The sequence below is a fragment of the Centruroides vittatus genome, unplaced genomic scaffold (assembly GCF_030686945.1).
Source record: "Centruroides vittatus isolate TY-2023 unplaced genomic scaffold, ASM3068694v2 contig_1408, whole genome shotgun sequence".
Lineage (NCBI taxonomy): Eukaryota > Metazoa > Arthropoda > Arachnida > Scorpiones > Buthidae > Centruroides > Centruroides vittatus.
Window position 1 is genome coordinate 1 of NW_027120884.1, and position 213979 is coordinate 213979.

At 30.3% G+C, this 213979-nt stretch overlaps 5 protein-coding genes across 5 annotated transcripts; 4 read left to right on the top strand and 1 right to left on the bottom strand.

The window, feature by feature from the left end:
- Positions 1 to 1719: 1719 nt before the first annotated feature.
- LOC136968160 (cytochrome P450 3A19-like) lies at positions 1720 to 18602 on the top strand (the record flags this gene model as incomplete). Its single annotated transcript, XM_067262123.1, has 7 exons — positions 1720 to 1861; positions 8456 to 8528; positions 12663 to 12771; positions 13444 to 13529; positions 16243 to 16383; positions 16447 to 16612; positions 18409 to 18602. Coding segments are annotated over 7 exons (795 nt in total), but the record flags the coding sequence as incomplete, so codon positions are not given.
- LOC136968174 (uncharacterized) lies at positions 3742 to 5271 on the top strand. Its single transcript, XM_067262145.1, has 2 exons — positions 3742 to 4119; positions 4357 to 5271. Exons 1-2 carry the CDS (start codon positions 4000 to 4002, stop codon positions 5269 to 5271), a joined length of 1035 nt encoding a protein of 344 aa, XP_067118246.1. The 5' UTR covers positions 3742 to 3999.
- LOC136968173 (uncharacterized) lies at positions 5663 to 212109 on the bottom strand. The gene is made up of 4 exons (XM_067262144.1): positions 212025 to 212109; positions 6837 to 7269; positions 6646 to 6714; positions 5663 to 6255 (listed from the first exon to the last, which is right to left on the bottom strand). The coding sequence occupies exons 3-4, from the start codon at positions 6686 to 6688 to the stop codon at positions 5663 to 5665; spliced, it is 636 nt and encodes a 211-aa protein (XP_067118245.1). The 5' UTR covers positions 6689 to 6714; positions 6837 to 7269; positions 212025 to 212109.
- Positions 57980 to 112178, top strand: LOC136968162 (mitochondrial glutathione transporter SLC25A40-like). The gene is made up of 10 exons (XM_067262125.1): positions 57980 to 58227; positions 62590 to 62783; positions 66566 to 66633; positions 69433 to 69563; positions 71179 to 71253; positions 72213 to 72311; positions 101789 to 101886; positions 103743 to 103824; positions 109913 to 109996; positions 111456 to 112178. The coding sequence occupies exons 1-10, from the start codon at positions 58146 to 58148 to the stop codon at positions 111572 to 111574; spliced, it is 1032 nt and encodes a 343-aa protein (XP_067118226.1). The 5' UTR covers positions 57980 to 58145; the 3' UTR covers positions 111575 to 112178.
- On the top strand, positions 125238 to 196470 carry LOC136968163 (uncharacterized). The gene is made up of 7 exons (XM_067262126.1): positions 125238 to 125542; positions 136527 to 136667; positions 190059 to 190199; positions 191550 to 191679; positions 191775 to 191953; positions 193738 to 193853; positions 193939 to 196470. The coding sequence occupies exons 1-7, from the start codon at positions 125443 to 125445 to the stop codon at positions 194095 to 194097; spliced, it is 966 nt and encodes a 321-aa protein (XP_067118227.1). The 5' UTR covers positions 125238 to 125442; the 3' UTR covers positions 194098 to 196470.
- Positions 212110 to 213979: the final 1870 nt, after the last annotated feature.

A 213979-nucleotide genomic window follows, 5' to 3' on the forward strand; every position in this document is an offset into this window, starting at 1 on the left:
GTGCTCATTGTTAATGAAAAAGTATTAAAAATTTATTATAATAATTCAATTTTTGTGGGCCCTTGACACTTGGGGACCCAGGGCTTAAGTCCTAGTAGTCCCTATGTAGATCCGCCCCTGCCAAGAGCATAGGTGGAATGTTGGTGGTGACCTCAAAGTGGTTGCAATGCTAACAGATCTTCATCTACTGCTTTTTAAGTGAATGGGAGAGTCGAGTAAGAACTGAGTGGCGCAATCCTATGGATAAAAAGGGCAATTACGTAGGGCCCCCACCATCTAAGTCCTAAACCAATCTTTTATAACAAAAAATAATTTCCAAAAAACATTCCCGTGAAGAAAAATGTGTGAAGTCAACTCTGTACGTGGCGGTCGCTAATTCAAATTTGCCTGGGCTTCATGAAATCGCCATTGTCACTACTTGGTGAAAAAGTGCAGCAAACGCACAATTCAGAAGAATATTGCTTCCTTTGCTCCATTGGAGAAAACTAGAAATTCTCTTATTTCGTCTTCATATCAAGCTTGGTTGAAAAAATTGTGAAAGTTATGGATAGAGAAGGAGAATGCTTTGCTTATCTGAAGCAAACGTTTTCTCGTCTGAGCGATGTGAACGTAGAAGAGGAAAATTTGTTAGTCCCGAAGATTCTTGACGGATCCTATTTTTAAGGAAAAATAATTCAACGGAAAGGCCTGCGGAGAGGCATTCGATAACGTTAGCAAAACGTTTTTGGAAATAGGTACGAAATAACAAATATGAGAAATAGTGGAGATGTTGGTAACGTCCTACCAAACACTGGGTTTCAATATGGCACTGAATATGCATTTTCTGCATTTCCATTTAGATTTTTTCCACCAGTCTAGATGAACATTGAGAAATGTTCCGTTAGACTCTTTCTCAAATGGAAAAGCAATATAGCGAAAGACGGAACGAGAACACGTTAACGAATTGTTGCTGGACTCTACAACGAGAAACTTCAGAAAAGACGGAAAAAAACATGTCATTAAGTGTTTCTGTTCTTAAATGTATCCTAAATTATGAAAACGGAGTAATTAACATAAATTTATTTGTATTTAATTAGTCAATTAGCAATGTCTGTAGCCAATAAATATAGTTTGAACAGAAATTATTTTACTTCAAAAACCACATTTCTCGCAAAAGTGGATGTTAGGTAATTAAGAAGGTCACTAGATTCAGATTCAGCATGATCAGTGAAAATGTTTCACGGGAGCGGATTTTTGTTTCTTGTTTTACAGAACAGTGTAATCTGAATAAAATAAATTATTTCTATATTATTAAGTCGAGTCATATCTTGTTCATACTTAGGATTTTTAAAGATTAAAAACAAAATCCAATACGAAGAAATCAAATAGCCAGGTTCATAAAATGGCGCAGAATGCCAGTGTCTAATAATTCTGAACAATCTCATATCGATTGTTCAGAATTATTATTCGTTAATTATTAAATATGTTGAGCTATAAAGTGAATATTAAAACTATATTTTTTCAAATTTTTTTATTTATTTAAATTGTAAAATAGTCTAAATTCACCGAAGTTCGGTCATAAATTTTGTATTTCATTTACCAAAGCGAGTACTTAATTTCTTAAAGTTTTTTTATTATAAAATGGATTAAAAAGAATACGTCACGTCATGTACATGTATAACAGATTCATATTTTGTGTAAATTTATATTACACACTTAATTATAAATACTTTATTTTAGAATTTTCGTCAAGATTTGCTTCAAATTATGCTCGACGCTAATATTTCTTCGGAAGAATTACAAAATATAACTGGAGAAAAGCTGACTGCCAGTCTAAACCCTGATAATATCTCAAAATCATCAACGGTTAAACAAACCTCAAGTAAGACAATATTCATTGATTCATTTTTGTTCGTCAGAAATGTCTAAGTTGTTTTGTGTATCGTTTGAAATAGATACGTGTCAATAAAATTACAGTTTTAAAGTTATAGTTTCATCAGGTTAAATGGTTATAGAGGTTAAATGGATAGAGTAAACACAGCTAACATGAACCACCTACGTTCCTCTTTTTTTTTATGTATTATTATTTTTTTAGATTATAACCGTTCTGTGGGCACTAACAGGATCTCTTTTAGGAAGTCCATTATGGGTTCGGCCATGCCCACAGTGAAGCGGCCTGAAGCGGCGGGTAACGAGGGACGGGACCAACATATTCGGTCGGACCACTCCCTGTGATTATTTGACCCGTCCGGATTCGATTCTGGGTTCCCCAAAGCTGTAGACTGCCACCTTGACCAATTGGCCATCCGGCCGTCACTACGTTCGCATCTACTGATTCAGCTGCTATCTTTCGGAGGGGTTTTTTTTTAAACTCTTTCCGCCCTGTGGGCACTAAGAGGGCCTCTTTTAGAAGGCCCATTATGGGTTCGGCCAGGCCCACAATTTGGCGACCGGGTGGTGAGGGACGGGGCCCGACATATCCGAACGGACCACCCCCCGAAAAATTCCTGGGAATTTTCGACCCGTTCGGATTCGATCCCGGGTCCCCCAGAGCGGTAGGCTGCCACCTCGACCGCTCGGCCATCCGGCTGTATCTTTTGGAGGGTAATAGCGTTACACGTACTTTCATCCCCGTTGCCCGTGTATGCTGAAAATGACCGCCACTCAATGAGAAAGTGGATAAGAGGCTCGAACGTTTATACTGTCTTTCGGCTCTTGGTCGTTGATACTGCAGCCAGTGTAACTCCTGAGTGTATAAATTGCATATGATGATAATTTTTGTAGTTTGCTATGTTGTTGTTCTTGATTATCCATACACTGTTAAAGTTTTATATGCTGTTTGATTGGAGTAGGAATTGGATTTTGTGTCGCAAGCCAGTGCAGATAACATGGACCATGGTCCGTATTATCAGCAAATTTAACCCTGCTGTAGACCATATTACCAGACATGTTTGTGGTATTATTTTTATTTTCCCGGCTGTTATATATAACTGAGGGAAAGGAAGTATGGCAAATAGGCAAAAAATGACCCTTAAGATTTTTTTACATTTTTTACTCAGGACACCGTGAAATATCGAAAAATGCAAAAAATTCTGATTTTTTCTGTATGTATAGATGTTACTGTGTGTGTGGCACAATTTTGTTCATCCTCTTTGATGCTTAATAACTCCTGTTCTTTTTGTCGAAAATTTCTGAAATTTTGCTGGAAGATTTTTTTTTATTAGGGAAATTGACGGTATTAAATTTTGGTGATTAATAGTCCGTGGTGGGGAAATAAAGGGGGTCATGTGTACGGTCAGACTTAATGACCATTTTCCTTACTACATTCACATTGTTTATAAAACCCATCCGTCCCCTGAAAATTAAACTTTTTATCATTTTATAATAGTTAAAAATATAAAAGTTTTTAAAATAAAATATGATAACAGATGGCGCTACCAAATGTTGCCAGGAACTCTAAGCAACTCGTTGATGCATTTTTTTTTATTGTTTTATTGTTGTTCTTTGATCAATTCTTGCAAATCCAGAAGGAAGAGTAGTAGAGTAGTGCAACTCTAGTTATTATGCGACTACCAGGCAGATGATGAATGGATTCGCTGTCAGTAGTGTCAGCATTAAGCACATAAAATTTGTGCTGATGCAGAAGAAAGACACATTTCTGTGTGAATTTTATACAAAGTAAGTTTTTCAACATGGCTAATGAAGTTATCTGATATCGGTACACCTTTGACTTCAAGTAGCCCCTATAACCAAAAGTCACATACGGGACATTCCAATTTTCAACACCAGTGTTGAGTGTTGAAGTCAACAGTTTGACGTCATCAACGACGTTCCAACTCGACTACGAAGTGCTTAGTTCCCATGATTCCATTCTCAGCAAGATGGAGGACAAGTATATCATTTCTTCTGCTGTTACAGCATTTTGCAATATTTTTAATGACAATGCGATGATTTCATATAAAAGAAAATGAAACACGACGACACGACGACGACGAACTGCTACATGTAAATGTAGCAGCTATGGAAGAAAATAAAAAGAGAAAGAAGGCCAAAATAATAGGTTATGTAGAAGAGGTAGTTCCTTTGTATTCCATGGAAGATTTTAAATCTCACTTTCGTTTGAATCGTTCAACAGTTGAGGTATGTAAAAGTGCTTAAATTATAATTATCTGTTTAGTTTGTCAAATCTTTTACTGTAATTATTTTACAAAGGATAGAAGTGTTTAATTTTAAAAAATTTAATTGTTTCAAAACTTATATATATATATATATAATTACTTATATATATAATTTTACCTAAAATATTTCGCTTATGTGGCAAAAGAAACGATACTTAAGCAGCAGTCATCATTTAAGAAATTTTATTTTTTATTTCAGCATTTGATGCAGATGATTATTTCGAAGCCTAATAAAAGAAAGCCATCAATGAAAAGAGAAGATTCCATATTACTATCGTTATGGTTGATTGGCAATCAAGAATCTTTTCGAGGTGTAGCTGACAGATTTGGCATTGGACAGGGCCATGCTCACAGAGAATTTATTGCATTCTGTAAGGATATAATGGAAATAACAGAGAGAGTTATCCAGTGGCCTACAGGAGGAGAAATTGAAAAAACTGTTAGCGAATTTAATGAACTAAGAGGGTCCAACAGTTTTCCCGGAGTTTTAGGCTGTATCGATGGAACTCATATTCCATTTACAGCCCCCAAAAATGAAAAGGTTGCACATTTTAATAGAAAAAATTTCACTTCCGTCATTCTACAGGCTGTATGTGACGCAAAATTAAAATTTATAGATGTCTTTGCTGGTTGGCCAGGCTCATCAAATGATGCCAGAGTTTTCCAAAGAAGTCCTCTCTTTCTAAAAATGAAACATAATCCTGAGATGATTCCAGAAAATTATCATTTATTAGGTGATAGTGCATATCCATTATCCAAAAAATTATTAACTCCTTATCGTGATAATGGACACTTAAACTATATAAAAAAATATTATAATAAAATTCTTAGTTCAACTAGAATTGTTATTGAACAAGCATTTGGACAATTATTTGGAAGATTTAGAAGGCTAAAACATCTACATATGTTTCGAAGGGATTTGATTCCAGAAGTAATTATTACTGGATGTGTATTGCACAATTTGTGCATTTTATACAATGATATACCTCCAGATGCTTGTTCTATAAATGATAATTTTCAAACCAGTTCTCCGAATTTTGGAGAAGAATATCGAGATGGAATTAGCAAAAGAGAGAAAATTGCTAATAAAATATATGCCCATCATAATGGTTAAAAATTATCTACTTTTATTATTTTTTTTCTGCTAATACCTTAAAATCAAGTTTGTAATTATTGTTGTCTGCTATTATGTTGTGAATTTTTAATCACATTGATACCATGTTCATCTGCATTTATAATACTGTATATAATTTAAAATTTTATTAAATATTTGAACCAGTCTTAGGAAATGTATTAATCATGTATTTAACATTTTGTTATTACTTTTAGTTATTTGTAATTGTGAGTTACATAATTCTAATAAACATTGTTCATTATTGAAAGTGCTTTGATTTTTTGAATAGATGTATTTTGGTAAATCTTAAATACATTTATTAGTAGTCATCAAAACAAAAAAAAATTTTATTAAAATATTTAAACATTTTACATTTTATTTTTGGCCAATTTCAACAAGACATCGTTAAGTTTTGCATGGCTTTTAGTTTTTCTTCTTCTATTTTTTTTAAATCGTTCCATCGTTGTTGTTCAACTTCTGCTTTCCTTTTGTCTTCTATTTTTTTTTCTTCTAAATACTTTTTAAACCACAATGGTGGTTCATCATCAGTTCTTCTCTTCTTTCTTGGTCTTTCTGTAGATTCTGCTTCTTCCCTTTGGGAATTTGAGGTACTTGGAGCAATTAAATTTTCATTTTCACAAAAATTTTCAGAGGTGGCACCTGGCAAAGAACTTCGAAGGTAATTACCGGGGGGGTTCACATTTGACCTATTTCCATAAACTTCGTGAAATTTATGGAAATATTCCCATTTTGTGGCACCACCACCAGACTGTTTTGATCTGTCTACATTTTTCCTGTACGTACACATTAAATTTCGCCATTTAGAATGGCATTCTGTAGACTGGAATGCGTACCCACTTTCTTTAAGACAATCGGAAATCCTTTGCCACAATTTAGATTTTTGGATTGGTTTGAGGAATTCCTCCTCCATTTCCAATCTTGTTTCTACTAGGAGTAATGTCGCTTGGCGAGTCCATTCATTAGCTTAAAAATTAAAAAAAAAAATCTTTATTTTGAATTCTTTTATAGTTTGCTATAATTTATTATTTACACAAAATCTTTAACATGATATCTGATATAATATACATAATACTGCATACAGTTTTGGTATTGTCAAGAAAATTTTTTTGAACTATTTAAAAAGAATTAATAATTATAAATTTCAACAGAATGTTCCTATTCATTCATTAAAATAAATATCAAAAAATTAATTTATGAACACTTATTCTAATAAATATATATTGTCTATATTTAATATAAAGCTGTTATTTATGTTTACTTGTTCAATTTAAATTGCATTAATTAAAAGAAAATCTCAATATATAATAATTACAAAGTATCCTTACTGTATATTATTATTTAATATATACTTACCAATTTTTTCTGTTCCAGAAAGTTGTACAGACTGTACATTCATTTCTGATCTTTCAGAAGTTGTTTGTTCTATCATTAAATATATATGTAAAAAATTAAATAGAGGAATTTTATTAAAATTTATAAAAACAATAATTATCTATTTGGTTAAATACATTTAATTTGTTATTAATATAAAATATGTACAGTACCTGTAGATGCTGAACGCTTCTGATTCTCAGATCGAAGTTTATTTATGTATTCTAGTAAATAATTGTGATCTGACAAAAACAATGAAAAATAAATTTATTGCTTACTTGAAATGATATTCAATTTTTTTTAAATCTTACCTTCCGTCATCATTTTCGCTTGTTTTTCATCAACTATAAAGTGATAAGTTTCGTTGTCCACAGTAACGTGCATCTCCTGCATTGTCGCCATTTTTTATTCAAACGTCGCTCCAATTACCCACAATTCATTGGAAAGTAGCAGTCAACATATCTGTTGAGTGCTGAGTGCGTTGAGTCAGCGCTGACAACAGCGCTACCTCAACGTTGAAAAAAGGAACGAATTTTAACGAACGTTGAGATCAGCGCTGAGTCAGCGTTGGAAATTGGAATGTCCCGATAGTGAAAGTGTGGAGACCTTCGAGGCCACTCATTTGGGAAAAAGCGACTGAGGACATGGTTCTCTCCAAAGGTTGTCATAAGCAGTTGTATGACAGGAGTAGCAACGTGTGGAGGTGTTCCATCTTGCATGAATGTTACACAGTTGAGTGTTTGCCTGCTTTCAGTTTTTTACAGCGCCATCTATGGCAAGAAATGTAACTATTTTGGTACTAAAATTTTTATTAAACATAAAAACATCCCGTTTCTTTCTAAGCATTTCTGTGAAAACCGCATCATCTTACTGTAAATAGTTTGTGAGTTATTAATTTTTTAAAATTTCTGTGACTTTTGAATCACCCTGTATATACTGTACGTAGGGAGTCCGATATTAAAGGTACAGGCCAAAATTACACTAACATTTTAATTAAAGAAAATATTTAATACATTCCACAAAAACTACATAGGCTACTTTTGTTTATTTCTCGACATAATCGCTGTAGACGTTGAGACATTTATCCCAGCGTGACACTAAACATCCCTTCATGGTACTGTTGCTTGTCAAGTTGCTTGAAGTAGTCCCAAACGTCGTCTTCCAATTCCTCCTGATCCGAAAGCGTTTCCCCGCAAAAATTTTTTTAATGGTCCGAAAAAATGAAAATCCGAGGCGGACTATAATCCACACTTCAAATCAAACCAAACGGTGGTTGGTACAGCGGAATTGGGAGGTCTGCAGCATTCTCCGTATAGTCTAGATTTAGCCTCCCTCGGATTTTCATTTATTCGGACCTTTAAAGAAATTTTTTGGCGGGGAAACGCTTTGGAGATCAGGAGGAATTGGAAGACACCGTTCTAAACTACTTCTATCAACTTGACAAGCAACAGTACCGTGAAGGGATGTTTAAAGTAGTGTCAGGCTGGGTTAAATGTCTTAACGTTCACGGCGATTATGTCGAGAAATAAACAAAAGTATTTAGTTTTTGTGGAATGTATTAAATATTTTTTTAAATTATTAATGTTAGTGTAATTTTGGCATGTACTGTACCTTTAATATCGGACTACCCTCGTATATAGAGGTTTGACAGTTTAGCGTTGGAAAATTTATCTACTATCGTCCCGTCTTTCGACTCTTAATGAAATTTGATATTTTTACAAATAACTACGTTATCGTGTATTACGACAATTTCTATTACACTCATTAATACAGGATTCTCTATTTTATTTAGATTCTACGTCAAAGTTGCATTATTTGACTAATCCAGAAATCATGGCAAATTCCGCTCTCTTTATGGTAGCAGGGTAAGTACAATTTCTACCAACGAACTAGAATATACTAGAGTATCTAGATATCAGAGTAGCGACACACGAGTCATTGCCGCCATGTTCTGTCGAGTGTCATCACGTGGTATATGGGTTTACATTAAGACATGACGATTTTTTTTAGTTTAATAAAGCATTTTAACGAATAAAATGAATTTTAACGAATAAAATGCTTTATTAAACTAAAAACAAAATCGTCATTTCTTAATGTAAACCCATAGACCTCGTGATGACACTCGACAGAACATGGCGGCAATGACTCGTGTGTAGCTACTCTGATATCTAGATACTCTAGAATATACTACATAGAGTGGTTGTGACCTTAGATGCAGCGCTCTTAGTGGTAACGACGGATACTATCGATCGCCATTTTACTTTAAGTCAAAACATCGAAGTCTATACCACGTTTTAGACAGGATTGTCACTTTAGAATCTATTTTTCTCCTCTAAATCTAGATTGTTTTGTTTGTCCCTAGATTTGAGATTTAAGCAATTAGATAATTGATATAAATATAGATTGTTTCATCTCGAATTTAGCTATTTTCTAGATTTTATTTAATTATTACAGTGGAACCCCGTTTATGCAGCTCAAACGGGACCGGGCCCGTTAACGACATAAATAACAGAGTTTAGATTACATTATATTTATTGCATATTATATATTTTTACAAGAATATTAACAGTAAAGCAAAAGACATCTACATACAGTATCAGTTCGCTGTTTTCTATCAGTTGGTACAGTACAAGTAATGTACGTAAGTTTCCTAACCATTTGTGTGAGGTAGAATTTCTCTTTATGATTTTTTTCAAGGTCAACCGGTAATTAGGTTTAGCACACCATAGGAAACCAATGGACTTATTTGAACCGAAGTAATTATGATATACTGTTCTGCATTTATTTTTGTTGCCAGCATTTGTTGCCAGCATTTATTCCTCGATTATAAAGTCGCAGGTGTTCAAAATTGGCATTGAACTAAGGGAAAACAGTATTCTTACAGTTGCAACATATCCAGGCAAGAATATCCAGGCTACTTACAAGTTAGTTCTTCGATTTATTCTTCTGCACAATATAAGATTTTTTAAAAATCTTTACACCCTGTGGGCACTAAGAGGACCATTTTTTGCAAGTCCATTTTGAATTCGGCCAAGCCTACAATGGGGCGGCCAGGTGGTGAGGGACGGGACCCGACATAACCGGACGGTCCACCTCCCGAAAAATTCCTTGGGATTTTTCAACCCATCCGGATTCGATCCCGGGTGCCCCTGAGCGGTAGGCTGCCACCTTGACCGTTTGACCTTTCGGCCGCCTACACAATATAAGTAGTGTTCTTGTGTTTATTATAGTTATATTTCGTTTGTGAAAATTTTGGTTTCAACTTGTGAAAATATTTACAATGAAAAAGTACATTTTGACCTTTGTCATGTTATGAACCATATTGTTGAAGTTAAAATTCTTTTAAGAGGCAATAATTGTGGGAAATGGAAAAAGTGTTGCATTTTTCCATCAAAAATAGACAAAGAAAACATGCCAATAACTGCAAGAGACTGATAAGTAGAAATTACATCATTAGGATGTGTACAAATTGTGCACTATATTCATAATTCTGGATAACAAAAGTATATTAACATGAACTAACTATTGTTCGTTATGTTGTAGACAACAACCTAAGACACTGAAGCCGTGAGACTGAAGAGAGATTGGAAAATTACCAATTCCAAATGGATCGTTAAATTGGCGAAATAAAATGAACTGTTTTAATCTCGGTCTCTGTTAATTTCAGATAATTAGAAAGACGTGATAAATATCACTAGTCTCACTATTGGAAGAAGAAACCTTTATTTATGACTTTTTATAAAATTGGAAAAATTACAAAATTTCCTATAGTCAAACTTTACAAGTGTCCTTGTTCCATTGTCCCTTCCTAAACCAATAGGAAATAACAAATCTTGCGTCAGAATCGATCATTATCTGGAGGCTACTTTTCCTCCTTTGCATGCAAAACGTTACAAACTATTCTCTGGTTGCGGCAAAAACACTTATAAAAATTATATAGGTATTTAAAATAACATTTAATAAAGTTTACTAATTGGACAAAACTTTATTAAGTGTTATATGTATAATCTTTATAAGTGTTTTTTCCACCAACAGAATAATTTGTAACGTTTTGCATGCCGAGCCGGGGATTTAACATCCATATAAAGGCCGACTCCGCAGATCGTACGATCCGTAAGATCGCAGCATCAGAGAAAACAGCGCTTGAGACTAAAAGCCTCTATATTAACCCAGACAACGAAAATAATAGATTTGTTATTTCCTGTTTGTGTACGAAAGACACTTGTAGAGTTCTTTCATAGGAAAATTTGTAATTTTTACAAATTTATAATTATTGTCCCAGCAGTAAATTTCATTCTATATTTTTTGTATTTTAAATTATTGTCGAATGGCAAAAAGCAGTGATTTGAGAGTAGTGATTAGTTTTATAAAAAAAAAAAAAAAATGTAAATGTTAACGAATAACATTTTCATTATTAAGTTCGATCTCTCACGAGATATGACACATGACACCCTTATAGCTCCCCATCTCTTTAACCACTAAAATTTAATGGTTATACATAATCCCCCACTCCATATACATAATCTTCCATGCCAAATTTCGTTTCTTAGAGTCCCCAACATGCACATACATGAAATATTTTTTTTTCGACTTTTTTTGGAATCAGATCTGAAAACACGGAGATTTACAAAAATCTCTGCAAATTTGACACAATTTCAACGCTTTCTATTGTTATGAATACATAACAGCCCGGAAAGTAAAATTAAGAATACTTTGAAATTCATTTAACTTATTGCTACAGAATATTTTGTCTTGTTTAGAAACGTTTAAATCAGCGTTTCTCAAAGTGGGCGATAACGCCCCCTTGTGGGCGGTAAGTTAATATAGGGGCACTGGAGGCAGGGTACTGAACGGCGACCTAAGGCAAATGTTGAGGTCACTGACAGCCGTTCCCTTTTCTCTGTTAAACGGATAAAGGGAAACATTTGCGTTTAAGTGTTTCCAGATGTTGAGAACAATGTACAATAAGGGCACAAAGTGTGAGTTTCATAGAAAAGTTTTCCTAAGAATATTTCCAATCCTTTCTCACACAAGAGAAAATGGGTTAGGGGGCATTGGGTATAACTTTACGGAACAAAGGAGGCGGTGGATCGAAAAAGTTTGGGAATCACTGGTTTAATATCCTGTTATTTACTTTAAAAAATTAAAAAAAAATAAAAAACAAAGTAAGGTTATTATGACTCGCACTATTTCAATTAAGGATTAAAACTCTCACTTTACTTTGCATACTTTTACACGAGTTAGAATATTCTAGCTCGATTCCTTTACACAACAGAAATGGCACGCTCCTTGACTAAAAGGAAAATGGCGGACGTTTATTCAGTTTTCTTTAAATATGGCGTTGCTGTAGCTCCACTGTGTAGTATATTCTTGCTCATTGGTTTCTACTGTATTATTAAAAATATATTTTAGAAAATATTTCCAGAGAATAAGAAAATTTATTTTTAAGATCTTTTAACCTTATTATTCTAACAATAAAACAGTAGATTCGAATTGGCATTTATTGTGTTATATATTTATTATGTAACGGTTAGAACGAATTTCGCACGAAACCTTTCGAAAGTTTTGTGATATTTTGTGATAATTATCCTATTGATGCGTAGATAAGTTAGATTCCATTGAGCTTGTATGGTTACCGATGAGTTAAAAATTGATTCGCTTTGATGAAAAGCAGATTTTCTCCCCATTGAAATATATAATAGATTTTACACATGGAAACAAAATAAATGAGTTTCTGTTTAAATGTAAAATTTCTTGAAAAATATTTCAAAGTTTATTTGTTTCTTTGCATAAAAAATAAATTACATATTTGTATGTATCATCCATTAATTTGCTATAATTTATTAGTGATTTTTTCTAGTAATTTAATATTAATAAGAAAACAGAATACAAAGTAAAATCTGCATTTGTTTTAATGTTAAAAGTTAGTTTTTTTAACAATCAGAATAACATAAAGCCTTTTCTTTTGTTATAATTTGGTGTGGGATCTTTATTTTCAGCTACGAAACAACAGGCACCACCCTTTCCTTCGTCACACATTTATTGATAAATTATCCGGAAATACAAGAAAAAGTTAGAGAAGAAATTAATGCCGTTCTCGAAAATGAGGTAAAATTTTTAATAAATTTGAATTTAATTATTTTACTGATAGTAATAAGCAATGGAAGAAAAATAACAAAATTTTTAAACGAAAAGCGTAACTTTAATGCAATTTAATTATATAAATACCGTAACATTCTTTTAATAGGAAAACAAAAGATCAAATAGCACTCGAACACCACTGTGTGACCTTTGAAAAGAACTTTAAATAGAACTTTAAATAGAACTTTAAATAAAGAAAAATTAATTTTTACGAATAAGAAAGTTAAGTAGGTGAATATAATGAGTAAATTCGTCTTTAGTAAGAGTTTTTCGAGTGTGCTTCGGGCCTTCTAAGTAGCATCATAATTGGAAAGGAAAGGCTTCATCGTTTTATTTCGAGTAACCTTATGCCCATACTTCATCGATTTGAACATTTTTATAGATTTAGCACGAGATTTTCTCGAAATTTTATTGTGTGTTAAAACGATGGTAGACTATCGGAGAGAAATAATCGTTCGGAGATCAAAGTTTGAGTCGACAAATCTACGTTAGTTAATTAATACAATCCAAATGAATTCTCGCACCACATTAATTTAATATTGTAGTCGCGAATATTTTTTAAATTAAATATTCGTCTTTAGTTGTCGAAGGAATAATTGTAGTATGTAAGAATTAAGACTGTCTTTTTTTTTCGTTTAGGAACTGAGTTACTCTGCCGTATCCAAGATGCAATATTTGAACCAAGTCATTTCGGAATCGCTTCGATTGTATCCTCCCGTTTTAACGTAAGTCTGAGTTATTAGCGAAGTTTTAAACGCGAAAACGTGTACGTCGTCGGACGTTCAGCGCCGCTTTCCTGTAAGCCTAGAAGTTTGACAGTGGCGTTTGGAATGTCGAGCATGATTCCACTGACTTTCCAAACACCATTGCCAAACTTCTAGGCTTACAGGAAAGCGGCGCTGAACGTCCGACGACGTACACGTTTTCTCGTTTAAAACTTCGGCCTCAACCTCGCTATTTTCTCGCATGTGATGTCGCGTTTTTAGTACATCGAGTGCATTATAACATCTTCGTGTTTTCAAGAATTTTTTTCTTTAGCAAAAGAATCGTAGCTATTTATTATTATCCGGACCGTTACATATAAGACATGTATGGCAATTGATCAAAAATGACCTCTCAACATTTTTATATTTCTGGATTCAGGGGATCTTGAAACATCAAGAAATGCAAAAACATTCCGGAGTTTTTCTGGTGTGTGGGAGGAGGTGTGCTTGTGTTTGAGTGTTTACATATTCCTGAATTGCTGACATCTTGTAGATTTTTGTATTAGGAGCATTGATGGTATTAACTTTTGGAGATTAAAGGTCAAGAATGTAGTGAGATTGGGGAGGGCGATGTGTCATATCTCGAGTGGGATCGGACTTCAAGATTTTACTCGTTATTAGTATTGACATTTTTTAAAATAAAATTTATCTCTTTCAAAATTAGGCTTTTTTCCATTTTATAAGTATAAATTATATGAAAAGCTTTTTTAAAAGAAAATATTGTAACAGATGGCGCCTCGCAAAATTAAAAATTTTTTTTGACCAGAAAGTTATCTGACTCGTTGCTGGATTGTTTGAAGTTGGTAAGATTATTTAAATTGTTACATTTTGCGTATAAGATATTCTACGTTTAATAATTTCATAACACTTTTTATGCTGGGTATTGGACGGTACCGATAAAGGATACCGATAATTAGCTATGATGCTAAGTGCAAATTGAATTTTGGTTTTTTCTTTTTCTTGGAGATACAGTAGATACTTTTGTTTAAAAGCGATGGAGATGAAAATGGTCGCAGTTTCGTGCCTTATCAGTGGGCTGACCGTTGGAGTTTTCGGAGTATCTTTGTGTTTCTAACAGCTAATTAGAGGTCTTTCTGACAGAAGTCCTCCCGGAGGGAATCCTTCTATGGTAGGTCGTACAAATGGCAAGCATTGCCATATCCTATCGATTCATCTATCCTATCCATTCCATAGATGAAGTTTCAGGCTTATTAAACTCCATACACTTTACGCTCACGAAACACTATATGAAAATAATTTAGACCTGCAAGAGGAATTAAAAGCAATTATAATTTATATTATCCGAGACTAAGTTTGCAGAGCCGTAAGTAGTGGGCCAAGCAAGTAACCAAAATCCGCTCGCATGTTTATAACAATTTATATTAATATATTTTTAATTGCCGTTAAATAATGACAATTATTTTTTAAAAATTATATGAAAACTTATTTTGTTGTAATATAAGAAAGAAAGACTATTTACTAAAGTTAGGATTTTCAATTTTCGTAGATTAATGGGTGTTCTCGAAAGTTGTTTGCATGTATTCAAAATTATGCCAGAGTTTATTATGATTTTTAATTATCACTGATTTTAAAACTGTTTCAGACGCATCAGAAATATGAATACATTTGCAATAAATATTCTGGTCATTAAATATAAAAATATGCAACGCTCATGCTTTTTTCAAACTCACGTAGGCTACTTTTTTCCAGAAACCTTTTTCGTATTAATGTTAAGCATTCAGAAGATAAAATGCAGAGGGCCGGATGGCCGAGCGATCAAGGTGGCAGCCTACCGCTCTGGGGGACCTGGGATCGAATCCGGATGGGTTGAGAACAAGAATTTTTCGAGGGGATGGGATGGTCTGATCTGATATGTCGGTCCTCGTTCCTCACCACCCGGCCGTCCCATTGTGAGCCTTGCTAAGAGGACCTCTTTTAGCAAACCCATTATGGGTTTGCTAAAAGAGGCCCTCTTAGTGCCCACGGGGCGGAAAGAGAGTTTTAAAGATAAATAAAATGCAGTAATTCATGTTTTGCGGTTTTAAAAATAATTAGGTTAGAGTAAGTAATTATACTGCAGAATACACTACTTGTTTTATAATCTCAGAAACTTGGGTTTTCAAAAATAAAACTGTCAATCTGAGCCATTGCATCTTTTTGATTGGCACAAATAATCAACAACTGCCAATCCCTGATAAAACATGCTAGTTTTAATGGCATTCCTGTTTCACTTCCGGATGGCCGGGTGGTTAATATGGCAACCTGTTGTTCTAGGGGCCCTGGGATCGAATTCGGATGAGTCGATTTCCACAGGAATTTTTCGTGTTGTGGTCTGTTCGAATATATAAGACCCGGTTTCTCACCACTCGGCAGCTCTATTGTGGTTTAGTCGAATTTATAATGGGCTTGCTAAAAAGGCCTCGTGCATGCTCACAGAATGGAAAGAGTTTAAAAACTGCATTCCTGTTTTTCTTCCAATATAGCAGAGATGTTAAGAGATTGATGCAGTTCTTTCTTAGCACGAAAGTGGAAAGAGAGTTAAGCAACGTCATCCTTGCCGGAATTTTTCGGAAATTGTTCGCTTTTGAAATAAAATTGTGATGTCATTTTAACGAAAACGATAGATTTGTTAATCTTTTTCCTAAGAATAATAACGAATTTTCCTTCTATGTAGATTTACGACGAGGAAAGTAGGGAAAACTTTCACTTATAAAAACTTGACGATTCCTAAGGACTTGGCCCTCCAACATGCTATCTGGAAGAGTCAGAGAGATCCGGAAATTTGGCAGGATCCCGAGAATTTCGATCCCGACAGGTAAACGAATTCTTATTAAAATCAACGATGGTTATATTGATAACACCTAAATATTCTTTATAGATTTAGTCCAGAACGGAAAGATTCCATCGACCCTTATGCTTATCAACCTTTTGGAAATGGACCGAGGAACTGCATCGGGATGAGATTTGCTTTTCTTGTCATGAAAATGATCTTGGCCTCGCTTCTTCGGTCTTTCCGCTTCGTTCCCGGTGAAAACACTGAAAAGGTAGTTTAATCTGTTTTTATGTCTTCCGATTAATGACTCGAGAACTTTTCTTGTTACTGAAGTTTTATCACCCGAGGGTTGACATTTTAACCTCTCGGCGACTTCAATAAATGGGACTAGCCAAACGATAAATAACATTTTGTCAACGAAGAGAATTTGATACACCATACACCGTGTTTTCGCATCCTCTCATCTTCCAGTTTTGTTATTTTTCTAAATAACTCGTCACTTCATTTAGCATCTTAGTCAAAGAAATTTTACATTGTACTGTACTATATATAATGCGATTTGTTTATCAGTTAGTAAAAAGTTCTTAGAGAAACAGTTTAAATCGGAAATGATCACGTAAAAGATAGCCAAACAAACAGTAATTTTGAGTCATCATTTCCGATTCAAATTGGTTTTCGTATAACTGTTTTATTATCCGCTAGCTTATCTACAACCTAATAACAGCTTTCCAAATTGCCACGTTAACTGTCCGACCAACGGGATGAGCGCTTACGGTACAGCCTACCATTCTGAAAGACCCAGGATCGAATTAGGACGGGTTGAAAAACATCAGTAATTTTTCAGGGATGGTCATCGGAAAATGTGTGGTCTTGTTTCTCACCAGCTTGGTGCACTATCGTGGGCTTAGCCGAATCCATATTGAGCTTACTAAGAAGTTCCTGTTAATTCCCCAGGAAAGAGTTTTTTTTAATGTATTTCACTTATAGCTAACGCTACGTACTGCCTTTGTCGGGTTTACTAATATATAAACTACAGGTTAATCTGACTCCCTATTGGATGAACGACGCATTTCTAACCATGCCAAGGACGACGCCAGCCAATGGGTAAGGGGGGGCAAGATGATGTAAATTGATAGAGGATATGAATTGTATGTAGGTAAAATAAAAACGATTCATAAAGTTTTAATCATTCACTATGTACCGGAAAAGAAATATCTCAAATAAAACATTTTCTTTAACTTACAAGAAGCCCAAGAAGATTATTTTAATTAAAACTTAGCATTTAAATAACTTTTTCGAATTTCTAGGGGAGGGTAACTGCCCCTCTGCCCCTCCCCCTGGCGACGCCCTTGAACCATGCCTACGACATGTAATTTGTTAATAACAATTACCCATGTAGAAAGACTTTTGTCTTTAAATTAGATGGGAGAACCGAATAAATTCTGGATATCAAATAAATTTCTTTTAGAAAGACATCTTTGGAGTTTCGTTTGGGGCAAGGCAATTTTTGCAAATATTTAACCTTTTCTACCTATGTACAGTACAGTAAAAGGTACTTCTTTGTCATGTTCGTCATGGTTTGACCGTCCCTACACTAGGAGCTGACAGGTGATAAGGGATGCCTCATACATCCGGCTTGGAGCCCGATATGTCAGGGAGAGAATTTTTTGGAGTTGGTTGCCCAGATTCGAACCTAGTCTACCTGAGATATGGACTAGCGGTTTAATCGCTTCGACCATCCTACCATGAATATGTTGAATAAAAAACGAATTCATTCCCATTAAAAACGAGAGTTATGTAACAATCTATCCGATCATCGCTATTTCTTCGATTCACTGATTTTTGAAGAATTCCTTCCTTAAATTACCCTTATAACATTTTTAAGTGTTTATTTTTTTTTAAATTTGAGAAAAAAAAACTTGATTAGGACGTTCATAATTTTACGTTTTATCCGGAGGGATACACAACTGGGAAAAATATTGGCCTCCCAGAATCGAAAACATTTCACTTACGAAATTTATTATTTATTGTTAATATAAGTTGTTACTTGAATATATACATTTACAGGATCCGCCGCAGTTGGAATTCCGATTGTTCCAAATGAATCCTCTGAATGGAATTAACCTTAAAATGGTTCCCGTCTGAAGATCCTCATCCCGACTTGGAAAATTTTCTGAAAAATTCTAAACATCGAAAAATTGAAATTATAATTTATCTAGTCAAATCGACTTTGTATAGAATATACACGGGATCATTAAAATTATTAATGATTAATTGCCTTTTGTTATTAATTAATGGAGTACTCTGTTATTTAATTTCAGTATTTAATTAATAATAATAATAATAATAATAATTTATAATTAACGAATATTGCATATACTGTACTTATTTATATATATTTTGCTTTTACATTTCCATAGGCGCTGGAAGATAATTTATTTCGTAAGCATTTTGACGCATACGGAATAAATTAATTGATTTAATTGACAAATTTTGACTTCATTAGCAAACACCGCTTCCTTAAAACGATAGCATCTCAGTATTCTGATATTTATACCAATAAAGAGATTTTTTTCTAATCGATGATGTCATTAACTAGAGGTTTCTATTTCCATTTATCACTGACCGATATTGGATGAATTTTGTAATTCCCTTGGTCTTGCACATTCTCTGATTTCAATGGTATGCGATTTATTGCCAGTTCTTTTAAATTAAAGAATTTATTGTTTTTATTTTTTAATTTTACAAACATTCTCATTGTGATATTGTTGCTGGTAGCAGGTCTACTGTTTAAACAAAATTACTTTTTACATAAAATTATTTGTACCTGTAAAAATTTAATTATAATAAAGACAAAATACTTTTTTGTAAAAGTATAAAAATATAGTTTAATAAAATTTTTCTCAGTCAAACAAACGTTTTGCCTAGAAATCTGATTAATTAGTCTGTCATTATATATTAAATATTTATATTTATATCAGATTCAATTTAATTCACTGCCAAAATTTGTTTTTAACTGTTTTCTTTCTAATGAATGTACGGAAGCTAAATGGTTGCTAAGCGCTCATTTAATCTAGAATTATAAATTCCTTATCTAGAATAAAAAGATAAATAAAAATATAAAAACTGCACTCTTTTCCACAGATAAAGGGCACGATTCACAGATAAAGGGCACGAAGGTTTGAATGGTGAATTAAGCAAAGCTTAATTCACCATTCAAACCTTCAATCTATATTTTGGAAAAACGTTATTCTTCTCAATATCGAATCTGGATCTTGTTATCGCTTTTTCCTTTTAATAAACTGAATTTTCAAAAGGAAAATTATTCACTTTCGGATGTTAAGTTTCGTCGTAAAACGAATGTTTGTAATCAAAGCTAAAACATATTCGGGTAAAAATGTTCCGAATACAGAAAATCTCTAATATAATCAGCGAGAAATCCTTTTAAAGATTAGTTTTAAAACGATTTTTTTTTAATAAATGAAATTGAAAGTAACATTATGAAGAAATTACATCGCAAGTCGAACAAACGGGGAAAAATAACCGTTTGTTATGTTTCAAAATGCAAAGTATTGTGCTATTTAGCAAATGATAATCGAGTTTAAATTCTCTTATTGGCGCCAGGTGATTATTTGTTGTGTTAGAGGCAGCCTGGCGCCAATAATCTTGCAACATGACAACGATCGTCCACACACCTCGCGCGCAACTGGAGAGACTCTGCGAAACCTGAAGTTTGAACCGATTCCATGCCCTCCTTATTCCCCCGATCTTGCTTTATTTTTTTTTCCTCTACTCAAGAGAGACCTCAAGGGTAATCATTACACCTCGGACGATGAGGTGAAGGCAGCTGTCAAGTCCTGAATTCGAGAAAAGTCGGAAGAATTTTTCAGTGACGGAATAAAAAACTTGTTATACGTTGGGAGAAATGTGTTAGCCTATGTGACTATGTTGAAAAATAAATATATGATTTTGAAGCTTAAGAATTGTACTTTAATGTACTTTTTGCCCGATCTTGCTATTTGTTTTTGTTCGTGTTCTACAAGCATGTGTGCATTACTTTTCAGCCTACCCTCGTATATACAACACTGTCATTATGTCTTGCACAACAGAATTTTTAACTTCATTTGTAACTTTTTGCAGTCCAGAAAGCTCAATGTCTTCCAAATCATAAAAGTTTTGCACTAATTTGACATTTCGCGTTTTCAAATTTTAAAATTTTTAAACTTGAAGTCAAGAAAAGGTATTGTCGTAAATAATAATTTGGTAATTATAATTAAATATACATTTTGTTTTGCTAACACATATCTTAGTTATGTTTCCCATGGTACTACGTTGTCTCCAGAGGTCACCGATGAATTATTTAACTAATGCTACTTCCGAACTTTGTTTTAGGGGAACCTCAAACCATGACTTTGTACATATTCATCTTTATTGTAGGAGGGAAAAAATTATTCCTTAAAAATAACAGAAAGCAGATAGACATGTGAACATCTTTTATATAGCAAATGATAAAAATGATCATTATTGTTGGATGAAATATATCGTATATCTAGATTAGTAAATTCATAAGTAATAAAAAATGATCGTGAATATATTCTTGTGAAAAATGTCTAACATATTGCTAAACTTAAAAGTTAAGATTCAAATTTTCTATAAAAGTGCTACAAAAAAATAAAAGTAAAACTATCATTTAATTGAGAATAAAAGTTTACATAAACGTGTAAAACTAGACAAAATGAAATAAAATTCGAAACACTTAGCCACTTTCCGAAACTTTCCATTAGTTTCATAGTTTACAAAGAGTTTACAAAGCATTATACTTTCCAACACTCTGTTGTTCAACATTCTTCACGGTCAGCCGCAGATGGTGCAAGAATATTTGAATGGATATTACACAAAATATATTTGAAAAATATTAGACAAATTCACAATATAGGAAAATACTTCGAGAAATACAACAAGCGAGCAGAACAAGAAAGCATCGTCTCGTTTAAGCTAGTGCAGAGTTGTGAGAAATAACTCGACCGAGACAGACATATCCTGTGAAGTAGAAAACTGGTTGTTTCAAAATGCAAATCCACGAATTTCTATATTATCCGTTTTCCAAAATTTACGTATTTTCAATTTCTATTTATCGATTATTTCACGTGAAAAAGCTGAAGAATGTATGATGGATAATTTGTCTGAGCAAAATGGCAAGTGATTATCACATCATTTTAAAATAATCAAGTAACCACTTCAGAATGAAAACGTTTTCGGAAATCTTTATATATTATAACAGTTTTTTAAAATTTTGAGTTATGTTCGAGTAATTTATCTCGTTAATTTGTAAACAGTTATCTTTCTCGTTTGAAACGGTTCTTACTTTTAAGAAACCAGAAAAAATATGATGCAATGTACTTGCCATCTGAAAACATAACAAATTCGTTATTGAATTCATTTGAAGAAACGTGGTTAAAAATAATATAAATCTGTAATTAAAGTAAATAATAAAACCTTGAAAAGAATTTTCCTATCTACAACCAAAAATCCGCCTATTGAAAGAGAGAGCGAGACTTTCCCAAATCTTTTCATGAAATTCAAAATCTGAAAAAATCATTGGTAATATTAAACGAATTGTATTAAATTAATATAAAAAATACATACTTTTAGCTTTCGTTCCAGTTCAATGTTGCATCGTGAAAATTGTCTGATGTCTTGAAATGTATTCTCCATCTACAAGAAAAAACAAAAAGTAAACGAGAAAGAAATAATAGGTGAACAGAGTGCATATTTTCTAATTACCGTAAATGACAATGAGCAGAGTAAACAGCCACATAATATGCAGATACATGTTAACATTATCATAGATAAGAACACAAAACATTTAACGCGATAATCGAGGTCGACAAATAAAAATGCATAATAAAGAAATCCTGTCATCCAAAGTATTCCAAAATAGAAAATTTCGACCACCAAACTGTAATTGTTATTGAATTGTTGCATAAAATTCCAAAGTTCTTCATGATGCAACATTAATTCGTTCAGTTTTCTTCGTAAATCTCTATCTCTAGCCTTTATTGAAAGCAGTTCCCGAGACAATTGTTCATATTCTTTATGAGAGATGAAAAACAGCAATGCCAACATGCTATAACATAAAACCACATCCTCCATTAAAAAACTTACACTTAAGCAAGTTTGGATACTACAGAAAACGGCTTCTCCAACAAATTTCTGCTTATTTTCAATATAAGGATAAATGAATATGGTGATGATAATTTGATTTGAAATAATAAATACCATTATTATCACAGATATTAATAAATTAATATTTCTCATTAAAATGTTATTTTTACTAATCATCTTTTCGTAAAAATACTCATTCCTTAATTGCTTTATCAAATTCAATTTGTTGCTTTTCATGAATTTGAAAGCAAAAGAATAAGCAAAAAATATAAAAGAAAATATTATTTTAAATAATGTTGGAGTAATTTCTAATAAGTCAAACCAACCGATGCATATTGCATATTTATCTAATCCCGGGATTGTTTGCCATAGAAAAAGGATTGTCTGTACGCTTAAAGACAGTTGGATTAATTGAATGTATCTGTATTTCAATTTAGAAGTACTAAATACTCTCATTCTATATTCACAGTTGCAACTTTGAAACAGATCCAATCCATATATGAGAGCAGTTGTACAACAAGGACTAATGAAACAGCTCATACATATTCCTTCCACTGAATTGGAGCTCATGTTTTTCGATAAATACGTTTCACAGCATGAAATATAAATGATGGCGTGATTAGAAAAGCTAGTTACGTAAACCCATTATCTGTAGAAATTCCACAGTGCAATATAAATTCCAATAAAAATGGATGAGTCTAAAATGAAATTTTATGTGACAGTTACTTAAGAAAATAATAATTAATTAGCTAAGCCTTGCTTATTGACTTTTTGAAAATATGAAAATTACACCTATCTTATAACTGTATAACCAGTGGTGATATTCGAAATATTTAACAAAGGGTTCGCTAGCAGAAAATTTTTCCCTGACAATCACCGACAAACAAAATGGAAGTTTTGGCTAGAAATAAATATAATACCTTTTCTTGCGATATATCTAATAATCAGTGGCGTATTTGAAACGTAACGAGCCCTGGGCGAAGACCAGGTAACAATACTATATTAGTGCTGTCGACCTTTTTTTTTTCTTGTTAGGCAAAGAAATTTTTTTTCCCGAATGGCACTGCTGATAATAGACAGATGTCATCGTCTTTCGAAATACAATATCCTTTTATTTCGCTGTCCATAGCCCGACACGTATTCCGCAGCCATCTTGTATTTTCTCGCGCGCGTGAGATTGTGGGATCTCTCTTATGACTGAATCTAGTTTCAAGAACTCTCTTGAATCGATCGCAATTAAACCTCGTTTCAATCGAGATTGAAACGGTCGAGAGAGATCGCACCAAGACATAGTCCCCGACCTTGCTCACAATCTAGATTGAAATGCTCGGTGCAAACGGGGTATAAGGCTCTAGTTTAGTAGTATTACAGAGTATGTATATTACGTATATTTTAATATATTTTTTTAAAAAAACAAAACCACTGAGTAATGTTCCGTGTGTTTAACAAGGTTCGGAAAACTGAAAATTTTAACAACGGGTTTGGGCGAACCTGTGCGAACCCGCTGAATATCACCACTGTACAGTATAACTATTTAAAAGTTATATAAACATGAACTTGATATTCAGAACTTTTAAGAAATTTTACTAAAAGGTATGTATAATTTCGTTCAAAATCATTAGAAAATTATGAGTGTAAGAGAATATGAAAATTTTTGTTGGTACACTTTAATGCATTTTAATTTATAAATGTTGAGGATGCACGAAACGTTTCTGACCCCATTGGACATTTATAAGACTGTGCCTTCCTGACTTTTAAATCCAAAGAACAAGGACTGTAAACTTTTTGCATTGTGCACGTATTTTTCGAATGAAAAAATGCTGGATTCTCACAGACGCCACCAGATTAAACTCTTATATTAACGACTGAACTGTATGTAATTAGTATGATTTGATACAATATGAAATTGTTCAATTCTTTACTGTACACAAAATTATGTACAGTAAAAGAATAAAGAATTTTTAAAATGTGTTAGATTGGTCACTCAGTCTGATAATCCCTTACGTAAGATAACTTTTGTAGTATACAAATACACTTACATAAGTAAATATACTTACATAAATACACTTAAGTGTGTTTATGTAAGTAAATTTTTTGTTTATTATCAGCAAGTGTGTTTATTAAGTGTGTTTATGTAAGTAAATTTTAAGTCTATTATCAGCAGTGCCATTCGGGGTAAAAAATTTCTCTGCCCTTCAATTTTTTTCTAATATGTAATTATGTATACTACATAAATACACTTACATACACAATACATAGTATACACTTACGCGTAAGTGTAGTATACACATACACTTACGCGCAGGGGAACAGGAACAACACGAACACAGACGCAATGGGGTCCGGTGATAACAACCTAATGAGGAAAGTGGTAACATACAACAGCCACCTGGATGGAATCTACAGACAAATTTCAAACATCGCAGAAAACAGGATGGCATATTGTAGGCCACCATCGGTATATGACCTGCTCCGCAATGGAAAGGACCCAATAGACTTAAATCGCGCTCCGGAAGTATATGAGATCCCTATGTGGGACAGCAGGTTCAATAATAGCATGGTTTATATAGGCTCTACCAAACGCTCTCTGCAACAACGGTTGAAGGAACACCAGTACGACATAGACAAGCGGAAACATACCACCGCCCTTGTGTGTGCAGCTTCTGAACAGGGAATCACTGCAGATCTAAAAAATGCTCGTATCATAAGACTCACGCATCGCACGGACCAGCTCAGAATAATGGAAACACTGGAAATTTACAAGGCTGGATTAAAAAACACGCGCATTAACTATAAGGATGCAGCCAGTATTTCACAAGCGTGGAAATACTGTTATGAAGGGAAAACACACGGTAATTGAGTCGTAAAGCATTAATTTTAACGATTATGCAGTAAATATACACCAAGATCTTCTCACGCGCCATGTCGTCATCAGAGCACGAGAGAATTGTTCCATCAGCAAGCTTAACCGTTTTACAAAGTTTTGAATCAGGCTACATTCGATTTGAACGTTCCAATTCTGCACGTTTGTTTATTTTATTACAACGATATCCTGAATATGACGCGGGATGAGTCGAAAACGTTAGATTGAGTATGAACGTGATTAACTGGAACGATTAAGGTTTATGTTAGATGAAGTACACTCCTCCAGTTCTTTTGTTTGATGTTTGTTTGAAGTATACATAAATCAAATACTATAATATAACAAGCATTTAAATGAAAACCATATAGAGAGTTTGGTCATTTTAGCCTACCTTTGTCTACGTTTATCGTGATACTCGGACGGTACGAAATGGCATAATTTCATTGCTCAAGTAGACACCAATTAAAACTACGATATCTTAAATTTTTTTAGATATCATATTTTCAATTTTTTTTCTAATATTAACTGTGAGATTAGCCACGGGTAAGGGAGGTCCTTATTTATAAGCGTGAGTGGGGAGAACGGTGGGTAAGTCGATGAGGTGTCGGTCGTCAAAGGAACTTCAAAATAAGACTTAATTAACATAAAACAAAGTTTATTAATGAACAGAAAAGCCTTACATGAGGAGTAAAACAATTCTACTTCGGGACAGAACTACTTAACTTCTACTTAACACTAACTAACTATTCTCCTAACTTAACGAGAGAGAGTTTACAAATAGCTCTAAGTACAATACCTCGTGGAGACAAACCGATGCATGATGATCTGGTTCATGGGAACGCCCGGGAAGCCTTCCTGGATCGGCGGTCATTAGGGGTGGCAAGTAATCCTCCTTTCTTTCATGCCGGGATCATCTTGGCCGAGAGATGGGAGACGGGGTGGGCGAGGCAAGGGTGGCAACGGACGAACGGAAGCTTGTGCTCCCCTCACTCTGGAAGTGTCCGCCCCGATGATCGGATACAGCCCCTTTTTTATACCCGTTTCGCAGGTGAACTTGGCTGATGCAACTCATGATGTAATGTGTTCTAAGTTCGATTTAGGTCCGGGTGTTGCGGATACGAGCCGTCAAGAATCGGATGTATCGATTAATTTATTGCCATTTTCTATCGGTCATCGTGGCTCGAATTACCTCATAAATCTCGGTTTTTGACAGTTCTCATCATGACTAATTGTCTCTATTGACTAAGGACAAGACTTAGGTTATCACCTGAGTAATAATTGTTGATCTGAAGGGGGTATTCGATCTATTTTATCTATTAAGAAATCTCGAGAAATAGGAAGTGTGTGGGTTTGGGTTTTTCGCTTGGTCATCCCTTTCCAGGGGAGAGAGTATTAGAATCGGATTGGAATATTAAATTAATTAATGGATGACTTAATTACCCCCCTCTTCAGATTCTCACATAACTTTAATATACTATTTAATAATTTTTGGAATTTATTTGTGATGAACATCTATCCAATGAGATGAGTCAACTCTTTTTTCCTATATCCAGAATGTTAATAATTAATGTTTTATGCTATGTTCTAAACATATATTAAATAAACGTGAGAAAACGATACGAAACGTGTCGGAGAAAAAAAATATTGCATCGTCCCGCCTGTTCGCCAAATTAACTAATGTCATTAATTTTTAAAAAATTGTATTTTCATTTAATTCGTTACCTTTTATATAATTTTTGTTTTCCGGCTGTTTAAACCGGGCTGTTTAAAAGTATCCGGCAATCCGGCATAATCACCCACCTCAGATTTTTACATTTTTGAGCTCAGGGGTCCTTGAAACGTCGCGAAATGAAAAGAAAAAAAAAAAATCCGGATAATTTTCATATGTATAGATGTTAATGTATGTACGAGGGACACGAATTTGTTCAACCTATTTATAGTTTACGATCCTAAAACGCGTCGTGAGCAAAATGGTTTCAATTTCTCACCGAAATAATATATTGTGTAAGAGATATGGTACATTGCAGACCAACTAAAAACAATTTATGTGCAAGTGTCCTGCGTACAATAAGAAATTGTTTATATGGAAGTGACGCTACTTGTTATACTTTCAACACCTGGTACAACAAGGTGACTGCCGGATGTTTAAACTGTTAAGACTTCAGTCTACCGCTCTGAGATCGATTTCGGACTGTTGAAGAATCCGGGGCGATCTGTACCTGGTGTGTCAAGACAGTCCGGCAGCCCAAATTGTGAATCTTCAGAAACCGACAATGGGTAACATTAAAACGGCCTTCCATGAACAAAACAAAAAATCACCAGTTGTCATATTGCAAGTGTGATGAAATATATGATGATCACAAAGGTCTTTAATTGATGATCTTAGGTAAGACTTAGCAATATTGAAATACAAGCGAGATTTGTGCGCAAATAATTTCTTACCGCACTAAATGTAACAGAAAAATTTATCACAAAACGATTATTGATGCTAATGTCTGAAATTCTATTTAATCCATGCAAGATGTGTGATACCAGAGCCCCTTCTGCCGCCAATTTAAAGTCTTTTAATCTTTAAAATTGGCGTTTCCACTTCCCGGGACGAGGACCCAGGGGTTGGATTTGTGGGAAGCGAATCATCCTTTCCATCCTGGTTCGGGTTGTTGCATTGTGTCGAATTACACAGAACGTGGCGCTTGACGTGTAAGTGCGTGAGTGCGAGAATTCGAGTAAAGGTTAAACGGTGTATATCTTCGTGCACAGTGATGTTGTGTCCGTGTGTGTGTGTGTGATCGAAGAACGTCTTCGGCATGTCTATAAACAGTAAAACAGTAAATTACGATACGAGAAGATGTGTTAAAAAATGAAACGAAAGAGTTCTTACCATCGGAGATTTCAGAAAATATTCACATGTCCACTTGGTCCTCTTCGTGGTAAAGTTTGGGAGGGAGAAGAATCTCCCTCCCAAATGTTCCTACAAAACACAAAGACAGTGAGAAAAGGAGAAGTTGATTCATTCATTACCTAAGGTGAAGATTATTACCTTTATCAGACAGTCTTTCTTCCCGAACAGCGTTATGAGAAGAGCGAAGGACCTGACTTACCCTAGCCCTAACCTAACCTACCCTAACAGGAAGCTCAATCCTCCTAACAGCTGTTTGGGAAGAAAGGTCGGCCGAATGTCGCATCCGGTAAAGAAACGTGTCATGTCCGGGTGGTCACAATCGGGAGTCAAATCCGTTGTCGTCGACCGAGTGCCACGTTCGGGAGACAAGTCCGTGGGTCACATCCGGGAAAAAATGTCGAGACCGAGTGAAAAGTGTCTAATCCGGTAAAGATTAAATAGAAAAAAATAAATTAATTAACTTTAAGGTTTTAGTTTAAATGTTAGTACGACGAGAGGAAAAAAAAAATTAAAAAACCTCTTGCCTTCTTATACTACGTTAGTAAATTGAAACTAAAACCTTAAATTTAAATGATACTTCAGAAATCGCAAAGGAAAAAGTCATTCACATCTCTTGCGAAGCGACGCTTTTTCCTTTGCATCTTACTCACACCGAACGAGAAGATCCCACTCGTTGGAAAAGGGAGGACTGATCGAAACATTCCTCCCCTCCCAGTGCGGCAAAGATGATGTCGTCAACATGGAGACATTTCACTTTTCGGAACAAGTCCAAACAGCGAAATGCCTCCTCTCCGTTCAACGCGGAACAGAGAATGCTGTCGACACCTTCTATTCCTGAAGTCGTTCCCGTGAAGAAAGAACCCCTTCCGCAATTGATGGAAGAGAGTTCCTCTCCCCTCAAAGGGGGAAAAGGTTCTCTCTTCATCCATTGCGGAAGGAGAGCTCCCTTCACACTTCATCTTCTTGGGCCGCAGCCACCGCCAAAACCGCCAGTCCTTCATTCTGTAAAGAAAGAAAAAAGAAAAAAGTATATATATTAATGGAATTCGGATATACTTAACGCAGAAAAAGTTCACGACGAATCGGAATTCGGATAACTCGAGTTAGATCCTACCGGAAATTGCTAGAACGTTTCAACTGTATTTGCAGTAGAGACGACCGACCCAGAACGAAGAAACTCTTACGTGAGTCCAGGGCAAAAGTTTATGCAGGGTCTTACGTAGCTGCGCAGCAGCAGCAGCTACGTAAGATCATGTGCCGATTTAAAACGTTTTTTCCGTTAAAAAACCGTTATGAAATGGACCGCTCCAAGTTGCGCTATAATAGGGATAAGCAAACTGATTCACAGGGCTTTTACTATTTTCAAGGTCAGCTGTAGACTGACAAAATCGCTTCCGTAACGTTACCTGCGTAACGTCACCCGTTTTTATTTTAAAATTGTAAAATTGCGGCCACTGATTGTCAGAAATCGTAATTGTATCTTTTATTTTCATACTTTTCTTTATAACGTTTTATTTACGTTTATTTTTCTGTAATTAGATACTACTTGTAATTATGTAAAAACTATTTTTATGTCATTATTTTTATTTTATGTTTTTCAGGTTTAATTTTTTGAATTATTGTTTTACTTAACACGAGTGGCAGCTTCCCATAAAACACAGAAGTTCTAGGAGAAAGCAATCATTGCAGGCTTACAGTTGTTTATCAGTGGGAAAGATGCCATTCACGAACCATTTTCGACATATTAAAAAATAAATAAATATACACACTTTTTAAAATTTCTAATGAATATTTCTTTCAATAATCAAAAGCTATACATTTTTCTGAGCAATATTTCGAAAGAAGCCTTGCAATGAAGGGTTAATAATAGACTAGAGCACTGCCCTAGGACAGACGAGTCCACGACGAAACATCATAGGCGACATTAAAAAGAAAAATATCATCTAGAGAAAAAACTTTTAAATTTATATATAAAAAGCTTATATATATATATTCGTAAAATTCCAATTTTTTTCTAAGTAAACGGGTTCAACTGAAAGGGTGACATGTCTCAGTGTTTTCCACACCTATGTTTCGCTTCCTGCCACTTTTTTCTTCTGATTTTGAATTCCCCTCCCTTTTCGCAAACTCACGACTTTATTATTTACTGATTAAGTCTTGCATATTATTACAGAAAACGTCTACCTGTAGCGGCAAATTACTTTATATCAATCATTAAATTAGCCATATTATAGCCCGATATTTACGGCGATCGTCGGTTATTTCATTACAGAAAACATCAACTTTGCTGATAGTTTAGGCAGAAATGTTTTCTATGTATGAAATGAAGCAATCAAATAAATAATGGGTGGACCATAAAAATTTGTCAGTTTACATGTTGATTCTGTAAATTGTTCCTATTATGATAAAAAAAAAACTTTACATAATAATACTTAAAAACTATATCCATATCAATTCCTGAATGTTATAAAACTGCATATATCAAAAATTTTACAATTTTCACAATGCGTATCATCATATTATATTTTTATACATTTTCTGGCGCGTTGAGTATCACGCGACAAAAAAAAATCGTGACGCAATCAAACGAAGCGATTTCATTTATGTAAGGTCACCGACAGGTGGGGATCAGTTAATCCCGCGTCAGGATGAACCTAAGGGACGTTCGCATGTGGGTGTGGCGGAGGAGGCAAATGATGACAAGTGTTTTACATAAGAAAAACCGTTTATTGGATAACATATATGCTTACATCCACAATTGACAGTCCACTTCTCTATAGTCCTTCCGAGAGGCGAGAACTTCTGCTTCGATCGCAGCCCCGGGGCGGACGAGATGAAGTCGCTGAGATGCTGAGGCGTCCTTGGCGGCGACACAACACATATCACTGAGCACGTCTTCTGGTCCGGAGGAGACTTCCCTCCGACCTTGGAGATTCCGATTTTTATGGTTTTTCGCTCACTATTCCAATTTCCGATTGCCCCTCATCCCCTTCCCCGCTTTTCGATTGGTCCCTCCTTTGTTTCTAGGCGAAACTCGGGACGACATGGTAAAGGTCCGATTCGGGGTGTCCATCTGGCTCCCTTTTGACCATTGTGCCCGGGGATTGTTGATAAATTTACAAGGCTCGAACTCATAATTTAGTTCGTTAAATGCGATTTCTGTCATCTAGGAACTTTTACGATGCAAGCGCGATGTTTTTCTATCTATTAAAACTGTCCCCCCCCTTCCGAAGTTGTCTTCTTAGATCGACTATTTATGAGCACTCGAATCAGAATTTCACCTATTTATGAGCTTTTGTGTCTGTATCTGGACTGCTGTATGTTACTATGTATATCATTCGTCTCTGTAATCCAAAAGGTTTCTGGTAGACGATCTCACAGCAAACTTTAAGTTAGGAACTCTCTTTATTTCTTAAAAAATGACATATGCATTTCGGGTTGGTATATTTAACCTACCCCTCCTCAGTGCTAATTTTTCAAAAAACATAAAAGAGAAGGTATAAATCTCAGCACATGACACAAATACATTAAACGATGTCACATTTACTTACTCTTAAAGTAAGATATATTAAGTATAGAGTAAGTATAGATATATAAAGTAAGATATATATTCTAGATATATTAATAGTAGTAACCTTAATAATATAGATCAGTTAAAAAAGACAGGTATTGTATATAAAATAGAGTGTGACTGTAGGAATCCATGTAGTTATATAGGAGAAACTGGCAGGTTATTAGATATACGAATAAAGGAACATGAAGCAGCTATCAGGTTGAGGTATAAAAATTCACCTTGGTATGAACACACGGAAAATAATAAATGTAAAATAAATCGCAATAATATTAAAATTCTACATCATGAAAGGGATATATACAAACGTAAATTTAAAGAACATTTAGAAATTAAGAAAAACCAAAATAATTTAATAAATATTTCTGATGGGATGCAAATCGATTCTAGATGGTATAGAGTGATAGAGGGCGCTATAAAGTGATGGAAGTGTGATGTTGTTGCGATTGGTTAAAAGAGGTGTTCTAATGTATCACTAGTGTGTTTGATTGTTTGCAAGCTATTTATTTTTTAACGGTATGTATCGTATTAGTTATTGTTTATACTGGTTGTTTACAAATAATGTTATAATGTATAATGGTTTTTAATAGTGATGTTATGCAAACACTTCAAGTGCATTTTAAATGGAAAGCAAATGGTTGGATGTGTTGTTGTAGTGGTAGCTCATACACAACTTTTACTTTAAGAGTAAGTAAATGTGACATCGTTTAATGTATTTGTGTCATGTGCTGAGATTTATACCTTCTCTTTTATGTTTTTTGAAAAATTAGCACTGAGGAGGGGTAGGTTAAATATACCAACCCGAAATGCATATGTCATTTTTTAAGAAATAAAGAGAGTTCCTAACTTAAAGTTTGCTGTGAGATCGTCTACCAGAAACCTTTTGGATTACAGAGACAAATGATATACATAGCTTTTGTGTCGTAATTCTATTTATTTGTGCGCTTTGTGTCAGAATTCTACCCTTCGGTTTGACCATGACAGATCGTTTTTAACATGTGTTCGACACTCGTTGTTTACATTTTGCGTTGCGATGTCCAGATCAAGAGTTTTTCTTTCTATGTAATCTATCGTCATAATTTAAACGCAAGAATTTCATGATTTACACTATTTCGGACCTCGTCTGGAAACTCACATTTATAATTATTGGGAATTTAGCTCGGGCTGTCGTTTTGTTGTGGCGCGATGAAAAATAAATAAATAATAAATGCAGATTATAGTTAAAATTATTTTTATAAGATTAATTTAGATTATTAGATTATAAAAGGAATGATAGCTACGCCACACGATTGTCGCGTCGCTATCATTCTTTTATTTATATGTAATTCCATACTTTTTAGGTTCAAATTAGCTAACTTCTAGTTGTTTTCTTCTGTTTGAATGAATAAGCATCTTAGAATTGTCTGGTGGAAAATTGACTGCGATAAAAACTGTACCTTCACGTAAATCAAGGCAAAACTGTAAACAAACGTTAGATAATCGCTGTTTTAGTTGTTTTCCATGTCTAGTTTAGCTAATTTTTATACTTATAGACGTTATTTAAACGAATAAGTGTTCCGTGAAAAACATTTCGTGGTAAAATCGCCCGCAAAACTAAAATACTTTTGGTTTAATTTTTGTCTTGTGATTACTCATCAATAAATTTTAGTAAAGTTTACGAATGGAAGGAAGCCTTTGATAAGACATCTTGTAGTTTAAGTGAAGTTAATTTACAGCTAAAAATGACGAAATTATCCATTTTTAACGTTTGTTTACACGTTAATTGGTTCGTCCGGGACAGACGGTTCTAAAAGAACGCTCATTCGTTGAAATTAATTCAGTCATAATAGAAATCACCAAGTACAGCATAAAAGGAATATAAACAAAAACTTTGAAGCCAATTAATTGTGCTACGTTTTCATTACGTGTTTGAAAAACACACAGATTACATATGAATAATTTAATTTCATTTAATGACATTTAAAAACAATAATTTAAACTACAAAACACAACACACATTCAATAATATCAGTTACAAAATGTAAGTAAATGTAAAAAAAAAACCAGGAAATATTCTTAACGCCTAATTAACAGAAAAGGCAGCAGGAATGGCGAAGATGCATGGGACAGGTTTCAGTACTTCGTCCAGAGGCCTCCGTTGTCTACATCAGCACTCAGACGCTGAGGCATACTAGCGACTAGTTTGGCAAAGGTCATCCTCGCATAGCTCCTCCCAATGTTGTTTCACTGTCTCCCAAAGTTCTTTGGGATTTGCTACGCGATTAATCTTGTTACGTATTGCGGCCCAAACGTGTTCGATCGGGTTCACATCCGCACCTCTGCCTGGCCACTGAATGTCTGTTAGCCCGCTTTGGGCTCTCATCCATCGTGAGGTGATACGTGCCATGTGAACCGGAGAACGGTCTTGAACGAACCACATGGCCGTTTCTCCGTACATGGCCCTTACCGATGGGATGAGAGCCCCTTCTAATATATCCAAGTATTGGCGAGCGTTCAAGTGGCCGTCAATTCTCACCAGCTCTCCGGGTCCCGCTGCAGTCATCCAATCCCAAACAGCTGAAAACAGAAAGGGTAAATAAAGTTGTGATTTATAAAATAAACATGCTTATATGCTTTCATGTTCACGTAATTATTTTCAATGTAAAATGCAAGTTTCGTATTCCACTGTCAATTAGAATTATGACATAAATACACAAAAACACGAGATTGAAAAACTCACCTATAGAAAAGCGACCACTTCTTTGAGTGGGCATAAAGTATTCTGGGTTGTGTCTCGTTCCTGGTGGTCGGCGTACCCATACCTCCCCGCTTGTATCGCTGCAGAACATCTTCTCATCGCTGAATATGACGTTCTCCCAATCGGAGACGTCCCACCGACTATACTGTTGTGCAAACCCTAACCGGTCAAACTGGTTGGCTATGGAAAGGGTTTGCTTTTTTGCCGCCCGCCGTCCAAACAAGTTAAATTGTCGTAGCCTATTAATAAAGAAAAAAAATATATATACATATATATATATATTATTCCTGTTTTCTACATTTCTTTATACAAAGTAACACGTTAATAAAGTTTTTTTTCTAGAGGTTCATTTTATCGATATAAATATAGTTTGTGGGAAGTTTGAGTATTATACTACAAATATCACATACCTTCGTTTTACGGTATCCACAGATACGCTCAGGTTGAGCTCATTTCGATGCTCTCTGGCCGTTTTGAATGGGTTTGCTCGGCTACTGGATTGAAGACTTGCGTCTTCCGCTGGGCTGGTGAGTCGCGGTCGACCCGTCTTCTTTTTTGGTGAGAGAGATCCAGTTTCTTTGTGTTGCTGAATAATTTTCGACACTACGCGTGTCGATATTTTTAAGCATTCGGCGATATATTCTATCGTTTTTCCCTCCTCCGATGTTTTATAATTAATTCCCTCAATTCTTTCGACAGTGGCTTCGGCATGACTATTCAATATCGCTGTCAAATATAAATTGCACACACACGGTCTAGCAAACACCGATTTAAAAATTTATTTTCGAATTTAGTCAAAAAATCTTAATTTGAGGAAAACCTTCAATACATTGTAATCTTTTAATATTAGAAGGTAATTAGTATAAATTACAAGGTGTCATGTTCCATGTTGTAATTTATAATTTATTCATAAATTACTAAATGGGGAGACGGGCGTCACGTGATCGACTACCTTACTTTTTATGACAGAAGTTTCGTTAGCTTGGAAAATTTCTTTTATTTCCTATATTTTCATTATTATTAACTAAGTTTTCTGATGGATTCTGATATATTTGTATTGTCTGAAGTTGCAGATATTTTTTAAATTGAGTTTTACGCATTTATACGTTTTTCTTACATTTTTATATATAAACTATAATAAAATTCAAAAATTAATTAAATATTATCGGAAAGGCTAAACTATAAGCGCAGTGTGTTTTACGTTATTATTGCGAACAGATATAGTCATTTATTTCATATACATGTTTATTATTTTAATTTTTATAAATTATTTTATTTAAGGCGCTCTCAGAATTGATTAATTACTGTGGCACGTTATTTAATATGGTGGCAGGACTCGATTCAATTATTAATACTTTTTAATTTGAGACGTTCACCAGAGAGTGTTATTTTGATGCAATTTTTATATTTTTACTGATCTATATGCTCGACTACGATTACGTTTTTGATTTTTACATTTTCTCCACCATCTAAAGCAGTGATTCTTAACCTTTTTATACTCACGGCCCACCAACTATTTCATAATTTTTTGTGGCCCGTTTTTTATTAATAATTTATATTTGTTAAATTATCTATAATAAATTGATTTTTTTAATTATTGCTTTATTTTTTATATAATAAATGTAAATCGTATCTTTATTATTTCATTATCTATTTAAATAACATTCAAATTTCACAATTCAACACAAAAACTCATAAATTTTTTACAAAAAATAAAATATGAAACGTCGATAAATCGAACCTAATTTGTCCTAATTATTTATAAAATTCCAAGCATTAATAGTTTCTTATAATCAATTAGGAATAAAAGAAGTAGTTCGGTATAAGTAGCATATTTGCATTTATTTTTTCTATACTAAAAAAGTTGTATGTAGGAAAAAATAAAGTTTTCCTATTTAGTTTTTTTTATTTATCTTTATTTATCTCTTTTATTTATCTTATATCTCTTTTTTATTTATCTTATCTATTTTTCTTTATCTTATTTATTTATCTTTTTTATTTATCGTCGAGGCTTTTATTTATCTATTTATCTTATTTCACTTTTCAATACGATATTCAGGTATACATCAATTTTCTTTTTATTACATTCTGAAGGAAATTTTGCAAAATTCAATGGAAAATTCAAAACATTGGAGTGAAAGTAAACAATTTGTTAGTTATTGAACCTATTATACTGAAAAAAGGTAGTTTTTGAAAACAAAGTAATAAAAAAAGTAGCATTACTGTTATAATTGTTATTCACTAATTACTGACAAAAGAAAGTGGGGGACTGGCAGAACTTATTACTTTCGCAAGAAAATAAACAAAGCTTTATTACTCTGCAATTGTTTTGACAAATAGTATTGCCAGAAATGAATTCTATAATTTTAAATGTTATAATTTAAAAAATATTTATAAAATTACAAAATAAATGTTTCGGGCACAATTACTAAATGATATTGCTACATTATGAACATATATTTTTTCTAATTTGATCAATTAAAATTTAAGTAAAATCTCACAAGTATTTTATACTTTTAGATCAGTGATTCTTAACAGGAGGGCCAATAAGAATTTTGCCTAAGGCTGCCGAATTTTGACTTTGACCAACTTTAGAAAAACATTTATATTTAGCAAACAGGAATGTGTTATTTTGTTGCCTGACAATTATCATCTCTATTTTGTAATAGCCACCCTACAAAAATTGAGAAAGCTTATTTGGAAAGTTCTCCCTCATCACCCTTATAGTTTTAATTGACACCTACAGATTACCACATCTTCAAGTCCTTAAAAACAGTCTTTATGGAAAAACTTTTAATTCAAAAAAAGCTATCCAGAAATACATAGCAGGGACAGTTGCAAAGAATCACATATTCTACACTCATGCTCTTCTTCCATTCTCTCTCTGCTGAAACCACTGCTGCCATCATTTTTTGTTAACTTTTAAATTCAACAGATCATAATCCAATCATTCAATCATACGAAAGAGCACTATCAGAGTCATCAGAGTACATTATGAATTATTTGATTATTAAATAAGTGGCAGTACTGAAAAATTTGTTAATACTAATGTAAGTTTTATATAGATTTCATCTACTTGCCAAAAACCTTACTTTCCTATCAGCTGGAGTTTAATTTTTCACATAGATATGGCCAAATGTTTTTGACCTAATTATAGGTCTGCTTCAGGTCTTACTTTTCATTCTATGAAGTTCAAAATTTCATCATCATTCATTCCAAAGTTTGAAATTTTATATCATTCTCTTTCAAGTTTCAAAATAAAATGAAAAGTTTAAGACCTAATGCAGATCTATAATTAGGTCAAAAACATTTGTCCATATCCATGTGAAAGATTATTTTTACACCAGCAGGAGCAACAGTAAAAATAAGGTTTTGGGTGAGCAGATTAAACAATCCAGCTTATGGAAGTAGTAGTTGATACAGATTTCATCAGGTTTACACAAAAGTAATAACAAGCATGATTTTACAACATGTCTGTTCTAAAATTATACCATGAGAACAAAAAAACATCCTGAATAAATGGAACATTTCACTAACTCATAGTTCACAGATTCCTTGATGTCATCAATAACAGTTATCTTGTTTTAAAAAATCTGAACAAATTCAGCAAGCTCAGAGAAGTATCTATAACCAAAATAAACAGAATAGTGTGCTCCAATTTCTAAAGTAAATGCATTTAAAGCGCACTGAATATTTAATTGCATTCAGATTGTAAAAGTAAAGTCACTTAAGTATTTTTAAAATGTTCATCTTTATTTCTCATCAATTTCCTGGATTATGGTGTCTGTATACCAACTCTGGTACAGATTAAGGAAAACACACTGGTAAAAGTGCTTCTAATCAGCTGTACTACATATGCATCAAATTCCACTTCTATGTAGGCAGACAGTTTCTGGCAAATTCAATATTAAAGATGGCAATATCAAGACAAAAAAGCAAAAAACAAAAATTAGTATAATGCACAGACATTGCAGAGATGTTTCAGAATGAAGGCAACAGCAAGTTACAGGAAAGATCTGTTGAAAATCAGGCATGCAGAGACAACCCCTATCACTCTGTAGTGTCCTATTTGTAGTAAAAATATTACAGTATAAGCAAGCATTAAAACTAACAAGAAGGATGAGAACTACAACTCTGAGATGCTACTAGATAATAATTAAACAAGAAGAAACATCTCATAAAAGGAAATACACAGAAGCTAAAGACTTTATTGCAATTTCTAGCTGTGTAATTTCAACATTACAATGCTTTCAGAAACTGAAAGCTTTTGCTGGAAAATAAACTTAAACTTCTGTGACTTGTATAGTTAAATGGTATAGATATTAATATAAAATGCAATGATGTCACAACTGCAGATAACCATGTCTCAATACTTTATTTTGCTAATGGAAAACATTCAAACACAATTTAAAAAAACTGGTATCATTGCTAACTTTTCCATATTTGCATCTTAGATTTGAATAAATACAGTATATATGAAAATAAATATTTTGAATAAAACAACTGACTTTCCTCTGATTATGCTAGAGAAAAAAAATAAAATAGCTTTTCATTAAAACATTAAATTAAAATAAAATTCTGATTTTCAGTTATATTAACTTAATGCTCCAAGTCAGAATTCTCTTTTATTTATCCTCTTTGATGCATAGCACAACTTAAATTCTCATATAAGGCATGATATATTAAAAACATAAAAAATTGAATTTAACACTATTGGATTTAGCAGACACAATGTTATGTAATGATATAAATATGTATAAATTTTATCTGCTTACAGAGTAGGAGGAAGTCCACTCCACAATGAAGGGATTCCTTCTGATCTTGCTATTTTGATAAATGCATCCTGAAATAAAATGAAATAAATTTTTTGTTTTCAACAATTTGATATTACTAAATTATGAATGTAATATGCAGCATATGATATTTATTCAAATACGATAAAATTAATAATTTGTGCAAGTAACAAATAAAAAATGATAATGGTAAAAATATCACTAAACTTATTACAAATATTACAGAAAAAAACTATTATTTTTCAAAACATGTTTTCAATTTTGGATGTATTGATCCTAATATCACATAAGATTTATCAGAATAAATTTTTCAATTGCAACAAACTACTTCCAACAACCTTTGCTCTGCAGTTAAATTATTTCTTTAATCTAACGTTTTCGTGCTCTTTTTCACTGTACTGGAAATACACCATGCAGTACATTTAAGCTGCCTTATATTTGCCACTTTCTGTATAATTTTCGCATCGTCCCAGTTGATAGACACCTCGTCCGAATCTGCTATCGCATAGTTTGCCAATGCCGTAACCGGTTGCCTGCATCTTACATTTCTTTTATGTTCCTGTATCCTTAACGCCAGCGATCTCTTTGTGGCCCCTATATAATACAGCTCTGTATTCCGCCGTTTATCTTGCACCGGTATTCTGTAAACTCCTGGAATTTTCATTCTGTCTATGGGCACTTTGTCATTTTGTAGCAACTGAAATACCGTAGGGTTCCTCCCGTATGCTATTTTCTTATTTTTCTCTACCACAACCACAACAACTCTACTGTTGTGATTGTGTAATGCAGTTTATATAGTAATTTTTCAATTGCATCTTTAACTTTTCTTTACATCTATGATTTTTTCATCCAGTTAAAATCTCTAGGCCTAACTGTAATAATTTTTTAATGGACTACACAGAGAACATTCATTAAGAACAAGATTTGAACTGCATGATGAATGCTCCATCAATTCAAATCTCAGCTTATTTAATTTTTTGGTTAACTATATGAATAAATGATATTCAGATAAAAGTTTAAGAGCACCGTCTATCAGTATTAATGATAATATTTTATGTATAATGTTAAACATTGTTTTATAAAATGAATAATAATATTCATTTTATAAAACATTATTTCAGTTTTCCACAATATTCATGTGTTTTAGTTTTGTTCTTAACATATCACAATAGTTGATTGCAATGTTGATTTTATCCACTAAAATAAAAATGATTCAAACCAACTCTATGTTTCTCTAACAAATAAATAAAAATGTTTCTGCCTTTAACGTTTAACTAAAATTACAGGAAAAAAACTTTGTTGTTATAACAAAAGCATATAATTACAACAATTTTTATCCAGAATATATAAGAAAAAACTGAGCTGTTCTCTTCATAACCCATTACAATAAATTAAAGATCAAAATACTCTTTACAGTAAAAAAGTTTAAACAATAGAACAGAGTAAAACATTTTTGTGATGACTCTTATGTTCAACTCTTTTCAAATGTTATCTTATATTTTAAAGTAAAATTGTTCTAATATGACCACTTAACTCTATTGCTTAGCACAGAAGATACTTTTTATTGTGATCCTTACAAATAAGATTATAAAAGACTACAGATACAGTATGAGCTCACATTTATAAATTTGTGTCCAGCATTTTTGATACTAGAATTTATTTTGTTTTCACATTTCTAAAAGCTTTAGAAAGCAACAAATATAAGTTTGAAAAGTTTACAAAGATGCTAAGTTATTAAAAACTTTAGTAACATTCTAGAACAGTGATATGCAACCTTTTCTGAATGTGGGCTTAAGTGAATTTTGTAGACTTTCAGTAAACCACATGCACTTTTTCTTAGAGTTGTAGGCTCTAAGCCTGCAACTCTAAGAAATCAATATACTTCATAACAGCAGTAGAGTAGATGCCAATTGGACACAGGCTAATGATAGACAAACTAGTAATATATAGTTTATTCTTTATCTTTTTCTAGTCAAGTTTAGTTTGAATGCACTTTGTCACAAGGCTTAATTAGATTTGCACAATAGCATGAGACAGAAAACAGGAAAATAAAACATTTATTGATAGGAGACCATATATTAGGACCTTGTGGGATGCATGTTGCTAATGACTCTTCTAGAGCCTTTAAAAAGTTAAACAGATTCAGCAATTCAAAGTATTCCGTTGTTCTAAACATCTGAAGCTGAGATATGTTTACCTCAAATGAGATATTCAAAAAATTCATTAACTTTTTCACATATCTTCATAAATACCTTTGATTAATTCAAATTATTGGAAATTATTGCATTTTTATTAGTGATGTTTTTTCCGTTTGTGGGGGTTAAAGAATCTGTCTAATGTCAATTGCTTTTCTCTCTTCTTCAGGATTTTTCAGACGTAATTGTAATAGCATTGTAATGGTAGAGATCCCCTACCCTATTAACCTCAACCTGGTTTGGATGCCATTCTAAGACCATTGTTCTGACATCCTTCCACTTGTTCAAAAGATGTTAAATAGCAGATATCAGCATTAATTCTCTTTTTCAGAAGAAAACTGTTGATGAGAATATCATGACTCTCTCCTAGGGACATTCCAGATGATGTCTAGACTTTTGTTTATATAACTACATTCTTGTACTTCATACCTTATCTCCCCTGGTTTTTTGGTATGTGTAGTACATACAATTTAGATTAAACTTTGTGTTCAAACTAAGCAGTTCAGTTTTCACTTTACTCCATTGTCAAATCCTGCATTTATTACAACAAAAACGTATCTCGCAGAGTTTCTCAGTGAACTTCATTCAAGATTTCTTGGCATTCATCTGTTGTCAGATCATTTCAGGTTCCATTATAAGCTCTTTGATGTTCTTTATTTCTCAGATGCAATTTTTGTTGCTCCTTAATCTGTTCGAGTCTTCTTGATTATTCTGTATCTTTCTTAGATAAGATTGAACTGTGGCCTACTGCCTCTTCAAGCCATACTGCCCAGCAACGTCAGACATCTTCTGCCCACTCCCTACCTCTGCTATTATACTCTCACCTTTCAAAAATAAAAACCAATGCAAAACTTAACGAGTGCCCATCCAACAGTCTCGTGAATACTATAAAAGAATTGTTTCTGTCAGAAAAATAAAAGGCTGAATTTTCAAGGGAGTTTCAAAGTTTGGAGGAATACTATCCGACTGGTATATACCAGGTTGAGCGTCAAGTCGACGTCTCCCATGCTCCTAAAAGTTTCAAATTGTTGCCTGAAGACAAGGGAAGACAAATCGATATTCATTATTTTACGTTGCTTCTTCTTATGTTTGTTCTGTGAGGTGTTCGTTATCCAAACATAAAAATCTTTCGTGAAAGTGTTCGTTAACCGAACTGTTCATTAACCGATCACCTACTGTATTTTGTTTTTTACATTTTATAAACCATTTTATACTATCCTTATCATAAATAATTTTATTGTTTTACTTTTTTACAAATTTTATTACTGTGATTCATGATTCAACTTCATCTTCCTCCATTCCTTTCATCTAACAGACACCTTCCCACTCAGAATGATTCATGTCTACTCCCTTGCTGCACTGATTAGTTATTTATTAAATTTTAATTTTTCCTGACATTAATTTTCGTTAATATGTATGATTTATTGAATAAATAAAAATCAGTTTAGAAAATATTAATGTTTTTAAACTAAAGAAGGCCCTTCAATACTTCAATAGAAAGACAACTTTGTGAATAAAAGGACTCAACAATACTTCATAATCATTTAATTAATTTATTTTATTATTCAGTTTTTTTTATTACTACCATTTATTATTTTTTGAGAAATTAATTATGAAAAAAAGAGGTAAATACTTACAGCAGTTCCAGTAAAATGATGAGATCTTAGCCGATTAGACTGTTGACCAATATATCCGACTGAGCTATTTTGAACAGGCTGTCCAATGCAACATATATCTTCTATTATTCGATCACAATAGATATAACACTTATTTTTCATGAATTCTTTTTGTTGAGTTTGCAATCTTATTTTAACAACATCTAACGGAGTAACTGAAAAAATTTTTAAGATTGTAATAATTGCTCTTAATTATTATACTATTGCTTTTCTCATTTACATATGGTTTAAAAAAATAAATAAGTATTATGAAGTAAGTAATAATTTATTAACTAATGATTTATATAAAAAATATTTGCAATAAGAGAAAAAATTTTATTTTTAATTTAACATAATGCAGTAACAAATATTATTTTTTAACATTCATTTTGCCATTGATTAAAAAACTATCAAATATTTCAAAATTTACATTATTATTCTTTAAATTTCAACAACAGATGTTTTAAAAAGAATGTGATTATGTTATAAATTTCAATGAATTAAGTTTTAATTTAAATATTAAACAAAAAAATTATCAAAATTATTGCATTAATAAATTACTTTCAAAATTAACTATGTATTTTCTGATAATTTACAATGCAATTTTATTATAAATAAAAATTTCTGCAATACAGAAAATAATTAGCTCACTTAGGTCTGTATTCACAATCCAGAATTAAAGTTAGAAGTTAACTGATAACATTTGCATACCAAAAGTAAAGCAATTGGTAACTGGTTAACTTCTAATTCTAACTTTTGATTCTTAATTGTGAACACAGTTCTTATTTCACATCCTTACAAAGTATATCAACATAGAAATGACTAAGCCTACTTACTTCATTCAGTTACCATTAAGATACCATATTTATGTGTACAGGCTGTACTTTTTTCCTCAATTTTTTTACCAAAATTAGAGTGCATTGTATACTTGAAATAATGAATAATTTTAAAGCAATTTAAAATTAGATAGGTGTCAGGAAGCCACTGAAGTGAAGCCACTGTGCCATTGAAGTTCAATGCTGAATCATCATGGCATGAATTATCTGCCTAGCTGTAACTTCCTTTAAATTCATTTTTCAGAATTTTCATATTTTGAAAAATCCTTCAGGCTTTGAACTGAATCATTTCAACAGACAAACAAAATCTATTTGCCCAAATTTCATGGATATATCACAACAAATTTGCTTCCAGGTTGGGATATTTTGCTGTATTTCCACAAAACGATTGCCAGTTTTGTGATATTTTCTCAAGAACGTCCTTTATTTGAATCCATTGCCTCACATTTTTCATCTGTATCAAACTTTTTTCCTCCTTGATTTCCATTTTCTAGTGCATAATGCACCACTTTCAATTTAAACTTTCCTGTGTATCTCCCTTTCTCTGTTTAACATGCACTCAACAATAAGCATTAACCATCACTTCATCCCTGTTTGGAATTTGTGATGTTGCCAATTTCTGTATACCCACATCTCTATTCTCATCCCTTAGTAGAATTTTGAAATTGAACATGGGTTATTGTAATGTATTGGGTGTTGTAAAGACCCGATATATTTATATTGAGAAGCTGGATGCAACTTATACATGCATGAATATAGTATTCAATTTTCCTTTTCCAAATAAATTGATTGGATAACGTTACCAATTAAAAAAACAAACATTCTTACTTATAAACATAACAATCAGTTTTAGCAAAATTATAAGACTTAATAAACATTTTGGATAATAAACTAGCAAAAATAACTAAACTGTAAATAGAGTATGCTGTTTAAAAAGAATAGCCAGATAAAGGAACAAATTAAAATTGGAGATGGCCAAATTTAAATAAAATAAATATCTTGGGTATAACTTGAAAACAGCAAAAATTGAAGAAAGGATGACAGATGAGATTATGATATCAAACGTACAACACCTTTAACATATCCAGTACGAAGTCTTTAATAGCTTAAAAACGTTTTCGGCTGCGTTAATCAGCCGTCGTCAGTTAAACGAATACTAACATTGAATCAATTTCGAATTTACAAAAAACCGCGACTGCGCTTAGACGGGTCTATGCTACAAACAGAATAAAAGAAGAAATTAATAAACGGCAATAAATACAAGAATATGATGAGACCGTAGTAAGTTCCCTCTCTTTCCCGTGCCAAAGCGTAACGTTATTCGACAAGTGACTTCCAGGCAGATGATAGGCTAGACAACATGATATAACGGTGCACTGGGATAAGGCCTCCATCATAAGAGCCACTCGATCCAGGCAGGCTGTCAAATTCATGAAAAAAATAGAGATACATAAAGTGCAGTTATCTACACTTTGCATCAACCACCGGGATGCGGATGGCCTATCATTGTAAGATTGTAAAATTGTAAGATTAAAAACATTCATCAATTTTTACATTAAAATTTCATTACTGGATGTTAAAGGTTTTGTCAATTGTGCTTAATACTCTTAGTACTTTGTTCCAGTTATTGAGAACGTAATTTTGCCCTGAAGAAATAAAAGCCTTCATATAAGGTGATGCAGGAGGATATTGTACCACCATTTAAGGATCTTATTTTGGAGGTCATTTTAAATAAAATAAAAAAGGCCTTACAAAGTTGGGTCCATTTTGTACTGTAAACAGTACATGGGAATGGATGAATGGTATTGTGTACCACATGAAGGCAAAATTATGTGAAGAGCTACTTGTATTATGCAAACTGCTATGATAATCATCGATAGGCATGTGGCCAAGTGTATTGAAAGGAACAGAGATATTTTTGAAAATTATTGTAAACTCATAGTTTGCAAACATTGATGCAAAACAGATCTGTAACAACTTTTTTTAATGATAATATTTACAAAAGTTTATTACAGAAAAATGAATTTTATTTTCAACTTTCAAATTACCCAAGGTCACAACTATTGAGAATAGGACTGAAGTGTATAGAACATTTTTGCTCAATATGAACATCTGAGCTTACATCAGCAAGTCCTAGAGATGGAGCATTTACTATGCTACAATTTGTTTTTCAATTCAACAGTACTGTATACGAACAAAGAAGAGGGGTACCGATAGGGAGCCCCATCTTGAGAGATTTATGTGAAATGGTTGTAAGACAACTAGAATCCGAGATCCTCCCGCACCACCTTCCAAACATCATTTTATATAGGAGATACGTAGATGATATAATCATTCTACGGAAGACATCTACAGACGTCTTACCCTTTGTCGACTCCACCTGTACGGTTTGACCGTTGAAATTGATCGGGCGCATTCTACGGAAGTCCATTTCCTAGACATCAGCATACGAGTTGAAGGATCAACAATCCACACTGAGGTATACCATAAACCGAAAGCAGAATCCATATATATAATAACGCTGGAGTCGTGTGACCCGCATCAATACAAAATTGCAGCCTATAATGCATTATAAATTTACTTCTTTCAACACTGGAATATAATCAATTACATACCTCTAAAAGCCTGTTACCGGTGTGTAATTAACATTAGAATGGAAAAATTAAATTTCACAAACGTTTTTGAACCTTCCGAGGTTCTTCTTCAGGTGGCGACAAATTTTCATTAGAATGTCTTTAAATACGATTATTATTTGAAATTCAAATACGTGATACTTGATGAAGTTTTACTAGACATGCGCATCATATGTAGTATTGAGGAAAATTTATAGCTCTTTGCTTACAAGCACTTGCCATGCTACGGACAGATTTAATTCATCTTTCTGGTTGATGCAGGCAATGCCAAGTTCGTAGATATATAAGGCTTCCAACCACTTTAGATGTTCAATATATCATGTGCTGAGGACGATTCGCAAAATCCCGAAATTTCACAGGTGGTAATCTATAGTATCCCCAATGTGAGTCATATTTTGTATGTGTTGGAACAATAAGTAGCCATCATTGGTCAGTTTCAGGTAGCAATAGGTAGCGTAAATGAAACGTGCTACTAAATATGACATCAAAATACTAAACATGTTCCAAAACAGTGCTACTGTAGAGAGCATTCAGCAGAAAACTATTCAACAACTCCGGAACTGTCGAGTCTGAATCCAATAATTCTGCCACAAATGATCCAGCACTTTGGTTCGAGAAACATCATTTTTTTCTTCTCAATATTTCAACACTAGAACCTATTTGCTAAAAAAACTGTTAATTTTTAAAAACAAAATAAAAGCCTGTAAAGCACTACTTGTCTTCACAATTAAAACCCATAAGCGTGCACGTGCAAAAATAACTCGAAAAATTATAATAATAATATACATCGACAACACGAATTGCAGAAAATACTTGTGATATAAAAGCGCCGAAATTTAGCTCGTCACTTTATCCGTTATTCCATTCCCCCTTTTTTTTTTCTTTGTTAAACGTTCCCAGAATTTGAAAAATGTTTTTAAATACGGAATGGCGAATATGGATTTTCACTGTAAGCAAACGATTTTTGATCGGAAACGAAAGATTTATCATCTGAACATTCGATCTTTAATCATAAAAACATCATATTAATAGTAATATTGCTTTTAAAATGAATGAAAATAATATTTACCAAATATTGACGTAATAATGGCCCCGGTGCAGGAAGACATCATTTGCTGTAAAGGAGTGATTGTTGTTTTGGTCGGAGTCATTGTGGAGGTCTTAACTAGAACTAACTTTAAACTGATTCCTATAAAAATAATTTTATACGTCCTCTAGACATAGTACATTTCTTCTGTAGTCTAAAAACGAATGGATAAATAGCAAAACGACTCATTAAAACAAATCAAATAAGTGAATGCGAAGTGAAACTCTTCTCTGCTGCAACAGCTAGTGTTGCCATATAATCAATTTGGTATATTTTCGATCCAATCCCACCAAAAACCGCCAAACTTTTCCGTATATGCTTCGTTAAATATGTATAATAATACTTGCGTAAATGTGGCGAGTTTATTTTAAAAAGTATTATTTTGATGATCCGATATTAGTAAAGAATATTCGTTGCTGTCGTAAGCACCCTTTTTTTTTTTTTTTTTTTTCTAACTCTTTCCGCCCTGTGGGCACTAAGAGGGCCTCTTGTAGCAAGCCCATTATGGGTTCGGCCAGGCCCACAATGGGGCGGCCGGGTGGTGAGGGGCGGGGACCGACATATCCGGACGGACCACCCCCCGAAAAATTCGTGGGGATTTTTCGACCCGTCCGGATTCGATCCCGGGTCCCCCAGGGCGGCAGGCTGCTAACCTTGACCGCTCGGCCATCCGGCCGCTTGTAAGCACCCTCTATCACTTGACGACCGGATGGCCGAGCAGCCAAGGTGGCAGCCTACCGCTCTGGAGGACCCGGAATCAAATCCTTACGCGTCGAAAAATTCCTGGGAAGTAGTCCGTCCTGATATGTTGGCCCCCGTCCCTCACCATCCAGCCGCCCCATTGTGGACCTGGCCGAATCCATAATAGGCCTCTTAGTACCCACAGGGCGGAAAGAGTTAAAAAAAAAAAATCAAAACAGTAATACAAAAACACACTATGTAGGAGCCACAACAAGAAATTGGATTAGCCGCATATTGGAACATTAGGAAGACATACGTCACAATAGGTACTAGCCTAAAAAGTAATCGAGCATAATTTTGTTCCATCCTGGAATAAGACTACTCTGTTGGAGCAATGTATGGACCTCAAGATCATTTTTATCTGTAAAGCTTTGATCCTCGAGAAACGAGAACTCCGCAATAAACCCACATTGGAGTTTCCAAGGCTATAGTTCACGCTGTATAAATACTTAAGGATTACCTTGAAGAACTCGTCTTCCACTGTACGTTTTTAGAAGCGGTTTTTTGCGTTTTTGTGGGAAATCGAACATATTTTTAGACCCATCTAAAATTTCTTTAAGTAGGAGTACAATGTATTGAAATATCTACAATTTCCCAGTTTTAAAATGAGCAAATTACTTATTGCTCTACCGATTTTATGTATATTAGGCTGTTTAGCGAAAATCTACAGAAAGACCAGGGACGCACGTTTTGAAAATGTTGCACATGCGCCCACACATATGTAGTTAGCGCCAGTGTCTGGAAACTTATCATCAGACTACAGTTGATCAAAGTAAAAATTAATGTCTTAAAATTAAAAGTAATCGGATATTTGGTGTGAAATAGAAACAAACAAACAGAGGTTCAAACGATTTCACATTAAAATTTCAAATTATGTTTCAGATAAAGATTCGCTGTGCAAATTCTTTTGTAAGTAAACGGGTTGTCATTACTACTGTATGTATTTCTATTCCGAATTAAGTCAGCCGATGACAATTGTGTAAAAATCGGCCGTCTTTGCATCCACACCAGCGGTGGCGCTGACATTAGAACGTCTTGTATAAAAGGGATTAAGTGGAAAGAGTTAGTTGTGCAATATCGGCCGGTCGTTATTGTACAGTACATATACTAGTCAATTACCAAGTGAATTGGTAGCCATGTAAATAGTATTTAAATGTACCTATACGTAGGTATTTTTTATTTTTATTTTTTTACAATATTAAACATATATTCAGGCATTAGTTTTATTTTAATATCATGTATAAACCTAGCACAGAGCTTAATCAGATATCATTCGAGTGTTTGCCTGAAAACATAATAATACAAATCCAGCCACAAGTTTCGTAACTTCCTGTAACATTTAAAACTGCGTGTGGCATCGTCTGTTGTGATATTTTATTTTTAAAAATGTTTTATATCATTAATTAGTATAAAATGGTAAAACGTTTAAATTTGAGGGTAGACCGAATCTTATAAAAAATTGCGAATGCTAATGAACCATTATAGTCTTCATTAAGTCTGACCCCACTTATGATATGGCATACGACCCACTGTATATTTTTCTTATTCCCTAAATTAGTAACCACCAAAATTTAATAGAATCAATTCCCCTAATAGACAAACCTCACTGAAAAATTTTATAAATTTTCGACAAAAGACGCAAAAATTAGTAAGCTTGAAAGTGTGTAAATTTGTGCCCTTCTACAAACACTAACATCCATACATACAGGAAAAACCCTAAATTTGTTCCCTTTCATTTCTCCATGCTTAAGCATGGAGAAATGAAAGGGAACAAATTTAGAGTCCAGGATAGTAAATAATGGTCCCCTGAGTCCAGAATAGTAAAAATCTTGGAGCATCCTTTTTGACAAATTTTTATACTTTTCCTTTGTTATATATAACAGCAGGGAAAGTAAAAATTCTATTGTGTAATTTTATACGAAAAAAATTATTTTGTTTTATTAATGAATTTTTAATATTTTATATGGAGAAACTTTAAATTTACATTTAAAATGATCGATTTGAAAAATGTTGATACCTGTCAGTGAGAAATTTGTCAACAGTCAGAACATTTTATTCGTGACAAGGATACATGTGGATTTTTGCTGCAGTTGAAGAAAAGCCAATTTCCCAACATTATGTTCCCCAACACCATAGTTATCATTTCTGAGAATTACGGGTCACAAATATCAATGCCACTTCTGTACGACTTTTTATTTTACTTTGTACTTTGTATCAATCAACATCATGAATTTGATCAGAAAAAATGGATAAACTGTATTTACACTTCAACGGATATTAATGGCGGTTGCGATTTATTTCAAATATTTAATATTTTCGGCGTTTTATCATACAGTTTTATATTCGTTTAAAAAAATTAAGTTTATGTTCGTTTTTAGTAACTTTTTAGCATGTAACTTGGAATAATTTTAGGTAAAATGAGCAAAACTATTTTAATGGTTGCATCACATTTATTTACCTTCTTCCTATAAACAAATTTTTACTATCCCGGCTGTTATATATAAGATGGAAAATATAATTGAAATCGCTTTTAAATTTGTCTACGTGTTAATTTTTTTGTTTAATTAAACAATGGCAATGATTTTCAATCTGCTCCATTTTAACTTTATGGCAACAAATTACATGTTAATGTATCGTTTCTTTTTTCCCTATTTGTAATAAAGAAGTTCCATTTGTGAATTTGATTTAGCATTTAGCCTTACGGAATACACCATTTAATTCTAAGTATGAAGATTTTCAATATTTGATACAATAAATATTTGTTTAAGGTGGCAGCCTACCGCTCTGGGGGACCCGGGATCGAATCCGAACGGATCGAAAAATCCCCAGGAATTTTTCGGGGGGTGGTCCGTTCGGATATGTCGGGCCCCGTCTCTCACCACCCGGTCGCCCCATTGTGGGCCTGGCCGAACCCATAATGGGCCTACTAATAGAGGCCCTCTTAGTGCCCACAGGGCGGAAAGAGTTAAAAAAAAAAAGTATGAAGATTTTCAATATTTGATACAATAAATATTTGTTTAGAACGAATTATCTTTGAAACTGATTTCCCGTGCTAATTAATTAAATTAATTATTAATTTAAGTTACAAAATAAAGCTTCAAAGTTTATTGTTATTTCATTTGCCCCCCGCGCAACTTGACACGTGCAGTCTATAGCAGTGGTGACGAACCTATGACCCGCGGGTCCGACAGTGACCCACGCAGGATTTTTAAATGATCCACGCGTTGATTTTTATAAACTTATCTTTTATATCATAAAAGAGAGGACAGAATAAAAAAAAATATTTAACAAAGGCTGTCACATTACTCCCTGTGGAATTTCGGGATTTGAGTATATATCTGAACTGAAAGGACCGAGACAAGTTGAACGATACCCTACTTTTGGATCGGAGACAAAAAATAAGAAAGTTAGCATATTTACGATTTCTTGATAATTTCTGAAATATCTTGATTATATTGTTTTAAGGAGTTTTCTGAGTTTTAGTATCATTATAATAAATAAAATAAAATAAAATAAAAAGAAATAACAGAATACTGTACAAAAAATAAATAAAATGCATTGTATGACACAATTAATCAGGAAAGTAATATAAATATGTCATATTTAGAAAGAGAAGACTTGATTTTATTAAGTGTAATTTCTATAGTAAAGACTTTAAAAAGTTATTTTTTGTAGCTCGTCTCAGTTGGGCACCCTCCAAAAAAATAGGGAAACAGACACTAGAAAGTGTTCAAAGAATGTTTTCCTAATTAAAATTGATTTTTTATTCATATTATGTCGTGTCTTCTATTTCTATAGGCCTACTACTCATGAATTACCGGTCACGTAAGATGGGAATTTTATTGAATTCGCATTAAAAATTTTCCTATCCGTTCAACGCGGCTCCCCCACGATTAAATCCCGAGTGCGCCACTGGCTCCTTGTCCCTTATCACCAGGCAGCTCCATTGCGAGCTTGGCTGAATTCATAATAGACTTGCTATAAAGAGACTTTCTTAGTGTCCACAGGGCGATAAAAGTTTTTTTTAAAAAAGTAAAAATAAATCGAGCACTTGAATTTTCTCGATCTTAATCGCCCGAATGAATCAAATGAATACGCTGTTTCTAACTTTCTATAAAGTTTGGCTTTAACCAGCTGTCCAAATTAAACAAAATTTTCATCAGATACCCTTAATTCATTATTTTGTTAATTGGAATTATTCTGTATTCACTATATTCATTTAATAAAGCATATTGTTTTGTACGCCATTAAATAAATTATAAGAACACTACGAAATTAGACTGTTACGAAAATTGAGGGAGCGCGACAATTTTTTTCTGAAGAAGAGGGGGCAGAGATACAAAGTTTGGAAATCACTGGATTAATTGACTTCATGTATGCAGAGCAAATCACATTTCATATCCGGTTCCACTTTCTTTTTAAATTAATACTTTCAAAAAGCACGAAAGAGCAAGTGTGAGACGATAATCAGCCAGTTTTATTGCACTTCGTCAAGTTTTTTAAAATTAATTTAAGAACGAGATACAAAGCAATCTCAGCAGGAGTGGTGTCGGCGGTGCCCCTCCAACAGGAGCCGAATGAAGTTGGAGTTAACAGACCTAAATCTTTTATTATTTTATGAAAATAAAAAGTAAAAATAATTATTTTTAATTACTTATAGTATCGGATCTGTATATGATATATTAGGGTTTAATAAAAGAGGGTTGATTAAAAGCAGGGTTGGCATGATTTAAAAAAAATGTTTTAAAACATTTATTAAAACATGTTTTAAAACATAGGCATCGGATTTAAAACATTTTTTAAAACAAATGTTTTAAAACATTTAAGACATTTTTTTTTTTTCTTTTGGACATAGAACACTGGGATCTAGTAAAATAGAAAAAATCAGAAAAACTTAAGTGTAAGACTTAAGATTGTACAGAATGTTTTATTTAATATAAAATACAGCAGTTTTAAATGTTTCTTTATGAAATGGCATTTTTAAGATTTGCATGTACAGTACTGTACAAAACCAAAACAGGATTGACAGCAGTAGCTTCTTCAGCTTGAAGAATTTCTTATTTTCAAAAATGTAAAACGCTCAGTAATGTTTGTTTAGGTGCTTCAAAACTTTAACAAGCTTTGCTGCCTTTTCCTGCCAAAGTCGATTTCTAAGTTTTGAATGAACAAGTCCACAGTTAGAGAAAATTCTCTCAATTCCCGCTGAAGAAGCCACTGCTGTGTGCAGCTGTGTAACTAATCTTAAAAGAGGTTCATCAATTCTGTCACGTAGTGACTGCCACCATGTAAGAGGAGTGATATTACTTAGCACAGACTCTGCAAACATGTGTTGCAGAAATGGGCTAGTTTTTGCAATCAAATGAACTGTTCCATTAGGATCAGTCACACAGACACAAATCACTGGTTCATTATGGATATTACTTATTACTCCACCCATCAATAGCCGTACAGACTGTAATATTTTAACTCATCAGCTGATTCATTCTCAATGGAATTGTATACAGTGTCCAGCAAAGGTCCCCCAATTTCCTTTCTATGTGGAGGGTCATATCCAGGTTACAACATCTGACAAAATTTTATAAATTCGGGGTGTTTTACATGAGTAAAGGCTGAATTGGTGGCATATATAAATTTTGCTCATGGACATCCAATTGCATTTTTTGATTAGTTAATGTTTTCACAATAAATGAATCAATGCGTTGCAATTTTACTTTGCTTCGGGATGCAGTGCCACTAGTAAAGCCAGAAGTGAAGGCTGAGCACTTCCCACTGCTCTAAGACTCGGGCTCCTGGCTTTCTGACTCCTGCCAATCTAAATAATAAATATAGAAACAATAAATTAATTACTAATTAGGTGTGTGTTTTTAAAATTACCATTATATACAGACATGTGAAAATTATTAGACTCAAGTCGGACCAGTGCAATATAAAATGATACATTTTAGGATAAGAACCAAAAATAATACACCTTATGCACGAGTCTAATAATTTACAACTTCTGTATGTTCAGTTCACAAAGATTACGATATGCAATTGTATACTATTCACTTTAGTTTCCGAGGCCTAATTAATTTCCGCTTGGAAAATTTTTAATCTATTAATTTTTTTTTATATTAAATAATTATTTCCACGTAAAAGCGAATCTGACAGCCTAAATAATTGCCGGGGAATAAATACCCCCCAAAAACGTGTTTTTATAGAAAAACTATATGAAAAATTTAAATTTTGACAAGTCGAATTTCCTCGCTCGAGATTTTTCTACAGAATTTAATGCTAAACGACTTTGACACTCTTCAGTCATTAAACTCCATCAAAAGTTATAAAAACTTTTGATGTGTGGATTTTTGAGTGGAGCTCCACATAATTCAGAAAGTGTTTTGTCTGTGATCAGTGGCGGATTTATACACAGGCGCGCCAAGCGCGTTCCTGGGGCCGCATAAATCAAGGGGCCTCAAAATTTAACTCTCAAAATATTTTTTCACAATAGAAATAATTAATAATTTAGCAGTACAGTCAAACCTGTTTTTATGCGGGGGATAGGGACCGCATTAAAAAAAACGCATTAAAAAAAATCTCACGAAACTTCACGAATGACTGTAAATAATAGTTTTCGCAACACAATTAAAAAAATAATTTTTTTATGCGGTCAACAGGGACCGCATAAAAAAAGTCTCACATAGAAAATAACTCAAAACCGTACGAAATAGAATTTATTGACAACAGATGTCAGCACTTGACTGCATCGTCTGATCTATCGTCTGTTTTACATATTTTTGTCCAGGTGGTGTTTTGTTGACTTAAAAAGTAAATTATTTCATTTTTCGCATATTCATGCAATAATATTACTATAATAAGTGCATTTATGCTATAATAAGTTTATTTAGCTATAATAAGTCAACGTGAGACATGACGAATCGCACGAGACTAGTCGCCAACTATACCGCACAAATTAAAAATTCGCATTAAAAAAATCGCACAAATAAAAATCGCACATAAAAAGAGCGCATAAAAACAGGTTTGACTGTATTTCTTAAATTAAATTACCCTTAATTATTTATCAAACAATAGTGAAATCTATTATAATAATTTACAAATAAATTTTTATTATTCGTAGATTACTATATTTTTGAAATACAAATCAGTAGTAAATTTAAAATAAATTAGTTTTTATATCCATGGATTACTAGATTTTTTTTTGTTTTTGACACTTTTTACCAATTGAAGTTCTTGTACCAATTCTTACGAATTATCTAATTCTTGTACAGTACCAATAATTTTTATAATTAATACAATCCGAACATCAGTACCTTTTAAATATAGCCAGGCATTTGTAATTTTATATTGGTTAAATACTTCATCAGTTTTTCGCGAAATTTGATTTGTTGGCAATTTGGTAAATTGCCAACAAATCAAAGAAGTCACCACTAAAAGAACTGAGAAATTGTAAAGAAAAATTGAAGCTCAACATTGTGACGATGTCACAATAAATAATCGCTCGATAGAATTACTTTGGTTTATTTGATTACAGCAACGCGACACGTGAGCTATCTGTCGTATACATCCCAAGAAGACTTTTATGGAAAGCTGGACCTTATTTAGATGAAGGAAACACGGAAAACTTCACATGGCCAACCCGTTGGCTTGCCCGTACCCAGAAATTACCAGTATTCGGTGGTCTTATCCACTCGGCTATTGAAGGGCACTTATGAGAATAACTACCGTTCGGGAAAAAAGAAACTCAAGTTGTTAGATGTGGGAAATTAAATACTTATAGACTTTTCATAGGGTAACACTTTTAGATTCCACGTTGGCAAGTGCTATATGCCACCTGTCGCAGTAATGATATAATGCAGGGATCACCAAACTTTTTCCACAGTGGGCCAGATAACTGAAAGAATGACGAGCGCGAGCCGCACAACCATTTTGTTCAATACAGTACACTGAATACACAAAAAATAAAGACAACCAACATATTTATTTACCAATACACAAACACGATTGCAGCAGCAAGCTCGTAATCGCTTTTCTTAGAAGCTTTATTGCATGTACCGGTTCTTTTACAAAAAGCGCTCTGATATCCAAGATCGCAAAAAGTCGCTGAATTTTTATTTCACTGATTTGTATAAAAATTATATTATTGTCAGATGCAAAAATCAGATTGGACCAATATGTTATCTTACGTAAGAATTTATCACACTCCGTTCCCAATGTAACACATTTGACAAATTCTTTAAATTGTGTACAGTAAAGAAATAAAGAATTTTAAAAATGTGTTAGATTGTTCATTCTCTGTGATAAACTCTTACGTAAGATAACGTTTATAGTTATATAGCCGATTTTATCCGTTTTCACCGGGTGCAAGAATTAGGTTCACCCTCTTCCGAGACTAATTAAAGAATTTTTAGATGGGTCTAAAAATATGTTCGATTTCCCACAAAAGCGCAAAAAACCGCTTCTAAAAACGTACAGTGGAAGACGAGTTCTTCAAGGTAATCCTTAAGTATTTATACAGCGTGAACTATAGCCTTGGAAACTCCAATGTGGGTTTATTGCGGAGTTCTCGTTTCTCGAGGATCAAAGCTTTACAGATAAAAATGATCTTGAGGTCCATACATTGCTCCAACAGAGTAGTCTTATTCCAGGATGGAACAAAATTATGCTCGATTACTTTTTAGGCTAGTACCTATTGTGACGTATGTCTTCCTAATGTTCCAATATGCGGCTAATCCAATTTCTTGTTGTGGCTCCTACATAGTGTGTTTTTGTATTACTGTTTTGATTTTTTTTTTTTAACTCTTTCCGCCCTGTGGGTACTAAGAGGCCTATTATGGATTCGGCCAGGTCCACAATGGGGCGGCTGGATGGTGAGGGACGGGGGCCAACATATCAGGACGGACTACTTCCCAGGAATTTTTCGACGCGTAAGGATTTGATTCCGGGTCCTCCAGAGCGGTAGGCTGCCACCTTGGCTGCTCGGCCATCCGGTCGTCAAGTGATAGAGGGTGCTTACAAGCGGCCGGATGGCCGAGCGGTCAAGGTTAGCAGCCTGCCGCCCTGGGGGACCCGGGATCGAATCCGGACGGGTCGAAAAATCCCCACGAATTTTTCGGGGGGTGGTCCGTCCGGATATGTCGGTCCCCGCCCCTCACCACCCGGCCGCCCCATTGTGGGCCTGGCCGAACCCATAATGGGCTTGCTACAAGAGGCCCTCTTAGTGCCCACAGGGCGGAAAGAGTTAGAAAAAAAAAAAAAAAAAAAAGGGTGCTTACGACAGCAACGAATATTCTTTACTAATATCGGATCATCAAAATAATACTTTTTAAAATAAACTCGCCACATTTACGCAAGTATTATTATACATATTTAACGAAGCATATACGGAAAAGTTTGGCGGTTTTTGGTGGGATTGGATCGAAAATATACCAAATTGATTATATGGCAACACTAGCTGTTGCAGCAGAGAAGAGTTTCACTTCGCATTCACTTATTTGATTTGTTTTAATGAGTCGTTTTGCTATTTATCCATTCGTTTTTAGACTACAGAAGAAATGTACTATGTCTAGAGGACGTATAAAATTATTTTTATAGGAATCAGTTTAAAGTTAGTTCTAGTTAAGACCTCCACAATGACTCCGACCAAAACAACAATCACTCCTTTACAGCAAATGATGTCTTCCTGCACCGGGGCCATTATTACGTCAATATTTGGTAAATATTATTTTCATTCATTTTAAAAGCAATATTACTATTAATATGATGTTTTTATGATTAAAGATCGAATGTTCAGATGATAAATCTTTCGTTTCCGATCAAAAATCGTTTGCTTACAGTGAAAATCCATATTCGCCATTCCGTATTTAAAAACATTTTTCAAATTCTGGGAACGTTTAACAAAGAAAAAAAAAAGGGGGAATGGAATAACGGATAAAGTGACGAGCTAAATTTCGGCGCTTTTATATCACAAGTATTTTCTGCAATTCGTGTTGTCGATGTATATTATTATTATAATTTTTCGAGTTATTTTTGCACGTGCACGCTTATGGGTTTTAATTGTGAAGACAAGTAGTGCTTTACAGGCTTTTATTTTGTTTTTAAAAATTAACAGTTTTTTTAGCAAATAGGTTCTAGTGTTGAAATATTGAGAAGAAAAAAATGATGTTTCTCGAACCAAAGTGCTGGATCATTTGTGGCAGAATTATTGGATTCAGACTCGACAGTTCCGGAGTTGTTGAATAGTTTTCTGCTGAATGCTCTCTACAGTAGCACTGTTTTGGAACATGTTTAGTATTTTGATGTCATATTTAGTAGCACGTTTCATTTACGCTACCTATTGCTACCTGAAACTGACCAATGATGGCTACTTATTGTTCCAACACATACAAAATATGACTCACATTGGGGATACTATAGATTACCACCTGTGAAATTTCGGGATTTTGCGAATCGTCCTCAGCACATGATATATTGAACATCTAAAGTGGTTGGAAGCCTTATATATCTACGAACTTGGCATTGCCTGCATCAACCAGAAAGATGAATTAAATCTGTCCGTAGCATGGCAAGTGCTTGTAAGCAAAGAGCTATAAATTTTCCTCAATACTACATATGATGCGCATGTCTAGTAAAACTTCATCAAGTATCACGTATTTGAATTTCAAATAATAATCGTATTTAAAGACATTCTAATGAAAATTTGTCGCCACCTGAAGAAGAACCTCGGAAGGTTCAAAAACGTTTGTGAAATTTAATTTTTCCATTCTAATGTTAATTACACACCGGTAACAGGCTTTTAGAGGTATGTAATTGATTATATTCCAGTGTTGAAAGAAGTAAATTTATAATGCATTATAGGCTGCAATTTTGTATTGATGCGGGTCACACGACTCCAGCGTTATTATATATATGGATTCTGCTTTCGGTTTATGGTATACCTCAGTGTGGATTGTTGATCCTTCAACTCGTATGCTGATGTCTAGGAAATGGACTTCCGTAGAATGCGCCCGATCAATTTCAACGGTCAAACCGTACAGGTGGAGTCGACAAAGGGTAAGACGTCTGTAGATGTCTTCCGTAGAATGATTATATCATCTACGTATCTCCTATATAAAATGATGTTTGGAAGGTGGTGCGGGAGGATCTCGGATTCTAGTTGTCTTACAACCATTTCACATAAATCTCTCAAGATGGGGCTCCCTATCGGTACCCCTCTTCTTTGTTCGTATACAGTACTGTTGAATTGAAAAACAAATTGTAGCATAGTAAATGCTCCATCTCTAGGACTTGCTGATGTAAGCTCAGATGTTCATATTGAGCAAAAATGTTCTATACACTTCAGTCCTATTCTCAATAGTTGTGACCTTGGGTAATTTGAAAGTTGAAAATAAAATTCATTTTTCTGTAATAAACTTTTGTAAATATTATCATTAAAAAAAGTTGTTACAGATCTGTTTTGCATCAATGTTTGCAAACTATGAGTTTACAATAATTTTCAAAAATATCTCTGTTCCTTTCAATACACTTGGCCACATGCCTATCGATGATTATCATAGCAGTTTGCATAATACAAGTAGCTCTTCACATAATTTTGCCTTCATGTGGTACACAATACCATTCATCCATTCCCATGTACTGTTTACAGTACAAAATGGACCCAACTTTGTAAGGCCTTTTTTATTTTATTTAAAATGACCTCCAAAATAAGATCCTTAAATGGTGGTACAATATCCTCCTGCATCACCTTATATGAAGGCTTTTATTTCTTCAGGGCAAAATTACGTTCTCAATAACTGGAACAAAGTACTAAGAGTATTAAGCACAATTGACAAAACCTTTAACATCCAGTAATGAAATTTTAATGTAAAAATTGATGAATGTTTTTAATCTTACAATTTTACAATCTTACAATGATAGGCCATCCGCATCCCGGTGGTTGATGCAAAGTGTAGATAACTGCACTTTATGTATCTCTATTTTTTTCATGAATTTGACAGCCTGCCTGGATCGAGTGGCTCTTATGATGGAGGCCTTATCCCAGTGCACCGTTATATCATGTTGTCTAGCCTATCATCTGCCTGGAAGTCACTTGTCGAATAACGTTACGCTTTGGCACGGGAAAGAGAGGGAACTTACTACGGTCTCATCATATTCTTGTATTTATTGCCGTTTATTAATTTCTTCTTTTATTCTGTTTGTAGCATAGACCCGTCTAAGCGCAGTCGCGGTTTTTTGTAAATTCGAAATTGATTCAATGTTAGTATTCGTTTAACTGACGACGGCTGATTAACGCAGCCGAAAACGTTTTTAAGCTATTAAAGACTTCGTACTGGATATGTTAAAGGTGTTGTACGTTTGATATCATAATCTCATCTGTCATCCTTTCTTCAATTTTTGCTGTTTTCAAGTTATACCCAAGATATTTATTTTATTTAAATTTGGCCATCTCCAATTTTAATTTGTTCCTTTATCTGGCTATTCTTTTTAAACAGCATACTCTATTTACAGTTTAGTTATTTTTGCTAGTTTATTATCCAAAATGTTTATTAAGTCTTATAATTTTGCTAAAACTGATTGTTATGTTTATAAGTAAGAATGTTTGTTTTTTTAATTGGTAACGTTATCCAATCAATTTATTTGGAAAAGGAAAATTGAATACTATATTCATGCATGTATAAGTTGCATCCAGCTTCTCAATATAAATATATCGGGTCTTTACAACACCCAATACATTACAATAACCCATGTTCAATTTCAAAATTCTACTAAGGGATGAGAATAGAGATGTGGGTATACAGAAATTGGCAACATCACAAATTCCAAACAGGGATGAAGTGATGGTTAATGCTTATTGTTGAGTGCATGTTAAACAGAGAAAGGGAGATACACAGGAAAGTTTAAATTGAAAGTGGTGCATTATGCACTAGAAAATGGAAATCAAGGAGGAAAAAAGTTTGATACAGATGAAAAATGTGAGGCAATGGATTCAAATAAAGGACGTTCTTGAGAAAATATCACAAAACTGGCAATCGTTTTGTGGAAATACAGCAAAATATCCCAACCTGGAAGCAAATTTGTTGTGATATATCCATGAAATTTGGGCAAATAGATTTTGTTTGTCTGTTGAAATGATTCAGTTCAAAGCCTGAAGGATTTTTCAAAATATGAAAATTCTGAAAAATGAATTTAAAGGAAGTTACAGCTAGGCAGATAATTCATGCCATGATGATTCAGCATTGAACTTCAATGGCACAGTGGCTTCACTTCAGTGGCTTCCTGACACCTATCTAATTTTAAATTGCTTTAAAATTATTCATTATTTCAAGTATACAATGCACTCTAATTTTGGTAAAAAAATTGAGGAAAAAAGTACAGCCTGTACACATAAATATGGTATCTTAATGGTAACTGAATGAAGTAAGTAGGCTTAGTCATTTCTATGTTGATATACTTTGTAAGGATGTGAAATAAGAACTGTGTTCACAATTAAGAATCAAAAGTTAGAATTAGAAGTTAACCAGTTACCAATTGCTTTACTTTTGGTATGCAAATGTTATCAGTTAACTTCTAACTTTAATTCTGGATTGTGAATACAGACCTAAGTGAGCTAATTATTTTCTGTATTGCAGAAATTTTTATTTATAATAAAATTGCATTGTAAATTATCAGAAAATACATAGTTAATTTTGAAAGTAATTTATTAATGCAATAATTTTGATAATTTTTTTGTTTAATATTTAAATTAAAACTTAATTCATTGAAATTTATAACATAATCACATTCTTTTTAAAACATCTGTTGTTGAAATTTAAAGAATAATAATGTAAATTTTGAAATATTTGATAGTTTTTTAATCAATGGCAAAATGAATGTTAAAAAATAATATTTGTTACTGCATTATGTTAAATTAAAAATAAAATTTTTTCTCTTATTGCAAATATTTTTTATATAAATCATTAGTTAATAAATTATTACTTACTTCATAATACTTATTTATTTTTTTAAACCATATGTAAATGAGAAAAGCAATAGTATAATAATTAAGAGCAATTATTACAATCTTAAAAATTTTTTCAGTTACTCCGTTAGATGTTGTTAAAATAAGATTGCAAACTCAACAAAAAGAATTCATGAAAAATAAGTGTTATATCTATTGTGATCGAATAATAGAAGATATATGTTGCATTGGACAGCCTGTTCAAAATAGCTCAGTCGGATATATTGGTCAACAGTCTAATCGGCTAAGATCTCATCATTTTACTGGAACTGCTGTAAGTATTTACCTCTTTTTTTCATAATTAATTTCTCAAAAAATAATAAATGGTAGTAATAAAAAAAACTGAATAATAAAATAAATTAATTAAATGATTATGAAGTATTGTTGAGTCCTTTTATTCACAAAGTTGTCTTTCTATTGAAGTATTGAAGGGCCTTCTTTAGTTTAAAAACATTAATATTTTCTAAACTGATTTTTATTTATTCAATAAATCATACATATTAACGAAAATTAATGTCAGGAAAAATTAAAATTTAATAAATAACTAATCAGTGCAGCAAGGGAGTAGACATGAATCATTCTGAGTGGGAAGGTGTCTGTTAGATGAAAGGAATGGAGGAAGATGAAGTTGAATCATGAATCACAGTAATAAAATTTGTAAAAAAGTAAAACAATAAAATTATTTATGATAAGGATAGTATAAAATGGTTTATAAAATGTAAAAAACAAAATACAGTAGGTGATCGGTTAATGAACAGTTCGGTTAACGAACACTTTCACGAAAGATTTTTATGTTTGGATAACGAACACCTCACAGAACAAACATAAGAAGAAGCAACGTAAAATAATGAATATCGATTTGTCTTCCCTTGTCTTCAGGCAACAATTTGAAACTTTTAGGAGCATGGGAGACGTCGACTTGACGCTCAACCTGGTATATACCAGTCGGATAGTATTCCTCCAAACTTTGAAACTCCCTTGAAAATTCAGCCTTTTATTTTTCTGACAGAAACAATTCTTTTATAGTATTCACGAGACTGTTGGATGGGCACTCGTTAAGTTTTGCATTGGTTTTTATTTTTGAAAGGTGAGAGTATAATAGCAGAGGTAGGGAGTGGGCAGAAGATGTCTGACGTTGCTGGGCAGTATGGCTTGAAGAGGCAGTAGGCCACAGTTCAATCTTATCTAAGAAAGATACAGAATAATCAAGAAGACTCGAACAGATTAAGGAGCAACAAAAATTGCATCTGAGAAATAAAGAACATCAAAGAGCTTATAATGGAACCTGAAATGATCTGACAACAGATGAATGCCAAGAAATCTTGAATGAAGTTCACTGAGAAACTCTGCGAGATACGTTTTTGTTGTAATAAATGCAGGATTTGACAATGGAGTAAAGTGAAAACTGAACTGCTTAGTTTGAACACAAAGTTTAATCTAAATTGTATGTACTACACATACCAAAAAACCAGGGGAGATAAGGTATGAAGTACAAGAATGTAGTTATATAAACAAAAGTCTAGACATCATCTGGAATGTCCCTAGGAGAGAGTCATGATATTCTCATCAACAGTTTTCTTCTGAAAAAGAGAATTAATGCTGATATCTGCTATTTAACATCTTTTGAACAAGTGGAAGGATGTCAGAACAATGGTCTTAGAATGGCATCCAAACCAGGTTGAGGTTAATAGGGTAGGGGATCTCTACCATTACAATGCTATTACAATTACGTCTGAAAAATCCTGAAGAAGAGAGAAAAGCAATTGACATTAGACAGATTCTTTAACCCCCACAAACGGAAAAAACATCACTAATAAAAATGCAATAATTTCCAATAATTTGAATTAATCAAAGGTATTTATGAAGATATGTGAAAAAGTTAATGAATTTTTTGAATATCTCATTTGAGGTAAACATATCTCAGCTTCAGATGTTTAGAACAACGGAATACTTTGAATTGCTGAATCTGTTTAACTTTTTAAAGGCTCTAGAAGAGTCATTAGCAACATGCATCCCACAAGGTCCTAATATATGGTCTCCTATCAATAAATGTTTTATTTTCCTGTTTTCTGTCTCATGCTATTGTGCAAATCTAATTAAGCCTTGTGACAAAGTGCATTCAAACTAAACTTGACTAGAAAAAGATAAAGAATAAACTATATATTACTAGTTTGTCTATCATTAGCCTGTGTCCAATTGGCATCTACTCTACTGCTGTTATGAAGTATATTGATTTCTTAGAGTTGCAGGCTTAGAGCCTACAACTCTAAGAAAAAGTGCATGTGGTTTACTGAAAGTCTACAAAATTCACTTAAGCCCACATTCAGAAAAGGTTGCATATCACTGTTCTAGAATGTTACTAAAGTTTTTAATAACTTAGCATCTTTGTAAACTTTTCAAACTTATATTTGTTGCTTTCTAAAGCTTTTAGAAATGTGAAAACAAAATAAATTCTAGTATCAAAAATGCTGGACACAAATTTATAAATGTGAGCTCATACTGTATCTGTAGTCTTTTATAATCTTATTTGTAAGGATCACAATAAAAAGTATCTTCTGTGCTAAGCAATAGAGTTAAGTGGTCATATTAGAACAATTTTACTTTAAAATATAAGATAACATTTGAAAAGAGTTGAACATAAGAGTCATCACAAAAATGTTTTACTCTGTTCTATTGTTTAAACTTTTTTACTGTAAAGAGTATTTTGATCTTTAATTTATTGTAATGGGTTATGAAGAGAACAGCTCAGTTTTTTCTTATATATTCTGGATAAAAATTGTTGTAATTATATGCTTTTGTTATAACAACAAAGTTTTTTTCCTGTAATTTTAGTTAAACGTTAAAGGCAGAAACATTTTTATTTATTTGTTAGAGAAACATAGAGTTGGTTTGAATCATTTTTATTTTAGTGGATAAAATCAACATTGCAATCAACTATTGTGATATGTTAAGAACAAAACTAAAACACATGAATATTGTGGAAAACTGAAATAATGTTTTATAAAATGAATATTATTATTCATTTTATAAAACAATGTTTAACATTATACATAAAATATTATCATTAATACTGATAGACGGTGCTCTTAAACTTTTATCTGAATATCATTTATTCATATAGTTAACCAAAAAATTAAATAAGCTGAGATTTGAATTGATGGAGCATTCATCATGCAGTTCAAATCTTGTTCTTAATGAATGTTCTCTGTGTAGTCCATTAAAAAATTATTACAGTTAGGCCTAGAGATTTTAACTGGATGAAAAAATCATAGATGTAAAGAAAAGTTAAAGATGCAATTGAAAAATTACTATATAAACTGCATTACACAATCACAACAGTAGAGTTGTTGTGGTTGTGGTAGAGAAAAATAAGAAAATAGCATACGGGAGGAACCCTACGGTATTTCAGTTGCTACAAAATGACAAAGTGCCCATAGACAGAATGAAAATTCCAGGAGTTTACAGAATACCGGTGCAAGATAAACGGCGGAATACAGAGCTGTATTATATAGGGGCCACAAAGAGATCGCTGGCATTAAGGATACAGGAACATAAAAGAAATGTAAGATGCAGGCAACCGGTTACGGCATTGGCAAACTATGCGATAGCAGATTCGGACGAGGTGTCTATCAACTGGGACGATGCGAAAATTATACAGAAAGTGGCAAATATAAGGCAGCTTAAATGTACTGCATGGTGTATTTCCAGTACAGTGAAAAAGAGCACGAAAACGTTAGATTAAAGAAATAATTTAACTGCAGAGCAAAGGTTGTTGGAAGTAGTTTGTTGCAATTGAAAAATTTATTCTGATAAATCTTATGTGATATTAGGATCAATACATCCAAAATTGAAAACATGTTTTGAAAAATAATAGTTTTTTTCTGTAATATTTGTAATAAGTTTAGTGATATTTTTACCATTATCATTTTTTATTTGTTACTTGCACAAATTATTAATTTTATCGTATTTGAATAAATATCATATGCTGCATATTACATTCATAATTTAGTAATATCAAATTGTTGAAAACAAAAAATTTATTTCATTTTATTTCAGGATGCATTTATCAAAATAGCAAGATCAGAAGGAATCCCTTCATTGTGGAGTGGACTTCCTCCTACTCTGTAAGCAGATAAAATTTATACATATTTATATCATTACATAACATTGTGTCTGCTAAATCCAATAGTGTTAAATTCAATTTTTTATGTTTTTAATATATCATGCCTTATATGAGAATTTAAGTTGTGCTATGCATCAAAGAGGATAAATAAAAGAGAATTCTGACTTGGAGCATTAAGTTAATATAACTGAAAATCAGAATTTTATTTTAATTTAATGTTTTAATGAAAAGCTATTTTATTTTTTTTCTCTAGCATAATCAGAGGAAAGTCAGTTGTTTTATTCAAAATATTTATTTTCATATATACTGTATTTATTCAAATCTAAGATGCGAATATGGAAAAGTTAGCAATGATACCAGTTTTTTTAAATTGTGTTTGAATGTTTTCCATTAGCAAAATAAAGTATTGAGACATGGTTATCTGCAGTTGTGACATCATTGCATTTTATATTAATATCTATACCATTTAACTATACAAGTCACAGAAGTTTAAGTTTATTTTCCAGCAAAAGCTTTCAGTTTCTGAAAGCATTGTAATGTTGAAATTACACAGCTAGAAATTGCAATAAAGTCTTTAGCTTCTGTGTATTTCCTTTTATGAGATGTTTCTTCTTGTTTAATTATTATCTAGTAGCATCTCAGAGTTGTAGTTCTCATCCTTCTTGTTAGTTTTAATGCTTGCTTATACTGTAATATTTTTACTACAAATAGGACACTACAGAGTGATAGGGGTTGTCTCTGCATGCCTGATTTTCAACAGATCTTTCCTGTAACTTGCTGTTGCCTTCATTCTGAAACATCTCTGCAATGTCTGTGCATTATACTAATTTTTGTTTTTTGCTTTTTTGTCTTGATATTGCCATCTTTAATATTGAATTTGCCAGAAACTGTCTGCCTACATAGAAGTGGAATTTGATGCATATGTAGTACAGCTGATTAGAAGCACTTTTACCAGTGTGTTTTCCTTAATCTGTACCAGAGTTGGTATACAGACACCATAATCCAGGAAATTGATGAGAAATAAAGATGAACATTTTAAAAATACTTAAGTGACTTTACTTTTACAATCTGAATGCAATTAAATATTCAGTGCGCTTTAAATGCATTTACTTTAGAAATTGGAGCACACTATTCTGTTTATTTTGGTTATAGATACTTCTCTGAGCTTGCTGAATTTGTTCAGATTTTTTAAAACAAGATAACTGTTATTGATGACATCAAGGAATCTGTGAACTATGAGTTAGTGAAATGTTCCATTTATTCAGGATGTTTTTTTGTTCTCATGGTATAATTTTAGAACAGACATGTTGTAAAATCATGCTTGTTATTACTTTTGTGTAAACCTGATGAAATCTGTATCAACTACTACTTCCATAAGCTGGATTGTTTAATCTGCTCACCCAAAACCTTATTTTTACTGTTGCTCCTGCTGGTGTAAAAATAATCTTTCACATGGATATGGACAAATGTTTTTGACCTAATTATAGATCTGCATTAGGTCTTAAACTTTTCATTTTATTTTGAAACTTGAAAGAGAATGATATAAAATTTCAAACTTTGGAATGAATGATGATGAAATTTTGAACTTCATAGAATGAAAAGTAAGACCTGAAGCAGACCTATAATTAGGTCAAAAACATTTGGCCATATCTATGTGAAAAATTAAACTCCAGCTGATAGGAAAGTAAGGTTTTTGGCAAGTAGATGAAATCTATATAAAACTTACATTAGTATTAACAAATTTTTCAGTACTGCCACTTATTTAATAATCAAATAATTCATAATGTACTCTGATGACTCTGATAGTGCTCTTTCGTATGATTGAATGATTGGATTATGATCTGTTGAATTTAAAAGTTAACAAAAAATGATGGCAGCAGTGGTTTCAGCAGAGAGAGAATGGAAGAAGAGCATGAGTGTAGAATATGTGATTCTTTGCAACTGTCCCTGCTATGTATTTCTGGATAGCTTTTTTGAATAAAAAGTTTTTCCATAAAGACTGTTTTTAAGGACTTGAAGATGTGGTAATCTGTAGGTGTCAATTAAAACTATAAGGGTGATGTGGGAGATCTTTCCAAATAAGCTCTCTCAATTTTTGTAGGGTGGCTATTACAAAATAGAGATGATAATTGTCAGGCAACGAAATAACACTTTCCTGTTTGCTAAATATAAATGTTTATCGAAAGGTTTTCCAATTGCTGGAAGGAGCAATTTCAGCATTTACTAAGCCAAAAGGTTGCCCAGAGTATGGCTTAAGTTTGAATTTTTAATCATTAAGTCTTTTGAACAGTGCTGATACTTTTTGACATTTAAGGCTTTATAGTATGCATATTACATAATGTTGTTTGTTGCCATAACTACAGTGTTATCTTTTCTAAATTCATAAAACATTACATGCTGTATATGTTTTTCAAAGCTCATTTTGACACTAATAACTTAACTTTTTTAAAAATAATCAAAAACTTTTGAATATTGTTATTAAAATCATTATGTAGCATTTGAACTGACTGCTGTATTATACAAGTAATGCTATAGCATGAAAACAATGCTCACGAAAAATGATTATTTATCCCCCAATCCAATATTTGTATTTCTTTAACTTATTACTTAACAAAATTTAGTAAAACTGATTATTTGAAGTTTAAAGATTTATTAGGTTTTCTATAAAGAAATCTTAAAATTCAATTTCAAACTTATTGAGTATCTTAGAATTGAAGAAATGCAGTATTATTTATTTTATGATTAAGAGAGAGATCTATGATATTGAGAAAATTCAAGAAATGAATATTTAAATTTTTAGAATAATGGCAGTTCCAGCAACAGTTGTATATTTTACTGTATATGATCAACTTCAAGAAAGAATTTCAAAAAATATTAATGCAACTCAAAAACCTTTATGGATTCCAATGTTTTCAGGTGCTGCAGCACGAGGTAAGAAAATAATAGTCATTAGATAAAAATAATCGTCATTATTTAAAATTTTGCTTTAAGTAATTAATTATGTTCCTTAATTAAAAAAATATTTTTCCAATATTCAAATTTAAAAAAATATTTAAAAAATAAAGTTTATTCACATTGGAATCAGGGCTATTTGGTCATTTTGTTTCTTTGCTAATCTACAGAATAAATTTTAACTATTCTAAATCATCAGGTTAGCCTAGCCAGCATTCTATCCAAGAAATTACACTCATGCAATGCATTATGAGTGTATTCTACAGGTTAAAGTGCATTTATTTAACTTTGAGGTTAAAAACTCATGCAACTTGACCCTAAATTAAATTAATCTGATGTTGGTCACCAGATTAAAATTTATAGTTGCCAATAGCAACTGGGCAACCAAAGATTTTGTACCCTGATAAGGCAAATATCTATATAATAAAAGATCAATATGAGTCATTTAAAATTGGGAAAATACTTTTACAAAATATTAAATTTTATAATACTGTATAGGAATTGTAAATTTTAAAAATCAATTTCATTTAAAAGCTATAGTTGTAATGTTAATTCTTCTAGTTAAGTAAATTATAAATGCAACTAACCTGATAATTGCTTCAAATATCAAGTGAACAGTTGAATTCCTTTATTGGGCTATTAAGGCTAAATAATTACAATGGAACTTTGTTTATCCAGATCCTGTTAATCTGTATTTCTGATTTATCTTTGATTGTTGTGGCATTGTGCATCATGAATTCCTTCCAACTGGCCAAACTGTCGACAAAGAACATTATTTGAGCATTTTGCATTATTTGTGTGATGAAAATTGTAGAAAATGACCCAATTTGTGGTAAGGAAACTTGTGGATTTTGCACCACAACAGTGCTCCTGTTTGTGAATTTTTTGCCAAAAATTCAACAAATATTGTTCTGCAAGCATTGTGTTCACTTAAGGAAAAGGCACTGTGACTTTTTCCTATTTCCTTGGCTAAAATTTCTACTTTGTGGTCACCATTTTTGAGTCAATTGATTCCATAATACAAATCTTCTGCAAGTGTAGACAGTTGTTTACAAAAATGACTTTAAAACATATTTCAAGAATTGGAAAAAACATAGGCATAAGTATATTGCAGTGGGAAGGGATTACTTTGAAAAAGCCGAAATAAATTTTGATAAATAAATTAAAATCTTATGTTTTATTGAACCATACCCTTGTGATTACAAGGGTAAAAGAAAAGATTACATTTGTGCAAATTTTCATTAGCTTGGTAAGTTCGTTAATGAGATATCAAGTTATCAGGATTCCATGGTATTATTTTGAAGTTGTCAATTTATTAAACATTTTTAATTTTTCAATGTATGATTATAAAGTTTCATAAGAATCTGTATAATTCTTCCTAGCCTGAAGAGGGATTGGCAATCTGAAATGCATTGCTTATAATAAAAGGCAGTTTTAATTGGTGTTGGTTTGTGTTTCACTCAGAATAGATGAGACTCATCACATATTAGTATTTAATATCCAGCTTTAGTCTCAAATTGTTTTGAAAGAAAATAACTTAAAATAAACATTCTAGATTATTACATTTATTCATTAATATGTAATTTTTTTTTAGTGTTTGCAGCATCATTTGTCAGTCCTATTGAACTAGTCAGAACTAAAATGCAATCTAAGAGATTAAGCTATATTGGTAAGTTTTAAAATAATTATTTAAATCCTTCATTTATTATAATGATTGCAATAAATTAAGCTTATTTGTTTGGAAGTTCTATAAATTTATAAAGTGAATTAACAAATCAGTTTGAATTTTCTGTTAATATCTAAAAGTACTTTAATATAGAAATTAACCTTAAAAATCAATAATATTCATTTTAAATAAGAATTCAGTTATTAAATAAATTTATAATTTATAAATTTTTAATTTATAAAGTAGTACCTAATAATAATTTGATATATTGGATTTTTTCACTGAATTTCCATCTGTAAAATGCACAGAACTAACTCAGTTTTTTTAATAAAATTATAAAGATTTAAATGCTGATGGTATTAAGTGATTATACAATAAATATTATATTGATAAATAAAAACTTTCATTCTTTCTTTATAAGGAAAGAGACTATTTGTGCTGCAATTTTGAATAAAAAATTTTTGCAAAAAGTAAATAAACTGTAAGGTATCAAACAAGCACAATCCATGTGGCTTATGTCGTTCTCCCTTATAAATTTTACATTCTTTCATTTCTTTTAACTTTTTGTGTGTGTTCTTACAGCCAACAACAGTACATCACATAACCAAAAACACAACTGATCTCTAAAATTGATCTCTTATAATGGTGGAAAATGGGGTGCTGTCATGGTATAGGTTTCATAAACAAGACTGTAGTTTCCTGACAATAACTGATTTATTTATACATTTATACACTTTAATATTAAAGTTGTCAGACAGTAATAATGCCAACAGTTTTTGGCAACACTTGCAGATTAATGTGTGTCTGCATGTTGAATGATAAGTTTTTAGAATTTTATTTTATTTTTAATAAAATAAAAGAATTTGCATTTTATTAAAATAAAAAGTATTGATAAGTACTGATTACACATTTGTTATATTATTAAATTTTTATTTTTTTATTATAAACTTTCTTTATATTAGAAATTGGTCAAGCAATTAGAAGTCTTGTTCAGTATCAAGGTTTATCATCATTGTGGCGTGGCTTAGCACCAACACTTATGCGTGATGTTCCGTTTTCTTGTAAGAAGTTTGAAACTTTACCATTGGTTTTTAATAGATTTTATTACGTACTTTGACTTTTTAATACGTATTATAGATAATCTTTATAATGTTTATTTGTCTTTATAATATATATTTATGAAATATTTTCTAGCATTTTTCTACAGTTATACACTTTTTTTCAGAAGTTTTTCTGCAATTAATAATAATTTTCATTATTTCAGAATGTTTCTACAAGTATATTTAATTTCTTATGCTTATAAATCAATCAAAATTTTTATTACTATTTTATTTTAGATATGAATATTCTTAGGGGAATTGATGTACTATTGGTCATTGTTATATTTTATAGATGAAATATTTTGTTTCATCTAAATGTTTTGATGTGTGAAAATATAAAACCAAGTAATAATTACATCAATAATCAAAGAATGATTTTTAGTTGAAAGTTGATGTTATAAATGGTTATATCTATTTTCAATAATTATAAAGCTTAATATATTTATGCTATGCAAATTTATTTTTTATGACACTTTCCTTATAAGTAAATTTTATTGTATATTTTCATTGACATAATGTTGGCACAAAATTAAACATATTAGTTTATTCTATTATTAGTACTGACTATTTTTTATTGAAAAAATTATGAAATAAAAGTTGGAAAATAGAATATTTATCCATTGATGAGAAGAAACAAATCTAACTTCAAAGAGGACAGATTGTTGGAGCTGACTTTGCAACTGTAAGGATACTATTCTTGTAAGTAAACATTCTTTAATTTTATTTGACATTGATGAGATGCAGAAGTCTGGCTTTGCAATTGTTTTGTACAAGAACCTATTACTTATCTAAGGATAAAGTTAAACATGATGCATTTGCATGCAAGTATTTTAAACATTAATTTCATCCTGTTTATTCATATTAAATAAAAATAATGTTTACAATCTTGTCATTTATTTAATATAGTTGACCATTCTCATACAGTTCTAAACAAAAAAAAAAATATTTAACATTTAAAAGTAGTTAAGTTTGTGCGTGCATGTGTGTATGTGGTGTGTGTGTGTTCATTTGTATATGAATGTGTATATTTATGTAAAACATATGAAATATATTTTTAATTATCTAAATCTAAATATTAAATAATTTTCAAAAAATTTATGTAAAAAATATATATTAGAAGATACATCAGATTATAGTGTAAATTAAAAACATAATAATTCCATGATTAAAATTTTTATACATATATATTATATTAAATTCTTCATAAACTTAAACATCAAAAATTGGTCTTCATTTTGATAAGTATATCCACAATATAACAAATAAATAGAATTTGATTTTACAATTTATCATCAGATGCAAAATCAAAATTATCGATGCAATGTTATCAAAAAGTAAGTTTGATTTCCAGTAAAAAATATTCTTGATTTATAGTTAAAATTTTAATCATTTTTACTTTTAATTTGCTCCTGATGTTTATGATTTTAATCTCAAGATTAAAATCATAAGCAAAAACATTCTGGAGAAGAAAAATGTATTTTATTATTAACAAGTTAGTTTTTACATTCTAAATATATATAATCATCATAAATTTGTTTCTTTGCATCTGTTTTGCATGAATTGCAACTGAGAACTTGTAGGAAAAATGATATATGAAATAAGTTTTGGTTTTTAATAATCAAATTCTATTTCTGTAAGTTTTGTGATTTACTTTATTGTTATAAAAATATTTAATTTGTGATGTGAATTTGCTTTGTCATATATATGTTAAACAAGTTAGACTTATATCAAACTACAATAATTCAATTTTCCTTGACATCTTTGACATGTATACATTTTTCCAATGCATTATCTGATTTCTTTTACCTGGTTTTTGGTTCAGAACTTTAAAATCATTTTAGTTAAATATTTCATTAAGAATTTCTTTGTGCTTAAATCTTTTTCTGAAGGACTCACTTTCTATTTGTTTATCTTATGAATTAAAAAACATTTTTGTAGATTGTAAGTTACAGTAAATTCTTAATTTATATACACATTGCAAATATTTTGTGTGTTAAATATTTTCTATTTTAGAAATAAAGTAATTTATTAAATAGCTGCAAATTTATATTAAATGTTAAATTATAGATTATAATAATCTAGTCATCATAGTTCTATGTGAAATGATGATGTGTGTTCAGAATATGATATTAAATATGAGAGTATAAATGCACTTTATATGTATGTATTAGGCACATTTACACAATATATGTGTGTAAGTGTGCCAGTATTTTTATTTGTATGCTTGTGTGTGTGAATGTCTATATTAAATTTTTTTTAACATAAGATTATTACATGAAAATTCTGATTAAATGTTAAAACATATATTTAAATTTTTGATAATTTAATAAAAACTTTTATTGGATTATTTTGTAAACGTATAGTTATGTTTTCAAATTCAATTGTCTACCTTCAAATGTTAACAATAGCAAAATATATGTATATTTTAATATTAAAATTAAGATTTGAAAGTACTGAGGAAGATTTTTTTTATACTGAAAAGTCTCTAAAGCTGAAGTACTAAGATACATAAATACAGTAGAGCATCGATTATCCAAATACCAATGAACCAAAACATTGGTTAACTGAAAGCGTTCCAGTTGACAAATTCAAATTTCTGATGGTGCTGGGGTGCTGAAATATTTGGCTATGTCTTGGGCTACTCTAACATTATTTTTGTTGATGTGCATATTTTAGCTGGCAGCACTGGCGCAATCATGAAAGGGCAACGAGATAAAATAACTCATTATTGTTCTATGGGTACGTTTGTAAAGTCAAACAAATTAAACACGTTAGTAACGAATTGGTCAAAAAGTAGTAGTCTCGCTCAGTGTGCTTGCTCTGTGGTGGATGACATTTCGAACGAAACTCTAACAAAGTTCACAAAGGAAAGAGTTAGTTTACTTTGTGAAGAAAATGGTGCCCCGACGATATTGACATTTCTAAATCTACTCGAGTGTTTAAATTGTGAATTAAAAGGTGAAATGATAGAAATAACTGACCACCCAAAGCAATCTAAGAAAAATATTTCAGATAAGGCTGCACTAGCAACATTCATATCTTCAATTTTAAAAACAGCTATTTAGTTATAAATGAATCAGTCAAAAAGTCTAACAAAATAAGAATAATGAGACATTATTCTCATTTAACTCATTTGACCTTATGAATGTACCCTATCTCCTTGATCAGAATGTTTTTGTTACTAGATTAACTTTAGAAATATAATTTTTTTTGTTTTTATATTTTTCAATATATTTATTTTGTTTGTGTGAAATAAAAAATTTTTAACGATACAATAGCCATGATTATTTTTTTTTTTTAAATTTTTATTAGGCTTAACATTGATGAAAATTCAATGCGAAGCGACACGCAATGGAGAAAAATTTCAACGTGGGATAGGTTAATATATTTTTTTATGCATGATCGGTTATCTGAAAAATTAGTTATCCGAACAACCCCAGTCCCGAATTGTTTCGGATAATCGATGCTCTACTGTACTACAAAGTGAATATTACAAAATATAAATGTCTTTATATTTAAAGGAGACTTTTTTCTGTTTATTGTAGATTAAAAGTATCTTCAGCCATTCTTTTTGTGGAATGGAAATTGACACATTGAATGCATTTTAAGATATTTAAATTTCTAAAGCTTTTTACTGATCTAAAGGTGTTTTGGATGATCTTTAGCTTCTGTGAAGATTAACAGAAGAAACTAATTGTTCTTTAGATAAAACTTTGAAAGTTCATCTTTCATTGAAAAACACACAATAGTTGTATGAACACATTATCTTTCTTAATGGATTGTCTTAATACATCTACAAATTTTTCACTGTTTCAAAACTCAAGAGATGCCATTCTTTTAGTAATACTTGATACTTTTTCATAAAATTATAACTTTTTTTTTAGTTCCTTTTTTTCTCTCTTATTCTTTTTAATATTATTTTAGTGTGACTTCTAAAGACTGGTATTTTTTCTCTTTAACTATATTAAATTGTAGATAGCTTGATTGATAGTATTTTTTATCACAATGGCTCTGCTACTAAAGCTATTTTAGAAAGTCATATTTTCTGATCCTGTTTGAAATACTTAAAATTCATTTAGATTAATTATTTGAAGACAAAGTCCTTCCCAAAATAAGGAACCACCATTTATTGTGTTCTGGACATTACATTTTTGGCGACTGACCTTTCCTTTGAGGCTACTGGCCGCCAAACATTCCTTTAAAAAACACAAATATAAATATGTTTCATTTAGATTTCACTTCGCTATTATTCTAATTGGTTTTTTCTAAAATATAATGAATATGTGCTGTGTTAGATACCTTTCGTAATGTTTATTATTATAAATATTTAATCACTAACGATGCCTTAATTTCTTATGATTCTGCAATCTTCTAACCTACATTTTAATTGTGCCAAAACTTGAAGTTACAATACATAAGAATCTATACCAATAATTAATTTCATATAAAAAAAATCCCCTTTTATGAAGAAGCTGACTTTTATGTGATATAGGTCACTGAAGACTCTCTTCTCCAGACACGAGCAGATTTTTATAAATATATGAAAACGATTAAAGAAAAAAACTGATATTAGGAATATATGAATGTCTTTTAATTATTATTATAGAATAAAACTTCCATAGATTGAATATTTATATTAAATATTCAATATTCTTTTTAAATCAAAACTTTTTGGGTTTTTTTTTGTTTGTTCTGATTTTGTTATATAGTAATGTTAAGTTAAGAGGGTGATGTTTTTTGAAAATGTTTCAACATAAAAGTTGGCTTTTATTTCATGGATGCAAAAAATATATAAATAATATTTTTGCAAAATTACTTGTACAGTAGAGTCCTGGAAACTTGGCTCTTAATAACTCAGTGTTCAGTAAAACTTGTCATGTCATTCAAAAAGAAAAAATTTGTGTAACCTAAATTATAGAGGTAATTTTTACCTCTATATTTTAACACTAGGTTAAATAAGTTATCATTCTTCACTGGTGACACTTTGATAATAGCACCAATTCCACATATTAACAAAGAATACAATCTTTTTTTCAAATGTAGCACTTTAAAATGCCACAATGTGAATCTCACTAATTTGAAAGTTTGAAAGTACCCACCAAATAGCTATAATTTTTTAAAATTAAAATTTAACTACAAATAGAAATAGTTACTATTGGTATGTAGTTAATACATATATGAATTTGCACATATAATATCTTTACAAAAATTCCTCTATTTAGACTAGCATTGTTGCTATTCCATAAAACTTGTCATTTTTGGTAACTCTTCACATTCTCAGTCTTTATTAAGTTGAGTTTGCAGGACTCTGCTGTATTACTGCTGTTTTAACATTTTTAAGGATGGGAATTTGAATTTGAAAACAATAATTATCATATTTATATTTTATTTATGTATATATAAGAAAAAACTATTAAGTAAAAAATGTCATATGTGGAAGATTAACAGCTTTCGAGAGAATAATAATGATATAATAATGTATTCTAATGATGTAATAAAACTTCTTACTTTTTTCTTTAGGCTTATTTTAATGATTAAAAACTAGTTAACTGAGAAGTCAAGGATACATTTTAAGTAACTAAAACAAATCTTCTCTTAGAGCATACAATGCAATATATTTTAAAATAAACATCAAAATTAGCTTAGAATAAGTATCTATCTAAATTTAATACAGAAAAGTATTAAAAGGTATAGTTCCTCATGTTGAATTTTTTATATAACTTAAATCAATTAATTTGAATGATCAAGTAATTTGAAATGATTATGTTAATATATTAAATACATGAACAAAATTATTTTAAATACATAATAATTCAATTGTTTGTTTAGTTATAAATAGGTTTGGTTTATTGTTTATGGAGTTGAACAGGTGAGCAATCTGCCAAGGAGGTTGCCTTCTGAGAGTACTAAATAGGGACCAGTTTCTAAAGGAAACTGGTCCCTATTTAGGTGTTACAAACTTGAAGAAAACCTGAAAAACTTTGTGGCTAGCCCATTGGTGAGGGTTCAGTGATTTTATCCACTTGGCCCCGAGCCAGTTATAAATAAGTTTTATAGTTAAAATGAAGATGAGAAACCATCCTTGAGAACTTTTCTGTATTAAAGTTTGTGGAACTTAGAGTTTGTTATTTATTTTCATTTTTTTATAATAAAATCATATCATGCATAATATATTTTATTGTTTGAAGAGTTCTCTGATATTTTCTTACTAGCAAAAATTTTCATCAGTGTATTGCTATTGTAAAATAAATACAGAATTCTTAATTTTCATCAACTATAACTTTTTTTATTGTGTGTGACAAGTTAAATTTTTCTGAAAAACTTATTTATGTGAGTGGATTAATTATATACATTTTATATTCTTTTAATGTTTTCTCTTCAATTTTCTCATATTCAAAAGCATCATTTATTATTATTTAAAATTTGAAAATAATAATAAACATTGCAGATAATTCATTTTCTTAAACAGTTTTATAATGTTTAATCTCCTAGATAAAATTGTATTTCATTTTGTGTATTGTATGTAAATATAATGCACTGTACATGCATAGAATTTTTAAAATAAATACACAAAGAAAAAACCAGAATGTCTTTTATTTATATTTCTCATTTGGCATGCACTTCATGCTAATGAAATTATTGGATCTTGTATCGGTTCAAAATTATATCACATCAGCATATTTTTCTTTTAATTTATGTATCTGTCATCCTTTAAATTCATGATGTTAATATCTTGTTTTTTAAGCCTTTTATTACTTTATGCAAAATTATGATTATATTTTGATTTTCATATACAGTAGAGCATCGATTATCCGACCCCCGATTAACCGACTTATCGGTTAACCGACCGTGTTCTAGTTGGCAAATTTAAATGTCTGCTAGTGATGTGGCGCTACAATATTTGGTTATGTCTTGGCTACTTTAATATTATTTTTGTTAAATTTTTGCATGTTTTAGCTGGCAGCACTGGCTTGACCATGAAAGGTAGGCTAGTACTTAAACCAGGCCTAATACACTATACTAATAATGTATTTTTTCATACTTTTCGGTTATCCGACTTTTCAGTTATCCAACCAACCCCAGTCCCCAATTGAGTCGGATAATCGATGCTCTACTGTACTTGAAATCATATATTTTTTTATTTACTTAATGTAGAGTAATATTTTTCAGTTGTAGACAAGTGTTCTTACTTTAATCTTATAGTATATTTGAGATGGGTTGATGATAATAAAAATAAGCACAGAGCCCAAATGGTTAAGAGTTGAAATTTGGTACAGTTAGGGTATGTCATAAGAATGTACACTAAGAAGGGATTTTTCGAAAAATCTCCTTGTGGGGAGAGGGGGGTTAAGGATTATCCTGAAGAACTTTGCTACTGCTGTACCATTTTAGGTACATTGTACGTGGCAGTGACCGCAAGCGGAAAGAATCTTTGTACACATGTCCAACTTGCGAGTGACTTCTGTCCAGAGTGGATGCGTGTTATTTACAAAATGGTGGTGAGACAAGTTCATTGAATGCTTACTACAGAAAATATGACAAGCATTAAAATGGTAAATTTGACAGGTAAATGTTATCACTAACTAGATACACAACAAATATAAAGAATCTTCATAGAATAATAAGTTAAAAAAACTTTTGTAAATGTAATGTTTTAAAAATAAATTAGGATTATTAAATTACATAAAAGATTATTAATTAAAGTACATTACATACAACATATATAAACAATTTATTTGTCATTCTGTTTTTATTCATCTACAAAATCAGCCATTTTCTTCTGTGGAAGCATGACAGTGGAAATGGTGATCAAACTTGCTTGGTAGCTGCTTCCTGCACCAGAAGTGTCATCTGGTGGTTGCTGCATGCTAAACGCGGTTACTCCAGACATGTGCATTTGCGTGAACCAGTTTGTTCACTCCACTTGGAAGCATGTTTACGCTTGTGGTCACTGGACGCTGCCACATAGGACATACCCTTAGATGCGGATTTTTGTGGTTTTTGCGGAAAATCGAACATGTTTTTAGACCTCTCTAAAAATTCTCTAATTAGTCTTGGAAGATGGTGAAACTAATTTTTGCACCTGGTGAAAATGACTAAGACCAGCTATAATCTAATAATCTTAATCTTTGTTATCGTTACTTTTTGTCCAAGCAACGCTTGGCTCATCTGTTCATCTGTATCATTAATACAATATAATTAATACCACACAATACATTCAAACTTTTTTATATAGAAGTAACTAAATCATGAGAAAAAATTCTCTATAGGGAAGTTTTGTTACAGAAATTACACTTTTTGGTAAGTAAAGTATTATTTTAACATGATTTTTTATTTTAGATAATTTAAATTAATATAAATGTAATATACAGTAATGACATAATAATACTTTAATTAAATAATACAGTAATTAAACGTTATTTTAATTTTAGTAAGTTGCACTTATGTGTTAAAATACAACCTAATTAACTACATTTTCATTTTAAAAAAATCATAATTTTTTTGCCCAGAACAATTAAAAAATATTCTCTTTTTGTAATATGCATCACACTTATTAAGAGCATTAAAACTGCTTCACATACATCAACATAAATACAAGTTCTATCACATTTTCCTGTACCTTCACATCATTGGCTAATTTCAAAATTGATTCATGATTTGTTGTTATGGTTGATAAACTACTTACAGAAATTCCAATCCTTGCTGTAATGTCTTTCTTTTTCGACTTTAATCAACTTCCCACAAAACATTCATTTTTATTAGTAATGCTTAAATATTGTATCAACAGCTCCTCAAATTTCAACTGGACAAATTATTAAATAAAATAAAATTGCGTTAATGTCAAAATTTGTCACAGTTCAACAGTTGTCAAAATTACTACCTTTCTAATGTTTTTGACCTTCATTAATTGTAAATCGTTTATCTGTCAATGACTGCATTTTGACCTAATCCTCTCCCCTTTTTTACATCTGGTAGCCACATGGGGGCAGATTACATGATGGTTTTAAAAGCTAACAACCAGTATTTCTGACATTTGGACTGCAGTTTTACAAAGGGTTTACAGATTGGATTTAGATTCAGTTCCAGGTACCAAACTCAATCCAGAGAGAGTAATTAGCTTTAATGATCAATGGTGTTTACAAATGAAAAAAATTCATTATGTAGAAATTTAACTTTGCTATTTGGAAGCAATTTTATGTATATTTTTGGCTGAAAGAACAGTATGATGCAAAAATTCATTATACAGAGAAATTTGCTATATTGAAGTTTGTATTATGGAAGTTTGACTATATTTTGTACTTTAGATTGACTTTTATAATTTATTTTTGATTTTCAATTTATAGGTTTATTTCCATAATTTTAAAATGTATAATTCCTTTCTCATTAAAACTTACTTCTAATAATTTTAATGTTTCAATGTTTTGTATTTTAGGTCATTCAAACAATGAAAGAAAACACACTGTTTCACTCTAGCAATAGATTTTAATAAAGTTTGAATGTTTTAGACCTCAATCAATACATCTTCCTCAGTTAGAATACAAGTAATAAAAACAATTTCATTTATGTTAATTGTGTTTTAACTGAAGATCTATTTATTAATCAAGGTTGAAAACGTTCTTACTTTATTAAAACATATTGCTGGAATTACAAGGTGTGTTTTATTTTTTGGAATTTTATTCAGTATACCTTTTGTACATGTATTAGGCCGCGACTCCACTAGCCGTAAAAGGGCCGTAAAACCCCTCACCGTAAAAGCTTTTAATCACGTGACCATGATATTTTACGCCTGAGCAGGTCGTAAAACCAACGTAAAAGCGAGTTGAGCAGTGTTCAACTCGCTTTTACGTTGGTTTTACGATCTGCTCAGGCATAAAATATCATGGTCACGTGATTAAAAGCTTTTACGGTGAGGGGTTTTACGGCCCTTTTACGGCTAGTGGAGTCGCGGCCTTACATTGCTATTTTAGGTCATAGTCTAAAATTTAGTTACATTAATTCTATTTATTAAATACTTAATCAATTTTAATTATATTTGCATTGTTTTGTTTTAAAATTTTGAGAAATTTTAAAAGATGTACTACTACGATAAAAAAAAATATATATATTGGAATTGGTTCATTTAAATTGACTACAGGACATGCAAGAGGATGCTGTTGTAATTTTTTTGTTGTTTGGTACAACTTACATTGACATCTAGTGGTAATCTGTATATCATCATCTGTTTTAGTTTTTGCAAATACAGTAAACACTTGTTTATTTTCACCATCAATTTTTCAAAATGTTGAGAGTAATTGAGCAAAGAACATGCATTAAATTTTGTTTTTACAGCATAATTTCTGCTACAAAAATGTTTGAAATGTTGCAAAAAGCCTTTTATGACAATAGTCTGTCAAATGCAAAAGTTTGAGTGGTACAAGATATTCAAGGAAACAGAGAACAAGTTGACAACAAACCATTCTGATAGATCATCCACTTCAATTGATGAACAACATATTGCTCAAGTCAGAGATTTAGTTCTCAATGATTGTCATTTAACAATTAGAGACATTACTGAACAAGTTCCAGTATCATTTAGATGTTGTTAAGCAATTTTAAAAGATCATTTGGGCTTGTGGTACATTGCTTCTCGAGTCATCCCAAAAATGTTGAATTTTTTTCGTAAATAACAATGTGTTCAAGTGATTGAGGAAATGCTTTCTAGAAGTTCATAAAACATATCATTACAGATGATAAAACATGGATCGATGCTTTGACACCAAAACAGCTCAACATTCAAGTGAATGGTGCTTGAGAGCTAAAACGAGACCAAAAGGATCACATCAAAGTTAGTCAAAAATCAAGGTTGTGTTGACAGTTTTTTTTTATTGTTATTATGTTGTACATCACAAAATCCTTCCTCATTGGCAAAACTCTCAACAAAGAATATTATTTGAGGGTTTTGTGTCATTTGCTTGAAGCCATTCATAGAAAACAACCTGAATTGAGATGAGAAAGCCAGTGGATTTTGCACCATGATAATGCACTTTCTCACAACTTTCTTGTTATTTTTTGCCAAAAATTCAACAAATATGGTTCTGCAAGCTTCACATTTACTTAATAAGGCACTGTGTGACTTTTTCATATTTTGTCAATTAAAATTTTCACTTTGTAATCACTGTTTTGAGTTGATTGATGCCAAAAAACAAAATTCACTGAGAGTCCTGAAGCGATTCACAGTAAATTTTGCATATACTTTTGGAAGCTTCTTTTAAATATGTTTATTTTTTTCCTTCATATTTATGAAAAAATGTTAAAAAGAGCTTGAAATTCAATATAATTTATAATGTCAGCAATAATTTTGCATTAATTTAAATGGGTTTTGCTTAGTGAAAGATGAATAACTGATTTTACTTATGATAAAAGTAGAAAAGAATAGATATTAATAAAGGAACTCAAGAGATGCATAAATTATAAGAAAAAATTTGATTCAATTCAGCTTTCATTCAACTGATGCATGATTTGAATAATTTTGTTGTAATTTTTATTTTTTTAACTATATTGTTTTGGATATTAGGAAATTGAAGAGAAATCTGAAAGATTCAAAATAAAATTCAGTAATATCCTGCTTAGCATTTATGATAATCCTTGCAAATTTAACTAACCAAAGTAGAGTTCTGTGGGATTATTATGACATTACTTATATGGAGATAAATTATACTGTGTGATTATCATGTTGTATTTGAAAAGTAATATCAATACAGATGAATATATTTTTATTAGTAAATATAAAAAATATTGAATGGTCTTGAATGACAGTGTGTGATGAGTATGTTAGATTGTAGGTTTTCCTTGAGTTTTGGATGTTTCCAAATAGTTGTGTTTTCAGTCAGGATCTGTGAGACAGTATGTGTGTAAATGTGATTACAATGTGATTGTGATAGAACTTGAGCCAACAAAGATGAGTGCTGAATGAATGTTAATGTATTGTATGTACAGTACATGCTTAATGCATTTTGATTGACTAAGTGAATGCATTATAACAGTTCTTGTTGGATTATAAGTGTTTGGATTTGTGAATTTTTGAAAAGTTTTATGAATTTTATTATTAAAACTGTTCAATATTTTAATTTTTCAAACAAAAAAAAAAATCAATAATAACTCCTCATAAAAAAAATCATCAAAACTACAAGAAGTAATGAAACAGTTCTATATAGGTAGCACTAATTATGATCTTATTGTATCTAAAATGTTTTAAAAGATTTATTTCATGTTAATTTTTGTTTGAATTTCCAGAATAATTCAACTTTTATGAATTGTACAAGAATGTTAGAAACAGAATGTTAATGAATTATAGAGTCAATTATAAAAAACATAATTGAATGAAATAATTTTTCACATTATTTTTGTTCAAATTTTAAAAGTTCTCAAAAAATAGAAAATAATTTTCATCAATTCTTTATATATTTTGATTTCTTTTTAATTAAAACAAATCTGTTTGTTACACAAATGATGTAAATTACTTAGTTTTTCACTTCCTATTTTAAATATGGCAATTTTCATGTTTATGTGGTAATTATGTTAAATAATAAAATACTGTGTACATTTATTCCTCATAGTGAATTTGAATCCAGTTCTTTTCATTGTATTATCAATTGTGATATGTTTCTTTCCATCGTAATCCTGCATTATATGACATACTTGGCATGTTATCAAATAAATATAGAAGATTCTGCATGTATTTTTGTTCTAAAAAGATTTATAAATCAATTTCTTATCTATTTTGGCATCCAAAAACATTTTTTGTTTGGAAAATATGTTAATTATAAAGTGTCATCACTAATATAGTATGGGTTATGGTATGATGACAGATATACAGGTAGCAATTGATTTTTGCTGAAGTTTGGTTCCATCAGAAGACGTCAGAAATTGAAACAGTGCAAATCAAGATAAAATTTTAATGCAAAGTAATGAGATATATTCCAAGACTAAAAAAAAAGATTATAAACATGCAAATTCCATCACTTCTCTAACAAATATGCATAAAACTTAGAATATTTATTGTCATAAAATAAATTAGCATTCTTTACATGCATATAATGATAAAAATAATCTGTATTTAGTAGAAAATTTTACACTCATTCTTTGGGATCACTAAAATCTGCTTCCACAGTTCTCTTGATAATAGCTCTGCATTTTCTGTGTTCTTCCTGCAAAATATTGGGGTGGACTTGAGAAGGCATGGATTCCTCTGAAGATTGTGGAGCTGTATGCCACTCAAGGTCATCATATAAGTTATCTAGAACTTCATTTTGGCAGGTTGCCTTGCAGAACTTTGTATAGAATTGCTTCATTTTTGATTCCTGCACTTCTTCTCGGCCTGTTCTAGCTGTAAATCCAGCTCTTCAAGGTTTTTTTTTTTAAAGTGGTGCAGCACGACTGTCAAATAACTCAGTGACATCCTGGACATCATTTTGAGAACAAGGTTGTGTGTTATGTTTGTGATTTCTTCTAATGTACCATATTCTATGCTAGCAAAGTCCAAAATAGCATCTGACCACAATTTTGTCCAAACACCATTCATACAGAATTGGATAATTCTTTCCAGGGAGATATAATGATAATGGCCTTCAAAATTTCAAACTACCAGTACTCTTTTGCCTCTATCATATCTTTAAAGGTTGTCTGCGGATAGTATGCTTTGAACGTTGCTGTCATGTCTTGGTCCATTGATTGAAGAATTGATGTTGTGTTTGGCAGCAAATAAATAATCTTGACATCTAAATGACCATTAGAAATCTCCTGAAGAATTAGATGTGTGGCTGATTTTTATACAAGTCTATAACCAATAAAACTTTCTTAGGCAACTTATTAATATCCAAATCCTCTTTTGGATAAAAGAGTTGGATGTACTATACAGTACCATTCATTAAAATTAGTTTGCATAACAAATACCTTTTTTATTACAATGGCAAAAACTAGAAGTACATTCAATGTCCTTGTTGTCTCCAAATGGTACACCAACTTGGGCTTTAGTTTCATTGACCCTGATGCATTATGCACTATAAGCAGAGTTAAGTGACCTTTTGAGGCTTTAAAACCATGGAGACTTCTTTTTCTGCAAAGGCAATGAAGGAACCATGGCATCCTTTTCCAATACAATCCTGTTTTGTCTAAATTGAAATTCAATCAAGAAGATATTCACCTTCATTTATAATTCTTTGGAATGTAGTCAGATATTAGTTGCTGCAATATTGGACTTGCAGCTTTTCTAAACACTTCAACATTATGAATTTTTGAGTAAAATATAAATCTAAAAATACTACCCTTTATTAGCAATGATCGATTGTTAGTTGCTTCTTCCTTAATTTCATAAAGGAAAGCCTTAACTTTATCCATTATGACCATTTGAGTAACCAGAACCCTCTTGGGTCAAAACATCAATTCATAAAGTCAAAAGTTTCACCATCTTTTTCAAACATGCCATTCTTTTATATGTAATATTACATTCCAAACAATAAGACACAGCTTGATAAGAACTCTTAAATTTTTTTGCATTGTTTATTATTTGTTGTAATTGCCAAAGCTACAAAGTCTAAAGCTTTACAAACATCTGTATGCTGCTCTTTAGCTTCATGCAATGAATCACTCACTTTCATCTTTTCATCAGTTGTAATTGCTTTACATGACTTATTACTCCTTTCAGCTCCAGATTCTAATGTATCTTTGGCTATGATAATTAATTGAATGAAGTGGCAATAAAACAATTTGTATTAACTAGTTTTAGATATTTTACTATATTAAATAATATCTTTAAAACTTCATATCTTAGTTGCAACTAATCTACTAATTTATATAATTCACATGCCTCTTTCCCAGACTGCAAGAGGCTTTATAGGTGTAATTTTGAAACAGAAGAAATCAATCTGGCTTAAATCAAGGGCTACCTGTATATGAAAAAATAAAAAAATTATTGATTATGTAATTAAATGAATGTAAACATTGTTAAATTATATTTATCAACATGATAAAATTTACTATTTTCTAATATATTATTATATGTTAATACAGTATTTTCTGTTCAATTTAGCAGTATAAAAAATTTTTAATTATTTATTGTTTGTTAGATAAGAATGTATGTAAAAAGTTAGACTATATGTTTGGAATGTTTATAAAAGATATTTAATTTAACTTTAATTAGAAACTGTTACTCTAATTCCAAATTGAAATGATCACATTGTTGCATCAATGTTTGATTTCTTGATAAACTTAGAAAGTTCGCAAAAGATTGGTTATTAAATGGTTTGCTAGCATTTCTAAACTTTTCTATAAATTTTATCTTACAAATATGATGATAAATACTATTTTTATCATCAATAATGTGACATATTCAATCTGTGTATGCGTGGTTTATCACAGTGTAAGTGTGAATTTTTGATTGAAAATCTGCATTTTATAGTAAATTGTTGGACTTAAAACGTATGCATTGATCTATGTATAAAAATATGTTGAACTTACATTTAATTTATTTTTTTATTGTTTGATGTAAATTATTTGTCAAGACATCAGTTATATCCATGTGCCATTTATTACAAGGAATTACGGCATATTACTCGATAAATGAAATTTATGTATGCAAAATATATATGTCATGAAAAACAACTGATAATTTTGTGTGTTAGATTCTTTATTAATGCATAAATATAAAATAAACTCAATGTAAAAATTATAACACAGAAACTGAACAAACAAAATTATCAAAATCACATGATAGGATTTGACATGTATTTATGTATTCATTTATTAATAATTAGTCGTAATATAATATTGAGATGTATGATATTGAGATGATTATTATTATTATTGTGATGGTCATGTGATAAAAATTATGTATGAAATGCAATAAATAAAATTATAATATAAAATACTGGTAAAGTGAGGAAAAACTTAAGAAATGAATAAACATTCACTATTCTTTGTGAAAAATGTCTTACATTAAAATTGAATGGATTCTGTAAATGAAATGAAAGTAATACTTGTGAAAAATTGAAAAATGACCATAAAAATACTTTAAGTTACTGTCTTGCAATTAACAAAATTGTGCTTTTTAAATATATGTACATTTTACATACATATATGCATCTATGTATGTAAAATGATTATAATCTATAGTTGAATATCAATGAAATGTTTGAGAAACTGCAAGATCCATTTGCAGTTAAAATGCCTACATACAAGAACACCTGCTGAATGAAAAGAATGCATAGAAATGATAAGTTACATGAAAGACTTGATAAATAAGCAGGATTTCTAAAGGAAAATATTTTGCATGTTTTGAACAATTAAACACATTGAATGTACAAAATTATGGATTTTTGTTAACAGATATTTATTTGTGTAAAGAATGTTTTACAATAATACAAAACACAAATTTAAAGTCAGATAAAACTAATGAGTAATATTAAACTTCAAATAAAATTCTTGAACATTGTTAAAAATTCCCTGGCCATATTTTGGCTGATTAAGTTAGATTGAATAATTTAGATGACAGATAATGTTAATTAAATTTAGATACATCTGAGAAAATCCTGGAGTGGAATATGATGATCTACAACACGGTTTGCATAATCTGCAAATACATGGAATAATATAATACAATGTATTTCTAATTATACAACTTCTTTCAAACATATATAAATTGTTGACTAATATATAATTGTAATGGTTATTGCCATCTGTATAGTATGCCAAAAAATTTATAACATATTTGTGTATTAATATTTTATAGCATTATAATGCAATCATATATTATGCAAGAGTTCAGATAAAATCTTTATCCAGGAAGATTTCTGCAGACTTATATACATTTAAAATTTTATAATTATTAATGTAAATGCCAGATAGTATCATGCTTACTTGTAATCTAAATTTTGAAACTATTATTTAATTTGTTGTCTTAAATCGGGCCCAGAAATATATTGTCATTATGTTTAGTATTTAAAGTAACTGTAATCTTTTCGAGAATAAAAATTGATCCTGTATTTGTTAATCTATATACAGAAAGGAAAATGTTTTGTGTTCATTATGGAATAGAACATAATAGCTTATAATTTTCTAATATTCTATATATTAATATAAGTTTAACTGTTACAAGCTATTTGAAATTTCTCACATTTTTGCAAGAAATTTGAGATTATTTGAAAAAACCCAAATGTCACACATCATCATATGACATGATTGTATTTTAATTTTAAAACTGTTTATTCTGTTCTGTTTTATTCCACATGACAGTAGAATGATACACATTTCAAAATCCAGCACATTGGCTCTATCCTAGGACTTTATATGGAATTTGGGCACTACTGGTCTAATTGACCAAGCATAATTTATTTTTAAAACAATGATAATTTTCAGTAAAAATATTACATGTGTATGATCACTAGTGTGTTTTCTGTAAACATGATGTATTGATTTCTACAGTTTAATGATATTCAGCAGAAGATAATTGTAAATCAGAAATAATATCTTGTATTGAAATTGTAGCTGAGTATGAGAGATAATTTCAAGAAACCAAAATTTAAGAAGACTAGTAAATTTATGAATGTGTTCAAAGTGTCAGTCTCTAGTTTTTACTGGATACAAGCTGTTTTAGAACAAATACATTTTGTATTTTTAAAAGTGTTGTAAACAATCTAGAATTGATTATAATTATTAAATATAAGATATATTTAATATTTAATAGTTCTTAAATATTTCGGCAAATTTATTGTGTTCTTGAATTTTAGTGTTGGATTTTAATGGTAACTTTATTAAGGATATATTGTTTTGTGTATATGAGAAACAAAAACAATTTAGTTTATTATTAAAACATCATAGGTATATTTATAATTTAATTATGTAAGTGATATATTGCTATAGTAGTGTATAAAGTACAGTTTGGTCTTGTTTTACCAAGGTTGTAGAGCTAGATGAGTCTATGACTTTGTCTTCTCTTTTTTGTTGTTTTGTTTTTGTTTAAAGCCAAATTATTGAATAAACTAAATGTATTATGCAGACATGCTAATTCATAATCATTTTCTGTATAATTTATCTTTTGTTTTTGCAATTTATGTTATCATGGTTAGTCTACTCTTTGTTACAAATGCTAATATTTGCTGTGTAGTCTTAAGATGAAAAGATTTGTTTTTCAGTATAGTGCAATACAGTGATATCTCCATTGTTAATTCATTATCTTTAATTTTTTTCAAATAATAATTAATTTATTAAGAACATCTTGATTAAATTGGGAAACAACTTGCATTATTCTGTGAGTCGATTTTACAAATGGACCTTGTTTGAAATGAGCTACACTGTATGAAAATTTTTGATTGTGTCATAACAAACAATAAAATCTGAAATTTTAAACTTGTTTTATTTTGTTTAAATTTCTTTAATATATTTAATTTTTCTAAGATAAACTTACAACTTTTTGCTAGTGAACAATTGGAAGAGTTTAATTTGAATGTTAAATATATAAATTAAACCAGATTTGACGTAAATAAACTTTTGGATTCAAAATTGAATTTTAAAAAGCACAAACATCCTGCTTGGCTGGAATGTACAAGTTAACAAAATGTTTAGTTTCAATTGCTTTTGAGCTCTGTTCATTTTAAAACACAAATATTTGAAACATTAAAAATAATTAAAAACAAAAGAAACACAGTTTAAGGAGTTTCCTACCACCATTGATTGTAAATAAAAGCCTTAAGGTTTCAGACATGTTAAGTTTAAAATACTGATGAACTACATCAATCTTAGAAAATGGTTTTATGAAGGAAGCTAAAGTATAATGTTTATTTTTAGTTTGATATATTCAAATTATTGAAATGTTTATGAATTTAAGGATTTAAATATTTTTAGAATGTTATAAGGCTTTGTAGTGATATTACTAGAAAACCTCTAAATACCATTTGCATTTATTTTCAGTTAAATGATGCAACTTAAATATGTTTGTAATTCATTATTCCAGTGTTAATTCTATATTGTAAACTAATATTTGATAAAAATGGCCAGGACAAAAGGGACAAAGCTTGAGGACACTTTTAAACTATTGTGTATTTGAGAACTTTTTGTATTTTTTTCAAACTTGTAAACTAATATTTTCAATCCTTTTGAAAGATTATATTTAGGTTCAACTTACAGCACAACTAATACAACTAAATTCTAATTAAAATTTTAAACATATGTCATTTTCAACAAATAAAATTAACAACTTTACATAAAAAGAGTGATTCAAAAACAATTAAACAATTTTGAAAGTATGTAGAATTTTGTTCAGAAGATGTACATTGGTTGAAGCATTAATTTATTGCAAAACACACCAAATTTTGTCTTGAACAATCATTTTGGTTTAATTAATCCCACTAAATTCAGTTTCTTGCCAGACTTGAAATAGCATTCCAGTTGTTGCTTCCAGTAACTACCACAGTGAAGTTTTGAGCTCAGTGAGATTTACAGGTAAGGGGATGAAATAAATACTAGATCTTATTAAAGTTCCAAAAGAAAAAGTCTAGAGGTGTCAGATGTAGGGAACAGGATAGCCATACTCTAGGTCCTGTTTGACCAATCCACTTACCTAAGAAACATCCAGTGGTGATATTCGAAATAGTTAACAAAGGGTTTACTAGCAGAAAATTTTTCCCTGACAAACGAAATGAAAGTTTTGGCTAGAAATAAATACAATACCTTTTCTTGCGATATAACTAATAATCAGTGGTGTATTCGGAACGTAACGAGCCCTGGGCGAAGACCAGTAACGATAGTATATTAGTGCTGTCGGTCGAACTTTTTTTTTTTTTTTGTTAGGCAGAGAAATTTTTCACCCCAAATGGCACTACTGATAATAGACAGATGTCATCATCTCTCGAAATACAATATCCTTTTTATTTCGCTCTCCATAGCCCGACATGCCTTCCACAGTCATCTTGTATTATCTCGCACGCATGGGATTGCGGGATCTCTCTTATGACTGGATCTAGTTTCAAGAACTCTTTTGAATCGATTTGGATTAAACCTCCTTTCGGTCGAGAGAGATCGCACCAAGACATAGTCCTCGACCTTGCTCACAATCTAGATTGAAATGCTCGGTGCAAACGGGGTATAAGGCTCGAGTTTAGTAGTATTACAGAGTATAATACATATATTTTAATATATTTAAAAAAAAAAACCACTGAGAAATGTTCCGTGTGTTTAACGAGGTTCAGAAAACTGAAAATTTTAACAATGGGTTCGGTCAAACCTGTGCGAACCTGCTGAATATCACCACTGGAAACATCTTTTGAGGAAATCCTAACATCTGTAAAATAATGGGATGATTTAAATACACCAGAAACTGCCGTAAATGATCGGGCTAAATTTTGGATATATGATTATAGCCTGATAATTATAAAATTTAGCCCAATCATTTACGGCAGTTGTTGGTGTATTTGCTTATGATATCGGGTTTTGTTTGTTGTGTATATTTGTAATGGGATGATTTGCTGTCTTTCTGAAAATGTATGTCTGTTTTCTGTCATCATTTTTTAACTGTAAAATGGGAGAATTTTTTAATCATATTTTGCCTAGATTGATAGATTGGTTAGCAAGGCCAACTTGTTTCACAACTTTGACACTTGAGTCTTTTTCTTCTGTGGTTTCATTAAACATCTAAATCTAAAAATGAGATTTTGACATTTTGTTCTTCCTCTACAATGACTTTGATCAAAGGATAAATAGAGACCAATGATGAATAAATTGCTCTAAGTCTTCATTTGAGCCATCCCATGCAAGTAGCACATCATCAACATAACATAAATACATAATTGGATAATGGTTGGTCAAGGGGGCGTTGAAAATATGATGTCTTATGTTCCTCATAAGTTCTGCCAACATAGGTGATAGTGGGGAACCCATTGGTACTCTTTGTGTCTGTTTGTATATTTTACCATTGAATTGAAAGTAATTACTTTCAGTAATGAGAAAGAGAGCTTCATGCAAATGTAGAACATTCAATGTTGGGTAAACAGAGTTAAGCAGCAGGGAATTAGCAAGCATGACAGCTTCAAAATATGGTACTGATGGATATAAGGAAATCACGTCAACTTTGTACAATTAAACATCTAGTGTTTATTTCACCTTTGTCTGCAAATTTTGCTGAGCTCAAAATTTGAATCACCATTACACCTTGCAGTTATCAAAGTGACAAAAAATATGCTGTTTTAAATTTGGTAAGAAATTGAATTCAAATGCAACATCTGCCACATCAGACCAAAATGATTACTCAATGTAAAACTTACTGTGTTTTTATAAATTAATGCCATAACTAATTCTACAAGTCTTTGATTGAAACTATAGAGCTTGCAAACTTCTAAAGTTCTTTTCAATCACCATATGTAATTAATAATTAAAAAATAACATACATATTTAGATGTTTTGTATACAGGTGTTAATTTCATTAGTTGGAAATAACTTTATATATTCTTATAGATTGGTTAGTTTGTTCAAAACTTATATTTTTAATATTATTCATATTTGTATATAATTTACATAAATTCTCATTTTGTGTGTTTTGGACATGAAGATGAGTTTTCAAAATAATTGAAAATACCAGTTTGCAATACAGAACAAATACTGGAAAATTAAAAGTGTTTAACTGGAATATTTCTATAACAAATAATATAGTAATTCATAACATAGAATCATCATTAAAGTACAATAACACTGAATACTAAGTTAATCTTTGGAATGATTTTATCACTTGAGAATGAGTACAGAGTTCAAAAATGCTTGGGATTGAATGTTTTTGTTAAATATGTAGTATCCAAATAAAACAGGACTTTTTCCAAAATTTATTTCTATATTTAGATTTACATACATTTTTCAAATCTTGATTTGAAACCATAATGTATCTCTAAAAAGGAAACACTGCCAAAATTATATTGCCTCTTCTGATTGCAACATTAAAAATGGTTTCTAAAGAGAACCTGAAAATTATATCTATAAATAATCAAAGAAAAATAATAAATAGATGTTATATAGTATTTTATGCCATTTTTATAATAGATCTGTTCTCAAGTCTTCTAACATATACCAGACATTTAAATTTCAATCTAAATTAATTAATTCAATGTTTGTTCTGAGTAGTTAGGTAAATAACAGCTTATACATATTAAAAAGTTTTTAATTATACTGAAACTTTTAAACATTTAATGCTATGAAATTTAATAAATTTAGTTTAAGTCTAGAGCTGCTGTTAAATAAATTTCAGATAATTAGATTTGGTGTTGACTACCAATAAAGATAACTTTACTTTTGATTTCTTTAAATATAAGAGAATTTATTTAAATAAGTTTCATATTTTAGGTATGATGACGACTCAAACTATAAAGATGTCACATTTTGTTGCTGTTTCAGTTTATAAAAAATCAAAATTTTATTTTAGGTGCTGGATCTCAAATGACAATTTCAAACTTCATCTCTTAATTCTAAATAATTGTTTATTTGTTACAGGAATTGATAAAAGAGAACATAAAAATATTATTGGAATCAAAAATGACTTTCAGTTGATAACTTTAAAAGTTTTAACAAAGTGTACATAAAGTTATACTATGTTAGTATTTTATTTAATAATGTTTTGACATTTTCCTTAAAAATCTATTACATGACAATAATAAAAGTTCAAAAATACCTCAGAAAGTAGTACATAATTTTTTTTTATGGTCAAAAATTTTCCGGAAACATTAAAACATATACTTAATACATATATATCACATCTACGTAAGTAGTTTTTTTTCATGGTGTTTTTATCAATTTTAAATTCAATAGTAATGAAAAATAAGATGTGTATGCACAGTGAGTATATTGAAAAAATCTGCATGTAGAATACAAAATTTAATTAATTTTATATGAAAATAACTGCATGCAGTAGTTATTTATATAGAAAATAAAAGTAATTATTTATTATGTGAAACGTTGCATTTTAAAAAGTAGCAGGCATGACTATTATTACTACTTTGTAGTACACTTTGTTAAAACTAATCTTAATTTAATTTACTGCAAGTTATTTTTATTTAATAACAAGATAGTTTTTACTTTAAACATTAGATATAATAAAATATAGATTTTCAGTTTTAGTGGAACTTGTATTTCTGAAAATGAATGTTAACAATATTCTTTTAATAATACATGATTAAAAAGAGGGAAAATCTCAATTGCTCTTTTTAGTATAAAATGATAAACTATTTAAAAATTGTTTATTATGAAATTCTTATGCATTTTTATTAATTTATTAAATATGCTCATTACAAGTTACTCCTTATTTTTTTTTTTTATAGAAAGTTCTATTCACTGTCTTGCATGGTTTTTATTTATTGAATAAAATTAAAATTATGCTTTTATACAAATTTTTTAAATTAGACATGTTTAAAATGGAAAAATCTGAAATTGTTTTGCAGTGATAAAATTATTTATTGTATGATTTAATATTAATTTGGAAATTCTGACTTTGAGTGGCAGTAATTATCATCAGGAACATACTTAAAAAATTTGATATTTAAATTACTTTAATGAAAAAATTTTTGTACATTAAATTTTGACCTTTTTTGTGTTAGTCAAATTTCAATACATATTGCTAAATGAAACTGGATTTTTATGATAGTCTTTTTTCTTTCATTTTAAATAAATATGAATTACAGATCTTTTCATATTTCCATGCTCTACATGTATATAAGAGCTTATTCTTGTGCCAGCTTATTCTGGCACTGCACTGCTGTGTCATTGTAAATATCATGATACAATAACTATTTAGTAGTGACATCTCCATTAAGAAAAATAAAAAGCTAAAATAAATTCTTCTCATACTATAGAATGCCCTGTTTTAAAAGTTGATATAATTTTCATCTTGTACTGTTAAATATGTACAAAAATGAACATAGGTAACTGAAGTAACTATCATCATCATTATTCTATTAAATTTTAAAAGGGTCTTTTTTAATTAAATTTTAAATATTTCTTTTCATATATAGATGTGACTTTGCAAATGTAGTTTTTTTCTCTGGAAAAATTAACATAAAACAAACTTTTTTGGTCCACTCCTAAGACCTACTTTATGTCGTTGAAATTGTTTTGATATCTAAAAATTGAATCTCTTAGGAGTAGATCAAGAGAGTTTGTTTTGTGTTAATTTTTCCATCCTGCTGGGAGAAACATAACGTTAATGTGTTTGCTATGGTTGGTTAGGTTTCAGACCAGTGTCATAAAGTGAATATCTCCTTAAACCTTAAATCACAGTTTGTTTTTATATGTCAGGGCATATGAAAGCTTATAAACATATTTATACTATTGTTTAGTTAGTGAGCAATAGTACTAACCTAAAAAAGTAAAAATAAAAAAATCCTGAAAACTCCTTAAGTGTAAGATAAATACTGAAAATATCAGGTAACCAAAAAAGTTCTGTCGTTTTTTGTTGAATGAAAACAAACATAAAAATATATAGGAAATAACACAATTTATTCATTAAAATAACCACTCTCACATTTAATAACCTTTTCCCAATGGGAAACAAGCTTATAAATTCCAGTTTTATAAAAGTCACGATCTTTAGAGTTGAAAAACTTCTCTAACTCTGTTTCCATAGTCTCTCTATTTCTGAACTGTCAATTTTGCAGATGATTATCTAGGCTTAAAAATAGGTGATAGTCAGAAGGGCTAATGTCAGGGGAATAAGGAGAGTGCAAAAGAGGTTCCCATCCAAGGGTCTGAATTGTGTCAGAGGTCACACAAACGACTTGAGGCCTGTAGCATTATCGTGTAGAAAAAGAATGCCTTTACGGTTCACTAAAGCTGGCTGTTTTTTCAAAAGTGATTGGTGAACTCAATGGAGTTGGTCACTGTAGACATTAGCAGTAATAGTCTGGCCAGATGGTATAAGTTCATAGTGAACAATTCCATTTGCAGTCCACCATACGCACAATATTGGCAGGTGTCAATTGATGAGGTATCTATTTGCTGAGCTTGTAAACTTTCCCAAGACTATGCAAATGTAAACGGACAGTTTCATCATTTATGGAGAACCTTTGTGCTAACATCTGACAAGTTTGAGCAGAATCTTCTTCAATTGCAGCTTGTAATTCATCATCATTAATGACATATGTCCGCCCTTCTCGTGGACATCTTTAAGCGACTCGTCGCCGGAAGAAAATTTTCTAAACCATCTTTGGGTGGTGCGAGTGCTGACGGAACCTTGTCCGAAAGCCTGGCATATTTTTTGAGCCATTTGCACAGCATTTGTTCCAAGTTTAAACTCATACAACATACAAGCATGAATTGTAGAGTTTGGAGTACTCATCTTCAGGTCAATTTTTATAATATTAAGAGATAACCTTTCCACTTCTCTTTATATAAGATGAGTCAGCATTAAATTTTGATTAACATATTGCTGGAATTTTAGTGCCATCTGTTGTGTATTGCGTGTAACATTGTTTAAACTTTGTAGTTTCACAAAAAACGACAGAACTTTTTTGGTTACCTGATAATAAACATTGAATATAATTGAAAAACACTTTATTAGTGAGGCACACTAAAGCAAAACGCTTTAAAGCAAGATATTCCTTTAATTAATTTCTGCTTACATTTAAAATGTAAAAAAATGCATTTGAATTATCTACTCTTACTTTTGCATATATCCAATACAAGAGGAGAAACTTCAGAGCTTTTTATCTAGTATATAATATTACTTAACCTAAAATACTTTTAACATTTAGTCTTATACTATTTTCTTTCATATTTATTAATACAATATGTATTGAATTGAACTAAGAGCTCAAGATTCAATATTCAAATATTTATCTTAAAATATATCAAATATTATTTTTGAATTAGGTCTGTCCTGCAAAAATTATTGCCATTCATTAATTTCAAATAAAAGAAATAAATTTGAAAATATATTACAAAATATTAAGATTTCAAAACTTTTCTTACTAAAAGTATATTTTAAATAATAAATAAAAACTCTGCATTTTTGCTGTTAGGGTATTAATGAAAGGAAACATCCGGCAGTTTAGATTTATAATATATAATAACTCTGTCAGTTCCTTATCATTAATTTCTACAGCATTGCAAAATTAATTGTACTTGAAATATTTCTGGATTTAAAAAAATGAAAATTGTTTATTAATTTTTTATCTGCTGATAATTATATAATCAGATTCAGATTTATCATAAAATAGTTTAGAGAAAACTTTCTAATGCATTTGTCATTTGTAATCCCAAATGAATTTGTTAAATTACTAAAAATGAAAAATATGTTACAATGTATAACATGTTATTCATCTTGAATTTTTTAATAAGCAATTTTTACAGTTATAATTTAATAGATTAATATACTGGAATTGTAACTGATTTTGTAAATTTTATTTATGTAGATGAATATATGGTGTTTTTATTACATTACACAAAGTTATAATTTAATATTTATCATTTTTTTCTTTCAGAACTGTATAAAATAATGCAATGTTTACATTTATACAAATTTTTACAGACTTAACAGCTACTTGACTTTCAGTTAACCCTTTATATACAAATATTTATATTTAATAATATAAAATAATCAATTTTTCCTAATCTAAGTCAAAATGTTTTACAATTTTATCATGTGATTTACAAACTAAACTGACTTCATTAAATTTTAATCAATTTTGGTTATAGACTTATTGATTTTCATTATAATGTTCAAAACATTATAAAAAGAATATATTAAAAATTATTTCTTAATAAAGATAAGATTATAAATTAATGCAATAATTTTATTCTGTATGATTTGATAATGTAGCATATTTTTTAACTCTATTTCTACATGTAAGTAATTACTTGAATTCTAAACAGTTTCTTCCTAATGATGTATAATAATGTTAATCTCAGATTTGACAATACTTACAAAAATTAAACAGAATAACCATCAAATTCTATTTAATTTTATTGTTTGTGGTACTGAGGAATAAGAGAAAATCTTATATATTTTATGCTTTTTCATAATTTCTTCCACTAATTGGTCATGCATTTCTATTTCTAGAAACAAATTAAAAGGCCACATAAAAAATAAATTACAACTTAATTTTTTTTAAAATATTTAATTAGACAGTATAAATTTCTGCAATTTATTTTTGTGTTTGTCTTGTAAAATTGAGTTTGTCTACATACACTTAGTTACCAAATATATTGATTTTAGAGATTGTGTTCTGATTTGAAAAAAAAAAAAAATAATGCTGAGTAGTTTCCCTCTAACAAGCATTACATTTCTTGCACCTATGATGGCTATGAACAAGAGGAGTTTTACAAATGGAATGATATTTTTCATCTAAGACTCATTTGATTCATAATTAAATTCTCTACTAGAACTAGAAAAAAAAATCAGCCATTCATTATATACTTTTTTTAGCCAATAAAAGTTGCAAAAATTAGTTAAAAATCCATTTTTTTTGTTTTTATGTCATTCTTTACAAGACTTTATTTGAAAGAGTTTAGTTTGGATAATAATGACAACTTTCCTGATTATAAAAATTTTTTGTTTTTCCACTTGACATGTACACAGATTCTACAATCGTGGTCATCCTTTCATCCTTGTAAATACAAGGATGAAAGGATTTACCCAGCCTCAATATGAAGACGAACTACTACAGTGTCATATTTTATAAAATTAAATATTTAAAATAAAGTTTCAAGAAGTAAATAAATATGTAGTAAAAAATTCAAAGTTGTACATTTATTTTTCATACAAAAAGAATAAATAAATGTACAACTGTGATAAGAAATAAAAGTTAATAATGCAAAAGAATATTAAAATAATCCAATCATTTGTGTAATGAGTCTCAAAATAAAATCACATTTCTATTAAGTGTAGTGAATTAAAACATGAAAAACTTAACCAGAGAGAAACAATATTAGGAACAGTGTTTAATATTATTTAATGTAAGTAATAATGTTGTTTTATATATTTATGTATATTATAGAAATTTTAAATATATTGGAACATAGTTTTTTTTTTGTAGACATGAGAAATAAAAAAGTATACTGATTTTAAATACAGAAAATCTGACCATTTTAAACATTAGTATTTCAAACACAAATCATTCATTGTATTTATTCAGACACTTGGAAAATTTCATCTTTAATATTTATTAAAGATAATAAATATTAAAGATTAAATTTGCCAACTGTCTGAATGAATACAATGAATGATTTGTGTCCGATTTACTAAAAGAACTACTGGCACGGTTTCATGAATACCACATTTTAAACATACTCCATGCTTCTAGAGTAGATATAATAGCATGACACTTACTGGTATGCAGTGTAGAAGTATCTTCTCAAACATTAAAATTCTGTTTTTTATTATACTTTATTGTAGATGTAATAATAAAATAAGTGAAACAAAACAATAATGAAAAGGCACTTGTTAAACTTTGAGTAAGAAATAAAAATGCTTACTTTGGAGAACTTAAGCTTATTGCAAATAGACAATCGCTAGTGATGATAAAAAACAACGAGTTTATAGCTTACTAGGATGAATTAATAATAACTATTAATCTTATTATTGGGCTGTTTAAGCTCGTTGCAAGAGGATGATTATTTACAAAAAAAAGTGTTAGTAAACTTTTCACTGGGATATATCAAAACTGTAAATTATAATTTATACAAAATTTTAGGTATTTTATATTAATAGGATTTTTAAGTATAATTCATTTTACATATGATTTAATATTCTATTATCACTAGTTAGCTCATGTTTCCTATAAGCTAAACTCATGCTATTAATACCAATTTGTAGGTTTTAGAAAATTATCTGCCAAACTAATTTATTCTGAATTTATCTAAACTAAACTAAAACAAATTACAAAGCAGAACTATTTTTAATTCATAAACACTTCTGGAAATTTGATGTTTTTCATTTTCAGATCAGAGTTATTTTCAAAAATTTCATGATTTTTGTTGTTATTAATAGATTAAAGATCATTTACCATCTTTATTCATTATAATTGTTGTTCAGTTCAATTGTTTTTTGGTTGAAATAACTATTAAATATTTTTTTTACAAAAATGCAATGAAGTGTGTAATTTTTTTTTTTTTGTAAAATTTGTAGTTTTGATTTATTAGAATTTTTATAATAGACAATTTATATGATATAAATTTATTGCATTAATTTATAAGTTTTTATAATGAGAATTTTATTTCACATGAATGAGAACATTTAATGAAGTCATTTCAATAAGAAAATTATTTTATACAGTTATTTTTCATTGTTGAAGAGTCATGTCATATATGCATAAAGTAGATTATAATTTGGATTATACATCAAAAATGTTTTTTATAATGCTTTGCTTTTCATTTTTATATAGTTAGAATTATAATATATTGTTATAGTTAATGCTAAATTAAATTTTATCCTGCAGCTATATATTGGGCTTCATATGAAACATTAAAACAGAAATTTCAACAAGAACAACCAACATTTTGGTTCAGTTTTGCAGCAGGAGCCAGTTCTGGCGCAGTATGTATTATATGTACTTTTTTATTAGTAATTACTATTTTCTGCTTTAAAATGAAAGTTTTTTATTTTATTTCAATGTTTTTTATATTTCTAGTAAATTTAAATGTTTATCACTTTATCATAAATTATGATACAGCAATGTAATTCTGTTCTTAGAATTAGTTTTTCGTTTTTCTGTTTTTTTATTCTTAGAATAATTATATTTACAAATTTTGTAACCTGTTTGAGGAAATGAGGATGAAACCTTGAAAACATTTGAAAAATGTTTGTGATTAGGTTTTTTCATTATTAATTCTCTAAATAATTTCTTTGCTTCATCAAAGAAAATAGAAACTAATGATAATATGAATAATTATATATATCAGTGGTCATCAAAGTGAGGGTGTATGTTTTTGTGGATATATTAAACTAAAAGTATAATTTTTATTGTTATTTTTAATTATAATTACTAATAAATAACAAACCCTTGACAAAAATTACAATAAAAAAATCGTAAAAAGTTATTAAAAAATCACAAATTTATTGCATATAGATACATAACAAAAAATATCAATCTATGATTACTAAAAATTATAAATTTAAAATTTTTGTTTATTTGGTATACATTGCTAATGAGAAGATTGTTGCTGCTCTTCTTCAATTAACTTTTCAATTGTGGTTTGTAAATTAGTCAAGCTGAGTCTGAGCGGTGAAATAATTGAAAGTCGATTTCTAAATTTATTTTTTATTACCGTTATAGTTGAAAATCCCACTTGACATAAATATGTTGCGAAGGGGACTAACATTTTCATCGCTTTCTCGTATAGAGATGGATATTCATTTTCGTTTTGATCCAAAATTTATCTATATACATTGTTGAAAACATAGTTTTTAATATAATATCTGAACAAATCTCAAGGATGGACTCATATTCTCTGTTACTTAAATTGAATTTACTACTGTCATATATTATGAAAGGGTTTGTTATCCACAAATTCCTTTCACATGTGGTTGTTTTTATATGGGAAATATTTTTCAAAACTATTAAAGATTGTAAGTGTTGCTCAATGATTATACAGTATTTAATTTTGATAAATTTTTATCTTGCTGCACTTAATTTTTTAATGCAGAACAGTAAAAATTTTCCACAGACCTGTCAAGAATCTCCACAGACCTGTCAAGAATCTCCACAGACTGGTAATTGAAAAATGCTGTCTTAGAGCATGTCAAATTTATGAGCTCTTTTTTCTGTTTGTTTAAATATCTTTTTTTAGCAAAAAAAATCTCTTCAAAGTTTAATAATTACATTATAAAAAGGAAATAAATTTTATTTTAAATGTAGAATTTTACATATTATATACCAACAGATTTGTTAGTATAAACTTTGATTATATTTGATAAAATAATTGTTTAAAGATTTTAGATATAAAATTTCCTGTAATAACACTGACAAAAAGCAGAATCTCCAGTTTTTGATGATGGTAGTAAATTCAAAAACATATACATATAAGAATTAACCATTAGTCAATTACCTATTTACAAATTTTAATGTGTGTTGTAGTTATTTAAATAAGCATTTATACTAATAAATGTTTATTTTGGATATCTTTGTTCATTTTAAAATCTTAACTTTTAAAATGAACAGAATATTTTTAAAAGTTTTATTGCTGAAAAACAAAAATTGTGTTTTATGATGGATATATAACTTAATGAGAAAAAGAAACAACAAATATAGTTTAAATGTGAATTTCATATAGAAAATATCTACAAATATTATTTCCAGTATTTTGATTTCTTAAAATTATTGAATTATAATTATTTGGTTGAATTTAATATTTTAGAATAAATGAATATGTACTAATTTAAAATATTTTCAGATTGCTGCTGTTTTAACACTGCCATTTGATGTAATAAAGACTCATCGTCAAATAGAATTGGGAGAGCTTGAGACACAGCAAGGTACAAAATGTTTTAATTGACTGTTATAAATTTTATGATTAATGCTAAGAAAAATGAATTATTATTAATAATTTAAATATGATGATTTAATATTAGCAATATGTTTAATAGTAATAGTAACTTATAAATCAATGTTGAAGGGACTGAATATTATAAATTGAATTTTTTGTAAAAGTAATTTATACAACTCATATCATTTACTCATAAGTAGTTAACTAAAAATGTATACTGTATAAATTGTTATCTATACTATTAAAATGTACCATTCCAATGCAATAAAGTTTCACCAGAAAACAAGAATACAGTTACATATATAAACATCTCAAAGCCTAATGTTTTTTTAATAATAAGCCAAACGATTGCTGTAATAAATTGGGCTACTTTACCACTACTATTAACAATTAAATTCTAAGTAATTTGATACTAGAGGTAGGCTTTATTTAATGACTGATTCATCTATGGCATAAGTTGCTCAAACCGTGGAGGGTAGCTTGCTTCTAATTGTATACTCATGTTCCCTAACTTGGGCCCTAAGAGAGAGTGCAGTGTCACCAGCATGCTCCAAACTTTGGTTGACTGTTTAATCTATGATGGGGATCTTATACACACCAGGTAATTATAGTGTATATGGTTTTTATTCTTTTTAGAAATAATAAAAACCATATACAGTCAAACCTGTTTTTATGCACTCTTTTTATCTGCGATTTTTATTCGTGCGATTTTTTTAATGTGAATTTTTAATTTGTGCGGTTTTTTTTGTGCGATTTTTTATTTGTGCGGTATAGTTGGCGACTAGTCTCGTGCGATTCGTCATGTCTCAGGTTGACTTATTATAGCTAAATAAACTTATTATAGCATAAATGCACTTATTATAGTAATATTATTGCATGAATATGTGAAAAATGAAATTATTTACTTTTTAAGTCAACAAAACACCACCTGGACAAAAATATGTAAAACAGACGATAGATCAGACGATGCACTCAAGTGCTGATATCTGTTGTCAATAAATTCTATTTCGTACGGTTTTGAGTTATTTTCTATGTGAGACTTTTTTTATGCGGTCCCTATTCACTGCATAAAAAAAAATATTTTTTTAATTGTGTTGCGAAAACTATTTTTTATAGCCCCTCGTGAAGTTTCGTGCGAATTTTTTTTATGCATTTTTTTTAATGCGGTCCCTATCCCTTGCATAAAAACAGGTTTGACAGTACTCTGAAATTTGTATCCCATAAGATTCTTCCTATAATATGTCTTCCTGCCTATAAACTGATTGGGAATTTTTTGGCAATTATGTTTTCACAGAATTCATGTATCTGGTGTTTGTTTACAATATTATCATACAATTTAACATAATCTCCAGTGAATACACGAAAGTAAGTATCTATTGTTTGAAGTATCTTATTCATTGCTAAAGAAAATTAATATATACAGTTGAATTGAAGCAAAAGAATGATTAATTAGTTTTAATAATAAGAAGACACAAAAATGAAACAATAACAAAGTCTGGACAATAAATAAGTTACACCATGAACATTTATCATAAATATGCACTAAGACAAAGAACTATTATAGAACCTTGATTTATGCAAGGCCATGTGTACCAGTGCTACCTCAATTAACTGAAAACTCAGATAAAATGGATAGCCAAGGCCATTTTAGATTGAAAATTATTAATATAAAAGATTTGTATGGAATATACTTTTTAAAGCCTCTTTTTATATCTTAGTGAATGTAATCATATGTTCAGTACGTACTGGAAGTCCTTGTTCAATGAGTATTCATTATCTGACTCCCCATAGTTATATGGTCAAAAAATTGCAGAACACCTAAAAATTCCTCACACTTAATATGGTTTTCCTGGCAGATGGTAAATTCCTTGCCATGTGATTTACATGTGCATTGATACATATCACCGTACATAAAATTCACTTTTGCACATGTGTGTATCATTTCAACTTTGGTTCTGGCTGGTTTTTTTGTTTCATTTTCTTATTGTAATTAAGTCAACAAAGCTTAGCAAAACTGATGATGGAGTTCTTAAAAGGAAATGTGCTTCATATGGTCTAATCATTAAAATACACAATTAATTGAAAGAAGAATGGAGAACGTTTAATTTATATTTTTTGTGCCTTTAACATTCCTGAGACTACAGTTTACACAATTGTTAAGAAAGTCTTGAATTTGGAAGCCAAAGCTAAAACTAGGCTAATGCCATTCTGAAGTGAAACTAACATGACTGAGGAATGATGTAATGGAAAAGCATCTAGCAATATGAATTGAAGATCTCTATCAACAACATACATTCTAGCTAAATAGTCTGTCTGTGGAAAGAATCAACTTGGATGTTAACCAATAAGCATCAGCCATTGATCACTTAGTTGTGGCAAGTTAATTCTGGTTTCTTCCTCATTTGTTAAACATGTCACCACTGTTATATGAAGGTATTCAAAAGGAAGTGGGAGACGAAGAGGCAGCGAAAGCTAAGAACGTTGGCATCAAAAGGCTGGTTTTAAAAATGTTCAAAAACGTTATGGATTTTTATCCATACGTTTTTGAAAATTGTATTTCGGTCCAGTTTTGGTGTTCTGGCATTTTCATTTTCGAGTATAAATTGCTTTTCTTCTTTTTTCTTTTTGTTCATTTTAAATTGTTTATTTATTCTTTTCTTAAGTTCTGCATAGATGACGTCTTTCGGGTCTATAGATAATTTTTCGAATTTTCCGTTGTTAACTTTTTCTAATAGTTTTGATTGGGTCCACTGCTTATATACTATAATGATTTGTTTTGATTTATCTGCTTTTATAATTTCTATATCGTTTTCGTTTAGAAAGGTTTTTAATTTCTCAACTCTATCTTTGTATGTGATGTACGACTTTTCAGTAATTCTTTTCCGTCTTTTTACATCTCTTACATATTTTTTTAACTTATTACTAATTTCCATTTTTATCTCATTTACTTCTTTTTCTGATGATTTTATATTGTTGCATATATGGTCTAAGTTTGGTATAATGTCTAATGTATTTCATTGGTTTGGACCAAAGATTCCAAGTAATCTTATGGACACACTACAGGGTGGCCTAAACTTCAACAGTCCAAACCAATGGAATACGTTCGACATTATACCAAACTTAGACCATATATGCAACAATATAAAATCATCAGAAAAAGAAGTAAATGAGATAAAAATGGAAATTAGTAATAAGTTAAAAAAATATGTAAGAGATGTAAAAAGACGGAAAAGAATTACTGAAAAGTCGTACATCACATACAAAGATAGAGTTGAGAAATTAAAAACCTTTCTAAACGAAAACGATATAGAAATTATAAAAGCAGATAAATCAAAACAAATCATTATAGTATATAAGCAGTGGACCCAATCAAAACTATTAGAAATAGTTAACAACGGAAAATTCGAAAAATTATCTATAGACCCGAAAGACGTCATCTATGCAGAACTTAAGAAAAGAATAAATAAACAATTTAAAATGAACAAAAAGAAAAAAGAAGAAAAACAATTTATACTCGAAAATGAAAATGCCAGAACACCAAAACTGAATATACAATTGTATTTTGGTATTAAATGATATATGCCAAGGAGGCCTATCATGTAGTGACAAGCCAAGTAAGTTTTCACTCATTGGAGCACGTTTTCTGGAAAGGATCAGTTGGCGAGTTATCCTGGACAAGTTGAGACAGGTATGCCGAGGCGGACTCAATAGAAAGCTAAGCTCAGCTCAGCTCCTGATTGGTTGGCCAATGGATCTAAAAATTAGATATAAGGCAATGTGACTGTTTGAATCAGAAAAAAAAACAAGCCTGGACTACGACTGTGTTAGAAACAAGAAAGAGATATTGCTGTTTATTATATTGTAAGTAGTTGTCAAATAAATGGACTTAAACTGAGTTCAACGAGTCGTAAGGTGTTTTTTTTTTTTTGATGGACTGGAAATTGGATGGCACGATTTGAACTTTACTACATAAAAATGAAATACAGTATGTATATTAGTTAATTGCCATGAAATAATAACAACCTAGAACCAATTTCTGGTATGCAAAGACAAAATAAAAAGTACAGTGGGTGATCAGTTAATGAACATGATTCATTGCAAGACTTTGTTCATTAACTGATTATCGATTTACAATAGGTTTTTATGGGAATTTGATTAATTCATTCTGGATATCCCAAAAAATAAAAAAAATATACACTTTCTTACTACATTTATTTATATGTAATAATAAAAATACATATATACACAGTCTTGCATTTTTATTAGTCATATTTTTTCCATTTGTGGGGATTAAAGAATCTGTCTAATGTCAATGGCTTTTCTCTCTTCTTCAGGATTTTTCAGACATAATTAATAGCAATTTAATTGTGGAGATCCCCAACCCTATTAATCTCAACCTGGTTTGGATGCCATTCTAAGACCATTGTTCTGACATCCTTCCACTTGTTCAAAATATGTTTAATAGCAGATATCGGCATTAATTCTCTTTTTCAGAAGAAAACTGTTGGTGAGAATATCATGACACTCTCCTAGGGACATTCCAGATGATGTCTAGACTTTTGTTTATATAACTACATTCAATGAGTATTGTTTTTATAACTACATTCTTGTACTTCATACCTTATCTCCCCTGGTTTTTAGGTATGTGTAATATATGCAGTTTAGATTAAACTTTGTGTTCAAACTAAGCAGTTCAGTTTTCACTTTACTCCATTGTCACATCCTGCATTTATTATAACAAAAACATATCTCGCCGAGTTTCTTGGCGATCTTCATTCAAGAGTTCTTGGCGTTCATCTGTTGTCAGATCCATTTCAGGTTCCATTATAAGCTCTTCGATGTTCTTTATTTCTCAGATGTGATTTTTGTTACTTCTTAATCTGTTCGAGTCTTCTTGATTATACTGTATCTTTCTTAGATAAGATTGAACTGTGGCTTACTGTAGACCTCTTCAAGCCATACTGCCCAGCAATGTCAGACATCTTCTGCCCACTCTCTACTTCTGCTATTATACTCTCACCTTTTGAAAATAAAAGCCAATGCAAAACTTAATGAGTGCCCATCCAATAGTCTCACGAATACTACAAAAGAATTGTTTCTGTCAGAAAAATAAAAGGCTGGAATTACAAAGAAGAATTTTAAAGTTTGGAGGAATACTATTCAATCAGTATATACCGGGTTGAGCATTGAGTCAATGTCTCCCGTGCTCCGAAAAGTTTCAAATTGTTGCCTGAAGACAAGGGAAGACCAATTGGTATTCATTATTTTACGTCGCTTCTTCTTGTGTTTGTTCTGTGAGGTGTTTATTGTCTGAACAGAAAAATCTTTCCCGAAAGTGTTTGTTAACCAATTACCCACTGTATTTTTTTAATAAAAAATTTACTTGTCAAGATAAACTAGCAATCTTGCAACTGAGAGATAAACATGTTGCTGTTGAACCACATGGTCTTTAATGAAAATTTCCCCAAAGCGAACTCATGAATCATTCGGGGTTTGTAAGTTTGATTTTCTTGAAAATGTCTGAGAAATATGCTTTCTTCCTTTGTTTAATAAGGCTTAACCACACAAATAGTATTATTGAAATTCCTAAGTACCACATCAAATCTTTCCTTGTAAGCTCAAATTATATAGTGTAAGCATAATTACTGGCTATTTTTGGACTACATAAATACTGATTAAATAAATTTGCACTAGTGATAGATGGTTAGATCAACATTTCAATAATAATAATAATAGAGTTTAAAACATCTTTAGAATTTTTTGTTATTTAATTTATTTTAATTTTAGTATTATTAGATGAAAGCTTAAACTCCTATCTCTGGTTCGTATTTGTTTTTTTAATTAGTATTATTGTAGCCCATGAATAGTGATTATAATGTTTAATAAAGTTTGCATTGAGAAATTGTAGGATTAAACAATGTAGTAAAAATGAATTGTATAATAAAATATCCTTTGTAATTGAGTTTGCTTAATTTGTAGCACAGAAATTAGATAGTAGAATTGAATCCACTTATAGTGCTAGACTAATTTTATCTGAGATAAAATTGTAATTAAAAACTTCTTAAATTTTATTTCAGCAAAATCTGAACTAACAAAGAGTTCAACTTATCAACGTTTAGTAAATCTATATCAAAAAAGAGGATTTAGAGCATTATTTACTGGTAAGTTTTATTATTAAAGTGTGATCCAAAATGTATTTTATGAAACTTTACTATATAATCAAATTAGCCAAAAAAAAAAAACACTTATTAAATGTTTTAGTTTATAACCTAGGAAAAGAATTGATGTAATTTGAATAAGAACAGAAAAAAATGTACTTTAATCTTCCAGTAATGCATATGTATTATACAGTATATGCAAATACAAATTACAATTGTAATCCATTCTGAAATTATAATTTACATATAGACTGACCATTAATTTTCTGATACCTTTTAATTCAGACATGGATTAGAGGTGTAATCTATTAGAGTTTTGGTATCAATTGCTGTAAGTAACAAAGAAATTGAAATAGTATAGATAGTAAAAGAATTGCTACAGTTACTGGGAGGGAAAAGTATTATTACCTCTCATGGTCATAACTCAATTTTTTCCAGTAATTATAGTAATTCTTTTACTATTTACAATTCTTTTGTAGAGGAACAAGAAATATGCTAGTGTGGAAATTATAATTAAATTTCACAAAGTTCAAATTGGTCTTATTTTTAACATCTTATAAATAATAATGTTTAATAATATTGTACTACATTGGATTAAATGAAAACACAGACTGCATCAATAAGAATTTACAAATGAAACATGCATGGGCATTAACTTTAATATAATTTCCATTGTGTTATATGGAATTTCTTCAGCATGATACTAAATCTTAGATTCCTGTAAGAAACTTTTGACTACCATTGCAGCCAATGATGCATCACTCATTGCTTGTCTTTGTTAGACATGAATTGTCACCCTTAAAGTTTTCATCTGAATTCCAGATGTGAAGTCAGTAGGAGTCAAGGTCAAGAGAATATTGTGAATATGGAAGAACACATCCACAATATTCTGGGCTTGTTGTGTGAGGATTTTCTAGCTATTAGTAGATCATGTCTTTTGTTGCAAATTACAGACATCAGTTGCTGTGTCAAAATGACCATTTTCTCATAAAAGCTCATTGACATTTGAATTGGTTGGTAGTGTCTACATACAATGTGCATGTCCAACTATAGTACTTTAGCAATACTTTGCACTGCATTGGTGAATATATTTGCACAGTTTCATATATTACTGACATCCTTTAGAAGATTTCTGCTGGTTTTGTACCTTCTGTGCAACAGAGTGCATTTCCTCTTTGGTGTGTGTCTATTTCAGTGCCATCATCATTTTAGAATGTACAATTTCACAGTGGTGGCCAGATAATGCAACACATTCGATTGCAATGCTAGACAAATTTTTCTGTCATGGCATTCTATATCTATCTTTCAGCTGTTATGTTATGAAGTACTAGTCTAGTTTTTATTTGATCCACTGTAGTATAATAATAATGATGATATATATGAAACATATGCTTGTCATTATTATATATAAAATGTTTTGTTTAGAGAAGATGAATTTGATGATTGTTTTTTTATATTTCAGGCATAGTTCCCCGTGTGGTGAAAGTAGCTCCTGCATGTGCAATTATGATAAGTACTTATGAATTTGGGAAACATTTTTTTCGCCAGTTTAATTCCAGCAAAACAAATAACGATTTTTGAAATTACCGTTTATCTGTGATTAGAATTTATTAATAATAATTTATGAAAGTCAGTTATTTAAAGTTATAAGGTAAACATAATCTAACATATGCAATATCACTTTTGCTTATAATTGTTTGTTATCGTATGTCCTTATAATATAAACATATGATAACATAAACATATATTCATAGTGGTTGTAACAATTTTTTTAACGTTAATTTTTTGTCTGAAAATACATTGTCATGTATTTTAAGTGATATGACTGTACATATTTATGAAATGGCAAATATAAATGCAAAACATGATATCATACAGTACAATCTTTTATATGTATTTAGACCTTCCTAGATAGATTTAATGTATAGTATAACAATGGTAATATACTATCAGAACTTTCCAATATTAAGTTTATTAGGAGGTGATTTAGGAATTTAAAAATGTATTGCAATATATATATTTTCCTTCAGATTACATTTAAAATATTTTGTTTTCAAATAACCAGTCTTTGAACTTTCATATGTAAATAATAATCATTATTTTTTACAATGTATTCTGTATTATGCTTATTTTTCAAAACGTTTTGAAGAATGCTGAATGATTAAATAAACATATTTAAAAACAATTTAATCGACTAGATTGTTTTTAAACATTTCTTTGTGTAGAATGATTTTTTGTTTGAGCTGCAATTATTAAAATTGCTAAAGAAGATAATCATTGTAAAAAAACCAGCAACAAGTTGCTCAATTTGGCAACATTTAGCAGCGTCATCTGGTATCATCTTTTATTACAAAATTTTATATTTTTAACAATTGTAAAATGGCAAAAAGCTTCATTTTGTGGGTTTTATAAAAAACTGTAAATGCCAATAACCAGTAAAATCGTCATAAAGTCCGACCCTACTTGAGATACGACCCCCATTATATCCCCACTTTCTCGACCTTTAATCACCAACATTTAATTTAACTATCAATGTCTCTAACAAACAAACCTCCTTCCAAAATTTCAGAATTTTTCAATAAAAAGCTCTGGAGTTAAGCTTCATACAGGATGAACAAAATCGTGCCCCCCCCACACTAACATCCGTACATACGAAAATTACCCCCGAATTTTTTTTTTGCATTTTTCGACGTTTCAAGGTGTCCTGAGCAAAAATGTAAAAATCTCAGTTGGTCACTTTTTGCTAGATAGCCATACTTTTCCTCTATAATAGTTGGGAAAGTAAAAAATCAAATTGAGTAAACCTATGTATATATAATATACTAATTGTTTTTTTTTTTTTTTTTTTTTGAAGTAAACCCATTAAGTAAAAGTTTAAGGGTAAAAAAAATCCCGACTTCAAATTAGAATTTTGAGTTAACGTGTTTAATATCAATTTTCTCATATTTTCCTGTGGCAGTGAATTTCCTGTTATCAAAACTTTTCTCAAGTATCTGTTCACAGAATGATTACAGAATTTCTACTTAGTTTGGTGCATAAGCAGGTAATTTCTTCAAATGTTTTAGATTATTTTATTGGAATTCTGTTCATTTTGAAAACTTTCGGAGATCAATTTTTGTTTTTATGCCAGAACGTCTTATAACATTGAGATTTTTTCGTGTTATGGACATGTTGGCACTCATTTCCGAAAGGAAATGCATTGAATGAGTATTATCTCGTTTAATGTGCAGGTATATATATTTACATCTACCAACAACACCTACATTGTGAGTGGTATATACGGTAAACACATAGGACGCAAGCCGATTTTACATGTTTCGTGAAAAGAATATATATGTATAAAATAAAGAGCAAATATGAACAAAAACAATTATGAAGTATATAATAAATATTCATTGTTAAACAGCAAAAATTAAAAGAGCAGAGGAGTTGGGCGTCTATACACGTTCGGTTTATCGGGCGGAAGATGGTGTTGCTCACTTAAGTAATAATTTCGAGGTCAAACTTTTTGCCAACTTTCAAGACTGCTTCATTGGTCCCCGGTAACGTACTGTATCAAAGGATGTTGACGTGACGTTTTAAATTTAAAATGAGTCAGTGGTGCATAGCCAAAAATTGGTACGCACGAGTTAAGCGTACTACACTTTGGGGAACACTGCATAAAACCATTATTACTGATTTTTTTTAATGGATAAAATAACTTGGAATAGAATGCCTGTTAAATTAAAAGAATGAATTGTCATGCTTTAAAAATTTTTAATCATTCAGAATGTAGGGTACAAACAGATGGAGCGTTACGTGGAGTCAGCAGAAATTAATCACTGTTCACACCTAGTGACCATCGATTCGACGACACCTTGGTGCGTGCGATAGAGCCGGAAGCCGGAAGGCTAGTATTTCGAACAATGTCGATTTCACGTTTGAACACACTTGCCAGTACGGAACAAGTGTCGACTCGACGACCTCTATACCCGTAATGCTGCTGTTGGTGGCGAATGATAAACAGTGACGAGTGAACTGATAATCTTAAATATAATTATAAATTTAGACTCAGTTATTACAATACCTTATTGATTATTGGTAAAATAAATTCATAAGGGTACGGATTTATTATACCGGACTATTACGAACTTAAGCTTTCTAAATTTTAAAATTATCCAAGGCGACCAAGGCAAAAACCAATCACTGGCAGACACGGGTGAGCATCCCTGGAATTTTTCATGGACGGTTTACTCAGATACGTCGAGCCAGGTTTCTCACCACCCTAATCCCGAGCCTGAAAAAAGGCCTAATTATCTACAAGACAGAGTCAAATAAAACAGGGAATAGACGATTTGTCGGATGACAAATGCCACCTCGTTATAATATGTAAATTGAAACGTGTTTTTGTATTGCAAAAAGATTTTGTTGGTATATTGATTTCTAGATGAAGTGTGCGATTTTATCTTGTGTGGGTAATAATTGAAATTAGTTATTATTTTAAAAAATTATACATAAAATAAAACAAAAGAGATTTGCATAAAAGTTATTTCGATCTTCTAAGTTATTTCGATTTTAACATTGTCAAAAAATAACCGTATGAGTTATATAACCGATTTTTGTCAAAATTAGAATAATCGATAATGGCAATTTTCTAAAAGTAAGTATTTGAAAAATTCTCGGTTAATGTAAGAAACTTACGTTCGGAAATAAAATTATAATTTAAAATCTTGATTTAATACAGGAATTTTATCTATTCACCATGTTAGGCTCAAATTCTTTTAAAAAAATTAAACCAGCTTCACTGGGAATACTTTTTAAAGGGAAATATTTAAAGCAATTTGAAAATTTAAGAAAAATAATATCTTATTTGACGTTTTAATAAACTAGAGGAACGTTTTCGGGGGTTGGAAATATATGTTCGGAGGGATTTTAGAAGGAATAAACATTTTTTTAGGATTTTAGAAGAAATATACATTTTTTCCATAAATATCAGACTATCGAATAAAATTGATAAATGGTTTGTATATATATATATATATAAATGATTATTTTTGAAACTGCTCTGCTTTTATATATTCGGACAGGCCATAATTTTCAGCAATGTGTTCATAATACTTCAAACGTCCTGACGTACAGTTGAGAAAATTTCCTTTGAGAGTATTATTTCCTAGTCTAATTGTATTGGCCGAGCGGTCAAGGTGGCAGCCTACCGCTCTGGGGGACCCGGGTTCGAATCCGGACGGGTCGATAAATCCACAGGAGTTTTTCGGGAGTGGTCCCCAGATATGTTGGGCCCTGACCCTCACCGCCCGGCGCCCCATTGTGGGCCTGGCCGAACCCATAATGGGTTTGTTAAAATAGATTCTCTTAGTGCCCACAGGACGGAGAGTTATTTTTTGCCATTTCACAAAAATGTCACTCCTGACATAAAAATTGCAAAATTTATCAGAATTACGGCTCCAACATGGGTTTTTCTAATTGATAAATGATAATCTTACGGGTCCTAACGGTGCACCACAATAATAATAAGTAACTTATGTTTGAATAGTGTTTGATATTGCATTTTTATTCGCTTAAAACGCTCGATTATTTTGTTATTGGATATAAAATAAATTGATAAGTTTTTTCTTTTTGGCGCCAAGAGAGAACATCCCACAGTGTATCCTTGAGCTAGGAATAATAAGCTGTATTTTAATCGGGTTAGCAGTGGTTGAAGTGGGTTAAACGAATAAACACTGTTAATTGGTCATGGTTTTGTGCCTCATCAACGGGTTGGCCACGTGGAGTTTTCTGGGTTTTCTTCCCGTTTGTAACACCTAAATAGGACTAGTTTTTCATAAAAGATGTCCCGGGAGATATCCCTCTTGGAAGATTGCCCATGTGTCGTAACCAAAATCAAACACAATAGGATTAGTTTGTGAATTTAGATCCAATTATGCTAACAGTTAGTATTTGCTTCAATGAAGAAAAAAGAAGTGTTATTATTGCCGTGCCCAAAAGTAATTTTAAAAATGCCAGGAAAAGTTACGCCATTGCAAAGGGAAAGACTTAAAATACACTTACTCTAGCGCTTGCGTGAGACATATTTAATTAATGGATACTTATTATTTGCTTGTTTATTTGTTGTTTACATATGTTTTGTGTTGGTTTTGTTACATTCATTGTTGCTGACATTATTCAAGATAGGATTAGCCTTTCTTACGTATTTTAATTGGTAATTTGATTTAAAAACTTAACTTTTGAATCACTGTATTTGTATCATAATTGAAACGTTACAAAGGAACAAAGAAAAGTCCACAAAACAAGTGTGGAATTCTTAATTTCTTCAAGAAGTTTGATACAAATACTACTGCTCTTTTATTTAGTATACAGTGATCCTTCAGTATCCACGGATATCCCGTGAATGTTCGAGTGTCTTATATAAAATGGAATAGTATTAGTATTTAATCTACGCACGCATACTTTAAATCATCTGTAGATTACTTATAATACTTAACGCAATGTAAATAGTTGTTATACTGTATTGTTTAAGGAAGAATGACAAAAGTCCGTACGTATTCAGCACAGACACAACCATTGTAGGTTTAAAATGGTAAAGATTAGTAGTGTACTGTACTTAATATTAGCTATATTATTGGTAGTAATGTTTTAAGGTGTGTTTCAAATTTATACGGACACGAAAAAATTAAAGTGAAACACAAATTTGCTGCATTAAGTGACAAATGTTTTATTAAAAATAATATGGATTTACAAGTTTCTATACTGCAAAAGAAGAATTTTAATCAAACATTAACATTTTGTCACTGAAAATAATGTTTATGAAACTCTTATACAAAAAACTGTTACATATTTATCCGGACAGGTTTCAAATTGCAAAGTTTTCTTACAATTTAATGGCCAATGTAACCACCATTTAACTTAATTACATTAAATACTCGATTAGGCATTGTTTCAATTAGATTCTGAAGGAATTCAATCTTAAGTTTATCCCAAGCATCTGAAATTGCTGCCTTCAAATCATGAATTGTGGAAAACTGCTTTCCATTGGCATAAACTGTACTAACCATCATCCCCCAAAGATTTTCCATCAGATTCAGGTCAGGGCTTCTAGCAGGCCATGTCATCAGATTAATATTTTTACGTTTAAACCACATTTTTGTTGATTTAGAGGCATGCACAGGGGCATTGTCTTGTTGAAAGATCCAATTTGGTCCACAAATATTTGGTCCAGCTTCTAATAAATGATCTTCAAGCATGCCTTAATACTTCTTTGAATTCATTCTTTGAGTTATAAATGCTAAATCTGTGGTTCCGTTGAATCCAAACGCACCCCACACCATTATTGATCCCCCACCCATTTGGCGTTTTGAAAAAATTTGTTTTTCGGTTCTTAAATCGTGCCAATAATACTTCCAACCGTCTGGACCATCTAAGTTGAATTTTTTTTCATCACTGAACAAAACTTCAGTCCATTCTTCGGATCATGTCATGTGTTTTTGTGCCCAATCAAGTCTGTCACTTTTGTGCTTTAATGAAATTGGTGGCATTACGGCTTTTTTTCTGAATTTTAACATTGGAGATGTATTTAAAACTCTCCACACTATTGTGCTGCTACAAGGAAAGTCTAATTCTTTTTTTATTTTTCTTACTGATGTTTGTTTTGTGGAGCAAACCTTGGTGATTTGTCTACAATCTCGAGGAGTAAGCTTGGGTTTTGGACCTGTCTCGAATTTTGGTACATCCTTGCCACGTCTTTTTGATAAATAATCACCAACAGTTGATTTTGGACGATTTATATATGCTGCAATTTCTCTTATTGACTTGCCTTGTGATTTATAGGCATCAATCTTCCCTTTTTCATAATCAGATAAATTCTTTGTTCTACCCATTTTAGAACGTTGAACAACATAAAGAATTTGTATTACAATTAGATATGTAAGCTAATTTGCATATTTCAATGCTTGAAACTAAACAATATTCTGTTTAAGTCATAAAATGAGTGCCTGTCCGGATAAATATGTAACGGTTTTTTTGTATAAGAGTTTCATAAACATTATTTTCAGTGACAAAATGTTAATGTTTGATTAAAATTCTTCTTTTGCAGTGTAGAAACATGTAAATCCATATTATTTTTAATAAAACATCTGTCACTTAATGCAGCAAATTTGTGTTTCACTTTAATTTTTTCGTGTCCGTATAAATTTGAAACACACCTTAAAAGTTTGCAACAAAAAATGTTTGTTAATATTAATAGTATTAGTAAAATACAGTACATTAATAGTTATAGATAAAAGCATCGAAACTTCAAATATATGTGGTATACATACTGTCAATAATGATTAAAAAGACTTGACCTATAAGATGGCAACTGTATAAAGATTTTTATAAACCATAAACTAAAATTAGCCAAATTGGTAACATCTCTGAAACACCATCAAAAGTAGCCTAATCGGTGATTTTTCATCCAATTTGGCAGTTCAGTACACGTAAGCAACAACCTACATTTTCTTTCAGCAATTCTAGATTGTTTCCGTTTAATGATCTGAAAGAAAAATGCATAGAATAAAACAGAATATTTAAAATATAAGCAAATTCAAGTTTATCTTTTTGGAATTTTATGAATTTGTTTTATTATATTTTCGATTCGCAACTTCTCGGATGCGTAGGACCTACTGTATAGGCCTCACGATTTTAAATAGAAAACAACTTTATAAGTGTTTCTAAGTTGAAAATGAAAGAACAAAAGACACAAATATGATTTAAATACTAATCCAGCATCAGGCTTAGGCTGGATCGATTTCAATGCAATTCAATATAAAATACTATTTTCGGTACTGATTTCAGAAGTAACCTATTCCTGGTAAAATGTATATTGCATATTGCATGTTCTTGAAAAGCCGATTCGTAGGATTTTTCAGTCAAGTTCCAAATACTCGGTGAAAATAGCAGAGAAAAAAATCGGAGAATCGCGATTAAATCAAAACTATTTTAATGAAATTTTCAATGTTTTTTATATGTACTTTTAAAGAGCATTCACACGTTTTTGTAAAATGAAGAGTTTTCGGACAATTTGTTTGTCCAGTTGTCTTTGTGTGTAAAATTTTTCGGTTTATTTGCATTGGTGCCGACTCAATGTTAACATCCCATAATATGGTAACAGTGATAAGATGGTATTATTAATTCATTAAATTACAGAACAAAAGACTTACTGGTGAAATGAAATAAACGTGAGTTGATATAAGTTATACGGCTTTCGAGTGTTGATGCTTCTAATTACATATATGTTCTCGCTTCTAAACTTGTATAAATTGTGTCTAAATACAGCCAATTTAAAGAATTGGTAATAAAATCTAGGATAGATATGCGATTAAAAATGTTTTCTAGGATAAAAGAAACCTCCAAAAAATTTAAAAGAACGTCTTCAAAATGTGTCCTTTTCACATATTTCAGGAACATAATATAGTTATATGCGGAGTTTACCTTTATTTTCAGGCTTTATTTTGTACTTATAAATCTTGTTAAAATCGTCCCTCTAGAGATGGCATAATGCAAAAATATATTATTAGTAAAAAAGTCCACGATTTTTACCAATATCAAACTTTCCACGTAAAATTATTCAGGTTCCATACACGAATCTAGAGTTCCCGGTATAGGTGAAGGTAACATCTTTAGTTATTAGGAATATCTGTTTATGAAATAAATATATTATGACAATTAGAAGGAAGGCAATCGATGTTTCATGTAAAATCGAAGCTTACGTTAACATTCAGTGTAATAAAAAATGAGTATATAAACAATCGAATGCATTCAGTCTATTAACTCATTTGCTAGTTTATTTTTAATTCTAGATTCCTACTGCTAAATGTCACTCTATTCTGTTACGTTTCAATGAAATACGGTCGACGATTTCGTGACTGCATTAAAAATTATTCGTTCTTTTTTTCGCGGAATGGTAGTTATATATATATTTTTGGACTCATCTAATCGTTATTCTCGATTTTGCTTTTGATCTAAAATATTTTTAGCCACGGTCGGACGACCGAGGCAGTTACGATATCAAACTACTTTTCTGGGAGATCCAGGATCGACCTGTAACGATGGTGGATTGTCCATCCTGGATATGTCGGGTTCTGTTCCTCATAACCTGGTCGACCTTCAACACAGGCTTGCCACAATGGGTATTCGAAAAATGGAAAATATTTTATAACATCGTATTTGGTTTCGTGAAAAAAATAATAGAAATCATTTCAATTGTATACGGAGTTTATACTCTTTATGACTTGTGAGACTAAGAGAGCTTTTGTATCCAAACTATCGTGGGTTCAGTCGGGTGATGAGGAATGGAGCCCGACATATCCGCATCTGATTACCCAAAAAATTCCTGGAAATTCTGAGGTTTTCAGTTTGTCTGGATTAGTTCTGAGTTTACTCTGAGTGGTAGGCTGATATCTTAATCACTCGACCATCCGGCATCTGGCCGATCATTTATGATTCTCATTTAGACAACCGGATGGCCAAGAAGTTAAGCAGCAGCCTACCTCTCTGGGGGACCCTCTGGGATCCAATCAGTGCGGGTCGAAACACCTCACAATGTTTTTAGTATGGTCCGTCTGGATGTGTTGGTCCCCGTCCTTCACTATTTGGATGCTCCCTTGTCGGCCGGACCGAACTTATTAATGGGCATGCTAAAAAGGGACCCTCTTAATGCCAACAAGGCGGACAGAGTTTTAAAAATATCGTCATTAACTTGTTTTTTTTTTTTTTTTTTGAAATGGAACAATTTTGTAAATCCCCATAAATGTTATTATTTTAGAATAAATCGTTTCTTACAATAATTAATTTCTACATTTTTAATCTTAATTAATTTACAATTATTAAAATCAGTTTACGAAGCGAAACTTCCTTTCTGAGGCAATTGCTTTTGCATTTAATTGTCGATTCTTGATTCTAAACTCTCAAAAATGATTAAGTGATTTACTGGAAGAAGAAACTTTTACTTTTAGACGTACACAAAAGAAAAGTCAATGAAAATTTAATACCTTAATTATAGATTAAATCGCTCTATTTAATCAATGAGCCTACGTATGATGGCCTCCTATTGTGTTTACTCCAAAGAAGCTTTAAAAAGCAATCAAAAATACTGAGTCACGAACAATTTCTGGTCACGAATGGCATGCGATTCAATGAATTGTATCGAATAAAGTTCGGATGAAGTATATGAAATATTGTTATTGGAATTGATAAAAAATGTAACTCATTTATTTTTATAAAATTTTCTTCGTCGAGTAAACAATTTATGGATTTATTTCGATTGTGTGTGATTTATTTAAATACAAATGTTACTATTACGTGTTTAGAAGGTATGCGAAGAAGTCGTCCAGAACGTTCCTAATCTTTTGATCTAACTGAAATGGTGGTCGCATGGTTGAAGCGGGTAAGGACCGGCCTACTGCTGTGAGCGATCGAATCAGGGCGAGCAACCCCAAGAGTTTTTTAAGCTGGTCTGTCCCGGTATTTTGGTCTCCGATTCTCACCATCCCGGACTCCCATTGTATTCCATTCCGGACCATGAAGCGCATCGAAAAAGGCCATCTTATTGCCCATAGTACGGAGAGTCAAAACTTAAATTGAAAAAATGGACCTAACTGAAATGCTCGTTACTTTTGTGGCCTGTAAAGAGCGAATTTCTAAGATTGACGTACATTTAAATCTATTTTCGGCATTCCACAGGAAAGTGTTAGGATATTCTAAATGTGTTTTTACTAAATTTTCAACGAAATTTGGAAAACTGGCGATTTTTAAGACAAATTCTTTTAAAAAAAACTGACGCGTAACTTTAAAACTTCCTTTTATGGGTTCACGCAATACCCTTTGCCCTTTGTTGGGAAACAATATTTTTCTTTATTTTGAATTAAACTGAATAAATACAATTATTGTCTATTTTAATAAATTTAAAATATCCTACCGGTGATAAAATCTGTAATATTAAAGAGGATAATTATGTTAAATTGAACTTAGAACCAAATAAAATAAAATAATAAAATATTCGTTATTAAAGTCGACATTAAAAATTGATGATAAAAATGATTTTTGCGTATTACATACAATAATAAAAATATAGATAATACTTAAATTATTGCATAATTTGGCTTTGTTTTTTGTGTTTTAATTTAAAAAAGACTAATTTATCTTTGAATAAATATTAAAATTTTCGAAAAATAAAATATTCATTTTATTTCGATGTTAAAATCATTTTATAATTAAATTTCAAATGTAGTTTAAGACATTTTTTTTGCCTTTATGTTTAAGTTTCAGTACTTAAACATAAAGGCAAAATCTGAAAATATTTCGAAAGATACTTTAAATCAAAATTTGCCTTTATTATTCATTTGCATTCGTTAAAATATCCCGATGGTTTCGGTTTTTTATTCTTTATTTATTTAATTAATATTCCAGTTATTTTAATATTTATCTCTCTTGTCTTATTGTTTAGAGTTCATCCGCATCTTCTTTGTTCTTTCTTTTCCAATTTCTTCAGACACTAATTTTTATTTCAATTACGTTTTATTTATTTTATTACATTTAATTGTTATTTTTCCATCCGAACATTTGTGAATAAATATGGCTAATCTTCCTCTAAAATATGGCATTCGATTATCTTTCAAAAACTATTCTTATTTTATTTATTCGGGTGTAACAATCTGCACAATTGCCGTATGTTTTCCATTAAAAGCCCCGTAACTCTATCTTCCTTCCTCCATTATTCCGTTAAAATCGGTCGCGTTTGTGCGGGACGTAAACAAAGCGGTAATTGGCTAGAATTAATCGACCTAAATATTTTAATCGGTTGGACGCCCGCTAAATAGGAGGAGACCGGAGTACAACGTTTGGACAGACGTTGCGGCGCTCCTTTTCACCGCTTTCTCTCCGGCAAGCGCAAAACAACGTCGGATACACCACTAGACGTTTGAAACAAAAATAAACAAACACTCTGTCAGGAAGAACAGTGACGAATAAGCGATCCCGGAGCTTAATTTTCTTTCTAAATATTTGCCTAGTAAAAACTGAGATTCGGTCTAATTTAATTTTCGCATCTTCATTTTTCGTGCGAGGTAGAGAAGAAATAAGAAAAGTCTCGGAAAAGTATTATCCGAGATGCACATATTGATGAGGTCGTAGAAAAAAATCGACGAATAGACGAACGTTTCCAAACTTTTAATTATTGTCTCGAATACAAAGTCTTTTAAGCGAGTAAAATATAAAATGCACGAGATATTTAAAACGATTCCCTCTCTAAAATGCCATCGACAAAAACGAGTCAGATAACCTTTGCTGTAATTTTATTTGATAAGTATTATTCACTAATGTATACACGAATACTTAAACAATGTAATTGTCTCCGTATCAGGATCCGTTCGAGTAATGATTCTAATTCGCCTTCATTAAGTCGTAATAAAAGAAACGTAAATTCAGAAACGTGTCAATAAAATTCTACGCAGAAACGGAGTTAGCATTTTTGTCCATTTTCCAAGTAGTAACCGAGTTGTAACGTCATTTTATTTCTAATAATTTTTTCGCTGAAGGATTTTTAATTCTCTGTATTAATTGCAGTTCAGTGACGTCATTAGGAAGGAAATTTTTTCCATCGATTTTTTTCTCTCCTCGTAATTTTAATATTTTGCGTCATTTTAGCCACGACGTATTTATATATTTTTCTATCTTACGCAACTTCTATCCAAATTTTATAAAATATTTAACGTCGTCGACCCACGATTCTGAGTCGACGACTTCATAAAATCGAAGAAGATTTAGGTCTACGCTATATAAAAGGCAATGTTTAAAAATGTATCAGGAATAAACTATGTTGATATTATATAATTCTTTGTGTGGACTTAAATAATGCCAATCGATTTAAACTTACTTAATACGTTTCCTTATTCATCCAAACCTTATTTTTGTTCAATATATATATATATTGAACAAAAATAAGGTTTGATGAATAAGGAAACGTTGGAAGCGCGTTATTTGCAAACAGAATATAAATTAGTTTGGAGAATTTGTAGATTCATTCGATCAACGAATGCGATTAGAACACGCCAATACGCGGTATTGACCATTTCTAGAAGTAGTAGATTTTAAATAGACCTCAATAAAACATAATGTAAAGTTATATCATCGACATTTAGGCCAATAATATTATTGGCCAATAATATTATTGGCCTAAATGTCAATGATATAACTTTACATTATGTTTTATTCAGGTCTATTGGCCTAAAAGTCGATGATATAACTTTACATTATGTTTTATTGAGGTCTATTTAAAATCTACTACTTCTAGAAATGGTCAATACCGCGTATTGGCGTGTTCTAATCGCATTCGTTGATCGAATGAATCTACAAATTCTCCAAACTAATTTATATTCTGTTTGCAAATAACGCGCTTCCAATCTAGATGACAAAATTTTGAGGTATAACGTTAACCTGATTATGTTTCCAAGGGTATTTTTCGACTTATTAATTGTAATTTTAAGAAAGGAACGAGGAAACTTTTAGCTTTTTACATTGTTTTCATAACATATTAAATTAATTATTTAAATGTAATTTATTTCGTTGTAGAACTTTGTTTGTAGGTTAATTAGATGTTGTCTTTGTAAGTTTTCGGAACAGTTGGCGCTTTTATAAAGTCTGCATTTAATTCGAATATCATCAATACATTTTAAGGCCCACTGAATGGATAAAATCATTAAATTCTGGTTTTATCCATTGTCGTGGGTTCGCCTCTCTTCAATGGGCTGGCCACGTGAGAGTTTTCCGGGTTTTCTACGCAATTGTAACAACTTAAATAGAGATCAGTTCTCCTTAGAAAGTCCTCCCGGTAGGCATCTTTTCGCGACAGATCGCCCAATATCGCGTTGCCATAAAACAAATAATCTAACCCATTTTAATGTCGACTTTTCGTAAAATCTAAGAAAGAATTAAATATTCCTTTCTCAATTAATTTGAATTTTATATAATAAATAACATGAGCGTAACATTTACCCACTGTATTTTATATTAGAGGATTGCGGTATGTTAATTAAAGTTTCCTATTGGATCTTTTTAAAATAAACCGCTTTATTTATTTTACTAGGAAACAAAATGACGTAACAATAAGTTTAGAAAATAGAGAATGGACTCGACCAATTACTCGTCGAGTAAAGTCTACGTAACAGGCGGCTTAGGGGGTGGTGTTTTCCAATCACAACGGGACGGTGCATTGCAGTGTAGACACCATGCGGCTGTCGTAGGCACTAAAGCGCGGTGTAGAAGTTAACCGAGAGCCGAGTAGAGGCAATGGGTTCGAGAGGTGCGCTCTCGATATCTTTATAGTGAGGTGGAGGAAGATTTGTGCACTCGAACGTTGCGTTACCAATGGAATATGAGTACATTCGTTAGGAATATCCTCCGAAACAATTGGTAATTACAGAATGTTAGTGACTGGTATATTATTGTACTGTTCGGCAGCGTGCGCACTGCCTTTAGTGGGTAGTACTACTAGAACGGCTTCTCTTATCAGTCATAAGAGCAGTAAGTATATTTTTCTATATCTATCTAAATTTTTGTCACATACAAAAAAATGTATAAATTAATTTAATGGCGAATTATTTTTATTTTGTAAAATGCATTAGAATAATGAGTGCATTACTGGAGAACGTAATAATCATTGCGACTTTTAATTATTATTATTTTGTGAACGTCATTAAAAGTGACGTAGGAGTTATTTTTCGAATGTACTGCAAATTATATGCAAATTTCTGTTTTAATTTAAAAAAATTAGGATCTTTATTTTAAAAAAAACTGTTCCTATCGACGACGGCGATCGCTTACTTTTGAAATTAAAAAAATTAATTAAAATAGTTTGGAAGTCATTTAGAAATATTTTTAAGACAGGATTATTACAGTGCTACCGAAGAATTTGACATAGTTTGCACTAAAAGCGGAAAGTGTGTTATGTAAAGGTGGTTTGGATTATTAAAATTCATTCATCGATCTAACAGACACTTAAAAAAAGATCCTGTTTCCTTCCATTGTAATCAATATTTACGACTTAAACGAAACGAAGATTGATAAGCTAAAACGGCGAATGATATTTAAAATTTTGTCATATTTTAATTTTGTGTGATTAATGCCGTCTTACGTCGCAGAAAATTTTTATTCTTGGTTAATTTGACATACAGACATTACACTGAAATTTGCATTTAAACACCTCGGAAACTAATGATCTGACCAGAGTTTTCTTCTTGTTTTGGATTTATCTAATTAGTATCATAAATGCATAATGATTGGTGAAACGTGTAACGTTAAGCCGTGTTTAGCCACGCAACTAGAATCTCTACAAAAGTAAATAAGAGCGTTTTGATTTTATTTAGATGCACCAATTAAATATTATTCGAAAAAAAGTATGTTATAAATAATCATTTGTTTTAGAAGAACGTCTTGGGTTGCTAGATCAGTCGATAATGTCTGGGTAACCATTGGAATGTTTCCAGATATTTTGGTGTAGTTCGATATAATTACGTGATCCAAATTCGCAATTACGAATTCGAAAATCTGTTTTCTTAATGAATCGATTCATCACATTTAAAGTGATGAGTGTTACTGACCTTTGTTTACAAAAATCTCTCTCGGCTCTTGTGAATAGATATAGATACAAAATATAAAACTAATAAAACGAATAAAAATAAATAAATATTCAAATATTCTATGAAAATTATGTCATAACCGAAAGGGTTTGTGGAGTATTTTTATGGTGTATCACGACGCCCAGAGCAATTTTTTTTGGTTACTACAGACGTTTATCCACCTAATGCGCTTATTCTATTCGTTAGAAAATAGGGATTTTGAGTCTATTATAAACAATACATTACGCTGTACGAGAAAAAAATGGAGCAAAGAAGTATTTGTTTTTTTTTATAAATTAAAGTAAGTACAATGAACAAAATTTGTATTTTCATTTATATTTCATCTTATGTTAAATCAATGAATAAAATGTTTGACTCGGGAAAGTATTTGATTAAAAAACAATAATAATAAATCTGATTTATCCTGATCTTTGTACTCTACGGATTTAATTCTTTGTAGACTTAACAGAATATTAAATAAACTACAGAACATGGAATGGAGTTTAGAGTATCCAATTTAATTACCTTAACTTCAATCTAGAAAATCTCTTATTCTTAGTTCATTATTGTCAAGTTTAATATAAGAACGACAGCACTGATATTGATCTTTGATTTAATAAAAATCTGTGTAAAAAATCAAAGGGGTTAAATAAGATGTTGAAGAGTTTCTTAATTAACATCTTGCATTCGCATTTTGAAAGAAAATTTGTTTTTCTTTTTTTTTTTTAATTTAATTTACATGTTGTGAGTTTGATTCAACTATCGATTTGTGAGTGTGTCTGTAGAACAAGTTGTAATATGGATTAAGTTAATGGAAAGTATATAATGGAGAGTTGGCATTAATATAATTATTTGCAGTATAGTCAAATGTATTTATTTTCATTATAACTTTTTATATTAAATGGAAAATTCAATAGAAAAATATGAAAGTAATAAATGTTTTAGAATTTAAATATGCTGGATATAGTTTTGATTTATTTCATACATTCGAGTAACATGCGTATATGCGTATGTATGCGTCGACTCTCATAAATTATACACAAGGATTTGTCATGATATAGTAGAATTGTAAATAATAGTAAATTACTATTATTTACATTTTTTCTAGGTGTGGACAAACTGCTGGTAATGCCAGATGTCGAGCCAAATTCGATAAACCCGTTTAATGATAGGAAAAGTTGACATTTCGAAGACAAATGTGTCCTCGACGACATCCTTAAAGAAGCACGACAATTCATGCAAACAAACGAATCGACTAACCTATAATTCCTAAAGCCGATTTGTTCAATTTAAGAAAGTAGTTCCGAGTTAACTGATCGAAATTGCTAAGCAATGACGTTTCCGATTTCGTATAATGACCAAATATTGTTCTAGAATCTAAAAATATTCGGAAATTCTCAGATTTTTATGTACTTCTGTGCTCTGAATTGGGTCAAATTCCGCTTTTTTCAGAGATTTTATTTATTGTTTCCGTATTCATTGCACAAATGGAAGTTTAATCGAATGCATCGTAATTATTGTTGTGTGGCAAACATCATTAATTGATGCAAGGAAGGGTAATTCGAGTCGGTCTAATTACCTCTTCCAACATTTATATGCGTAATTTATTGAAGTGCTCGATTTTCTTTTATTTAATTTTCTAAACTTATCATCGTTTACATTACTTTCTAAATCATTTTCCATTCAAAACAGTGAAAAATTATATATATTTTTAAATTTTATTTCCTGAAAATTGACGTAAAATTTAGATCGGTTTAGAACTAAAACTTCAAACTTTGTTGTAGAAAATTAGTTTTAGTGAAATTGCTTTATGACACTTTCAATAATTAGATTTTTATTACAGTCTGGAAAAAATATATGGAGGTATTTACATTTTCTAAACTTTAATTTAATTTTAAACCTATTCAGAATTCGAATATTTTTTAATGAAAGTAATTCGGATCAAACGTGATATCTTATGAATTTTTGACAGATTAACCATAATTTTTGGGAAGGGATTATTATAAAAAATAAAATTTAACTTGCACTTAAATGGAGAATGTTTTGATTTATGCTACGATATATATATATTATATATATGCTAGTAGAATACGTATAAAAATTGATTTACTTTCATTTTTCTTATTTATTACCTCGCCGTAAGTATTCTAATCTGTACTTAATTTCCATTTAAAGTGAAATCTGATAAATAAATTTTCATAAAATTGTAAATAAACATTTAAAAGAATTTTAAATTACAGTCAAACCTCTGAACAACGGCCACTGACAGAAACATAAATCGCCGTTGTTTGAAGGTTATTTTGTATGCTTTATGAAAAGAAACATACCTGGAAAAATGGCCACTGTATAGAGGTGACCGTCGTTGGGAGGTTCGACTGTATAAGAAAAAGTGACACTTCTAATAAAGTTTATTTCTGCTTAAATCTTAGATAAAATAATTAAATTGAAGATAAGGAAAGATTTACAAAGTTTTAGCATCTAATGAATATGGATAACGTTAGATCACTGTAGGGCTGCGCTAAATAACATATAAGCTAATTATAATACACGATAATAAACTAATTTATATTTAATTAGTGTAACGCGTAAACATATTAAAATCATCAGGAAATTATCGTTAACAGTTCATTTCTAAAACAATTAAAGCAAACTGAATAACTTTAAAACCGAATTTGCTATTGTATTTTACAAGAATGCCAAAGTTTTCTAACAAAATAATACCAAGTTAATTAAAAAAAATAATAATAACTAATTAGAATTCTAATTAGTTATTATCTTTTACAAAGAATAATATAAAGTTTTTGTTGACAGGTCTCGAGGATTTTGCACGATAACGCGTTATTCCTATAACGAATATCGATTCTGTACCGTACTGTACAGTACATAACTAAAGTTTCTTACACAGATAAAGAAGGAGATTTGGAAAAACAAACAAATAAAATACACAAAAGAATTGCAGCTATGGAAAAAATGTCTTCTATACAAATATTGAACGAAAAACTTAGTAAAAGTATTAGTGTCAATTTTACACGTAATCTTAATTCGGATTAGAAAATAAATTTTATTGTTTGAAGTACTAAAATTAGGACGTAAAATTGGGATTTATCATTACGTAACGAATACGTAAATAAATACAATCTCGATTTTATTGTTATTCGTTCCTTCGATGGACTTTATATTTTTATTGTTAAATAGAATCGATTTTGGATAACAATCGCAATTTTTCTCCATCCCAATAAAATGCACGCAGATTATTCGATGCTATCGGAATACAAAACATTCTCCGAATGGACACTATCTCACTTTATATTTTTTCTTTAGACATTTTTCTGGCCCGTTTTAAAAAATTTCTTAAAATTTAAATAGAAGATATCTTTCAAACTAGTGTCTACATACTTCAAATATTTTATTTCTCCCTTTTTTTGGTTAATTTTAGATTCTAAATTTACTTCCAAATCAAATTTGTTTTAGTATCTTTATGGTGCAATTAATGTTTCAACTAATATATTAAAAATGAAAATTTGAGTGATTTTAATATTAAGACATTGCATTTTTAAATTCGAAAAGAATTTTAGTTTTATAAATATAAATTTTCTCAGTGTATAAAAATTTGTAGAAAGTTGAAAAGAGATTTATTCTAATGAATTTTGCTGTTATATTTCATGGTTAAGAGGGTGCCTGGGGACGATGAACCGGACACTTTTTGGTTTTCCAAAGCGTTCTTTGTCACGCATACGTGAAAAGGATGGCCAACAAACAGTTCACTGACTGTAAACCTCTAGAGAATTTCCACTGGCAAGAACAACTTCTCATCGCAATCTTCTTTTATAAGTTTGCATCATAGGTCAATAACAACATAAAAAGTTTTTGTTACGAATAAACATACAAACGGCCTTTATCTATATTTTTTTACTTAATTACTTTTAGTAGTACGGAAACTTTTATAGGATAATATTTTAAAACTAGAATTTTATCGTGTTTCGTATCATCGTATTTAATTAAAGTCAAGAAAATATTTTTAATTTTAATTAAACTGGGTTGAAGAGTGTTACTGATTCTAGGAAAAATAGCCATAGCAATTTTGATTTATCTACTTTCTATTCTAATTTCTTCAAATATCCTGATATTTGTTTAAAGAAAATTAAATTTTCTGATTCTGTAGAGTAATTGAGGATAATTTAAAAAGAAATTTAAGTTCATTATACATAAGAAAAAGTCAAAAATATAACAATGTAATAAGACGATAAAAATAAAGAACACTTCAGAACACTGAACTCAATGGAAATTATTAGAAATATATAAAAAGATTTGTTATATTCCTTGTAATTTAATGTGAAAAATATCTTTAATATCGTAAAAAAAGGTTTGCGAATCTTCATAGTAAATAATGGTTAAATTAAATATATATCTTATAAAAATTAAGATCTTCGTAACTTTATAAAATATAATATAATCATACGATTTCTTTTATTTAAAATAAACAAAACGTTTATAATCTTAATTACGAAACTTGTAAAAAATTTTTCAATTTTATCCAAATTAGGATTGGAAATTTGCTTAATTAAGAAGCCATCTTTACATTGCATTAACAATCGAAATGCTGCTACTTCATTTTATTTTTATTTATATTTTTAATAGAATTTTACACAATTATTAAACGAATAACATTTATTAAATATTAAATAACAATTAATAAAACACATAAAGTATAAATTTGTAATAAAAATTGTAACATGGAATTCTTCCAAAGATATATTTTGGAATATTCGACATTAAATTTTTCTTTGTGTCTCGAGAGAAAGACTCTGAGTTCTTTCAAAATATTCTTAGAATAAAAATATAATAAAATTCTCGAAATTATTTACATTTATTTAACTCTATACAAAATGTAATTTTACGTATCTGAAATAGCGAATTTGGAATTTTGCGACTTTTTTAAATATACAAATAGTAACATAGAAGAAATTTTCTATTGATTTTCTGCCATAATTCTTTATAAATTATTCGAATATAAATTCATTGCTCCTAATTCTGTTTAGTTTCACATTCTTATATCTTGAGAATTGAATGATTTGAAAGAGAATTGAGACAAGAATTCAAAACATCGTAAACTATTTTTTGATATATTGAAAATGATTGATGTTCTACTTGTTGCTACGGAAATAAGAAAAAACAATTATATCAATGGTTATTTTATATTTGAAATTTTATTTTATTTTAAACTTAGAGTAAAATATTTTTATCTTGTTTGCAACTTGATACTAACGAAATAAAAATGTATCTGTTTATATGTTAAACTTAAGTAAATTTATATTAAAATGCAAATTTATTTAAAATATTTCATGATAAAATATTAAAGAAAAATCCTAAATTATATTAAAATCGATGAATTTTTGTTTATTTATTTGAAATCAAGCGCTTTTGTATACATCTTTAACCTTTAGTAAGTAAATAAAAGAGTTATTTTAAAATTAAGAAATGAAATTATTATATAGAACGACAATAAACTAATTTATTTTTAATGGCGGTTTCTATCGAATAATAATTTATTTATGATGCGAAACGAATTCTTCATCTTCATTTTACTCCCGAGATTCTTTATCATTTAATATTTGAAGAGCCATCCCCGAAGAACATGAAACTTTTATACAACAACTCAACGGGATTTATTCAAACTCCATTTTCTATAATAATAACTTATAAACATTTTAAAACTTATTCTTCGTGAATTTAGGTCTTTGACGTTTATTACTTATTGTTGAGAGAAAGACTCTCATTCGCATGCTAAATGTAGTAGTTATCTTCTATGTCTCTACTTCCTTCCACTTAAATTTAATTAATAGAATATTCATCAATGCTGATAATTTTATGCGAATTGTCATTATTAAAATAAATCTAATTAATAATACGAATTTATAATTTAAATTGAGAATTAGTATGGGAAGGATAATTGAGATAATCAGAGTTTATTTCAAATTTTTGCTTGTTTTCGTCTAACAGTCAATATTTTAACTTTATCTTTCTCGTGAGAGTTAATATCTTTTTAAATTATTTTTCTCGAAAAAACTCTGTAAAAAAATTTATAGTAAAGATTACAATTTTATTAAAGATCTCATTCCAGTTTTCACGCCTACATAAATCTATTTCTCTAGTTTATGTTCTAGAAAGGAATAATTTCATATTTACGAAAAGTAATTTTGAATCCTCGAGTTTTCGCTTTTTTACAAGCGGCAGTAAATGGAAATGAAGTTTCTTCGTTGTTTATCTAAGTAAAATTCTAATATTACTTCAAATTTCAGCCTGAATTAAAATTAATTTAATTAAACGACTAATTATTTCATTTTGGAATTTAAAATTTCTGTAAAGAATTTGTGATAAAAGTTTCTTATTAATTTGAATTTGTTTGACAAAAATTGCAATAAAATGAATGAGTTGTCTTTATGTAATTTTATGACTATATATTGGAGGAAAAAGGGGCTATCGAGCACATCTTATAGATGTATAAAGCACGAACTGAATGGGAATTTGCTACTGTTGGAAGTCTCTAAACAACGTTTCAACTTGGCATCTTTACCATGGATATTGTACGAAAACTCCTACGTACATCGTGAATTTTATGGACAAAATTAATAAATTAAACTCCATTTGTACAGGTGTAACCCTGCTACAAACTTCTACGTCATTCTCTTTTCTTAGCTCATCGTGTTTATATCGACAATGTGCTAGTGTTACACTGTGGAGCACTTAAATAAGATTCTTCTTCTTCCTCTTCTAAATAATTCATTTCCGGTATTGTACCAGTGACTTTTCGATATCGACCGTTTGAAATTTTTGCAAATTATTAAGAATTCACTTGTTTGTCTATTTAACTTTATTATGAAACTATTTACAAGTCTGATTTTTAAATCTTTTTACCATACTAAGCGATGGTAAAATAAGTAATACGTTATTTATATAGGTCAATCGTTAATGTATCGATTATGGTACATAAATTATATTATAAGCAATTAAATTGGACAGATTTCTTTGATGTTATCATTTTTAAAATCTGATTATTGAGATTGTAATTCTCTGACTACTTAATTTTTCTATTTATTCCAAATTCCTCCATAGTTTAACCAAATGCAAAGTTTTCTCATCTCTCCAGTCTGTATCAAAATTTAAATCATTTTGAAAAATTTTTGCTATTTGAAAATAAATCATAACTAAAATATTATATGAATTATTTATTAAGATATTATTGATATGATTCTGTATATATTTTAAAATGCGAAGCAACGTAAAACGGTTTAGCACTTTAGTAACAAATCGTACTCGTTTATTTATTTTTTCATGAGGAAAAGAAGTGCTCTTCCATCTTAAAAATAAATTATTTCTTTGATGGATACGCTTCTCGAGATCACTTTGGAGAATACCAGACATTGTTATCGTTCTACAACCAACAAAACAAGATACTTCTTCGAAAGTCATCTGGAAAAAAATGAAAAATAAATGAAACGAATTTCAACTTTAACCACAATTTTACATTTATAAAAAAATTACACAAAAACAGTTGTAATTAGAAAATAGGAATATAAATATTTAGACAAACGTTACAAAAACATTAAACATTTAAAAAAAGTTAATGATGTATTCTCAAAAACATATTAATTTATTAACAATTCTTTTTTATTTCTCGCTCCCATTCGCGCAGTGAAAAACACTCCTGCTTCAAGAAAGAGTTTTCAAAATTTTATGTATCTGCAGTATAAATATAATTAATTAATTACTTATTTTTTAGAATCTATAAATAATGAATATTTTTGAAATTTCGGCAAAAAATATATCTAGAAGTTTATTCTTTCATTAATTAACAGCAAAGAATTTCTGTAATGTAATGAACTATTTGTGTTACATTAAGGAAGATAACGATGGAAAAAAATCGAAAGGATAACCTGAAACTTTTAAATATCTCAAATAAATTATTATTTTATTTTTTTTATATTCATTAACAAAATTTAATATAGAAATTTTTCATCTCTTCTAAGATGTCCCTTCCATATTTATTCGATACGCTCGTATAAAAAACTTCAGTTAAAGTTTATAATATCAAATATTTTCGTAGTTTATAATTTAAATAATTCTTTATTTTCAATCGGATTACAATAACTGGGTTGCAATTTGAACCAATTGTAGACGTATTAATTTCCACTGTCTTTCTCTCCTCCCTCAATCTCGGGAACGGTGTTACATAGATGAAAGCCAAGACCAGATGTGAAAATCTTAGGGAAGGAGACCCCGATTAACTATATACGAATTTCCGATTTAGATCGGAAGTCAAGGGGTTTCAATTCAAAATTTTTCGATAGAACAGAGTTCTATAGCTGACTGGCATGACTCTGGTGTTATCAGGAAAAGTGTGATATACAGGGGCAAGACACTAATTTGAGATCGAGAGCATATATTTTAAATTAAATAAATTAAAAATTGCAGTCCGGTATTGTGACGACGTCGTAAGAATTTTTGATCGTTTTAGTTTATATTTAGGAATGATTCTTAATCAACTACAGAAATTTTCCATTAAGCAATTTTGAATCGAAACATAAATATAAAACGAAAATGAATTTCATAGCTGAAGTATTCTTAAGTGTCATATTTATTAGTATATAAGCACTTCTGTTTAAATTATCTGTATAAACGACCAGTTCATTCTAGTGAGAGTTAATGAGGAAAATTTTTTAAAGTTTCTTTTAATCTTATTAGATACGATCGTGTGGCATTTTTAAAATAAAGTTCTTGAAGGACACGAAAAGTCATTCTAATAATTTTCTGATGGAAGATATTTGCGACGATACAAACTGGGAACGAATAGAGATTAAATTGAGAAAATTTGACAAAATGAGAGACTTTTCGACGATCCTTATTTAGTAAAGAGGAAGCTCTTCATCTGCCATTAGGACTTTGCCAATAAACATTCGAGAAATTCTTAACTAAACTAATTACTCGGCGTCAAATATCCTCTGAAACTCCCTTTATCATCCTGTCCATGCATTAATTAAGGCAAATAAAAATGTTCGATAAATTTCTGTCAAATAATTATATTAATAATGTATTGAAATTAGATTTTTAATTAATAATAATTAATTTTTGATTTTTTGATAATATCCTTGATATAAAGAACTCCTTTGTAGTTTGTTAATTAATCAGAATTTTTAAAGTAGAAACATTTATTTCAAAGTTAGACATGTAGTTTATTAGTGTTGGAAAATTTAGAAGTGATCTTTGAGTTAGATAATAAATTAGAATGTTTCTAAAATATATTTTAATACAGTAGTATTTTTTTTCGGTACTAGAATAAATGGGGATTATGATATTACCGTATGTATAATTGCTAAAAGTAATCAGATTAAAAATTGGGGATTATGAAGTGAAAATTTTTTATTTTAATGGCGCAGTGCAGAATCCATGTTGTTAGAAAACATCCTATTGGTTGTCTAACACGCAGTCTAACTTCTTGGCGGGGTGCCACAGGCGATTGACATAATCGCCTTTCCTTGTTCTAAGGCTCTTTCAAGAAAAACACAGAGAAAAGGCTCTTAGAATTACCATTCGATATTCTCGGGGATTTGTTCATTAGAATAAAGCATTTGTGTGAAGAGGTTCTCATTGATTAACCCATTTAAAGAATAATTTAAACATCAAAGCCGACAAAATCGATTGGATCAACAATATAAAGAAAGAATATTTATTTTTATTCATCTATTTGAGAAGCGTGAAATTTAACGAATTCAGAAAAATATTAAGCGAGAAAGCGATTTTATTAATATTAAAATAAATTTAAATGTTTTTAATTATAATATTTATAAAAGTATTGTTGACTTTTTTGTGTTACGAAATTAATTCTTTTTCAGAAACTCCGGGAAATCCAACTACTTGTAGCAAAGACGAAGACTGCAACAACTTAGAATTACTTGTATGCGATGTGGAAACGCATCGATGTACTTGTAGAGATCTGCATAGTATCGAATCACCAACTGGAGATTGTATAAAAGGTTGGTCTAATAAATAAATAAATATTAATACTTTTATATTCAGTTGAAAATATCGCCATGATAAAACTAATGGCAATATCACCATCATACGATGTATGGATTGAAAATACTTTAAAAATCTTCGATTAATATTTCAAGGTGACTTTAGAATATTTTTTTACCTTTTCTAGGATTAAATTACAAGTTTATAAATTTAATTTAGTTTAAAATATATTCAATTTTATTAAATTAAGATTCGAAAAATTTTCTATATTAATAACAATATTTTCTAATCAAATTGCAAAATATAAAGAAATCTTTTATGTCACTTTTTAAACATTAATAATATAAAAATCGAGAATAAATGCGATATTTTTATTACAAATTTAATTTATTTTTCTCATTTTATTTTAAATAAATATTCATACGAATTTTTTCGGTGAAAACAATTAAATAAAAATGTGGAATTTGACAGAATCTAAACAATTTCTTGAAGATTTTTCTTTTCTTTTTTTCAAAGCAAAATTTGTTATAAATTTATAAAATGCGCGAAAATTATTCAATTAAAATATATAATTATGAAATAATTAATTGATTATTTAATTAAAGAGAATGTCACATTCACTAAGGAAAACGTCAATCATTCGATAATTTAATATTACATATTAACAATGCGATTGTCTTCACGGAAGTTATTGACCACATAAAATGCCAAATCAATTTTCATTAAATATTCATGTGCTACAAGTCTACATACTTTTTATATATTTAATTTAGAGAATTTTATGGCAAAAAAATTGTAGAAAATTATTCATACGTAGAATTTATCTCGCGAATTTCAAGTTTGGTAACACATCGAAAGAATGATCTAACTTTCCATTTAATTTTTAATTTTTTTTTTTAAATCATTGTTATGAAACGTTATTTATGAATATATATAAATAGTTCTGCGAATATTTGATATGTGACATTTGCGACGAGAATTCTGTTTTGTTGCCTTGGCTGTTGTCGAAGTTCGTGACAACTCGTCTCTCAGAGAGACGAGTTGTCACGAACTTCAGCTTGTTCACGATCGAAGTAAAGTTGAACTTCCTCGAAAAAAATCGATACCAAAGATTTTTTCCTATCTTTTTATACGTTTTTCAGCAAAAACACATCAATAGAAGATTCTTAGATACAAAAATAATGAAATAAAATAGAAGTTTATGCTACAATATTATTAATTCTAAACACGCAGAATTCGTTCCGAATCTTTCTTATAAGTGAGAAGAAATTTCACGTTTCTGTTCGTTATATTGCTGTATTTTACATTCGATTTTAAAATTAACATAGCTTATGTATTTCTGGAAAGTAAAATATGCACTCGGAGATAATTTAAATACGTAATACGTCGGCCCATAAGAATGTCAGAGCGTATGGTATGATGTACGAAATTTTGTGTAAGCCCGTAAAAATATTTTAGAACCGTCAATAATAATGAATATAGAATGAAGAATATTTCCGAACTTTGTTGTTAGAAAATTTATGTAAACAAGAAAAAAGTTTTAAATCTTTCATATTTACGAAGTGTGTTTTCCCAGCCACCAGATGCACATTTTTATAATCAATTGCCTTAGCTTCGAACTTCATCCAGTCTCGGTGGATAATGGAAACTGTTCACATACCGTGACCCAAAACATTTAGCAATCTGCATTGCGCACGTTACTATGGTAACGTGTTATGTTACACGAAACATTTATTATTATTTTTTTTTTATAATTTGCTGACTCGATTTGCATTGGAATAACAAAAGAAAGTAGATTATACTTTTTGCCAACAGGTCTTGTTTTTATCCACTCTCTCCCGTTCTCCACCGTAAAATGGAATAGCAATAAATATATTTATACGTTCGGATAATTGAATTTAAATTATCTTTGCGTATAAATTTAATGGAGTTTTTAAAGATTATTTCAAAGTTAATTCGGTATTTGTAATGGGATTTTCGAGGAAATAATTTTAAAAATTGCTATGCTAATGTTTAAAACTTAATATTATTAAAGAAGTAAGTTTTGTAAATAAAACTTATGAAAATATATATATATATATATATATCGATCTGTGTAGTTTGATATCGCACCGAACAAGTTAAAATATTACATTAAATATTATGCTTACGTATAAATTCTAGTGGACACTTTCTAATTTACCAAATGTATAATGATCGATAGCGACAAAATATAGATGGAAACTTTTACAAATAAATAAATTTACCGTGTCCTAACGTTGTTTATTAATGTGTATAAGAAACCTATCAGAATTGTCTGAAGTCTCTGCAGCCGATTATGATGAAAAAATTCGCCACCAAATAATATAAACATTCAATGACAGTCGTCAATTTTTCATAAGTAGATGAGTTAATATTTTAAAGTGTCAGCCTACCTTTTTCTCGACTTGTTTGTTGATAAGAAGCTCGTAGTTAGTCTCTGGAAAACATCATTTTCTCTTATCTTTACGCATTTTTTATGTGTTTAAATCACACTTTTAATCTTTCGATGTGCCAAGTACACCAATACTTTAAGATGACAAATGACTACCGAATCTAATAAATTAAAAGGCATATTATTTATTAAAAAAAGTATTAAATTGATAAAAAGTTTAGAAGGGATTTTGTTAATATTCTTATATTAAATGTTTGAATTTAGTTTTTAGTCATTGAGTTAATACTTTAATTAGCGAGGAAGTTATTGATATTCTATTAATTTTGTTATTAATTTACAAACTTAAAAACTATAAGGGAAATTTTTAAATAATTTTTGTATTAATTGCATCATTTACAATTTTTTTAGTCGATTTTGGAATGTTTAATTACGAATGAAGGTTAATATGTTCTATTAATTTAAACTTTAAGCTGGAAATTAATAATCTTTAACTTAGAACATACATTAATCAAGATAATATTTATAATACTTTAATTCCGGATTAAAATTTTGATATAAAATTTTAAAATAAAGAAACAAGTATAGAATTTTAGCTAATGTTATTATATTCTAAATGTCTTTAAATTTAATTTTGTTATTTAAGTAAATAAAAAGCTACATAATGATGCTGTATTTGTAGTATGATTTATATTATGTAAACAAACGTTCACGTTACTAACATATATAATTACTTACCCACGAGTATAACATAAATAATAATACTTATCAACATATAAGTTATTTACGCTAGTAAATTCTATTCATTAATAAGTACAGCGGTGGTGCTCACTAGTGACCGATTGTGGATTTGAGTCTCACCAACAACTGGATACGTGGAGTTTTCTTAATTTGCTTCACGTGTTAATACCTCAACAGGGGTCAATTTCCCATAGAAACCACTGAACACCGGTAATTGGTTGTAGATAGTTGCAAATTCGAGTCTCGCCAATGGGATGAATACGTGGAGTTGGTAACACTTAAATGAGACCAATTTCTCATAGAAAGTCCCTCCCTTGGCTAATCGCCCATGTGTTGCATTGCCTTATCCCATCAATCCATTCCAAATACAGGAATAAAAAGAACATTGCGTGAAAATTTTATAAACGTGCATTACTAATGGGAAATAGAATGAGATTAAACAATAATCGTAAAGCTAATAAATTATTCGTAATTAAGAATAACAATTAATTTAACTCCCGATTTATGTTGAATCTATTTACGCATCCGACTGAATACATCGGTTAAAGTCGAATATTAAATTTCAAATATAGATTTTACAAATTTACTAGTTTGTAGTTTAGTGTTTAATTTAATCTAAATATATTTAATTTCCTACTTTGCATTATAAAATTTATTTAAATCTGCGTAACTGTGTTATATACCGGTATATGTAGGCTATATTGACTTTAGATTTAACACAAGAATATTTTTTATATGTTGAGTAAATATATCAAGAAAGCGTAATAATAACACATTTAGAAAATTAAACCTAACAGTATTAAATTGTTTGAAAATTTATTAATTTATACCTAATTCCGTATTTATGATTACATAATAATTAGAATAAAATCATTATAATTTTAATACACAATTAAGTTAATTAGATTATTTAATATATTTTTATAATATTTATTCTAAATAAAATTTATATAATGGCCTAATATTTAAATCATTGCTAATTTAATTCCACTTTGTCTTATTATACAGTATTAAAAAATTGAATTCGAGTTCATTTATACTTTCCAGACTGTTATATATAATAGAGGGAAATAATGACAATTGGTCAAAAAATGCCCCTCTCTCCAGATTTTTACTTTTTTGGACCTAGGGGATCTTGAAACATCGAGAAATGTTAAAAATTTTGATTTTTTTCTGTATATGTGGATGTCAGTGGGGGACGATTTTGTGAGTGGAGGACGATTTTGTTAACCCAATTTCAAGCTGAATAACTCTGTGCTTTTTGTCGAAAATTTCTGAAATTTTACCGGGAAGTTTACGTATTAGGAAGATTGATGCTATTAAATTTTAGTGGCTAATAGTAGAGGGACTGGAAGGTATAGAAAATAGAAAAGAGTCATGTGTCATACTGTATTTCGAGTGGGGTCGGACTTAATGAAGATTTTACTCGTTATCAGCATTTACAATTGTTTATAAAACTCATTTCTATAAGCTTCTTGCCATTTTAATAATATAAAAAGTTTTTAAATAAAATACAATAACAGACAATTTTCAAATTTTTGCCGGGAAAGTGACGCAACTCGTTCCTTGTGTTTTTTTAATAATATCGACAAAGGTTTTACAGATTACGTTTAAAAAAATTAATTATCGTCATATAAATTATTTTTTATGACGTGTCGTATTCAAAACACAATTTTGGAAATTATACACGAGCACGAAACTGTCTTTAAACATGTTAAGGTTATAAAAATGCGGGTCAGCAGATAAGATTATGAAGTTAACGACGATATTCATTACCGAGATTTATAAACCTATTTTTAAAATTAACTTAGGTTACAGAATATTTTATTACAATTGATAATCGATGATAAACAAATACGTACGCCAATATTATTCTTTTTTACTAATGGCAGAATTAAAAGTACCATTAACTTTTATTGGAAATTCTTATTGCTTAACATTTTCTCGGGATAATTTCTGTAATCAATTCTTGGTAATTTTATGCAAGTTTCTAATTTTTATAATATTTCTGTACTCATATAAAATTGAATTAAGATATATATATATATATGAAAAATGGGGGTTATATATATAGATATAACCCCCATTTTTCAGTTTTCAGTTTAGTTAATAACATTAAATGTACTGTACAGTACATTATTTTGATTTATTTTAAGATCCAAATTTCATCTGTGCCATTCTATAACTATATAAATTTCTTTTCCTTAAAACCATTTCTTTAACAGATGTAATCTCAATTTTACGACATAAAATTTCGATGTAATTTAGACTCGGTCGACCTTCTACCGGTCACAAAAGACTCATTAAATCGTGTCTTATTTCTACTTCCCAACCATCTATCATTATACTTTTATAGATCATGACATTATTTCGGCGTTTAAAGAATATACGTTTTAAGTATAATAATATTTTTACCTGAAACGCGCGGACACTTTAATTAATTTAGTCTCTGCAATTTCTATACTAAAGGTTATTTCGAAGTGTATAATTATTAAATGAATTTTCCTCTGCGTCATTGTCGGACGGACATTTCTTAATGAATTCCTCTCTATTATTCCTTATACTTTTACTTGTTATTGTAATTGTAAAAGATTTTAAAATGTCTTTATCATTATCATCTCTCTCATTCTCTCTCTTTTATTTTCTTTCTCTTTCTCTCGTTGTTTCTCTTTCTATCTCTATCTCTTTCTCTCTCTTTCTCTATCTTCTTATCTCTATCTCTATCTCTTATTTTCTTTCTCTTTACTCTCTCTTTTCTTTCTTTCTCTTTTTCTTTCTCTGTGTCTCTTTGTCTATAACTCTTTTTTTTGGAATTATCTAAACACATTTTGAAAATGTTAAGTTATCGTTTACAAACTACTTCTCATAAGCTACACATAATATCTCTGTAACCATAAATAATGTTAATGTAAAAATATATTTATATAAATATTTAAGACAACGTGTTGATAATAAATATCACGAAAAATCATTATTATTTGGATGTAATTAGGAAGGATGCAAAACTATTAGAAACTTTGTAACAATACAATATCGATGGCATCCTCTTAAGAACATAACTACTATACAAGTATTGCTACAGGAAGCAACCGTTGTGACATATTAAACGTGTTGCATCGATGATTTATTATTTTCTTTTTTTTAAAATACTTATCATTTTGCCTCGAATGCTTTCACTTTAAGTAATTTGTAATTTAATCGCTGTTTAATAATATCAGTTAATGGGAGAAAGATGAGAAAAATTAAATTTAATATTTTAATAAATGTAGTGAAATATTCAAAGGTTTCAAATTATCATATTTTTTCAAATTTAAGGAAAAATTCACGAGATAAAATTTTATGATAAATATTTACTTATTTTAATCGAAAGAAGAATCTTATTGCGAATTATATTTTTTGGAAATTTTAATATTTATTATGTAATTTACGTATTTTATTTTTTTAATGAATCTTACTTTTGATTCTTATATATAAATTTGGCCATGACAAAATATTTTTATTTGATTTAATAATTACTAAACTTATCTGAGAAGAAAAAAATAATTTGGTAACATCTAATTTTAACAAAATATTTGATCTTTCTCTCGTTTGGCCCGAAGAAAAGATCCATAAATTTGTTAGAAATGTTCGTATAATTATTGTAATAATTTTCAATTTATTTTTAACGCAAAAATAAATATAATTTTTAAACAAATTTATTTTAATTTAGCTTAAACAAACATATCTCATACATACATACATAAACTTCAAATTCCTGTAGTGAAATTTCCGGTAGAAACATTATATTATTTTAAAATATCCGTAAAAATATATTAAAAATTATTTATTGCATAAAATATATATAATAAATTTGTTTTATTGCCATTTTTTAGTCCTTATATTCGAAGGATTAGAGAAATCTTCATCTATATAATGTTTATGATTTCGTACATTTTTTAAAATTTTAAATTAAAAAAATAATAATGTTTTAAATTATAAAATGAATCTTTATTTTTAAAAAAAGTTTTCTTCTATGTCAGCTTGGCAACTGCAAACTTTAATGCATATGTAAACACGTAAACAACAGAAGTTCGTTTCGACGTTAATGAGTTACTAGTTTTTGAAAACTATTCACGATAATAAACCAAAAAAATTTAATCTTGGCAGTTACTTAGATTTTTTTATTGTTATTACACGACACATTTATTACATGACATATATAATCATCTTAAATAGAAAGATATTTCCCTGCAGACAACAGAAACTGACGATAACGCTCGTAGCGCACGAAAGCTTAAGAAACGAAAATGTAAAGTAAAAATTGAATCTAAAATATTAATTGCATATTCGCTTCAAAAAATTTTAGCCGTTAGAAACAAAATCTATAATCCATTAATTGGCACGAACACAAATGTGTTGTTATTGTTTGTATTGTTTGTGTGTGGCACCCCGACTCGCGGGTTATCTCCCGAGGGGGTAACCTTACGGGAGAAATTTTTATTGAAAACTGGCTTCTATTTAGACGTTAAAAACGTGAATAAAATCCGCAAAACTCTACCTGACCATCCATGGCGAGGTGTACGAACCCAAGACGAATTACATCAGTGTTCTGTGGCTTTGTCTGGTGACTGAACAGAAGTATATCGAACACACGAAAGTCCATTTATTTTAAAATTGTTTTCTTTCAGTATACGTTGGAAAGAGATTGAAAAGTATAATTTTTATGTTCTTTTATAATAAATATACGGTCTGATGGCCGATAGCATAGACGGTTAAGGCGCCAGCTTATCTCTGGGGAATCCGAAATTGAATCCGAGCGAGCAACCCACAGAAATTTTTCGTGAGCGGCCGGATGGTGAGGAAGAGGTCCTAAATATCCGGAATACTTCCCTCACCACTCGGTCTGGTCAAACTCATGAAGAGTATGGAAAAAACCGTCTTAGTGCCCACAGGGAGAAAGATACCAAAAAATATATATGTATCATTATTATTATTATTATATTTCATAAATAAAAGAAATGTATTAAATATATATATTAGTAATAGTAATTGAATTAACTCTATTTAATCTTTAAATAATAATAATAAATGAAAATAAAATACTGTATTCTACATAATATTTCGAATTTTATCATATTATATATATTTAATTTAAATGTATAATATGTTAATACGTAAATTTATTAAGAAAAAAGAAGATTAAAATATAATTGTTCGAATAAATTTCCTAAAAATAAAGTTTACGTTAAGGATAATTTAAAGTTTGATTTGATGACACATTTTTATTTAATTGAGATACAAAAATAGAAATAAAAATACTTCAAATTTTCTTTGGAATTTTATATAAATTCCGCCGTCTGTTAATATTATTCGATTTTTTTTAATTCTCAAATTACATTTAAAAAAGACATTCTGTGATAAGTTAAATTCGTCACTTAGCTCTTAAATGACGTCAAATATAAATTATGAATTATTTTTTATTTTGTATTTTTTGGAACCGACTCAAAGTTGAATAATTCGGTTAAATAAAGTAAAAATATTTTAAAGAATTTTTCAAATTTTTCAGTTTTAAAACATTTTAAAGTTATAATTATCACTATTATGGTTCTATTTACACCTTATATTTTGTTTGTAAAAGTTAAAGTATTATATTTATAAATTAGTAAAGAAAAATTGTGAATTTTTATATCTTTAGTTGGAAAATAAGTAAAAAATTTGAAAATACTCTAATGAATAAATTAGTTGTTAAACTATAGTAATTAAAATACCTCTGTTCAACCGTTATGCAGAGGTATTTAGCAGTCTAAATGGAATCAAATTTGATATGGCGAGATTTCAGGACATGCTAAAAACATTTCCATAATAAAAATTAGTACCGAAAACTAATTTCTGTAGCACTTTTGGCGCTGCAAGCAGTCAATTATTTTATTTGTATATGACTCATATATTTTATACATACCTTAGTGATGTAGGGGTACTGCTCAATGTGTCCTCATAAAATCTGAAGACGATGAATAAACGTGTTCAACGACCGACCGTAATTGATCCTCTGGTGCTCTTACATGCAATGTGATACCGTCTTTCAAGGCTGCAAATTCGCAACATGTCTTCCGCATGGAATGAAATTGCTTTTACCTGCTTGCAGCGCGAAAAGTGCCGTAGTGGCGCGTTTTAGTATTATTTTATTTGAACCATCTGCATATTTTGAATTGCTACTAAACCAAATTTAGTTGTCTTTCGGCCTCTAAATATCTCTCCAGACGATTTTGAGAAGTAATATTTTAAAGATTACCCGATAATATACTATATTTATAAATGCAATCTCGACATTTTACATAAAATTTGTAAAATATTTAGATATATTTAAATTAACACGTACTATAAAACATTAACTTTTATATAAAATCTAAGTTGGTGATATTGTACCGATTGATTTTTTTTAAATTTCGTATGAACGTTTAAAAGTATACAGAAAAGAATGAAAGCTTTTTCTTTATTCGTATACATTTCTAATGTTAAGCCAATATATTAAAAAATAAAAGCTTTTTCTGTGACTTTTGAACAATTTCCAAATGTGACGTAAAGGATGCACTTGACTTATTTAGTGACCTAAATTTATAAAGGCAGAAACGATTTTATAATTACTGTTTGAATTTTTTTTAATATAATATTTTATATTTTATTATTATTCATTATCATTTTTATATCATTAATTTTAAATTTAAAAAATTTATTTAAAAGTAGAGTAGGGAAAAAAGATCCAGACAAAATATTGTTTTTTATTACACTTAATAAAATATCTTCTAGGAAAATTTAATTATTTTAACTACGACGTGGATTATAAATATTAATTTTAATTTTTTATTAATATAATAAGAGTGTACTTAAAAATTTATAAGAGAAATTATTCATACCAGGCTGCAAGTGTGTAATTACACACGTACAATATTACAAATGCAACTCTGAGTGCAATGTCTTGGACTATAATTAAGTTTTATGCCCATAAAATAATTTACATTAAATAAAAGAAATATATCGTATATAATTTATTTTATTTTAAAACTATTCGAAAGTAAATTATATAGAAAAATAACAAATTTTAATTTTAATCTACTTATATCGGTAGAATTGAGTGCAAGTGAAAAATAATTGATAAAAGCAGTGAAGATCCTTTCTTACTCGTCTCGTGATCTTTACGAATGTTCCGTTAGAAGGTCCGTCGGAAAGTCACACCTCCACACTCAATGATCAGTTATATACAGTTTATTTACAAATATTTACAAAGATATACACTATGTAATAGCATTACGTACACTACAGTATCGAAGCTGTGATGCAGCACGTCGACTTAGCTGGCCTGGGAACACGAGTCACTCTTCCGGAGATGGCTTAACCTCGTGGCCGTCCGTCTCTACAACAACCTTTCTCCAGAGGACTTTCTAAGAGGAGAACACTCTCTCTATCCGCCTCAAAGGTCTGCCTGTTGTTAGAGACCGCCACGTACCAGGTCCCTCGCCCTTTCTCCCCGCTTTTTTGCCACCCTTCCAATTTAAGGGATTCTGGCACTGCCTCCTGCGACCAATCACTTCCTTCCCCTTCTTAGAGCCTTCCAAGACGTCCGCCCTATCTCCCGCCGACGTAGCTCACATTTGCGTCCGTGCTTTATTTATTCTTGTTTTCTCAAGCTGGCCGGCACGTGGCCAACACATTGTCCCTTAAGTGGAGACGCTACACCTTTGATTCTTCCGGCCGTTTATGGCCCCGACCCCAGGTGGGAGCAATTACCTCAGTCGGGCGGTTTCTTTGACATCGGTAGAATTGAGAGCAAGTGAAAAATAATTGATAAAAGCTTTACATTCAGGTCAAAAAGTATATATTTATATGTCAAAATGTCTTTAAAATATGACTTTAAAAACTATAAAATTCAACTTTTCGTAGATATTTGTGTATAAATCTAAGAATGAAGACCTAACAGCTTGAGAAAGGTAACATTGGCATCGATCTATTCGACAATGTAGAATATGCTTACCGGGATGGGAAACAATCGTTTATCCTTTTTGGACTATAAAACAAATTGATTTTAAAATTGTTTTAGTTCAGCACTTTTACATAAATATGGCATTTTGACGAAAATCCGACAGCAGCAGATATTAAATTTTTAACGTGGTCGTACCTTTACCAAAAGTATTAAAAACAACTTAAGCGTATATTTTTGCGTGTTTCAACACTCGAATATTAAATTACGATTCATTGGATACTAATAAACATTCATTCTAAAGAATCTATGTTTCGTCAATGTCGTATTTGTTCTATTTCTAGAATAAACGAGCTATATATAGAACATAACATAGGTTTTATTATTCTATACGACTGTACACACAAACGCACACATACACTTACACAGCATCTAGTTATCGTTTCGTTTAAATGTTAATGATTACATAAAAGAACACCAGTGCCGCGTTATAGCTACATGGGTCCCGGACGAATTTGAATTAGGGAGTCTCAATTTAGGCAATTTTCTTTGAGGGAACTATTTTCTTATAAAAGACTGGTTTGGGGCTTCTTATTGGTGAGGCCCCATTGTCCTCTTTTGTTCATAGGATAACGCGCCACTGAAGAAAACATTTAGAAATTTGAAAACAAAAGAAAGCTTTTTGTAACAATTTATTTCGAAGACAATTAAACGAAGAAGAATTTAAAATGAAATTTTGGAATTTATCCAAATGTGATTTGTTTAGTCAAAACAATGCTTCGAAAATATAACTTTTAATAAAAATTTCTTGAATATGGCATTTGTTCCATTTTTCTAATCGATAATCCGACTACAAGATACAAAAATATTTCTTTTTTTTCGAAGACATTTATTTATAGGAACGTCGAAAATTTTGACATTTCAAAATAAACATGCTGACATTTTTATTACGGAAATGTTTCTCAGGTGAATAAAAATATGGATACCAGTTACATAAAATACACGTTATTTTTCGACATTTTTACTTTTTCTCTTCCAATATATATTACTACTGGACGCGTTGATAAATAATTTTTCAGAGTTTACAACAGGAAAAAAATGTAATTTATTTATTCATGTAAGAATTCAGTAATAAATATAACTTTAATTATAAAATAGTAAGTGTTTAATTATAAAATAGTAAGTAACTATTTAAAATTTATTTTGTATACTAGTACTTTCTATATATTAACAGGACTTATTATACTGGAAATTATGAATGCAGATATTTAGTCTTACAGATCAAAAATAATGTTCTTTATTTAGTTCACCTGAACACATACACTTTAAACATGTGTTTCGGACTTGTTCGTCCCTCCTCAGCAGGCCTTTAAACGACACTTTCTACAATTAACAATAAAAACATTTTTTGGTACAATTATAACTAAAATTAGTTAAAAACACAAAACATTTCCCGACAATAAATTTAAAAATTCTTACAATTTCTGTATTTCCGATCTTCTCTACATTTCCATTTAAACTCACGATCCACAGCAACCATACAATTTTTCACATTCCTAATTTTTATACATTAAAATCAGTTTAAAACGATAAATTTAATTATTATCTAAAATATTATTATTTCAATTAACTTACTTCTTTTTATTTATTCGTTTCTACTTCCTATCACATCTTTTATACCTCTTCCTCCCCCCTTTTTATAATGCTTAACCATGATTGGTGGATCTCTCTACCATTGTTGTTCATTGTTAGGCAAACTAATAAAATAAATAACAACAATGGTAGAGAGATCCACCAATCATGGTTAAGCATTATAAAAAGGGGGGAGGAAGAGGTATAAAAGATGTGATAGGAAGTAGAAACGAATAAATAAAAAGAAGTAAGTTAATTGAAATAATAATATTTTAGATAATAATTAAATTTATCGTTTTAAACTGATTTTAATGTATAAAAATTAGGAATGTGTAAAATTGTATGGTTGCTGTGGATCGTGAGTTTAAGTGGAAATGTAGAGAAGATCGGAAATACAGAAATTGTAAGAATTTTTAAATTTATTGTCGGGAAATGTTTGTGTTTTTAACTAATTTTAGTTATAATTGTACCAAAGAAATGTTTTTATTGTTAATTGTAGAAAGTGTCGTTTAAAGGCCTGCTGAGGAGGGACGAACAAGTCCGAAACACATGTTTAAAGTGTATGTGTTCAGGTGAACTAAATAAAGAACATTATTTTTGATCTGTAAGACTAAATATCTGCATCCATAATTTCCAGTATAATAAGTCCTGTTAATGTATAGAAAGTACTAGTATACAAAATAAATTTTAAATAGAGTTAAAAAGGACACAAAGGCATAATAATTAGTAAGTGTATTCTTGTACCTGAAACATATTTTCTATTTAATACTCGTATTATATTGCAAGATATTATTGAAAATAGAACAATTACATTAAATTAAGGTTTGATAGGAGGATCAGCACTATTCAGAGTGATGAAAGCGGAAGTAAGAGGATAAGCGGGTTTATATGGTCTTTAATGGGAACATACGCTTAAAAATTGCAAAGATAACGTACGAGTGAAAAATGCGAAATTAGAATAAAAATCACCCTTAATGGGTGTAAAATTATGCTGTAGAAAATTAAACAATGGTTAGAAAACGTTATTATAATTAAAATTATTAGTTAAAATAACTAAAGATTCAGAAAAAATAAATTTACAAATTTCCTTGAGAAAATATAATAATTAATAGAATTATTTAATATAAAATTGAAATTAGGAAAAAACTGATACAAAACACCAAAATTTCTGAGAATATTAATAAGAACGTGCCGGGCTAGAATTTTTAATCATATTTTTAATTTATTTAATTTGAAATATAGGCTCTCCACCTTCAAATTAGTACTGTCTTGTCTCCTGTACATAATACTTTTCCTGTTAGCAATTGAGTCATGCCGGTCATGTATCTAACTCCTTTTAGGGAAAATGTTTGAATTGAAACAACGTGACTTCCGGTCTAAACCGGATGTTCGTGTACAATTAATCTGAGTACAATTACTCTTGACTTTACGATTGCCATATCTGGTCTCGTCTTTCATCTATCTAACTCCATTCTTGAGATTAAGAAAGAACAGCCATACAGACGGACAACAGCGGGAATTTATAAGTCTAATAAGATACTTTAAAGCATTGTTCACAAATTATGGTCCGTGGACCACTAGTGTTTGGCAGTTCATGTCACTCACAAATCAATTTAAGTGGTTCGCAGATCGAATAACTTTGAGAACTACTGAATTAATGTAGACAGGGGAGGATTTAGGGGCTGAACAGGGCGTTGTTACATCCCCTTACCTGAAGTAGTTAAAAGTTATGTAAGGCATAATGTTTCCTTTTTGCAGCTCCCTTAACGATTTCTGGATCCTCTATTGACTGTAGGCAATCATTTATATAATGATTAACTGCAATATATAGTAAAGCAAATTTTTAAAACTAAATTTTGTGCTTTGTTAGAGAATAAAATACTTACATTCTAACAGTAAATTAGCAAACTTCTATACAGTATTTACGTCAATTTTTTTAAAAAAATTTATTTTTGCAAGACAAGAATAACTTTTGAACACGCAAAATACTACAGTAATTGAATGAACTTTTAATGATTTCAATGATAATGTTAAATGTTTATTCAAATTAAGAAGTTTACTAAATGAAGAAAATAGCAATTGGGAAAGAAAATCTCTAAAATACATTGATTAAAAATTCTATTAATTGGACAATATAAAATATAACATTGGCAGTGTTACATTTAATATTTAATACTATAAAATTTTAACCGAGTAGGATCCGCTTTTACTGATGTATAGCATATTCAACATTTAATTTAATCAGCAATACACTAAAAATTTCAGATACACATTTAACTAATTCACAACAGTATAATCTCCGTAATTACATGTAATATAATTAAAATTCACATCAGTTACGCCATTTTGTTGTGTCATCAAAATTCGACGAATTTTTCCGTATCGTTTATAAATATTTTAAATGAAATTCGTGCATATCTCAGCTATATCCCGGGGGAAAAACATAAAGTTTCGTGTTTAAATTAAGAAAACCTCACAAATATTTTGTTAGAATAAAAAATGCAAAGCGAATTTCTCATTCTTTCGCTCTAAAAATAGCCGAAGAAAAAGTAGAATTCAAAATATATGAAAAAATGAAAAATAAGCGGTATTTTTACTTTATTTTATTTAACTTTTTTTGTTTTGCTGAAAGCCGATAGGAAAAAGGGAGGAATAGAATGCAAAAAGAAAAGTTGAACTATGGACAACACCAGTTTGGATAGAATCGATTTATAGCAGATCTTTATACTGTACTTTCCTTTAAGGAGAGCAAAGGGAAATACGACAAAGAATTATTGTATCTTTATCGATCTACAACTTTTTTTCGATAGAAAAATAATGAAAATATAGAAATGTCGAAACAATAAAGTCACCGAATAGCAAAAATAATATAAAAATGTATACAATGATTACATAAATTCCCTTTTATTTTTCGTAATATTTTCTATGTATATCTCTATTTTTAGATTTATCTTTAGGATTAAGCTATTAATAATAAATCGTTTTTATTTTTATATTTTAAATAATCCAATCTTCGGATTAAAAAATCCAACAACGAGTTGTGTAACTTTCCCTACCGAACTGTGTGTGGATTCATCTGTTATGGTATTTTATTTTAAAGGCCTTTTTATATTATTAATTATCATAAAATGGCAAAAAGCTTAATTTTCAGAGTAGACGACGAGATTAACCTAAAAATTAATAACGAGTAAAATCGTTAAGTCCGACCCCACTCGAAGGGTCTCCCTATGACACATATGACACATGAACTCTCCTTATCTCCGTACCCTGTTGACCTTTAGCTATCAAAATTTAATATCGCCATCCTCCTAATAGTGTAACCTCACTGCAAAATTTCAGGAATTTTCGTCAAAAGCTTAAGTTAAGCTTGAAATTGTTAACAAATTTTAACCCCAATACAAACACGCTAACATGCAAACGTCATACTTTCCTTCTGTTATACAAACAGCCAGAAAAGTAAAAATTAGAATTGGTTTTATGTTAAAGAATATTTACCATTATAAACAATAATTTCTTGTATCTAATCTCCATTAATGTTTATTTTTCAGCGCATAAATTCAAAGCAAATATTCTTATTTAGATAATTTTGAGTAATTTTCCATCACGATTATTCTTGACAGAATATTACTGTAACCGAGAATATTTAATTGCAGAATTGAAACGAGTTGCAGAAAATATCACGTCAGCTGGCAATTAATGATAATATAGGAATTTAATAAGATATCGTTAAGAATTTACTTAAAAAGAGTGAAGAGAATTATAGAAAAAAAAGTTGAAAGGTCGTCGCCATTGATCGAATGAGTAGAACAAATGAGGTTATTCAACTCGATACGACCAGAGTGGATAACGTTTATTTATCCTCCATTTCTTTTAATTTTAACATTTGTAAATAATGTAACAATTTCATTTATAAATATTGATAAACATGCATCGAAGCATATAGTATTTTATATGAAAATTGTATAAAAACGTAACCATAATAAATATTAGAATGAGAGGCAAGCTGGTATCGACGTTTGCATTATGAGGGCAAAACAAAGAAAATTAATTCATCTTTCTATTAACAGAAGTAATTCAAAACTGAAAAAGTATTCTGGAATTCTGCACCTTAATTGTAAAATTATAGATTTTCAGAATTTTCGGAAACTTGAAATTCGAGAAACTTGCAAAAAAAAAAAAAAAAAAAAAAAAAAAATATATATATATATATATATACACACCATTGCATTTAAGTACGACATTAAATAAAGGTAACGTTTGCATCCGGCGCGAATCGATAGTCACGCGAATATTACATCATAGTCGACGTCATACATGAAGAAATTCGAAATTTTATTGGAGAATTAGTGTCGATGGACGTCATGGCCAAGGCAATTTTCTCATTCGTCAGAAATCCGTGTTGGAATCACTTCACTCATAAATAAGATTTTTGGGCAATAATTTTATAGAGAAAAATCGATAATTTTCAGATATTTACGAAATATTGAGTAAATAAAATCAATAATGTAGTAAATACGCTTTCAACAATCTATGACAGGATTGGAATAAGGTAACATTTGGGCGATCTGCCAGAGGGAGTCCTTCCGGGAGGACTTTTTATGGAAAACCGATTCCTTTTTAGGCGTTAGACACGTGACGAAAACACGGAAAACTCCGTGGCCAGCTCGTTGTCAGACGAGAACCCAACTACCATTACTACTGTTTTATCCACTCTATCACTACAGAAAAAATATTTTATTTCACTTCGTAAACAAAGATATTTTGTTTTATGAATATGTTTTATTTTCTATTGTTTGAAATTTCGGAAAATTCAAGCATTTCTCTTTTATTTCTTAGAAATTTTTCCTTGATTTTATAATACTCCAAGCATATTTTAGCTTTGTTTCCTTCGTAGCCCGAAAATAGGTTCTAAAATTTAAATTATGATACTGTATTATTAAAAAGCTTTTAATACAATTCAGTTGCACATAGTTATTCGTCATTTTAATTATATAAATTAAATGAAAATAAAATTCTTACGAAAACTCGAATAAAATTTATTTCTTTATACATTTTCATTCTAAGTTTTGCTTTGATGTGGTCATTATGGTAAATGAATTGTAAGAATCAGATTAATTTTTTTATTTACGCTTTTTCTAACGTTTAGGATTTTGTTTTATATTTTAAAAAGATAAAAATAGGAATTATTACGATTGTCTCAGAAAGAAATTACTCGAATTTTAGCGAAAGTAACGAGAATAAAACTATTTTTGTCATTGATATTTTATATATAGAGGTCCTTTTCGCTATTTTATTTCCTTCTCTTTGCTATTTTATTTATTGTTCAGTAGCTTAACCGTCTGCTCTCGACTGGCTTCGATAAAAAGCAATGCACTTGCGACTCGGAGTTAATTTATACTACTTTCCAATAAAAGTTATTTACAGTTAAATCAAGTTTACCTTCTAAAAATAATTATTTTAAAGGATTTTACGAGGAAAATATTTTTAGTGTTATTTTCAATTGTTTTAATTCCGTTCTATATCATCAAACAATTGACAGCTGTTGTTCCAGTTAGTAATCGATTCAAAATAAGCTTGAATCTAGATTTCGAAAACGTATATCGAATTCGAAACTCCTAGTCAGAATATAATGAATATAATCCTAAAATATTTAGATCTCTCATTGGGATGCAATCCCTAAAGGTGTTAGATAAATGACCGGCACGACTCTATTGTTAAAGGAATAGTATGATGCACAGGGCAAGACAGTACAGTATTAATTTGAGATGGAGAATTAATCATATTTTTAATTTATTTAATTTAAAATATATGCTTTCCATCTCAAATTAGTAGAGGCTTGCTCTTGTACATCATACTTTTCCTTTAAAATAGAGTCGTGCCGGTCATCTATCTAACACCTTTTAGGGAAAACTTTTGAATTGAAATAATGTAATTTTTAATTCAAAAGTTTCTATATAGTTAATCAGGGTCTCCTCACCGCCCTTTCCACATCTACTCTTGTCTTTTATCTATCTAACTCCATTCTCAAGATTAAGGAAGGACAGACAGATTGACGGACTACAGTAGGAATTTATGTATACAATTTTTTCAAATTTCAGTCCAACAAAGCATTAAATTTTAGCTAATTAACTTGGAAAATGAATAATGAATAAGTATTGTTTAATCAAACTACTTTGGGGTTTTTTCCATGGTGAAAAATAGTTAACAGAGTAACTCGCTAAAATTAAGGATATAAAAATATTGAATTTATTTTATTACATCAAAAATTTTTATAGTTTAAACAAGGATCACTCAAGTTTTAACTAGAATTTTTCTCAAGTTTTATTTAATATTTTATTTTAACCGTTTTAATTTTGATGAAAATACATCCTAAACTGGATTGCTGACCAAGTTCATTTTCCAAAATAAGAAAAGTACATATAACAGAACTTATTGAAATTTTGGTATGTAGGCTATGAGCATAATCATAATTCTCAGAAATGTCATATAACAATAAGTTCTCATTTTGATAAATCATAGTCGTGAAAATATGGGATTCCAGCTGATGGCACATGTCACTCAGTGTAGGAAATTAATCGAAAATATGATCGAAACGTCTTTCACATTGACAAATCATGTTAATTACAAGGTCGTATCTTAGATCTAGCAAACGAATTCTACTCCTTGACAAAGATAATTGACGAATGAAGATGATTGACGAATTCAAAGAATATTAAAACATCAAAACACGCTTTATCGTTTTCGGATCCATTAGGTAATCCTAAATTCAAATATCTTCACTCTCTATATAATAGTTGGAAAGCTCCTATGCGGAAAGAATCAACGTTCATGAAAGAAATTAGTGTTTTATCCTGTAACTCTCTTGTAAAACTTTATGTAGATATAAGACTCCCATCCCTAGATAGTGAAGACACTATCACTTGTAAGCATGATGTGCATCTGTTCAAATCTGTGTAATCTGTTTGATTTGGTTATCCTTCATTAAAGATTATCTCTTTGTTTTCTCCAGATGAAAAGACTCCGAAAATCATTGAATATAATTTGAAAAAACAATGCCGATTCATTGTTATAGATCTAAAATTAGATTGACAGAATAGTTGAATAGATCCAAGGTTGCTCACTAGTTTAAACGAGGACACAAGGAAACACAAGAACATGGATCGTATTGTATAGAGTCTACTTTCCTTTTATAAAGTCTCAATAATTGAACCATTTGTTTCTTATTGCCTCGGAGCATCCATCCTTGTGATTGGATTAAGCCCTTGGGAGATTTTCCGGGATTTAATTTTCCTGTCGTATATTTCTGAAAAGACAAGACAATAGCCCACAAAATGTATAATTCCTGAGAAATTTTATCCGACACTTTTTTGATATTTTACTAAATTCTTGAAATTTTTATGTAATTACTTCCAGTTAATAAACGAGCTGTCCTCCAGTCTTCCTGTTACTCGCTATTTTATTGAATCATGTGTAAAAGATTAGTAGTATTAATTACGCTTTCTTAATAAACCATTGAAACTGATTTTCGAAACATAAAATCTTTGTAATCTATAAAGCTAAATTCGACAATTTTATCAACTGGCGACTTGTCAGATTATTGAAAAAATATTGAAAATATTAAGAGAAAATGAGAAAAATCTAACGAAGAGAAAATTTCTTCGTGTGAAAGTATTTATTAGTTTGAAGAACGAATTGAAAAAACTGAAATTTCATAATTGGTCAGGCCTAAGGCTATGTCAGGTAAATGAGTGTTCTGATAATAAGAATTTTTATAAAAAGTTGGGATTGGAAACATTGAAAGTATTTTTATTTATTAAAATTCTATCGATTACTTTACGACTTTAAAAATCAATAATTTTCATTGTGGTAATACAAGCTGCCGTCAGGTCTCTTCAGATTCTTACAGTTCAATAGAAGAAATTGTTTGGAATAGTCAAGAGGTTTTGTCAGCGCAGTTGTCTCTTACGCGTCATAGACTTTCAAGTTATTAAAAAAATAATCTTTCACGAATATTTCTTATTTGGCGTGCTTTGTTGCCACAAATTTAACTTTTTTACTAAAAACATAAACAGATGATTTCTTCGTTAGAAGAAGAATGGTTGTACGATATATAAAAAACTCAATGCTATTTTTTTAAAAGTAGAGATTGATGACACCTAAAAGTTTCACAATTCACTATTTTTATTATTTTATCGATTATTTTGAGTGAAGATTATAATGATAATTTATGGCATTTTATTATTTAAAATTGTTCGTGATCGGTTAGCGATTATCTCTAATCAACAAAGAAAAAATGATAAAGTGCATAGAAACAACAACGTTTGTGATTATTCAATCTATTCTGTAATTAATATTATTGTTCATATATTGCAAGGACGATTGAAAGGATGTTGCTTTTTAGAAAAATCTTTTGTCCCTCTCATATCAGCCCACTTTCTAATAGACGAAATTGAACCTGGACGGTAATCAATTTTTAATGGCGATACGCATAACAAATGCAATTCAATCCAATCTAAATCTTTTTGACGTCATTCACGAAACACGTGATCATTTTATGATTAATTTATACTTAGTTACAGAAAAATCGAACGAAATTCGATCGGCAATCAAAACGAAAGTCGGGTTACCATGGGAGAGGCTCGTTGAAAATCACAATATGATTCTTATTGACAGACTCCCGTCACTGCGCTTGAAGTCCACAGACAAAAATACAAATTGATCATCGAAGTATCCTTTCATTCGGAATTTATTTATGGGTGAATATCTTGGAACTACGAGTATTTCCATTTCTTATTACCGTGCTTCGGCAGCTGCACGCTCACGAAATATATTTGGTTTTGATGTTTTGATTGGAGCAATGATGATGGATGGATGATGGATGGATGAATGAATTTATCAAAAACATTTATGTAAATTAATGCGCCATTTTCGAATTATTAAAAAAATCTATTACAAAACAGGAAATTTTGAAGTTTACATAAAAACGTCGCAGAAAAATAATATTTTTAAAAAAATTATCTTCCACGTTTATCAGAAATACTTATAGGAAAAACTGTGGCAAACTTTTGGTGTACGTAGTTTTAGACACTGGATATTTTTTATTTTCCTGTTTGTTACATTTAACAGACAGGAAAATAATAATAATAATAATAATAATATGGCAATCGGTCAAAAAAGAACTCCTATCTAGATTTTTAATGTTTTTAAATCAAGTGACCATGAAATATGGAAAAATGCAAAAAATGTTGGGATTTTTCTATATGTATTGATGTTAGTATGTGATGGAAACACAATTGTTCTCACTCACTTTGAAGCTTAATAACTCCTGTACCTTTTGTCAAAAATTCCAGAAAATTTGCATGGGGGCTTGTGTATTAAGGACAAGTGTTACTGGAAATGTTTAGAAAAATCAATCATTGGGTCGGAAGATATGGCCCTACTCGCTTAATATCTCCCAAGCCAATCTGAAGACTGACACGTAATGATAGCAATTATTAGGGATGAAAACAACTAAAGAATAACGGGAAAGACTAACAATAACTTTGCCACTTTTTCTGTAAGTGAACCAAGAAGTAGGAAAGGAAATCAATTATTGTCTACTAACAAGACATAAAAATTTTAAAAGAAGCAACTGTGGAAATGAAAGGACGTTGTGTTAGCAAGTTACAAAATGAACGAAAACCAATAAAATCCTTAATTCTCTCCAGAATAATTCTGGCGGAATTACGTCTTTATTTTATTTTCAATGAAAATTTTTGGCATTTATGTATTTGTCGAATTTTGTAAATGTAATTAAACTTGTAAAAATTAATATTTCGATTTACTTATTTAGATAGCGAGTATTGTTATTTATTATTAATGCGTAAACATTGTTTGAGACGTGTATTATCAAACAAACATGTATACGAGTTTATAAAATATTAATGTAAATGTATTATAGTTTTTCAGAAAAAATTCTCTAGAGCAGTGGTTCCCAACCAGTGTTCCGCGGAACACTGGTGTTCCGTAAGCATCTCCCAAGTGTTCCACAGATTTAGTCGCAAATCGGAAAGTGTACAATCGTATTCGAGCCGCCGAATATCAAAAAATTAAAATCATAAAATTTTCATAAACTTAAATATATATGTACGACTCGTACTTATGGAGTGTACTACCGTTTCGAATAAGATAAAGGCAATGATAAAAACTGAATGAAATATGTAAAAAACATCAGATACAAGTTTCCCATTAAAGTTATTTAGGTATATTTTTTCCTGTCTTAGAATTGGCGTTAATAATATGAGTAGAGATTTTGAGTTATAACTGCTCAATTCTAATAAAATAACTGATGACAAGCTTATGTATTTCATATTAGCTTAAGTAAGTGTTCCGCTAAAGAAAATTGCTCACAAAAGTGTTCAGCATCCTAGAAAAGGTTGGGAACCACTGCTCTAGAGGAACAGCGCGACATTTTTGTTTTTTCGTTTGTTTCCTTCGTGCATCATTTCCTTTCCGCGAGGCATATTTATTTGTTTTTCTGGGTTATTGATATTCTTCGGATATATTTGAGAAAATAGTCATTTTTATATTTATATTTATATTTATAGCGAGTCATATATATGTATATAATTTTCATTTTTGGTTCTTCCATCCTGTGAGCACCGACAAGATATGTTTACCGAATTCATCGTGGGTTTGGCTAGGCCCACAATGGGCAGTTAGATAGTGAGGGATGTTTCCAATGTATCCAGGACAGACCTCGCTTGAATTCGTTTCAGCATCTTTCAAGAATGGAAGATTTTTTTATCCGCCTCCACACCATCCGTCCATCAAGAACCATATTTTTATTGAATTCTATTTTTATTTTTCTTTATTTCCTGCTTTACAATCGATTTAACGAACTTTTTATTGAAAATACTCGTATTGATTACAATTTATAATTCATTGTTTAATTCATGTTTTTGTTCATAATTTTAAATTTAGTACATCTTAAATTCCTCTAAGGAGTGAAAAATTTCGAAATAATAGTACTTGGAAAATTTTTAATATATATTTTCGAAAGTTCTGAAGTAATTATGAATGGAATCATCTGAAAACAACTTTTAATTTGACGAAAAAATGTTTTATTTGATAAATTTTATTTCACAATTTGAGTATTTTAGTTGTAGAAGAGAATATTTTTACTGAAAAATCAATAATTTTTGTAGAATATAACATGATGAATTGCAGAAACATTAGAGAAAATCCTACGTGCAAGTAGCTCCATTGCAGTTGCCAAGACTCACAACACAAACTGGTATATGGTAGCTCACGCATTTTATGTAATTACGTAATCTAAACAGAAAGTAAATTTGTTTCAAACGATATTAACAAATAAACTAATAAATAAGAACGAATGTTTACGTAAAAAACATTATAACGAATATAACGAGATCAAAATATTATTTGTGAACCTATGATCACGTGACAATCGTAGCTGTTACGGCCGTCTCCTGACCAACATACGCCTCAATTCGATCGATGTTGATGACGTCATACGTAAGATATGTTTTCCTACCGATATTCAGAATAAAAACTCAAATTTCGCGAATATGTTTTTATAAAATATATATTTTTATTCAGTAGATTTACTTTTATAGGCTTACAACATTTTATACAGCAAATCAAACTTTTTGTAAACTTACACGTCTTACATAAAGAAAGAAAGTGCGGTAAAGTAAATGTTTAAACATAGAATTACTCTACTCATTTTTATGTTTTAAAATTCAAATCATCTACAACGAATTAATATTATACTCGGAAATTATTCGAAGGTAATTTGTTTTGAAGTAAGTGTTTCAAATACATTCATGCGGAATAGTTAATAACAATGTGTAAACAAAGTATCCACCTTTAGATAAATTGAAGACAGACATTCTTGCATTTGGAATGCAAATCAATTTGCGAGAAAATTAGTTTATATACTTTTAGTTTAAGCTGCCTCAATTACCATTTACCGATTGTTTATTTCATTAAAGAACGATAAATGCAGTAACCATTATACGAACAAAGATTCGAACCCACGACTAAGCGTTTACAAATTGAAAAAGGTCGACAGTTTGTTAAATTAAACCGCTTTAATTAAATAAATAGTCACTCGAGTCGTGGCTATTAACCGAAATAAAAGGATTTGTTTCAGGCAATCACTAAGTGTTATGTTTATCGTTATCAATATTTCTAGTGTAGAATTTATATTTAACCATTACTACAAAAAGTTACCTTGTTAAAAGGAGTCCATAAGAGGGTTTTATACATTAAATTTTAGTGTTTATACGAAATATATATGTATATATATAATATTAACAGTTTGCACGTTGTAGTTAATATGAATAGTTCGCAGTTTTTTATTCCGTTTTAAATAAAAAAATATTATTTATTTATTTAAAGTGATGGAATGTTTGGAATGCTATTTAAAAATTAATAAACAAAAAGTTTTGTTATTACTTTTTAGTTTCACTAAGTCATCTTAAATTCTAACACGTTTGTCCTTTTATAAATAAAATGGCTAAATATAAACGTGCAAAACTTTTCTAAAACATTTGAATTATTCGTATTAATTTCAAATATTCTTTAAGAAAGGTTAATTACAATGTTTTATTTTTATAAATAATCATATATAACGGTTTATCACGTTTAATTCTTTCTCTTCTATCTTGTGGGGAACTAAAAAATGCACTACGAGGGCATTTTCTCTGTACTAATATATTTCGCCAGACCTACAATGCGGGATGGAGACCGATATTTTGGAGATAGCCCGCCCATGAAAAGTTCTCACTAACTCGATTTCCGTCCACGACTATAAAGTAACGTGTTAACCTCCTCGACCATTCTATATATCAGAGCAGCACACTGGTTGCGGCGCTCTGATGCTAGGTGTGCCAAGGTACAATGCCTCCAAGAGGAGGAAAAGCTTATATAAACACTATAAGCACGTGAATATGATAAATACATGTTGATTCAAAAGAGAGAATGATTTGCCTGTTACATGTTTATTGCCATTGATGTTTGTGATAGAAGGAATTCTAGTAAACTTCAAACTTTTACATTTTTGCCGTCATATTTCACAGAATCTGTGCACTTGTAAATTTGTCAAGTCGCGTGTCACAGTCGCCATCTCAATTTTTGTGACTCGTCGAGTAGATAATGTTTCTATCGCATGCACCTACGATCACTGAGTGGACACCCCGATCACTTGCTTTTCACGTTAGGACTGCATAATTATTTTTCCAGGATGGTTTATGGATTGTTAAGAAATAAAGTCAAAAGAAGAAATAAAAAAATCGATAATAAACTAATTTCAAATATTTTTATATTATCACAAGTAAAAAAACCAGTAAATCAGATTTTTTGTTATGTAGTTTGTAACTACACTTTTGTATATTTTTACTTGTGCTGCGAAATTCTGGAAATTGTCTAGTTGTGCTGTGCTTGAGAAAATGTTGCAGAGCACTGTTATATACCTGTATAATGGTTGAAAAAAGAGAAAACTAATTCCTATCTAATTTACCACTATTCGAATAGAAAAAATCACTGTATAACTGGTAGTTAGTTGTGAGAGCCTCGCCAATGGGCAACCCACGTGGAGCTTTCCGGATTTTCTTCACATGGGTAACACTTAAATAGGGACCAGTTTTTTTATAGATCTATAAAACTCTTGTGAAATATCCCCGGGCATGTATGCGTTCTCATATCCCTTCAGACCAAACCACGAAAAGACTCGCAACAACACCAGAAACGTAATGAAATTTGAATAAATGTTTCTGACACTGCTGTGAATATTTTGATAAAATGTAAATACTGTATAAGAAATTGTACTTATGATTATTTTTTATATCTTGTTAATTAAAATAAAACTAATTTTGAGACAATGTAAAAATCGCAAGTATAAATATTTAACTAATTTTTTCAATTTTATTTTGAAACTGTTGTTAAAACGCCTTTTTTCTTATGTCAATTAGCGACATTTTTATTGTTTTTGTTTTTTGGATAAGCACTTATCCCCAAGCAGAGAAATAATTTAACACTTTTGAAAAATTGAGACTGATTGCAGAAGTTTAAAACTTTTTTATATCTTGGGTGGAGTTTAAATCTGTCCGAGAAAACGAAATGTTTCCATATCTGTTCTCTATTCCAAGAATTTAAATGTCATTAAATGAATATAAGAATAAATTTATATTATAGATAACTTACGTAACCTCTGAATATTCCTCCTAAGTTTATACGCATTCGATATAAGAATGCATATACATGTACGAGGAGTACGTTATATGGAGTATATGCAGTATTTATGGAGTATACGGAGAGTATATGAATAATGTATGGAGTATAAGAGAAATATATGAAGTGTATGGAATACATATGGTGTTACAATATGATTTCAATGCCAATTTTAAAAATATGTTTAAAATAAAATTTATATTTTGCTGTTCAGACTTCTTTATTCTCTTAATTAATAATAAAGATTTAAATAATAGAATTTATACCGTGCATAATAAAAATAATTTTTATACAAATTTTGAAATTACATTTCAATAAATAAATTTAGAATGAGTTAAATTTAGCCTTGGAATCAATATAACATTTATAAGACGAACTATAGATCTAGCTACTGTATCTAAAATAATATAGTTAAGTTAATTTATAACTTCGCATTTATTTTTAAACGAATTTTTAGAGATGAAGTTGAAAGTTTTGAAAAACTAAAATAAGTGGCAATTTTTGAAAACAATTTTCTGCAGTTATTTTCTTTAATGTTGCGGGCAAATTTTTTCATCTATCCCATAATAGAATCGAAATTTCTTTCTTTCGTCTTAGATTTCAATTATTTCATAATGGAAGATTGAGAAAATTTGATATTCCGAAATCGAAATTGCCTCTGAAAGAAGATTATAGACATTATTAAGTTTGGAGACCGCGAAGAATGATTGACTTTCATGATCTCGTCTCTTGCTAATAAAATTCCCGAAAGGAATGCCCCTGTACAGGAGTAGATAATACTCGCTGCAGTTACGGATCATCGATTTCAAACCATCGCCGTAAGTGAGCAAAGTTCCTAAATAATCGTTCTGTTGAAATTTCGCCACGACAAAATTGACCAGCGGCAGCATTTAATGATAAGAAATTTTGTCAATGACATTCTGGTTGTCAAAATGTGACAAAAGTCGTTTTGATTTTGAAAAAGAATATTCTTCGAGAGAGTGTAGTTTATGCCATCATGTATCCAATCTCATCAGCGAATGGAATAGTGAAATAACATTTGTTTTTATATGTTTCATGGAGAAGACAGCAAGTAAACTTTAGAATTTCTGTTGTAAGAGTCGTATTACATAATTTAGTTTACTTTTCTGACCCAGTTACGCACTTTTTCCGCCAATTTCTTGTGATCCTTAGATAATTCGCGGTCTTTCCAACTACCAATAATAAGAGAAAATTAACGAAAAGTAATGACAATGCCAAATAATCGGCAAATGAGACAAACGTTAGACATTTTCTCAGTTTGAAGCAAAGAGTAACGTTTGTTATTTGTTTCATCAATCACAGATAAAGATGAAAGACCTTTCCTTAAAAATTACCTCAGAAAAAACAATAGAATCATCCGTTGTGTAATCAAAGATTCGATGTATCAATGTACTTCAATGTACAGACAAAGGTTATGAAAGTTTACATCTTGCTAGTCCAAACATTTTCGAACATATTTTCATATTTCAAACGTTTAACAAGAGTTTAGCAATCATTTATTTTAGGAAAAGAAATAAAGCAATTAAAACGAGCAATTGCAATTTTTAATTACACTTCGTTTATTTTATTTAAAATATATGCTCTCCATCTCAAATTAGTAGTTGCTTGCCCCTGTACATCATACTTTTCCTTTAACAATAGCGTGCCGGTCACCTATCTAGCACCTTTCGGGGGGAAGATTTTTGAATTAAAATAACGTGACTTTCGGTTTTAATTGAAAGTTTGTATACAGGTAATCGGGCCTCCTATCTCCAAGGTTTACATATTGGGTCTTTTCTTTCATCCGTCGTTCGTTTCTTCCATCTGTCGTTCGTCTGTCATTCCTTAATCTCAGGAACTCCGTTCATGAGATTAAGGAATGACAGACGAACAACAATGGGAATTTATAGGTCTACAATTTTTTTAAATTGCATCCTAACTAGAGTAGTATGCTATTTTATTTCTGCTAATTGCAAATAATATTTACTATTGTAATAAAGCAATAAACTTAACTAGCAACAAATAATGCTACATCAATAACTCTTTTATAAACTAAAAAATCTTATCGTTGCAATAAATTTTGCCGAATTTTCTTCCTTTTTTTATCGATTTTTCAGTTAAACAACGGGACAAACATTTATTTTCTTGAAAACTGCGTTTAAATACTATAAACAACTTTTTCAATGTAAAAAACTAAAAAGTTACATCGTTTAAAATCCAAATTTTTAAGAAAGTTTAGAGAAAAAATTAACTTTATCACTTTAACATAATATTTTGAGAATAATAATTATTAAATATTTAATTTATTTAATATATGAAACCAGAAATGGACGACAAATTTTTACAATGCATATTATGACCGTATCTCTCTGGATGCAACGAAAAGATCCGTTTGGATCCAAATTTCTAACTAACGGAATTAAAATATATATTAAAGTATTTAATTGGGATTATTTTTATGCTCTATATATTGAATAGATGTCGCTTTATTAAATTTGTTAGCACCGTTTCTAAAGTTTAAATCCTCATCAGGATAGAATAAACTTCTTTCCTAATATGCATTTGGAACAGAGAATGGATGAGACTACGGGCTCACTGTATACAGTTTTTCTTTCTTTTATGTTTATATTTTCGAATATATAAAATGTAGGTAGCTGGCGAATCGCGATTCGATACAGGTTATTATGGCTATGCAAATGTTTCTATGGAATCAATTTCAACGTCAATTTCCATGTCAAATGCAAAATTTACTCTTCTTCTTCGCTGATTTATTTCTCAATTTTTGAATGATCGAGAAGTATAATCTCTTCGTAACAGATATCTATAAAGTTTGTTTTAAAATATTATTTATCGTTTAAAAAATTATCTTGGAAAGTCGATCACAAGTAGAAAAATCTCTATTTAATACCCGTTAATGTCATACTTCTCCTTATCAAAAATATCTTTGGATTAGCATCTAATTTAATGGAAAATTCCATTAAAATTTCATTAAAGAAAGATCATCGATGCAAATTTATTTAAAAACTTTAAATAATGAAAATCGAATATAATTAACACGAGTCGAGATGTAGGATTTTTCCTTAAAGAAATTCATTAATTAAAAAAGTTTTACTTCCGAAAATTAAATATCGTATTCATGTTTCGGTATAAATTTATATTTCAATTTAAATATTTATACATAAAAGTATCATAAATTATGGTTAAAAAGTCTTCTGGATTTTTATAAGTTTATCTCACTTGGAGTTTTGTTATTTAGAATTTAAATTTATAAAAAATGTTTAATTAAAAATTATTTAAGTTATAATAAACGAATAAACAATATCGTTTGGGAAATTTAATATAATTTTTTGTTGGCATTCAAGACATGCTTCTTGCAACATCTTAGTATTTTGTAAATCCACCGATATTCTCTAATACATTTAAGTTCACTTAGTATTATGATAGATTGATTGGCCTTTATTATCTCTTACAATTAATTTTTACATCACTTATATCAGTACATGATGCTCTATATCAACGGTCGGAGACCGGTGGTCCGCGGACCATTGATGGTCCGCGAGAAAATTTGGTGGTCCGTGGAGAAATTTGGACATTGTTCAACTGAAGGTTATGCGAAGTATTACGAAAGAAATGCAAAATGCTCAGTTGCTTTTTCTCACTCTTTGTGGGTTTTTATTTGAATCTGAAACCAAATACGAAGTGACTGTTATCAATAAATAATGAACAATAAACAATATTGTGAGTGCGATTGTCGTCCTTCGTGGAAAAGCGCTAAGAATCCATAAACTTATTTCAAACATGCAACAATGAACTTTAGGCTTGCATTAATTTGTCATAATTAAACACGCGAGTTTCATATTAATATAGTCATATTAAACTTTTATGATCATTATTATACTACAGACTTTGTATTGTTTAAAAAAATTCACGATAGTGGGCCGCGGGATTCAAAATTGTGAGTTTAGTGGTCCGTGAGGTCAAAGGTTGCTGACCACTGCTCTATACCACTCGAAAAAAACATTCCCTCGCAATTTGAATCCTCATATCGAAGTGATTTACAAATTCCATTTTAGATATGACAAAATATTTTACATCCACTCCTAAAAATGAAAAACCATTGATCTAGAAACGAGCACACTATTAAGTTGCGAAGCACGCACTAACTTAAAGGTAAACAAAACAACAAGCTTTGACTTCACACCAGTGATGAATGCCACCAGCAATAAAATTGTCCAGCGATCTGTAAGACCGCACGACAGCGGTTAAGAATTAATATTTCATAAAAATTTTACTTTTATATCAATATGATTATGCGAGAAATATCGACGGAAGCGAAGCTGCATACAGGATAAAAAAAATTCCAAGCTCCTCTAGTTGTTTAAAGATAATGAGTTTTCTGTTATAGGAAATGACTAGATGTTCTTTATGGCGGCCCGCAAATGGCCGAGTAGATAAAACTATTGAACAATCGCTGGTTCGCACCTCACCAACCAATTGGCCGCATGCAATGTTTTGTTTTTCTTCACTTCTCTAATATCAAAATTGGTGTAGTTCCCATAGAAAGTATGCCTCTGTTAGTAGATAGCTTAAGGCAAAACAAAACATGAGCAATCAAAATCAAATCTTTCTTGGTGTTGGGGATTTCTTTTTAGGTCTCGAGTTTCATACTCAGAACAGAAAATAATATTATCTGTTGTTTCTGGTTTTGTAGTAGTCTATATATAGAATTAATAGGGATTCGGAAGCTGGCATAATCTTGAAGCCAGTCGTAGTCGTTTCTCGCCGATGGCACTGGTTATTGAATTGAAAGGGGGAATAAAACATAAAACAGGAGGTCAATAACCTCCGAAAAGGAGGAGAAAAGAAAGTTGTTTAAACGAAAAATTCTGTTAGAATTGGAAGAAATTGGAATAAATTACGTAAAAATCATATTTCATTTAGTATTATTAAAGAATGTAACATTATTTAAAGAGAGTAACTTAATATTTTTTTTAGATTTTTGTATTATATTATTATAGAATTTATTACGTATGTTTTATATTACATTGGCTTTTATATTTCGTTACATTCTTTATATTTCTTACAACTTAATATATTCAATTATTAAAAATATAAACGTATATTACCTTACTTTTTATAAATTACTCATATATTGGAACTTTAACGACACTCTCAGAAGAAAACTTAACAGCCGCGTGCCAATAAAATGAAAATTTAATATTTAGAAAATTTTCAATTATGTCGCGAATTTGACTCTTGTTGAATTTTAAAAACAATTAAAATTATATTTGCATAAAAGCACACGTAATAACATAACATGAACAACCCAAGGATATCTTCAATTAGAAACTGAATTATGACTATTTACAAAAACATAAAATTTTCGAGTCCATCTTACATCCTTTTTCACTCCACCACAGAAGTAACAGTGTATTGACTTGAATAAACTTCATTAGAACAACAGGTAAATTATAAGAAAATTTTCACACAAAGTTAAAATTGATCGAAACGCCGATCTTTTATTAGAGGATCCGGCGTCCTTTAAACTAAAACAATGGTTACAACTTTTAATCACAACTACCTTGTCCTTTAGCACAATATATTACTGGTTGAGGCCCTCTGGTGGTGGTTTCGGGTAATTCAGTTTCTAATTGAAGATATCCTTGGGTTGTTCATGTTATGTTATTACGTGATGCTAACATAGTATATTTGCAAATGAAACTGTATGATTACCCGAAACCACCACCAGAGGGCCTCAACCAGTAATATATTGTGCTAAAGGACGAGGTTGTTGTGATTAAAAGTTGTAACCATTGGTTTAGTTTAAAGGACGCCGGATCCTCTAATAAAAGGTCGGCGTTTCGATCAATTTTAACTTTGTGTGAAAATTTTCTTATAATTTACCTGTTGTTCTAATGAAGTTTATTCAAGCCAATACACTGTTACTTGTGTGGTGGAGTGAAAAAGGATGTAAGATGGACTCGAAAATTTTATATTTTTGTAAATAGTCATAATTCAGTTTCTAAAATTATATTTCCTGACTGTAGAATATGTCAAATTTGAAATCGTTTCGATACCGAATGAATTATGTAATTATCCATCCATTAGGTATTGGCGAAATATAACTTGCGATTCTCTTGTAAATAGACTCTTTATCTCGAAAACATTTTCTTGACAACCAATTTTGCTTTTGATATATTTTATTGAAAGAAATAATTCATTTAGGAACTTTTCCTGCTACGTCTGGATTTTCTCAAACGCTTCGATTCGCACTTATCAAACTTGCGATCATGTTTAATAGCCCTCCATTAGTTTATTTTCGGATGTATGTAGGCCATTAAAGGGGTGATCTGTTGTTCGTTTATGTTGTTGTAGATCCGAAAAAATCAATCAACTCGAGATCACAAGAAACCTTCTGAAAATTTTCAAATAGATTTCATAATACAATAAATATTAACGAATATCGTAAGTCACTAAAAACAAATATTTGCCAATAATTTATAATAATATTTCTTATTGCAAAAATATGAGTGTGACGTGTTTAAATTATTTGATTCACTAAATCAGTACAGTTGAGATAATAAATAATAATTTTTCTATTTCTCTTTGCAACTGACCACCGAGACTGAAGTACTGTAAATAGTGAAAGTAATTTATATAATTCGAAAAGAATAATGCCGAATTCGTGAATGTTCGGGCATTTTAGAGATTTAACCTAAGAAGGGCCAATCAACGGTTAAAACAGAAAAAACCTTCTTAGGTTAAAACAGAAAAATCAGAAAAATAGTCAGAAAAATAAAACATCTTTCTGACTGTAAAAGTTGTCGTTTACTTGGGTCTGAATGGTCAGTGGGAAAGAGAAATATAGAGATCATTATTTGTCATCTGAACTGCACTAATTTAGTGAATCACATAATATATTTTCTATGTATAAAAAGCTTTAATAATATTTAGTAGTAGAGACAGAATTGCCCAAGCAAAAAAGTAATGAGGCCAGACATTAAAATTAAAACCGTTTAAAAGTTTGGTTATTTTTAGTTGGCATATCAGCACCGAGAATTTCTGCTAGTCTTGCAATAAATATAGGAATTAAAAATGATCATATTGTAAAATTGAAATAAATAAAAGTTTAGGTAACTTTAAGTGAACTTTAAATTAGTTTTCTCTGGATAGAATAACACTATTATATAATTTAATTCTAGAAACATTTAGAATTTAAGATCAATATCTGAAAAATTAATGACAGTTTTAATAAACATTGGATAAAATATAATATATACTATAACATCATAGTATTTTAGTAATGCTAATAGGAATTTTATACTTTTTTAAGCTAGTGACTCGCAATTTTTCGAAGCCCACCACTGAGCCATTATCACATCAAAAGATATTCTTATATCTATAAAGGAAAAGTGGCGTTGAAGTTCTGCATTTTTTAAATACAAAAATATACGTATAATATTAAAAAATGGAGACAATTATTATAAATCATTTTTGAGATGTTATGGTAACGCTGTTGGAAGTTTGAGAATCATTACTATAACAAATACGACTGTTTTTATGTCGTAAAAACTATTGCATTTGATAGGCGTTTATAAACTTTATTTTCTTTCTGTGACAATAAAAATATTCCGTGTAAAAATACTAAATCAGAATAATCTAGAAAATAATGTTTTTGTCTCTTTATATACAATGTAATGTATAGTATATACACTTGTATTTTGTATGTTTTTAATGTGTATATTAAATTCGATATCTTCTTGTTGTAAATCAGATTTACACGAGTATTTTTATCTTCTTTCTTCTTCTTTTTATTAAATTTGTTGCAAAACGTAATATGTTTTTTATTTAATTTCGATGAAATTCGGTTTTCTTTCTGCATAAACAAGATATTTTAATGGGAATTGAATTTTGAAGAGTAAATATTCACATTATTTAAATCGCATTCTTTCTTACGGAAGATAAATTTACACATTAACTTCTCTTTATTAATTTAATTTTTAAGTGTTACACGTCTCGCATCTACACGGAGCATTCCACTATTTGTTAGAAAAAATGGAATAGATAATGCTTGAGTTTTTCCATTATCAAAAGTGTTATTGAGAATTAAAATTGCAACTAAACATTAATAGATTCTAAACGTAAAAATTAAAAAAACAATAAATCTTTTACATAGAAACAACGATAAAAGTTCATTTCTGAAGTATTTTCTCGTTTTATTATTTTATCTTTGCAAAATAAAAGTTAGTTCTGTACGTTAAGTAGATATAAAATATTTCGATGATTTATATTTCCGAATTACAGAATTGTAAAGTTTGAATTTATTCTGATTTCGAATGAAGCTAGAATAATTTTTCAAACGCGTTTATTCATCTCCAAAGCGTACCTTTTGGCTTCCGTTCGCATCAATCTATAGGGAGGAAGCGTGCTATGGCACACTAATTTCGTAACAAGAGCGATAGGTATCGCAGTCGTGAAAAGAGCAGCATGGTACTTACCGAACAACGAGTTAAAAAGATAACACCCACGTGACGTAATTTATCTTATGGAGAATTGTGCTGAACAGAATACTTATGTCGAAAATGGCGTGACTAAACTCTTCACCATTTGAAACTCTACAGAAAAAATTGCATGCTTCCAGATGAAAATATGAAATCCATACAAATTCTTTTCTATAGCATCAATTTGTAACTCTATTATTACCTTTTATAAAAACTATTTTTTTAGAATTCATATAAGTTAACACATTCTAAAAAAATATTCTTTCTAATCTTCTGATTCAGGTGTGACTACTTGAAAATTCAGATAATAAAAAGCCGATTAAAATGCGATACTCGATAAATATAAAATTTGCAGCTATTTGAATATGCCTATTGAGGCGTTCATTCTAAATTAATTTGTGTCGACAAGCTAATTCCATAAAATTAGTTCATTAATGAAGACTCCATCGATGTGTTAGTTAAATTATCTGCAGAAAATTAACTGATTACAGACATCATCAGATTTTCTCGGAGGCGATGAAGGGATCACACTTTAATTCATTTTTGAAAATATAATAAAATACCTTATTAAACTTTTCAAATATTGAATAGTTTCTACATTTGCTATATTAATTTCCCATTCAATTAGAAAAACTCTAGTCTTTTCTTTCCAAGATAAAATACTTGAAAATATAAAATCTGCATGTATTCAAAAAGTGTAATTTTTATATAATTTATTAGTTTAGGTTAATAATTTTTTTTTTTCTGTGGGCCCCGTGGCACTAAAAAGGATTCGTCCCTCAAACCTGTCGGTCAGGTTCACAATAGAGCGGCCAGGTGGAGAGGGATAGGACCAAATATATCCAGAGCGACCACCTCCGAAAATTTCTGGGATTCTCGACCGCCTGGATTCGATCCTGGATTCCACGGAGCGGTAGGATGACATCTTAACCGCTCAGTCATCCGGCAGTCAAATGTTTAAGATTAACAATATTTTGCATAATTAAAACTATTACAGAATTTTAACATAGAATACAATAAATCTATTTTAAAAACCAATTTTATTAAAAATTCACGAAAAATAGATTTTTTCAGAAATAAATTGCAACGGATTTAAACAATTTTAATTGTAATGAACGACGAATTATTTTATGGACAATTTAAAATAATTTATTCGTTAATAAAGCAGTAAATTAAGTTTAAACTTTCACTATTGTCACTGTCAATGATAAAAATTTCAGCGAATTTTGTACGTATCATCCTTCCTAATTTTATTTATAAATTCTCATCAAGACGATCGAATTACCGGTTGCAAAAACTCTGTAAATATATTAACTATCATTGATTGGTATAAGCACAAATAATAATTGTTTATTAAATGAATACAGTTTATAATTATATTTCCCTTTGAATTCTTACATTTATGCAGAAATGACTTTGCTAATGACAGGTAATTAATCACAGCTCTAGTTCAAGTATTTAAAATTTGAATTAATGTTTGATATAAAATTTATAGAGATTGTGACATTAAATTTATCAAGAGTGTACAATTTTCGTAATTTTAAAGAAAAACAAATAGTTAAAATTTACTAATAAAAAACATCTTTAGTTCTGCCATTTTATACTGATAGATACTGTCGTCAAAATAAATAATAAATATTAATTTATTTGAATAAAAAATTAATAATATTATTAGGAACGAAGAAAACCTTCCGAAAAATTCCTAGAACATTACATTTCTTCGATATAAATGCTCTCTGGTGCATGTGAATTACCAACGATTTTTATGACCTAAATTTGGAGAAAGGAGTGTTTTTATGAACTGAATTTCTTGTTTCTCTTGTCGACACTAGAAACTCGCTGAAAAATTAAGAAAAAGGATTAAAAATATAAGTTAATTTTGATGTTTTAGAAAATAATATTCTTAGAAAATTAGTAAAGTGGACAGGTTTATTCCTTGTAATTATGATATCAATAACGACTCGGGGGTATTAGGCAGTGTTTCGCTATTTATCAACCCTCTGAGATTTCATGATGCAATCATAAAAGAGATCTTAATGCAGTTCATTTATTCATTTCGTTAAATATAATTAAGTAAGTGAAATTATATTACATGCTGTAGTAATAATTTATGACTAAAATATTTAATTATATTTTTTAGTCTATACTCAAATATTATTGGGCTACCATTTCAAAAGATGAGACCAGATAGGGGCAGGAGGCCTCGATTAATAATATACAAATTTCCGGGCTAGAACAGAAGTTACATAATTTCATTTCGAAATTTTCCTCTAAAATGGAGTTACATAGATGACCGGCATAACTCTGTTGCATTTAGGAAAAGTATGATGTACAGGGGCAAGACAGTATAATACTAATTAAAGGTGGAGAGCATATATTTTAAATTTAAAAAAATTAAAAAGTATGATTAAAAATTGCAGCAAATGATTAATATAAATTTAATATATTATATATTTAAAAAATTAATAATTTACATAAATTTTATATGCGATATTAATAAATAAAAATATAAAAATTAATTATTATTATTTTAAAGTATTGATTATTTAAGAAATGTTAAACGTGCCGTATCCACAGTTAAAGTGGATTTTCTGTTCATTAAAAATTAACCGAGTTCGATATGAATATGTCATAAGCTCTATGTATAAATGAATATGCAAGAAAAAATTGAATTAAGTTAGAAGAAAAAAAAAATCTTACTTTTGAATATTATATTCAAGGCAGCTGCAACCGGTTACAAGACTTTTTCTAGAATTCTATTTTAAAAAAATAAAAATTCTTACTTTCTTTATATAGAAACTTTCGAAAATATTTTTAGTATTAATGTATATAAAGATATATTACACTAAGTAGACGTGACCTAAATTGATGAATTCTGTAGCAATCAATAATTCTTTTTTCGAGTATCGGTAGAAAAAACATAATACTTTTCATGTTCCTATAGCTCAGTTTGTTGAGTAATTAACAAATTACAAGAAAGTTTTAAATTTTTAAATAATAAATATTTGTTCTGCGTATTTATAACTATAGTAACACAATATTTTTCTGGAAATGAATGGCTCGAATCCAGTGTTGCATTTTTAGCATATTGTTGCAGATCGATAGGATTCGAATGCATCAACTCGTTATCCGTAACCTAAAGCTAATGAATATATTTAACGATCGATAATGCATAAATTAATTTGATAAAATATCGATAACGACGTAACAAACACGCCACGATTCGTTAAATGTGATAGAAATTTTCCATTCTAGAATTAGAAAATCCGTATGAAACTTCACATTTATAGTAAAGTTTCTTACGGAATCGTAATGATTAATAAATTACTAGAAGATTATTTTATTTTCCTAGATTTTTCTGCAATTTTCGAACGAATCACGGAATAGTAAACATAGAAATGTTACTCGTGTTTATTACCTCAATAAACTGGAATCTGTCTTCTACTCATTGCTTATTGAAACTCATAAAACCTTAAGAAAAATGTTTTGAAAAATTGCAATTGCAATAAAGATACAAACGCAAAACAAATTTATGAAAAAAAGTCGAATATTTATAGTTACTTTTTGAATATTTGCATAAAGATAACATCACTTTCGTTAATTGAGAGCCATTACGTGGCCACTTTGCTCATCTCGTTCGTTACTTTTTACGAAAAAGAAAATAAGAGGTAAATAAGTAATTAGGAGAAAGAGAATCGATGATCCAATTTTATGATCCTATAAACATAATGGAATTTATTCAAAGTAAAAGTATTTAAAATAATGTAAAATTTATTTTAGAATGTAACTCTTGAAATATTTTCGAAAAATTTTTCTCGTTTTTATAAATTCATTAATTAGGTCGTTAGATACAAGTTGCATATTTTATAACGTAAAGATGGAATTTTTAAATAATTATCCCCCGTTTTCTTAATGTAATATTTTATAAATTTGGATAATAAAAATGAAGAAAGGTACAATTTATTTATTATTTATTGGTATTTTATTCCTTTTATAATTAAAATTCGAATTTAATCTTTATAAATCTCCTAAATACATGCATAACACAAGGTTTCATAATTAAAGAGTAAGTATTTAAAGTAATTCTCTGTAGTAAGAACTGTCGGACAAAACCAAATCAAATTAACATACTGTCCTGAATATGCAGTTTTAGGATCCTGAATATCGAATTTCGGGTTGAAATTTTAATTCAAAAGTGAGCCGCTATTCAAAATTTGATCTTGTTGTCTTCATAATGGTTATATTACGTACGTTTTCTAACGAATTTTGCGTATTTTCTGCTGAAAATTCGTTAGAAATTCGTAGTCTCAAAACGTTTTTCACAATTCACGGAGACGTCGTGATGGTCACTTTGTTCTTTCCGTTACTTGTCAAAAACTCCTCTAGTCGTCAATAGTACATTTCATATTTCATAAATTACAATAAAACTATTGCATTTTATTTTTTAACTCTCAAAAAGTTCATTAGAAAACGTACATTAATATGCAAACTAAGCGGACAGCGGCGCTGAATTTTCTCGTAGCAGCTAACATTTGAAATAATTTTTTTCTAGAAATCGAAACCGCGTATTCAGGACAGTATGTAGGATATACCAAACTTGGTTGAGATTTGCCCAGTAATTTTTTCTACAAAGCTCTGAACACCTACTCTTTAAATATGATCATAATCTTATTAAAACGAATAGCAAAACAAAAAACTGATAAATATAAAAAAGGTAAGAAAAATATAATGATAAAAAACTAAAAGCATTATTTTCTAATCATTATTTTATAAGAATAAAAAATAATAAAATGAAATATGTACTTACAAATAAATAAATTGTACTTCTTTAAAATTGACTAAAATCACATCATTAATTTTAAAATTTCAATAGCGTTGGATCTGGATTTACATTAACCGAAGGTTTCTTTTTAAGTAAATGGATCAACATAGTTATTTTTTGCAATAATCGAAGTTAAACTTCACGAAATTTACTTTTTCATAAATAAAATCATTAAACAATTTGCATTAATATCATTGGTAACATTACAACTTTAATTATTTATTTTTATGTTACAGACGGAAATAAATCATTAACTTTAATTATCGGAAAATATTTTAATGAATTTGTGTTTTGATAATTACGCGTATTTGTAATGCCATAAAATTCTGTAAATACGGGACTCTGGCCGAAAGCCAAATTTCGAACGAAGAAATAAAATTCGTATATACGAACCGAATGATATTTGAGCAGTTACGAAACCGATTACCAACAACTTTGATGATGTTGTAATTTAAATAAAAATTACATCAGAACCATAAATTTTTACACGCCATGTTGACCTACATTTCATTAGCTATTAATATTAAACGGCCAGATGGCCGAGAAGTGTAAGGTGTCAGCCTACTGCTCTAGAAGATCTAGGTGGTCGAAAAACCCCAGGAATTTTCCGGAGGTAGTCTGTCCGAATATGTCTGGCCAAGTCCCTCACCACACAACCTCCTCCCCCATTGTGGGCCTGGCCGAATTCATGGTGAGCATACGCTTTCTTAGTGAACACTAGATGAAAAGAGTAAAAACACAAGGAAAAAAATAAGTTATTACTATTATTATTATTATTGTACCTGTAAACAAAACTAGTTTTTATTTTAAAAAACCTCAAAAAAATTATTGTGACATTTTCATTTATATTTTAAATTTATTTAATTTAAAATATATACTCTCGATCTCAAATTATTGTCTTTCCCTGTACATCATACTTTTTCTGATAACAATAGTCGTGCCGGTCATTTATGTAATTCCGTTCTGGGAAAAAATTTCGAAATGAAATCACGTGATTTCTGGTCTAGACAGGAAGTCCATATATAGTTAATTGGGACCGCCTGTCCCTAAGTTTTCTATATCTGCTCTTGGTTTTCATCTATCTAACTTCGTTCTCGAGATTAAGAAAGAACAGGCAGACAGTGCGAATTTATGTCTGCAATTTTTTTAAATTGCGGCCCAATAAACACCGTTTGTGTATGGTGTATATGAGAACATAAAGTTTAGTATTTACTAATTTTAACTAAAAATAGTTAAGTACAGTACCGATATGGTTGTACAGAAAAGTATACGGTAGCAAATATTAAATGTAAATTAATATATCTAACGTATTCTAATTATAATTAAGTACTATCATTAATTTTATTGGTAAAATTATTGCATAGTTTATGGTTATTTCTCGAATTATCCGTACGATTTCTGATTATTCCAGTGAATTTAACTATGTATAAGCCTATCCATGAAAATTTTGCTAAATGGACTTATCCAAAGATTTGATTATATACATTCTGATCTGAAATTGTACTAGTTTATTAAGTAATAAAATAGAGGGAGAGGGAGAAAATTTTATTTTTTATTTATGAAATTAGTTACGTTTTCAGCACTTTAGCTAGAAATACATTACATTATATTATACAAAATATAATGTAATTGCACTTTTACTTTTATTACTTTCTTATATGAATAAATAAATATTTCGCTATTATTAAATTTAAAATATTTATTCAAATTTTCATTTAAAATTTGATAAATTATTAATATTCTACTGCTAACATTTACCGTAGATTAGTTATTAATTCTTAAAGTCAGAACACTTTAAACTTATGAGATGTAATAAATAAAAATTTTAAAAATTTTATGTAAAGAATTTAAATTGCCGGCCATTATTTTAAATCTGCACCTATAAATATTAGTCTTATATGTTTTATTTAGAAGTTAATGCGTAGAGAATTACATTGGAAGGCGATTATCATTTACGATATTTTCTTAACTCGACAGGTGTATTCAATAAAAATATTAAGTAAATTAGTATTTTCATCAGCAACTGTTTCCGTGTGTTTATGCTGTACTTATGACTAGAATATTTAGTTATACACGTTCGTGTTTGTCTGTTCTGAATTTATCTATATTAACATTGTATATATAGGTTAGCAGAACAACAGCAGAAAATTTTCGGGGGGGGGCAAAGTTTAGAGACAAATACTTACATCAATAAAATTTTATTTAATTATTTAATTATTGAGGATTTTTCCATTAATAAATAGAATATTGCATTAAAGTGTCCCAATGTCAAAGTGAAAAGTTATATATCTCAATTACTTTTATGATTATAATTTGTGGAGTATTTTATTCGATCTCAGGGAAGGGCAAGAGTTGTATATATATATAGTTATATACAAGCCAAAATTATTATTTTTATACAGAATCGTTAGCTTTTATAATAGTATTTATGAAACCGTGCCGGTACTTATTCTGCAACTTGAACACTAACTATATAGTGTATTTACTCGAACACATGGCAAATTTCATCACTAATTTTTATTCTGAATTTCAACTGAATAAAAATTAGTGATGAAATTTGCCATGTGTCCGAGTAAATACACTATATAGTTAGTGTTCAAGTTGCAGCTTTTATAATGTTTCAAAGGTTTATAAATTAAAAACATTTACCTTTTAAAACGTTTTAATATTTTTTGTTTTTGTAATTTGAATAATCTCAGTTAAAAATGCAGAATTTAGTTCGTACCTTTTAATAATTTAAATAATTTTCAATCTGGAAGACACGTTTCCTACGTTTGGGAACGTCGAAATTAAAATTTTAATGGAAAACCAGTCGATTAAATACAATCAAACTTATAAAAAAGTTATTTATTTCTTCACTTTGATTGATTTTTATTATTTAAATTATTTCTCATGTTTGATTTAAGTTATTTGCCAAACATTTCGATCTTTATCGTTTGGTGCGTATCCTGTTCTAGTCGTTTCCATGTAATTTAATAAACGTTTATTTGTCGAATATTTATTTTTTATAAAATATAAAATAAACTTTAAATAAATAAATTTTTGAGGTTTTTTCTTTTAATCTATCACATCGGATTTTTCTTTAATTCTTTATGTTACTTTCGTCTTCTAATTAAACTGTTTATGTATTTAAAAGGGTCAATTCAAACGTTGCTTTAATATTTAAATATAATTTCCTTGTTAATTTAATCGTATGGCTATCAAAGTATAAAAAGTTTAAACAAAAATTTCTGTAATTTTATTATTGCTGTAATATTTATCCGTGTGACGTTACATTTTAATACGTGTTTGTATTTAAATTAATGTATTAATTTAAAATATTTTTAGATAATATATATCATAAACTGGTTGCCATTTGTACAGAAATATATCTCGTCGCCTTCACCGGCAAAATTATTTATTTTTTCGAACGTTTTCTACTGTTTGGGATTGTCGGGATGCACACGTAAATGAATGTTAGAACACAGTGAAATGTTTAAATTCTAAATTTTAAATTTTGGCTATTTATTTCCGTTTGTTTTCATTCGTTTTTCGGGGTTTATTTTATTGTATTTTTTGTTCTTTCCGCTTTGTAGAATACTAACAAGTAAGATGGCTCTCATCGCCCGAACTCAAACCCGGATATACCAAAGCGGTACGCTGACGCCAGCCGTAAAAACGTACTTCGTGTTTGGACAGTCGAAAATAAACCACGAAAATATCGTTAACCGATTAAATTACGTATTGATTAATCCATACTTCTAATATTATAATATCAGGTAAACACTATTTATAATATGTTAGCAATGACGCAATTACAGTATCCTATGTAAGCCTTCGAGCTGATCAGTCAGGAATCTAGAAGGCTCAATATGCAGGAGAAATCCAATTTATATAAATGTTTTTTTGCTTTGAATTTATTTGTTTTCTCTTAAACACAAATGATTTTAGAATTTGTAATGACCAATTTTTGCAAAAACAAAAAAAGTAATAGCCTACTAAGAGGCAGCACGTTATAGAATCATAATGAAAGAAGTTTCTAAGATTGTTACTTTGTGTACATTTGTGCGTGCTACACGAATATTTTTATAGTTTTAAAGAAAACAATTAACTTTGTCATAAATATATTTTCAAAAAAGGTATAAAGTCGTAAGTCATTAACTCCAATGCGGTGAGTTAACACGAAGATAATAAAAGCTTATTTTCTTGTATCCAGAAATGACAAAATGGAAGTCACATACACAAAATTTTATACTTATATCAACTGCAAATATCATAGATTGTTATATTTTTCATAATTTAATGAATATATCGACATGTTCTGATTATCTAATATGGTTTAATTAAATAATCTAGATGTGGCCTGTTTACTGATATTTATAAAAATAATACATTATTTAATCTGATACATAAATATATTTGTTTTTAAAATAATTTTTTGTATGTGCTAAAACTTTGGGCTATTGTAAACTCACCTATCACAGATCGAACACTGGTAGTTAGTTGGTCGTTAGTTGTACCTCAACAACGTGTGGCTGTGAGTAATTTTCCGAGTTTTCTTCACGTCTCTAACGCCTAAATAAAGGCCAGTTTTTCATAGAAGTTCTACTGGAGTGTATTGTTTCTTCGCAGACCGCTCATGTTTCCTTATTCTATTAATCCTAATCCAGTTTATTGTAATTGGGAATTATATCTTATATTTATGAAATTTTATAAAATAAATGAAGTAAATAAAATGGTGTATTGAAATTTATCAATATAAAAGTTACGTTGAAACAGTTGACATCTTTTGCCTTCAAAAGCTTCTTGACCAATCATCGCGTTTATAAATTTCGTTATTTTTCGTTATATTCTTCAACGAGAGGATTTTCATTCAAATGAACACGATTCGATAATGATGAATTACTCGATTTCATAAAATTTTGTTATATTTTTGAAGTTCTCTTTTCGATATAAAGCAATTGACGACGTTAATTATATTCTAATAAAATTACATATTACATATTTACAGTATATGTAGTGCTTCTCTGTCGTCTACATGTTGCAAACGTAAAATTGCATTATCAACTGCTGCACGTAACATTTCAGGAGGAATCTGGGAGTCATGCCGCACTATTCTGGTCTTCAGCTCCGACACGGAGTGCACGCACCCCTGATAAACACGCTTTTTCAATAACACCACAGCCAGAAAAATATGTTTTTGACTGAACAGCACCACATTTTTCTCTGATGTAAAAATTTCTATCAATTATCCTCGTAAATCTCTTTCCGTGATTTGCTCTGGATGTGTACCGAGTTTCATTCGATTGGGTTCAGTATAGCTTGCTCCATTCGTGTCTAAATAATGTCGATTTAATTCTCATCAAACTACATTTACTTTTTGTTCATCAATCTAAATAGAAACATAAGCAATTCAGAAAACATGCCATTTTAAATAAAAAGTTGCATAATTAAATAAGTTCGAGCAACGAGCATAAGTTCCAGCAACGAGTTCCTGAAATTTACTGGCGACATTTAAAATTTTGGCGGCGCCATCTGTTATCATATTTTATTTTAAAAAAACCTTTTTATATTGTTAACTATTATAAAATGGCAAGAAGCTTAATTTCGAGGATAGGGATGGGTTTTATAAAAAAAATTTAAATGCTAATAAAGAGTAAAATTGTCATTAAGTCTGACCCTACTGAAGATATAACAAACGACACCCTATCAACCTTTAACCACCAAAATTTAATAGCATCAATCCTCTTAATACACAAACCTCACTGAAAAATTTCATAAATTTTTGACAAAAATAACAGGAGTTATTAAGCTTCAAACAGGCCACACATACACGCTAACACGTACAGAAATTACCCCCGAATATTTTTGCATTCTCGACATTTCAAGAGGTCTTAAGTCCAGAAATATGAAATGTTGAGAGGGTAATTTTTTGACCGATCGCCATACTTTCCCTCTGTTATATATAACAGCCGGAAAAGTAAGTGTCTTAGAAAGATAAAATTATCGAATTGTCATTTTGTCCGTGACACAGTTCCTCCCAAAACAAACGTATTCGATTCGTTTTCCTTGAATTTTATATAAATTACAACTAACAATCATTAAAGTAAAGTTTGCTTACTGCTTTAGTAATCATTAAAAGTAATTTCACGCTTACAAAATTATTTATTTGATTTAATAATTTATACTCTGTTTTTTTCTCCATAACAAATTATTTTATTTAAATAAAACGCTTTTATTCAATAAAAATATTTTGTTAATTGTTTTCTCTTTAATGTAAACAGAATTTAACTAAAGAAATAAATTTCATTATATGTAATTTATAAAAATAGCCTATAAAATAGTAAATTCTTGATTTAAATAAATACAGCAGAAATTTCAAATTCTGCATTTCTCGTAATTTATTTCGGATCTTCTGTGATTCGCTCTTTTTTGTTTCACATATGATATTTATTTTACTCACGATGAAGATAACATGGATAACACATGCCTTTTGGGAATATGTACAGTACTCAGCACTCATCAAACATCTTACAAAAATAACAGTGTATCTGATTTACAGCAGCGACAAACAGACGAGACACTAGTCTGTTTCCTTGTCACCAAAAGATATTTTATCTCATCCAAAGGTTACTAAGGTGACGAATACGTGACTTAATAGAAAATGTCAGAAATCAGAAATAGTTACCATTATTCATACAATACACTGATGAATAAAGAAAGAAAATATAATTATTATTACAATTAATATTATAGAACTGTCCTAATAAAAGAATTTTCAGATAAAATTGGAATTTCTATTTAAGTTTAAAGAATGGCAAAATTATTCCGGGCTGCAATTTATCATATTTTAAATTAATTTAATTTAAAATATATGCTCTCGATTTTAGTAGCGTTTGCCCCTGTAAATCATACTTTTCCTGATAATAAATAAAAATAAAATAAATAATTTAATTTAATTTATTTCTTATGTGATCACTATAATATAAAGTAATGATTTTCTTATTTGCGTTAAAGTGAAGTTATTTGCATTTTCATATTTTTCCTAACATTTTCAGTTCTTTTCTTATTTCGAGGAAAAAGTGAAAAAAGAATGACTTAAATTAGATTAAACGAAATTATCAAATTTATTCGATTTTATATTCATGGAATATTTATTATATCGCAGAATATATCGGAAGTACGTACCCGAAATTTTTTTATTTGCCTACACAAGTTCTTGGAGCGGAATTTGCTAAAACATTCCATCATGTTTGGCCTTTCTTCATATTGAAAGTGCCACGTTTATCACCTTCAAAGTCTTTTTTAACAAATTAAATTTATGGAAAGTATAATGATTATTTCATAAACTCGAATCAATACATTTAAAAATTTCAAACCATTTGCGATAACGATAAAAGTTTTAAAGCTTAAATTATTATAAATTATTAGAATTATAACTTAAATATTTCCTAGATAGATTAGAGGAATTTATAAACATTTAACATTAAATCAAACTCATTTTCGAAATAATACATCAAATATAATTTATATATAAATAATATTTTTTATGCCTTAATCCTAAAATATTGATTATTAATTGATCCAATATCATGTATTGTATAGTAAATTGGCCTTGATTATTGTAATGCACAGCTTGTCTCAGTATAATCCTGCCTATTGGACAAAATGAGTGCAAAAGATCAATAATTGTTCATATCTCAGCCATAGTCTGTGTACTTTAATGTATCTAGAATACGGAAATGTTCGTTGTGCCATATTATAGGCTACGATATATTTTAAACATAATTCATTAATTAACATTCATTTTAATATTAAGATTTCGCTCTCGTAATAATGTTTTTCTCTCATTTAATTAATTTATAGCATAACATTTATATTAAAAGTAATTTTAAATTGTTACGATTAACCATAACAAGTATTTCCCTTCCTTATAGTAGGGGAGAGCGGGGCTAAAAGTTCCTGGGGTAAGTTGTTCCTATTGAAATAGCTCCATAAGGAAAAAAATATATATATAATTAGTAAATATGTCATGAAATCGAACGTTTCTGCGCACCGACGGCAGCTATCTTAATCAGGCCAGTGACGCCCGGTACATTAGAAAGAGAGCCTGTACGTTGCTGATCCACATAAGTAAATATTTTCGTGTTTGATATTTTTGGTATATCTGGCAAATTTAAATAATTAGCGATTAGTTGTTTGGTATTTTTATTCAAAAATATATCGAGTATCTTCATATACTACGCTAAAACCGTATATGTCTCGTAACCTAATCTAGTAGTTGCTGTTTTGAACCCATGTTTTATCGGGGCTAGATGTTCCCTTCTTTGGGGGCATGTTCTGACCTTGGAACAACTTGCCCCAGTTCATCTGTACCGGTAATGCAGTAAAAATAATGTTTTTTTTCCTTTTGCAGTATGCGGACTTATATTCGAAAAACAACACGGGGTTCTGTATCTCGGGAGTTGATGCAAAGAGCTGCAGATGCAGTTATTAAAGATGGTAAAAAAATAAAAATAAAAGCTGTTGCCAGAGAATTAGATATTTGTCATATGACGTTATATAGATTTGTAAAGAAGTTGAAATCTAGAGTAGAAAACGTTGCGATTGGCTACAGAAAAGTAAGATTGGTCTTTAGTGAAGAACAGGAAAACAAATTAGCAGAGTATTTGTTAAATGTAAGCTTTACTGACAAAAGACAAATCTTGGATCAGCCAGGGCCATCAGGAGTTGTAAATTTGCCTGCAACTTCTGGTGTTATACAAGAACTTGGAAAGGATGTTCCTTTCTCCTCTTTTCTTTAAGTAAAAGTTATAAATGTTGAAACGTAAAAATGTTTTGTTTATAATAAATTTAAGAAAAACAACTAATTATTCATAAGATATTATTGATTAGTCCTTAAATACATACGTAGTTAAATAAATTATTTTTTTTTACATTTTACACCTTCCATAGATCTCGTAACGACTTGCCCCATCCTGTTAACAACTAGCCCCGAACCGGGGTAAGTTGTTACTTTCCGACTTTAGGTATTGTATTATTAATTATGAAAAAATCTTACAAAAAACAACCCCAAAAACTGTATTTATAGCAAAGTTAGATATATTACTAAATTTTAATCTCTTAATACTTATGCTAGAATTATGTTTCCTTAACAAAATATGAGGTTGATTTAAAAACGGAACTTGTAGCCCGCTCTCCCCTATGTGATACATCTATAACGAGATAACCGATACGTGTAGACTTTTAGTTGGATTTACGTCATACTCTAGCTATGTATTTGTCAGAAAAAAGTATAGATTATGTTAAAATTAATATTTTATAACTTAAATAATATAACTTTTTACTGAATTATTAAAAGTTTACTAGAAACACTACAGTAATTTGGCGCAGGTTCACTCTAGACTTTCATGACAAATTAAATTTCATTCTGTTCGGTTTTTAAGGCCTGTAGATAAGTTAGACAATGCCCCATGATACTATAATGCTACAAGCATTGTGCCAATAATTTAATATATTTTTCCATCGTTTAATATGCACCTGGGGCACAGTAACTTCAGTAAAAGATAATCCATAGAAGTAAAACTTCATCCCAAGTTGGCGAGCGTCCAACGAAGCTCTAAAAGATCACGTCATAAACGTCACATCATCGGGTTTGATCCCTCTTCTGGGATAGTAAAATGCAGTCGATCGAATAGAAATACCTCCTTTTTTGTGGAACAATACAGTAAAATAAATATTTTGAACTGAGTTTTCCGAGCTCAGTTAACGTAAGAATTAGAATTAAGAATTTATATTATTATTTGTCGAGTTTATTTACGATACAGCCTGTAAAATATACCAAAATTAAAGTGTCTGAAGCGATTCTTCTGGAATTAATCCCACAAATTAATATTTATAATATTTTAAATTTTCCAGTTGAATGTAAATACAAAGTACAGTAAAACCTGCGTAAACCGTAATCACACTGTACCGAATATTTTTGTCGGTTTGACAGGTTTCTTAAAACATAGAAAATCGCTCCGTTCCGTAGAATTGTTCTAGTTTACGCAGGTTTCCATTTTATTCAAGTTCGCTTTGAACGTGTTTTACTGTAGTAGTAATATTTCTAGTGTTTCTATTATTATTATTTTAAATGATTAAATTTGAGTAGTTTGTGAGGGTGTACCTTGACAATTTTATCGATTGAGACAGTTCGACGTCGTCTTGTTTACGTAGAACGTATGTCGCCAAATCCTTTTTAGTAACAATCTATACATAATATTCGAAATAGTTTATCGTTGCAACGTATAGATCCGGTTTTATTTGATGTTCCTAGGTAGTAGCTTCGTTACAGTTTAATTAAAAATAAACGTTTTCATCCATTTTTACTCAATTTTAAGGAATAATTAACATACATACAAAAACATTTGTATCCCATTTGGGTTTTTGGAAAGAAGATAAACATTTCATGGATATTTTTTAATCTCTTAAGAAGAGATGCAGTCAAACTTCTGAACACATCCAGTTACAGGATCATTAAAAAAAATAGCCGTTGTTTGTAGGTTATTTTGTACGCATTTCGAAACGTTCTTGAAAAACGGTCATCACAGGTGGTCTTTGTTGGAAGGTGGTCGTTACAGGTTTACAGGTGGTCTTTGTTGGAAGGTGGTCGTTATTAGAGGTTCGACTGCACATACGTTAGCCTATGTTTTTAATTTGATACTTTAAGTATGTAAGGTATTACTTTCCATTTCACTTATCCTAAAAATAAGAAAAAATTTGTTTCGATATTTGCTATTTTTAAGAAAGTTTTGTATTTAAAATGGCAAAAATATTTGATTAATATTCTTACATTATTCGTTTACGCTACGTTTAATCGAATTCATTCGGTAATAAATTAAATTATTGATATGTAAAAATTTATCTTTTGTATATTTATTCGTGAAAGAATTCGAAATATTCTGTATTTATTGATCAAAGAAATATTTTAATTTAATTTTGATATTATTAAAAATAATATGTCTGAACTCCAAGTTAATTCTGCTATATAATTAATCAACGTTAGGTTTCCGAGTATCATTATTGTTATAATTACTTATTCGTGATGATGATACACTTCATTAAGAGAAATAATTAATTACTGACGATAAATTATTTTTATTTCTAGTTGATCTTTTGATTTAAAATTTGAATGAAAAACCTCAAAAATGTTCTTTAAGATAAAGGAATAAAAATATATAATTTAATTAATTGTAATTGAAAATATTAATGATAATTTATTAAAATATTTAATAAAAATTTTCATTTACATTATATTGCGAATTCTTTAATAAGTTATGAAATAATTTAAATTGAATTAAGTAAAAAAATCGAAATTGCAAACCTTGAAAAAATATTTTCGGTTGTATAAAATAATTAAATAATTGGGAAGAAGAGGTTTTTTTTATTAGTTTTTCCGTCATGTGGACACTGTAGAGTCTTTTTTCATGACCATTATGGATTCGGCCAGGCTCACAATAGAGAAAAACGGATGGTGAAAGACCAAGCCCGACATATCACGAAAAATTCCGAAGGTCGCTCGTTCGGATTCGATCTTGGATTCCTCAGAGCAATAACATAACGCATCTCTCATTGTTAATAAATTATTATTACAGTAAAACCTGACCAGGATGAAACCTTAATAAAACTGTAACTTTCCTAAACAGGAAAAATTCTTAGAAACGCAGCGATTATTTGCGTTGAAAAAATACCTGTTTAAAACGGAAACCTGCCAAACCGAAAATATTCGGTACCGTGTGAGACCACAGGTTTCACCGTATATCCATTAAGTTTTCATACTTATAACTTATATATATATATTAAAGTATCAAATCTATAAATACAGGTGTATATATATATATATATATATATATTTGTTTCTTATTCTAATTTGTAAAATACTCTCTCTTCAAAATAACATTTTCCTTTATTAAAATAAGTAATATAACTATGCATCACGTTTATCTGGAAAAAATATTTTATATAATTTCATAATATACACGATATTTTAAAAATTAGTCAAAAGGTATGAAAATAAAGTTAAAAGTTTATAAAAGTTTAAAATCGGCGACTTGTTTTCCTTTTACTTCTAGTCGACATACCTAATTTTAGTAGGGAAAAACTATATTTTTATATTTGAATTTCTCCTGAAACTGTTGATTCCTTAACGACGTTAGAAAGTTTAGTTGAGAACATTCTGAAAAACTAGAACAATTGAATTTAGTATATACTTTTTTCCCTGTAGCTTAAAGATCAAAGATTCGATCGCCGTTCGAGATTTTAAGAGTAGAAATTGAGAAATTTAAAAATTGAAATTCAAATTTCTAGAGATTATTTATTATTTCGTATTCTTCTAAATATAATTAAGTTTTTTATTTATATAAGTTATAAGCGAATTATTAACAGAAATTTTAAAATTGTCTAATTTTTAAATATATTTTTCGAATTGTTTCTATAATATATTAAAATTCATTAGACTTTTTAAAAAGAAACAATAGATAATAAATAAAACAATATTTTTTTAACATTGATTTTTTTCTAAATATTATTTAATGTTAGACATTTCACATGAATATTATCTAAACTAGAATATAATTTTATTAAAGAGTTTTCTAATTACTTTTATCTATAATTTTTAATCTGTATAAATAATTTTATAACTCGAAGAATAACGCTATTTGCTGAATATTACGTATATTATTTTTCGAATATTAACTTTATATTTTAAAAAAATACAGCATAAATTTAATCTAAATGAGTTAAATTAATTGAAAAATGGAAATAAATTTATTCTTTTTCTTCTTCTTCTTCTTTCAATTTTTTCGTAGACTCTAATCACAAAATTTATATTAAAAGAAAATTCCATTTTCTAATCGAATTTAGCTCTTTTACTTTGTCAATATCTAAAAGTAAGAAAAGATTTTAAAAATAAAAATTTCTTCACTTTTTTCAATATAAAATATTCTATGAAAAAAATAAAAAATAAAAATATATCGAAGAGTTTTTGTGAAAGGAAAATATTTTTCAGAAAATTGAAAAATGCACTCACCGAAAATATTTTTTTATAGTTAATATTTTTCCACTTTTAAAAATATATTTGTAATTATTTTTCAGTAAAACAGTTAAGTCAAACATGCACTTATACGAGTCAATGCCGCTTCTTCGATGAACACGCTATCTGCTTGGATGGATTATGCACTTGTATGAAGGGTTATTATGTCCAGAACAATCCAAATGGAAGTTCGTGCGAAGGAGGTAAGTATCTTTGAATATAATCAATCATAAAGAATAAAAAAAACGATACCTACAGTAAATGTGAAAGTAATTTAACAAATATGTAATTAAAAGTAATTCCGAGTCAATTTACTCTATTTATTTATTTTTTCTTGTTTAATTTCTTAGATTGATGCTCTAAAAAGCGCGGTGTATCATTAAAGACTAAACATTTTTTATTTTTTTATTTTAAGTATCTTAATATTACTTAATTCTATAGATTTATTTTTTTTTTCTGACGACTTACAGAAATGGTTAATTTTTAATTATATTTGTATAGAAGTAATTCTTATAATGATTATGTAATGTAAAAATGAAAACTCTAAAAATAATTTATGATTTTTGAGGAATTCGCAATAAAAAAGTAAATTATTAAATAATTTTTATTGAATTTTGTGATGACAGCTGCACAATACGTTGAATTCATAAAAGTCTCTTTAAACCGAACAATTGCTTTAAACAGTAATATAAATAATTTTTATTTATATTACCAAATCGAAAAATTATATTATTTAGTCGAAATCTTGTTAAGATTTAAATAACTTCCGCGAATAACTCGCTATTGAAGAGCTAGAAAATCAATAAATTCATTGAATTTATTTTTGCCATTCGAAGAACATATTTAAATACGTAATGGTTCTGCTTAACGGATTTCACACAATTTCTGGAACGATTAGAAAAATTCGAACTAAAATAATTGCATTCTTCTCTATAAAAATTTCTATTTTTATAGTCTGGTGTTTTAAATTAGAATTTTTTTAAATTGTAATCTTCGCATTTTCCCTACGAGATGCCATTAAATTTGATTTGTTAATATTGCAATTACCAGTAATGATATTTTGTAGCAATGAAGTGTGCTTGGATGGTGATTCTTCTTGGATGTCGAGATCGATTAAACGTTTTCTTAACTGCATCTTTACTCTCGATTTCTTTCTATCGATTACAATACTATAACACGAAAATGCTCTTCTATGAACGGTTTTCTGAGACATTAACATCGCCTTTAAATATGAAATTGTGTAATGTGTATCCAGCAGCTAACACTGAACTAACAAATAAATCTTGAAGTTTGTAATAAAAAGTAATGAAAATAAATAAATAAAACTATTTTAAAATGTAAAGTATAATAATTATTTATCTGCTGCAACTGTATATAAACATACAAAACAGTAAATCTTTTTATATTTTAAGTATTATTAATTATTTCTTCTTCTCTGACAATTAGCTGAAATGTAGATCGATTAATTATTTTAATCTTAAAATATTTTTACCTCTTTGCTATGTTTAGTAATCACATTTAATAATTAAAGTAAATTATTTTTAATGTAATAGATGGTAGAGTTAGTTACGGCAGTCCAACCGAAGTACCTCACTATCGCCTGGACACCAATGTCATTATTATTATGGTCGTGATGGCCATAATGTTTGTAGGAATGTGTGTAGCTCTTCATCTCTTCAGCAGGCAAGTGATACATCTCTTGCTGTTATAGAATTCAAGAAATGTGTTCTATTATTATATTTTACAAATTTAATAATAAAAATGCATTTCTTTTGCAGGGCAAGATTCCGAAACAGAAGGACGATTTTCAATTCTCCACATCCTCGTTTGATGCATATCAAACTGGGAAAACGTCGAGCAAGCAGTGTCAGCCATCGACGTCATAGCCATATCCCACCTCCTAGATCTCGCCATCATAGCGTATCTTCTCATATATCTCATTCTTCTCCTTCTCCAGGTATTCTGAATTTTTCAATCTTTAGTTCCCTACACAAACGCATAGCATAATAATAAGTTTTTAATAAATTAAACTCATTATTTACGAGCAAAAATTATTGTGGCGTCGTTGCAATGTCAGTCTTCAACTTTTAATTATATCCTTAATTTATTTAATCTAAAATATATGCTCTCGATCTCAAATTAATTATTTTACGTCAAAGTAGTGTCAAATTAGTAGTGTCTTGTGACAAGACATTACTAATGTAGTAGAGAGACAAGACTCTTGTCTCTTGTCTCTCTACATTATACTTTTCCTGACAACGACAAATTTATGCCATTCTTCTATGTAACTCCGTTCAGGATTGAAATCACGTGACTTCCGGTCTATACCGGAAGTTCGTATATAATAAATCGGAACCTTCATATCTGGTCTTCATTTTCATTTATCTAACACCATTCTCGAGATTCAAGTAAGACAAACAGTCAAATGAACGGACGAGAATGGGAATTTATAGGTTTACAATTTTTTTTAAATTACAGCTCAATTAAATACGTGAAAAGTTTTTGAACTCAATCAAAATTACGAAAATATTTAATTAAATTATTGGGCTACAATTTGAAAAAATTATAAACTTATAAATTTCTGTTCTTCCTTACTTTCGAAAACGGACTGGATAGATAAAAGTCTAGATTTCAATTCAAAATTTATCGCTGAACAGAGTTAGATAGATGATCAACACGACTCCATTGCTAACAGAAGAAGAATGATATGGTAAGTCCGAGAGAGATGGACCAGCGGGTCCATTTAAATATTTCTTTAACCGTTTGTTAGAATGTGTTGGCGATAGTGTCATTTGCCCGTGGTGGATGTATGTACTGTACATAGTACACTGTCTTGTATTTGTAATCTTTGCACAAGTATTTTAGCTAATATCTGTGAAATACAAATCAGATGAGTCAAAAGATCATACTGTAGTTATCTGATAATATTTTTGAACCCGTATCTCAAACAAAGTGTAAATTATGTCAGTTAATTGTTGTAATATGTTGTAATAGTTTTGGTTTAAACAGAGAAGTCGTGAAAGCCTTGTCTATCGCCCATGACATTTGGGAGAAATGCTTCAGTTCGAAAAGGGAAAGATGGACCATTTTCATATGATAGTTTGATACAGAAATAAGCAAAGTTGTATGACAAACGTCAAACTACAATGTCGCATGTACAGTAATACCTTAATGATAAATAAATAATAAATGTGAATAGTGTAGGAAATGTCTTAAACTAGCAAACCTAAATAAAGTTTAAAAAAAATGTAATCGTAATATTTAAACTTGACATAATTTTAATTTGGCATAAGTGCTTTTTATGCAAAAAAAAAACACTTAAAATGTGCTAAACCGGACAATAAAGTTTTATTATTAATGTTTTGTTTCATTCCTATTCTCGTACGCAGGTCTATCTCTTCGGTATAGCATGGCCCAACTAACCCATAGTGATATGGGATAGGTGGCCCACTTGTATATTTTTTGTCAATTATTAACTAAATTTGTTTATGTGTCTTTCACATTTATACTATTATTTATTCTTAGCATATGTCACCAGCATACTATAGTACAATTTTTCATCGGTATTGCTATGAATAAGAAAAATACAGCAATTTTTTTAAAGGGGATCCATCTCTCCCGGATTTATTATACAAGGGGGCAAGACAGTAAAATAATTGAAAACATTGTGACGAAAAATTGCAGCCCGGCATGTCACAATAAATAATTTGCTCGTTTATATTAAAGGAGCATTAATTTCAGGTAAAACTAGGAAGACATCAAACGGCTTTCTCGCAATTCCTAACGCAGATAGTCACCACGAAGCACCTCTTGCCGAAAATGAATCGTTGCCTTCGTTAGAAGATCTCACTAAAAAAGTATCAATTATTCTCACCCAAATTTTCAAAATATAAAATAAAAAAATAAAAAAATTAATAATTCTCCTTTGTATGACAACAATAGGTGCACGAAGACCAGCCAGTTCAGAACGGTCCAGCAATCTTAAAAGATACGGCAGCTGTCCAGGATGGGACCAACTCGCCTACTGTGATCGTGACGAGTGCATCTGGTGAAAAAACTGTTGTCAAAGGAAAATCGCCATCTCCCACTGCTCAGGTGTGATTCTACGTAAAAAAAAACAAGCTTCGTGTCGGCCTCGTCGAGCAGTAATTGTATGCTGAACATACACACGGTTCGTTTCTTTACAAATTCTCTCCCGCCATTCGATGCCGAGTCCCAAAAAAAGCACCGTTTAAGGTGTACTTTATCCGTCATTTTTGGGACGTGTCCAAAGCATGATGCATGATTAAAAAATTAGATTATTTTAATATTTTTACTTTAATCCTAATTCGGAATTTAACGAATATTAAAATTTGGAAACATTTCAGAAATATATCCTTAGAGTAATAATCCCTGAGATCCATATTTTGAAACTATAACTCAATCTAGACAAATCGCTAATTTAAGAAATCGGAATGTTAAATGTTAGGCTTTATAAGCCAAATATAGGAAAGATATAAAACAAACGAATTTTTAACATATATTTTTTAATGATTTATCTTTTTTATGGTCTTTCAGTTAAAATTTTTATAAACATTTTCTTTAAAATTCTTCTTTTGCGTGACGTCCCTTTTCATTTTTCAAGAGTGTATTTTTGTTAATTTACAGTAAAAATTCGAATTTTTCTTTAAAAAATTTGCAGTAAATTGCTTCGAATCGTGTAAAAATATAATCCGAAATACAAAGGTACAAATTTGTATGACAGTATTGAAGTTATTAACGGTATTGCCAAATTTCAACACGTTTATAAAATTAATATTCACGAAACTAATTAATTAATAAAATATTCATATATTATCTCTCAATAATTAATAAAATAAGATAACAATTATAATATAACATTATTATTATTATTATTATTATGATTAATTTTGAATTTATTATAATTTATTTGTCGAATGTAAAAAATGATACCCATGTAAAGAATAATTTTATGATATGTATATAATATAATTATTATCGCTGTCTTTGACAGTATTGTAAAGTCACCATTAAAGTTCAACCATATAAATAAATATATATATAGCTTGGCATTAGATCAAATTAGAGATAGGTTTATGCACTCTCATGATAGACAAATTAGATTTACATTGTCTGTTTTTGAAACATTCACTTTGATACCTTTATGGCAAGATTTCCACTCTTCTTCTTATAGACCTTAAATTGTTACGCCCGATTTTTGGGTTCCAAAATTAAAAAAAAAAAAAAAATTCTTGCCATTCTTTAGAAGCTACACTTCAATTTAAGAAGGTGGAAAATTTTCTTGCTGAATATTCCCAAAAGTCATCAATAATATGTAAAAATAACAAAGCAACAGTTTATATTTTCATTATATTTTAAGAAGAAATATCTTTAAGAACAATTTAAAGCGGATGTATGTTACTGTGCTATATATTTTTCTGTATATATATATTCTGATTTTATGTAACTGACGTCAATTGTTTCATCCTCTTGATATATCAAATTGGTTTATTTAACTGAATGCATCTGAGATGTTTGACTAAAACTGTTTAATGTTTGAGAAATTTATAAGGTAGATTCCATTAAAAAATATAGAAGAAATTGAGAATTAATGTATTTTATTTTATTTTATTTTTCATTTTAATGCCAAAAAATTATTATGTAATAAATTAAACTGCGCTTTGTTTGGCAAATTGTGTAGGTATTAATCGCTTCGTTATGCAATTTTACAAGTATCAGGCAATTCTCGTGAAATTAATGTTATTTATTGTAAATAAAAGAACAGTTAAATGTATGTATAAATGATGTTTTTTCAAATATTTTCCGTGTTGCTTCTACATAATTTTTGTTATATTCGTATAATATAAGCCGTCTATTTGCACATATATATGTTTATAAATGTATATATTAAATATATATAAATATACACAATGTTAAAAAATGCCATTTTAAAATTATGTATAATTTCCCATTCTCGTTCATTCTCTTTCATATGTTTAGATAATATATTTTTGAGTTTTTTATTCGATAAAAAAATAATAATAATAATTTTGATAATTATATATTTTTCTGCATAGTAAAATGTTTAGATTTATTATTTTATTGTTAAAATTTATATAAATTTTATTATATAATGGGTGTTCCTATGTAAAAAAATATGTACAGTACGTCTACTGACAACGTCTAGATATATTTAATGATATTTGCTGTGTTTTATATGGATTGTTTGCTTATCATAACTTATTATATATTGTCGTTATCAGTGATTGTGAGTATCGTAAATGGAATTCCCCCTTCATGACTGGTGGGACCAAAATGTGTGAAATACATTTCTCAGCACTCAGAATTCTGTCCTTCGCACTTATTTATGTATATCCTATTGTATAATATACAGCTTTTTATACAGCTTTTTGCACAATTTATGTAAAAGTTAATTCTTGAAAATAAACATTTTTATTCAGATTTAATAGCTAATTATATGTTATAATATAAGTTGAAATTATTTCTTACCAAGTGTTCATTTTCGCAAACAGGTATCGATATTTAGAATAATCGAATTAAATATTTAATGAATCTTTTTGAGATGATCTCGTGTTTTAATTAAGAGTTATAATTTTTAACGTGTTAATTAAAATTGCACAGACGGGATATTATCGATAAAGGCTTTGTTATGTGTTGTATGCAGCTGTAGAACACGCGACATCTGTTTCCATTTGGATACAAACTGAAATAAACAATATAGGAAAAGTCAATAATAATATCTGTGATACAGGAAAAATAATAAAGGGTAAATAAACAAAAACAAATGATTCTTTATTTATCAGTAATTTTTTAATAACTTCTAATAATTATCGGTACTTATTGCAAAGTATCAAAATTAGTGATAATTTTTTATAATATTTAAAAATTTTCCCAACATATTTTGCAAAAAGATATTGTTTAGAAATAAAATAAAATAAAATTCTTTCAATTTTGAAATGAGTTTATATAACAGAACAATGCGAAACAGTAGAATTTACTCGGATTCTCTGATTAATCCATCCGGTTTTTATACAGTTCTTCTGAACTTAAAGGTGTAAGAAATTCTTAGACTAAAACTTTCTCCTTATTTTATGAGATTACTAAATACATCTATAATATTTTCTATACGTTGGCTTAACAACATTTTTCTTTTTTATTCCAAGAAGTCAACAACAAATTGACTTAGACCATCTTTAATTTTTTTTGCTATTAATTTGTTAACAATAGTCCTTACTCTTACGAAAAAAAAACAATTTTTAATCTAAATTGGATAAAATCAATGAAGAGAGGATCGACTTTTTGGGATAAAAATCGTATAAAAAAGAAGCTATCAAGGCTCTTAAAAATCGCTATATTAAACATTACTGTTTTGTCGTTTTCAAAATGTCTGAACTAAATAAAATATTGTCTTTACGATTAGATAGGAGAACGTCTTCCTTATCGAATGTAAAGAGGAAATCGTATTTAGAGACTATCCTGGCAGAAAGCCAACGATGACTGAAATCACTAAACATACTTGAATATTCACTAGATAATTTACTCTACATTATTAATCTGTGCATTTATAAGTTTATGTGATTTTAAATTCAAAAAACGTTATTTTAATAATTTGTTTTAATTCAGAAGTAATTAAGGATATTTCTTTTTAAAAAAGTTATTTTTTATTTCCCTAATATAAAAAATATATATTTTATAGCCAAAATATTCAAATATTATGATATAGACATAACTAATATTTTTTAAAATATTAACTCTCTTTATCTTAAGTACATCTGTAAAGGCATAAAAAGACATTCAACTTAATTATTGACTACCTGTTTAAGTGTAAATCGAATGTATTTTTTGTAGAATGGTATCGGTTGAAGAATCAATCGATTTTAGTTCACTGACTGTCTATCCGCAGCAACAACACGGAATCGTCAAAAACATTTCTACGAAATGTAATACGGAATTTATCGACGAAAATTACGAAATATTCTTAGATTTATTTGACTTAAAGAATCAATATTTAACAAAATTTCTTTAATTATCCATGATTCCACTTAACTTGAAAATATAGATGGATAAACTATGGAAAAAATCTCTGGAAAGCAAATAAGAAACGGTTGGTTATCATAATTTGTTTCAAAATGTGGTGAGAAAATAAAAAAACATTATCTAAATTGTAAAATATTAGAGACAAAAGCAGCAAAATATCAAAATTCTCTACAATTAACGCGCAAATAAAAGCATATTCTTATGCTGTGTATCGCTTATGTCACATACGAGAGTGTGCTCTTATGTGTGTCAGCTTGTTTTGGTTTATAAGAGAACAACACTGGTGGGTCATTATAAATTAAATGTAAATGTACTGATACAGTATTCAATGGCGTATCTGTGTTAACCATTATTAAAAGTTTTAAAAATGCTTCCTATAGTATAAAAGTTAAAAAAAAAAAAAAAATAGTGAGGTTTTTAGGTACTTTTTGAAATATAATTCCCATTTTGGATCATCTATTTCTCGATGATAAGAACAGAGTAAATATAAGAAAGTTTGTTGTAATTAAAATACTTTTAGAAAAAACTTTCTTATTTCTTGGTAACGTGTAAACGAAAACATTTCTTAGATATTCTAATATTACAGTATATTTCAAATGTTTCTAAAATACTATTTTGAAAATAGAGGGAGGACTTTACAAACACGAAAGCAATTTTATAAATCGGCAAAATAAGGCCTTTAAGAAATAAAGGTGTTATTAACGTAAGTGTCATTGATAAGACAGATATCCGGAATTGAAGTCTGTCCTGACATTCCTTTGGGATTTTTATTGGTAAATCGGAATTTCTACCTTCTGTCAGTTATTTAAAATGGTTGAAATGAAAACATCAGGTAAGCGATCGTAAGTGAAAATTTTCACAAAAAGAAAAAAATGTACATTAAGTCATATTTTACGTTCATTTGTGTTTTCATGGATGGTGAAAGATCAGGTTAAATCTCACTCTTAAATCAGCTAACTGCACTTCTCCAGTTATGGGAAAAGCATGACTTAAACGTTTTAAACACATTTTAACGTTTTTATGTTATTGTGAATGATTGCCTAAACGTTTAGACTGCAGGCAATCATTTTCATTACCTAGAGTAGAGCATAAATTTACGCAAAATTTTGTTTTCAGCCGTATCTGCTGACAGGCAACTTTAGCGTATAATGAAACCAGTGATGCCAAAAATGAATTTGGCGGGGAAATTTGTATTTATATCAACAGATCCCAGATTTACTGTGTCTAGAACAATTTAAATCTACACAAAACCCACCGAATTTATGGAACAATTTTTTCATAAATTCCCATAAACGTGTGACCAATCCCATTCAGTTTCGGTGTGATTGTTCATACGTTTTGTCGTCTGTAATTTTTAAATGGAAAATATCAGCGAAGAATATAGTGTATATTTTTCCTCTCAAGATAAGAGTTTAAAAAAAATAATTTTTCAAATTTCGGAGAAATTTCAACAAGAATTATGTATGTTGATTTATTAAAACCCAAATTAAACCCAATTTTTTAATTGCTTGTTTAATTTGACAATACGATAAAAATAAATCAAGAATTCTCAAATTTTCATAGTTACATTTCTTATAATAGATTCTAGAAAAACTTTTTTCTAAGTTAAAAGTAAATAAATCTGTAGAAGGTTGAGAAACTTTTAAATAAAGAAGGAATTTTTTAAAGCAGAATTTAAATTTTTGAAAATATCTTTCTATTCTACAATTAATTAAATACAAAACAAGAAATTTACTCCATATTTTTATTTTTATTTTTATCTGCAAACCACTCTTAAATAGATCAGGAATTGGCGTAGAAATCTCACTTTGTAAACATAAAAACTATCGACCAGTTCAAATAAGCGCTTACAACACATTATTTTAACTTAAATATTGTTAATATTTTAAATAAGGTATTTTTGAAACAAAAATATGCATCTCGTAAATTCTGAATTTCATAAAGGGAGACTATCAGACACTTTCTGCCATCTGTTGTCAAAAATTTAAACTAAATATGATTCAAACCCCTTTACAGTGAAATTGTTTCCTGTATACAAATAAGATAATTGTCATCTTTTTTCGTATATTATCTGTTCTATTTTAGTCTTTTATCAACCTTTTCAAAACGAAGTTAAAAAGAAATTTCTGAGCATTTCTTTTATTTGCAGCAATTTTTTTAGAAATTTAAACTGAGTTATAAATTTTTGAGTCGTATTGTTGTTTCTTTATATATATAATTAATTAATTCAATAAATTTCATAAGTAACGAGCAATTATTTGTCACAATTCCGGGCCGCAATTTATTAGTTCTTGATGCAAAATACTGATTTTAGTAGTGTTTTGATCCTGTACATCATTCTTTTCCTGTTAACAAGAGAGTTATGCCGGTGTTTGCAAAGTAATTAGTATAAATGAAACAAAGAGAAGCATCGATATCACACGGACACAACGTGTTACAGGCGAGAACTCCGAACAGACACTGATTCGAGTCCTAGTGTTTAGTACAAAACAAAGAAAAGAGTCTTTTTCAAAACTATAATAAGCGTGATAATTGTATTTACTTTTGTATTATATTCGATTCAATGAACAATATTGCCAATCTGTATAACTTATATAAAATAGAAGTATATAGGGAAAAAACAAACAGACATTCTAAGTCCTTTGACATATCTGGATCAAATTTTTCTTAAACACTGCAGAAAATATTAGCTACCATAAGATCTGAACACTTCAGCCCTAATTTTATCTCATTAACTTCTAAAGTCGTTGACCGATCCAGACTAAATTTAACAGTTTATATCTCAGTATCACAAGGACCAAAAATTTTGTAATTTGGCTGAGATATTTCTATGTATGAAGCAATGATGCAAGTTTAGAGATTATAAGTGAAAGAGAGAAAGAGTAGGTATGGTTCTTATCTGAAATAGGGTGGCACTTAACCAAAAATTTTACTTGTTATTGGCATTTGTATTTTTTTATACTCATCCCTACACTCAAAATAATGCCTTTGCTGTTTTCTAATTTTTAGAAATTATAATTGAAAATTGTCAAACTTTCTTCCTAGTCCCCTTAACCTCCTGTTCGATTACCGGGAAAGCCGTGCAAGAGCTTTGCCAAACTTTTGAATCAGGCCAACAGACGAATATAAAAACGAATAAAAATTTACTAAAATGCTTTGATCTTTTATGTTGCTTAAAATATATTATGATTAGCTCTCGTCAAGATATCTAGTTTATTATTAACTTCCATTTAACGAACTTTGCATTTCTAAAGAAAAAAAAAATGTTTTTGTTTTCCTTCTGTAAAAATAGGACCTATGCATTGTACTCTTAATTTTTGTAAATCTTTTGTAAGTTTTCTCAGCGATCTTTCACATACTTTCTTCTATTTATTCTTTTGCATAAATAACGTATATTACTATAGGAAACTCTTACAATGTTACAATTTTTACCTTTGTTTTCAGAGAAATTCTGTTTGCAATCTTGGCTAAACTTCCCTCTTGTTACAGTATTCTTAAAAGTAATTTCCTGTTTACTGCAACAGTATATTGTTAATCTCTGCAGATAAACCAAACACCTTTTCTATCAGTAACAGCGAACTAGCAAACACTAATTGATAGTGGATTGCCTTTCCGATATTTGTCATTAAACAGACAATATTTTTCTCTTTTATTTTTTCGAATGGCTTTCTTCGAATCTTTCCTATGTATTGCCAACAGAAATGGTATTTTCGGAATATAACGGATTTTAAATTTGACTAACATCTCGTCTGATTTGCTTAAATTAATTTAGAAGATATTAAAATAAATATATATTTATTTTTGATAATGTTTATATTAGAATTAAAGAATTTTTCGGGTGTTTTGTTTGTTAATTTGTTATTTAATTGTTTTATCTCTTCTTTTCTTTATCGGTAACTAAGTATTATGAAAGCTTTGATTTTTTCTTTGTTCTCTTAGAAGTCAAATTCATTCTTTAATCTCTTTTGTAAAGATTTTTATTATAGTTTTTCCTATCTTTTAAGATACATACTGCGTGTATGAACTTACCTATCTTTTTAAAAAGGTTTGTTATTTTTTATTTCTTTGAAGTTTCAATTCTACTTTTCGAAACTCATAATAGAGATGGGCGATAATCCAAAATTTACTACCGACATTAATATCGATAGGACTTAAGACTATTAATAGCTCTTTTAGTATTTTTTTTGAAAAACTATCGATACTATTGATGGTTTCTGTTAAGAGCACAATTTTTCTGGGATAGGATCATAACAACAAAAAACTATCACTGACACGAATTAAACGCTTTTTTCAGATTTATATACATATATAAATTGTTTCTGTACACAAGAAATAATAATAAATGAAAGAGTTTTTTATTCACAAAAACTTATGTACACAATGTTTCTTTGTTTTGATCCGTTCGTATGAAAATGATTTTGAATCAAATTATTTAATTCGATTTTAACTTACAACACATTTCCTGAGGGCTAACCATTCCTGTAATGTCAAATTTGACATTAAAATACGTCTCTCACCCACTTCGGGTCCAACCGACTCCTTTTTTCGGTAATTAAATTACCAGTCTTAGAGAAGAGACGCTCTGAAGTGTGTGGCGGGACTTATCCCGCCACACACAAGTACTTCATTTCCAGTTTGGTCATCTCAGGGGCCTGCCAGCCATCCAATATCCCAGCAGATTTTCTAACTTCTCCATAAATGGCAATTGAATACTCCCGCGCAAAGTGAGAAGCAAGCCACAATATATTTCTGTAGAATATTGGCTAAGTATACAACTTCTTATGATAAGGCCAAATGTCACTTTTTTCGTTTTTCCTGGGGGTTTTATTTTATTTTTTTTCTTAGGCTTTTTATCATAAGCCTAAGTTCAGCGTTTGCTGCTGACAACAGAGAGTTGCAATGTGTGGTGCTTGAGAAATGTAGCTTTTTAAAGCTTGAATCCATAATTGTTGTTATGGCCAGGAGCTTTGACTCTTTCAAGCAACCGGATCGTTTGTTTATACTATACATTAAGCTATCCTTCAGCTGTACAGCCATAGACGTAGTAATAGTAACATCTCGTATAGAACTCTGCATGCAATTGACAAGAGGAAATCAGCTTGCTACCGATAACATGCTTTTCTGCTGAAACTTCGCCTGCCACTTGCTTTAGAGGCTCGAACAAAACCACACATTCTTTCAGTGCTTCTATGTCTGGTTTGCAGGTAACTGGAGGACATTCCTTTGAGTTAGCATCTGCGGTAACAACAAAACGGTATAATGCAATAAAGCATTCCAATATTATAAACGTGGACTTCCAACGGGTTGAAACATCCTGTTTTAATTTGAGAACGTAATTTGTTGAAATACCACTAGCAACTGCTTCTCACGCAGCTTATCTGTGACTTTTACAGAATGTTTGAAGTGGGTGATAATGCTTTTTACTTGAGAAATAGTATCTCGAAGTGCCATACAATCACCTATCCTATTGCATCATTTGCTGCAAGATTTAGTAAGTAGGCAAAGCAATAAAAATGGCGATTTTAGCCAAACATACACTGTGTATCCTGAGCAGCTTTAACAATATTGCTACCACCATCTGTCACATTGCACACGATCCTTGACTCAAAGATATTCACATTTTCAGGATTTTCACAATTTCCGCTGTAATATTGTCCTCAGTGTGTTGTACTGCCATTGTTGCTACAGGCAAAATGACAGAGTATATCCTCTTTTACAAAATAAGCAATTAAGCTGAACACTTGGTCATATTTAGGTTTATCAGTCCAAATGTCAGTTGTCAGTGTCATCCAAGTTACATCTGCAATTTTTCTTTTCAAAACTTCCTTCGACATTTTGAACTTTAAATCCAGCCAGCGAGTAATTGTTTTTCTGCTAGGCACTTCCATTTCAGGAAGCAGTGTTTTGATCAAGTAGCAGAAGCCTGTAGATTCTATTGTGTCAATTTGCATTTTTCACCGGGTGCTTGCCCTCTGGTGTTTAAAAACAAACTATTTTATCTTGTTGTTTGGATCATTCTTGTGTATTGTCAGCAGTAAAGATGAATGGCAATAGAAAAAGAAAAGCTTTCTTTTGCGTTCCAAATTGCAATTTAAAGCCACAAGGAAGCCCAATATAATTTTTCGTCTATTCTTACATGAAACAGAGATGATTGTTCGGAAATCAAAATTCGGAGCTCATGAATATAACCGACCAAAAGAGTGGTTTTGACTGTTAACAATTGGCAGAAATAGTTTTCCGATTGTCCAGCTTTACATGAACAAGTTATGCTGTCAATTTTAAAGGATTTTTCCTTAAAGTTTAAAATGCAAGAATTTTGTGCGACACGGGGCCGGATTTAAGCAGTTCGAAGCCGTAACTCTTGTGTGATGCCCTTACCAACCTTTCACAATTTTAGTAGTTAATCATAAGAAGAAAAGAATTAACATAAACATATTAATTTAAATACTACACAAAATAAAAAATAAAATATATTTTGTTGGTTCGCAAAAAATATTTTTATTACAAAATTTGAGTTCAATTTTCTTTATTGTAGAAATTTTTCAGACCCCCCCTTAGAACTCGAACAACAGCTTACATAACTTACTTGTAAATCTGGCCCTGATGAGATAGATGTCAAAGCTGATGTTTTAAGATTAGGGCAATTTATACGAAAATGCCCAATCCACTCAATATATTAAGTAATAACGATTTCAACAAAATTTCAAAAGACTCTCCAAAAGAAAAAAATATCTACGTACGAATACGTAATTACTACACTAAAAACCAGTCAGTTCAATTCTCAACATACCACGTGAGAAGGCACGATCACGTGAAAAACTGAGTTGTTGCCAACTTGCAAACAAATGACTATTGTTAATTGTCCTATACAATAATTATTTTTTTCAAAAGTTTAAGTAGTTATAATTTAAACATTACACGCAACTTCCTCAAATGAATTGTTTAAAATAAAGCGAATTTGACCGGGTGGGAGCGGTTAAGGTGGCCTACGGCTTGGAGGATCTAGGACCGAATCCGGACAGGTCGAAAAACTTTGGGAATTTTTAAGGGGGTGGTCTATCTGGATATACCAAAATTTTGAGCATTCTGAAAGTTATAATAAGAATAATAGGCTTATCTCTAGCACTAAACAATAGGTAGAAACGTTATTTGGTGTGAATAAAAAAGTATGGACTATTATAAACCCCATTATTTCTACACATGAAATATATTATAATGAAAAAGTATTAAAAATTTATGATAATAATTCAATTTTTGTTGGTCTTTGACAGGGCTTAAGTCCTATTAGTCCCTATGAAGATTCGCCCTGTACAAACTGCATGGTATGTACAGTATGTACACAATACTGTATGCTGACTGGGTACTGCAAGCTTTTGATACAATCTGGCCGTGTTAAATGCTTTGAATGACGTCATGCGCGCGCACTTGTTTGCCGCGGCAAATCTCCACACGAGCAAGCGATCGAGTTCCCCCAAGCATCCCACTGACTTAAAACGGCTAGCCGCTAGCTGCCTAAGTAAAAGCAAACACAAATGATAAAAGAGTTTACACTTTAGAATAAATTATTATTGGCACATTTGTTCTCATATAAAAAGTATATTGACAGTCGAAACTTTCTCTTAAGTATGCGGCGGATGCTAAGCAAGCCCAGAGAATCTGCCCTGAGTTTACCTATCGATAGTATCGATAGTACTATCACTATCGCCCATCATTAGTGGTACTCCAACTCGGTACGCATAATGTTTTAAGCAGATTTATGACTCGTGTTAAATTTGTCAGCAACAGCGTGAATTGTGATTCTTCTGCACTCAGGATTCTCTTTCACTGCATCAGTTGCTCTAGTAGTTGGAAATCTGGAACAGATGTTGTTTCCATTCTCCCTTTCATTCTCGAATCTTTATAGCCACTAATACACAACCTCTTGACTGAAACAAGAAAGCTCATTATGATGAGAATCATAGTGAGCTTTCTTTCAATAATAAATTTCAGCTGGTTACACTCCCTCAGCATTCAAAAGATAAACAACCCTACACTGTTTGTCAGTGGTGATATTCAAAAGTGGTGCAGCCATTTTGGAATCATACTGTCAGGTACAGATGTGGCATTACGGTATATTGTCTACTCAATGCATGCAAAAAAAAATCATTATGGTCTACGGATTATCAAATTTTATTACATACGAATTGTAACGGCAGTTATTATAACATTATACCGTATTTATTTTTTATTGTCCCTTTTATGATTTGCATTGTCTCTGCTTATTCAAACATTATTCATTTTACGTAGGACGTATTTTACTGTATTACGTATTTTGCTGTGAACACAGAGAATGATTAGCTGAAGCATTTTCTGGATGTCATTAGCGAGAGGAAATGTTGCTAGCAAGTAATTAACAACGAATCTAGATTCGAGACCCACGAATTTCTTGTAAGAACGTCTCAAAGAACCGGAAAAAATAACACGATATCGATGACTTAGAAGGCGTCATCCGCGAAATGTGCAACTGTTACAACAGAGTATTGCAGCAGCAATCTGTCCAATTCTTACTCAGTTGAAACAAAATATGTTGAAAATACTAGACTTATAGTGTTTAGGATTTCAGTTAACGGCACATAGTCTACTATAATGTTACTCTATTCCAACAATCATTCAAGGTATAACGAGCAACTATACTATGGCTTCGTCACAATACCTGGTAGTAATTTTTAATCATATTTTTAAATTTAATTTAAAACACTGTATATGCGTTCCACTTCAAATTAATAGTGTCTTGCCCCTGTACTTCTCCTGTTAGCAATAGAGTCGTGCCGGTCATCTGTGTAACTTCATTCTGGGAATGTGTTTGAATTGAAATCACGTATTGATAAATAATTGTTCCCATTTTCAAATTTATTAGGGATGCTGAAGATAGGGTTGACAGATTGGGGTATTGGCCTCATCACCCAGCTGCCCCATTGTGGACTTGGCAGAAACCATAATGAGCTTGCTTAGTGCCCACAGCGCATAGTTTTAAAAAATTAAGTAAATAAATATTAATGCTTGTCTAAGTATTTACTATTATTCGCTCAATTTTATGGACAGGATTTTGGATCTTCCCGTAATTAAGTGGATTCATAATATTCAGATAATTTTAAACTTTTCGATAATTATTAAGGGCGTAAGACATATACATTAAATACCGTAATTAAAGAAGCTTGAAATAATATTGTTAACCTGAAGCACATTATTGTCTTGTATAATATTTACTTACTTGTTAATAATTACCGGTTCGCATTAGTTAATGTTTAGGCCATACATATAATCTTCTATTATACAAGTTTTAATCTGTTATAAATGAGTAACAATTCGATATCTCAAGCTACAGTCTTTATTGAAATAAATTAAATATTTTCACCATGTAAAATAAAAATCTGCCTGATGAAAATATTATGTCACCTACAAAAACAGCGATGCAAACTCATTCCACGAAAACTGTAACGAAATCAATTCAAAACAATAAAAATTTTATGCTTGTTTATTCGTAACGTATAATTGTTTAAAAATAATTCGGGTTGAACATGTGTATAAATTTTTAGCATGGCCATTATTATTAAACTTAAGTTTTTATCCAAATAAAATAACTTTCAAATTAAAGAGCTAAATTTTTTACTTAAGTTTTTTCTTAATTAATATTAAAATAACATCTGAACAATATACAGTATTGTTGATCGCAATTAAAGTATTCCTATCCAAAGAAATTCGGCATGATAATATTTTACGACATGCGAGTAAAAATTTCGGTAAAAGAAATTGGTACCAAAACTCGCTACTGTGGCCCTTTTGGTGTTGCAAGCAACGAAAAAGCACTTTCATTTATGAGGACACTTAAAAAGTATAAGGAGATTTCAAGTCGAAATCACGAATGACGTCATGAGCATGCGAAATTGTCCAGCTCCATCTTTGTGGTTTGTTACGTTTTATTTGTTTACATGCGCTTTAGCTGGAGTTCTTGTGTCATTTATTCGTCACGAATATCTTCATGGTGAATTGTTGTGTAATTGGGTGTAATACACTCAAGAACAAAGGAACGTCATTTTTTAAAATTACCGGCATTATTTGTCATTAAAGACTCTAAACTGAGGTTCAATAAATCAGATTGCTCATAGTTATCGGTAAATGATTAGATAAACTTTTGCATGAGTATCATAAAGTGTGTATAAGCCGATTCACTACTTCACAAATCCTTTTGTTAATATCGACAAAATAAAGTTAAGTAATTTAACAACTGCAGATTTTAGTTTGAATAGATAATGATTGTGTTCTATGTTCTAAGTTAACTATTAATATTTTTGACCTTTCAATTTGTTTTCTTAGTGTCTGCTTGTAGTAAATATACAGTAGAGTTAATATTAAATTGTTAAGAAAAAATAATCGCTTAGCAGATGAAGAATTAGAAATGAATTTTGAACCAATTTTCCTTCCAGTTTAATTTACATAAATAAAAGTGTCTGTATTTTTTAAGATATAAACCAATAATGTCCATTGTTCACTTAGAAATAACTAAGTTAGGTCATTTTGGTGAGCAATATTAACATTTCTTTAAGATGCTACTTTTTACAATGATTTTTTTTTTTTTTGCATCAGTAATAAATAAGACCCATCAGTGGCCAAGCCATGTTTAGGGAACGGAACCCCGTTCCCTAAACATGGGTTCGCGACTTGCCAGGATGAACTGGCCACTTGGAGTTTCTCGGGTTTAGAGTCTTTCGAGTTGTTCCTGACAAGTTCTTATTTATTATTATTATATATAACATACCAAAATGTTAAGTTTTTTAAATAATATATTATTAAAAAGTTCTTTTATCTCAAAAAAAAACATTGTTCATTTTATGATGAGTCATCACCAGACTCGAGGAAAAGGGGGGAGAAGGGCCGCACTCAGAGGTATAGCCCTGTTAGGAGGAAAAAGAAAGAAGAGGTAAAGTAATAAGGAGTGTTGAGAGAAGGTGAAATAAAGTGGAATAGGATAGTGTGAAGTTAGAAACCGGAGGTCCATGGGACCATGGGCGCCTAGCATCGCCTTTAATAAACAAAGCAAAGTACAAAATTGAGTAAAAATACAAAAGTTATACAATACTTAACCGACATATACAGGGGACAGTACAACAGAAATGGCGCGACAATGTTAACTATATACACGCGAAGATAACATAGAACACTACGATGTAAAACAAATGACAATAGGTAATCAAAACAAAAGGTACAATGATGTAAGACATTGCAGAGAGGTGGCTGAGAGAAATCGCGACAAAATGGTAGTAAACAAACAAAATGGTAGTAAACTATAGTGAACAACTACAGGTGGCATTGGACAAATACATTAATCGCGTGCAGAAAGCAGATACATGGCGACACACGGCAGACACAGGACACACAGAACGGGCTCTGCCAGAACATTAGTACATAATAAGACAGAAGTTGGCCGTGAAAGAGTCCAAAACAAAGTCAGTTTAATATGCCAATGTCCATGGCAAAAGTCTTTAGTGCATTGAAGATATTTTTATTGCTGATCATAGTTGTGTAGTTGCATGGCCAAAGTTCGTTTTCATTTTGGACTGCAGAGATAATAGTCCTGCGCTGCCTGCTGTAGAGCGGGCAGTGCCAAATTATGTGATTTGAGTCTTCGACTTCCGTGGGGGAGCAGGGACACTTACCGTCCGTTTTCTGTAAGAACCTATAAAGGTACCCGCGGAAATTTCCATGACCTGTGAGCAATTGAGTGATTTGAAAGGACGGGACCAGGTGCTTGTTGTAGCGTCTCTGCAGAATGTTTGGGATGTAGGCATGTGTGGTCCTGCCTGTAGTGCTACGATCCCACCTTTCCTGCCAGATGCTGAGGGAGTGCTGGCGAATGTTCGTAGTAAACCAAGCCACCGGAGTAACCTCGAAAGTGTTGTTTCGTAGCCAGTTTGGTGCTGTCCGGGCTAAGAGGTCCGCCCTCTCGTTTCCGTGCACTCCTGAGTGCCCCCTCACCCAGGCAAACTTGAGGTGAATTTTGTCTTTTAGGTTAAGAATAATACGTACACTGTCATGGACGATCTTCAGCTTGATATTGAGTTTTTTCAATTGTAGCAGTGCCACGCGACTGTCACTGAGAATTGTGGCGCTCTTGATGTTATGGGTCGCCATATTGTTGGATATCCAAAGTAAGGCTTTGCAGATGGCGAGCGATTCTGCCTGATTCACAGTACAGTGCTCTGCCAACCTATACCTGGCCTGATAGACTATGCTTTCATGCTTCAAGACCACGACAGAACTGCCTACACCAACATCGGTCTTTGACCCATCAGTGTAAACACAGAGGCCTGTGGTGGCTGCCGGACTTTCAAAGGTGAACAGTTCCTCGATAGTTATACTGGGGTGGTAGAAGTAAGGCTGCGGGCTATAATCTAGGTTATACTTGATAAGATGATCAGAGAAAATGGATAATGTAGAGTTGTTCACGAGATGATTTAGTACACTATTAAAGCGGTCGTTGGTGATTTTACCGGTTGTCAAATTAAGTTGCTGGAAAACCCAGACTTTTTCCCTGATTACGATGTCTATAGGAAGGATGTTGGCGATAATCTGAAGAGCGTCCGTTGGGGCGGTCTTATAGGCTTTAGTAATGGCAATTAATGCTAGTCTCTGTGCCGACTGGAGTTTACGCTGGATGTGCACTTTTGCTATGGCAGTACCCCAGACTTCTGACCCGTAAGTCAGAATAGGTTCGAGAACCGTCTTGTAGAGCAGCCTGCACGCATTGCTCCCGTACCCCCACCTGTTACGGGCAATGCTGGCCAGAGAATGCATCACTGTTAGGGCTTTCTCATAGGTATAATAGATGTGAGGCTTCCAAGTTAGCCTATTATCCAGTTGTACGCCAAGGTATTTTATTGTATCTTTATTTTTAATGCGGATCCCATCTAACCTGATAGATGGGCCTTTACGAAGAGGGGTGGTCCTGGGAAAGACAATGCAGCAGCATTTTTCGTGATTGATCTTAAGTTTCCTGTTCTGGCACCAGGACGAGATGTCTTTTAAAATATTGTTGGCCCTTGCTTGCAACACCTCTTGATTCCGATGAGTAAGTGCAAGGACTGTGTCGTCCGCGTAGGCTTGAAGCCTGCAGTGATAGTCTGCAGGGAAAGAGGAGCTTAGATCCAGGAGACTGTTGTGCATTATATTCCACAGAAAAGGCCCGGAGCGAGAGCCCTGCGGGCAGCCCCTATTTATGTTCTTAGTGAGGTAGGTGTGGTTATTGCTACTAACACTGATCTTCCTGTCACTTAGGTAGCTGTTTAACAAAGTGTAAAGGTTTTTAGGGCAGCCGGTGCTTTTAATGGCGTCGAGAATTGCAGGCCACCAGGCGTGATCAAATGCGCCCTTAAAGTCAATTGCAACCAACATCGTATGCTCGCCTCTTTCTTTAGCCTTCCGAATAAAGTTGACCATGTCGTCCAGAGCGATGATAGCGCTCTTCCCTTTTCTAAATCCGTATTGGTTATTGTTTATGTAGTTGTTTTTCTCACAGTGGTGCTGCAACCTATTGGTCAGCAGCCCATCCAGTATCTTACCAATGACTGGAAGGAGGGAAATTGGTCGAAAGTCTGATGACTTAGAAGGATTGCCGGTTTTTGGGAGAAGCTTAATGGAGGCGGTTTTCCAGCAGTGGGGAAAATAACCCAGCTGCAAGCACTTGTTGAATATAACAGTAAAAGTTGAAGGGATGTCATCACCAGACTGGGTGCCAACATTATACATGAATTTTTTAAACTCTCTTCGCCCTGTGTTACGGCTAACGGGAATCTTAGCCAAGTACAAGTTCAGGGTTGTCGATACTCGAAAGTCCGTACCCCAAGGTTCGAATCTATTCTGGGATATATGTTCGTTCTTGCTCCGCACTCATCAACGTCCTAACAACAAGGGACCAAGTAACAAACTGTCTGAACCTACCGGTTCCTCTCGTATCGCGCAGGATTACTATCGCAACGACTTCCGTTGCCGCGGCTAGGGGTCTTCTGCCTTAGGGGTGTTTAGTCATAATCCCACGAACAATAGCTTCGCGCCACTAGCCACTCGAAGAAGCACATGTACCAAGTGTCCGTTACACCCTGTGGGCACTAAGAGGGTCTCTTTTAGCAAGCCCATTATGAATTCGGCCAGGCCCACAATGGGACGGCCGGGTGTTGAGGGACAAGGGCCAACATATCGGACAACCCCCTGAAAAATCCCTGGGAATTTTAAAACCAGTCCGGATTTGATTCTGGTTTCCCAGAGCGGTAGATTGTCACTTTGACCACTCGGCCTCCGGCCATTATACACGAGGTATGAGTGGCCACAAGCCAACTGCATATCAGGAGCGTTATGAAAGACCACAAAATCAAGAGATTTGTAAGATTTCATTTGTGAAAGAGTGTAGTATGTAATAATTTGTCGTCAAAACCAAATAGTTTATGATGTCATCAAATTTTACTTTAAGCCACAACTCTGTCTACAACGAAGATGCTGGCTTCGTATGGATCAACACCCTGCAAAAGAAGCAGCTCCTCGTCCTGTCAGAATAGACCACCAGAAAAGAATCTTTTAAAATTTTGTCCATAACATAAAAATACTGCAGTTCTATTAAGTTTTTAATTAAAAAAAGCCGTCAAATAACAAACCACGAGCAAGCTAAGTAAGCGGAAGCTAGTCCACAAATATAGAGAAGGGTCAGAGCAAGCATGCGACCTTGAAACCTCTCTATATTCTATTGAGGACATGTTTCAAATTCGACAGCCTCAAAAGACAGTATCGTACTGTTCACGAGAAGTTTCAGAAGAAACTTCATTGCTAAAACCTTTGTATAGAACGACTGTTTTGCACAATAAAACGCTTGTTGCTTGTAGCATCAAAAATGCCTAAGTAGTGAGTTTTGGCACTAATTTTTATGGAAATGCTTTTCGTATGTCCTAAAATGTCACTATAACGGATTTAGTTACATTTTGAGTGATAAATATTTCCTAGACCATGGATCATAATTACTATAAGGCCTAGAACAAAAAATATTTTATTTATGTCCCAAGTACTCTCCTCTTGCCAAAATGCACTTTTGTAGTTGCTCCTTCCAAAGATCAAAAGCATCACGCCACTCATTTTCTGGAATGCTATCAAAATACTCTTTTAATATAGCTTCAATTTCATTCTCTGTTTTAAGTTTGCAACTCCTCAAATGTTTTTTGAAATCAAAGAATAGCCAGAAGTCACACAATGCTATATGGTGGGTGTTGAATGACTTATTAGCTTGAAGGAAATCGACAGCTTTCTTGGCAGTGTGTGATGAAGGATTATCGTGATGCAAAAATTTGAATTTCAAATTTTCAGTGATTCCGGAATTCTAAGAAGACAAACTATAGTGTACCAATTAGCCGTTACTGTCTTCTATTCAGCAAGCTTAATTTATTTTGCCAGACCAGTGCTACTGAAAAAAGAAAAAAAAACAACACCAAACATTGCTCTCTGCCTTTTGACAGTTATTGGAAATAGGTCATCTTTATGGATCCATACTTGACTTTCTTGACATGTGAGGCAGGCACAAAATGGTATGTATGTCTCATCACCCGTGATAATCTTGAAAATAATCTAATGCCCCCATAGCTTCAACATTTCCGGAGTTTTCTTAGAGATTCTGTCACTCTCTGACTTTTGGAAATCTGTCAACTCATCGAGACACTACTTTTTTTAAACCGTAATTCCTTATGCATATTGTCTGAAACTGCAGAGGCTTCAATCTGTAGTCTCTCCTGTATTATTTCATTAGTAAATCTTTGGTCTTCTGCAATCATACATTGAACAGCAGTTACATTTTTAGGAGTCATTGCTGTTCATGGTCGCCTTTCACGTGGTTTATCATGGAAGGAAATATGAC

Coding starts and splice junctions, on each gene's coding strand:
- LOC136968173 (XM_067262144.1), bottom strand. CDS start 6,688: ATGAATGTACAGTCTGTACAACTTTCTGGAACAGAAAAAATTG. Junction 6,256..6,645: donor TTCTGGAACAGAAAAAATTG/GTAAGTATATAT, acceptor TTAATTTTTAAG/CTAATGAATGGACTCGCCAA.
- LOC136968162 (XM_067262125.1), top strand. CDS start 58,146: ATGACTCCGACCAAAACAACAATCACTCCTTTACAGCAAATGATGTCT. Junction 58,228..62,589: donor CATTATTACGTCAATATTTG/GTAAATATTATT, acceptor AAATTTTTTCAG/TTACTCCGTTAGATGTTGTT. Junction 103,825..109,912: donor AGAGCTTGAGACACAGCAAG/GTACAAAATGTT, acceptor ATTTTATTTCAG/CAAAATCTGAACTAACAAAG.
- LOC136968163 (XM_067262126.1), top strand. CDS start 125,443: ATGTTAGTGACTGGTATATTATTGTACTGTTCGGCAGCGTGCGCACTG. Junction 125,543..136,526: donor TCTTATCAGTCATAAGAGCA/GTAAGTATATTT, acceptor ATTCTTTTTCAG/AAACTCCGGGAAATCCAACT. Junction 191,954..193,737: donor TCATTCTTCTCCTTCTCCAG/GTATTCTGAATT, acceptor CATTAATTTCAG/GTAAAACTAGGAAGACATCA.
- LOC136968174 (XM_067262145.1), top strand. CDS start 4,000: ATGGAAGAAAATAAAAAGAGAAAGAAGGCCAAAATAATAGGTTATGTA. Junction 4,120..4,356: donor TGAATCGTTCAACAGTTGAG/GTATGTAAAAGT, acceptor TTTTTATTTCAG/CATTTGATGCAGATGATTAT.